Below are 282,252 nucleotides of genomic sequence, written 5' to 3'. Positions count from 1 at the left end.
CATATCCCACTTCTGCTTCCCTGGCTCCCCATGAAGGAGCAAGATCATACTATAAGCTCAGCCTAGGAACTCAGGGGGTCACAGCTTCTCTGTTCATGACATTGGGCCGCCTCAATTTCCCTTTGAACAAGCCATTTGTCCAAGGATTCTGCTCTCCACTGGGACCGCTTCTATTTTAATTTCATCATATCCAAAGTTGCAGACCAAATGATCTCCTACTGAATCCACCAAACCCATCTTTTCTGTCCTGCCTGCCTTGCTTTTTTTCCTGAGTTCCTTATTGCCCTATGGCAGTGATTTCTAATTGTGGTTACCATACCACTGGGAATCTGAGAAATGATTTTTGTTGGAACAGGGAAAAACATTTCAGTTTAATAGCTATGTTTCTAATGAGTGTAAAGAAACATGACTCATTGGTATGTACTCATAATGTGACTTAATTTTGTCTCCCACTGTCCCTTTATGTTGATTCAGTGGCATTAGTTGTTCCCCTGCCCTGGGAGGAAAATTCCATCAGGCCCATAATGTTCCAGGTCATTCTTAGGCAGTAGAAGTTCTTGTGGTCACTTTAAGTCACAAACATAGTCTCAATTCAGTATTTAATATGTCCAGTCCTTTGTCACTGGGCTGGGAAGGACAAGAAAGGCCTTACTTGGCCAGCACTATTCTCTGCCAGCTCCTAACTTCCTGGGCTTGGCAGGTACTTAATGCTGAGTCTCTTCTTGTGGCCATGGTCATCAGTTTCTCGGAGACTCTTTCCCCCCATTACTGGGACCATTCACTTCCAGTTGTCTTGAAAAGAGCAAATTATCCTCTATTCTAGATCCCTGTTCTTTCCTCAGCCCCTAAAATCCAGCGATTCACCTCTAGCCTCTTTTGGCTAAGGTCCTTCCATCCGTCTGAGCCACCCTCTTGGACAAGACCTCCTCTGAACTCGTGTGAGCCCCCTCTTGCACGTGGCCCACATAATCCAAGGAAACAATCACACATCCTTTGGCACAATTAACCTGGGAACACAGGCCCACTCCCCAGCTCAGCCGTCTCTCTTAGCTCTGCCCATAGCAGATGGCCAGCTTGCATCTCTCACCTCCAGCGTCTCAGGTATGGTCAGGTGCCAGTCCACCCTGTCCTCTCGGGTGCAGGGTCAGATATCAGATCTCCCGAGTGGTTCTGTTGAAGGACCTCTCAGCAGCTTGGGAGCGTCATACCTGTTGTATCCAGGGCCTTGGTTAAGACTTTTGAGTTAACCTCCTGTTATGTGTGTGTTATCAAACCATAGCTGTCACAAGAAGCCCAGGAGTTCATGGATGTTACTGCTTAGGATGAGGCTACAGTACGTATATAACTGCAAATACAACAAATAAAAAAGGCTAACAACAACTCACACTTACTGAGTACTCATAATGGCAGGGACTGTGTTCGGGACAGTAAACATGCTCTTTCCTGTAACTTTCACAAGGGAGGTACTTGTAGTATCTCTGTGCCACGTATGAGTAAACCAAGGCAAAGAGAGGTTATGCAGTTTGTCCGAGGTCACACAGTTGGCATCAGAACCCGATTCCAATGGCAAGAATCTGACCGCAGAGTGTGCTCTTTTAAATGGCTACACTCTGCCTCTTCCTGCAAGAGTAGCGGGCAGCCTTCAGTCGTGAAGGCAGAACTCAAATGACTGGGAAACGTGCCTTAGGACATACTGTAGGTTCCTCACTCTGGCACTTAAGCTCTCCATGCCTTGCTTTTCCCTACTTTTCCAATAACTCCTTCTAGGCCCTTCACCAGCGCCTAATCCACATGCCCAACTCACCTGCTGCGCATCCGCCCCCAACCCCATATCTCATATTATTTTCCTGCCAGGAGGCCCTGCATCTGCTCTGCTGCCTTCCCAAATTCCAGTCCTTTTAAAAGTCAGAACCCGCCTTTGCTGCAAAGGTATATTTGACGAAAACCACTTCAGCTGGGATCTTGTCTCCTCTTGCAATTTCCTTACTAAGTTGGCAATTATTCTGTACTTTTATGCAAAGAGCAGTGAAGGGCAGTTAGCATACCCAGAATCTTATCGCTCTGTGCCGCTAACTTCCTGCTGCTAACTTGTACAAGAACTTTGACCTCTCTGAACCTTGGCTTCATCATTTTTAAAGTGCAGGTGTGGATTAGCTCCTTTCAGTGTCCAGTATTCTGTGCCTTCCAGTCCCCCCTAATTTTTCAGCCCTTGAAGAGGGGGCCTGAGTCCGGCGTGTCTCAGTACAGCCCAGGACCCTGCACAAGCTCTTACACGCAGACGGAACTTAACAGTAGCGGTTGGTTGGCTGGTGGGAAATGCTGTAAGTCTGCTCTGGGCTTGACCCAGCTTTTAGAAATCGCCTTCCTCTGGGTCATCACTGCTGAAGACTTCACAGTTTTCTTTTCTGCACAAGTTTATAACCAAAGTTTTGGGTCTAATCTGCTGCTTCTTTTCTTTAAGAGACCCGATGCAATGCTGTTCAGGCCCACGCGCCTTTATCTGCAGTTTCAAAATCCAAAACATCCTAAAACCAAAAGCTTTTTTTTAACTCACGTGATGGCAGAGCCTGACCTGGACGAACGCAAGGCCACTGGTGGTCTCTTTACTCTGCGGAGAGTGAATATTCATAGTTCTGGTTGCAGAAATCTTCATGTGTTTGGCAGTGCCTCCCCGGACGCTGCTGTGGGGATTATGTAATCTACTGGATGTGTTCTATATTACCTTTTTCAAAATCTAAACAATTCTGAATTCCAAGTGTTTGGGATCAGAGATTGTGGTGCTCTGCGGTATTTCTCCAGGGGTGCTAATCGCAGCAAGGGGTCCTTGCGATGCGGGACTATGCTAACATCATTGACCCTCATGTGACCTTGCCTCACTGGCCTTGCCCTCATCCCGGCCCTGGTTCCAGTACAATAGCAGCCCACACCTTGGGTTTACCAATTTGTTTTTTTCAAATATTGCATCGCACTATCATCTGTCCTGATTACTAAGCTTTTTATTGGCACCTCTTCAAGTATTGTATCCGAGTCTAGTGCCTTTCTTGCCTCACCGTAGTCCCAGCCCTGCTTGACTCCTAAACCACGAAGGCTTCCCTCTTCCTACTGTGACGTCTCAGGGGTGAACCTGCGTGTCATCAGGGTGGGAGTACCTACCTGCTAGGTGTCTGCACTTCACTTTAATACTGGGTGGGAGGGGGTGGCTGTTGGCCCCTTGGCTGAGTCAGCGCTGCAGAGACTCGTAAACTGGTTCCTACATCTGAATGTTTCTTCAGAGCCCACGTGAGCCAGGTTGCTCTACTTCCTTCTGGGAAGGGATGCAGGTATTCATTTGAGCGTCTTCTTGTTAATCCATACAGCTGCTTCAACCTGACATTTTAAAATTAAAAAATAGGGGAGGGTAACAGCTCAGTAGTAGAGCACGTGCTTAGCATGTGCAAGGTCCTGGATTCAATCTTCAGTACCTCCATTTAAAAAAATAAACACCAGGAAAAAAATTTTTTTAAATACATACACAAATACTCTTGGAAGAACATGAATACAATAGAAAAATGTACAATGATAGAGTCTAAAGTGTTCTATTGTGTTTTATTCATTTTTTTTGATGAGGAAAACTGAGAGGAGAGGTAATAGAGTTGTGAGGGTTAGTGCAAGAGCCAGGCTCAGAAAGCCCTGTCTCTGGACCACCCACTAGCATCCCAGAATGGCAGGCTGCTCCTTTCCTTTCCTCCCAGTCCCCAGGTGTCCTCGGTGGGGAGGACACATGAATCAGTTAGCTATCCCCTCTTGACTGAAGGACACTTCTTTTAACCCTTTGTCCCTCTTTGGCAGTGATGGGCACGCCTGTGGGAATTTAGCCTGCCTTTTCCCTACCATTAAATAACCAGCTTCTCTCAGATTCTGAGCCCTGAGTATTTCTGACCTGCCTTTTTAACCTTTTGGAGGTCCTATGAGATCATTCCTCTATCCCTATTCCTGTCCATGATTCCTTGTGATATAGCATTTCCATAAATATCCTCAAGCATCTTCTTACATACTGTTTACTCAATCTTCTCATCCATTAAGAAGATATTCCCCAGACCAAGTCTGGCACCTATTTCTTTGACTTCTTCTAAACACATCTTTGCCTCCAGACATTCAACCATTTATCATTTCCCTGGGGCCTGCAGATGGCCTGTGGTCTTTTACCTCTTGTCATTACGTGCTGGAAAATGCTGAGGTTAGTCTCATTTAAATTAATTGAGAAAGTCCCGTGAAAATTGTGAAATGAAATTCCCCAAAGGTGCCCAACTGGATCATTTTCTTAAGCCCCATGGACCGACCACGTCGTGTACCCATCATTCAGGAACTTCATGTTGATGTCTATAAAAGACCATTGACTTTATCCTGTGAGATTGATCATTTGAAGCCCCCTGAGTCTGCTCACCCCTCCATTTCCCTCAGCACCACAGTTTCCCTTGCTTCTTGGGGCACAAAGTAGGGGCCCCTCTTTTATCAAGTAAATATTTTTAATGCCTCCTAATTACTCCGACTCAAATTCATAGATAATATGACACACCTACATACATAAATTTTTAAAAAATCAACATAATGCCTAAACTGTAATACAAAAGAGAAATAAAGGAAAAGTTAATTATAATACAATGTCACATATTCTAATATGTAATTGCTTGGGCATGACTCCCCAGAAAACAGAAGGAAGGAGTCCAGTGCTTGAACCTGTACATAAAATCACTGTGAATGAAACAGCCACAAATACACACAACAGGCAGGTGTGTAGTGTGGGTGACTCCAGTACCAGGAGAGGTGCTGCTGAGGTTGACGTGATTTTCCCACATGGTGAACCACTCTTGATAAAGCTCCGAATAAAAAGCAAAGGATCCCCTTGATTTGCCCTCCAATGGCATTCCTGGAAAATTCAGTGTATGCTAAAACCATGCAAAAATCCTATGCTAATTTCAGAAAGGGAGTTTGGTTCTAGATGCAGATAATTGTAAACGGACTTTTCACCTCTGTGAATGCCCAGCTGAATGTTCTAAAGTCATATGGGAGCGTTCTTTTGTGAGTTGTTGTGGGAGCCGCAGGGTGTCCGGCATTACAGGTCCCCACCAATAAGTACCTGTAGCACTCCTCACCCACCAAGTGATGCAGACTGAGGGCCCTCACCGCCCGCCATCCCATGGGGTGGCCCCGTTGAGAACTGCTGTTCTGGAAGAAGGACCGGGACTGGAAACTGGGAGACCTGTCTTCTAGGTCTGGCTGTAGTGCCTTAGTACTTATGCCACCTTTACTCTGGCTGCCTGGGTCTCCTCTCGGTAAAGGGATTATAGTGACACTCATGTCCTGCTGGCCTTTGGGACTGTGGCTCATCGTGCTCCCCTCCATGACCTCAGGACACCCTGAGCATCCACATGTGCCCCACAACATATGTCCCAGCCACAAGCTCTCCCTTGCTGTGGTTTTTTTCCTTAGTGTTAAGCATCCTTAGGTCTCCCTTATCTAGGAAAGAAGAAAAGAGGAAGGGAGAAAGGACCCCCCTGCTCCAGCAGCTTTTCTCTCTCCTTCCCTTCCCAAGCAAACTTCTGAAGAGTCACCTGTCCACACTGTCTCAGCCACCTCCCTTTGCAGTCACTCCTCCTTCTTAAATGGTCCTCAATGACCTTTTTTGCTGCTAAATCTCTTCATTCCCTGTCTGGTTTGTCTCTGCAATTGACCACGACCACTGACACTCTCCTGCCCCCATTTCCCTGGCGAGGTCCCTTCCTGGGTGTCTTCATCCCTTCTTGGCCCTTTCCGAGACCCCTTCACAACACTTCATCCTCCACCAGCTCTGGATGCCACCCCTTGCACCTTCTCCCCTGCAGGCTCCTCCTCTCCACTGCTCCATCCAGCAGGGGACTGACACCTGCCTCCAGCCTAGAGTGCTGGGGCATTTCAAACTTAGAGCACCTGAAACACAGTTCATCATGTGGCTCCTCTAATACACACCTTTGCCTGCGTCCTCCTCTCTGGGAATGACCCTGCCCTTGCCCAAGTCAGAAGTCTGGGTGCCTTTCTCGAACTCTCTCTTCCTCTCCCTCCCACCACCCCCAATAAATCCCTCACCCAGCCCTGTCAGTCCTACTTTCTTAATAGCTCTGGTGTCTTCACTAATTGGCTGCTTGACCCTTGTCGGTATTTAGGATGACAATTTCTATTTACTGTTTGGGCTGGATTAAAATCTTTAGAGCCCCTCCTCACTGACGGGCTTAGGGTCCCCTAAGTCATTAAAAATACATCAATATAATTCTCAATTAGAATATAAAATCATGTTTTTGGAAATAACAGAATTTATTTGTGTACTGAAGCCACAATAGCTTCTTTTGGAACCTCTCTCATTTTCTCCTCTTTAAAACAATTTTCTCTGGTGCCCCATCATGGCCAGTGCCTTAAGCACATGTCTACCAGGATAGTCGGGCAGTCCAGGACCACTTAGAATGTCAGCCGCTGTGGCCCGGGCTTGGGTCTTTGCCTCCGGGGTCTTTGCATGTCCCTGGTGGTGGACATAGATACTGAGTAATTGTTAAAGGAACATGTGAATGTGTTACAGCAACCTGAATCCTGTCGAGAGACCAAGCAACACTTGGAGGGTTGAAGAACTCAGCTTTATTATGCCAGTAGGCCCAGAGGAATTAATACTCCAAACTCTGGACCCCATCTGTAGGTTTACACAGGCTTTTATAGGGTTTTAGGTTTTGATTAAGTTTGTGCCATATGCAAATTAGGTGTTAGAAATGGACCATTCAGGAGTGAGCTTTTGGGAACCAATGGAATTTTAGGGGTAAATGCAAATGAGGTGTTAGAAATGGACCAATTGGGAGTTTCATTTTCCTAGAAGCAAGCCATTTTACAGAAGCACAAAAGCAGGAAGGCAATGGCCCTGTCTGGGAGGTCTTGCTGGTCCCTTTGTGGGTTTTGCCCCTTCAAATGAATGCATGAAGAATGGGGTGAACTTGAAGGAAGTTCATTTAAGTAAAAGGTTGTCAGAATGGAAGTTATTATTGTTATTAGGTTTCTGGTATTTGACACTACAGTAGAATTTCCAAGATTTTATATTTCCGATGTTCTAAAAACAACAAGCCCCTCTGCTAAACTTCAGCTTTCGCACCCCAACCAGCTTAGTGTTGAGTAGTCTGCACATAATAGGTGCATATAAGGATTTCTGAATTAATAAACAGATGAATTTGGATAACAGGATGGTTTTATCCAACCCCTTCCCTGCAGTGAGTCTCCTTAAAGAGACTCCATCAGCGATCTCTTATTTAGAGGGGCGTTATTTCAAGAGGCCACACCCAGCTGTGACAGACGGGGTACCTGGGGAGGGAGGCTGTGCCCGTCTGTGTGGGAGGGAGGAGGTTTACTTTGGAGTTGGGTGGCAGTGATGGTGGTGGGATGTAGGAATCGGGGTATAGAAAGCCTGAGTGAGATCTCAGAAAGGAGGAACATGGTATAAAGTCCTAACTTCAGGCAGTATGAATGGGACTAGCCACAAGTTTGTGGGAGGTGGTGGTGATGAAATACCATGAAACACTCAGAAGGCTGTGGCTTAACACATATAGCCTGACTCATTACCGTGGGCTTGTGGCTGTCAAAACATCTTCAGCAAATATTAACTACATACAAGAATAGATCCAGAAGGTTAATCAATCCTGTCCTTTGGTACTAATAGCGAGGCCTCCTGGAGGATTGCTGATCTTGGGGAGAGGAAGGAGTAAATAAGTGGAGAAGTAAGAAAAGGGGAGGGCCACACTGGAGATGAGGTGTATCTTATATGGACCTTTTGGCAGAGCTGGAATTTTTGTATCCAGTGTAGACATGTGATGACCAATGTCCTTCCTGGATTCACCCTGCTCGTCTGCTCCACCCCACCCAACTCCCTGTCTAAAGGATGGGGCCCCTTTGTTGTTTTTTTCTCCAAATTTGTTATTTGGAAGTGGTTTCAAACAAACTTACAGAAAAGTTACCAGAATAGTCCAGATATATACTCTTTATCCAGAGTCACTATTTTTAACATTTTCCTCATTTACTTCATCATTGATGTTCTGTCTCTCTCTCTCTCTTTTTTCTGAACCTTTTTTTTTTTTCCCTGAAACTTTTAAGAGCAAGTTGCCTACATCATGGCCCTCTCTCTCTGAATATTTCAGCGTGGATTTCCTAATAAGGATACTGTTTTATAGAAACTTCAGTAAACTGAACTTTAATATGATGGTTTATCTAATCTGCTGGCTGTATTACAGTTTTGTGATTGACTTAGTAACGTCCTTTACAGCATTTTTTTCCTCTCTGGTCCAGGCTCCTGCACTGCATTTAGTTGTCATGTCTCTTTAATCTCCTTTCATCCAGAACGGTTCCTCAGCCTTTGTCTTTCATGACATTGACATTTTTTAAGAATATAGCCTCCTCCTTCCCCTTAAAATTATATATATATTCTTCCCTTTGGATTTGTGTGCTGATGCCCCACGTTTAGACAGTGGGTTATATGTTCCCGTCCGGCATATGTGTGAGTGATGTTGTGTCCTTTTCTGTGTGTTACATCCAGAGGCACCGGAGGGCCGTCTGTCCCTTACGCGTGGTAAGTTTAATCACTTGGTCAAGGTGCTGTCCTATTTCTTCACTGTGCACTTTCTAATTTTCCCTCACTACTAATAAGCAATCTATGGCAAGACACCTTAAGACCATAGAAATATCTTACTCGGCATCAACATTTTGCCTCAAGATTTACTATCTCCCCTGGATTTGCACATATTTCTGGATCCCAGGCAAAGGTTGGGAGTTCAAGCTGTCTGGGACCAGGTAACCCATTTTCGAGGGCCTTGCCCGGATAGGAGGGCCTTGCTGTGTGGGGCCCAGCCCTGTTGTGTAACCGCATTTCCACAATAGTTTGCCTCTTCCTACTCCCACCAGGAACAAAAGCTCATTCGTCATTCACTCAACTGACACCTAAGAGTGTTCTTACGAAAGCTTCTCAGCTTTATTTGGGCACAGTGGGGTATAAAAAGAAAGCTAGTGCCCTCTGAATGTCTTTAAGAAGCCTACTGTAGGGTTGGGGAGACAAGACTTGGTCACTTCAAGGTAAGGGACTTGTAAGTTGTCAGTACTGTAACCCCACAGGACAGCTCAATGTTTTAGAGTCTTAGAGAAATTTTAGAGAAGAGCTGTCCTGTGACCCTGGAGAATTAGGTCCCCCGGGAGTTTGGGGAAGGAGGGATCAGAGTGGGTTAGGTACGAAGCAGGGACCTTTTCACTAACATGGATAATCTTTGAGTGGACATTGAAGAACGGGTGAATGTGGGTAAACGGCGATAGGTAAGGGCGTTCTGGGGGCGGGGACCGTGTGCACAGGGACTGGGAGATGGGAGCATGGATCTAACGATTGGTTCACAGTGAGTTATGGACCAGCCTGGATAGGGCCAAGGGTTGGTGTAGGGGGCGCCTACCTCATGCCAGGCATTTTAAAAAATAACTTTTCTGACTCCAAAAGTAATACATGTTTGGTATAGGAAGTTTAGAAAAATAGTTATATAAAGAAAAATTGTAATGAAGTCACTGTATTGTTTCATCCAGAGAGAACCGGTTAACCGTGGTGTATTTCCTCCCGCCTAAGATCTTTAGCATTCTTCTGGCAACACCTTTGTTTGGGGCCATAGAATCAGTAACCTCTCTTAACTCCTCAGAGAATATTAATTGTACTTTAAAAAGCATTTCATTCTGTTGACTTTATATTCATTTTGTTTTTTATCTAGAACTTCTGTTCTTAAATTTAGTGCTTCTTTGGGGGTTTGGGTTTTTGTCAAATGTTCAGTGAGTCTTGGTTGTGTTCCCCTCTTAGTATTATGAGCTTCTTCAGTCGCTTCTGTGTGAAGCCTGATTCCGTGCTCTAGAGCTAGCCGCCCCTGGTTGTGGACGGGAGGGTGGGATGTGCCTGCTGGGGACCTGCAGGAGCTGTCTGGGTGTCCCCTCTCTCCCTATCCTAATTTCCTGGCACAAACCTGGTGGAAAGGTGGGGCAGGGGCCCACTTGCCCTGCTGCTCCAAATCCAATGACCAACCACTCAGGACCTCTCCTGGGCCCCTAGTCTGCTCGCTCCAAACTTGGAGCCCTCCTCTGACTGAGTGTAGATGCCTCAGTCACACTGCTTGAGTTCAAATCCTAGCCCTGGCACTAACTAGCACTATGACCTTGGGAAAGCTATGTAACTCTGGGTCTGATTTGTAAAGTGGTGGAAGTAACAGTCTCTATCTCAAAGGATTTTTCCGAGGGTTAACTGAGATAATATGTGCTTAGAACAGTGCCTGGCAGATATATGTGGTGCATGAGTGTCCGTTATTATTATTATTATTATTATTATTATTATTATTATTATTATTATTATTATTATTATTGGTTTTATTTTGGGGTGTTATGTTTTCTCGATCAGTTTATCCTCATTGGCATCCATCTTCAGGGAGTCCATATAATTCCTTCTTGTTTTCTGGTGCTGTAATGCATTTATTCTTAGAAGACATCTTTTCTGTCATTTTCCAGGTCCTTGGGGAAGACAGGTATTTGCCTCTGGGCTGTGATCTTGATATAGAGTCATGCATTTCCTCCAAGTTTTTTCTTTCCTGTGAGTATGTACGAGTGTGTTGTTTTTGTCTGTAATACACAGAGGAGGACATCCGCTGCCACCTGTGTCCGCTTGCACAGGAGCCTGGCCCAGGGCATGACTCGCCACCGGGGTTGGGTTCCTGGATGTTGACTCTGTCCTCTGTGGGTCTGGGAGGTAATGAGTTTCTTCTTGGTCTTCCTCGGGCTGGTTTGAGGCTGTCCTAATGAATGTAATGGGTCCTCTGCTTCCTTTGTCAAAAGGAATGTTAATTATTTTCAGCAGTCTAATTACGTGGCTAATGAGAGCCTGACTGAGATAACATTCCCTTTAATTACTCTTGCCTAAGTGCTGTTTGGAACCATATTTGAGCATGTGGCAAGGCTCAGTGCTTTCACAGTAGATCGAGCTGTCGGGGAGAGGCTGAGTGAGGGGCCAGGTTTGCTGGGCTCAGGGCTCAGAGTGGAAGTGACTGGCTGCAGTCAGTTCCCAGCCCAGTGTATGCTGGCCTTTCCTCTGGACCATTACTTAAAGGAAAGGGACAGTCAGACTGGGTCATGTGTAGCAAACAGCAGCTATCACAGCTCCCCCAGAACAGCTCATTCTTATCTTCCCCCCATGCACCTGCCCTCCAGGCTCCTCCTGGCCAGGCCAGTCGCTCTTGGAGGACCTGCCCCCTTCCTCTTTCCCCCATTCAGCCCTTAGATTCTGAGTCCCTAATGTATGTCCAGTTTTATCCAGGACATAAAGATGCAAAGACAAGGAACTCATGGTCCAGATAGCTTTCCAAAACAAAATTTTGATCATGTCCTCCCCTCTTTGCCCATGAGAAATGCCACATGTTCTGTGTTATGATCCCTTCCCCCTTCCTGGGTCTATCTTCTGGATTGTGGCCTTCCTTTGGTTCTGATGTGGTATCTTCCAGTCACCCGACCTTTGTGGGCAGGTCTTGGAAGGCAGCTCTCCCACGTCTGGGTGGACTTGAGCAAGCCGGAAGGGGAAGCTCACAGGAGATTGCCATGAGACCCAACGGTCAGCTCCAGGGGCCCACTGCCGTGGGTAAATTGAGTCTCCTAATTCCAGTACACACATGTGCATCTCTCATGAGTGGTGTAGGGGCAAGTGTGCTGGGGAGAACCTTGGCCTTCCCATTTTCTAGCTGTCAATTAACCTCTGAGCTTCCCTTTTCTCCTGAGTAAATCGGAGTTGATGCCTGCTTCATGGATTCGTGCAGGGGACTCGTGGGATGACCTGTGTGACAGCTGCCCGGCACACAGAAGGTGCCCAATAAACGTGGGTTTTTAAACACTCCAAGCAGCACCCCCTACACTGAGTGATAGCCAGAGACACAGGGGCTGGCCTTATTCTCCAATGGCCAAGGCGTCTCCTGGCCTCTTGGATATGTCACTCTTCAGACAGTGGACAGTGACTTTCATGGAACAAGGGTTTATCCTCCCCCATCTCACAGTGGTGGCCCTGGTTAACCAGGCCTGAGCCCGAGGAAGAGAGGGAGGGCAGGGAGTGTCTGTTCAGAAAAAAAGGGTTTCCAAGAGCAAGGAAGTGAAGCTCAGCTTTAGGTCTGTGTGTTTGGCAGCCTTCTGGGCACCCTTGGTAAGTTCTAGAGCAGCGCAGACCAGTGGAGCTTTCTGTGATGTTGGCAGTGGTCTACATCTGCACTGTCCAGTATGGTAGACACTTGCCACATGTAGCTCTTGAGCACTCGAAGTGTGGCTAGTGTGACGGAGGAACTGAGTTTTTTTATTTTATTCATTCTTAGTTCATTAAAATTAAATTCTAAATAGCTACATATAGCTAGTGGCTATCAAATTGGGTAATGTAGTTCTGGAGTTTGTAGAAAAAGACTCCCTTTATGTACTTTCTGTTCTTGGTCTGGGCCATGTCTCCAGGCTGCTAGATTGCACATGCCCTGTTTGCAGAAGATAGTCAGGATGTGCTAGGTTGCTGGCAAGGGCCAGGTGAATCAAGAGGAAAAGACAAAATCTGAGCGGTGCCCAGAAGGGTGATTTGGAGCCCCCAAAGCTATCGCCATGCTGCTGAGATGGACCCACTGTTCTAGGCATCCGACCTGTTTACTCTCAGTTCCGCCCCTTCCTGTCTGCAAGGGGCAGAGCCACTGGTGTTCACAGCGGTAGATGCGGGCAGGTGGTGCTCAGATGCATGATTCTCATGCTGACTAAGTATGTTCCAGATGAGGGAAAATCACCTCTGTTAGTCAGGATTTTCTTGATTGCAAGTGACAGAAAATCCAACAAACTAGTTGGAGTAAAAAGACATATTCACTTTCCTGTTAAAGTGACACACCCAGGCTAGAGAGGACCTGCTAACATGCTTAAATTCTTTTGATCAGAAGCAGATGGAGATTCCAGGCCATTAGGCAAAGGATTTCACCTTCCCTTCATTGGTTGATAAAATTGCCAACAGCTGATGCGGACTTCACAGTGTCCAGCCCCTGCCTGGAGGGGGCGTCTTCAGTTGACTGGCTGCATTTATTTGGTAATAAGGTGCTTTGTCCTGACCCAGCTGGCCCTGTAGGGATCACTAGATGAGGACTTTTGCAATCAGGGGCAGGGAATGTCTGACTCCTAATTACACTAAATTTAGCTACTCTGGTCTTGCTATTTCTCAAACTTGCTTAGCTTGTTTCTGCCTCAGAATCTTTTTTCTTTCTTTCTTTCTTTTAGTGGAAGTACCGAGGATTGAACCCAGGACCTTGTGCTTGTTAAGCATGTGCCCTACAACTGAGCTATTACCTTCCCCACCCAGAATCTTTTCACTTACTGTTCCCTCTGCCTGGAATGCTTTTCCCAAAGCTCTTTCTTTGGGATGAGAGAGATGCACGGTTTCTATGCCCCAGTGCTAGCTCCTTAGGTTTATGACTCGCCCTCTGGCAGCCAGTTTCTTTCTGTCCCTACCAGGCCTTTCCCCTTCTTCGTGGCCTGCTAGCAGACATTACAGTATGTGTCAGCTGCCTTTCTTACTGTCTGTCTCCCCAGAGAGTTGTGCACTCCAAGGGGGCAGGAACCCCGTCTTGCTCACACTTCGTACAGTGCCTGACCTTCAGCAGGGACTCAGCGAATATTTGTTGACTACTGGAATACAACACCTCATATAAACAAACCAGCCTCCGCAGGGCTTCTTGGACCAGGTCCGCTGGTTGTTTAGAAATCTCTGGGGGTGACTTGGCTATAGACGGCTGTGAAGAGTAGGATATTGGGTGTCATGCTGTTGGGGTCCAGAGTTGTCCTCCAAAAGACCCACTGGGCTTCTTTCTGCCACCACTGGGGAGCAACAAAGGGGCAGGGTCCCCACTGCTCCAGAGGCAAAGGTTCACCTGCGGGACATCATAAGGACACTGGCAATAATAGGGAGAAGCAAGATAAGTTAATTCCTGGTCACTTTGCAGGTGAAGCTCTGAGGCCACTGCCTGTCCCTTTCCAGCTGACAGAAGGAGCCTTGCTGCTCACACGTGACGAGGATTCAGGGCCCCTCAGCTGCTGCCTGGTGGGATCTGCATAGGGGATTATTGATGAAGGGGAGGTGAGGCAGCTCTTTACAGTAACACATGCCTCGCTCTGGGACGGCGGCCAGACAGCTAATTAGAGAGCCCAGCAGCTGTCCAGCCTTTCAGGCAGCGAGCAGCAGCTACCCAGTGCCAGGGGGTGGGAAGGGAGGGAAGGAAAAGGAGCAGTGGGCCAGAGACCACCCTCCAAGGCGGAGGGAATGGGCAGTCGGGATTGATTCGGGGGGGGGGGGGACATCGGGAAGGGTATGTCAGGTAGAGTGGGCTGAATGGGGAGGAGGAAGGAAGGAGAGGAGGGTGTCAGGACCGGGTTGCCTGCAGGTGAGACAGAAGACAGGGTGGTAAGGTGTCCAGCAGGCAGGGACAGCCAGATTCCGAGCTCAGAGTGAGGGGCGTGGAGTGGAAGGATACAGCTGAGTGGAGTGGGGGCCCATCCCCTTTCTCCCATGCCAGTCAGGCCCCAGAGCAGACTCTCTGCTCCCCAAGCTGACCAGACACAGCCTTTCCCCTGATCGGGGGGATTTAGAGTTCCAGCTGAGCGTAGTCACTCCTTGGTTTGGGAAGTTGCCAAAGCCACTTGCGTTCAGGGCTGGTCTTACTACAGGACAAGTAAAAGCAATTGTTCTGAGTCACATGGGAAGAACTGGGGAGGCTTTGAGTAACCAGAGGGCTCCCCAGTGGGTCTCTGGGGTATCTTTACTTCATGGGCACCTGGGGTTGGGGGGGTTTGGGGAAAAGGAGAATAGGGGAGAAAAAGGAATAGTGTTTGCCTGCCGCTTCCTGGCTTCTGTCTTAGGTTCTGGGCCATGGAGACGGGTGAGGGATGGGGGTAGATTTGGTTTTGATGTTCCACTGAGAGAAGAAGAGATTCAATCCTGCAAGCCCAGCTTACCCTACATAGTTACAGGGGAGGAGAGAGAATGATGCAGAGGGAATTTCCTGCCAGCAGCTGCTGGTTAAACCTCTTTGGGAGATGAACCCTACGTGCATGAAAACTGGATGTGCCTTTTGAGAGTGCAAGCACATTATAGAAATAACAGAATAGGCATTGTTGTTCTCTGACCTGAGCCTGAGCTTGGCCCCTTGCCCACGAGAGAGCCTACAGTGCTTCCCGGGATGCCTGGGATGCTCTGTTCCTGCCCCATCCCTCCTCGTGTGACGTGTCTTCTGCATTGTCCAGACCCAAGGCACTCACCCCTTCTAGCCTCACCTCTTAGCTCCAGTGATGGCTCTTGGAAGTGGGAGAAAGGAGAGTGAGCACCCTCCTTTCTTCCCTGATCTTCAGAGACAGCCCTGGCCATTGTAAACCAATGTTTATGGTGCTTTGTGGGAGAGAGCCCTTCCATGATGGTGTCCTAAAAACTATAGAATACCAGGCATCACTATGTTTGGTTAATAACACCAGATGTTGCAATCACCCAAGAACTTAGCTGGACCCTTCTCTACCTTCCTTGTCCATCTATCTAACAGAAGTTTCATGGTCTCAAGGAATTCACCATGTGGAAGGGGAAACAACACATAATCATTTTAAGATGGGACAACATGTTTCAACAGGAGGATGTCCTGAGTCCTGTGGGAACATCAGTAATGGAATAACTGGAGACTATGGGAAGGTGGCGTCACAAAGGAATGAAGAGGAGACAGGGTCTCAAAGGCGGAGTGTGTGTGGTGGGCTGCAGAGGAGGGCAGGTAGAGAGGGCTTGAAACCCCATGGTGGTCTGTGTGTGCTCCTTCAAGTTTCCGGGGCATTTGGACATGCTGAAGGAGAAGCTGGATGGACAGACTTGGCTGTATGGTTACAAATAAGTGGTTTACCGAATGCATTAAGCAGATTACACTGAATGAAGGACATGTGCCTTAAGAATGAGACTGAAATGGGAAGCAGATGAAGGGATGCTATATGGCAAGAGGGCTGACTCTGGAGCCCCAGGACCAGGGTTTGAATCAAATATGTGGATTTGGCCTAATTTCTTAATGTCCTGAGACTCAGTGTTTTCATCTTTAAAATGCAAGCAGAGTTGGGGTGGGGGCGGGGCAAGGCAGGGGAGGTTAGGATAATTCCCGCCCTCCCTACAGGAGTTTTGGGAGAATCATGAGAGATGATACACTTGAAAAAGCCTGAGTTCTACCCACATGTTAGTTGTATAAAGACTTCACACATTCCTCTGCTCTAAAGCCTCTGGTTCAGGTCACGCAGTCCGCAAGGGAGCCTCATTCCCTCTACAGCTGGGACCGGCTCTGAGTGGCCGTGGAGTGTCAGAGGGGTCTGGGGGCAGCTTGGAGGCAGAGGTGGGACCCCTGCTGTACCATCACCTGCATGTCCAGCCCCCACCAGTTCCCTGGGGAAGAGCCTGCAGACCGGGGAGCAGGAGGTGTCCAGCGCGAGGCGGGCCCCAGGAGGGAGTCTGTTCTGATGGCCGCACCTCGTGGGCCAGGGCAGCACCTCCGCCAGCAGCAGGCTCCCAGGGCTGCCGCAGCGACAGGCGACAGGTGCGCTGCGCTGCCAGGATGTGGGCTTTGGTTTCTGTTTCTGTTTTGTTTTTGACTTGTGCTATTTGTGTGGCCTGCTTAGGGCCCAGAGAAGGGGAAGTGCCCGTGGGTGGGACTGAACTCCCCAGGCACAGCGTCATGGTGGCGCTCGGGGCGGAGGGTGCGTTGGACATGCTTCACTAAAGCTCTTTCCACCAGTGGTAGGTACGTGTCAGAGTGACCCCTGCCCACCATAAGGCAGGCTGGGAGAAGGGAGGGGGTAGACAGGTGGGGCAGGGTTGGAGGCCCCTGTTTGTGGAGGAGCTGCATGGAGACAGAGACCAGGAGAGCATAGTGCCCTCGGCACATCCTCTGTCCTTCCCTTCTCTCAGTGTGGAGGCCCCAGGGGGTGTACGCCCTCCCTGCTCACAAGCACATGTGCACACTGTGAATTTCACATCCCTGACCCCTGCCCTTTTACTTCTCTTGGCTCCCCTGCTGCCTTGCAAGTTGTCAGCTTAGGAAGCAAAGGCCTGAGTCACCCCTGCTCAGAGAGCCTGGGAGGGAGGGCGGGGGGAGGAGGGTGGCCGTGGGCATCAGCACGGGGTGGTGCCTCTGTGGCCCACCTGCTTGGCCGTTCACTGTGGGATGATGCTGACTCCCACCCACCGCCACATAGTGTTCTCGGCTTCTGAACAGCCAGTCCATCCTTTCGTAGGGCCAGGCTCGATCTGAGCTCTGTCCTAGGGCTCGTGCAGAAGGTGCCGTATCCAAAGGGTTTGCGGGGAAACTTCAGCACCTTCATATTAAAAGAACAAAAATGTTGAAATCTCTATTAAGTGGTCAAGTCTTAGGGGTATATTAAAAATATATATGTGGCAAAGGATGTTGTAAATATATGCAGATACTATATATATATATATGCAGATTTATATCAGCATGTGGTCAGTTACCCATGTTAATAGGAAGGGCCTCAACAATAACAGTAAAATAATCGAATAAAGTTAAGTATCACAGTGTGGGATTGTGGGTAGAGGGTTTTAGCACACATCTTGTTGGTGTGCTTGTTTTTGTGGGTGCAGTTGTGCTTGGCTCCCCAAACGCTAAAACAAAGGTTGTACGTTGTCTGCCTTCTGTGAAGTTCTTGAGTGCCCTTGAGAACAGATGGGCCCACTGCAGGGTGAAGGTGAGAGTGTAATTTGAAGCTAAATGAGAATGGAGCTGGATTCTAAAATTATATCCCTGCTCAGATTTACAAGTGTGCACACACTCACTCGTGGCGCGGGGAGCCCCGAGTCCTAGCCCCCTTGCCTGGATCCATCCTTGGCTCTCATCGCGGGATTAACCAGACCAGGCAAACAGGATGGCAGAGAGGGGGCCCGGTGGCAAGCCCAGAGCCCGGAGCCGTGGTGTTTGCCACGAGGCTGCCTCTCTGGCTGGCTTGGTGGCCCGGAGCTGGGGGCAGCTTAAGCTAATGAACCCCTCCTCTTTAATTGCAGGGACAAATGGAAGCCACCCGCTCACCGGCCAAGGGTCAGCTGAGCCCTGGGGCTGATGCTTGCCCACACTGCTGAGAAGGGCACCGAGGCCCAGCCAGGCACCAGGACAAAGGCTAACCCGGGACACCCCTGGACGGCGATCCTGATGTCTGTTCTGAGCCGTGCACTCAAGGGTGTGATAAGTGAGTATGTTACTGGCTCCCCAGGGATCACCCGCTCTTCCTGCCTCAGCAGCATGGACACAGATCTGCAGGTGCCAGCTCTGAGCCTGCTTCCCATCCAAGGGCCTGTCACAGGGCTATGGTTCTGGAATGGGAGGGGGGGTTTCCAGCAGTTTCAGGCCATGTCACATGCTGGGCCATCTTACAGCCACATGGCCTCTAAAAACGGGGCCAGACCCAGACTGGCTGACCTGAGCGATGCGAGACACCCAGCACTTAGGAGACAGCATCTTCCCCAGTTCTCTCTCTTATCTGTAGGCTCATGGATGCTTTGGGCCCTGGGCTTTACCTCTGTGCACCTCACCTAGGATTCCATGAATGGTTCATGTGGCCTGGGGTAGAGCATCCAGGACACTGGCTGGTGAGGGATTTGTGGCGCCTTGGCTGCCATAAAAGTGGCTACCAGGGGGTCAAGACGAGCAAGTCCTCTGTTGCTTCCACCATGTTTCAGCCCCGCCTCCTCCTCATGCAGATGAGTAGGGCGAGGGGCCCCTGACTGTGGAGTCTCGCCTGTCCTCACATAGTCTTTCTTTCCATCCTCAGCCTCTGGCTTTTCTTTGATGATGCTTTAAAAATGACAATTGGCTGATTTCCCAAGCCCTAGAGGCTGTCCCGCCTGAAGGCTGTTTTGTCTGGATAGGACAGACAGTCCCACTGTGGGCTCAGGGACCAGCAGGCAGAGAGCTCCCTGGAAGGCAGGGCAGGAAGGACTGGTGCTTTTGCACTCGTGACTGGACAAGCTCCTCGGAGCTGTTGGACCGGTCCACGGGAGCCCAGGGCCCTTAGATTCCACGTGGGAGTTTGCAGAGAAGGAAAAGGGTAGCCAGGTATTTCTCAACTTTAGGTAGATCTTGACTCCACTGCTGGTTGAGAGTTTAAAACCCAGGGCTAGAATCTATTTTTCATTTTCTATCTATTTTTCAGCCTAGGCTTGTGAAATCAGTTTGTGATTGGAAAGTCTTTCAGGAAGTGTTTTATTGAGCTGATTTGGAGGTGGGGTGGTGTGTGAGAGCCTGCACCATGGGAGTGGGGTGGGGAAGCATGGAGAGATGGCCGTGGGGGCCACCGTGGGAACGCGGTGACTCAGACAGAGACCTATTCCTCGCATTACGCAGAATTCCCCAGAGCAGTCTACAGCCTTAAAACAGCTGTACCCTGTCATCCAGTGAACCCACTTGTGGAATTAAGAAATCTTTCATTAGGAAATAGTCCCAGCCAAGAAAAGGGTGGAATTCTCTTGTTATAGGCATAAAAAAGATGTTTCTTGTGGTGTCATTGTCACAGTGGAAATGGGAAACAGTTGTTCTCCCTTTGTTGAACATCTAGGTTAAATAAATTATAGTTCTCCGCTTGGTGGCCTATTATACAGCCACTAGAATAAGGAGAAGGTAGGCAATAAAAAAACTTAGAAAAATGTTTGTGATGCAATGAGTTAAAGTGTCAGGTTACAGAAAAAGTACATTGTGATAACTTGTAAAATAAACACACGAGAAAAGATTGCAAAGGAGAAATGATAATGGCTGCTAGTTTGCTGGAATTATGAATGCCTGTTCTTTCCATGATGCATGGATTTGTTTCTTTGAAAACTAAATTAAATCTGGATGAGTACACAACATACCAGTAATAGTGACTTTCTTTAAGATGCGGGATGGTGGGGGACTTTGCTTTCTAAGTCATTCCTTTCTGTAATGTTTAAATTTCAACTGTGAGCACATGTCCCTTTTGTAATTGGGAGCAATAAAGACATTTTAACATGCTAGAATTAAAATTTTTTAAAGGCTTGATCTCCCAAGAACGAGGAGAAGAGAAAGGCTGAGCTGGTTAGCTGTTCATACCTGCTCTCATCTGTGTTTAAGGGCCTGCGCCTGTTGGGGCCCATTCATTCAATCCATTCATTCACAGGTATCAGTGGGTCTTATTGCCAGGCACTGTTCTAGGCTTTGGTTACCCAGCAGTGAACAAGGCAGAGCCCTGGCCTCATGGACCTTTCATTCTAATTGGGGGAGACAGACAATGAACAAGTAGCAACGTATCAGCAAGTGACAGTGCTGTGAATAAAACGGGATGATGTGAGTGATGGGGAGGCTATTCTGGATCAGAGATGAGAGAATTCTCTGAGGGGTGGCAGTTGAGCTGAGATCTGAATGACAGCAGGGAGGCAGCCATGTGAAGTCTGGGAAGGGTCTTGCAGGCAACACACAGGATGCCCAGCCTGTGGGCCCCACCCGCAGGCTGCCCTTTGCTGCCTAAGCCCTAGTGAGCCTCTGTGCCAGGCTGATTCCGTTCCCCGAGCCCACTTGCCCCCCTGCACCTGCCAGCAGGGATTTGCTTAGCATCTGAGGCCGTCTGAAATCCTCCCCCGCCTGCCGCCCTGTGTGGATTGGTTGCTTCTGACTCTGGCTGCTGTTGCTTCAGGCACCTGGCTTCTTTGGGCAGCCTGCATGCTGGTCACTGCTCTTGGCTGGCATTTCCGTGGCAGGGCTGGGGTCTCTGAGATTCCCAGTAGCATTGGGGCAGGCTGGCAGTCAGGGAGGCTCCGAGTAATGTGTGTCCAAGTGAGCAGTCTTTGAATGGCACATGCCTTAAGACCCAAAGGAGAGGCTGCTGCTATGGTCCTGTGAGGGTCAGCTATGACCCTGGATGACCTTCATGTAGGTCCTGCTAGAACTTGGCTTCAGAACAGAACTGGGCCTCTCAGAACAGGCTGAGAGCCCTCAGTAGCTCTGACACCAGTTCTGGGCTTCATTGATGATCTACCCAGAAGCTCATGTCCTTCTTGCATCCGGTTGTCTCTCCATCTACCATCTCAGCTTCCAGAAGCAGAAACTCAGAAAATAGCAATGCCCTCCGAGGAACCTGTAGTCAGGCTCAAGGGCAGTGCAGCGTGCGGATTGGGAGTGAAGGCTCGGAAGCTGGGTTTGCATCCCAGCTCTGCCTTGTACAGCTGTAAGAACTCTGGCTAATTTTCTAGCCTTTCTGTGCCTCAGTTTCCCCATCTGTGAAACGGGCTTAGAGATTATCTGAGTTAATACATGGGAAGTGCTGAGAAGAGTACCTGATTACTGTGACTTGGGAAGAGGCAGGAGGACCATCCCAGGGGGCTTTCCTGGGGGATGCCCTTAGCGAGAGAGGATGGAACTCTAAGGCATCTGGGCCAGCCAGTGACCACAGGTATTTTCCCCCACTTGCTTCCCTTCTGGCCCTGAAGCAAGCCCATGTTTTCCTCCACGCTCAACCTGATGACTGCAGGGCAGGCTGAGGCATCTGCACCCAGATGGGCAACTGCCCACCCCTCATTAATTCCACTCCCTTACCAGGAGTCCAGACTCAGGGTCACTCAAGCTGTGCCCCCAATGCCTTGCCCTCAGGGACCCCTACATGGCTTGTGCCTCTCCCCAGAGTCGTGGCATTAATGAACTGTAGTGGTTTTGTTGCCTGGGGATGGGAAGTGAAATCTGGGAAGTGAATGAGGTAAAAAAGGAAGGTGGTATGGAAGGGGAAATCCCCATTTTCTAGCAAGATGCTCCTCTGGACAAAAGTTCCCAGAGTCATTATCACCTTAGCTTCCTGAAACAAGATGGGAGTTTGGGGCAAAACCAAGAACAATCATCCCATCTGGTTTTGTCTCCAGCCTATCTCTGACTTTCATGGTGTTCTCTTTGCCCCTCTCAGTTGCTCGCTCTGCTCTCTGCCACCTGGAGGAATAGTTCAGCAGAGTCTGAGAGTGGCAGGGGAGATACTTGTACGGAGCAGGGTTCTGAAAGTCAGCCCTCCTCCCTCACAATCACCTGTCTCCTTGGAGGGGCCGCGCCCTGCCCTGACGAGTCACCTTGAGTTCCGGGCCTTTCCTGGAACTCCGTGTGCCCTGGCTCTCTCATCACACATGAGGGCTCTTGTACTTAAGTGTTGTTCCCCCAAATCCCACTTATGAAACCGTCCACTCTCTCCAAGCTCTTTTCTCTGCTTTCAGTCTTGCCCGTGCTCTCCTTTCTAACCTACCCTGAGTTTTCTTTCCTGGGCTGTCCTGTCTTTGTGTCATGGTCCTCAGGATGGTTGTTTGTGTCACCAGGAGAAAGAAGCCAACGTCCCCGAGCTGCTGGTTCCTCCTGATGCAGATTTTCCTGGGGCTCTGATCCCAGGGCTGAACAAGGAGGTACTGGAAGAGTCCAGGGCAAATAACTCAGGTTGGGGGAGGCCAGGGCAGGAATAGGAGGCTGTTTGGCCCAGCAGAGGGTGGGTGAGCCTGTCCTAGCTCAAAGTTTAAGCACGGCTCTGGTGGTTATGAGAAATGGGTTTGGGGACTGGAGTTCTGAAAATCCACCCAGGCCAAGGCCTGGGTCTAATTTTAGCATCTGTCCCATCACAGTATGAGCTGCCATCCCAGCTGATGACACTCTCATATCCCCGTCCTTGTCTTCACCCTTATCTCCTGGCCTCAGCCAGCTTTCCCCATTCATCTTTCGTGGACCAGACCTGGCACGACTCCTCCATCGTGAGCTGACCTTGCCTAGGTATGCTACCCCTCCGCCTACCTGTGTCCTTCCAGGCACGGCGGATTCCAAAAACAGAACCCAGGCCTCGGGCTCGCCCTGTTCTCTCTCCCCCATCCTCTCTTCTGTTCGGCAGCTTGCTCTCTCTCTCTCCCTTTGACAGCTACTCCTTTAATCTTGTTTCTGCTCGTAAGGCTTGGGGGTCCAGCTCTTCCAAGTCACCTGCCCTGGGGCAGGGGATGACTGGAGCCTCAGACTTCTAACTAACTGGGAAAATATTCTTGGCCACCCCGAAAGATGAGGTCAAGAGGCAAGGAGAGGGGGGTTTTAAAACCAGCATCAAGGTGGGGGCTGACCTGAGTCATAACTGCACAGGTCACGTCGGGCTGTTGCGGGAGAGCACGTCCGAAGAAGCCCCTTCCTGCGGATGCTGTGGGACAGAGGAGCCCAGGATACGAGTGCCGGTCAGGTGGACAGACTGAGTTCAGAGGGACCTGAGTCGGGCAGGAGGCAGAGTGGTCTCCAGGCCACTGCCATCCACCGGCCTCGGACCGTGGACCCCTCCTCGGTCCTCAGTAAATTTCCCTGGAGCCCAGCTCTGTCCTCTCCTCCCTCCCGGCAGGAAGGGTGCAGAGCTTAGCAACCTGTTGGGGCGGGTGAGGGTTCTCAGGGTAAAATGAGGGTGTGAGAAGCTTTGCCAGCAACGCCGGCCCATTTACTTACCCTTCTTTTGAAGCCTGGCCCTCCCAGGGCTGGTTCCGAGAACACTTGCTTTTCCTCCAACCTTCTCAGCTGCACGGGAGCCAGAAGCTTGAGTTGACTCTCCTCAGCTGAATTTTTGATCTCCCATGGGAGGAATGTGTGATGATTGTTTTGCTGGGCTGCTGAAGACCCACTGGGTGTGGAAGGCTGCCCAGTGCTGGCAAGGGGAGTAGGGGAAATGACCCCACCGCAGCGGGGAAGGAGAAGCCGACCAGGAAGCTCTGTGCCGGAAATGAAAGCCATCCTTTTATGAGCATTTGCTGTATCCGTAGTTGTGTTGATCTGTTAGCTCATTCATCCTCACTGTAACCCTCAGAGGTGCTTACTTATTATCCTCACTTTATTATAAGGAGACTGAGGCACAGAAGATCAGGTAACGTGCCCGAGACCCCACAGGTCGGGGATATTATCATCCAGGACACAGACCCAGGCAGTTAGGATCTGGAGCTCCTGTGCTTGACCTCTACGTGCCGTTCACACCTGTGGGTCATGGTTTGCTGTTGGGGACGGCCCAGGAGGGAAGAATCTGCGATGCTTTTACATGATTTCAGGTTTCCTTAGGTTCATTTGTCTGACAAATTTATTGAGCATCTCCTATATACAAGGCACAAAGATGATTATTATATAGTCATTCAACAAAAAGTTTTAAGACAAAATTAATTTTTCTAAGTTCACATTCTTGTAAGAAAAAAATCTTATAGTTTACAGAAAAGTATAAAGGAAATAAAACCACTTACGATGTCACCCTCCAGAGATGACTGTAGCTAAATTTTTTGGGTATTTACATGTATGTATGCTTTTGCAAAATCAGAATCATATTAAGTATTCCATTTTGCATCCTGCTTTTTTCTCTGAATATTGTATTAAACAAACATTCATCCAGTGGCTACTAGTGCTGGCCCTCAGACAAACCGCGGCAAAGCTGAGTGCTAACTGTCATCACAGAACCGAACTGGGTGCAGAGGTGACAGCCGAACTGGGTGCAGAGGTGGACAGAGCAGTGGACTGCAGCTGTGGAGTTGAAGGTGTTTAGGAAAGTCTTCACAGAGGAGGAGCTGGGTCTTGAAGGAGGATTGTGGCTTCTCGGGCCACAGGTTGGGGGGTGGAGGTGGCAGTAGCTATTGGGAAGGGCACCCCAGGTAGCAGAAACAGCAACATAGAGACCTGGAGGACAGGCTCCCAACCAGAGGTGGGTCACGAAGGGCTTTGCCAGTCATGCCTGGGGGTGGAGCCTTCATTCGTAGATGTTATTAAAGACCTTCTAGGGGGCTTTAAGTGGGGAGACACATCGGATTTGCATTTTAGAAAGGTTGCTGTTTCTACACACTCTTTCACTGTAAGGAGCAAGACAAGGCCAGGAAACCAGCTGGGAGACTGCTGGATTCATCCAGGTGAGACATGATGAGACTTGAACTAGGGCAGCAACAAGAAAGAGGAATGAAGGTTGGAGATGGATTTCAGAGATACTTAAGAGGCAGAAAGGACAGGAGGCAGTGGCTGATTTGGTGGTTTTGCCATGTGACTTGGTTGGGCCAATAAGATGTTAGTAAGCATGACTTAACCACTTAACCACTCTTGAAAAGCACTGGTACAGTTGGGTTGCTTGCTCTTGGGCCTCTGCCCTTGCCACGAGAAGAAGGTTCCGGGGACTAGACTGCCGGGCCCAGGAGAAGGAGAAGAGGCAAGTGGAGCAGAGCCACCCCAGCCAAGCACAGTACAGAGCCCCCGGATGACTCACAGTCTCATGATTGAGGCCAGACAAGACCTGCTAACCCACAGGCATGTGAGTTGTAATAGTAACTGAGAGTTGATTTAAGACACTGAGTTTGGGGATGATTTGTTATGTAGCAATTGCTGAGTGATAAAGAATGTCTTCATTCTTGAACTGAATGCTCACTGTGTGTGAGGCACTCTTCTAGGCACCTGAGGATGCAGTGCTGAATCAAAGTCCTTACTTTCCAGGAGTTCATGTTAAAGTGGGGATGGCAGAGGAAGCGAGAGTGACACCAGGGCCTCTGTCTGCTAGCTGGGTACAGACAGATGGTGGTACCATTAATCAGGATAGGGTCACAGGAAGAAAACAGATGTTGGGGAAAAGATACTGAGTTTGGTTTAGGAAAGGGGACATTTAGGTGGAAGCGTTCAGGAAGGGGTGGGATAATAGGTAGAGGACACAGGAAAGACATTGTTGGGGACTGAAAGTTATCAACAGAGTGCAACAGAAAGTCATCTGTACCAAAGAGAGACAGAGTATGTGCTGTGGATACTCAGAGGAAGAAGAAAGGATTTATGGCTGGGAGGAGGGAAAAGACTTGTTCTGAACATAAACTCTAAGCTGTGTTTGTACTTGTGGAAGCAAGAGGAGCAAGGCACATAAGATAGATAGACAGGTTGCAGGAGGCACAGAGGTAAGACAGGGAAGGCTGGGCTGTGAGAATAAGCCTGCAAAAGTGGACTGGCGTGAGATCATGGAGAGTCTTGAATGCCAGGCCAAGGACACTAGCGTTTCATTAGGAAATGGGGAGCCCTTGAATGTTTTTGAGCAGGGGAATGACGTTAGGCACACGTGTCTAGGAGATGGCTGTAGTATGTGGTGGGAAGAGTTTTGAAGTAGAAGTCAAGAGATACGGATTCTAGTCTCAGCTTTTCCATTCACTGGCCCTGGGATATGGGGCAAATGATTTCTCTCTGAGCCCCAACTGCCTCTCTTGAAAAATGGAAGTCAAATTCCCTGTCCTTCACATAGTCTTAATTTTGTAAGAACCAGTAACAAAATGTGAATGAAAGTGCTTAGAAGACCACAAAGCAATGCATGAGGGAAGGTATTACTGTGACTAGGTCTGCTTTAGTTGAAAGATGAAGCTGGGATTCCCAGACAGGTGGACAGACTACAGATGTCATCCTGTTAACCTCTGTCCTCTCTGCCACTGGGGAGAGAGGGTTGACAGAGGTGTCGGCCTGGGGTCCACTGGCAGCTGGCAGAGCAAGGGTTCCTGTTCTCATGCTCTGCCTTCCTGTTCTTGATGTAACCCTGAACTCTCCCACCACCCTCCACATAAATATGTCCTATAGAGAAAGCCTGCTTAAGGGAAGCCTATGCCAAGGCTGCAGAACAGAGGACGGGGAGACAGTCTTGGCCCTCAAGGAGTACACAGGCTGGTTGGATCAAGAGGACAGGTGCCTCAAAATAGTAAATAGGATGGCATTGGATAAAGGGCCAAGTAAGTGGTCCACACAGTTGCTGGAGGAGGGCCAGGCCAGTCTTCGGGGAAGCGGGACGGGGTTTAAAAGAGAGGAAGGGAAGGGAATGAGAAGTAGAGGGGAGAACTCTCTCTTCTTGTCAGCCCACTGGTTTCCTCTCAGCATGGAAACTAAACACCAAAACCCCACTTAATGGAGCAGTTGAAGACAAATGTGACCACAGCAAGCAACCACTTCACACCCATTAGGATGGCCATCATCAAAAAACCAGAAAATAACAAATGCTGGCAAGGATGTGGAGAAATTGGAACCCTTGTGCATTGCTGATGGGAATGTAAAATGGTACAGCTGCTGTGGAAAACAACAAGGCCATTCCTCAGAAAATAAAAATAGCATTTTTTTTTTTACCCAGCAACTCTACTTCTGGGTGTGTACCCAAAAGAAGTGAAAGCAGAGACTCGAACAGGTATTTGTCCACCCAGGTTCAGAGCAGCATTATTCATGATAACCAAAAGGTGGAAGCATCCCATTCATGAATTGATAAAATGTGACATACCTAGACAGACAGACCACAATGGAATATTATTCAACCATAAAAAGGGGAGGAAATTCTGACACATGCTACAACATGGATGAACCTTGGAGACATTATGCTCAGTGAAATAAGTCAGTCACAAAAGGACAAATACTGTGTGATTCCACTTAAATGAGATACCTACTGTAGTCAAATTCTTAGAGACAGAAAGTAGAATAGTGGTTGCCTTGGGCTGGGGAGGGGATGGGGAGTTAGTGTTAAAGGAGATCGGGATGATGATAACATTCTGGAGATGGATGGTGGTGAGGGTTGCACCACAATGAAAATGCACTTAATACCACTTGCGTGTACAATTTTAAATGGTTAAAGTTGTAACTTTTATGTTCTGTATATGTTCACGTACACACACACACATAGAAGACAAATGTGCTAGGATGCTTATGAGTGATGTGGACCTGTTTGAGAAGTAGGGGAACACACAGGAGCCTCAGTGGATGGGCCTGGTGAAACATCAGCTAGTAGCCTGGAAATGGCGGTGATTGGTGGGCCAGGACAACCAACTCTTCCACGGACCACAAACTATTCTGAAAAGTTATTATCGGGAGTGTAGTAGATATGTTCCTTCCAAGTAGTATTTGAGTAGAGTTGCTCAGAGGAAGCCAGTAGGGCTGTTTGTTTCCTTCGTTTCTCATGCCTACCTGGTTCAGGTAAGGAATATGGGATAAAGTAAGGAACATGGACTAGGGTCAGGAGTATGATCGGTAACCAAAGAGAAATGTAGTCAGGTTTGAAATCCCCTCCAGCCTGGCCACTTCAGAGACTTGGGCCAGGCGGTAGGAGGCAGCAGGAGGGCTCCCCTCTATCCCTTACTCCCTCACGCGTCTCCTTTGTGTCCCCAGCAGTCGGCCCTATTTGGAGCCATGTCTTCGGCCGAGCCCCTGACAGCGCTGTCCCGCTGGTACCTGTACGCCATCCATGGCTACTTCTGCGAGGTGATGTTCACGGCGGCCTGGGAGTTCGTGGTGAACTTTAACTGGAAGTTCCCGGGGGTCACGAGCGTGTGGGCGCTCTTCATCTACGGCACGTCCATCCTCATCGTGGAGCGCATGTATCTGCGCCTGCGCGGCCGCTGCCCACTGCTGGTGCGCTGCCTCATCTACACGCTCTGGACCTACCTGTGGGAGTTCACCACCGGCTTCATCCTGCGCCAGTTCAACGCCTGCCCCTGGGATTACTCCCAGTTCGACTTTGACTTCATGGGCCTCATCACCCTGGAGTACGCCGTGCCCTGGTTCTGCGGGGCCCTCATTGTGGAGCAATTCATCATCCGCAACACTCTCCGCCTCCGCTTCGACAAGGACGCCGAGCCCGGGGAGCCCAGCGGCCCCCTGGCCCTGGCCAATGGCCACGTCAAGACTGATTGAGTCGGGGGCTGGTGGGCGGGGCCTTGGGGGCTCTCATGGACCCTGTGGACAAGGGTACCAAGCTGGCGGGGCTGCCCTCTCTGTGCAGCACAAGCCCTGCCCAGTAGGGCACACACACGACCCCCATACCCTCCACTATGGGTGGGGGTTGGGGGCGTGCCCAGGTGTTGGGGGTGGGGTGTGGGGGCGGCAGAGGAACTTCTGGAAGGGTCTGTGGATCTCAGCCCAGCTCAGCGGCTAGAGGCGGGAGGCCAGCGGCTATGCACCGACTGGACTATGTGGGTGACCTCGGAAGCACCTGTCCTGGTTAAGGCACTCAGAGAATGGGGCAGAAGGCGGGAAGCAAGGCCTGAGGAGGCTTTGGGCTGCTGCAGCGGCCTCCTGCCTCCCTCTCACCTGGTTTAGTTGGGCTTGGCTGGTTCCATTAGGCAATATTCAGGTGCTTGCTTGCAACCAATACCTCCCCTCGGGGGCCTGCTGAGCTGCAGCCTAAGGAGAGACAGGGCAGCCTGGAGGCTGCTTGGCAGAAGTGCTGGTCTTCAAGGCCTGGGAGGCCTTCCCTTGGCTCCTCTCCCCTCCCCCAGGACCCCACACTGCTCCCTTGGCCTTCTGGGGCGCTCCCCGCTGGTGCTGGATTCCCACCAACCTTGGGCTTTTGGAGGTTTCAATCCCTGTGTGTTCGGTGGTGTTTCCCCCCTTTTCTCTCTTATTTTCAAAGCCTTTACCACTAGCAGCCCCTCTATCCTTGTCAACCACCCCACCTGCTCCCACTCCTAACTCCCTAGCCAACACAGCAGCTGCCAGAGATAGAACCCTGAGCAGACACCTCCCTCCCTCTTGCAGCCTTCCCGCCACGATTTCCAGTGGCCTGATGCCTGGGAAGTTCCCCATTAGGCCTCCCCACACCCCTGGCCAGGTAGGCTGTGGCAGTGTCTCTGGTGCTCTTCAACATGCCACCTCCCTGCGGTGGCCCGGCTAGAAACGAGTGAGACCCCCAACACACAGGCAGGCCAGGATGGGCCCCACAGAACCGCAGTGGGGACCTAGAGACAAATCAGTTCAGAGTGGGGGTGGGGGCGGTAAAGGCACCCAACTGGTTTATTTTCAAACCAATCAGGGGCTAGATAGCTTTCAAGGGAATGGAGGAGCAGGTATCCAGTGTTGGAGAGCCATGGAGGACGAGTGATGGAGAAAAAGAAGAGGGTCTTTGAAGCCTCCTTAGTGGGAAGGGGTCAGTTCTGGATCTGCCATAGCCCCAGCCCTGTAGCAAAAGCCCCTCGGGGCTACCCCCTCCCCACCCCTCCCAGAAAGGCTGACCCTCTGAGCTTGCTCCTTAAACAATATTAATCCTGCCATGCCCATGGGCACTGTCATCTCGGTTGCCCGCCTTCCCCCGTGACAGGTCCATTGCTGGCAGTGGACAGGTGAAATCCTAATTGCAGCCCACTTCCGGCTTTGTCCCCACCCCCGAGGGGAGGGGTCCATCAGAACGCAGCCTATCGCCTGGTACATGGTCTCTTCCTGACCACCTTACGACTCATAGGTAGAAATTAGCCTTTCCCTTTTTATAGAACATTAAAAGTGATAATACCACCCGTGGAGAGATTCTCCTCTTCTTGCTGTGCTGCTCCACCTAGACTGTGCAGACAGCACCAGCCAGGGTACAGGCTAGGGCCAGGGGTCAGGGTAGTGGTTGCTGGGGGTGGGTGGAGTGGGGTCCCAGTTTGGGAGAAAGGCTAGGAGACTGCCTTTGGCAGGTTTGCTTTCTGCGGTTGACCTTGTCCAGTACAAGATGAAGGGCGATTTCCAGCCTCAATGTCCCGGGCAGGCTCCTCAGGTCCAGGCACGAACTACATTTTGTAGGGGTTAACCCTACCTTGATTTTCCCCATGGCCTCAATTCCAAGGCTTTGGGACTTCCAGATGCAGGCTTCCAGTGGGGATCAATTACTTTCCTTCTACAGGTGGAGGGCATTCCAGAGGAAGAATATTGTCTGGTTCCCTGTTCCCTCTGGGTAATTGTTTTCTTGGTTTTTTCCCCCTGCTCCATGGTGTCTCTGTCTCCTGGACCCCAACTCCCCTCCAAGCCCCCCTGTGGGCCCTTGGACCACACCACTCACCTGTGCTCTCCTCTCCACAACAGAATCTGGTGGTCCGCTTGTTGATGTCTCCCAGCCGGAGGCCTCCACAATTCTCTGCCAGAGCAAGCCCTTGGATGGCCCGCTGGGTTTGGCTGTTCAGATGTTGCCCTGTCCGTGCTCCCTGGCACCATCTCTCTGGGCCATATAAATGCCCAAGTACAGGAGGTCCTCAAGTAAATCTGCCAGCCTGGCAACATGCAGAGCAGTGTGCTTTTGCTTCATCCAGGTGCCCCATGGCTCCTGTAGTCCCTCGTAGGGCACAGAGCCCCCAGAAAAGGGAGGGGATGACCTGGAGCTTGTCCACAGGATCTGCAGGCTCAGAGCTCACCAGACGTCGCCCAGATTGCAACTCTTGCTTTTTGGGTTTCTTCAGGGCCTCAATCCCTTAGTGCCCAGGGACTCAAAATTAGGAGGAATCTCAGCCCTGCAAAGCAGGAGATAATCTGCTCACTGTTCATGAACGTCTGGTGTCCTGGGCCTCCCTCCACTGGACATGACAGTGTCTCTGAGTCACAGGTCACCACGTGCTGCCCTGCATGATTGAATCGCTTCTGATGTCTGCTAGGCATCCTGTCCCTTATACCCTGTCCCCTCTGATGCCAGTGAGTCACAATGGCCTATGCTTATTCACAGCAATAATACCTAGGGAGTGTCCATGGAGTCCTTTTGTCCTGGTCCCTCGCTTTCTGCATGGGTCTCCTGGGGAGGCAGCCACTGAGTGGATCAGTTTGTGAGAACCTGTTTTTATGAAGCTCTGGGCTAAGCAGATGTCATCACAGGGGATGCAGAAAGGTGGGAGGCCCAGCCCTGGAGGAGCTATGGGTAAGGCAGGGAGAGTTACCTTCCACCGTGAGGCCACCCCGGGCCTGGAGAAGCTGCAGGTCCCTGCTCTGCAGAAGAGCCTTTGAGTTGGGTGGGCCTGTCTCCCAGCTACGGCAGCTCTTCAGAAGGACACATGACTGGTTTGTGCGCCCATTGCCTGCTCCGTCTCCATTGGTCTCTTTGTCTCTTTCTTTTCACATTCGTGCACATAAAATATACTGGTGTTTGTGTTCCAGGACTGGCTCTGACCCATCTGTTTCTTCTATTTTGGAGCCCTCTTCCTGGGGCTGCTGGAGGCCAGGCCCTTCAAACTCTGGCGTTACGTTGCTCCCTGCTGCTGGATGGGGCCAAGCTGCGGGGAGGCACTCTCTACCAGTCCTTTCCATGATCTCCGCTCTGACCCTCTCTGGTAACCTGAATTCTCCACCCAACTCCCCACTCCCCATCAGTAGCATAATCTGGTCCATTCCTGATTTGGGGCCCAGGTGTGGAGGCCCGGACAGTATCCAGGTTGGCTATAGGTTAGCTGCACCTGCCCGTGAGATAGGCTCCTGTCAGACATGCTGGCCATGACCTGTGATGTCTCATGGGGCGGGAGGGCCCATGAGAGGAGGCTGATGGTACCCCAAAGAGCTGGAAGGCCAGAACCCCTTACTTCTATTACCTTGAAAGTCACGCTTTTGAGAAACAGAGTTCTGCCTCCCCTTGGCAGTCCTGCTTTCTGGAGAAGTGCATTTGGAGGGAGTCATCCTTCCCTGCTCTGTGCACCTCTGCTGTATCAAGCATCCCTTTTCCTCTTCTCCCCCACCATGCTCCTGTCTACTCTTCTACTTCTGGGAAGAGTATGGAGGGTTCAGAATTTGCTCAGCCAGTATAACCAAACCAAAATAGCCTGCCCCCACCACCCCCAGGCATAACCAGGCTATATAACACCTGTTGGTTTTCTGGATGGAGTAGGCAGTGTGCTTTGAGTCCCTGAAAAGGCCCTCTGCCTCCCCTACTCACTTGATGGTATTCATTTCTTTGAAAGCTTCTCCCCTTATAAAAGTGGGCAAGCATAAAGCCCCAGCAGTCATTTACATGTTAGTATAAACAAATTTATAAGGGCTAGTCCATTAGAGCAGATTTTTATAAAAAGAAAGAGGCAAGCATAATGAAACAGGGTCTATCAGATGGATCATCAGAGAAGAGGCAAGATCTAGGATCCAGAACAAGAAGTCTGAGGGGATACGGGACCCTTCCTCACTGGCCGTACTCTACCCAGTGGATACTTTTCTGATGCTTTCCTTCCTCACCTGCTCTGCCCCACCCTCACCCAGTTCAAAGAGATCTTCTGACTCATCATACCACAGGTTAGAAGAGCCAGTCTTAATACTTTCAACAACAGCTGTGGTTCCTACCACTGCTAGCACCTCCATTGCTGGCACTGCAGCCCCGGCCAGGCACTGCTCACACTCGTTCTCGTGTTTTCTCCCATCTGAGGTGAGAACCGGTATTTTCCTATTCTACAGAGGCGGTCTGGTGGTGACCAGTCTACAGTCCCCATCTGCCACACCACTCTTTTGTTTCAGTGTAAGCAGAGGACCCTCCAGGGAGAACTCGTGAGGAGTCAGGCGCCCTTTTGTACTTTGATGAGATTCCGGATGTTGTTAGAGTCCAGCCCCTCCAGGTGTTACTCACAAAGAGAAATTAATGTTCAGGAGGGGGCGGTTCGGGGGAGAGATGGGGTTATAAGGAAGTATGGGATGCCATCTCGGCCAAGACTTAAACCAATTGGCACAAGGATCCCTCTTCATAGAAATTTTGTGAAATTTTGGCCTCTGGCAACTCTGGGCTTAGAATTGACATCTTCTCTCCCTCCCACGTGCAGCTTTATTGGTGCCCGGGGCCTTTCCCCTTTGATCCTATTTCCTTCGCTTGAGATTAAGCCTGAGCCCCTCGCTGTAGGTACTCTCAGAGGGTTTGAAACTTCCAGATGAAATCTTTCTCCTTTTGAAAACTCAGATGTGCCTGAGAATTGACCTGGTTAGTTCTTCAACTTCTTACTGGACAGTTATAATGAGCCAGGGACCAGGCTAGTTACTGGGGTGCTTACAATTAGCCAGGAGAAAGGCACTGAATGCACTCTCATGAAGATAGTTATATCAGTACAATGTTGATCAACCCTTCAAAAGAGAAGCCTGATAGAGGAGCCTGACTTGCCCACAGGGATAGGGGAGGACTCCCCAGGGAAGAGACACATAGTGCAGAGGTCAAGCAATCCTGCTTTCAGAGGAGGGCTGGCTTCTCACTGGCCCCAAACACAGACATTGTGCCCTGGGAGGTACCAAGACAGGTAGAGTGCAGAACAAAGCCAGCACACAGTGGCTGCTTTAAGAAACTCATGATGAATGAAGTCTTCTGGTACATCGGCCCCAGTGAGCCCACCATAAAGGCCAAGCTGAACGTTGCAGAGAATCACGGGTGTTAGCTAGGAATCCTGTTTGAATAGCAACCATCCCTGCCATATCTGTGCCCACTCCCATAGAGCAACTCATGGTCCTACCCCCTCGTTCCAAACCATTAATCCCCACAGAGCCCTGCCAGCATCCCAAATTCACTCTCACAGTCTTCAGACCTTGGCCAAAGACCCAGCTCCATTGATTTTGTCCACTGCTTCATTCTGGCGATACACTTTCTTAATGTGGGCAAAGGTGTCCTTTCAGTGCCAAGCGGTGCAAAGAAGGACCCACTGGTAGCCTGGTCTCGCTCCTTGCCTCTGTCACAAGCACACCTTCCAAACAGAATGGAGGTTTCCTGGTTTATAATGGTCCACTGCGGGTGGAGGGTCCTGAGGCTGCACCTTCTCAGTCACGTGTGGGGGAACTTCTTAGTTTCCTGTGGCTGCCGTAACAAACTACGGCAAACTAGCTGGCTTAAGAGAATAGAAATGCATTCTCTCACAGGGCTGGCGGTCACAAGTCTGCACTCAAAGTGTCAGCAGGCTTTCTTCTGAAGGCTCTAGGGGAGAATCGTTCCTTGCCTCTTCCAGCTTCTGGTGGCTGTTGGCCTGTCTTGGCTTCCTAGGCTTGTGGCAGCATCACTCCAATTTTTGCCTCGATGGTCACATGGCCTCCTCCCCTTCTGTCTGTGTCTTCTCTTCTAAGGACACTTATCATTGGATTTAGGGCCCATCTAGATAATCTAAGATGATCTTATCTCAAGATCCTTAACTTAATCACATCTGCAAAGATTCTTTTTCCTGAATGAGGTCACATTCATGTATTCCAGGGATTTGGATGTGGTTATATCTTTTGGGGACCCACTCAGGGCTTAAGGAGGGAGATGTCTTCCGAAGCCCTTGCATCCTGTACCCAGTTAGGAATTCCATTAAGAGGGAGAGCTAGAAGTACAGTGTGGGATAACGTGGGAGAGAACTCAAGGATTTCGGTTGGGGTTGGAGCTCTCCAGCTGAAGGCACATCTTGTAGCTGCAACGATTTTTCTGTTTAGATGCAGATCTGACCACTCCCTACTCCAGACTCTTTAATGATTTTTCATTACCTTTAGGATTAAGTTCACCACCTCAGCAAGTCTTACACCACCCTTTGTGGTTTGGCTTCATTTCTTGCCTCCCCCTCAGTCCTGCGCAATCCAGGGAGAATGACTTGTGGTTCCCCTGGCAGCTCCCTGCTCACTGCCTCTGGGCCTTCAGCCCTGGGTTCATCTGCCTGGAACACTCTTACTCCTTCTCTTAGCCCAACTAGAGACAGATGAGCTCAATTACAGCCAGCATCATTGGTCTCTGTTTACTTCAAGCTCTCCCTGGTCCCAGCTCTCTATTTAGTTCAGGCAAACTCAGGATGGGAGCTGTCTCCCTGGAAACTCTCAGCATGACAGCTGCCAGCCGCAGAGGCTAAGTCCTTCCAGTGCTGTCAGTGCAGCAGATCTTCGTTTGTGCTTTCACTCTACTAAGTGCCAGGTCCTGTACTAGGCCTGCAGCACAAGAGTGAACAAGGGAGACTCATCTCTGCCCTCCCCGCCTGATGGCTTCACCCAAATTATGGGCACCAAGAACTCTGATGGGCTGACTTAGGGGAAAAGGAATTAACTAGATTGAGGGGGTCAGGAAATATGTTTATGTCTGTTACAGCCAGGCGAGAGGGTGAAGTAGAAAATGTCTCTCATTTGAAAAGAGCACATGCAGAAGCTGAGAACTCAGAGAGCAGGAGACCATGTGGGTCTGCCCAGGCGTGAATGATGGAGTCTGCGGGAAGCCACGCCTATATCATGAAATGTGGGGAAAGACGGCTGATAAACAAGAAAACAACATCTTACAGTGAACTATTCAGCACACCCCTCTTATGAAAAGTCTTGTGGGCACTGCCCCCTGGGGATTTTTCACTGGCCAACTCTGGCCCACCACCTGCTGATTATAAGGAGACCAGCCATCCCAGTTTGCCTGGGATGCAGGGGTTTCCTGTGCCCAAACTGGAAAAGTCTTGGGCAAACTGGTAACCCTAGTTGGTGGGAGTTTACAACACCCTTACCAAGTCCAATACAATGTAGTTCCTGCTTTGCAGAATGACCCCTCTCCCGCTGGACATGATCCTGGTGGGTCCTCCTCTCCCAGACCAAGGAAGGACAAAGATGTCCAAATCAGGACAACCAGCCCCTTTCTCTTTAAAGAGTCTCAACACAAAGCCTAAAGGGACTGTCCAATAACTCATTCGGGTCACCTGGATCCCCAGAGGCCTTTGGGTTCCTGTTGTTTTCTCAGCGTGTTCTTCGGCCTTTCCTTCGACACCTTGAGGTGCCCCTCACAGTTTTGCAATGAATTTCTTTTCTGTTTATGTTATTCTGTTGATTCTGTTGCTGGTAAGCAACCCCTCTGCCACTCTCCGCACAGCAGCTAGAACATTCTGTGTGTTGACAATCCAGAGCCCTGCTAAACACCTGACTTCTTTTAAGCATCTGACCGTCACCTGTGATCATATCTTTAGCCCCCACACTCCCCTTCCTAATTCATGAGACGCTGCTCACGCCTTGAACTGATACCCCACATCCAGCCCACACCCCACCTCCAAGAGACCTCGCCCCTCACAGTCTCTCCTGCCACCCCTTCACCTGTTCGGAGCCTTAGGTTCACTGCTGGAAGCTGAGGAATCTCCAACATGGGAATGCCCCAGACTTGGCCTTTCTTTTACAAACTGTAAAGCACCCAGAAGTGCAAATGACGACCTTTCAAAATTTGTATATATTCCAGGATTCAGACCTGATTCAACTGGGATTAATCTGAGTCAGGAGCTGTCCTTGTCTGCAGTAGGGTCTCCAGGAAGCCTTTAGAACTCTGAATTAATATTAGCCGCATCTTCAGATGGGGACACTGAAGATCTCCAAATTCTTTAGAGTCAGGCAATCTGCCAGCCACCTCTGGGCAGACCGTCAAGGACAGCTAATGCCCACCGCCTACCTGGCCTGCCCACGGGCAGCTCCCTGGGACAGTCTGTCCTGCTGAACCAAAGCCAAGAGTCAAGGCAGGAGGCAGAACCTCGTCTGGGCCTCTTCGACACCAAAGAGCAAGCCTCTTTCCTGGATCACTTTAGAAATGGAAACAAAATGACGTTAGGTGTTATTTTGCCGACTTTCACTCAATCTGTTCCCCCAGGGTCTCAGGCCTGCTGACCAGCAGGACCAGATGGCACCTTTGGCAGGAACAGCTCATCATTTCTGCCTTTGTGCAGGCCTTGAATATCTTAAAACAACTCACTTCTCCTGACCGACATTATCTGTGCATCCCTTCTAGTTACCCAAGTATTCTTCCTCCCTATAACTCTGCTGAAGGCACTCGGGACCCAGCCCTATAGCTTATATTTCATGTCTTTGAGAGGACAGCTGACTTTGTTGTCCAGAAGGAGGGAGGATGAGGGGAAGGGAGTGGGGAGGGAAGGCAGAGGACCAGGAAATGGAGGGACAAGATTGCTCCACATTCATAACTCTATTTGTAACCAGCCCTTTTCTCAGACTTTCCAGCCTGTGGCCAGCTACCCTCCGTGTTCTCCTGGGAACTTCCTGATTGCTCAACAAAAGGTTTTGGAGTCATTGGACCTGAGTTTGAATCCCAGGTCCCTGACACACTTGAGCATGTTATGTGACCTGTCTAAGCTTCAGTTTCCACGTCTGAAAATGGGGCTAGCATTAGTACCTCCCAGAGTTGTGGACATCAGATGAGACAGTGCTTCTCAAGTGCTTGGCATGCAATCAGTGTCAGATATTAGGAGAAATATTCTCCTTTGTTAGTCTCATAATCAAATGCAAGCAGGTATCACTCCTGCTTTCTGTGTTTCTGGATTCCTGCTGACGTGGTCATGGTGGCCAAAATCATGGGCTTTAGATGCTCTCAATCTGAACTGGGCCACATTATCAATAGGAAAGCAAATGAACCTCTATACACACAAATTTTCTTATCTGTAAAGTGGGAATAATCAAACCTACTCTATAGGATTATTGTGAAGGTTAAGGTAAATAAGTTATATGCTGAATGTGCTTAGTACAGGTCCATGATTCCTTATGCAAAACCCATGGGGTTTTGCAAGACTTTTTGGATTTCAGAAGAATAATAACATTTATATGCTGTATATTTTGTAACTCCTGAGCCATATGTGAGTCAGCACCCCATAGTCAAACACATTCTTATTTGTACAGGAAGCCTATGAATATCATACTAAATGGGGTAAATAAATTTTTACCTTGTGAGACAGGCAGGGCAAGTATTGAAATTCTCACCTGACAGTTAACAAACCAAGGTTCAGGATAGTGGGCTGTTCAAAAGCACATGGCCCATAATTGGCAGCACCAGGATCCCTGGGTCATCTGGTTACCTGGCCCAGGGACTCTTTCCATCACACTACACAGTGTGACAGACATCGCCTTGTTACAGTCATTCCCTTTGCTTAGTGAACTTAAAAAAAAAAAAAAGCAGCTACTAAATAGTCAAGTTTTCTTCTCATCTTTCTGAGTGGATGTATTTCTCCATTCTTTTCATATTCTGCTTTTCCCACTTGGGTACTTGCTACAAAATTCTCTATATTGTATTGTATTGTGTTGTAGCATCATTAAAAAAATTCCTGGAGTCTTCCAGAATCTTAATATAACTCAGCTAGCTTAGCTCTTCCCCTACTGCTGGGTATTTACATGTTTCCGATTTCGCACTGTTCTAAAATAATGCCCAGTCACTCACTTTAAACTTTGCCTTGGGGATGAGCAAGCACACTGATCTGAAAACACCTGCCCCTTGAGCCCCCGGCTGGCTGGCAGCTTTTGGGAGATTGTATTTCCCGGCACTTCCACCATGTGTTTGTTGTTTCCAATCAACTAATCAATTAGGGTTTATTGAGTGCCTTCGTGGGAAACAGGGTGCTCTTTGGTGCTGGGAGGAGGCACAGAAGCACAAGCCATGTCTCTGACCCTGAAGAGGCTTATGTGTAACCCAGGAGGCCTTTCAACTTCAAACCAAGCTGGGTTTGCATCCAGCCAGTGAGGCCTTCTAAGCAGGGCTGGTCAAGATGGGCACCCGGGTGTGACGTGAGTGATGAAAGCAAGAACTTTAAATAGGTCTCTGATGTATCCCCTTGCCTGTTAAGGGCTTTGGTTCCTTTCGGAAAGAAGGTGCTAAAAATGAAATAGTGAATGGAGGAAACAAGGTCAGAGGTTCCATAAAACCTCCCCTAATTTATCAAGTTTTACTTTCAGACTCCATTGGTCAGAATGAACCATTAAAAATCAATACAAACTACCACCTCCCTGGATTCCCTTGGTGGGGGATTGGTGAAAGGATTAAACAAGACCTGGTTGCTGGTTCTGGCTTCCCCTTAAGCACATTATGTAATTAATCTCTCTCTGCCTCTGCTTGCCTATCCATCAAACGGGAATTACAGTCATTCTCATGGGACACAGGATTGTAAGGAGGACCACTTGAGATCCTGTCAAGTGTGTTAGAATAAAACGTTGCCCAAGTGATTTGGGGGAGGCTGGGGACCACTTCTTACTCACTGCCGCATCCCAAGCACCTATACGTGTGGGTCCGGCACATAGTAGGAGCTCAATAAACATTTGTTGAGTGAATGAGGGGATTGGCGGGTGTAATCACGGGTCTGTAAAGGACAGAGAACTGCACTTCATCCCATCAGCCCTGAGCCTGAGAAGGGGGTCACTCCACTCCAGCTTCACCCCCACGTCCGTCCTCCCCACAGCAGTCCCCATCCTGATTCCGTCACCCCTGTATCCACTCTAAGGAGCCCCTCATTCAGGGAAGCGAAGATTCAAAGCCTTAAGTTCACCCTGGATGGGGGAGTGGAGGCCAGCGCTGACCTCAGCCCATCTCCTCAGGTTTCAAGGGCTGCAGGACTCGCTGTCACAAGGGACTGGCCCGCTCCGCCCTCATTTCCCGCTCCTGGATGCTGAGGCAGGGGAATATCAGGCCATAGGAGTCAGCAGCCAACAGCAGCTCTCTGGCCAGCTGAGAAGGCCACCTGGCACCAGAGAGCAGCCATGCCTGGTCCTCCACCAGCCAGGGCCTCAGGTGTTCCGTCTCCTAGCCCAGCCCGCCTGCTGCTCCTGGGACATTTGGGACCAACGACAAGATGCCTGGCAGCCTGCACTAGAAAATTCAAAGTGGCTCGAGCTCAGACCACTGGCTGGACTTTCCCAAGGAGGTTTCCTGTATTTCCTTAGTCAGTGTCATCCTTCTCATTGTGATATCCTCAAGGACAGCGCAGGCTGTGAAGGTCTGCACTTTCCAAAGCCTGATTTCTCTCCGTATGCATTTGTTCATCTCTCTATTCTCTGTCTTCTCCACCCAAATGGAGGGTCCAGAGGGCAGGGTGCATGTCTGACTCTTTCACAGCATTCTCATCCCAGTACTGAAAACCCTGCCTAACCCAAAGTAGGTGTTTCATTAATATTTGTGAATGAATGAATAAACACATGAACTCTTTTGCAATGTTTGTTATATATGATAAATGCTAGCTATTATAGTTTGTTTTTTGCAGGGGGAGGTAATTAGGTTTATTTACATATTTATTTATTTATTTTTAATGGAGGTACCGGGGATTGAACCCAGGACCTCACGCATGCTAAGCATGCGCTCTACCACTGAGCTCCACCCACCCACTCCTGGATAGCTATTATAAATAGGTGATTATTATAAATGACTTTAAAAGGAAGCAGTAATTTCCATAGTCTCTCACGATTAATACACATTGTCCCGCCTTATTCACTGATTATTCAGATTTTTATTCTTTCATTCAGTTATTCATTCAAACTTGTATTTGATCTGTAGGAGAGATGTGAATTAACTGGTCACATAATGAGTATGTCAGGGCTACAATAATAGGGGTACCAACTTATACAAGCATCTCTGATGGGGCTGGGGTGATTTGACCCTAGTCGGGGATGTCAGGGGAAGCTATCTGGAGGAAGTTCCACTTAGGCCAAGATGAAAGCCTTTAACTGGGAGCCAAAGTGGGGACAGAAACATGGCAGGAAGAGGGGATGGCATGGGAAAGGCCCCTGGCATAGGAGGGAGCGTGGAAGGAGGAGAAACTGCAGGACAGCCGGGAGGGCAGGATGAGATAGGGTCAGCCCCCTTGGCGAGGCCAGAGCAGCAGCAGATGGCCAGCAGCACCCAGATGTGCTCCATAGGTGGCCTGGACCAGGGCAGGTGCCCCTTGAGATGTCACCTCCTCCAGGGAACTGTTCCCAACCCCCCAGCCTAGGTTAGGACCCCTTCTTTGTGATCCCATGGGACCCAGAGCTTCCCCTTATCATTTAACTCATAAAAGTCTACTTTAGTGATTTGTTTGCTTATTTTTGGTTTCCCTATCTCTCGGTTTGTGAGCTCCTGGAGGGCAGAGACCTTGGTTATTCATCCTATGCCACCAGTGTCTAACGCAGTGCCTAGGACATGATGAACGACCCATTAGTATTTGATGAATGAATGAATGAAGGCAGGGCCCTCAGGTCATGGAGTGTACCGGACAGTGTTTAGATTTCCACACATTCAGGAAGCCCCAGCTGAGCCCTGTGCTGCAAACAGGAGGGTGTGGAAGGGGGGCCTCTGCTGACTTCTAGAGAAGAAGGGAGTCAGAAGGCTGGAAAAAAGAAAGGTCAGAAGATACTGTGCAGTTAGTACCATATGAAGGAAAAAAAGGATTTATAGTACCATCTTTCAAAGGAAGGAGAGACAACAGTTTCATGGAGGACTTACCTACCAGATATGAAAAAGGAAATTCGACAGGGGAAGCTGCATGCATCTGTAAGGAGGAACAAGAATGTGAACTGGGTACTGAGCAGACTCTCGTGTATTATGTGCCAAGCACTGTTCTAAGTGCTTTGCAAGTACTTAACATTTAAATCCTCATAACAATTTCATGAAGTATTTAACTACTATGTCTATTCTATAGGTGAGGAAACTGAAGAGCAGAGAGGTTAAATACATCCCCCAGGACTGAGCACCTAGGGAGTGACAGAGCCAGGCTCTGAACCCAAGCACTTGGGCCTGAAGCCAGGCTCTTACTCCTGACCCCATGCTGCCCTCAAGCCTGCCCTTGCTCTGCTGCTGATACAGCTGAGGAATTGGTATCCTTTTTAAGATCCCCCTGAAAGGGAGGTTAGATTCTTCCCCATTTTGCAGATGAGAAAACTAAGGCTTAGAGAGGTTAATTTGCCAAAGATCAGCCAGCTAGTAAGTGGCAGAGCCGGGATCCATGACCACAGCCACCTCACTGTCTCTGGTATTCCTGTGATGCTCTTGGATGAACTTTGAACCTGGGTCGTAGGCCACTCCCTCGGCAGCTTGAGAATCCCAGCCAAGGCCTGGCAGATGGCAGTGCCCTGTGCACGTTTCTGACTCAGCAGCACCGTGTCGATTCTGCAGTTCCCATCCCAGCTCTGAGCCTCTAACCCACCACTACTGAGATGGAACACCATCTTGACCTGGCACAAGATAGGAACAGCTAAATTCATCAGCAGCTTTTTGGGGAAAAAATAAAATCTATTTATACATCCCTGTTGGTCAGGAAGGCGAGAGCCTGATCTAGGGGAAGGTAGTTAAGGATTCAACGAGTCAGCATCCCAGGGACCTGCGTGGTCCATGTGCAGCATCCCACGTGGGGCTTGGAGCCTCTGGCAGACCCTCCATCTCACTTGGATGCCAGGATGCTTTCCCTCCCTGATCCATCCATCAGGGGTTCCCTTGGTGCCCGGCAGACAGCCTCATACACACCTGAAACCAGGAAAGGGGTACTTGGACCCAAGCCAGCCTCCTTGACATAGCAGCCTAGGGCCAAGTCGATAGCTCAGGACTGTCAGGGTCATCTGAGCAGCTTGTGGGAATGCTGGTTACTTCCCCCTCAATAACCTGACTTAAAGACCTCTGACACAGGCTTCACCACTCAGTTCCCCTTCCTGGAGGTGATGTCACTGTGATGGTCTGTGCCTCAGTTTCCCCACATGTGTGGACAGACGTTCCTCAAGCTTCCAGAACACAGAAGCTTGAACAAGGGAGCCATCCCTGAGATAATAACAGAAAAGATTTCCACTTGTGGGCCAAGGAAAGCAGCGTGGTGAGACGCGGGGTGGGCAGGAGAAGCTTGGTGTTGAGAGTCAGACAGATCTGGGTTCAAATCCTGGATCTGCCTTTTTCTGCCTCTGTGATCTCTGAGCCTTGGAAATACTAACCAATCCCATTCTCAAAACAGCCCTCTGAGGTAGGTGCTATCTCCAGTCACATTTTTTTTTTAAATTGAAGTATAGTCTAGTCACACCTTATAATGGAGAAAATGGGGCACAGAGAGGCAAATTAACTTGCCCAAGGTCACACAGCTGGTAACTAGCAGAGTCAGGTGGCCTACGTCTGGTCTGTGCTCCTAACCACCGCCTTACACTGCCTGCAGCCTGTAAGACCTTGGAGATCAGAATTCTGACTCTGGCCCTGCCAGTAACTTAAGTCATACCATCACTTGGACCTCATCTGTCAAGTGAGGGGAGAAGACCCCCGAGACTACACATACAGAACTACTTGGGCCTCGAAGTCATTTCTGAGAGTGTGTTGTCTGCCCACCGGCCCACAAGGTGCTGGAACGGTTGTTGGGAGATCTCTCTTCCTTGCCCCCGTGTCTCCACGCCCTGCCTCCTAGTCTTGGCTTCAAGGAGCAGCAACAGGGGGGCAGTGAAAGAGCCTCTTTCCCAGGGTGTCCTGAGCACCCAAAGCGGCCCTCTTCCAAAGGCCCAAAGTGCTACGAGGGCAGAGGCTGGCGCTGGGCAATGTGGATCCAGCGGACAGGTCATATCCTCCGCCACATCAGAGTTTCCTCGGCCTCCTGGTCACACTGGGTGACCAAGTTAAGGTAATTCTGAGAACCTTAATATTGGAGGGGAGTACAGAGTTAGGACATTTGGTCCAAGAATGCAGGAATCTCATCTTTAGCAGTTAGTTCTAACTGAGCTGGCTGGCATGCCCTTGTGACGGCCAGCTGAACCCCTCCTAAGACAGTGTGAGCCCTCCAGGCTGGCCAAAATCATCAGAAGTTCTTCCTGAAGCTGGGCTGCAATCTGACTTTTCTGTCCTGCCCACCTTCTAGGCCCCGTGTGGCTCTTGGAGGATCACAGGGTCCCTCTCGTGGGACAGTCCTCTACCAACCTGCAGAGCGTCCCTGTGTCCCTGCCAAGTCTTCTATTTTCTAAATCAAATATCCCCACTTCCTTCAATTCCACCTCTCAGGTCAGGGTTCTTTGAGGCTTCCACCTCACCGCCCGACACTCTTTCCCCAAAATGTTCTAATGGATTTGTCAGTAATCCTGACACTATTCTAAACACTTGACATGTTTAGTGTTTAAAAAGCTAACTCACTTAACTTCCACAACAACCCCACGAGACAGGAAGAATGATTATTTGCATTTTGCCGATAAGGACATGAAGGCACAGACAAAATAATGAAGTCAAAAAATAATACTCAATTGACCTTGGACTTTCCTAACTCTGCAGAGGTCAGATTAAATGTGTATGTCTAAGGCTTGGGTCATGTGGACCAAAGTTCATTGTCCTGGGTTCTGTTAATTTCCCACCTGCCTTAGGAACTGATGTCTGTCCCTGTCCCTTATGGACAGTCTCCTTAAGTGTCCAATGACAACACAATGGCACTAGACGTTATTTATCTCAAAGCACTGGGTGAAAGCCTTGGCCTCCATAATCTGGCTTTATCCTCACAAGAGCCCCTGAGAAAGGTGTTTATTGTTTCTCTTTTGAAGGTGACATAACTGTGGCTTAGAGAGGTGTCTTGCCAAGGTCACACAGCTGGCTGAGATTTGAACTGAGGTCTTCCTGACTATAAAGCCTCTATTCCTAACCCTATAAAGAAAGAGGGGATCGTGTCCCATTTTTGTAGTTAAAAATATAAAGCTCTCAGAGAAAGGAAGTAATAGGCCCGGACCAGGAAGGAGCTGAAGCCAGCGTCAGGCTCAAATCTCCATGCTTCCTGGGCTCCTGTCTCAGCCATGAGCACCCCACCTTCTAGACACTGCTCTGGGAGAAGGCACTGGAAAAGGCATTTTGAGAAAAGGAGGGAGGCTCGAGGGAGATTAGGGATGAGACAAAATATCTTGGGGCCAGAGCATCCTGTCCTGGGAGCTGTTGCCAAGATGGCTCCAAGTGGCCTTGGTGAGCTATTTGGGAGGAGGGTTCATAGCTGGGCTGGGAAAGTGGGTGTAGAAGGTCCCAAATGGCAAACTGGCTCCTTGGTGTTATCTCTTAGCCCCTATTCTTGACTCATTAAGCTCTACCTTGTTTTCTCAGCCTGGAAAATGGGGTTAACAGGACTTACTCGAGAGGCTGGGAAGGAACATGGGATAGCGACTTCCTTGACTTTGGAGTTAGGACAAGCCTGAAGATCTTGTCCTATACCTGCCCCCCAACTCCCTGTCCCCCTCCCTCCCACCAGTCCTCGCCGCCTTGGGGAGGGGCGCCACGCATGATCAGGCTGCTCAAGCCGCAAGTCTGGGATTCAGCCTCAGTTCCTCCGTGCCCCTCACTCCAGCCCAGCAGCACTCCTCCAGGTCTCAAGCTTCACCCCTCCCCTCCCCTCCCCCGACTCCACCAGCGAGTCCAAGCAGCGTCCTCTCTCACCTGGACACTGCAGGGCTTCCTAAAATCCTCTTCTTTCCCCCACTCCTGTAACTAAAGCCTACTCCCAAACCTACACCCACAGTGATGCTTGAAATTTTAAACCAGATATTGTCACTTGCTTAAAAGCCTTCGAAGGTCTCTCATTCTACTCAGACAAAAATCAAAATCCCTGAACTTGGCCTAACTGGTCTGGCCCCTGCCCACCCAACCGTCTCAGGCTATGGGTCTCGCCCTCAGTCACTGAACCCCAACCCCAATGAACTTGCAGTTCTAAGAACTCGTCAAGCTCTTTTCCTCCTCAGGGACTTGGTAGCTTCTGGTCGCTTGGCCTAATACCCCTGCTGGTCAACGGCTTCCTGTCACGCAGGCTCAGCTCAGAGGGGCCTTCCCCGACCATCTTTTCTGGAGTAAAGCCCCGCTTTATGGTCTCTCACAGTACCTGTTTATTTCCTTCTGAGCACTCATTACAGTATAAATATGTCATCTCGTGACTTTGGCTGCTTGTTTATTTTTTGCCTCCTCCACAGGACTGTAATTTCCACCAAGTCAGGGGTCTGTCTGCTCATGGTTGTAGCTTCCTAGCACAGCATCTGGCAACTCAGGAAATACTTCTGGATGAAAGATGAAAGGTCTGTTTTGAGAGTCACAAGAGAACCCCGGCCCAGTGCCTCTCCTGCCCCCCCTGCCCCCCTGCAGCTGCTGCTCCGTTGTCTTCCTCCAGAGGGTGGTGGACTGCACTGGAGGCTGGGGACATGCTGAATCTGCTCTCTGGGCCGGCTTCTGACCCCGCAGGAAGGACGGGCAGAAGGGCTGAAGCTGACAGTGAGGTTATGAGGTGACAGATGGAGGCCGGGAGCAGTGTGGCAACTCCTAAGTGCCCACTCTAGGATCCTGAGGGAACTCCTTCCTCAGCCTGGTCTCCCTCACAGAAAAGGGGTCCCCTCTGCTGGATCATGCCAGGATGCCAAAGGCTGGATACCACCCAGAGGGAGCAGCCAGGAGCGGGTGAGACCTGGTATTTCAGGGCCAGGGAACAGATATGCTAGTTTGAAAGGAGGCATCTGTATTTTTCCTCAGGGCTACAGAGCATCAAGAATCAAATCTTGGGTATATTGCTGGGTGAGGTCTGGCTCTCCCACTATCCTCTGGCAGCTCCGTGGTAGAGAGTGGGTTCTCCCATCCCACACAGGCGCCTGGTGTCCTGGGCATTTGCCCAGCCTTCTTAACAGAGGTTGGCCAACCTTGACCAGACAGTAGTTTCTTGTGATATCCATAGATCCTGGCAAGAAGCCCCAAGGCTCCGGGCAAGAATGGATCTGTAGGTTCCAGGAAAGAGGCTTCTGTGGGAAACAGAACTATGGTGGCATTTCTGTACCTCAGGGATCAGCCGCAGGGAAGTGAGCCCTCTGGGAGCCACAGAAGCTCGGCACTGCATTAGCAACACACCCCATCAGACCTGTCTCCCCTCCTCATCCTGAAGCAGAAATATTCAGCAGTCTCCAGCGAGCTGCCTGCTAAGCTCTCCCTGCCCTCCAGTCTGTTGCAAAAGTGTGTGGGCAGTAAAATGTCCTAATGAGAAAATTACATCCCACGTAGCAGTGCCAGCTGTAGCCGTGGCCAAGGACTCGGTGGAGGTGACAACGGGCTGCGAGGCCTTGGAGAGAATTCAAGGCAGAAGGGGCCCTTTACTGCCCAGAGACTGGAGTCCGAGGGAGGAAAAAGGGAGGGGGTGACATCCAGTAATTCTGGAGCTTACTTATAAGTGTTCTGTTAACTCTTCAAGTGACCTTCCTGGGAGTTTGACAAATCAGTGGAAACTTGTATGACCATGAATTTTTTTAAACAATCTCTAGAACAAAATATAACATAGCAAGCACCAAGGCCTTGAGTGATTCTATCCTGTTGTGGCCACGGCTCTGTGGGCATCTCGCTCAGGGCGTTTACTGCCTGTGGGCTTTGGTTTTCTCTGCGGTCATCATGATTCCTTCTGTGCAATTCTCTGCAGGCACAGGGTCTGTCACTTGACACGCTGTCTAGTCCTCTAAACAACCCCGTGGTCTGCGGTTCGCTTGGAGTTTAGTGGCTCTCAAACTTAAGTGTAGTTCCGAGTCATCTGGTCTGCCTGATAAAGTGCATATTCCCAGAGGCCCTTCACAGAGTCTGATTTACTGCATCTGAAGTGTGACCTCGGCACCTGCATTTCTACAAGCATCCCAGGTGGTTCTGATGTAAGGGGTTCTCAGACCCCACTTTGAGAAGTACTGACTTAGAAATCATGGAGCAAGTGGTTCCTTTCTAATTTTTATCTATTTAAAAAATACTGCAATGAATCCTTGGTAGAAATGATTTTTTTTTCTTTAACATTAGAAGTTGTTTTGTAGTTTTTTTGCCAAATTAGCCTCCAAGGAATTTGAATAATTGAATATTAAGTTTTAGCATTTAAATCAATTTTTCTAACAATATGAAAGTTGTTCAAATTGCAAGTTCAAGATTTATAATGGGGCTGCTCATTTTTCTACGTAAAGCTTTGTGTGTAAACTATCCACTCATTTCCTTTGACTACTTCTCAAAAAAAGGAGCAAGATACTGGCCTTTTATAGTTATATCAATTCCTTAGCTATTTTGGATAGAAAGCTTTATTTGCCACATATATTTCTCCCCCTTCTGTGGCTTTCTTTTATTGTGTTGGCTTTATTACATTCTGTGGCACAAAAGGCTTTTAACAACACATTTGGATCCATCCATCCTGTCCCTGATATCTCTCTCATCAATAGTCAAAAGGTTTTCTCCTCATCACAGTTGAAACACATTTGCTTTTCCATTTCCTTCTCTGGCTTTTTATGACCCATTTGAAACATACTGTAGAGCACGATACGAGAAAATATGTATATAAGCAAATTCTGATCCATGCTGCTGCCCCACAATTCTGATGATGTTTGTTAAATAGTGACTCTTTCTTACAGCCTTGTGTTGGTGCTTATTCATCACACACCAAGTCCTTAAATAACTTCAGTCTCTCTCTGTGGAGTCTATTCTGTTCGCCTGGGTAGTTTTTCTTGTCTTTACCCCAGGAAAATATAGCAATGGCTGTCTGGTTCTTTTAAGTTCCCCCAAAACGTTTTTTGGCATTTTGCCTCTTCATCCTCCAGCTGAGTTTTAGCATTTAATTCTTAAACCTTGTGAGGCATCCATTGTGTTTTTAACGTATATTCTTTGCAATCTTAGCTTTATTTAGACTGTTTAATCTGGATGAGAATACAGCTCTTTTGGGGGGGGCGGGGGGATTAGGTTTACTTTATCTATTTTAGCAGAGGTGCTGGGGATTGAACCCAGGACCTGGTGCGTGCTAAGCAGGCACCCTACCACTGAGCTCTACCCTCCCCCCGAGAGTATAGCTCTTCATTCATTCAGATTTTCCTTTACTCTCCCACTTTAAGTTTTTGTTTGAAAAAATATCATTCATTCCAAGTTAAATTAATTCCCAACTATTAGGATACCTCCCTTTGTCTCCCTCTCTTGTCTTTTCCCCGCCTGTAAGATGAACGGAGCTGTCCCGGCACCACCTTTCTGAGTTAGGACATAGCTGATTAGGAAGACTTAGGGCATTCTAAAAGCGTCATCCCTATTTATTGAACAAAACAGGAAGATATAATGTATTAAGTTGAATAAGTGTCCCCTCAAAACTCATATGCACATAGAACCTCAGAATGTGACCTTCTCTGGAAAACAGGGTCTTTGCAAACGTAGTGAGTTAAAACGAGGTCATACCTGCATTAGGGAAGGCCCGACATCCAATGACTGTTGTCCTTACTGTCCTTATCAAAGAGAAAACAGAGACACAGAGACACAGACACACAGGGAAAAGGCCATGTGGCGACAGAGACAGATCGGAGTGATGATGCAGCTGGAGACCGAGGGACACCAAGGATGGCTGGTAACCACCAGAAGCTGGGAGAGAGGCCTGGAACAGATCCCCCCTCCGAGCCTCCAGAAGGAACCAACCCTGCCCACACCTCGCTTTCAGACTTCTGGCCTCCAGGCTGTGAGAGAGAATCTTCTGCTGATTGAAGCCACCCATTTTGTGGTACTATGTTATGGCAGCCCTATGAAGCTCATCCACACGGGATCCTTGGTCTCACCTGAAACCATCCCCAACGCTGACTCTTAATTGTAGGATTATCTAAATCACAGAGAAGTGTCCTTGTAAACTTGCCCCAAAGCGGAAAATGAACAGCCCACTCTGGAATGTAAATACTCAAGAAATGATGAGATTTTTCCTGTTTCCTGACCAACCACAAGCCTCTCTTTGTAGAAGGTGAACTATTTATGGCATACTCCAAGTTCTAAGAACCCAGGGCTCTTTTGCAATGGAGGCAGTGTGATGTAATTCCAAGAGCTCGGAAATTGGGCTCAGACCACCAGGGTCTAAATTTCAACCCTGTCATTTACTAGAAGGGTCATTCTGAGCGGGTCACTTAAACTCTTTGAGCTGGACTGCCAATCTGTAAAAGGAGACAATAAAAATTTATGCCTAACATATTTTAGGGAGTTATTGTTGGGAGCTGATGAGATAGTTTATTTAAACAGTTGTTGTTTAAACAGTAAAGCATCAGGCAGATGTTACCAATCAGTAGTGGTTGCCCGAGGGGTGGGCAGAACACGGGGAAAAGGCAGGAGAGACACTGCACACTATATCTTTTTGTTCCACATTATATAGTGAACATAATAGGTTAAAAATATTTCACTGTGTAATGAAGGGGGAAAAGCTAATAAGACTGTGTGCCAGTTTCCATCGTCACCCAGAATTTGGAAACTACAATTGGGTGTCTAGCCCTGCCATGGATTTCACTTTGTCTGATTTATCTTTTGAAATCTAGAGAGAATAGGAATCCTCCTGCCAAGTGGTTGGGGCAACTTATAGGACTGTGTGTAGAGACAAGGTATATTCGGGAAGACATTTTCTGAGAGCATTTTGAGGTCCTGTGCTCATCCCGAAGGCACAGCAAGAGGTAAGTGCTTGAATCAGAGTCCCCAAGGGATTGGAATGGGAAGCTGAGCCTGGCCCCTGGTTAGTGAGGCTCTCTGCCCCACCCCCTGCCAGGTGATGGGCAGGCCATCCAAGGTCCTGAGGTCTCATCTGGGTCCTCTCCCCCCGATTCTATGTCCCGGGGCTATGTCGGACACTTACTTGCATCAGTCTACTCACTGCAAAACTTCACTCCTCCATGTGCACCACTGGCTTCCTCCAGAGCTCTATCCCCTCGACACCTTCGGCACCAGCTGGTCAATTCGACACTCCACTTGGGTCACCTCTCTGCCAATAAAGAAAGCCCCCTTCTTCCTTCTCTGGGATGGAAGGCTTGGAGCCCAGTCCCTTGAGCCTCCAGGGGGAAGGCTCCTTCTGCTCAGCCATGCAGCCCTCTCCTTCGGGGCTCTGCCCTGCAGTCTGGCACCAGGTGAGGGGCCAGCAAGACTTTCCTGCAGGACAGTGTATAGGTGGGGATCTGGGCTGCAGAAAGGAAGCTCTGTCAGAGTGTGTTTTGGGCATATGTGGGGAACCCAGAGAGCAGGTAGGTAAAGAGAACCCGACAAAAGCGGCCTGCTTCAGCTTCACCCTGGAGCCCCCGGGTCCACGGCAGGCAGAACTTCTGCAGGCCACAGCCTCTGAGGGCTGCCCCTGGGAGGACCAAGGCGGACCTGAATCCTCTGGAAACAATCTTAACCGTGTGGGGTTTGGCTGCCCCCTAGTGGCCACTAGGTAGAAGTTCTCTTAAAATTGGAGAAAAACACGAAGATTTTATAATAGCATTTGGATAGTGCTTTACAGTTACAAGGCATGGTCACAAATATTAGAGTGCAGGTTTCCTGCTTGAGTATGCCCCCTACCTCCCATAGTCTTCAGCCACTTTGAGCATATTTCCCCCACCCTTCCCCAGCCATCTCCAACATTCCCCCTTCCGATTCCCTTAATTCATCTAGTTTTTCCTTATAAGTGGAGGAGAGGGTCCTGGAGCCTGGAGAAGCCTGTGGAGGCCATTTGAGAGGCTAACCCATTGTCCCTACAGTGACGGGGGCAGCAGATGATGAAACCTCCAATAGGGCAAGTTACAGAGGTTCCCATACTTTCAAAGTTCTCACAGCCATGATCCCCCCACCTTTGGCTTCAAGCTCTGCTGAGATCATTAAAAACCCCAGGGGTGAGGTTCAAATCCTCTTGCCTCAACAGGAGCTCGGCTGAGATGCCATCAGATCCAATAATATTCTCCTTTGTGTGGAGAATGTCCTAGAGGCTATTGCTCTGATTATCTTTCCGCGGGGAAAGGTAATCCGAGAGTCATACTGAATATTTTAAATGTTTGATGTGGAGTGTGTTTTGAGTTTTGATGTGTTATTTTGAGAAGCCACTTAGAGACGTCTTGTTTGGGGCAGCATCTGCCAGCCATTAAAATGGTCTCATTCCCAGTATTCAACTTTGTTTCCCCAGGCAAGACAAAGTGGTTGAGCCAGCTGGGATGATGTCCTTCCTCTCAAAGTGGAACTTGTGGAGAATTAAGGCAATGAGAGGGGAGGATGCAATGGAGGGGAGCTGGGTTAAGACCAAGGGGTTAAGACTTTCAAGCACAAAATGGGATCATAGCCATGGGCACACCCTTCCTGATCCAGTGATGCCCTGAGAGCTAGCCTGACCATGTCGGTTTTGTCCCTCCCTGGAAGCTTCAGCCAGTCAGGACCAAAGACTGGGGAGAATGCCAGATGCTGAGAATGGAAGTGAGAGGGAACATGAGGGTGGGGATTGGTTCCACTTCCTCTCTCTTAACTACCCCCAATATTTGAGCTTCTCTCCCCTGCCTGGTGTTAAGCACTCAATTCCATTGTATCATAATAGGTGAGAAGAAAGAGATGGATTTAAAACCCTTGAATTTAAAATCCAGCTATTGCAGGAGCCATCAGAAACACCAAGGGCTCACTTGCACTTGGATGCTTCCGAGTAGGGTGACAGCCACACACTCCCCCTCTCTGGGAGAAAACAACACCCACTGAAAAAGAAGAAACACTTGGGACTTAAAGGAAGCCTCATTGGCACAAACCTTGACATCTACACCCTTCCCTTTTCTGCAGCTCCCTCCTGACTGTGCCAATATTTGCCACAACACTCTCTGGTCTTTTCTCAGACTTCCCACTTCCTCTTTCCCGTGCTACCCCATTTTCCCTCCGAGTTCCCCAGTCTGGCAGTGGGCACAGCCTCTCCCTGCCCTGTGGCCCCTTAAGGTGCCAGGGCTGTGCCCCAGGCTGGTAGAGGAGACTCCTATCATAGTCTCTGCTCTAAGGAAGCTGGTTGGGGTGGCAGGGGGGACTGGGGAGGGGTGGTCATAAGTAAAAAAATAACTACAAAGTCATGTCGGAAGTACTATCCTAGAGGTTTATACAGATGGCCACTTAATTTTTTTTAATTCAACCTTACAAATACCCTCTTAATTTCCTTTTGTCCCTTTCCTTCCTGCTTGGGACACTGTTTTGAGAGAATGTGATGCTTGTTGCTGTGGCAGCAAACACTGATGACAGGGCAGAAAAAAATGGGACAAGCCTGATTTTTTCAAAGGCAGCATCGAGCAACGTTGAATCACCTCTGAAATCACCCATCTCCAGACTTTCTGTTAAGAAAATAAAAACATCTCCCTAGGGTTTAAGCCACTGTTAGTTGACTTCTGGGTTGCCTGCAGCCTACAGCATTGTAACTGATACACATTTTCTGCCCCATATGAGAGGAGAAATTTAAGGGAGATTTAGGGAATGGACAAGTCACAGTTCTGGTGACTAGTCTGGGCAAACCTTTCTTTGTGGAAAGGGGCAGAAAATTCTGCAGTGGATGGGTTCACTTCACCTTCATTCATTTAACTTGTTCAGCCAATACTTAAAGAGTGGCACATGATCCCAGTTCTCGTGAGGCTTAGAATCCAATGACAGATTAAGACAGTAAACAAACAGTAATTTAACAATTACTTCCAAATAATTAGAAGCTGAGCTAAGCACGTGGAGGAAAGGAGCAGATGATGTGAGAACATGAGACACAATACAATGTAAAGCCTGGGAGCTAGAAAGACCTCCTGAGAAAGTGATTAAGCTGGGAGCTGAAGGAGGAAGGGGAGGGGTGTACCAGGCAGAAGCTAGTGAGGGCTGGGGGGATAGGGAACCATGTGTGCAAAGGCCCTGGGGCAGGAGGGAACCAGGCTGGCTTGAGAGCCCTGAGAGGAACAGAATGAAGCTTAAGTGGGTTGAAAAGTTTGCCTTCAGAGTCTCCCTCAAATCTGGCCTACCCTGTCTTTCCCCTGCTTCTCTGCCCATCCCACATGCCCCCAAGAACCCTGTGTCTTCAAGGCTCTCTGACGAAAGTTCACCCGTTCTGGAATTCCACCTAGACCTGCCTTTCCCTCTACCTTACCCTTCAAATGACTCTCCTCTCTATCAAAACCCTCTTTGCCTCCCCATAAACCAAGCTATTAAAGAATTTCTCCTAGATTTTCTTCTTAAAAAGTGTGACAGAGGGCGTGAGCGAGATGTTGAGAGAGAAAACAGGCCTGTCACTGCTGGAATTCAGACAGTGAGCAAAGAATTTTAGGCAGGAGGAGGCCCCTGGACATCACACCTCCCACACCCAGTCTCTTAGCTGCCTCCACAAGACACCCGTGGGCTCTGCATAGGCGATGTCTGGGGTTGGGGTCAGGCTCTGCAGGTGGGCTGGCCGCTCCCTTCCTCAATAGAAGTTGGCTGATGGTGGCCTCTAGAAAGAGAAGACACTACTGCCACCATGGCCTGGATTACCCTGACTTGCAATAGGGAGTGAAGAGCCTGATCTGATTCTCAGAATGACCTCAGAAATTCACTGTCAGTCTTTTTACCCTAATAATGACAACTAAAATAGAAACAATGACAACAGTTTTTAAAGCCTGCAGATTTTCTGCTATCAATTTCCTTATTACTACGGTGATAACTCATTCATCTAGAATTCAGTATCTGGCAACCTCATTCATGCTCAAAACAAAGCACAGAATCAGAAGTCAGGTAGAAACGGAGAAGCTGAAATAGATGGCACATGATGACAACACTAATGCTTTCAGATGCCATTTATCCTTATTTTAAGTACCTAACCCAGGTTAGTTGTCTGAGTCTAATCAGATTGTAAGCAATTTATGGAGTAGCTGTGGAGATGGGCATGCTGACAGCAATGAAAAGAGGCAACTGGCAGTAAGGGAGGACACAGAGAAACTATGAAGAGCAGACCACGAACCCACAAAACACAGCAGCCTGGGTCTGTCTCAGAGGCCGTGTTTGACTGCATCTCTGCAGTCCTGCATAATTCCGTGCTCTTACCAACAGGCTCAGAACATACATCTCTAGAGGTCCAACAGGTGAGTGATGAGCTCTGAGAGATGCAGCGTTACCTACTTGCTGTTGTCACTTTTCTCCCTTGGAGAAGACCACCCAGAAGGAAAAGCCCTAGCCTGGGTGTCTGGAGGCCCGAGTCACCCATCCACCCAAGGTTTATTCTTCGAGCTCCTGCTATGGGGTTCCATTTACTCCGTTGTAAAACCAAGGTTGGTCTACATAAGCTCGTGGTCTGATAGTCCGTGTGTTCAGGACGAGGCTATCTGATGCTGGGCAATAACAATCAATTACATTATCAAGGATTTACCAGGCACAGGTGCTTTCTAAGTGGCTTTACACACATGGCTAACCTTCTTTAATCCTCTCAACAACCCTATGAGGCTCGGGCAAGTGGCAAAGGGTCCAGCAATTGTTTTAATATTCTGCTGTCAATGTCTTGAAATTCTTAATTTTTGAACCAGGAGCCCACATTTTCATTTTGTATTGGGCCCTGAAATTCTGTTGCCAGTCTTGGGTGCAAGGTCTCCCGTTTAACTGAGTAACTGACGCTTGTGGTCCCTGACCAATGGCAGTAGCTAGCTTCAGCTGAGAGCTGGTCAGAAATGCAGAGTCCCAAGCCCAGCACAGCCCTCCAGAGTCAGATCTGTGCTTAACAAGATCAGAGCCAGAGCCTGCAATCTCCTTGTTGGTTGCTATTTTCTTCCATACCTGCATTTACTGGAAACATATCCTTAATCGCACAGGAAAGACCTCAATTTCTAATCTTCAGGTGAGAGCTGATTTACCCTGCTTCTCGGAAGTGGGCTTCTTAAGGCCCCAAATCCTAGAACAACGTGGGCGGGCGTCCCACAGGCTGTCAAAAGCGCCAGCTAATTCAGACGTTACAACCCTCCGGGACTGGACGCGACTGGGGTCGGGCGGACTAGGGCGCGGCGCTAAGGAAACAAGGGCGCAAATTTTAAGGAGGTACACGCCCTCGGGTGCTGACTCCGCACCTGCAAGACTTTGAGATGCACGCCTCCTTAAGACGTGAAAAAAAGTGAAAACGAGGGGGTGGGGGTGGGGAGCGGGGAGTGAAAGGTGACAGTGGGATGTCCCTGTTAGCTGGAGATTCCACCCGCTGCGCTGTGCTCGCCCGCGCTTTTCCGCGCGTGGAGCGCTTCGAAGCGCCAGGCTCCGGTCCTGGGGATTTCTGGTTGGAGCAGCTCCTGGGCAGGGTACTCCAACCAAAACAGAGCGTGATTGCTCAGAGTCAGAATTCAATCCTCTCACCACCCCTTACCATTTTTAACCCCAGGAAGCTCGAAAGCTCGTAGCAACACTTTACCCCTCACATTACCTCTCAAGTCACTGCATTGGAGATTGTTGGGGCTGGCTTCACCCTGCAACAGAGAGCCCTTCCCCAAGAAAACGCGGGGAGGGTGGGCGGAGCTGGGTGTGTGGGGCCTGCGGCTTTGTGCTAGCCTGAGGGGGAGGCGAGGCTGGAGACTGCTCACCTGAAGCCAGCTCAAGCTATTCACATCACCTGGGAGAGGCAGAGGCACCTTGCGGCAGCGCCTACTTGGGACCCCGCATCAGCGAGGGGGGCTGATCTCCAGCTGGCACCCATGGTTGCTGGAGTTGAGAGGGCTCTTCCCAGGGGAGGGCTGAGAAGCTGAGCAATTTTCCAGAACCGGCTTACCTTCAGAGAGTCTTTCCTCACCTGCGGAGATTTCTAAAATGAGGATTCCCTAGTCCACCAATCAGAATCTCCTGGGGATGGACAGGGTCCCTGCTACCTCTGTATGAAGTAGAAAAAGGCGCCTGCTCTGGGCAGATGCAGTCCTGCTGGGATGCGACTTGGCAAGTGGACAGAGCCTGTAGGTGAATAAACTCCCTCCTCTTTGGAATGCAGCCCTGGGGGTGCAGGGAACACGGGGTGGACTGCACTTTGGCCCTCATTGCCCTCTTTATGCAGAATACAACCTCAGCCGTTGTGAGCAGTGGCCCTGGGTGAGGGCTGATAAAAGCCCTGCAGGTGATTCTGATGAGCTGTCAGGTGGGAGCACCTGAGGCCTGGAGAGCGGATGTGACCAGATGTGACACATCTTGGCCAACATATGGCACCATGGCCACCCTCTTCCTGCTGGAGTTCCTCAGACATTCCCAGGCCAAGGTTCTGACCCTTTATTTTTTTACCCACACAAAATAAGCATACACACACACACACACACACACACAAGCCTAACTGCTAGGATTAACATTTAGGGAGGGGAGGGAAGGGGGACGAGAAGGAGAGGAGGGCCTTATCTACTTTAAACAGGTCCAGCTCTGCCTGCGTGCACAGCTGAGTCATGCTACGCTTCCTGCTCCACCCCCTACCTTCCCGACAGCTGCCAAAGGGCACTTCTCCTTCAGGTTCTGGAGGGTAGACAGGGTTGGTAGTACTGTTGGGGAAGCAGGGAGCCTGGGCTCTACCCCAAAGTCTAGCTGAGCACTCTGGAGAGAGTTACAACCCTCTCAAGGTGTTCCAGTCTTTCCAGTGGAACAGAGAGGGGATTTTCAGTGTGTTAATGAGAGGGCACTCCACTCTTTCATGTCAGGGAGATGTTCCATGTAGTTCTTTGGTATTGCCTTGTAGCATCCTTTATGGCAAGAGGGGCAGCTGGGATCGAGAGATGGGTGTTATCAGTCAGCTTTCACTAAGTTACATCATGGTAACAATCAAACCCCCACCAAAATCTCAGTGTTTACAACAGCAAAGGCTTACTTCTCACTCATTTTGGTTGCAGCCCTCTCCCCAAGTCATCTTCATTCCCGGACGCAAGCTGTAGGAGCAGCCCCTCTCTGGGCCATGCTGGGCCGTGGCACAGGGAAAAAGCAATGGTGGAACCAAGTGATGGTGCTTAAAGCTTCCGCCAGGATATGGCGTTTCAGCGGTCAAAGTGAATCGCGTGACCCACCCTGAGTCACTTGCACGTGACCTGGGGCAGGGATGTATAATTCTATTGCACGAATAGGGCAGTGAATACTCAGGAACAATAATGCAACCTACCAGAGTCAGGCCCCTGACTTAGCCCAAGAGGATTCCTTCTAAGGAAGGGAGAACATCCTTTGGCCAAAGGAGACAGTGTGAAGTGGTGAAAAGAAAAAGGCTTGGAATCAGACAGGTCTAGATTTTACCCTGGACTCAGCCACATACTAGCTGTGTAATGTTGTCTAAGTTATTAACTTCTCTAAATCTTCATTTCCATCTGTGCAATGGTTATAATACACAGTTCACAGGAAAATTGCGAGGATTAAATGAGAGAGTATATGTTAAGTCTTTAGCACATAGTAGGAATACAGTAATATAAACTCCCTACTCTACCACCTACCCATATTTTGTATTTTATCCATAACTCTGGAGGTAGTTATTACCAATACTCCTTCTACTGACCTCACAGGGTTGGGAACAAATGGAATGGAGAGAATTTACTGTGTCCAGACTATGTGCCAGGCACTACACTATGCAGTTTACCTTCATGGTTTTATTTATTTTGTCCAATAACGCTGTGAGGTAGGTATTATTATTACCCTATTTTATAGATGAGGAAAATAAGGGTCAGAGAGGATAAGTAACTTGCCAAAGGTCATGCGGGACAGAATTAGAATTTGAAGCTATTCTTTAGATTCTGAAACCCCTGCTCTGGAGCAATGCTTCCCAAGACTGATTTGTTTGGTAGTGCTCTATGACAAGATAAGAAAAGAAACTGAGAGTAAGTTTGGAAACTTATGGCAGCTGGACATTGCCCGTGAAGTTCAAGTACGTGATTGATAGCCTGATGTTGTTGAACAGAATATGGACCAGTTTGGGTGATGCAGAAGTCTCTGGTAAGTTGCATGTGGTAGAGGCTGTTCTAGTTGTGCAAGTAGGACCACACAATTGTCCATGACTCAGAGGAAATGAAAATTGCTGGTTGTCACCACAGATGGTGTGAGCAGCACTCTCTGGAACACTGCACTATGTGCTGGGAGACCTGCCCTGAGAGCTGTGGTCGACCAGGGAGATATTCGTGGTTAATCAAAATGATATCTTGTTTACACTGATGTATGAGGCCTGGGGGCAGGGTCTGTGTATTGCCCATGGCATCTGGTTTGTGCCTGGCATGCAGGACACACTCAGTACAAGTCTCCTGCTCCAGTGAATGAATGAATGATGTGTGAATGAATGAATACATTTCTGGCTGTAACAGGGCAACCTGATGGCCTTGGGCAAAGCCAAGAATTGGCAAAATTTCTCTTCCAGCTTTCCCACTGTCTGACTTCTAGTTCCCCTCTTCTCCTTGTTTTTCTCTCTGCCCAAGCTTTTAAATGCCTTCAGGGTGCTCTCTTGGTTGGGCCCCCACCCTGTCCCACGCGCCCTCCTTTTCCTGTGAGTGGTGCCCTACTCTGGGCCTCTCTCTGCCCCCTTCCCCAGCAACTTCCCAGTTCTGAGTCTCTTCCAGGGGGCCTCCCTCCAGCTGGCTGACCCGTGGGGAGGAGGGGTCCACCTCGACAGAGATAAAACAGATAACGTAGAGCACACGCAACTGAGGACGATCTGTGTTGGTTCTGAGAAGATCAGCAAAGGTTTCTAAAAACGCTACACTTAATGCTGGTGTTGACACCAGTGACCAGCATTAGTATACAATGCTGGTGAGGGCATCACGTGGTACGTTTCTAGAAAGCAGTTTGGTGATCTGTATCAAGAATTTAAAAAATTTGTACCCTTTAACCAAAAATTAAGCTCTAGGCATTTATCTGAAACAATCAGGAAAGGAGCAAAATCTTTATGTACCGTGATATTTATCAGCATCATTTACACAGTAAAAAAGGAAATTCAACCTAAATAGAAATGATTAAATACATTATGACACAGGCATGGTAAAATATTATGCAGCCATTAAAGTTATATTTTTGAATTCTTGAATGATTTGATAAAATTCTTATTAGCTATTATAAATGAAAAAAGGCTGGGTTTAAGTTTTTTAAATAAAATTTAATAAAAATATATGTGTATGTAAAAATATCATCATCTGTCTAGGTGATGGGATTTGAGTGGTTTTGTACTTTTTGGTATTTTCAAAATTTTCTATAATGAGCACAGATTATTTTTATAATCAGAAAAAACATACAAAATATTGTTTAAAGTCTTTTCTGGTTTTGTAGACAGCCCTCCCTGGCCTGCACAGTTAACTCCCTCATTGCAGTCCTGCTCTGATGCAGGATATTGCTGGGGGAAACGCCCCTGCATTTGCCAGGAGCAAGCTTTACACTATTAGCCTGTGTTGTGGTTCTGTATTTGCCACTAACTAGCTGTGGGACCATGGACAAGTCATTTTATTTACCTGGACTTTGGGGGTCCTCATTTATAAAATGAAGTGTCTGGATTAGATGATTCTGTGGCTCTGATAAACTCAGAGTCAAGGAATTCATTGTAAATAAGGTTCCATAATTTGTCCTTCCCCACTGTAAGTATCTTAAACCAGGGATTCTTAGAATAGCTTAAAGAGTGACTCTCTAATGGTAGAATTTCACATCAGGCTATGAATCACCTATACCCAAACACTGACCTTATAACTGTCGACAGCTTGCACATCCTAGACTTTAGCTGGCCCTTTTGAGAGAGTCAGGGTCCCTCCCACATCAGCCTCTGGCCCTAAGAGGGAGAGGAAATGTGTCTGCCTGGAAAAGCAAGACAAATTTCTTGGTCCTGAGTTTCCTTCCCTTCCCGGCTCCCTTCCCCCAGTCTCAGCTATTCACCACTGTCTGTCTGCTTCCTCTGTCTCCATCCTCTTCCCTGTGGTTGAGTCGAGCTTATGTCACTTTGGTTCCCTGGTAGGCTGGTGGCACCACAGCCAGGGGAGGAGGGTGCCTGACTCACGCCCTGGGTCCAGTGAGTCAGACTTGAGGTGGCCTGGGCTAGGGGCTTCCCTAGGATGAGAAGCAGGATCTGAGTAAGCAGAGGCCCTTGCTCCATCCTAGTAGGGGCACCACCAGGAGTGAGAACCAATCATTCTCCATTTCCCATTTCTGTGAACTCATTCAGGAACCCCTTTGCCAAAGAAAATGGCATCTATCTCTTCTAAGCCTCAGAAGGTTGTGTCTGGGTAAGACCAAAACAGACTTTGTGCCAACTGCCTGCCCTCCTGGCATCTGGGAGGAAGAAAGAATAAAAGACTATAGTTAGAGCCAAAGAGGATCAGAATTTCCCATTCCAACCTCTTCATGTCCTGGGTTTGAGCCCAGCAAGTTTTTAGACCTCAGATTATTCTTTCCTCCTCTTCCCAGCTCATGACCTGAGAAACAAGTACATTCACACCAGCTCATGACCTGAGAAACAAGTGCATTCACAGTGCCCTAGGGTTAAAATCCAAGCTTGTGTATCTTGGGTAAGTTATTTAACTGCTTCAAGTTTCAGTTTCCTTGGCTGGAAAGAATGGGATAATAAACTCACCTCATGGGGTGGCTGTGCATTAAGTAAAACTGAGCACACAATAGAGGCCTGGCTTCAGAAGGTCCCGAGGCAGTGTTCATTCTGAAGTGGCCCCTTTGCATTTGGACTCATCCGAGAACCGAAGTCAATCTGTGCAGGAGGCTGAAACTGGTCGTTTCCAGGGCAGGGGCACCTAGTGTGGTTTGGGAGTGGGCTCCAGGCTGGTTCTGAAAGGCACAGCTCGCCTCCCACAGCCTGGGGCACCTTTCTCTATCCTTTTAGGCATCTGGGGCCTTTCCTCCTTCTTGGTGAAGTCCTAACAGGGTCCTTCATGCTGCATTGCAAACAATGAATAAACTGACCAAGTCTTAAGGATCACTAGGACACAAATGTTTAAGTTTAAAACATTTAAATATGAAAAGCCAAAGGGACCTGGGTGATGCTGTCTTTTGTGTCAGGCTCCAATATGGTTCGTTGTCCACGCAGTCCTCGCTTAAATTTTTGAGACTTTGTTCATCATGGATTTTTTTTTGCATTAATTTTTATTAAAAGATACTTTAAAATATTTTAAACTATTGCATTAAAATATTATTTACCTAGATTACTGAGTTCCTTGATACACTTACATTTTGTCCCTAAAGATGGAAAAAGCTCTAGGCTTTTCCAGGGAGAGCTGTATTTGGGGGGCAGAGGGGCCCTGCGAACGGTGTCTGCTTCCTTAAACCTGTGATCTTCCTGCTTATGGGAACTTTTCTGTTTCCACCAGAGACCAGGATAAAGTTCCCAGCCTCGTTCCACCTCATCTACTCTCCTCCCTCCATTTCCATGGAGTTCAGCGATGAGCCCAAATCCTTGAAATCCTTTCAGTTCAGTTTAATTCCGTAAGTCAAGGGCAATATCCTAAGCTCCAGGCGGGCGCCAGGTTTAGGCTGGCTGGGGAGGAAGATGGGCAAAGACGGGAAGAGTAAGAGGCGCAGAGCGCGCTGGGGGCACATGGATGGAGAGAGACGGGGCCGGGACGCTAGCTGCTGGCAGACTCTGCACTCAGAGGACTAACCATGGACCCCAGGGAACCCTTGGCGGGGAAACCACATCAGAAATCCAGACCTGGACTGACTTCCTGCCCGGGAGGCCCCGCGGCCGCGGGCTCTGGGCGCGGGCCAGCGGGGCGGCGCCGGCGGGTCGGAGGCGCTTCCTGGGCGCAGCGGGAGCGGAGCGGCGCGCGAAGGAGCGGGAGGCGCGGGACGGCGCCGCGGGCAGGGCGCGCGGGCGGCGACATGGAGGACGGCGTGCTCAAGGAGGGCTTCCTCGTCAAGAGGGTGAGCGCGCCGGAGCCTCTCCGGACACCGCCCAGGGTGCGCCCGCCGCGGGCGCCGGCTCACCTGAGCGGCGGGCGGGCGGGCGGGCGGGCGGGCGGCCTGGGGCTCCGCTGGCCATGGCTGCGCGACGTGGGGAGAGCCGGGTGGACGGTGGTTGGGACTGAGCTTTAGACGGGAAAGAGAGGCCAGGACACAGGCAAGGAGGAGAATCCCCCTCGGCTAGTGAGTGTGGGGTACAGGTGGCGGCTGCCTTAGTGGGCATCGTAATTAGAACACCTTACTAAAAGATGAAGCGTGTAGTATTTAACGACGAGGTATTAAGACATCAGTGGGCTCTGCAGTCCACCGCCGTCCGTGTAGTGCATCATCTCCTCTATTCTTCACGATAACCCATGAGCAAGGAGGAAGCCTGTTTCTTAAACCTGTACTGTGCACCAGTCCCGGACATTGTCTCCTTTAATCCTCCCAACAGTCCTCCAGGTCGGTGGTACCACACTACCCTCCTTTCTCCAAGGGGAAAACAAAGCTCAAAGAGGTTAAATAGCTTGCTCAGGATCTGGACTAGTGGATGATGGAGCAGGATTAATCCCAGACAGGCTGGCTCCAAACCTTTTCCCGTCCCCCACTGTTCAGTATCGTTATCTCTTTATTACAGATGAGGAAACTGAGGGGCAGAAAGATGAGATCGCTTGCCGGGAGCCCCAGGGCTAGTAACAGCTGGGACTCTTCATTCCTTCCCCATCACCCCACGTGGCCTTTCCCACAGCAACCAAGAGTCCAGACAAAAACCCCACATGTAGGAGCGAAGTAGAAAATGAATGAAAAAACAGCTGCAAGAGGAAATTTGATTTTTTAAAATTCCTTTAAGATTGATGTTCACGTGAAATATTTGTGCTAACCTAACAGCAGAGCATAAACTCTGGGGATGAGCCTTTGGCTCTTCTACTGAGTTTATAGCTTTGGGAGGGGGATGGATGAAATGGGGGTGAAGGCGGCCCTCCCTCCCATGGCCTCCCCTGGCCTCCCCTGGCTGCCAGATCAACCCTGAAGTCTCAACTCGCTTTCAGTTTAGTAGGGAATGTAGCCGTGTTATTTTACACATTATTTGACATAGGGGAGTGGGTGTGTTGTTTGCTCAAAACTGTAAGCAGGAGGAGGTGTACGAAGCTGTGGCAGATCAAGGGTCAGACCGGATACAAGCAGGTACGAAATTCCACAGCCGCTTCATGTCAGCGGGATTAAAGTGATAGATTGGTCCCTCAGGGTTTGTGGAGGCAGCTGTACCTCGGAAAGACAACCTATGGGGAACTTTTCCTGCAGCTTGTGAGGTGAGAGGGGGAGGGGGTTGGGCAGGGGCTTTTGGTGGGTGTTGTTGACTGTCGGGATAGCTGAGCCCTGGTAGGACCTGTGGAGGACAAACCCGCTCAGATGGGCCCTTGTGGGCCTCCCCCTGTCCCCGGGGGTTACCCTAAGTGATTCCCCACCAGCGCCACCTCGCAGAGTCAGGGGAGGGCTAGAGGGAAGGAAGGCTTTGAGTCCTCTTCTGGGCAGGCCACCCAGTCCAGGGTGGCAGCTTAGGGAGTCCAGGGTGCAGGGAAGTGAGGACAGTCGCCATGGGGCTTGGCTGAAATACCTAAAGCACATTCCAGCCAAACCCAACGACAGGAGTTTAGAGCAGGAGCCTGACCTGGAGGCGAGCGGAAGCCACGCCCTTTCCTGCAAGGTGAGGGATGTGGCCCCCAGGCCCCTGCTAACAGTTTCCACCTACTGATCTATCGGACTTTTCCTCTCCCCCATTTCCCCTTTCCTCCTGGATGGCAACAGCAACCCCCGTGTCCACTGGAGAAGTTGCAGGGCTGCAGCTGTGCGATGCCACAGATTCAGGAGGGTTTACAGCCCAGGAGTAGGGCAGGGCCCAAGCTGGAAGCCCAGAGTACAGAACAGTCATCACCAGTGAGGGCGAAGCAGGAGACGGGCAGGGGCATGATGGATTTGGCTCTTAATCCCGCCCAGACAAGAAAGAAGCAAAGCTCCTGGCAAAACACAGGGCGCTCACTTGGCCTGGCTTTAAAGGAGGGTGACGGGGAAGGAAGGCGGATTCATGGGTAGGATTACTTGTTCTTTAAGAAGAGGCTGAAGCCCATCAGTCATTGCTGCCTGGCTCATACCTCAGACGAATCAGAAAATGACATGGCAATGTCCACACACTTTGGCCTAGAAACTTCACTTGTAGGACTGTATTGTATCCCAAGGAAATGCCATAAAAGCTTTGTGAACAAAGTGTTGTTTATGTAGTGAAAAAACTGGAAAACTGCCTGCATGTTCCCCCCAAAGCAACAAATGATTACAAGTAAATTATGGTTATGTAGATGTTAAAAGTTTATAATGTTAAAATCCAAAGAGTAAAAATATAAATGGCATGAGTAAGGAAAAAGTTTGCTTGGAGGAAAGAAGTCTAGAAAGAGTTCTGGAGGTTAGAAGTCTGACATTAAGGTGTTAGCAGGGCCATGTTCTCTTTAATCTGTAGGGGAGAATCCTTCCTGGCCCCTTTTGTTTCTGGTATTTGCAGGCTGTAAAGGAAAAACCCAGAGTTTTCCCTCCTGTACCGGGAAAAACCTAGATCTTCCTGACTGTGTGCTTCTTTATCCTGTGGGTCTCCTTCACTTTTGCAGAACACTGCACTTCTGACATTTCTGGTCACCAAATGTGTGGAGGTTTTTTCCCACACCAAACAATTCTGTGACACCTGCTGCATGTCCCACAGTTTAACTCACTTCTACCCAGAGGCAGCATCAGAGCCCACAGGTTAAGAGCTCAGCCCTACCAGACTGCTCCCCTAAACTCCCCCCTCCTCTCCTCCCCCACCTCACACACCTTGGATGCCAGTCACAGGCCCAGGTTGTTGTCTTCTGTGCTCTGACCAACTGGCTAGAGATCAGAGGTTCCAGTGACCCTCCTCTTGGGATTCATTGGCTAGAGGGGCTCACAGAACTCAGGGAGACACTTATGTTTCCTAGCTTATTAAAGGATGTGATAAAGGAAAGAGATGAATATCCAGATGGGGGAGACATGTGGGCAAGGTATGTGGGAAGGAGCCTGGAGCTTCTGTGCCCTCTCCAGGGCGCACCACTCTCCCAGCACCAGCACCGCCATGTGTCCTCCAACCCGGCAGCTCTCCAAATTCCATACTTTTGGGATTTTATGGAGGCTTCATCACATAGGCACAATAGATTGTTAATTTTATTTTTAGCCCTTCTCCCTTCTCCAGAAAATGGAGAGGGGAGTGAGGCTGAAAATTCCAAGCTTCTAATCACAGCTTGGTCTTTCCAGTAACAAGCCCTCACCCAGGAGCACACCCAGAATTGCCTCATTAGCACAAGAGACACTCCTGTCACCCAGGAAATTACAGGGGCTTCAGGAGCTCCGTACCAGGAACCGGGGGCAGAGACTAATATCCGTGTGTTCCGTTATCTCACACAGGGACCCCTTGGTGCTCCTTGGCTTGTAGATGCTTCACTCTAATCTCTGCCTCTGTCGTCACATGACCATCTTCTCCCTGTGTGTTTTCAGTGCCCAAATTTCCCTCTTCATAGAAGGACACCAGTCGTATTAGTGTCATTAAGGCCACCCTAATCCAGTATGACTTCTACTTAACCTGATCACATCTGCAAAGACCCTATTTCCAAATAAGATCACGTTCACAGTCCCCCAGGGTTACGGCTTCAACATACCTTTTGGTGGGGGGGGGGGGATAGTTCAACCCATAACAAGTACCATCTCTGCTTCTTTGGGGTCTTGGGCAAGAAAGACCCTTCTGGGCCTCAGTTTCTTCATTAAAGTTAGGGAGTAGTATAAGCTTTTTCAAAGGATCCCCCAGCTGTAACATTCTGTGCTTCTTAAGCCCAGCCCTATGGTTACATCCCAACTCACAGACTCTCTTCCTTCCCCCAGAGATTCTAGGGACTGTAAGCTGCTCATGGTCCAATGGGCCTCTGGTCCCAGCCAGCCACTGACGGACAAGGAGCCTGGGGAGGGTGGCGCTGGGGAAGGTACCAGGTGGAGGGAGGCCTGGGTTATTTTTCTGCTTGTACCACTGTAGTTTTGACCTCTGACATCCTTTGCCTGGTGACTTGGATCATTAGTTATCTGCTGTTGTGGGACAGTTACCGCAAAGCTTACCACCTTAAAACAACAGACATTTATTATCTCACACAGTTTCTGAGGGTCAGGTATCCAGGAACAGCTTAGCTGCAAGATTCTGGCTCAGAGTCGCCCATGAGATTGCAGCCAAAATATTGCCCAGTGTGACAGTCGCCTGAAGACTTGACTGGCTAGGGGATCCCTTTCCAGGTTCACACATGTGGCTGGTGACTGGAGGGCTCAGCTACTCACCTTCCTGGGAGGGCTGCTCATGATGTGGGCATGATCAAGAAGAGAGAAAGAACGAGAGAGAGAGAGAGAGCCCCACCCCCAAAACCGAAGCTGCAGAGCCTTACATAACCTAATGTCAGACCTGGGAAGCCATCACTCTGCCATATTCCCTTGGCCACACAGACCAGCCAGGTACAACGTGGGAATAGTCTACACAGGATGTGAATACCAGAGAGGGGGTCACAGGGGCCCCACCAGTCGTCTTCCTGGCACTGATCACATTGGGTGGTGGTGTTGTCTGTCTCCCCCGCTGTCTTGGGTCAGAATCGTGTTCATCTTTGCCTCCCTGCTGCCACACAGTGCTTGGTGTGGTGGTGTTCAGTCCTTGACTGCTGAATGAATAGATAAATGAACGAATTAACCATCCCATCAGGATTTTTGTTTATTTGAGTTTCAATTCATTTTCCATCATAAAAATAATACATGCATATTACTTTTTTTACAAACTAGAAAAATACAAAATGGTGTAAAATGAAAACTAAATTTCCATTCTTATCACCCTGTATCGGTCTCAGTCCCAAGAGGTGATGACTATTAACATTTCTGGGGTATCCTTCCAGAAATTTTCTAAGATAATTACTAGTTATTTTTAGGTATCGTATAAAGTCATGTAAGTAAAAGTGCTTTGCCCTCAACCACTGCTGCTGTACCTCTTGGTGGCTCAGACTGTGGTCTGACCTCGTGGGCTCCAGCAGTGGTCTCTCCTACTGCCTGTTAGGGCTGCAATCCTCCATGCAGCCGTATTGGGCACTGTATTATTACATAGTTAGAATATTTTTCTTTTCTTTTCTTTTCTTTTCTTTTCTTTTCTTTTCTTTTCTTTTCTTTTCTTTTCTTTTCTTTTGCTATTATAAGTAATGATCCTCTAAGTGTCTCAATACAGAAAACCTCAGGGGAGGGTGTGTAGCTCGAGTACGAGAGCTCATGCTTAGCATGCATGAGGTCCTGGGTTCAATGCCCAGTGCCTCCTCTAAAAATAAATGAACCTGATTACCTCCCCTACACCCCCGTGCCAAAGTAAATTAATTAAAAATGATGATAAATAAAATATTAAAGAGAAACCTTTTCCATATTCTAGATTATTTCTTTAGCACAGATCCCCAGCAGTGGAATTCTTGGGTCAAAGAATTTGAATATTTTTATGAGGTTACCAGCTGCATTGAGTTTTCTGCTCACACAGTAGATCCTGTCTCATCAGCCTTTCTCCCTAGACCTCTCTCTTTTGTTATCAGTTGAGATTCTTAGTTGCTCCTAACACGTTCCACTCAAGCAAGTTTGAACAGAAGGGACTTCATGGAGAATAATAAATATTAAGTACCTCAGGAATATGTGGGAGGGCCAGAGAACCTGGCCAGGATGCCACGTAGTCAGGGACAACGCAGTCAGACCAAACTACCCAACAGCACCACCAGACGCTTCTAGTGGGCACATCACTGCCGACACCATTTGCCACTTGTCCCTGATAACCCTGGGGACTGGGTGTCAGGAGAACCTGTTCTTCTGCCACTGTCCTGCCACTTGGTTGCTGCCAAACATGCGTCAATGCCCCACGTGTGGGACTGTCAGCAGCCTGGTCACCTCCCTGTTCCCCTTGTGCCAGGGCTTCTGGGAAACGGAGTGCTTTGTCCAGGAAATGTGGCGTTATCTCCACGTTGGTTTGTTCTGCTCAACATCTGTTGGTTACAGTTGTCTCCCTAAAGTTTCCTGGCTCCTTTCTCCTTTCCCTGTTGTTTTAGTTTATTCGGGCTGCTGTAACAAAGTTCCACAGACAGGACTGCCTACACAACAGAGATTTGTTTTCTCGTAGTTCCGGAGGCTGGAGTCGAAGATAAGGTGTGACCAGCTTTGGTTTCTTCTGAGGCCTCTCTCCTCAGCTTGCATACCTCCTGTGTGCTCACATAGTCTTTCCTTTGCCTGCAAACTTCCCTGACATCTCTGTGTCCAAATTTCCTCTTCTTGCAAGGACCGCAGTCAGATTGGACTAGGATCTTCCCTGGCGGCCTCATTTAACCCAATCACCTCTTTAGGGGCCCTGTCTCCAAGTACAGCCACCTTCTGAGGTTGTGGGAGGAGTGGGGATTAGGGCTTCAACATACGAATTTGTTGAGGGTGGGGAGGATAATTCAGCCCTTAACACCTTATCTGTGTTTTAAGGTTTAAGATTATGTTGCCCCCTCCCCTTCTCTGCCACACACCAGCCCCCAAAAGGTCAACTTAGATTCCAGTATCTTTTCCCTGCACCAGCCACGTGCTGCCTTTAGTGCTAACGCTGCGCCAGGAACTGCTCAGCAGGGGGTCGCCAGGCCAGGGGACCTGAGTCTGGGCCTTGTGGAGAGCAGTACCCAACCTTGTTGCTGAGGAGTCAGAGCCAAATCTTGTTTGTTTCTTTAAACATGTGTGCTTGTGTCAAGGATAGCTGTCAGCCGTCCTGTTACAGGTGGGTGCTAGGTACAGGGCAGAGTGAAGACAGCCAAAGTGAAAAATTCAGCTTGACTCCCTAAGTCCGCTCATGGGAACAGGTGGATCACCAGGCAGCTTAGACATAGTAATAAACTCTTGTCAGATTGACTTTGTTATAAGTTGTATTTTGTTGCCACAGTTAATTCTGTTTGGGCATAGACCGGTGTTCACACCGTCAACTTCTTCTACAGTTTTTGGTTTCCTAACACTCTCAGTACACCGTGAGCATGGAACAGAATTGCAGCACCAGAATTGCAGATGTGAGACTGGAAGGGGGCTTTGAAATTAATAAACACTAGGTAAGGAAACAAGTGAATCGGGGTCATGGGCTCTGACTCAGATAGAGTGCATCTCTCTTGGTTAGAATCCAGCCCTCACTGGGCTCTGCTCTGGGAAGTATGCCAATCAGTTCCTTTCATGAGTGTGTACAAAACCATTCCTTTCTGATTCCTTGGCAGACATTCTCCTATCCACTGGTCTGTTCTAGAAACATACCCTCTGCCATCACCTGACTATCCTGTCCATTGGCTCCATGACCCCACCTGAGACCCCCTCAAATACCCCTGCCTTAAGTCCTGCCACACCAGCCCAGGTAAGACTGTTAGGGTCCTTAACAATGTGTGGCTTCAACTTTACAAATTGCCCACATCCTTCAACTAGTACTAGTCTTTTTTGTAACATATCCTAAGGGGTAAAAAAGGCAGAGATGCAGATCAAAATTTATGTACAAGGCTATTCATTGCAGAATTGTTTATAATAGTGAAAAAGGAAACAACCTCAATTACAAACAGACTGACAAGTAAATGATGCATCTACCTAGTGATCAGTGAAGGGCATGTTTTAAAGACATTTACCGGTGTGAGAAAATGCTTCGCAACGTCAGCAAAACAACAACTGGAAAGTAAAACTCGTATATGCAATATGGCCCTGATTTTTTTTTAAACTAGGAAGTAAAAACTAAAAGGGAAAAAGGCAAGAAGGAAATAAAAAATGTTAACAATGGCTGACTCCAAGTAGTAGGATTTTCTCTTCTATTTACTTTGCAGTTTCTTTCAAGATTTATAACCGGAATAAAAGACCAAATGGGAACTAGAAAGTCAACACCAAAGGTCTTTGTTACATACTCAAAATAGATGACAAAGAGATCCAGACAAAGATCAGACTTTCTTCAGGAAAATGAAAATAAAACATATGATTCTGAACTGAACTCCTTGGCTGTTAAGGACATTATTGGACAAGTGGTGAAACCTGAATGGAGTTTGTGGAATAAATGAAAATAATATATTAATGTAAATTTCCTAATGTTGATGGTTATATTGTGGTTATGTTGGAAATATCGTGTGTGTGTGTGTGTGTGTGTGTGTGTGTGTGTGCGTGTGCGTGTGTGCGTGTGCGCGCTGGAGATATACAATAAAATACTGAGATGTGATTGGAACATCATGTTAAAAACCTTTTTTTACACCTTTATTGTGGTATGGTTCCTGTAGACTAAACTACACATATTTCAAATGTACAATTTGATGAATTTTGATAGATGTATACACCCATAAAACCGCCACCACAATCAAGATAGCTAACATTTCCATCACTCCCCAAGAGATGCAATTTTTGAATTCCCAGTTTATCCCTTCCCACCCCGTTTACCCCCTGATAACCATAAGTAAAAGCTAACTCTTAAACAGTTCTGTAAAGACGTTTTTTATTCTTCAGCTTTCCTCTGAATTGAAATTATTTCAAAATAAAAAAATAAAATTAAGCTAAAAACAAAAAAGAGATAATGCTGTGCCCCTTATTGGAGAGGTGGTTCCATGGCAGTCTGGCTCCCTGTGCGACGGGACACCTCTCCCTGAACACCATGTCGTCTGCTCGGCCACTTCACCCAGGAGCTCTCCTTTCTGTCCTCAGGGTCACATTGTCCACAACTGGAAGGTGCGATGGTTCATCCTCCGGCAGAACACGCTGCTGTACTACAAGCTCCAGGGGGGTCGGAAGGTGACCCCTCCCAAGGGCCGGATCCTTCTGGATGGCTGCACCATCACCTGCCCCTGCCTGGAGTATGAAAACCGGCCGGTAAGTGAAGGGCCTGATTCCCAGCTGCTCCCTGCCCCAGACCCTCCCACCCATGACCTCTTCAGTGAGGGTGGTGTGAGTCATGGGAAGAGCTGAGTTACTGAAAAACCTAGATTCAAATCCTGGATGCACCACATACCAGGCATGTGACCTTGGGCAAGTAATTGAACCTCTCCGAGCCTTAGTGCTGCCTCTAAATAGGATAAAATAATGACACCTGACGATCTCTCATGGTTGTGATGGGGATCCTGAAGGTAATGGTTGGTCAAAGCACTTTGTGGGCTAGAAGGCATTATGCAAATGTGAGTAATTACTGCTACTTGGGTTCAATAGGATGGCTTTCATCCCCCAAGGGGTACATGTTCCAAAAGTCAGGGGCCTCTTCAACCCTACCATCCAAAAAGAATCTGAATTAATCATTATCAAGGGCCTGTTATGTGCCAAGAAATTTGCTAGGCTTGGAAGAGTCAAGGAAGAAAATGGTAAGACTGCTTCTTCTTGAGTTAATAATCTTATGATGAAAGCAAGTGATTAATTGAAAAACATTCAGAGTTCCAAAGTTGGTACAAACACAGCCACAGAGAACACTGTATTCCTGAAGAGAAGGAAGGTGTCATTATAGGCTGTCTGGGTCAGGTACAGATTTGAGGGGAACAGAGATTTGGGCAAAGATCTGAAAGAGGAAAGAAGCAGAGGTTTGGGGCAGGTGGAAGGTCTTGGGTAAAAGTAAGGGGACAGATAGGGATAGATTTGGAGGTGAGGATGACCATTGTGGCCAAAGGGAATGTTCACTGAAGGAGCAATGAGAGTTTGGCTGCGACCAGGTGGAGGTAATAGGGAGCCATTGAAGTTTGAGTGAGAGACTGGACTAGTGAAAACTCTCTTAGGAAGATGAAAATGAGGACCTAAACTCAGTTCCTAATAAGATTATTAGATTATTAGATCCATAAAGAAGAGATCTTACCATTTACTCCTTTTCATGGTTTTTTGTTTGACTCTTCTAGACCATTTGATGAATCCTCTAAGAAAATATTAATGATGGTCAATTCTAGGTGGTGAGTTTACTGGTGGGTTTTTTTGCACTCTGTAGTTTAAAATTTTTCTCAAATAGAAAACAACAGAAGCTATTAAAATAATCAGGCATGAAATGAGACAAAAAGGAGGGACAAAGATGAGAAAACATTATGAAGGAAACACTGACACGATATAGTAGACTGGATGTTGAGGGCAAGGGAGAGGGAGGCATAGAACTTCATTCTAGTCTAGGAGGAAAGTGAAACGTCATTCTTTAATTTCCACTGCGAACCTGGAGATGCCACTGATTAAAAGAGAGGGGGTAGCTCTCTGTTGGGGTGGGGATGGGAATTCTGGGGAGCGCTGAGCCTGGTAAAAGACTTGGGTCTGCATCTTCTTTGTAGCATCATCAGACCAGACACAATGTCTGGGCACATAGCAGATTCTTAGTAAAAGTCTGTTCAATAAGTGTTTCATAAAAAAGAAAGATTTACAGATAAGCGAGACAGTTTTAAGAAGAAAACTTAGTTTTCTAAGTGCATTAAAGGGTCTAGATCTCAATAAATTAAACCCCAGAACTTGTAGGTTAACTGGTTGACCTCATACCACTTCGTCATCTCTAAGGAACAGTCAAGAGCAAAAGTGCTGGTAAGAATGGGCTGGCGGTAGGAAAACTTTGTTTCAAGTTTCAAAAAAGGAGACAAATTGTTAACTGGAGTTCTGAGCTTCATGTTAATTCTGTCATCTGCCTGGTTCATGAGTTCTTGAGCTGGAAGAAGACAAGAGTAGCTACTAGCTTCACTAAGAACAAGTTATAAAGTATATCATATACGTGTGTGTATATAATTTATTTTTAATTAGGGAAGCTATAAAACAGTGTATCTGGATTTCGCATGGAATTTTATAGTCTCTTCTGAAATCCTCTCATTAAAATGGTGGACTGCAGATGGACGGTGAGGGTCCAGGGAGCTGGTTGAACTCATCCTCCCACAGTGTTGATGAGTGAATCAGTGTTAACTTGGAGGAACATCCTCATGGTATTCTTTGGGACTGTGAGCCAGCCTTGTCTTACCCACCATTTTTGCTGTTAATGTAGACGAGAAACATTGATTAAGTTTGCAAGCAAAGCAAGGTGGGAGCTAATACACTGGAAAATGGAATCAGAATGAAACAGAATGTGCCTGTGTTCCAACACAAGTGGTAAGCCCAGTCTACTCAGATGACACTTAGTAGGGTCAGCATACAAAATCCTACAATGTTTGGAAAAAACTCCAAAACCCTAAATGCATATTTAAAGGATAGAGGAGATGTGGCTCACTGAACAAGACTCTCAGCTGGCTGCACGGAGCATCAGTCCACGGTGCCCCGTTGCTGCCACTGCTATGTGACCTCAGCCTATCAGCCCATGCCGCCCTGCACCCCCCAGACCTTCCCTCGAGCGATTGTTCCATTCCCAGGGTCATATTTTATGAGAATGTTGATCAGCTGCAGAACCTTGAGCAGGGTGTGAATTAGGTGAGAAAGTTTAAACCGTATTATATGAGGAATGTGTGAAAGACTTGAGGATGGTAAGACCCGACCAAAAAGGGAATCAAAGGGAGCAGAACCACCAGTTCCCTTGAGGTCGGTGTTGATACCCTCCTATGACAGATGAGGACACTGAGGCTTAGTCGGCCTCTTAATGTGCCCAACTGTCCATAGCTAAATGGCAGAGCTGGGATTTGCATCCAGATCAGTCGGACCTGAAAGCCTGTGCATTTCCCACTTCAGCACAAGGGCTCTCGTGGGAGGTGAGCTTAATCCATGTGATTCTAGAAGGCAGTCAGGAGCAGGGAGACCAAGCGTCCAGGAATCAGACCTCATGCTAATTAGTCTATCCAAAGAGGAGAAGCCGTTAGCTCCCTGTCACTGGAGTCGTACAAGTGAATCTTTAAAGACAACCTGATGGGGTGTGGTCAAGAGGTCAGGCAGTCACGGGACCACGTGGCCTCCCAGGTTCACTTCAGTTCTGTCATTTTTGCTGCCCAACCAGCATTCTCTTGCTTACTTGGCCTCTGGTCTGACTGGCGGTCTCTTCCTACAGCTCCTCATTAAGCTGAAAACTCAAACATCCACGGAGTACTTCCTGGAGGCCTGTTCTCGAGAGGAGAGGGACGCCTGGGCCTTTGAGATAACAGGGGCTATTCACGCCGGGCAGCCGGGGAAGGTCCAGCAACTCCACATACTGAGAAACTCCTTCAAGCTGCCCCCTCACATCAGCCTGCAGTGAGTGCCTGACTCCCGGCTCCTCACCCTGCTGGGCTTTGATGCAGCCGCTTCTGTGGGCAGTGGGGGTCGGGGGTGCTCTGTGGCTGCTACATAGACCTGACTGGTACCACCATTGTGCCTTTGGACCTCTGCTGTCACTGTCCTGTTTATATTGTTTTCTCTGCCTAGGGTTGGCCCTACCTACCTGCTTTGGTCCTGAGTGATCTTTTGGGGCCTCTGCTGCTCCCGACCCTCTTGGTGTCTTGACACTTTCCCTTCCATTTCAGCCAGGGTGCCCAGGGTGAAGTGACAGCTCCCCAGGAATCTCCACTCACCAAGTCATTGTTTGTAGCCTGGTGGCAAGAATGATGTGTTCTGCTAGCAGTTGCATTCTTGCTCTGTGGGGTTCCTCATCCATTCGTCCATCCATCCATCCATTCATTCAAGAAACAGTAGTGGGGAGGGTAGAGCGTGTGCTTAGCATGCACAAGGTCCTGAGTTCAATTCCCAGTACCTCCTCTAAATAAATTAGTAAAATAAAATAAAAACCTAATTACCTCCTCCCCCTAAAAAAGACTGATTAAAAATATTTTAAAAAAATATTTAAAAAATAAACAGTTATTGAGTGCCTTCTGCATGCCATACAGTGCTCTAAGCACTCAGGAGATGCAAATAGGAATAAACAAAGTCTCATCTTCAGGGGCTTTCCAGCCCAAGTACGTAAATAGAGGGTGAGAAAAGATCTTCCATTGGTGGCAGGAATCGATCAGTGGTGGAGGTGATGCTATGAAGTAGGGATGTATGGAAGGAGTTACCGCCATGGAAGCTGTTACATCAGCCCATCTGCAGGAAGCACCCCCTAACCTTCCAGGCAGCAGAACTTTATACCCATCAGAGATGTGGTATGAGTCCATTCCTGGGCTCACAGAAAACTCCATACCAGGCCCCGGAATCTCGGTGGTGCATCCAGGGCGCTGCTAAACCATGGGGAGTGCAGGGAGGACCAGCAGCAGGTGAGAGTAGGTTCAAGTGATGGGCGACTTTGAGAAGTAGCTGGAGAAATTTGGACTTCGATGTGGTAGATCCTAGAGAATCATTGCTGTACATTCTTTTGTTTTTAAATCAAGTCCCAGCTCTTTAGTTTTACTGCAAACGTAATACCTGTCTGGTATAGAAATAGTGGAACATTTAGATGAGGAAGAAGAAAAGAAACATCCTAAAATCCTACCTCTCAAGTTCTGTTGCATACTGGACTAGCCCTTTCTTTGTGATGCGCAGGCACCATTTGCCACTTGCTTTATATCCTTAGCAACAGCTCTTGGACCCTCCCTCATACCTGCCAGTGTGTTGAGGGTCCCCTCTCCTCTGCCTTCCTTCCATGTAGTCGCATCGTGGACAAGCTGCACGACAGCAGCAGCGGAATTCGTCCAAGCCCCAACATGGAGCAGGGAAGCACCTACAAAAAGACCTTCCTAGGTGAGCCTTCTCTCTCAGGGGTGGGCCAGGCCATGGAAACCTGGGGCTTCGTGATCCGGGACTCAGTGGGCTTGACTGGCTTGTGTTGAGGCCAGAGCTGCCTGCCAGCCAACGGGCAGGCCTGAGATGACCACATGTGGGTGTGGCCAAAGCTCTGGGCAGCAGGTCTGGCCTTCAGTCTGCTCTTGGGCAGAGCTCCAAGGCTGTTCAAAGCTGACCGAGAGGTCAAGATCAGTGGGCTCACAGCCAAGCACCTCAAAGAGCCTGGTCTGACTGGTGCTGCCCTTGCCCTGATGCAGGCTCCTCCCTGGTGGACTGGCTCATCTCCAACAGCTTTGCAGCCAGCCGTCTGGAGGCCGTGACCCTGGCCTCCATGCTCATGGAAGAGAACTTCCTTAGGCCGGTAGGCGCCCGAAGCACTGGAGCCATTCGCTCTGGGGACCTGGCTGAGCAGTTCCTGGATGACTCCACTGCCCTGTACACTTTCGTGAGTTAGAGAGTGGGTTCCTCTTGCCACGAGGCAGAGGGAAGGGGGTCAAGGGTCCACAGTCTGGGGTGAGAGTCCCAGGGTTTGGGGGACAGCCTCACAGTTTCAGTTCACAGGGACAGTTTGGGGGACAGTAGAGGGGGGTTTCTGTAAGGAGGATTTTCCCTTCCCCTGTGGTAGCCCCCATAGCCAGGAACTGGGACTTTTTGGTAACAGTCCTTGCCCTCTCCTTCCCACTAGGCTGAGAGTTGCAAGAAGAAGATAAGCCCCAAGGAAGACATCGATCTCAGCACCGTGGAGTTAAGTGGCACAGTAGTGAAACAAGGCTATCTGGCCAAGCAGGTATGGCTGCCTTGGAGCAGGGAGAAGATGGACGGTTCTCAAACTCAGGGGAGCCAGGAGTCCCCTCAAGGGCCGGGAAGGGCTGAGACTGCCAAAGGACACTAATTATCAGCAGAATCTGCTAAAGCCAGCGTCCAGCAGCAGCCACAGGGAAGAAATCAAGGGCCTGCACGTGCCCACAGGAGTCCCAGGCCAGGGGGCGTTCAGGGGAAGGGTGCACACAAGTAATTTTCCCAGTGTTAGAAAACAACACCCGCGTCACCGCCCAGTGCACCTTCTTACCTGGAAGGGCACTGCCTACTGGCCGGTGTTTTGCATTTGCTGGCCTGCTGCTCCCTGAGGCTTCCTTGGGTCTCTGCCTGCTTCTTTGGGACTCCGCACACTCCCTTGATAAGTATTTTCTCCACCTACTTCAGTAGGTTGCAGATGAAATTCTGCAGTGTGATCTGAGTGTTTAAAAACTGATTGTGGCCACTGCTTATAACCACGTTGGGAGACCGGCCACATTAAGGGGGAGGAAACCAGGTCACGGGCACCCCTGCAGCATGTCTACCCGGGCCTGGGAACCAAACCGCCGTGAACTGGCACATGGCATGTAAGGCGACCTCCTGCACACCCCTCGTTTGTGCACTCCTTATGCACTGCGTGGATGTGCGTGTCTGTACAACGGGCGAGAACGCTGCCCAGCGCCATTCCTGGCGTTCCCCGAGGCACACGTTGTCATTGTCACCTGATTCTTGCATATCAGGAACCCCTTCTGCTCTTAGATTGTTTACCATCCACTCAACCGCCTGCTTATCCCAAGGGCCCTGCTTCGGCTGGGCCTGCCAGGAGTCTGGTGGAGGGAGGTAGTGAGGTCCTGGGAGAGGAGGAGGAGGGGAGTGTGGGAGGGACTGGGGAGGTCCAGACTAGAGGGCTACCGAAGCTTTGTGATCTAGGGGTGAAGCCACAGAGTCACACACGTCAATGTCTTACATATTTAGACTGTAACATGTAATTGATCGTTTCCTACTCTTTTTCTGATGCAGAAGGTTAAAGTGGTCTTTACTGTATATATATGCACATGCATGCCTGCAGCTGTAGGTTTGTTTTTGGACTAAGCTGACACTTAGAAAGTTGGTGCCCTTGGGTTCACGTTTGCCTGTGAACTCTGTCCCCCAAGTGCCCAGGCAATGCTCCCCCTTTCTGTCAGCGCTGACCCTCTTTGGCTCTGTCAACTTGACTAAAGGTGACAGTGTTTCTGCAAAAGTGTCCCTGAGCAGGGAAGTCCCTGGCATGTCACAGCAATCCCAGGGTTTCGGGCGGACTCTTTTTAGGAAGTAGTCCCACTGGAGCAGGGATGGCTTGGAGGTTTGGCATTAGAGGCACAGAGGTGGGAGGAAGTGACTGAGAGCTGTCCCCCACGAGCCTGGCACCCTGTCTTCCCCAGGGGCACAAGAGGAAAAACTGGAAGGTGCGGCGCTTTGTTCTGAGGAAGGACCCCGCTTTCCTGCATTACTACGACCCTTCCAAAGTGAGTGCCATGTGATGCTCCACTTCCTCCCTTCCCCTCAGCATCCCCACCGTGACTCCCACCCACCAGGCCGTTCCTTCCACGGTGTGAGCTGCTCCTTATAGTCTGATCACTCCTTTCATCCATCACATCATTGCCTGCTCAGTGGGTCTTCATTGTTCTGAGAGGAAAAGCACCTTTCAGCTTCCCCAAAGCTGGCTGTGTGCCTAGGGAGGGCGAGGGGGCTGATAAAGAGACTCCTCACTGGTGCTTCCGGCCTCTTGACCCCTTTCTACCCAGAGAGCCCATGAATTCTGCCCCCCTACTTCTTGTCCCCTCGAGTGTTTTGAACAGTGTCTTGTATCATTTAATATTTAAGCCATAATTTACTAATTGTCTTTTCTTTTCTTTTTTTCCTTATTGGTCAAAGAATTGTTCTTCTGAGTTTCAGATAATAAGTACTACTGCATGCTGAGTTGATCTAATTCCAATCAAAAGAGAAGACAAATGGCCTTTTAGTCAGCCTGTTCGGGCTTGTCTTGGTAGATGTGTCATTTTCACTTGTTGTTTTGAAGTAATGAAGAGTGGGTATTCCTCCCTCACTGAGCGTCAGTCAGGAAGCCCACTGTAAGCTGAGAACCTGAAGGAATTTGAAGGAGCCCCCGGGACCCTGCTGGACCACGGGGAGGACCAAGGGACAGGGAGGGGTGTTGCGCTGCTGCTGCTGGCTGAGGAATGAAGAAGCCCAAACGTCCTTACTGATGCATATAACTTGGCCACGTGATGTCCAAGTTCAGCCTCATCTTCTGTTAGAAATGACGCTCTCTGACTTTTGTAGCAGGCCTGACTGAGGGTGGTGATAGGTGAGAGTGTCACTCTTCTTTTTTGTGCATTCACATAATTCCTAATCAGATTTCCTTTCCTCTGCAGGAAGAGAACCGGCCAGTGGGTGGGTTTTCTCTTCGTGGTTCACTTGTGTCTGCTCTGGAGGATAATGGTGTTCCCGCTGGTAAGGTGCAACTTCAGCCCCAGCCTGAAGATCTCAGGGGCCTCCCTCCTGTGCTGTCAGTAACGCTCTGCTGATGAAGGACTGAGCTGTGGGGGCTGAGTAGGGCTTTCTCAGTGAGACAATGAATGGCGTGAGTTTCGAAGCCCATTTCATAATTAGAGAAAGGGCAAGTGGGGCGTTCTTAGTGTTTTAACAACACAACTAAATAATCCTTGTCTTTAATGTCTTTTCCTGTCCTTTTTTTTTTGTGGACATATATTTTTTAACATTTTTTATTGATTTATAATCATTTTACAATGTTGTGTCAAATTCTAGTGTAGAGCACAATTTTTCAGTTATACATGAACATATATATATTCATTGTCACATTCCTTTCTCTGTGAGCTACCATAAGATCTTGTATATATTTCTGTGTGCTATACAGTATAATCTTGTTTATCTATTCTACATTTTGAAATCCCAGTCTATCCCTTCCCACCCCCTGCCCCCTTGGCAACCACAAGTTTGTATTCTGTCTATGAGTCTGTTTCTGTTTTGTATTTATGTTTTGTTTGTTTGGTTTTTTTTTTAGATTCCACATATGAGCAATCTCATATGGTATTTTTCTTTCTCTTTCTGGCTTACTTCACTTAGAATGACATTCTCCAGAAACATCCATGTTGTTGCAAATGGTGTTATGTTGTCAGTTTTTATGGCTGAATAGTATTCCATTGTATAAATATACCACATCTTCTTTATCCAGTCATCTGTTGATGGACATTTAGGCTGTTTCCATGTCTTGGCTATTAATAGTGCTGCTATGAACATTGGGATGCAGGTGTCATTTTGAAGTAGGGTTCTTTCTGGATATATGCCCAGGAGTGGGATTCCTGGGTCATATGGTAAGTCTATTCCTAGTCTTTTGAGGAATCTCCATACTGTTTTCCACGATGGCTGTACCAAACTGCATTCCCACCAGCAGTGTAGGATTCCCTTTTCTCCACAGCCTCTCCAGCATTTGTCATTTGTGGATTTTTGAATGATGGCCATTCTGACTGGTGTGAGGTGGCAGCTCATTGTAGTTTTGCTTTGCATTTCTCTGATAATTAGTGATATTGAACATTTTTTCATGTGCCTATTGATCATTTGTATTTCTTCCTTGGAGAATTGCTTGTTTTGGTCTTCTGCCCATTTTTAGATTGGGTTTTTTTTTTTTTTTTTTTATTAAGTCTTATGAGCTGCTTATGTATTCTGGAGATCAAGCCTTTGTCAGTTTCATTTGCAAAAATTTTCTCCCATTCCGTAGGTTGTCTTTTTGTTTTACTTATGGTTTCCTTTGCTGTGCAGAAGCTTGTAAGTTTCATTAGGTCCCATTTGTTTATTCTTTTTTTCTGTCCTTTTCTATGCTTATTGGCCCATAAACTTCCACCTAAGAATAATGGCTTACAACAGTGCTTAAAGATTGACCACACACTTTAATATCTTATCACACTCATTTCACAATAGACAGCTAAGGTAGGAAGATAGTATTATTTTCATTTTATGGATGTGGAAACTGAGGTTCAAAGAAGTTAAGCAATTCAAAGTCAAATCCCAACTCTGTCCCTGTTTTTAACAGAAACATACTAGACTCTTTGATGGGAATGAGATTGTAGATCTATGGTTAGCATGGGGGCAGGCCAAGAGGGCTTCCAAGAGTGTCCAGACTGGCAGGAGGACTTAAGGCACAGGCGACGAGGAGGGAACAGATGGGATGAAAAGAGGACAGAATGCATCTTGTGGGATTTCCTAACCATATACATTTGTACCTGGGAAATACTTCATTCTATGTGTTTTTGTCTATGTCTCAGTTGACTTTCAGCTGGGAGCAGATATGAATATTCACTGATTTTTTTTTTCCTTCCTAGGTGTTAAAGGAAATGTCCAGGGAAATCTCTTCAAAGTGATTACTAAGGATGACACACATTATTATATCCAGGCCAGTAGCAAGGCTGAGCGTTCAGAGTGGATTGAAGCTATCAAAAAGCTAACGTGACAATGACCTGAAGGGAACAGGACTAGGAAGTCCTCTCTCCTACCAGAAGGTACAGACAGGATTTCCTGGAGAATGGGAGTGTGTTGAGACTTTTAACTTCTTTTATATTTTGTACTGCTTTGGAGTGAGACTGGTGGAGTTCCTTAGATTATAATCGGCAGAGGTGCCATTTCCTTTCCCCGCTTCAGGTTGACAACCTGGAAATGCTAGATCGGCCATTAGGCATCAGCATCTTGACTTTCCCCCATCATCACAACCAGCCATTTCTTGGGCACCAAAGTAGGTTTTCCCTTGTTGTCACACTAAACTGGCCCTGTTGTAATACTAAATAAATAACACTGTCAGCTCATGGTAGCGCTCTCTGAAATGCCGTCAGCAACTCAACTCCTTGGGAATTAGTAAAAATTGACATTTATTCCTGGTTATTAGAATTCCTGTACAAAGTTTTGTAGTTTTCAAAGGTTTCTTGTGCTTAAGGCTATGTGAATTACTAGGTATAAAAACATCCCAGGTGATGTACTAAAGTGGGGATGGTGGCAAAATTTTGGCTGAAAATATTGCTTTGCTTTGAAACATAAGCCTTCTTAAGTATTATAGACTGCAGGAAAAAAATCATGGACTAAGTTGGAGAGATTAGTCACACATACGCCAGAAAAAAAGCAAAACTGTAGCTTTTTTTTGTGGGAAAAAAATGGTATTCAGAAAGAGATGCAGAGCAGGAGCTACCACAGGACAGAAACAGGCGCTCTCTAAAGGACAGAGAAAGATGTGACTGGGAAAAGAATTAAATCAAGGCATGAAATTTTGTTTTTAGAATGAAGATTAATGGAGACAAATAGGTACCAACAAGCTTCACCAGTTAGGTTAATCTCAAGTAGTGAAAAGTCTTTATCATACAGTATCTTTAAAAACACTTTTATTACTTTTCAAGTTTATACAGTAATCTGCCAAGTACAAGTGCTTAGACTTCCTTTAATGAATAGATACGTAACTTACATTTAAGGGGGTGGGATACTTCCAAAGTGCTTAGGTAAAAATTCATTTTCTTAAATAGTTTGAACTGTCTCCTCTTAATCTTGTCTAGAATACCTGATCTGAATGATCAGGAATTCCAAGCTAATGAAGTTTTTACTTTATTCCTTACATTGTAAGAGACTGCCTTTTAAAGCACCATTTTCCATTTGGCATTTCACCAAGGCCTATGTCCTTGGAATTAGTTTCTTTATTGCTTTTTGATATCAACAGGTGTTTATCTGAATTAAACTGCATTTAGTTTGATGGCTTCTTGACTCCAAATTGGCACTACACCCCACTCTGAATAGTAGACATCAGTATGGTGTGTTGAAAAGTAGTTGACCATCACCTTGAGGCAAATCAGAGAACAACTCTCTCCAAGGTACTAGCTTGCATTTAAAAAACCCCCCAACCATTTGTTCTTGATGTAGAAGTTGCCTGGTCAAGAACGGCAGCTGAGAACTAACTGCACTGCTGAGCATGACGCAGTGCTTAGCATCTCTGAGGTTCCCACTCAATCTCTGAGCATCATCCACCTTGTCTTGTTTTACTAGAAAACATGAAAAATGGTTTGCAGGTTCATATTTTTTCTCAGCTGTTTTTTTCCAATTGTATATACATGAGACTCAAAATATTGCGTTTTCAGTTAAGTCAATAACCACTTGACCTCGAAGGCAGAATGGGGAGTAGAAGAAGCTGTCAATTTTTAGTGAAGAAGCTTTGTGGGGAGAGATTCAAGACTTGGATTAAACTGGTCAACTGTCTTTGTCAATCTGTTCAAATTACTGGAGTGGGGTGTGATCTTGTTCTCATCTTTAAGTCAGCAGGGTGTAAGTATGCTTTAAGCTTATTACTTATCTCCTTCATGCTATCAGTGAGGTATTGATCTTTCCTCTGGCAAGGGTCCTACACTGGCAAAACTGTTGTGGAACTGTGCAAAAGGCCTGCATGGGATAAAAATCACTCACCACGGAGGCACCAGTATTTCTTGAAAGTTATGGCTTTTGAAGTATTAAAAAATTCAGTAAACAAAGTGAGATTTCAATTCCTCTGCCTGTAACAAACTTTTAAGGAGCACCTGTTATATTCTGACAATATTCTTGATGCTGCAAGCTTTATACTTTTCCTTGACTCCTCAAAAAGACTGAATGAAAATTATTTGTGCCAATTTAAGTACATCCAGGTTCTCCTCTAAACATTCCAGGTATGGCATGCATGCTAGCAATCCTGGCTCCCTTGTGGAAATGGCCATATGAAGTTAGCCTTTTGGATTTAAAGAGCTAATAGAGGCTGCTAAATTAAATGAAGGGTCACACCTTCACAAATGGCTCAAACTGTCTCATCAACACACTGTTATTTCCAGTCCCTTTAACACTGAGTTAAGTCTAGGTTTCATCTTCTAAGTATTTTTAAATAGCTATCCTTGGGAATAGTTAGTAAAATTAATTTATCTAGTACCTCAAGTATCCTAAAAAGATTAAATCTATGAAGGAGACTAAGACTTTCAACACCCTGGGTACTGTAGCTGTAACTGCAAACCATGTGTTATCTATGAAATTTATTTACCTTTATATTTATTATTTATTTACCTTTAAATTTATATATCTTTAAAATAATTAGCTCTGAAAGATCAAAGTGATGGAAACAGAAAAATCATTGTAACTGTTCAGATTCCTATTCTGCTATAAAGAGAACTGAAGCTGTAGGTGGCACCTAGCAAATATTTCAATGGCAAAAAAAAAAAAATCAAAAGTTAGACAGTGATATTCAAAATAACTAAAGCAGCAGCATCTTTTTCTTAAAAAAAAACCCCAAACCCCCACACTTTACCACCCTGACTTATAAACTCAAGGCAAGCAGCTTAAAACACTAGCAAGGACCAGTGTGATAAATTCTCCCTCATACCACACGTTATCATTAGTCTCGAACAGGTAAAAGGCAAACAACCAACATAACTTTTAATTGCATCTTAAGGCTTTTTTTCCTCTAGGAGTCAACTTTCACTAATTAAAATTATGTTAGCTAAACCCTCCTTTTGAAAGGATCTGCTATATTGATCCTCTGGTCACCTATCCTTATATTACTACATCTTGACTAAAACAAAGGTAATAGAATTAGGGTCTTAGTAATCATAATTGCTTTAACTGGTGACAATAAGGAAGAAGCCTATGGTTAAATATCCCAGAAATTTATTTCATGTTTGCTTGATACATTTTATATAGAAAGGTTGGGACTATTTGCTTTGGATGCCCCTGGTAAATCTCATGGAGGCACTGAACTACAAAGATGGGAGCCAATCTGGAGACATCAGAAATAGAAATCACAAGCCCAATTTTATGACAGTTCTTAAACGTTTGTCTCTAGTGAAATCAGGCCACTCCCTTAAAAAATGCTCAGTGTGTTGGAGCTACTGTGTGAAAACAGCTGACATTTAGGAGGGCATTTCACGTTTTGGTCTGCTGGAACGTTTAAATACTTAGAAATAAAAAATATTCAGCTTTGAAGTTTTCAATACTGGAAAACTTTCAAGTCTAGGGTTAACAGCCAGGAAGGCTGCTTTGTGATCCTTAAAGTGGACTCCGTCTCCCACAAAGTTAATCTTCGGCTTTGGCTTCCATTTCTTCCGCATCATCATCTCCATCTACTTCGGCATTTTCTCTCTCAAGCCTCTCCAGCTGCCTTGCAAGTTCCGTCTCATCTGTATCTGTGACCACTTTGGGCTGTGGAAGCAGAGGCAGAATTTCAAAGTGAAGTAGTTAAACAGTACATAAATTAAATTTCAATATTACTAACTGCCTGGTATTTTAACTCTTAAACAGCTCTGCTGTATGTCTTTACTTCTGATTGCTGAAACATCACTAATAAATTCCAGTAGATAAATAATGGAGGAAATTTATGAGGACAAAACAACACAGGAAAAAGAAATGTATTAAAATTTAGCAGAGTTGTGATCCTAAATGTATCTCATGTTTTAAAAGACAGCGATTAGATATTTTAGAATGCAAGTCATTTAGATGATTTGAATTTCTTCAAACCTTTAAGAACAAAGCAAAAGACTCCAATATTGATCTCACCTCCATTTGAACATTGAAGACACCCCTCTTTTCCTCAATCTTTTCTTTTATAACAGCCATAGCTTGATTAAGGACAGAGAGGCCTTCTGTTCTCTCCAGGGTGGTTGTGGTCATTACATACCGAGGAGGAGCTATTAGATTAATCTAAGAAGACAAAAGTTCAATTATGAATGTACCTGTAGAACACACAACAAGTAGGGTATTTGAGAACTGTTTTGCTAATCTGCTGCCTTAACTATAAATCACCCCAAAACTTAACTCCCAATTCAGTCGGTCAGCAATGTGGGGTGGTTTGTTAATGTAGCAAAAGCTCACCGATGCTGTGATCTAATTTAGTAGTATAAACAGTCCACTGCAATACTGAATATGAATAATTATGACTCCGGGGTCTCTGGCAGCTAGACTAACTATAGCCACCATCAGCATAATGGATAATTTGTCTCTACCAAACAGAAATTCTTATTTGGTTCTAAACTAAACTGACAGAAGAAATTCTAAGAGATTCTGAGTAACAATCATCCAGTTGATTCTATGGGCATTATGGGCACTGTAAGGGAGGTTTAGCATAGCTGTCCCCTGGCACTAAGGACCAACAGGAATCTGCATCCACTGTGACAGGAGCAGTAGATAACAAAAAGCCTGCACTGAATTGTAAACATCCCCTAGAAATATCATCAAGAAACACTTTTCATAACACTTGTTATAAAACATGATCATTAAAAAAATTCTGATTTGGTTTGGTTTAGGTGGATTATTTCAGCAGGGAGGGAGAAAACTGACTACTCACCTTGATGGGCATGGTTTCTGTTGAACAATTCAAACCTGCTCTCAGGGCTTCTTTTACGGCATCAATGCCTTCATAACCATAACAAGCCACTTCAATATCTAAAATTACAGAAATTCAAAAACTTATACCAAAAAATGCAAAAACATTTAAAGGTTTAAAAGAAATCAGAGATGTGGCATATACACTAGTATTCAAATACTTATGAAGGCTTTCATCATCCTTTCAATTAGAAATCAATCCCAGTTATTAGCTTTGTAATTAAAATATCTGAATACACAGTGAAATTATATCTTCTCATCCACATCAAGCCCCTGAATGATGAATGTATAAAAGACAGAGAAACTTAACGAATTCTGGTTATGTCTGGGTTAAAATCATGATTCCAACCCCTCTCTGCTTCAGTTTCTTATTTGTTAAATGGAAATAAAGAGGGGTGTGATGAAGACTAAATGAAATAATAACCACAAATTGTTTAGAGCAGTTTAAAAATTGCATACCCTTGACCCAGCAATTTTAAGAATTTGCCTTACAGAACACTTGTATAAATGGTAAATGTATATTTATAAGGGTGTTAACTTGCAGTGTTTTTTTGAATACAGCTGACCCTTGAACACCACAGGCCTGAACTTCATGGTCTGCTTACACATGAATTTTTTTCAGTAAACACTGCAACACCACGAACCACGGAATTTGAACCCTTGGATGCGGAACCACGGATACAGAGGGCTGACTAAGTTACACATGGATTTCTGACTGTGCGAGGGTGGGTAACCCTAACCCTTCTGTGGTGTTCAAGGGTCAACTGTAGTAGAAAGACTGGCACAACCTAAACACTCATCAAGAGGAGACTGGTTGATGTCAAGATTTACCATTCTATGGATATTACCTAGCCATTCAAAATGAGAAACATCCCCATTTTCCATAGGGAAGGGCAGCCATGAAACACCAAGTGGAAAAACTAGTTGAAGATTTTGCATAGTAGGACCCCATCCTTACAAAAACATAAATTCATTTACTTGTGCCAATTTTTATGCATGTTATGATGATTCAGTAGAAGCAAAAATAATTTATTTTTCTTGTTATGAAAAGGAAACATTTAGAAAAAGTTAGATATTCATGTAGCAACATGTTCTTTGGTGAGGCTCATTTTTTAACAGCTTTTTTGTTACTGCAAAATATTTTAAACATTATTTTAAAAAATCACTTACCTGCTCGAATTTTGACAGCCTGTGGGGTCAAACGCCTATTAATATTGTTAATGAGTACTTCCCGTTCATCTTCATTCAAATCTAAACTATCCAAAATAGATGGGTCTCTGATAAAAAAACAAAACATACACCCCAAAAAGTAAACGTTAATTTACTGATAATTATGATACCAAACACAACACCACAGAATAATGTTTAAGAGCACAGGCTTTAGTGTCAGAATCTTAGCTTCACACTTAAATAACTGTGTTTTGGGGCCTTTCCAGATCTTATTTCTCAAATTTGTAAAATGATAAAATTGTATGTCACTGGACTGTAGTATTAAACGAGATAATGCAAGTAAAGCACTTAGGCCAGTCTGACAAACAGAAAACACCCAACTGATTATTAAAAGAAAAATTTTAGAGATTTGGCTAAAGCAAGCAATTTAAAACGTCTCCTAAAATAGGCATAGCTCAAAGTTATTTCGAGTTCAATTCCAGACCATCACAATAAAGCATCCACCACAACAAAGCGAGTCACGTGCTTGGTCTCCCAGTGCATAGAAAAGTTATGTTTTGCCAAACTGTAGTCTATTAAGTGTGCAATAGCATTATGTCTAAATAAGCAGTGTATATACCTTAATTAAAAAATATTTTATTACTAAAAAAGTCTAACCGTCATCTGAGTCTTCAGCCAGTGGTAATCTTTTTTCAACAGTAACACCAGAAGTCACTGATTACAGATCACCATAAAATAATAAAATGAAAAAGTCTGAAATATTGCGAGAATTACCCAAGTGTGACACAGTGAAATGAAGTGAGCAAATGCTGTAGGAAAATTGGCACCAATACACTTGCTTGATGCAGGGGTGCCACAAACCTTCAATTTGTAAAAAATACAGTATCTGCAAAGCACAATAAAACGAAGTATGCCTATACATCTAACATCCCACTATAATTAAGTATTTCTATATAATTAGCAGTCCCTCCTTCAAAGAGCTTGAAAAGAACAAAAACATGGAAAAAAATTAAAAAAAAAATATTGTTTTTAACGTGTATCCCTGGGGTGAGGAGACAAAGGTTTATTTCCAGTTGGTGAGGATAATAAGGGCTTCATGGATGAAGTGGCATTTCATCTGACCCTCCTAAGTGCTACAAGACAGGAACCAAGGTCTTAGTCAATGGTATGTTTGCTGAGTGGATGAACAAATGGAAAACATAAAATAATGACTAAAAGAATGGTAGGATTTTAACAAAAAAGGGAATAGGTTGGGAGGAACAAAATATTGTTTCCAACTATCTCAGAAATCGTACTTAATTTAAAAAAAATGAAGCACATGTGGTATAGAATTATCCTGAGTTAAATCTGGACAGTTGCAACATGGCTGATGAAGCAAGAAAAGAACGTTAAGGGTGATGAGTGAATGTTAATTTGCTAAGATGAATGTTAATTTGTTAAGAATGCTAATACTGAGTGGTAATGGAGGGGGTGCTGGAGTGGGAAGCTGGGGCCAATGATGACAGCAGACCAAGGTAAGAAATGTACTGACTGAGGAGTATAGGACTGATGTCAGGGAGGACAGAAACATAAAGCAGTGCTTGATGGTAAACAGCATAAACTCTGAATGGAAACAGAGTGCCTGAGTTTGAATCCTGGCTCTACCATTTGCTAGCTGTGTGTACTTGGACAATTTAACTTCTGCCTCAGTACCCTCATCTGTAAGACAGGGATAGTAACAGCACTTACACCAAGGTTGTTGTGAGAATTATGTAAATGTTAGCTGTTACTCTTCTCACCTTTCCCACAATGCGGTATGAAAAAAAAAAAAAGTCCCATAGGGGGAAGGGGGAAACTGGAAGGAATTTGGAGCCCCAGATGAGTGGGCTTGCTGGAGGCTCTAACAGTTCTAAGTCCAACTTGGCCACTCTGCGGGCTGAGGACACCAATATCCCCTGGCAGCACAAGGGCTGGGAAAGTAACAGTGAAGTGGTGAGGCCGCTTGTGGAGTATTAACATTTAGGAAGAGGTGGGAAGTGCAGAATTAGAGACAGCAGGTACAGAGAAATTAAGAAGTCTGGGATGTTAAAAGGAGAGGACACAGTGCTTGCTATAGGAGAAAGTAAAGGTAAGGCTGAAAAATTTCTTTTTCAGTATAAATGAGAGAAATCAGAGCACATCTTTATGCTGATGGAGCAAAACAATAAAGAGAAAGGCTGAAGACCCAAGAGAGGAAATAACGAATGGAGAAATCCCTGAGGAATAGCTGGGCACAGGTGGTAAGGTTAGTTTGAGAGGAGGAAGGAAAAGAATTCCAGTGTGACAGGAGCTCAGGAGGTAATGTCAGGTGGGATGGAGACAGTGGAAGGAAGTAGAGGCAATCCTGCACAGTGGTTTCTATTTTCTTTATAAAATAGGCAGTGAGTGCATCAGGTTAGAGTGAGGGGAGAGGGGTAGAGTGGGTATCTGAGGAAGAGCGTGGAGCTCCAGAACAGCCAATCTAAGAATGGGAGGAAGAAGTGACCAGGACCAAGGAGAATGTGGGACGGCAATTAAGGCCCAGCTGAGGTTGGAGACCATGAGTATGCAATGGCACCAACCTGCAAGACTGTGGTTTTTCCTAGCAGCACCCAGCAGTCTACAAGTGCAGAGAAGGCAGGAACATCGATCCAAGGCTGGATGTAACAGAAGGAAAAACAAGGCAAAAGCTCATGATACTGGCAAGAAAGTTGTTGAAATGATGGACCATGCTGTGTTCATGCTGAGTAAGAAAGAGAAGAAAGGATGAAGACAGGGAGAAAAAAAAAAGGTTTGGAATCAGAGCTTGATGTAAGAACTAAGACAACATAGATTAGGGCTAACTATGTGGGAGCTGGAAGGACAGGAGGCTGTGGTGAAAGAACAGAATGTGTGAATAAAGTTTTGGAGGCAGAGGAAATCCTGGTGATAGTAAGACCCAGGGTGAGGCCTTATGGAAGACTGGCTAACGTGGTGTGAGCTGAAGGTCTAAAGAATTGAAGTAAAAAGAACAAGAGGTTACAGTTTTAAACAAAGCATCTATGTTGGCCCTGAAGTCACCTAGGACAATAGCAAAAGTAGGGGAGGAAAACGTGTAAGGCAGTAGTGTGAGAGGAAACCGTACGGTCCATAGGCTACTTAAGTATGGGACCCCAGATTATACAGGCTCACTGCACAGGACTGGCCCGAATCATGAGCCTTTTATGCTGAAATATTTTAATCTCAATTTGGCAAAGACTTAACACATAGATGTTGTGCTATCAAATGTCAGGCTCTCAACCTATGTGCTAGACCCAGCAGCGGTATGAAGGGAGCAGAGCTAAGAAGGTGTTCTTACGAGACTGCATGCTTAAATGCATCATAGGCACCATATCCGGGTCTCTTGTACTTGTCATCAAAGACCCAGGCAGTCCTCTGGAACAGGCTTTCCAGCTGCTCGTCCTTGGTGTATTCTAACACCTCAGCAACATGACGCAGAATGCTGTAAACCTAGAAACAAAATGAAGAGCTAAACAATTCAAATGTAAGAGATCAATTTAAAAAAAAATTTGTACATTTTAGTACACAGCACATAAAAACAAACCTTTAGTTACTCTGACTACAATAATTCTTAACAACAAAAGACTGCCATACAACAAATTCTTCCTCCATAGAGAAATGTTTGCTTTTCCATAACACTTAACTCAAGTTGGTATAACAAGAAGAAATAGAACAGCACTTACAACCTAAGACCCAGATCAAGTCAATGCTAGGACAAACCCCTCTGAATGTGTTTCCTCACCTGGAAAAGGGAAACACTAGTATTTCCCCTTTGTGCTGTAGAGAGCTCTTATGTACATCAAATGTATACAACTGCACACCAGGAAAACATAAACGGATAAAATTTGTACATTACACAAATTTAAAGCTATTATTATTGCTATTCCATATGAAAGCATGGGACCAGGATGGAGATTTTAGTATTTCTTTTGTTCTGTTATCCCAATAAGATCTACTAACATACTCAGTTTACAATATCCTAGGGTAACAAAAACAAAATGCAAGTTTCTTAGAGCAATGCTTCTCAAATCTGAATTCTCAAACTTGGTGGGACTTGAGATCCTGCATTTCTAACAAGCAGTCAGGTGATGCCAAAGCTGTTGGTTGGTTCAGAGACCATATTCTAAGTGCCAAGGTCTTAAGAGTTTATCAAGAAGGAATTTTACTGATAGTGTTTTCAAATGTGCAAACTACACTGCAGTAACAGTAAACATATCAGTAAAACAAAGAGAAAGATTGAGGTGATGGTCTGATGGCTTTTAGATTTTTATTCTCTTTTATTGGTGTTAAGCAAGATTTTAAAAATCTCTTCATTTAAACACTGCTTTCTTGGCATTTTATCCTGAGGACAGAAACACACATGGCAGAAAAGAACAAAATACACAAGAGAAGGATGGAGAAAACAAATGATAGAAACTGCTGTTAACAACTGAGGATTTAGGGAGTAAAGGAAAATCTAAATAGGATCAGAGAATAGAAAAAATACAGAAAGATGAAGAGTGAAGAAATGACTGTTTTTGCTTTACTAGTGCTTACTGTGGATAAGAAGGAAATTACAGCAAAAGTATTAAAAGGAAAAAAGAATTAACTAACAAACTAGGGTGGGTTGGGAGGAGAACCATACTAAGTAATAGGCCCTTGCCTTGCTTTCTTGGATTCACAGACATTTTACAAACCCTTGGCTCATTCTTAACATACAATAGCTGGTTGTCTCTGTGACCCTTATTCCCAAAACAGGGTTGAAAGTCAAAAACTACATGTTATGATAATCCAAGTCAGCTGAAATCACCCACATTTTAACCTACAATAGCTTAGAAAACGCTGATGTCTAGAACTGATCTGAGAATATCACACATCAAGCCAAGCTTTAAGGTAGTAACACCATGAGATAAAAACAGTGAAGTCACACTCTCTTGAAATTAAATCTTCAAATTATTTTTCTGTGTAACGTAGAACTGGAATTGGAAATATAGTTACAGAAAATATAGGTTCTGTTTCTGCCAGGAACACACTGTGCAGATTATTTATTAAACATGTCAAATAGTGGACTAATTTGACTAAAAAATCAACTTACAGTTTTGGATTTGGTGAATTTGTCTTCACATTTGATTGCTTCCTCTGGAGAAACTCTTCTTTTTGACAAATCAATATACCCTATATAAGAAAATTTTGAAAAAATTACCTGTCCAGGTGCCAATGAACCACAGTGACAGATTTTCACAACCAGACTGTAGAGCTGGCATACCTACCCTTATTTCCCACTAAGATTATATTCACAAAATATTGCATAGGAAGTACAAGATGAGAGATTTTTGTTTTCAGAAATGCATTTTAAGCATGTAATGTATATTCCCTACTACCTTGGTAGAGGGAACTACTAATAATTTTCAATTACCCAAATGAAAGCTGAAGTCAAAAGATTCTGTATTTATCTGGCGTTCATTCATAATGGGTCAACTGTATTTATTATATTTTCTGTATTCTTAAAGCTCTGGCATTGCTGGCCTGCCTGGCCTCAGTGGCCCTACTCCTAGCACTAGCCAATCCTCAGGGATAGCAAAGGGCTCCCCTGGAGCAACCTTTCACATAACTATCAACCAACCCAGGGCCCACACCCCTAATCATTTCATTCAAGATTCACATTAAGCCAATATTCCCCCTGCCCTGAACCAACACAGGGCCAGCTACCAGACAACTCAGGACAGCCTTGATGCACCAAGGCCTGCCAAGACCATTCAAATGAGCCAGCCCTAAACTCTTTTCCCTGACCTGCCTTGTCTTTCCCATGGAAACCTCAATAAAGGCTCTGGCGTAGGCTTTCCTCTTGCTCCTCCTGCCTCCTGATCAAAACTGGCGCTTCCTCATGTGGCTCTGTGTGGCAGGCTGTGTCCCCATCTCTTGGGAAACTTAAGTAATAAGAATCTTCTTTCCATGGCTTTAGTCTCTGCATGTCACTAGTCACCTCCATAAATTAAAGTTCCGTGGGTACAAAAATGAGATAAGCAGTCAAATGTATTTTAAAGAATTAAGAGGAAGAAAATGGTCTTTTACATTTACCCATATAGTCTCCATTTCAGGAATCATGTCTCTTCAGCCTGAATAACTCCCTTTACTATTTATTGTAATGCAGGTGTATCTGGTAATAAATCCTCTTAGTTTCTATTTACCTGAAAATACCGTCATCTGATCTTCATTGTATAATAATACTTTCTTTAGATACAGAATTTTGGTCTGAGTTTTCTTTCAGTGTTTTAAAGACATCATTCAATGCTCTGACTTTCATTACATCCAATAAGAATGCCATAGTAATTTGCATTACTGTCCCCTGTAAATAATGTCATTTTCCTCTGGCTATTTTGAAGATTTTCTCTTTATCTCTGTTTTCTGTTTTTCAACAGTTTGGTGTGCCTAGACGTGGTCTTAGTATTTATCCTGCTTCAGGTTTACTGAACTTTTCTAACTTGTAAACATTTTATCCCCTCAGCAAATATGGGAAACTTCTGGCCATAACTTCTTCAAATATATTTTCTGTTCTTTCTCTTCTTTTGGAATAGAGCTTTTGATCATTGACAGGTTGGTCTTTTTTTTTTTCTCAGTTCTTCAGATCAGCTCTTTTTAAATAAATTATCTTCAAATTTCAAGGAGCTTTCTGTCATCTTTTATCTGCTATTAGTCCATCCACAGAATTTTTTAGATACAGAATTTATTTTTAGATATAGAATTTATTTTTAGTTCTTTATGAGATTTTCTAATTTCTCTATTGAGATTTCATCTTGTTCATTTATTATAAGCATATTTTCCTAACATCCTTGAGCAGTTATAACTTTTGCTTTAAAATTCTCTGCGTAACTCCAACATTAAACCCTAATGTTTCCACTCATTACCTTTTCTGTATGGGTAATATTTTCCTATTTCTTCAAATACTTACCAATTTTCAATTGTATCCTGGACATTATGAAAGATATGGGGCACAGACTCTGAATTCCTTCAGGTTCCTCTCACGAATACTGAATTTTTGTTTTAGAAGGCAGTTAACTTGTCTGAATTCAAAACCACAAAGCTCTGTTTCCCCAGGTAGAAAGCAAGTGAAATCTGTTTAGATTTTTACCCTGTTGGCTTGCTTGCAGTCTACCCTGTGTATTAGTAGTTTCAGAGGTCAGCTAAAGAGTTCAGCAGAATTTATATATAAATTAAGGACTCCCTGTGTCTCTCCTTTCTCTAATCCCCATCACCACTTTCTAACTGCTGTGGTTGTCCAGAACTCTCGTCTCTGGCTATCAAGCCAGTAAGACTGTAGGTTTCCACTAGAATATCTGCTGTCCTGCTTGGAAGCTATCCATAGCATGCACTCAGAGAAAAAGCTGTAAAACTTATCCAGTGTAGTTCATCTTCCAAGTGTTGACTTGCCTTCAGTTCTGGTCTGCTTTTGGTTGCTCCCATTGTCTTTGGGTACTTTTTACCACCCATACAGATACTTGTTTAGGGTTTAAAGCAGTTATGTTGAATGGCTTGTCCAATAGGACTTAATCTTCTAGTATCAGAAACGAATCCCCTCTATAGGATCTTATGCACTTTTTCTTATCTTACTCTGGAGATATTTTCATATCAGAATATTTAGATCCCATTCTGTATAAAATTGCCTCGCATAGATATGTCATGATTTATTTAACCACGATGCTGACTGTTGCTTCGTTTTTTATTAATACTGTACAATGTTGCAATGAAAACAAATTTTTACATGTATCTACTATACTTATACAAGTATCATGTTTCCTGACTGCAGTTGAAAATGTATTTGATTCTTTCTTGTGTATATATTTTAGATAACAGGAAAGCAATCTATGATAAGACATCATTTGAAGTCCTACCAGGGCAGTGATATGAAGACTTACACAGTGATACGAAGTTTACACAAGAATAATTTCAGTCTTCATGTAGTTTGATACTTAGGGGCATGGAGGGGGAGTGGACACCTACAAGTAAATCATATCAGAGCATTTAGATTAAGCAATGTGCTAAGTGTCAGTCACCACCTAAAGGATAATATAAGCTATCTCTGAAGTTTATTGTCTAAGATTTTAATAATCAGAAAAAAAGTTACGTATAAAATTAATCATTTGCAGAATTATCAATTAACTCTATGGCTGAGGAAATTCAGAAAGACAAATTCAATCAGGATGACTGGTCTTTTAAGCATGTTGGTAACTCCCTGACTGAAACAAACACCTAACCAATTATAGTGAGATGACGGAAATCAATTATATTAACTACGTTAAGCCAGTTGAAGACAGAATCTACTTAATGATGTTGTACACTATGTTTAGGAAAAAAAATGTGTTCATGAAGGTGAAGATTTACTTGGGGCCCAAAAAAGGGTACCCAGTGAGTAAATAAATGAATCCCTATTCAGCACTGCCTGAAAGATGCCACAGGATCCGGAGGTCACAAATATTCTGATTACCAGAGAGACATATAATCTGGGTTTTGGTTGTGTGTTTACAGTATATTGCTTTTTTCAAGACATACAATATTCCTAAAATCCACTTATCTCTGTCCTATTTCCACCGTTCACCCAATAATCAGACTACTAATTTAGCTCTAAATCAGTAAAAAGACATGACAAATATGAATGAGCTAGTACTCTGATTTGCTTACTTGTCTCTTCAAGTTTGGTAAGTTTGATACTGAGTCAATTATCAAGAGCCTGATAACCACTGGAAATAAAATTAAAGTTACTTGACCCACAAAAACTAGTCCTGGGATATATTTATTAAACCACTAATAACTTAAAAGGTCTTACTTAGATGGTTAATTGGCATCCTTCTCTAACAACTTTCTATGTAAAAGAGTTTAAGTATAAAAGGAGGTGTTTTATTTTTAACTGCAGTAGGCAATTTACAAAAAATATATTTTAAAATAAGTCACTTTAAATCTGAAAAATTTCAGATATCAATTATTAAATATACATTATTAAAATACATATGATTTTAAATCTTTTTTTCACTTACCTTTTTCTTTGTCCACTCTAATGACAACCACACATTCATTCCTGCCAATCCGGATGAGTTTGTTTATAGAACGAATACGCCTTCTGGACAACTCACTCAGAAGAATCATGCCTTCGATGTTGTTGTATTCCAGCAAGCTGACATAAGCCCCCATTTCAGCAATAGACCTTACGTTCACCATCACTACATCTTCCACCTCAGGAAATTTGTGCTGATAAAATCTACAACTTAGACCCGGCATTCTGCAATTGAAACAAAAAAATCAAGTAAGTGTTGAGTTAAGGGCAATATAAAAAAAGTAAATTTTCCACATCTCACCACTTGAAGAAGTTACTAGTCTTCTCACCTCTTTAAACTTCTTAAATGAAAACAGATGAATGTGTAGGAATCAAACTTTAATTTTTATTTTGCTCCACATTTTGTAAGGCTTGGGTGATTCTCTACCTTCTAGTTTCAGAGGAATCATAAAAAATAGTGACCATCTATAAAGTAATCTGAGACTGAAGGATTAAAGACTAAAATACTATTTTAATACTTTAAGAAATTACTAATGATAGGAAGCATCACTATTATAAATCTATCAGTAAAACTAAAGCTACTCTTTCCCCAAGTCAGCTACGACTTGATATGCTACCATCCACGATATAAGAAGACTCTTTCAACAACTCAAACCCTAACCCTAAGCATAATCAAATGATACACTCCATTGTTTACTACAGCCAAAACTACAGTATCACATGTCAAGATAAAAAAATTAATCACAAAAGGTATTAAATTTAACTAAAATATATCCTCCTCGCTAAATTTTTTCCTATTAAAACAAACTTGAATTTAATTCAGTTACCATAATTTCTAGCTCCTACTTTTCCCATTACTCCAAATATTTTTCTCTTTCATTGAATAGGTATACACAAATCTTGAGAACAGCTTTATAGATCTCCATTAATATACAGCTCAAGTTTCTCTTAACCTCCACATATTAAATACTTAAATTACTTAAAACTATTCCCTTTGATCCACCCAACCTACTTTCAGCACCACTCCTTTTATGATCCACAAGCCCAAAATCATACCATGAGTAGAAACAGATTTTTAAAAGGAAGCTCTCAACGTAATCATAGCTGATGACTTTCATGTTTTTTAAACAACTGATTTACTGTCAAAGCTCAGAAGATAAGCAGTAAGACCTAGAGTCCAATGAAAAATTTGTGAAAATTCATTTACTTATTTTTTTCTTACTAATTGGGAAATACAGCTGCCATTACTAATCTTAAAGATGGAACATCCACATCCAGCTCATACAGCAGCAGAGTTCTGTTACAGGGCAGTCTGAGAACGGCTAACTGCACCCGCATGTATCTTCCCAGTGGCTTACCCATTGATTTATACACTTTCTCATTACCTACAAGGTCCTATAATCTGGTCACTGCCTATTTCCCAGAGGTACCACTTTCCCCCTAAATTCCCCATTTTATAGATGAAGAACATGAAGCATGGATTAGGCATCTTGTTCTGTTACTTGCTAACAAGTGATAAGAGCCAGAATTTGAACTTCTTAAACCAAAAGCACTATCAGTATTCACATTCAGTGCTGGAGCATAAAACCACAGATTATTGTAAACTTTGAGCATTAATTTACCCTATTTAACAAAAAAATAAAGCAGCATATTAGTAATAGTGGCAGAGACATATTTCTCTTGAAGCTTGACAAAACAGGGATTTAGCAAGTAAAGGGAAGCAGACATTCAATGGCCAGAATTACCCACTATAAAACAGCTGAGTTAGTTGTTTCATTTTGTAAACAGAGCTTTTTTCCCCTCTCCCTGGACAACTGTCAAATATATGTATGGAAAGTACTAACATTTGAGGGCTAAAAAACTTTCAAACTGAGTATCAAAATAAATGCCATGGTAATGTGTGAAACAGTTTTAAGAGATTTAACAGGTGTTAACCACTTTTACTTACCAAGTTTCTTCAAATAGTAAAGCTGATAAATTTGGGGAAGCAAGACTTAACTTGATTGTTAAAGAACATAGGCAATACTATAAAAGAATCTTGAAGAGAGATATGAAAGCTACTGTTTTGAGAGATACAAGTCTCTCTGCAATATATAGTGCAAATAAGAGAATACTGCTGATGTATGCTATTCACAGTAAAAGAAAGTAGCTAGTAAGCACAAAAAGAATCTATTTCACAAAGAACCTGCATACTGGTAGTGAGATTTTGAACCAATCTCCTTATTTATGCTAGTAATGACACTAATTAAAAAAAAAAACAGGAAAACAGGAGTCCCACATTAGATATCTATCAGCCCTTCATATAATTTTCAAAGCACCATGACTTCTTCTGTATGGCCCTCAAGAAGTCCTCAAGTAGCACAGTGAGCTTTGGGAATAGCTCTGGACACGGGTTCCAGACTTTGCTCTCCTACTTAGTAGCCGTGGCTGCTTGGGAAATGAATTCCCATTAACCGTAGTTTTTTGGTCTCTGCTTCAGTTTTGTGGAGGGTATCAAATGCGATAAAATACATGTGAAAAAATCTGGAAAGTGTAATGTGCTATACAAATACAAAATGCTAAAAGTCACGAGGTGTCATTTCCATTTTGTAATTTAATTCATTAAATTTAACAATTATTTCTGCGGCGTCTACTATTAAAATAAAGTATTAAATGATGTCCTCAAGGACAAAAGCTTAATAAGTGTAACAGAAGCTAAATTCAGGTCGTCTGACATTAAATCCAGAGTTTCTTAACCCACAGAACCTCAATATGCCAGAGTACTACAACACAACATCTGTTCTTCCGTAGAGAATACCCATCTTTTAAAAAAATCAACTGAGCTCCAAGGTAATTTCAAATACCCTGCATTGTCAGTAATTCTGCCTGCGGAATTCTGGTAACCAAATTCTGGTAACGGATACAGGAAGTCCACATTCCTTTCCAAAATAAAGTATGATGTGATAGAGACAATTCCTGTGATAATTCTAATCCGCCTCTGACACTGTTACGCTCTCTGAATGCTAGTTTCTTATATAGAAGTGCTACATGGAAAAAAAAATTAAGTGCTACATGAATAAAGGTTTTAAATTACTTCACTGTAGTTGAAATAGGAAACAACAATCTCTACAAACATTACTGTGCGTCTTTTGAAGATCCTTGGAGAATCAGTAACTGTTATTTGGCATTAGATGAACTGAGAATAGGACGTAAAGCAACATGTAATTCTCAAACTGCTGACAGAGTTAACAAGATTTTTTCCTTGAATAACAACTTCAACAGGGAGAAAAACCAAGACTTCTTTGCTACACCTTTTTCTCCAAGAAACAATGTTTCTTATTTAATGAAAATTAAAATAGCCTAAGTTGGGGGGGTAATAAAAGACACCTAAAATTCCCTTATCTCATGTGCTTTAGTTAAGCTTAACTGTAAGATCACAGCGTGTAATTCTACTCGTTTATTCTCATCGGTGCCGAAACACTGCAAATCGATACTAAGAATAGCCTCTTCAACAGTATCTTTCAGTTTCAACGTAAGGACTCTTCTACAGAAACGCACAACTCGAGCGATAAGGTGACAGGAGCTTCAATTTTTAAAAGTTAATTAATCAGACGAACAAACTATTCTTGGATCCTTTCAAACCCAGCTCCTGTCAATAGCGTGGCCCATCCTACGGGTTCCTTGAAGTACCCGGTCTGGATTTCACCTAGAGGTAGTATTTGCTGGGGCGGAAGGAAAAAAAATAGGGTGGAATTCTCAGACCCGGAGAGAGCAAAGTGCTCGGCGTCCCAGGGCGGGGGTGTCACTGCGTCCTCCCGAGGCCGCCCCACTCCAGGCACCCCCACTTTAAGCATACCGAAGAGGCTGTACAGTCACCTATCCCACTTCCCGTCACGAGACTCCTTCGTACCCTGACACCTGTACAACCCAGGAAGACCGACGCGGAGCCGGCGGGCGGTGGCCATCGTGTCGAGACACTTCCCGCGCAGGGATGGGAAAGGGAGGGGGTGGTAGCCTGGGGCCTACGCTCTTTCGACCACCCATGTCACTGGACACAGCCGAAGTCAAACCTTGGAAAAACCGATCTGAGGGACTAGTTACCTGAGGTATGTGTGTGAATCCCGCACTGGGGTCCCGCGCCGCGCTTGTCAATCGGAGAAATCAGACGCCAACGACCCGCAGCAGCCGCCGATCTTCCTCAGCGTGCGCTTCGCGCAACCCCACCGCGCATGCGGAACCACCTCGCAACACGCAAGCGCCGACAGGAGAGCGCCCCTCTTCGTCACTGACCATAGAGTCCAGGTCCTCCGACAACAAGGAAGAGTGTGGACCTTGGGAGTACCGGAAAAGTACGTTTTCTCGCTATCTTTAGTTTTCGCCATATAACCTTCAGGACGCAGGGAAGAGGTAGGACTCTGGTTCCTTGTTCCTGAAAAATAAATCTTTTCTGAAAGCTTCAGTCAACCGTGAGGTGGCGCTGTGACCAAAGATGACTAATGGAGGAAAAGAAGGAGTGTACTCTTAGCGCCTGTTTTTCGCCTCGCGCGTGCGGAGCGTTGCACAGCCGCCTGGGAGCTGGAGGGGGAGGGGCTAAAAGGCGAACCGGAATTGAGGGGCGGTTCCAGGGTGCGCGCGCCTCAACATCCGGGCATCACCATCTCCCGTCCTCGCCCTGTCCCCCCCAATCCCCATACTAACAGGAAGCGGAAGTGAAAAAGGCAGAGCTAGGCCGCCTCTTAGCAACGCGAGGGGAGTCACGTGACAAAACCAGCTGACTCAGGGTAGAGGAAGACTCAGTGGCTGGTGGTGTTGCAGCCACGATTGCCCGGCCAGGGACCGGAGCCGAATAGTCATCGTCAAAATGTCGGGCAAAGACCGAATTGAGATCTTTCCCTCGCGAATGTAAGTAAAACAATGGAACCAGCAGCACTCATAGGTTAAGGAACGCCTGCCCGGAGCCGCTGTCTCTCCATACCCTGGCCCAGCAGTGAAGCTCCTTGTTTCCTGGGCCGACTCTCAGCTTTTCCCAGTCTCTTCTCGTGAGTCCGGGCCGAGGGCCTCTGAAGGGTCCCTCACACATTCCTCTGGGTGAACCAGAGTGGACCGTGAGAACAGGCCCGGCCAGCTGGCTTTTGTGGAGGTCCGCTGATTTTACTGTTAGTATCACACATCACATTGTAAAGTGGATATTGATTTACATATATTTACCACTGAACTGTGAGCTCTCTCCAGGCTGAGAGATGTCTTGGTTATTAAGTCCACATAAAATGTTGCTTGAATGAACCCATGGCTTGGACCGTTGAATTAATTAGCTTTCTCTTTTGGCCTGAATTCTTAGGCAGAAGAAAGCGTAGCTCCTTAGGTGTTTGACTAGTCTGTAAGGAAAATTTTGAGGTTTTCTCAAATGTGCCTAACATAACGTGTGGAAAGTGAAGATTGCTCTTATTTGCCGTTGCCTCCTCTTTCTCTTTTTTCAGTGAGAAGCAGAAAATCACTTTTGACTCTGACATTTAGATCTGTTGATTGTGGTCCTACCTTTTGTTTTTCTTCATCCTGATTTTTTTTCAGCATCTCCAAGGACTCTTAAAATAAGAGTTACATTTAAACCCTAAACTTAGATTTCTGTCTCTGCCTGAGTGGATATAACTCTTAATGAAGTGAAGAGGGCTTTGTTTTTGTTTTTGTTTTTGTTTTTGTTTAGTTTTTACCTTTGCCTTCTGACTTTCTAATAGCTACTTTGGGAAGCAAGTCAGTTGTGGAGAAAAGCAATGCTGTGAAATAGATAAGCATCAGGTCTCCCCTGGGGTAGTGAGAACTGTAGCACTCCCAGTTAATGAGTCTGACTCCTCCAAACCTCTGCACTGAGAGACCACCAAACTCTAGCATGGCTTCTAGCAACCTAAGACTTTGTTCTTAGGACTCCAGCCCCCAGTAAAATGCCTAACTGAGAAACCTCATTGCAGGCATGAGAATATACTGCTTGTATATTCTAGGCCTCTGAACTCCCTTCCTTAATTGCCTGCTAGCAGACACAGCTGGCCTGATCACATTTCCACTGCACAGCCTCTCACTCTACTTGCATCCACTCTCACTCCCCTCCCTTATTTCAAAATGCCTAATCACCTGTGCACAAATTGGAATGGAGCTCAGCTGTTTCCCCTCAAATGTTTACTGAATAATATCGGTCTTTACTGCTTTAATATCAGGCTGTGTTATCTGTGATAGTAGAGTGTTAACTTTTTTTGTTTTTGTTTTAACTTTGACTAAGAGGTGAAAATACACTTCTTTGGGCTTTGATAAGAAGAATAGGTTTGTGAAGGTGAAAATTGCTGTGAGAGCACTGAGCTTGCCCATTGAGAGGAAAATCAAGTGCTGTAATTAACCGCTTCTCTAAAATTTTCCCCACGGCTTATCAGCAGGTACTTTGTCATGTAGTCAGATGTCTTTGATTCAGCTGTAAACAAAGTCATTATCCTAGCTGAAGGTCAAACATTTTTTGAAGGGTTGAGCAGCTCTGGAACTTGTAAAAGAACAGGTGTTTTTTTTTTTGGTTTTTTTTTTTTTAAGAGCTGGACTAGAAAATACACTAGTAACTTCTGTTTCAGACACTTCCACCTTACAATTAACCTGTGAAATGGGGTTGTCACCCACTTAGGCACCAGAGAGAGGAAAATAAATTTACAGTGGAAGCAAAAGAGGCATGAAGGATTTGGAGTCAACAGAAGTCAGTCAAATCCAGGTTCTACTACGTACTGGCTATAAGCCCATGGGCAAGTCAGTCTCTGAGTCTCAGGAATTAAAATCTTTGTTTCACAGAGGTGCCACTACCTAGGAGAAAATTAAAATTAGTATGGTAAATTCAGTTTTGCCAACCAGTTCACCTTTTCACTGTAAACTTGCTGCAATCTGCAGTACTAGGATTGGACTTAAATTTGATTCAACTCTTTGAGTCTAAGTTCTGGTGGTTAATGTCAACAACACAGTATGTTAAATGTACACATTGGGGTGGATGGCTCCTGCTCAGGCTGGAAACTGAACCAGCATTACTTGATTAGACCTCCAATGAGGACAGTCTGTGCAGAGTCAGCCACTGATAGTGAGTTTTTTTTCAAAGAGACCTGTTCACCTGATGCGATTTATAATCTTGGAGGGGAGGCAGTATGGCACATAGTTGGGGTACAGTGGACCTAGGTTTGAACCTTGGAGATTTGGGCAAGTCACTGGAGTCAGAAGCCTGGTTCAAGAGCCTGCTCTGCCAACATTCTTTGACAGAATCGCAGCAATATTTTTTAGATGGATCTCCTAGAAAAATGGAAATAAAAACAAAAATAAACAAATGGGACCTAATTAAACTTAAAAGATTTTGCACAGCAGAGGAAACCATAAACAAAACAAAAAACAACCTGCAGAATGGGAGAAAATATTTGCAAATGATGCAGTCGACAAGGGATTAATTTTCAAAATATACAAACAGCTCATACAGCTTAAAAAAACAAAAAAACAAAAACACCCAGTCCAAAAATGGGCAGAAGATCTAAATAGACACTTCTCCAAAGAAGGCATACAGATGGCCAACAAGCACATGAAAAGATTCTCAGTATCACTAATTATTAGAGAAATGCAAATCAAAATACAATGAGGTATCACCTCACACCAGTCAGAATGGCCATCATCAAAAAGTCTACAAATAATAAATGCTGGAGAGGGTGTGGAGAAAAGCGAACCCTCCTACACTGTTGGTGGTAATGTAAATTGGTGCAGCCACTACGGAGAACAGTATGGAGATTCCTTAAAAAATTAAAAATAGACTTACCACATGATCCAGCAATCCCACTTCTGGACATATCCAGAGAAAACGCTAACTTGAATAGATATATGCACCCCAGTGTTCATAACAGCACTATTTACAGCCAAGATATGGAAGCAGCCTAAGTGCCCATTGACAGATGAATGGATGAATGTGTACACACACACACATGACTATTACTCAGCTGTAAAAAGGAATGAAATAATGCCATTTGCAGCAACATAGACCTAGAGATTGTCTTACTAATTGAAGTAAGTCAAAGACAAATAACATCATTTACATGTAGAATCTGAAAAAAATGATACAAATGAGCTTACTTGCAAAACAGAAACAGACTCAGACATAGAAAACAAATTTATAGTTATCAAAGGGGAAATGGGAAAGGGATAAACTAGGAGTTTGGGATTAATATATATAAAATAGATAATCAGTAGAGGACTACTGTATAGCACAGGGAACTATATTCAGTATCTTGTAATAGCCTATAATGGACAAGAACCTGAAAAAGAATATATATATGCATAACTGAATCACTTTGTTTACACCTGAAACTAACACAACATTGTAAATCTACTTCAATTTAAAAAAAAAAAGAAAAAAGAAGATTCTGCTCTGCCTTTTCTTCACTGAGTGACTGTGAGAAAGTTGTTTCACTTTTCCGAGCCTCATTTTCCTATCTCTCAAGATAATGTCTAAGATCCCTTCTGGCTGCAGTGTTGTCATAGGAAGCCTTTGGCCTGCAGTAGATTTCAGTATCATCTAAGAATTTACCCAAAGGTTTAACAAAAACTGTTTTGCAGTTGATTATATAACACCAGTCATGTGAAATTATATCTTCTTAAACAAATGACTTAGTTATACAATTTATTATTGAATCTTATTACCCCCCCTTTTTCCATTATTAAATTTTAACTGGTAGCAAGAGCAGAAATGCCAACTTCGCTGTCATTTTTTTGACTTTGGTGTTGGGGTTTCTGATGGGAAAAGATTGAAATAAGGAGGTAAGGAGACTTCAGGGGCTTATCACTTCTATGTCACTTGTCACCTAGAGTCATTTACAAATTTATAAAATGATATCAGAACACTTCAGTGCCACACTTTTAATGGGAAAAGTAATTAGTGGTTGTGGTAATAAAATGCAGAAGGTACAACAAAATGTAGTAGTAAAAAGTAAATCCTTTTTTTTTCTTACTCAGCTTCATTTTCCAAAGAAAACTGTTACCAGTTTCTATGAACTTTTCTAGAACTATTCTCTTGATTTATATAAGCACATTTATCCCTTACTTTGCATAACTTAAGACAATGTAATTTCAGGAGCACATGTTGATCTACCTTCCTCTTTTTTTTAATGGCTGCATATCATTCCATTTTATGATGAACCATGATTTGTGGCACATTTAACTTGTTTCCACCCTTTTGCTATTACAAATACGGCTGGAGTACTCATCCTTAACCTTTATATATGTTTTTGTGTACATGCGGGGAGTAAATCAATAGGATAAATCTCTTAAGGTGGACTTCTTGGTGCTGAAGGTTAAGTGCACTTTAAATTTTGGTATATATTTGTGGGCAGATTTTTGTTTTTACTCCTTAGTACATCTCCAATAGAAACGTACTGTTTTAACTCACAAGTCATATAAATATTTAAAGTATGCTGGCATCATGAAATAGGGGTCGTGATATGTTTTATTATGATTTAATAAATACTTATTAAGTAATTTATTAAATACTTACTTATTAAAGAGTTGTTTCTGTTTTAAATAAGAAAGACTTCATTTGTAGAAGACTGAATGTGGAAATCTATACTATTGAGATACCAGTTAAGCCTATCAGCCACAAACGCTGTATATTCTTACTCCCGTGACATCAAGGAAAAAAGCATAATTTTAATACCGTGTTAGGGAACTATTTTTATTTCTTTTAAACAATGGGAATAAATATCTTTAACTCTGTTTCTGTAGGGCACAGACCATCATGAAGGCTCGGTTAAAAGGAGCACAGACAGGTCGAAACCTCCTGAAGAAAAAATCTGATGCCTTAACACTTCGATTTCGACAGATCCTTAAGAAGATAATAGAGGTAGAATGAACTTTGCTTAGAACAGTATTTATTTTAGAAGTATCTGTGGAAAATCCAGCATGGCCACTGGCATTGTAATTTTTTTTCTTTCAAAAATGTCATTATAATGTAAGAAGTTTCAGAAAGTTCATTATTTAAATTCAAACTCTTTACTCTTGCCCCAAAAGCCCCACTTGATCTGCTCTGGCGCCTCCCTGCCACTTTTATCTGATTCTGAGCTTTTTTCTAACATTCTTCTCCAGGGCCTTTGCATTAGCTATTTCTTCTGCCTGAAATGCTCTTTGCCCAGTATTTCTTATAACTGCTCCTTTGGCCTGTCTGGTGACTTTCTACCCACCTGTCCCAATTTTTCTTCTCTTTGAAAAAAAAATTATTGGGTATTTTCAAACATTAAGTATTCCAGATATATTTTTGAAGCACTGTGCCATTAGGAGTTTGACTGCACTGCAGTGAATTTAAGAGATTAATTTGAGCAAATTGGCATGGACCAATTTAGGAATAAGATAGGCCCTGTAATAAAGATTCGGTTTTCTGTTTCTTAGTATCTTTATTCTAATCTTTGAATTATAAAACTCGTGATTTTGCAACATTGTTAGTAACCATAACCCAGTTATTGAAGCAAAATTGGAAATTTTTTAATTTTATCATTACCAAATCAATATTTACATGTATACCTGGCATAAAATACCAATGGGTATTAAAGGAACATGATTATGATATGATTTTTTCCTTGTAAAAGAACTTTGTTGAATTGGCTGTTGGATTATGCTTTTCCAGACTAAAATGTTGATGGGTGAAGTGATGAGAGAAGCTGCCTTTTCACTTGCTGAGGCCAAGTTCACAGCAGGGGACTTCAGGTAAGAAGACTTAAATGGGGTGTTTGAAAAACTGTAGTACTTTCATGTTCATAATTTCATTTAAAAGCCACTTTTTGTTTTTAAAAAAAGCATTAAAGACAAATGATACAGTAATAATAAGGAAGTACACTTTTAACCCCATCACCTAAACACTGTTGTCTTTACTACCACCCACATGTATCTGTTACATAGTTAACAGGCACAGGATACTTAATATTTTATAGTCTGTTTTCATTTAACATTGTATCATAAACATTTCCCCTTGTTTTCACAACTGCATAATCTTTCTCTAGATATATGATAATTTGTTAGCATTTTCCTCTAATGGTGGGTGTTTGAGTTGATTTTCAGATTTATACAATATTGGAAAAGGTGCTGTGAACATCCTTATGTATATATATTTTTGTTTCTATTGTATTATTTCCTTAGGAAAATTTTTGAGAATGGAATTGCTTGTTTACAGGGCATGAATTTTATGGCTTTTGTCAGTACATGCTTAACAAAGCATACAAAAATGGCTTAGTTATTGCTTTACATATGTTATGTTTAGTTATGTTACTTGATTCTCCAAATAAGCTGTGAGGTGGACCAGGCAAATACTGTTACCCTCAGTTTAAGTTCAGTGTCCTCCTGAAGTCAAATGACTATTCAAGGGCAGAGATGGAATTGTTTTCAGGGTTTTTGATTTTAGTCTTCTTTACCCAGTGATATAATGCCTCCATTCTTAGTTTGTGTTATCTGGGAGCATTACGTATGGGCAGTCTTATAGCTTGAGGGGCATAAGACCTTTTGAAGTAGTAGACTTTAATTTTTGCCAGTGTTTGTATGATAACAACTTGCATTGACTTCTGTGAGAGAGAGGGACTCAGTAGTGTGTGAGGGTGTTTGAGGGTAGTCGAGGGGAAAACACTTTATTTTGTGATAATAACTGGTAGAGAGTCAGACAAAGCCAGATGGATGTTAGACAGGTTCCAGGGTGGAGGAATTGAACTGCTTAGCCAAACCTAGAAGATTTGAATAACAAATCTAAAAGGAAAGAATGTTCTTCTCCAAATTACATTAGTGGAATGAAAATCCCTGAAGTCACATCCATGCACCACATGTATGATGGAAAACTCAAGGAGTCCCTGTATGTTAAAATCATTCTTCATGTTCTTAAGGGTGATATTTGAATATTGTTCATTCTTTGCTCTCTGAGGCCCTCCACTGGCAGCAGTGATTGTTCTTTTCTGAAAAAAGACAATCATCAAAACATACTTCACACGTTAACTGCCACTGTGACGGTTGTGTTTCCTCAGGGGCACTTGATCCACAGTGGGCCATCAACATTTTTTAATTGTGACATCTTACTCTTGTTGAAATTGCTTGATATGTTCATGTTGGTTTATTTCTCAGTCTAAAAACTAAATCAATCCCTTTTCCTCTTTTGCAGCACCACAGTTATCCAAAATGTAAATAAAGCCCAAGTGAAGATTAGAGCAAAGAAAGATAATGTAGCAGGTAACTATTCAACTCTTTACTACCCTCAGGGGAGAAAAGGTAACATTTAAAATTAGTCTGTTTATATAGCAAGATCTCCATGTCCCAATGATTAAAACTACTGTTAAATGGTGGTTGCCAAGGGATGGGACTGGGGGAAGTATGGAGAGCTAGTTATTCAGTGGATATGAAGTTACAGTTATATAGGATAAATACCTTCTGGAGATCTGCTGTATGATATAGCGCCTACAGTTCACAGTATGGCCTTGTGCACTTAAAAACTTAAGAAGGTAGATCTTATGTTGAGTGTTCTTAACATGCACGCACATGAAAAGAGACACAAGGTAATGGATAGGTTTATTATTGTGATTGTGTTATGGGTATATGTATATGTCTAAACTCATCAAAATATATACATTAAACACGTGCAGGTTTTTTTTGTATACTAAGTATATTTCAAAGCTGAAAGAAAAAAATTGTAACAACAGGATCCCTTACTACTCAAGATAATTTGATTTTTGAATAGGCATGAACACTTAAGAAGGCAGGTTCCTAAATTCATTTAGTGAAACGAGTTACAATTCCAGATAATCTCTTGACTTTTAAGTATTTGCTGAGAAAGAAACACAAGAGATGATGGTTAAGAAATAGTACTTTAAGGACATATTTGTGCATTCATATGTTTCTCTGTTTAACAGGTGTTACTTTGCCAGTATTTGAACATTACCATGAAGGAACTGACAGTAAGTTTGAAACTTTACTTGTGGGTCTCTGGGTTCTCCCCTTTCCTCTTTAAATGAACTGTATTCTGGAAAATGGTGTTAGGTAGACCTTCTTAGAGTTCACTGGTTCCAGTATTGGAAGCCTTCTTATCAGATACAGTTGGGACAATAGTTTATCAGTTAACCAAAAAAAAGTATTATGGCAGAGAGTCATAAAACATTGTACATGGCTTAAAATATTTTAACCTTGAAATATATAAATATAGAATTGTTTGCTGTTCTAAAAATAAAAGGCCATGGTCTTTCTTTGAGTATGAATCCACGTTAGACTTCCATGTTGTCTTTCTGCATAAACCACACTCATAAGGCATTGTTTATAATTTCCAGTTTGGGTCTCTTTAAAGTAGAATAAGATCTTACACACTGATACAGTCTGAATGCTGAATCTTCCTCAATTTTTGTAGCCAGCCTGCTCTCAACTTTTTATAATTGTCTCACCTTTTCCTAATTTGACAGCATGTTTTGGGTAGTAATGCATCTTTACTGAGCCTTTCCAAAGTAATCATTTTTTCCCCATAGAAACAATGTTCTTTCTTTGGCCCTCATATTTAATTGGTTCACATAGAATATTTAGTACGACTTGAATAAAGGAGTATTATAGAGAGTCACCTGTTAAAAGAGGGTATCACTGTATTGGGGCATCAGGCCGCATGATCTACAAAGGGAAGGCGTGTGTGGGTTAATCAGCAAGCTGGCAAAATGAGGATTGGTCAAAAGCTTTTCCTGTAGCTATATTTAGAATAGTATCCTTGGGCAGAACTATTCAGCAGCATGTCCCACAGTGTTTGGGGAGCCAAATGGGCACTTCCTGTTTGCAGTTAGCAGGGTTAGTGAATTTGTTTTTCAATGTTCGATATTGTTCTGACTTATCTTCTTTTTGGGGAAGATTATTTTCACTCTAAATACGAATGTTGTCTGACTGGTTCTTTCAGGTTATGAATTGACTGGTTTAGCCAGAGGTGGGGAACAGTTGGCCAAACTGAAGAGGAATTATGCCAAAGCCGTGGAACTACTGGTGGAACTAGCTTCTCTGCAGGCAAGCGGAAGAGCCAGAGAAGTCCTGCACTCTGATGCCTGATAGCCGAGTGGGGGAGATTCAGGGCTTGAATCAGAGCATTCTGCACTCAGCACTTCAAACTGTTTTCATGAACCTGTGTGAAACAAGCTAAATGAGTTTTGATTTCTGAAACAGTGGCTTCTGCACCACTGTCCGTACTTACTGACAAAATGTTGGTGCAGTGGTATAGTTGCAGTCTTGGCTAGGTGAGAACAGGGACAGTCAATACTAGATTTAAATGAAAATATAATATGGTTTTTGCATGAAAGCCATTTTTTTTCCCTTTGTGGCCAGTTAGTATGTATCTAGGTCATTAGTGTGTGATTCTCTCCTCTTGCCAGTTTTATAGTTTTAGGTAAGTCTAAAGTAAACAGGTTCTAATAGAATGGAAATAATGTTAGCTCTGTGGAAATCTTACAGGAATTTTCTGTATTTTAAGTATGTTGAAAAGACATAGTCTTGGTTTCCAGATGCTTTCTTCACATGTAATCTGGGTGAAGCCAAGTGACAGGGCATGATTAGGAAGACTTTGTGCTTACATTATTAATTTGTGCTCTTATTTTAGACTTCCTTTGTTACTTTGGATGAAGCTATTAAGATAACCAACAGGCGTGTAAATGCCATTGAACATGGTGAGTGTAAGCTGCTGTGAGCTCGTTGTTCATCCTTTTGTCCACACCTCCACATTTGTCACGCACCTGCCAGGAACCAGGCATTGGTTGCCTGGAGAATGAGATGTTGCCCCTCTCCTCAGTGGGAAGGGCAGTGAGTCAGTACAACAGTCAAGTGTTAATAAACCCTTTGATAGAATTATGTGTATGATTTGGAGGGGAGTTACAGAGCAGAGCAGTAATTTAAAAATTATGGAACGTTTTATTATTTTCTGGTTACTTGTGAGTAGAGGGTGAAAGTATTTCTTAAGAGCCCTAGTGTTTTCTTTAGTTCTTTCCAATGATTGATAAAACTTTTGAACACATGAAGTATTTTACTTTAAATCTCTCTCCGTTAGGCCGTAGGTCCTGTTCTCCTGCTGTTCTCCTTGGTTTCTAAAAATAAGTCCCAATCGCTGCATTTATTTTCCATTGCTCATTTCATTATTTTAAAACTATGACTGCTGAGTGTTACCACAGTACTTTTTTGCCCAAGAAACTCATTTTTCATTAAAGAAACATTTATTCAATTTTAAGGTAAGGAGCAAAATTTGAACAGCAAAAAACTTATTTTGCTGGGGCTCTATTAGTCTGTTAAAGAGGAAGTTATATCATTTTTTAAAAACTCAAAGCACAATTCCTGCCTGCTTGGTAGTAACAGGCCTTGTAACAGTTCCAATTCTCAAGGAGTTTGCATTTTAGAAGCAGATTAGACAAGTTCTGTATAAAGTAGAACCTTATGACTGACACAGAATTCAACTTACTATATTCTCTGCTCAATGCTCCACTTTTTAACAGTGGATTGCTATTTAAAATACCATCTGTGGTTCAATGTTATATATTCATATAAATGCAGTATATTCAGTGTTTATAGAATGGCCCAGCATTACCTGTCCATGGGAAAGACAGAAGAAGGGCATATACCAAAATGCTTATCGTAGTTACCATAGGGTAGTTGGATTATACTTCATTTTATTTTTCTTAATGATTTTTTTTGCATTAAATGTACATTTATTTTACAATTAGAAAAAATAAGTCACTATTGTATAATCACTGGCAATTTGAAAAAAGGCTTGAAGTTCTCACGTATATATGTATGTTTAAACCCTAGTCATCATTCCCCGGATTGAACGTACCCTTGCTTATATCATCACAGAGCTGGATGAGAGAGAGCGAGAAGAGTTCTATAGGTTTGTTGGAATTGGCAGTTATTGATCATTTTTAATTTTTCCATGTTCCAAAGACTCGATTTGCTGAGACTTGTTGGGTTATGTTCTTTAGAATTAGTACAACTTGTATTTTATTCTGATGAAGTAAGAAGCAAGAAATAAGACTGCCCAAGGCTGTGGAGACAAATCTGTGCCAGACTTCACACGTATATGAAATATGGCGCATCTGACAACTTAGGCCCTTCAGGGAAACTCTCAGTAGCCTTGATAGTTCTTTAAAATGAAACAGTGATTTAGAATGAGCATCTCCCACATAAAAAATAAACTGAAATTAATTAGTCAATTAACAAATACGTATATTATTTTGAATATGTTCCAGGAGAAAGTATAAAGTACTTGGGGGCATTATGTAATCAGAGTTGAGAGGAATGATGCATGTACATGAATTAGCCTTGAACATTTAGAACTAGCAGGGAATAAATACTGAACAGGTGGTGTGCAGGAGTCAGTGTGCCAGATTCAGAGAAGTGGGAGACGGGTGAAGGTAGGCATATTCAGGGAAGACATGGTTGTCTTGGACCTTGAGTCGTGTCTGAGTATGATATCTAATTATCAAAATTTAGTTTCTGCCCTTCAGTGAGGTTCAGAGTTGTGATCCAAATTGATTGATCCAAAATTTTAATAAATGTCTGAATGCTCAGAATCTGTTCCATTATCAAGGGTTGGATTTAAAAGTTAATTCATTCTGAGAATAGGAACTTCCAAAATCAAGTTATTAGCTTAAAATATGTGTGTATTCTACCTCAAATCTTTTTTTTTAATGGGTTATAAGTAAATTACTGAAACTGAAATTTGTAGAAGTAGAATTTTGTTCTACTTTATAGGCGTTTACTATCCTTGTTACAAAACTAGAAGAAATGAATTCTACTTAGTACTGAAACAATGTTCAGAAGATTCCCTCCTTTATTTTACAGGTTAAAGAAAATACAGGAGAAGAAAAAGATTCTCAAGGAAAAGTCCGAGAAGGACTTGGAGCAACGGAGGGCAGCTGGAGAGGTGATGGAGCCTGCTAATCTCCTGGCTGAAGAGAAGGATGAGGATCTCCTGTTTGAATAATCTTTCCTGCTCTGGTTCTTTCAGAAGCCCTAACATGGCACCACTTTAATTCACACTGTGTAGGTTTGGTATGTGTGGCTATTTGTTTTTTGGCTTAAGAATTTCACTCGTCGTAAAATTTCTCTAGATGTCCCTTTGTGGGATTACCTTTGCAAAATCATAATTCAGCAACCATTTATCACTGATGAGATTTGTAGAACCTGCCCAGGAACTTGTAGAATTTATTCTGCAGAAGTGTCACTCTACTCCATTTGTATGTGTGCTACAGGTATCTGCTTACCAAGCATATTAAGAACTCCCCCTTAGGAAACAGCAGTGGTCTCAGGCCAGCACGTGTAGGCCAGCTACTGCTGGAGCAGCCTTTGTTCCCACCTCCTTGCACACCTTGGCGCTGTTACCTGAGATTGCTGCAGCCAGCCTTGTGTTACTTATTGTGGTACTTCTCAAGCTTTATGAAAACCTTCACTTATTTTTTCCTTCAATGGCAGGTCTCTGTCCTGTCTGTCATGGGAACAGTTTTGCCAATTCAGATGTGACTATGGTATAAACAGTAAAATGATTTAAAAATGAGTTGTTCCTTTTTTAAAATTAATTCATTGCCAAGAATAAATTGTGTTCTTATGCTTGGATTGGCACATGGGATTGGCATCCAAAAAGCTTTCTCTGTAGACATGTAGGAAAAGTGGGCAGCCTCCCTTTTTTCTCCCTTCATGTTTCAGTGTTTTGCTAATAAGCTTACTGAGATGGTTACTGAGTTTCAGGGCACTGAAGTAAGATGTGGTTGCCGATGAGTTCAGAGGGCTTATTAGTACTACTACCACCTTTTTTTTTTTTTTTGCTTTTTTTTTGGGGGGGGGTGGGGAATTAGGTTTATTTACTTACTTGCTTTTAGAAGAGTTACTGGGGATTGAACCCAGGACCTTGTGCATCCTAAGCATGCACTTTACCACTTGAGCTATACTCCCCCCCCCACCAATTAGTACTTCTAAGAAAAAGTACTAGTTCCCACTTGAGAATAATAAGTAACTGTACTATTCCATAAGCAGTAGCAACTTGAGGCATTTGAATGGCCGTATCAGGCGACTGAGGTTTTTAGTACTGTGTGAGCCATCCCTGATTACTCAGGCTTTCCTGTACTCAGTTCCAGGCATTTCTGATGTGATTGGCCATGGGACAGTTTTTAGTTAGTGAAATTGTGACACTAGCCTTACTAGTATTGTTTAAATCAACTGATCCCAGCCTAGGCTTTTTAAAGTACCAAGTAATTTTGTGAACATTTAACACCTGCTATAAAATAGCTTAGTTATGTGCCAACTAGACATTGTTTTATTTATATTGTTTCATCACAACCATTAGAGGTACATATTGCTTTAACCCCACATTTCACAGGAAATTTTGAGGCATAAGGAGCTTGAGTATATTGGTCCTACACAAAAAAGCTAGAAAATAGTGAATCCCAGATTTAAATCCAGGCAGTCTACCTTCAGAATTTTTACATCCTTGACGTCTATCCTTTTAATCTCCCCTGTATTTATATTTTTGAGTAAAGGTAAGACATAAGGCCTGTCCTGGAGGAACTGATTTTTAGGAAATCTCTGTTGCTTGTGCACAGGATAAAATTCTCAGATTCAACGTCAATTAAGTAGTGATTGGAAAACCAACAGCTGAGTTCGTAAGTCTTGAAAATAGATAACACTGAACTGCGTAAGAGGAGTTAATCCTCCCAACCCCCTAATGAGGTATGAACATCTACAGATGGAGTGCAGGCCAATTGTAGCTTGATTTCAGAGCCTTGGTTCTTAAGCAGTATGTATTGCCTCTCTAGAAGGCAAAAATTAAAGGTAGATGTAGAGACCTAGATTGTTTAGTGTTTTTTTTTTCTTTTTAATTTAGATAAATTTATGTTCACCTTAAAGCACTGAGCCAGAGAAGTACCCTAGATTCCTCCTGTGTCTTTATAAACCTCTGGCATTTATTGGCCTAGGCTAACTTCTCTACAAAGTGCATTTGATTTTATGGTTTAGCATATTGTTAAAAAGAAGTCCATCTGAGCTGCAGGGGAAGGGAACAGATCAAGAACAGAAGGCTGGAGTAGGATGTGTGTATATATATGACACTTCTTGTTGGTTTATGATTTGCCTCCTTTGGGAGATACACAGTGGGTATCACAGAAAAGGGAGAAAAGAAGTATGTTATATGTTTGTCAGCAACTCACATCCTATCCCGTGGTCTCAAATCCTTGGCTGCATGTAAGTGGAATTTTCCCGAGTAATATATACCTTCTTCCCCAGAAAGCTTTCTAGTTCGCAGCCTTAAGTTGTTTTAACAGAGTTTAAAAAAAAAAAAAAAAATTAAGGAACCAGAACCTACATAAGTGACAACAGGGGGCACTCCCCCACTGGGAGAGAATTAAAACATATTATTTTCTGCTCTACCCAGAGGTTCCAAAGAACTTGATTCCGGCAAAACTTGAAGATAATGTGTTGAAACTTTGAGTGGCAGAGGATATAAACACAACAAGAAAGTACTCAGTGGCTTTTTAAATTTGAAATAAAATTTTACTTTTTATTTTTACATTGCTGTGTGCAGTATGACATCTCAAAATAACAGAGTGCAGATACAGGCAGGGTAAGAGTACAGAGGATTAACAATAGATGTCATAAAGGTTACCTTTATAAAGGCTAAATCCCTGGTTTATATTTTCCACACACATTCACAAAATTACATTCAAATTATTCCTTATCAATACATGTTCCTTAGGCCATGAGAAAAAAAATCCAGACATTAGATTTTCATAGAAAGCAAATCTGGATTAATCTAATAAACACTATTCTCCTGTTTCTGAGTTAAGAAAATTTAGTAAAGGAAGGTTATTTCCTTATGTGAACTAATGTGCATTTCATTAACTACTAGTGTCATTCCTATAAGTGGTTAAGACCTCCCCCACACTGGGGTCCCCAGTCAGAACCACAGAGGGACAGGAAATGGAATTGGCCAGAGCGGTATTATAGCACAGCTAGGTGTAGAGGAAGGCTTTTTTCCATTTTCTTTCAAGGAAGTCAGCAACAACTGAGTTTTCACTTTGTTTAGGGGCTCTGTTGAATATGAGCACATCCATACCACTAGGACTGAGGACAAACATTTCCATCCCTCTACCACTGCTGAAGAGGCAGGAGAGAACTACAGGACTCCACTGACCCCCAAATGATCTCATCACCTTAGACTTCTTAAAGGTATACTGCAGCACGTGCCCTGGTAGCGGGCTTGGCCTTGCTTGTTGAAGCCTTGTGAGTCTCAACAGCACACGGCCCTCGGGGGGGGCTCTGTGGTCTGCAGGCTAACTCAGACTAGCACAGCAGCCACTTACGCCCCCTGAAATCTCATTCTAACTTGACTCGAACTGCCAGCATTTTAGATCTTAGGGTTGAAAACAGTTGTCAGTTAATGATAAGCAGCTCACAAAACACCACTGTCTACCGTAGACTACCTTTCATCCCTGAGGAGAAAGTAAACTGGAAAACTGATTTCAAGATTAAGTACTTACAGTCCTTTGTTTTCAATGCTGAAAATCAGTGTGAACTTTGCATTTTCCCGCCATAAACTGGAGTGCTTCAGACCTGAAGAGAGTATATATGGCATTCCTTCCCTTAACCCAGGAATGTTACTTTCTTCCTAAGGAACATTATCTTCAAAGTATTTCCACATAAGACATACTCTGCAGCCAAATTTGAGGCCATGCAAATTTGAACAGAAAAAGGCAACATATAAAAACACTGTCTACATTTGTTCAAATAAAATTATGTAAAAGAAAAAGTCAAATATACACATGACACTGAGACAAACTACTCATTAAAAACAATCGCGTATGTTAAATTAAGTGACGATTCAGTATTATTCCAGTGTTCAGCTTTGGGTACAGGAATTGTAGCTAAAGTCATCATAAAATCAAGACATTCACATTTGAGGTTGGTTGTCACACATCACACCATCCCTAAAGGCTTGAAAAGACAACAAATCAACTTTCCATGCCAATTCAGAAGTTGAATTTTAAAGCTACAAGGTAAAGAGACAGTACAAAAATCTTATTAGCTTAAACGTTTCATGGTTTAGCACGCTGGTTGCTTTCTGGTCATAAGAGGCAGACCTTGTTAGGATAAAAGCTATTTGCTTAACTTTTTCCCAATGTTCTTTTCCTAAAATGTTCTAATGACTTTCAGGTCATCCTTTCCTTCTGATCTCAAAGTCAATTGTCATAGTGTTTCCCTCATATAATTTTATTCAAATACTGAACAAGTGTAATCAATGACCATTTGTCAATCTATTAAATATTAGTATACAGTACAGCAGCTGTATTGATCACAGAATTCCAGTTTATTACCTATATATAGCACAGTCATCAAATTATACTGTGCTCATGTATAAAAATGCAAAAACTGTCAAATGTGCTATATATCCTCTCATGTATATTAAAATATCTGCATCACAAACTTTTTAATGGTCAACAGTTTATATGAACACCTGCTACTCATAAAAGTATAACATACATTCTATTGTACTATGTAGATCAGAAAAAGGAAGTAAAGGTAGTAAGGTTATCAAATCAGCTGCAATAATTTAAGGAAAAAATTCAGAAAAAAATCATTTTATCTTTAAAAAGATCAGCATATGTTGTGTATGTTTTAGATCAGAGTCTGCTGACTGTGCAGTGAAGTCTCATCCACAAAATCTGAGCTAAAAAATCGATGCTTCTAACAATTTTTTTTTTAAGAATTAAAAGACATACAAATGGATTCAAGTCCAACATGGTAGCTCCAGACCAAAGTGGCACCATTTTTTTTTTTAAGTAAAGAATATCTGATGACTAAACCAGTCTTCTAAACAAATACTGTCTTGCCCTGTGCACAGAAGCACAGCTTCCCCTCAAACTCAAATTCCCATGCAGTCATTTAACTGTTAAATAACATTACTATGTGAGACATGGACCACTGTGTATATATACACACACATTTTTCATGGAAATTTGACCACAGAGAAAGATTTAGTTAGGTGAAAACAGAATTAAAAGGTTTTGGATAAAATGAATTCCTCTGTTGAAAACCTCCCATTTAAAATCCCCAAATGTGGCAAGAACCTCTAAAGCCATGTACAGAGAATGAAGACTTCTGTTAAATTGCCTAAGGGGATTTTCTTCTCTCTAAGTCAAGATCTAAGACCAAGTCTACAGTTTACACTGCCTGCCACTTTCTCAGAGTCTTGCTGAAGTATCAGGGCTATCTTCCTATCGGCAGTTTGCCAGACCAAGTTCAATCATGCCACAGAAGGGGTGTTTCCTTCACCTCAGCCAGGTGGATGGCACCCACTGAGGTTCAGTATCAAGTTTGTTAATTAACCTAAGCAACTCCTGATAGGCTTTATCAAGATCTGAGTTCACAATTGCTGTGTCAAAGTAGTGGCCGTTGTTCTGCTCCATCTCTCTAGTCTTCTCAATGATTTCTCTCAACTCCTCAGGCTGCAAAGAGAAGATAAAAACTGAGGTAATTCCATTCCTTACCAAAATATACAGTGAGTCAGAGACAGCTGAAGAACAAGAAATGGACTTAACACTACTTTCCTTCTGTCTCTCAAAATACTCAACCTCCAGAGCTCCTCCCCAGCCCTGTCAGGGCACAGGAATTTCCTCTGCTCTGGCATCTTCAGCACTTATGTTGTGAATCACTTGGGACTAAGTATAACCTACTTATACAATTTAGGTTTTTATACATTTCTGTCTTGTCTCACTCAAGATCAGAGGCTTCAAGGGCACAAACAGTTACTTTTAATTCCCTACAGACATTCGTTTTCAAACATTTTGGGGCATCATAACCTCTTCCTGAAAATAACATCTCCTGTAACAGAGTGAACTTTTCTGGCAGGACCCTAAGTGCCATCTGCTCTTGGTTCTTATAAAGGGCCCTGGCAGATAAGGCAGAGTAAACATTATGGGAAAAGAAAAGGATCAACAGGATGAGTATCTTTTTTCTATGAAAACACAGCTGGGAACTCCTAGATTTCATAATCTATGCTTTTGGGGAAAATACTTAATACTTTAAATTGCCCTCTGTTTTCAATACACAAAGTAGGTCTTTAAGACGCAAAGAAAAAAAGTATCCTAAAGAAGAGGTTGGGAAGCCACATAGATTACTTTAAAATACTGGGTAAAGGTAACAGCTGTTTCACACACACAAGCAGATGGCAAGGTTATGTGCAAAACTTACCCAGAACCTCTGATTATTAGGTACACATGTTCAAGGAAGTGAAACTGCCTCCAAATCACACCCTGTCAGTGAACTAATTAAATGTCCAAATGTCTCAGATATAAAGACCACACATCAATACTATATCAGACACAACAATACCAATTTATATCATTCAACTGGTTGAATTTCTGTAACGGTAGGAAAACATACAAAAAATATGACAGCCCTGGCTTGTCCTGAGTCAGTTTCTTGTGCGGCTAATTTTCATTCTGGAATGTTGTGCATCTGGTTCTGGTACACAGAATCCTTTGTTTCCCAGCAGGGACGCTACTACACCATTGTAATTGAACACACTGTGACATTCTTGCTAAACCTTATGTCTACTCAAAGCTCAAGATTATTGAAAGAACATTCCAGAACTCAAAACAGAATCTAAACTGTGTTACTAGATTTGAAATGTAAATGTTAAGCCCTACATCTTACACAGATTCACATGAATATCCAATCCATCTGGTTTTTCTTTATCAAGTTTAAGTATTATTTTGTCTTTTGCCAAAATGGCTTTTATCATTTATTTGGTACTTTCTGTTTTAATTTCCTCTTATTTTTCAAATGACATTTCATGACTAAGTTGAAATAAAATGTTTTTGCTCAAAAATTTTTGGACTGAAAAAATTAGCCCACAGGCATAACTGACTTGCCAGTTCATACTAGTAGTTTACTTCTCTCAAGCCCCACTTCTAGCAGAACAGATTCAGAGTACAGTCAGGTCACTGACTTTACATTCTGCATCCAGTGAAGAACATCATCAATTTCCTAACAAGCACTATTTCATAGAGTTAAAATTAAGGATTTGTTTTTATTTAACACTTCTATTGTGTGTTAAGGCACTATTAAATACCAGAGGAGATAAAACATAAGTGGAATAAAGAGGTAATCAGACACACCACCCTTTACCCAACAACTGCAAAATATATTCTTACTGGTGTGCAGGATCATGACCAAGACAGAACAGACACTGGGCCATAAAATAAGGCTCAACAAAATTTGAATGACTAACACCTTAGAGAATATGTTCTCTTACCACAATAGAATTAAAATAAAAAAAAAATTTAATTTCCAGATAGGTAGAAATTACATAATTCTAAACCATCTGTGGGTTAAAGAAGAAAACGACAAAGGAAATTAGAAAATATTTCTAATAAAATGATAATGAAAAATATTAACTTCAAAATTTGTAGGATGAAGCTAAAGTACTGCTTAGAAATTTATAACTTCATATTAGAGAAGAAGAAAGGTTTAGAAATCATCTAAGTTTTCTTCAGAAACTAGAACAAGTGCAAATTAGAGCCAAAGTACAAGGAAAGAATAAAAATAAGTCAATTAAATGGAAAACAAATAATAAAGAAAATTAACAGACAAAAGTCCTGCATCTTAGTGTTTTTAAAAAAATTAAGTTTTAATTTTTCGAAATGAGTTTATTTACTTTATTTTTAATAGAGATACAAGGGATTGAACCCGGGGACCCTGTGCATGCTAAGCACACACTCTACCACTGAGCTCTTATCCTCCCCCCCATAACTTAGTTCTTTTTCTAAAGTGTTTTGGTTATTTTTTTAAATTTCCATACAGATTTTAATCTTTTAAATTTCTACAGAAAAGACTGCCGGGATCTGCACCCCGCCCCCCACCTTGGTAACAGCTTTCTTGAGATATAATTCATTTATAATTCACCCATTTAATGGTGAATTGGAACAAATTCAATGGTGGATTCAAGCAATTCAACCGCTTGAAATGAACATTTCAATAGTTTTTAGTACAGTTAGAGTGGTGCAGTCAATACCACAATCAATCAACATTTCCATCACCCTCCACCGCCCCCTCTAAACCCCATGCTCATTAGCAGCCACCCCCCATTTTCTCCAAATTCCTAGCCCTAATCAACTACTAATCTACTTTAGGTCTATAGATTTGCTTATTCTGGACATTCCAAGTAATGGAATATTACAAAATATGGTCTTTTACGGCGGGGTTCTTTCACTTATAATGTTTTTAAGATTCATCCATGTTGTACCATGTATCAGTACTTCATTCCTTCTTATGACTGTTTTTCAATACTTACAATAAAGCTACAGTAGTCAAAACTGTGATATTATAAATACAGAAGAAAGTCCTGAAATCCCTCCTCCCTACCGTATTTGGTCAAGTAATTTTGACAAAGGTGCCAGGGTAATTCAATGGGAGAAAGGATAGTCTTTTTCAAGGAACAATGTGCTAAAGCAAGTGGATAACGACATGTGATAAAAAAAAAAAAGAAAACCACACCTCTACCCTTAACTCACACCAAAACAAAGACTAATCTGAGATAGATTACAGACCTGAAAGTAAAAGCTAATACAAGAAAACTCTTAGAAGAAAATGAAGGATAAAATCTTTATAATCTTGGAGTAAGCAAAATTTGTTACACAATACACAAAAAATCATTAACCATATGAAAAATAAAGAAGTGTGCAGTTGACCCTAGAACAAAACGAGTTTGAACTCTGTGTACATGGATGTTTTTCAATAAATACAGTTCTATACGATCCCCGGCTAGTTGAATCCACAGATGTGAAACTGTGGATACAGAAGGCCAACTATGAGACTTAAGCATCCTCGACTTTTGATATCCTCAGCAGATCCTGGAACCAATCCCCCACGGATATCAAGGGACAGCAATATGTCATTAAAATTAAATACTGCTGATCTTCAAAAATTTTTTTAAAAATTACAGATTTTGAGACAATATATCCAAAATATATAAAGAACTTTTACAACTCAGTAAGAAAGCAACTCAATTGAAAAAACAAAAACAAAACTTGAGACATTTCACAAAACAATATGCCCAAATGACTACATGGAAAGATGCTATCAGTAGTCATCAGGAAAATGCAAATGGAAACCATAATGGTAACATGTCACACTACTAGAATGGCTAAAAAGCTGTTACAAACTAACAACAGCAAAAGCTGGTAAGGATGTAGAGCAAAGGGAACCAAAGTGGGAGTATAAAAAGGCAAACTTTTAAAAACAGTTTGGCAGTTTTACATAGTTAAAACATATCCTTATCATTTGATCCAGCATTTCCAGAGAAATTAAAACGTATGTCCACCAAAAGAGTATGAATTAAACACTCATTAAACAGCTTTAGTCACATTAGCTCAAAATTGGAAACAATTCTAATGTGTTGTAACTGGTGAATCAACAAATTGTGATATATTTAGATCATGGTATATCACTCAGCAATAAGAAGATACAAACTACTGTTAGACATAACATAGATGAATCTCAAAAACATTATGCTGATCAAAAGCCAGATGCAAACTTAAAACTTACTATAAGGTTTCCATTTATATGAACTTCCAGAACAGACAAAACAAATCTATACTGACAGCAAGCAGATTAGTGGTTACCCAGGAAAGAGTAGAGGGATATTAACTTCAAGGGGCATGAAAGAATTTTCTAGAGTGACAAAAATGTTCTAATCTTGATTGCATGGTAGTTACACAAGTATACATCTTGCCAAAACTCACCGAATTATAGAATTAAAACGCATGCATTTTACTGTATGTAAAATAACCTCGATAAAGTTTTAATTTTAAAAATTAGAACATTTTAATTAGAAAATCAAGCATACTGTATACTGTTAAAAAAAATTCTGGTACTGATTAAATTCCTGCTTTAAAAATGTGTACTCAGTTGACCCATGAAGGTGGGTTTCAAATGCATGGTTCACTTACACTCGGATTTTTTTTCAATAGTAAATACTACAGTAAGACACTGTCTGCAGCTGGTTGATTCTAAGGATGGGGAATTGCAGATACAGGGCCAACAATAAGTTACACTCAGATTTCTGACTTCAGAGAGGGTTGGCACCTCTAACCTGCATACTCAATCTGGGATAGTTAATTCAAAGTAAAGTAGGTAAAAATTTCCATGAGAGCACTGCCAGAGACCACCAACCAAAAGGAAATTGCTTAACATGTTTTGGAGTGGTATATGGCCCTTGGCATGACACTGAATCCTTGTTGGAGAAAAATAACCCAACCAAAAAAAGTGTCCATGTCAAAAGTTAGAAAATTAGGCTGAACAAGTAGAATGAAGTTCACTTTAATCCTTTACATGCAACCCTCTCCTTGAACTACCAAAGTATTTCTGGTCTACCACGTAGTTTAATGGGCTCTAAGTTTTGTAGACTATTAATCTTGTTTTCCTTATTATATTGTTTTTTTAATTGTTTTTTACAGGGGGAGGTAATTAGGTTTATTTATTTTCTGATAGAGGTACTGGGGATTGAACCCAGGACCTCATATATGCTAAGCATGCACTCTATCACTGAGCTATACTCCCCGCCCCCTTATTATACTGTGATCCTCCTCACGAACAGCCAGCGACCATGTCTCTCATTCCTTTTGTGTCATCCCAAGTGCTAAGGACAGCAGATACTCTGACCCCACTTATTTACAAATTTACAGTTGTGTTGCAAAAATGAAAAAGGAACGAAATATTACTTTAACAAGTTGCCTACTTAGCCCAAACAAAGCAACCAGAATTATGCTCAACACATAGGATGGAAAAGTCCCTGATGTCTAAGACATTGAAAAATACCATCTTCACATATAGACTGAATAAGAAATATAAGTAGACCTAGAGTGGAAAAAGATACCTCAGGGAAGAAGAAGGAGGGTTGGTGGATGTGGTGAACAGACAAGAATCAATGAAAAGGAGTGTTGTTATGCTTTTAATGACTTTTGAGGAGCATTATTATGTGTTTTATGGCTTTTAAAGAGATTTAGAGGCATAGCAAATGAAATGAGATCTAAGTGATTCCTTTGTAAAGTAGAAATATTTAGGAAATCAGAAAAAAAGCAGGAGTATTTGTTACTTTGATATAGCAAAGTCACTTGACGATTTTCATTTCATACATTTAAATAAAATGTTAATGCTTTCTGCTTAATATACCAGTATATTATCATTTAATGGTTAATACTGTTTGGTATAATATGGGCTACCTCAATCACATCTAGCATCTAAAATAATTTTAAAACTTCTTCCATTTCAGATCCATGAAAAGATCAAAAGCAGAAGACAAAGAAAACATAAAATTTCAATGAAAAGAAAGAAAAGCGAGGGCACTCAACTTTGGCTCCCCGCATTCAGAATATCTGCAGAGAAAAGTGGGTAGTCCCCAAGAAACTGCTGAGAATTTTTTCAGGGGGAGAAGTGAGGGTGTCACCTAAGCCCTGTTGGAAATAACACAGATCTGTGTGAAGAAGATTAAGGAGGGTTTAAGGAATACCAAAGGTTACCTACCACACATTTGGAGTAACAAGAGGGAATGTGCAGGAACAGTAAGAGAAGCCCCCTGCTTTGGAGAGCTGCCGAGGTCCAAACAGAGGCAACCGTGGCAATTTTGGGGAAAGTGATATGGCAGAAAGAATAATCAGTTTGAAAGCCTAAGCTGAAGAAGCTTTTAAGCTTGGTGACACATTAAGCTGTGACTCTTTCATGTTTACTTTCAGTGGAAGAGTACAATATAATAACTTTACCTTTGGATTCTTGCCCTCTTTGGCTAATAATGCCCGAAGTCTTTCTTGTGAAGGGGGTGCAATGAAAATAATATACGGTTTCAAGTCTGAATTCCGGAGAGTTTTCAATGACTGTAAAGAAAAGACAGATCATACTATTCAATGTAAGAATATATTGTGTACCTGTAACACACAACACATACACACACATACCTACACATACACAATATTGGCTTACTCTTTTTATGTAAAAGAATGAATGATATTGAAGGATTAAAACTATATGACGATAAAACACTGCTAGTAAGATCACGCACAGATTATAATAACCCTATTAAAAATCCATTTTGAAGGAATTATGAATGAGCAATCACCTTACCATGTGCCAAGGTCTAAATGCAAAAAGAATCAGAGAAAAACTTCACATGCACATACAAAAGAAAATTCTGGAAAAACACATCCTTAAAAAAAAAGCAGACTGAATTAAGAGGTTGTGATTTTTCACCTGGCCTTTGCCATTGCATGACTGTGTGTCCCTAAAGTGAAGCATTCTACAAAAATGGGGATTATAAGGACATGCCCTTTTCTATCTAAAAACAATAGTTAAGACAATGTGCTTAACAAGCCTAAGTTCTTTGGTAAATCTGTTAGCCCAAATAATATAAAGAATTCTGAAGAAATTTAGTAAAAACATTTATACTTCTTTTAAAGCTAATATTTGTCATTGAAATAGTAGAGACTAATAAACTCTCTCTTTTTGCTAAAAAAAATTAAGAAAACCTAAATATTATTTCAGGAAAGCGAATTTTTGGAGTCAGTTTTCTTTCATAGTGACCACTGCCTGTGTGTCCTGAGTTGACATATTACAACAGATTTTGCCAAATTAAGGAAAGTCTTATGCTAAAGCTGTATAGTCTATAAAAAGAAAAAAATTCACAACAAACATAATCTTAAAAATCCCAAATTTCTAAAATTATTTTATTTTTTAATGGTAATCTAAAAGGCAATTGTTAGTAATTTTTGAAGGTTTTGCTTCATATGACAAATAACAGAAAGCCATGGAAGTTTCATTATTTAGATACGACCAAGTACTCATTATAATACTTGCTAATACATTAACTATGGCATTTAAAACAATAAAAATGACCTCTAAATATTATAATTTTTCTCAGATCAGAATCAGGAAAGGGAAATTCTTTTACAGCCTTTAAAATACTTAAAGTACCACCAGCACTATAGTTACTATATTTTAAGTTTCAGGAAGTATGTCCCTGTGTACACATGTAGGTATGCAATTCATTTTTTTCCCCTCTGAGGAAACTGAAAAAGATTTAGCAACCTGTCTGCTTTCAAATAGGGAATTAGTATGAAAAAAATCTGTATGAGAACGTAATTAGGTCCTGTGTTTCTTGGGCCAAAATAGAGCTTCCACTAAATTACTCTGCAAAAAATGCCCTCAAGTTCAACACCCTAAACCAAAATAAGCTTTACCTGTGTACGCAGACTTAAGAGACATATTTTGCCCGAGTTGATCACTTGCCGTACAGCATCTATGCTGGTTCCATACAAATTTTTCTCAAATTCACCATGTTCAATGAACTTTCCAGCTGCTATGTCTGCCTCAAATGCCTGCCGTGAAACAAAGTGGTAATCTCTACCAGCTACCTCATGGTCTCGTCGACTCCGAGTTGTATCTAGGCAAACAAAATCAGGTAAAAATAACAGGCATGGATCAGAGTAAGAATGAAGGATAATTTGGCTAGTCAGAATAAAATTTTACTTGGTAATACAAATTAAAAAATAATGAACTGAGGAAATGTTAAGAGCCCATAAGTTTACCATTTAATTGGTTTTATTTTTAGATTGAGAAATGAACAAAAATGTGTTTTTTTTAGTAGAGTTACATTTAATACATCTTATGCTTACATTCTAAATTACTTCATTTTCATTTCATTTAAAGTGAACAGGGGATTGTAAGAAACACAAACTGAAATTCATTTAGAAAGTACTTAGTACCATACTCTTAGGAAAAATGGAAATTTCTCAAGAATAACTTCAGTAACAAATTCTCAGAAGACTTGGTTAAAACAAAGTTCCTCTTTCTTGGACAACACTGTTTTGATAAAATGGATGAGAAATTTCCCTACACAGTTAGGTTCTAAGGTGGTAAATTGAAAAGCACAGGAAAATGGGAATGCATCCAAACTTACGAGGAACTGCTGATGCAAAGCGGTCTTTTTCTTTGTTCATGAGCCTCTGACGCAATTCATTCTGGCCACAGTTCTGTGGACCAATCAAAATGATAGGTCTTTTCCTATTTGCTGGCTGATGATAAAGTGACATTTCCTCATAAGTTAAGATCTCTTCATTGTCATAATCTTTGAAAAAGAAAAAGTTAGCCCTTCAGACAGAATTACTGCTATGTAACAAAGGTATACTCATGGATCTTCCAAAAACATTGGAAAAAAGCACAATTTATTATCATTAAAAATGCTTAGCTTTTTAGATCAAGATAGTAATAACTGGGTGGCATTATATTACGAGCATTTTCCATGTCATTATATACTTGCCAGGATACTACAAAAATAAATCAGACAATATAATAATCCTCTTAGAAATGTTTATAGATTCTCTTGTTTCATACTGTGTTTGAATTTTTAATACAGTGTAACCATACTGATTCATATAAAATAGCTAGTTTGCAGCCAATATTTTGACAGAGGGTGAGGCACCAGGGGATAAGTTAATGAGAACATCTGTCATTTGGTAAATAGGGATACTAACACTTTAATTAGAGGGTTGGTTTAAGGAGCAGACAATGCATATGCCAAAAACAATATCTGGCAATAGACAAACATCTACAAATAATGGCTGCAACTAGTGTTATCAGAGAAAGCTGAAATACTTTTCTGTGATTCTATAACTTGAAAACATAGCAGACCTGTGTTATCCAAGTTCCTACATTTATGTTTACTTTATTCTGGAATACTACTAATACTAACCTGAGGTCATGATTCAAGATGAGGTATAAATTGTAATAGGTGGGTAACATTTCTAAAGCCCATAATTCAGATGAGATCAGAGCTGTAAGTGGTAAAAACAAAGGCAGGCAACTAGTGGCCTGCCATTTTCTCACTCATATTACTTCACCTAACTGGGTAAGAGCATCAGATATATAGTCAGACTCTCTAAGGTTTAAGTTCCATGGGGGGAGGGGACCATCTTAGTCTTGTCAGTGCTTAGCGCAGAGCACAGAGTAGGACCTCAAACTATACTTGGTTAAATTCCAGCTCAACTATGTATTAGCTAGCTGTAAGCAGCTAGGCAGGTCACTTTACTATCCGAACTTGAATTTATTAATCTGTAATCTCAAGGAATTTATTGTGAGAATTAAATGGATGAAGGTTACTGACCCGGGAATGGAAAAGTTATAATAAATGGTAATTATTAATCAAATTATCATTAACAGCATTATTAACAGAAGTATAATTCCTTCCCTTCCCAAAATGCTTTTCCCTCTGAAAAATCTAAGTTCCTTCTAACATGTACAGATTGTGGAAGCATCTTGATTTATAGACTTCGATGCAAATTTTCTATGGTATAATAGCTATTAGATCTGAACCAATTTTAGTGTGTTTCAAAGATACAGAAACAGATATTAATCACTTACCCAAGTATAGAGGAAAAGATTAAAAATTCAGTTAACCTTCTTAGTTAGATTTACATAGTCTATCAAATAGCATTAAGGATGTTTATTTTGGAAAAAAATTTTACTACAGCAGATGGAATCTCAGATTTAGTTTTATATCGAATTTGTCAATAATCTGTAACATTTTATTTTCATTAGTTTAATTTATGCTGCCTAAAAAAATTTCCAGGTGTTGAGAGAATAAGCCTTATAAATTGTGTTGTGTGAAAAGTTAAGGAGTTCTTTTGCTTTATTATTTGGTTTGTTTCTAAAATGAATTAAAGCAGGGGTAGCAAATTCTAATTCATAAGGACCAATCAAGGAGGTAATGAAAGCACTAAATCAGGTTGTGTTTTTGAAAAACTAGATATGGTGGAGACTGCTGAACTAAGTAGGTGCCCATATAAAGGCAACAGCTATCATTCACGTCCAACAGACTGCTGTCACTTGGGAATATGAGCCCAGTGTTACTAACAGCTTTTGGTTTTAAGAGAAGCTACAACTCAAAAAAAAAAACCAAAACTTAATATTAACAATAAATTAAAGTAAAACACTCTCCTGTGTGTCTGACTCAGTCAGCAGGCTCTATGAAATGGGTTGCCTTGGTGATATGAGTTATTGTAGATGAAATGTTCATTTTTAAACTTAAAATACAGCTATATTGTTAGAATTTGTTAGAAGCAGGTATGAATTTTGCAAATGAAGAGTTTAAGTAGGAAAAAATTAGAGGAAACTATAAATATAACACTATTAAATCATACTTTAATTTTTATATTGGCTTTTCTCACAATTCAAAACACTGTACTACTCGTAGGATTCCAAAAGAAAATAGTTTCTGCTAAATGGCTTTACTAAGCACATATGTTACATTAAGAGGCAAAGGAGGACCAGAAATAAAACTCCCTGAAAATACCAGTTTAATTTCTTTTAAGTGTTAGATACGGACCTCTTTCAGATGTGAATACAGCTTTAACTGAGAATGGAACTTACCATCATTTTTATTGGCATTATATAAAACCTTTTTCCTCTTCTTTTTATTCTTCTTTGCACACCATAGTTTTCCTGTTGACAATCATAAACGTAAGTATAAATGTGGTATTTGTTTCCTTGAATAAATTTACATATATAGACACTTATTACATTGCTCATAGAACTTTTTCAGGAAAGTATAATTTTCCATTAATCTCATACTACAGACAGGTAATCTTTAATACTTAAATCCTGTCCTTTCTTTATAGTTTCCTAAGATAATCAGTTTTGCCTCTCACATCACTCTTGCCACGAATATACATTTGACAGTTCTGATATATAAACTTAAACATGATTCCAGATGAAGACTCAAGAAACCTTTTAGTAATGCCAAATATAAGTATCCAACCTGATTTTTCTGGCTCCTTATCTTCTTCTATGGTTTGCTTCATGGCTTCCCTTTGCTGCTGAAAGCTTTTCCCTAATAAGCAGAAAGGAAAAAGAGTGAAATATTTAAGACAAAAAAAGATAGAAGTATTTTTTAAATCAAGGGAACAACACAAGAAGTAATTCTTCATTTATATGCCCTTCTAAATTCTTCTGCCACCACATGAGTGTGTGTCAACTATGATTATAAGCCTCCAAATATTTAACGTATTAAGTTTCAACCTCACTCTCAACCAATCCTGGAACATATATTACTAGACTATATATCATCTATTTAAAAAGATAAAGGAAAAACCAGTGTTAGAAAATTTAACAGTTCAATTTTTATAAAGCTTTCATTGAGCATCTAGTATGTGGAAAGTACTACTATGCTGCATCTTACAATGGTTCTGATCATTTGAATTATTTCAAATCAAGCAATTAATTCTAGCAGTTAACTTCCAAAATAATAATGTAAACATTCATCAATTTTCAACTTTGAGACACCATTAAACATATTCCCTTGCATTTATTATTCTCAATCCATCTTTTTCTTTGTATGTATGCATATATGTATATGTTTCAAAGATTTTTTAATTTCCACCTTAAGTTACCGATACAAATAATGAAAAACCTATTATGTTTTTCCTCTCAGATTAAGATTTTAATGTAGGAGGCTTTCAAAGGTTTCTGATTTTCATCTTCTTTTCAAACATCTACCTTAAATGAATGTACTTTTTTCTGAAGGACACGTGGCTGTAGTTAGAAAATTCTGAATTAGAGTTCTACTTTAATTTTTAATTTTCATATTTAATTCTTTCAATTTCAGGCCAGAGATTCTTAAAAATCAGTAAGAAAATTCTATCTATGATGGGATAATCTGTTAGAACATAGTGCATTTTGTAAGAGCACAAGCAAAAACATTAATATTGAGTTTGATATACATAAAAAGCATTAAAGGAAATCAGGTTATCCCCAGGACTCATACAGATTGTGTTACTAGATAAAACAAGTCATCATGACTATAGGGACATTTTTCAGAGTATTAAAAAAATTTTAGAAGTATGTGACATTAACAGATTTAGAAAAAAACAAAATAATTTTAATAATTTACACATTAAAATGTTTAAAAACATTATACAGATGTACTGCTATGGCATGTTTTTATAGCACACACATATGTAGACTATTTTTGAAACAGAAGCAGACATTAGTGGGAGACGGGACATTATGACCGCTTATGAATCCTTCTGACAGAAAACTATCACACTCAACCAAGGTGGGTCCATTTATTTGTCCTATAAAAAGACTTACAATGGTACCACTGAAATCTCCTTGATTCTTCTATATATTTTTGGAAACTCAATGCAATCAGTCAGTCAATAAACACTAGTTCTAAATGTTTATGGGCTAAAGCTGGCACGGTGAGAAGATATCAAACTAGTATTTGGTACAAGCACTAAGTAGAACCATGATGACTGCCAATACTCCAGTATTCTAGAGGAATGTTCCTGTAAATATTATGTGAAGAATAAAGGGTGTAGTATCATCCTCTAAACTTAATATATAAGAAGTTCACTCCTCCTTCCTTGAAGTATGACTCCATATCGATAGAAGTGTTTCCAGATTCGGGTTTTAAAGCAGATGATCTGTGACTGTGATTTTATTATACACATAATGTATTACTTGCAGTTAAATCCAATGTAAGCCAAATTCTATGCTTAAAATCTTAAGGTTTGAGTAAGAGGGATGATCCCTAAAAAATGTTATAGGCAAAAGGGAAAGCTAGGAAAAGCTTAAAAAAAAAAAGGCCTTACAAGGTCTAATTCAGAAGCACCAGTTCTGGCAGAATTATTTTTAAATATCACCTTTTATTTATTAATTTAACAGACAATGCCTAGATTCAATTAAAAGAATAAACAGATGTAGTCACCAGCCTCAAGAAGTTTACAAACTGAGAGCATAATGTAGGAAGTACTATAATAGAGGTACACAGACACAATTCCATGGAAATATAAACTAGGGGCACAAAAAAGAAAAATATTTTACTAATGTAAAAAAATTACATTAGTGTATAATTAAAGTATTAATGGATATGCTTTAAAGTCAAGTATGGACAAGAAGCTTATCTCAGTACGAAGCAAAGTGCCTTATACAGCGCAGATACAACAGTATTTGTTGAGCGAATAAACTGATGAATTACCACTTTATTCTCATTTCATCATACTGGAAGTATTTCTTTGCCTTAGCTCGTATCTTATTATACTTCACTTGATTCTGTTTTTCCCTCACTCCACCATACCCACATCCTGGGAACTGTAGGAACAATTTGTAAGAAAAATTACATCTATACATTTCATTCCATTAAGTATCATCTTCACTCTAAGAAATGTTCCCTTATGTCCACTGTGACCTAAGTTTCAGTTTAGTCTAAATTAGGACAGTTCTCTTCATGAAAAATTGGAGGCATCCTATTTCCACTCTAAGATATCTTAGGAGAGATAAATTCAGTGATCTTACTGTTCTGATTCTTTATAAAGTGAGGAGTCTTAACAACATCTTAACAAATTCCAACTCAGACATCAAGTTTGATGCCTTATTTATGATAATCTCCTGTTACAGTATAAATTTTGTTGCCTTGATGCTATTGTTGTTCAATACAAGTTCTGTTGCCTTGGTAACAGGGTAGTCTCAATATACCTACAGTGAATGTAGCATAACATGGGATTAGTTGATGAGATTATATCATAATTACAGTCTAAAGCCCAATAAATTGGTCACATTTATATACAAGATACTCATGCTGCAGGTAAAACATAAAAACCTAACTACATGAAAAAGTAGTATCATGTTTTAAAAGGCATGAAAAAGTGGGTATTTATATTCTAAGGCTTGTATTTTAAATGTTATTCTAACTCTCTACTTTCTCTATATTGTTTCTTACCTGGAACAAGCCCGGCTAGGGGCTGGTTATCTTCGTCCCCTTCCCTGTAGGCTTGCCACCAATTTGGATCTTCTTGACTGATCACATGAAGTATATCCCCTTTTTGAAAAGATAGACCTAATTCTCGACATGGAACATAAGGGTCATCTGAGGGGTCATAGTCAAAATGAGCTTTTACATGGATCTAAAAGATAAAAAGGGTAAAAATAAAAATAACAACAATAATGAAATGGCAACATAGAACAGTTAGCATAAATATAACTGAATGTTACAATTTTTCATTAGTGCAAAGGTATGAGTTGAAAGAAGGGAGGTTAGTTTAGTAACAGTATTTTGGGGGCATAATTTTCTCAGGCTCATCTGTTTTCTTCAATTAAGATAATCCCTCAGTTGACTGCAAACATGTACAAGAGTATGCAAAACAATGCCCTGTTAGCTGTTAACAAGCTGAGGTGCTAAGGGGCCTCAAAGGTTTGAGAGAAGCAGAAGGAATGTAAGAGAGACTCCCTCCCCCTCCATTCCTGACCTGTGAAAACAATGACTCTGCAGTGAGATATGTAATTTCTAAACCACTCTACCAGGAAAGGTAGACTGTAAACCTCACCACATCTGTCATCTAAGCAGGTGAGTGTCAGTTTCCCTGGTGCCGTCATCCCTTTCTGACCACAATGGCAGTGCAACTTGCCTTCATCTCTTTCAGCATTTCTTCTAAAGGGACATGTTTAGGTCATAAACAACTGCATCCCAAACTGCTAAAATTATCTAAATCAAGTTTATAATCAATTCCTATTATATTCTATATATATATATATATATATATATATATATATATATATATATATTACATATTCTATATGTAAGCCTTTAAATATTACGAATGGTACAGGTTAAAACTTTTACTCACTGAGTTTTTGCACATCTAAAACCTGTTATGCTTTAGCTCTAAAGGTAAGAATTTACATCGGCCTTACTGAGAGCTAAATTATTTCCTGTGCTATTTTCTCCAATATACCACTATAAGATATAACAAAGTATTCTTTTTTCTTTAGAAGGTATAATAATATTCTCTTTAACATTTCCATCTATAATTTCTATCCAACCTGGTCAAACAGTATGTGGTATTTCCAAAGTTGGTAAGAAGCCTGTTTTTTTTTTTTAATTGATGTATAGTTGATTTACAATGTTGTGTTAGTTTCTGGTATACAGCATAGTGGTTCACTCATACACACACACACACATATATACATATATACATTTTTTTTCATTACAGGTTATTATAAAGTTTGAATATAGTTCCCTGTGCTATATAGGAGGACCTTGTTTATCTGTTTTATATATAGTCATTTATATCTGCTAATCCCAAACTCCTAATTCATCCCTCCCACCTTTCCCTGCCCCAGTAACCATAAGTTTGTTTTCTGTGAGTCTGCTTCTCTTTGTAAATAAGTTCATTTGCATCATAAGATTCCACATATAAGTGATATCATGCAATATTTGTCTTTGTCTGATTTACTTCACTTAGTATGATAATCTCTAGGTCTAGTACAATAATCTCTAGCATCCATGTCACTGCAAATGGCATTATTTCATTCTTTTTCATGGCTGAGTAGTATTCCTGTGTGTGTGTGTGTGTGTGTGTGTGTGTGTACACACCGCAACTTCTTTATCCAATCATCTGTTGATGGACATTTAGTTTGAAGCAGCCCACTATGATCTAACAAAATCCAACACCTGTATTCAACGAGTTTTTCTACCCTACACAGGTTAAATTTCAGGTTTGGGCTCAATGAGGCAAGCATTTGATGGACAGCCTAAGAATTTTATAAATCTGAGTCTTTTTCTATCTAGTTGTTATTTGACTTACCTTAAGCCTTTTATCCTCACCATAATTGAGGCTACCTATCATAAAGGTAATACCAATCTACTTCAAAAATTGTTTTATGAGAAAAGAGTATCTTTTTTCAGCTCATGAAACACTTTAAAAATTGACTATTCTCAATCAATGATGATAAACTATATGAAATTTGATAAAATACTTTTTAACTTCATTAAAAGGCATAATAACCAAGAATCCTCATGAAAGTAACAGCCTCTTTCAGAAATTTTGCTTGAAGGTATTATTAGAGAAAGAATTTTTTTTAATCTCAGAAAAATATTTTACTAACTACTATAAATAGGAAATGAGGAAATCTAAGTCCCAATATACAAACAGCAACACTGAAGTAAAGCAAGTGATCCAGTTAAAAATGTAGAACTTAGATGCTAGCCTGTTTTTTGGGGAGTATCTTTTCATTTATGTACTACATAAGTTCAAACAGTACACAAAATAATAAATGTACAAATAAAATAATGCCATTTGCAGAAACATGGATGGACCTGGAGATTGTCATTCTAAGTGAAGTAAGCCAGAAAGAGAAAGAAAAATACCATATATCATTCATATGTGGAATCTAAAAAAAAAAGACAAACGAACTTATTTACAAAACAGAAACAGACTCACAGACATAGAAAACAAACGTATGGTTACCAGGGAGGAAAGGGAGGGAAAGGGATAAACTGGGAATTTGAGATTTGCAGATACTAACTACTATGTATAAAACAGATAAACAAATTCATACTGTATAGCACAGGGAACTATGTTCAATGTCTTGTAGTAACTTACAGTGAAAAATATGAAAAAGAATATATGTACATTCATGTATGACTGAAGCATTGTTCTGTACACCAGAAATCAACACAACATTGTAAACTGACTGTACATCAATGAAAATATTTTAAAAATCGTAAGTGTACAGCTCAATGAATTTTCATAAACAAAACACACATGTGTAACCAGCACCCAAATCAAGAACCAGAGTCATCACTGGCACCCAGAAGCCCCGCTTTGTGTCCCTCTGTCACTGGCCATGCTGTGCCCCGACCAAGGGTAAACATCATCCCGATTTCTAGCAGATTAGTTTCCCCTGTATTTTACTTCATGTGAATGGAAACACATGGTACACATTCTTGAATAAAATATGGTTAAGATATCTCCTCAGTTTGACAGTGTTCTGCTGTATTCCAACCAGAGAGTGCCCTAAAGAGCCTTGTTGTGAAGGCTTGATGTGAAAACAGACTATTCAAATTCTGAAAACTCTGTCAGTTAAAACCAAAAATGAGAGTTTTGCAGGATAGCTGTGAGTCAAAACAGTTAAGCGACTGGGTAAAAAAATTACAAATACCATTTTATAATCTTGGCATTCAGTCTCTAATATACTGGATGATCAAAAAAACCTGTTTGAAAACCATCCCTGTCAATCAATAATGCTTCCAAAATCTGTTTAAATTGTTGCTTTTTAGCCAATCTTGGAAATCTAAAAATGAAATTACAGGCATCATTTGAGATGGTGGAGAGATCTTTTTGTTAGCAGGCTTTTCAGAGATCTATGAAGTAAGACTACGTGTCAGCCTGATTGATAATTTTATCAAATCACTTTTTGAAATCAATACCCAGCATGCTGTTTTCAGTTTTTTTGCTCAGATCACTTGCTAGGATTTTATTAAAATACTTATGTCACATTTCAGACTGCATTTAAATTAGGTTCCCTGGATTTGTTACATACATGCTGTTTAAGATGTACCCTAAAATTTTAGGGAACTACTGCTATGAGGGAAACTTGAAAGACCAGTGCGGATGCTGTATCTAAGTCTATGACCTCTGACAGAGGCCAATCAAAATCACCCAGAGATGCTTTTCTCTCTATTCTTGCCTAGGTCTCACCCTTTGACTATTCGGATTGAGCTGGTTTGGAATGAGGCCTGCCTTTGTGTAGGCTGGGAAGAGGAGCACAGAGGATATGCTTTGTTTATGTGACAAGTTTATCTAGTGCTGTTTAAAATGTCCTCTAAAATTGAGAGCAAAGTTTATTTTCTATCAGAGAAATTAACCATTTGATTCAGTCAAAGTCTGAGTATTGCCCTGACATGTACTATGTGACTTCTATCCATATATAGGCATATCTTGTTTTACTTCACTTCAATTTATTACATTTTGCAGATATTGCTTTTTTTATATATATAAATTGAAGGTTTATGGCAACCCTGTGTTGTCAGATGATGATTGGCATTTTTTAGCAATTAAGTATTTTTAAATTAATGTATATATGTTGTTTTTTAAACACAGTAATATTGCACTCTTGTGCAAAATATTCATGTGATTCACTTCACTGAGGTGGTCTGGAACCAAACCTGCAATATCTCAGAGGTATGCCTGTATTTCACTGCAATTCTTATCAGTTCTAGAAGTTATTTCCAGCAGTCTTTCCTCTTCAGCTCTGTTAGTGGCTAATTTACTTTGTTTTCCATGCAACGGATAACATACCTCATTTCAAATGAGGAGAGATGCTGACCCAACAGAGGAAGGCTCCAGGGTTTAACAATGTAGTATCAGTACCGTGTGCCTAATCAAAACAATGCTTGGTTTCTAATCCAAACAAAAACTTCTGTTTAAATTTTAAATTACAGAGTTGTTTAGATTCAAATATCTCCCAGCCCAGCGTTTTTCTCTTTGCCTTTTTATTTTTCAGCATCTGTAAGCGATTCACATTTGAAGTCCAAATCATGGGGACATGGTAAAGGAATAATGATTCATTAATTTATTTATATCTTACCTAAGGGATTCAATACCCAAAAATAATTTCTCCTTGTAATTATTATTTCTGTATTTCTTATTATAGTAGATTTATCTCCAATGTTTAAAATTACTTATAGAAGAGAAAATAGTGGACGTGTGTCTTCTTTCTATCTTTGGCCTGAACTTCACACTAAGGCAGACTACAAAATTAAGGACAGCATCAAGAAAAGCCTTTGCAGTGTCAAGCAACAGTTTTCAAAATCCTCTTCCTCATCCTGAGATTCCTCCTCCCCGATGCCCACTCAAGAAGGTATATCTTTATTAGTTGTTCTCTTCCATTTTCAACATGAGAAATTTGAGGTATCTGCAGGGCATCTAATGGATGTTTAATAGTAGGCAGACAGAAATGTGAACCTTAGGGTAACAGCAAACTTAACAGACCAACTGCCCTAACTTGAAAGGGGATGTCTATTTAATATACTGCACAGTGAAATTTTCAACATTTTTTGCATCTTCTGATAAAACATATATTTATAAAAATCTTATTACATTGTAAAATTCCATATCTCCCAAATGAGGAAAAACTAAGATGAAAATTATATATTTTATACCTTTTCTCTAAGAGAAAAATAAATACATTGGATAGCAGTGGTTCTCATCCTTTCCTTCCAACCCAGTTATCTTCATAGGCTGTGAACATCCTTAAACTATCATTTTTTTTAATCTGTAAAATTTCTGCAAACACATAAAGTACACATAAACAGACTGCTCCCCTGACCTGATCTCCTCGCAATAAATACAACTATAGCCCAGATCTCTCCTGCCATTTCTACTTCCAGAATACTGATTGATTTTCTCCACTGCCACTGCTAACACTGAAATTTAAGCAACCATCATACTTTACAATGGCTTCAGCAACAGTTTCCTAAATCTCCTTGCTTCCATTATTGGCTCTACTAATTCAATTTCCACACAGCAGCCAGAAGTGTTTTTTTTTAATAAATACAAACCAGATCTTGTTACCATATTTAAAATCCAAACTCCCTGCTACATCCAAGAAGACCTACTTGACCTGGCCCTACCTACTTCTCTAGCCTCATCTTTTAGAATTCCCTCCCCACCTTTCTACTCCCCTACTTTGCTCCACCCCCATAAGCTTTCTACACAAAGTTTCTTTAGAAATTATACCTGAAAGCTCTTTTGGCAATTAACAGGCCTGGATTCATCTCACCCTACAGGTCTCAGCTTCATGCTGCCTGCCCCCAGGAGGCTTTTCCTGTCAATTTTATATAACCAACCCCACCTCTTTTTATTCTCAGTGTTCATATTCTGTTTATTTCCATCTTATCACTTGCCACAAACTATAAATAATTTACGTTCATTGTTATAAACCCAGTGCTTATTATTAGCACAGTGTCCAACACACAAAAGAGATCCAACAGATACTCATTATAAGGAAAAAAATTATTTGGAGCCCTTAATATTTTAATTATTAATACCACTGGGCTAGTGGCTAATGCTACGGTTTGTATCCCTAAACTGTGATTTTAGCATCCTTCTAGCCTAAGCCTTTAAATTCCCCTGAAACTACATCTTTCTCCTAACCTCCCAGCCCAGACCCCACAAATCAAAACACTTCAGTCATGCTCCCAGTCATTAGAATTATTAAGTCTCCTAGAGGCAAGAGACGCCCTACATCAATTTCAAACACTGAAGTCTCATAATATGCTTTTATTGTGCTCAGAATCCAGACTGGTTATCACACATACAGCTACTAAGAGGTTAACTCATCTACAGTTAAAATTTCTATCACAGTATTCTAATTATTTTCTCTGGATTGATAATAAATAGTAATGTAGAGGCCTTCTAATATTTCGTGGCTTCATGGGACACTGCCTGATATATTGCACAGTGGTGAAAAGCACAGGTTCTGGAATAGGGATGTGTTCTAGTCCTGACTCAGTCGCTTACCAATAGTGGGCTTGGGCAATGAACTTGACCTTTCTAAGTCCTAGTTTAAATGTCTGTTAAATGGAAATAATAAAGATATCTATACTTCAAACGGATGCTGTGAGGATTAAATGAGATAACACATATAAAACAATTAGTACTATGCCTGGCACAAAGTAGCCATAATAATAGCTAATGTATACTGGACAATCAATAATCTCTGAATTTTTGAGTGCATAGTCCATCACTAATAAGCACCGTGATCCCCTACATTTCAATTTACTCCTCTGCTTATATTAGGGCATTGGACTAGATGAAAAAAGTGTCCTGAGCTCAAATATTCTATTTCGTTCCTCCAATATTATTTCAATTATGTTGTGGAATAATCTAAAGTTTTACACATGTGTCTGGGAACTTCAACTATTTTTTAAGGTCAGTGTGGAGAGAAGGAAACTGCAGTTTAAACAATGTATATGTTTCCTGGGACAAACGTGCCAGTACAAAGATGCCAAGACTCTTGCCATCTGCAACTATAGAGCAGCCACTGGCTGCTATATGTGATACAAAAGAAATCTTCCAAATAAAGCAGTACTTGTCTTGACACAGTTTAGTCACTGCATTTGTATTCAGCAAGTGATTATAGTGGGGTTTCAGGTAACATCTATTTTGTTTATCTATCATAAATACGTTTCTTTCTAACATCATAAAACATACATCAGAAGGATAACCAAGCAAGTAAGTTACTCTTACTAGATCCAGACCTGTACCACAATGATTCTCAATAAATTGGTCCTAATTTCTTAAAATCACTAATACTATATATAATTATTCTGCATGTGCCAAATAAAATTATGATACTATATTACTGTTTTCTTTGTGGAAACTTTCAATGTGAGCATTAATAATAGTAGTTCATTTTAAGCCTGTTAAGTTTGATAAAAACTTTGCAAGAGATATTGCAATTGAGAGTTCTTCACAACAAAAGGAGGAAATGAAAGAAAAAAAATATCAAATATCATTGTTTCTATTTTAAAAAGATCTCTACCCCATCAAATGCTGTACTTTAAAAGGGATAAACCTGACATCTTTTCTTCTCCTTCCTCTCTCTCCCTTTCTTTTGAAAGCCATATAAATAAGTGCATATTCCAACCATCTTCTGTTGTGTCTCCTCAGACTGCAGAACTAATTTTGAAGTTCAGGAGAGGTATGTGAAAAGGAGTAGCGCACAAAGAGCAAGGCTTTTGAAATTTAGAGACAAACTATTTCCTCATTTCTCTTCCTACAAAGAACTTTAAACAGAAGGAAGGTTGCAAATGCAATATTGCCTCCAGTATGTTTCAATAAAGGGACACAGAATGACAGCCAAAAATATAAAGCATAACTGTGATGAAATATTAAGAAAAAAATAAAACTGTGTTCTCTTTCAAACTGTTATGTCTGTACAAAAGTTAAGAATAATAACACAAGCAGCAACACATGAGGCTGCCATGTAAATCCAGCACTTTGAAGTCTATGATTTTTTAATAGCTTTACTGAGCTTTAATTCACATGCTACTCAAGTCACCCATGTATACAGTTGCATTTTTTTGTTTGTTTATTTTTCAGTAAATTCAGAGTTGCACAACCATAACTTTAGAACATTTTTATTAATCCAAAAAGAATCCCCCTGCTGATAAGGAACTATTCCCATTCCCTCCTAACTCCCAACCCTTTACCTAATGAACTTCTAATTTACTTTCTGTCTCTATGGATTCACCTATGCTGGACAATTCATATAGATGAACCAATCCAGGGCCTTCTGTGACTGGTTTCTTTCACTTAGCATAACTTTTACAAGGTTCATTCATATTGTAGCATACATCAGTACTTTATTCCTTTTTATTGCCAAATAATATCCCATTCTATGGATATACCATATTTTGTTTTCCATTCACCAGCTAGCAGACATTTTGGTTGTTTCTACTTTCTGGCTATTATGAAAAATGCTATTATGAACATTCATGTACACGTTTTTGTGAGGAGGTAGGTATGTTTTCAATTCTCTTGGATATATATACCTAGGAGTGGAATTGCTAGGTCATAGGGTAATGAAGTCCATCTGTCTTTTAATATAGCTAGAGAAAGTGTTTAACATAAAAAGCAATATACATTCTAAATTAAGAGTTGCATATACTTTGCAAAAAAACCCACTTTTTCCCACCATATTATGCATGTTTAAGTTAAATAAACCTTCCTGTAATGAGAGAAAAAGACAAAGTTCAATGCCATAAGTCATACAAATTCTGAAATAGAAGTATTTTCTATTTTTCAGTTTTCAGTTTATGAAATTAGAAATATTTCATATTTATTTAAATAAAATCTATCAAATTTACCTGTTTTTACTTGAGTGCAAGAAATACTTAGAGTGACATTTCTGATAAATAAATATCCCTGTGCAAGTTTTTGTTTAGACTTAAGTCTTCAATTCCTTGGTATTTACCCAAATGAGCCGAAAACTTACGTCCACACAAAAACCTACAAAGGTATGTTTATTTATAACTACCAAAACTTGGAAGCAACCAAGATGTCCTTCAGCAGGTGTGTGGGTAAACTGTTATATATCCAGACAATGGAGTATCATTCAATGCTAAAAAGAAAGGCGCTATCAAGCTATGAAAAGACATGGAGGAAACTTAAATGCTTACCACTAGTGAAGAAAGTCAGATGTCTACATACTGTATGACATTCTGGAAAAGGTAAACTATGATAGTCAAGACAGTGTGGTCGCCATGGGTTAGGAGGCAGGCAGTGATGAACAGGCAGAGCATAGAGGATTTTTAGGGCAATGAAACTATTCTGTACAATGGGGGATATAGGTAATGATACATTTGTCAACACCAACAATGATACGTTTTGTACAACACCAAAAGTGAACCCTAAAGTAAACTATGATCTCCGGGTAAAAATGAAATCATTAATTCACTAAAGTGAATCTGGTGTAAGATGTTGATAGCAGGGGAGATTGTGCATGTGTGGGGGCAGGAATTATGTGGGAACTCTACTTTCTGCTCAAGTTTCCTGTGAACCTAAAACTACTCTAAAAAATAGTTTATTAATTAAAAAAAGTAAACAGTAGCCATCATACAATAAATAATGAACATAAAAAATCACTTACTACTGTTTCCTTGGCAGGAGGAGGCTTGATCTGTTGACTGGGAATCAGAACAAATGTCAAAGTACCATGCATATCAGACTGTAAGAGAAGAGTGTATTATTTTAAAAAGCTCTATTTATGAAAATCTTTCCATGATCTTATGAACAACAGTTCCTAAATTGGACTATTCTGGAACCCCAAGGAGACTTAGAAAAATAGGTAAACATGAAACCCATTTTATCAGGAAGCACAAATTATGCCTTTCATGGACCCCATCATACTAATGCTACCTAGGAATATGGCATTTCACAATTCCAGTCCTCTGATCCACTGGGGAAAAAGCCACTTAGCCTATAAGACTTGGGTTTTTGTCTTCCATTCAGCTTAAGCTTAGGAAGATACCAAGGTGAAGGGCTGGAGGATATCACGGCATTTCTGGGTTATCTACTCTGACACACATCAATTTTAATACAGTAGAATGTGAAACAGTAATTGCGACTAGGATTAGAAAAGTGATGCAAAATACAAATATTCTTACTTTCCAGATGCCTCATCTTTGTCATGTCATTCATTCTAATTTTTAACTGTAGAGAATCTTACTGCTAGGTTCTTTATTATTTTCCAGTACAGTTGGCCCTGTTTATCCACAGATTCCGTATCTGTGGATTCAACCAATCATGAATCCCCCCCCCCAAAAAAATCCAGAAAGTTCCAAAAAGCAAAACTTGATTTTACCACCTGCAGATAGCTACTTATACAGCATTTACACTGTATTAGGTATTATAAATAACCTAGAGATTACTTAAAGTATACCGGAAGGTGTGCATAGGTTATATGCAAATACTATGCCATTTTATGTAAAGAACTTCAAGGATCAGGAGATTTTGGTATTCATGGGGGCCCCTGGAACCAATCTCCTATGGATACCAAGAGACAACTGTACACCACTGCCTGCCTTGTTCAGATACCTGCAGCCTCGACGGTAATCACAACTTCTGGTTGAGAGCAGGGAGCAGTGCTCAATCTAAATATAGCAGCCAATAAAACAAGGACTAAAAACAATGATCACTGGCACTTTGCTCTAGCAATGAGGGACTGGGTGAAAATAAGGATGTGAAGGTGTTCTAGATTCTTCAACAGACATCAGCAGATAGGAAACATTATATTGTAACAACTGATGTTAAGTAAATAAGAATATAAACCTGACTTGCAGGTATATATGAAGTGATTATAAATTTCCCTTAAAAGTTGACTATAAATGGCCTCCTGATTATACCAGCACTATCTAACAGAACTTTTCCACGATGAAGAATTCTGGTGAGTGGACTAGAACTGCAGAATGCCATATTCCTATTCCTATACCTTAATATGGTAGCCACTAGTAACATACTGCTCTTAAGCATCTGAAATGTAGCTAGTATGAATGAAGAACTGAATTTTAAATTTTACTTAATTTAAATAAACTAGCACAAATAGCTAGTAGCTATTATACTGAATAATGCAGATCTATACCATTGTTATTATCTAATATTGTTAAGGAAACAATAACGAATTGTAGATAATAAAAAAAAAAAAAAATCAAGAGGGGATGAACTTTGTCGTTAGTTTCCCTAGCAGCTACCACATAGTAGGCACTCAATAAATATATGTTGAATGAACTAATGAGTTAATTAGTGATTTCAGAGGCAACTGAAATACATTTAGTAGTTATATATCAGTAGTACCCATAGAAGAATAAAATTCTACCAACGAATATTGTGGAAACAATTATATCATGTGAAAATTATGCTGGATATGATATACTGCTCTTAACAATTATTTTTACAATGCTTTTAAAATATTTTACTGAGGTCTAATAACAAAGAAAACAACTTTTGAGAACCTGTCAATTATTCTTCTACATCAGTCAACTTACCAACAAGTCAAAAACCTCATTGACATCTTTCCCCCGAATTTCAATTCCGTTAATCTCCAGAACTTCATCTCCTTCATGTAACAGACCACTTTTTTCTGCAGCCCCTCCTTTTACTATCCGACTAATGATGACAGAATCCATTTCATTACGAACAGTAGCACCCTAAAAAAATTCAATATCTAACTTTAAAATAAAAATGGATTTTTTTTGTTAAACATTTCCTCATTTTTAAATTCTGTTTTTTTTCTATTCAACAATACTAGCCTTCAGTTATGCTTAGAAAAAAATTCACTTACACAGCTAGAGTAATCATGGCAATTTGGTTTGACAGCTGACCATTTCCCCTACATTTTTTGCTTCAGAAGTATTCTGTTTGTTAAAATTCTAAAATCAGACTTTTGAAGCGCACAACAGCATAAAAATGTACTTGGCTCAAAAACAATGTGAAAGCCTATAATCAAATTTGTTCTCCTCATGCTGGAAGCTATTCAAATGGTTATACTATAAGCATAATTAGTGAACTGGACATAACTATGAAAGTATTTTTAAATTCAAAATAATGATGCAGGGATGAATACTAATCTGGTAAATTTTTAAAATGCTAAATACTATAGCTGTGTCCAATTCACATAAAAACGTATTAAACATTAATATTTATTACACAAATTAGAAGCACAGCTGAAATAGATACACTCAAAAAATGGAAATATGAAATACAGAAAAAAGCTTGAAAGGGGATAGTCTGTAACACTCTTCTCCTGAACTTTTATTTTAAAATTCTGTCATAATTTAAAAATTTAAAATTTTTCCAATTTCTTTTTTCTGGAGGTGGAAAAAACCTAGTTACATAAACTGCCCTTTAATAAAATGCAGTCCTTATTACATGTACCACATTATACAAGACATAATTTGAGACCTCAGGATTCAAGAATATTTCTCTAAAATTAAAGAAAATTAAGGCAATGATAGTATACTAAGAAAGAGCAAAAAGTTTTATATATAAAAACTATAAAATATTAACATTAAACAATGCATACTTCTGTATATATAAAGTATATAACTGTAATGAATGAAAAGATCAGAATTTCTAATTTCTTGTTTTTTTTTAAAAAGCTGGGAGAATAATGAAGCAGATTAATGGCCCTTCGCAAGCTATTTTCATCAAATTATGGGTGAGAAAAGATGATGAACAACTTTTTCTCAACTGAATAAGGAGTATGAACAACAACATAAAAATAATTCTAAAAACTTAACATGAAAAAAGAAAAACTAGCAGAAATGTAAAGCGTCTTCAACTGTGTGTCACACAGAAGATCTCTGTGCAGAAAGGATATCCTATCAGAGATGCGGAACACTTACCAATGGAATATCTCGAGCCTTTTCTATACGAACTATTTTTACAGTTTCTCCTCCATATTGGCCAATGCTTTCATAAACTCTCTCATCTGTAATGGGCTCCAGCTGCATTTCCTGCTCAGCAACCTTATCATGGGCCAGCAAAAGTGCCTGTTTCAAAGAAACCCACAGCACTTCAAAGTAAAAGCATGATTTTATTTCTGTAGAGAGATTTGGAACCTACTCACATACATATTCTGCTCATTAAATCTTTTGTGTGTGCTATAATTATATATTCAGATCTGTTTCCAAACTTTCCAATTGAAGTACAGATGTAACCCTGTATCTTTGATAGCTAATAACTAAAGATGTATTAAGTATTACAGGGAGTACTCTGGGATGGGGTTGAAAGTCTAAAATTAAACTTATTAAACTATATAAAAACAAAATCACTTTAAGGGCCCAACACCATAGATGATTAAAATTTATGGAAAATATAACCAAAAAAAGGAAGGAATCTGTAAAGAATAAGAAGTTGTTTCAAAAATAATGTGGATAATTTTAAATGTGAAAATAATTATTTTTAAGTGAGAGTTATAAATAAGCAAAACAGGCTATATAATATTTGAGGTCTCTTTTAGCCCTAAGAAACTCTAACTCAAAGTGATTTTGAATGCTGGAAAAACCGCATATATAATACTCTGCCCATTTTGTACCTGAATATGTGGAGCATTCAGCAAAGCAGTTAATTCTTGCCCTTCCTTCTGATGGAGTGGCTTCAAAACAGTTTGCACCTACGAACGAAACAAAGGTTATTCTTCCTAGGTTACAGAAAATATCACCAGCATCCATACAGGTATTTTTTTTTTTTTTGAAAGTACGATTTTAAATTGTAAAAACTACTTGTAAGAAAAAAAGCACTAAAGAGAATTATAATTTAAAAATGTATTTTTTCTCATAGTTTTCAATCTTGTTATCATGATTAACAAAAGCATTCTTTATTTATGCCTATGAACAAGATAGTTTCTTCTTGAAAATTTCTGCAAACATACTATAAAATAGACTAATAATGGTAACTTAAGGGAAAAACTGCTCTCATGGTTATGTTGCTGGGGGGAGGGCATAGCTCAGTGGTAGAGTGAGTGCTTAGCATGCCTGAGGTCCTGGGTTCAATCCCCATAACCTCCACTAAAATCAATCAATCAATAAAAGTTATATTGCTATTTTATAGTTTTTAAATCATATTTTATATAACTACATTTTAAGTTAGAGATGACATTTTAAAGAGCTACAGACTAACAAGATAAATTTATATGACAATAATGGAACAACCACCATAGTATAGTGAATTACATTAAAAAATTTCCCAAAGTCAAACAATTCTTGCACTCCTACGATAAACTCCACTTGATTATGATGAACTGTTTTTTGCCTTTGTTTCCTCATCTGCAGAATGGCATCTATTATGTAAAGTTCTAGAAGATTAAGATAATCCACATAAACTGCTTAACATAGTACCTAGCACACAGTAATTCATATTTTGTTTGTTAGAACATAGACGTTATTCATATTTTTAATATATTAATATTCATAAACTGGATTGGCTTCTACTTGGTGAGTATAGTCATGTACACTAGACTACTGTTTTTAGTATCTAGGTTATATTATCCTAATACAATGAGTTGGGAAACAGTCTACATTTATATGCTAAAACAATTTATTTAACATAAGAATTATATGTTCCTTAATGTTTTGATAAAGTTTGTACATAAAATCATCAGGGCCTGGTAGGTATTTTAGGGGTGGATGCCTCACTTCAACTTTATCCATAGTTACTACTTTTTTGGGCTATCTTTTTTGAGGTCACTTCTGGCAGTTTTGTATTTTCTTACAAAAATCACCCACATGGCAGCATTTTCACATTTAGTGACATAAAGCTGTAATTATGTTGTAATTCTTTACTCTCCTGTGTCTGCATTCATGCTTCTTTTTTCTTTCCTAATGTTATTAGTATTTTTTTCATCTACTTGTCAAAGATTTCTCTATATTCTTTTGCTTTTCAAAATATCAGCTTATAATCTAAAATCTATTGTTCTTTCCATTTAAATAATTTAATTCCTTTCTTCTGCTTTATTTCCCTTTTCAATTTCTAATCAGTTGAACTATATGTTTAGTTCATTTATTATCATTAAATATTTTCAGTATTTTCTTCTACCATAAATATTTAAAGGTACAGATCTGCTCTGTGGACTATTTTTCCCCAAAGATTATTCTATGTATGTTCTCACTGTCAATAACTCTGAATTTGTTCCTTTTTATATTTCCTAACTCAAATACAAAAAAGGGCACTTTGCAACAATGCAGATTAACAAAACCAAAACTATCACCATGAATGAAAACATATAAGTAAATTAATATACAGTAGAATTTTTTATAAAAGTAAATCAAGACAAAAACAGGCATCCAGCAATTTTCTAATACCTCTTATAGCTATTACATTTTTTTTTAGTATTTAATTCCCCTATCAAACCTAAGAGATGATAATTTGGGGAGTAACTAATTTGACCACAACAAGCAGATCAAAACAATGACAATATCAAAACTAGCCTGGCCTTTGGTTTTGGTACTTAGAAAAACATGTTTCTAAATGTAAAGTTCTACATGTAAAAAACGAGGGCACAGAAATTATCTTTTCCTTCAAGAATTCAATTAAAGTTTTACTAATGAACAAGTGCAGTAATCCAAAACTGTGAATAATTAAATGCTAATTATAAAAATTGGATTAAAAAATACATATCAAATTTAGGTTAAAATGAAATTTATAGTCCCGGATCATATATCTTTTTTTTTTGATAGCTGGAGAAAGTAATTCTGAGTCAGAAAGAAAATTTTGGATTAAAAATGTACCAAGATGTACAAAATATACCAAGTCAACTCAATAATTTTATGTACTTTTTTCCCCTATTTTTCCTTTTAACTCAGTTCCTAAACATGTCTGAGAAATATTTCCTCATAAAGAAATTTTGACTTTTGTTAAGTGTTTCCTTCCTCTATTAATCCAGTCATTGCCTACTTTAGTGTCAACATACAGTATCAGCTACTTCTACAAAGGCTTAAGGAATTAAAATGCTATTCTTATATCATGCTGGCTCATTTCCACTGTGTTATAAAAATGTTCTAATCTTTTTAAAAAGAAAATACTCTCTCCTGATCTTGTACTCTTACTCTTCTCTAGCTGAAATACTTTCTATTTTCCTTCAAAAGGTTTTAAACTAATTTTTAAAATTACAGAAATGGTATACTAAATGTGAAAAAATCAAAAAATAGTCCAAAAGAAAGAAATAAAAGTCATCATAATCCCCAAACCTAGAGATAATCATTTGGTATTTATCTTCCTGTATTCTTACACTTGTTTTTACCAAAATATCCACCATGAAATATATACCTGACAGAAGGATTTTTATCTAGAATACATTAAGAACCCTTACAATTCAATAAAGCTAACACTATGATTTCTAAAATAGGAAAAAGATGTGACAAAATATTTTACAAAAGAAGACAGGGAAAGAGCTTATGAAAAAAATGCCCAACATACGGAAATGCAAACTAAAAACAAGATACCATTCCACACCTGCTAGAACAGTAAAAAGGAAACAACTCAAGTATCTATCAGTAGGGGAGTGGGTAAACAAACTATAGGATATTCATACAGTGGAATACTACTCAACATGAAGTTCAAACTATTGATATATGCAACACATAGATGAATTTGAAAAACATTATACTGAACCAAACAAGTCAGACATAAAGGACTACATATTATCTTATTCCATTTATATAAAATGTCCAGAAAAGGCAAATTTGGGAAACCAGAAAACAGATCAGCAGATGTCTAGGGCCTGGGGAGTAAGGACTGGTTACTGTCTGTAAAGGAGATTAAGACAACTTTACGGAGCTATGGATGTTTCTATCACTTGATTGTGGTGGTAGATTACACACGTGTATACATGTGTCAAAATGTAGTGAACTATACAATAAAGCATCTCCATTCTAAGTATATGTAAATTATATCTCGACAGAACTGGATTACCCAAAATAATATACCCATGACCTCAAAACTATGAGAAAATTTCTGTGTATATGCTTTACCTCTCATTTTTACCAAAATGAGATCATGCTACTCACACTGTTTTACAGCAGCATTTCAATCTGATACTCATTATTAAAATATTTTATTTTTCTATATCATTAAATATCCTTTTCAACCTTAAAACAGAAGTATAACCATTCTAGTTTTCATTGGCTGTCTCTCACTTACAGCATCAAGTCCAAGCTCCTTATTAGCATTATCCTTAGCATCACCTGATTCTTGCCTCTTTTCCAGCCCTATCTCCTGGCATTCCTCACACCTTAACCTTCCTGGTCCAGCCATAAACTGCTTGATCCCTACATACACCATGCTTGTCTCCCCATGAAAACTATGATTACACTAGCTGTCCCATGTACTTAAACTGCCTTTTCAATTTATTGATATTAACATGAACCCATAAATCTGAACACATTCGATTTAAAATTGTTGGTGTGACTGTATCTCCACTAGACTGAGCTCAGTGAAGATGGAACTGTATCTTACTCAATTTTGTATTTGGCTACTGGAAGAATGTGTAGCAAACAGCACTCAATGTTTGATGAATTCAGTACAAGGAGTAACAGGCAGGAAGTCATACTGGATATCTCCTTTTCCTTTATTCTCCGCAAAGGGAAATCTGTCTTATTAATTTTCTAGTTAAATACTTTTTCACTTCATGTTCAACTGCTATTCAAAATCTTACATCTAGACAATGACAATAGGCTCCATACTCTGAGCTGAACTCCATTCTTGATGCCACACACTCCCCACACTATCAGAATACTACTTTAACTTGGAAGCCTGTTCATATCAAATTCTTATTTAAAATTCTTCAGTAGCGCTGCAACCACTTAGAGAATAAATTTTTTGCTTTAAGCTTTTTAGAGTGACTTGTATATTAAATTTGAGAAACACATTTAACATCTAAACAAGAAAATTACCTATCTACCACACAGAAATAGCCTTGTTAATAATTTATAATTTCTTCCAAATCTCTTACATGCGTATCCGTTTGCATGTATGCAAATTATATCCATATTTTAACAGGCATCATGCTGAATGTCATATGAATCAAGGTTTTTGTTTTTCAAAGTAACTAATTCAACCTACTCACATTTTCCTGGTTCCCCTACAACTTTACATTTCATTACTTTTTCCTGTTTAATTGTACTAGCTAGTATCTCCAGAAATATGCTGAATACTAGCAGTGACAGTCTTCATCTTATTCTGTCTTATTCCAGGCTTTAGAAAGCAATGTGTTGGGTGTTTCATCATTAAGTGAGATGCTTCCTATTGGTTTCTGATATTATTCTTTATGAAGTTAACAAAATGTATGTGGTTTTCTAAGAGCTTTCATCATCAAGGGAACAGTATTAAATTTTTTTCAGATGTCTTTTCTGTATCAAGTTGATCATATAGTTTTCTCCTTCCATCTATTCACGTAAATTAATTATTTTTAAATGTTTACCAACGTGGATCCATCATAAACAAATTTAAACTTATTAATATGGCTTATCTGGCCTTCAGGATCTGGACTCTACCTTAAAAATCATATCCTACCTTTTACACATTGTTCAAAAAATATGCCAGGCTTTTTCAGTCACGACCATCTTTGTACCTTTTGTCAGTGGAAAGGCTTTTCCTCTTTCCTGGGCTTCCAGGTATATTCCCAATCATCCTTCAAGACTTAGCATATTAAATCCTTTTGTTTCTTCCTTTCTCCCATCACTATTCCCCTGCCCCTCCCTGAATTAAGCACATCTCATGGTGCTCCTGGTATCTTTCTCATACTGCCATCACAGTACTTCTCATTAGATTGTAATTGTTTACTCATTGTCCTTCCACAGTGATAGTCTAACTCAATTTTCACTGGTTGATGGGCATCTGGGTTGTTTCCAGTTTCTAACAATTATCTGGCTGCAATGTATACTTATGCTTAAGCCTTTATATGGATATGTTTTCATTTCTCTCAAGTACATACCCAGACATAGAATTACTGGGTCATAGATATAGGTACGTTAGCTTTATTAGACATTACCAAACATTTTCCAAAGTGGTAGTATCAATTTATACTTTACCAGTAATATGAGTTTTAGTTCCTCCATACTTTCACCAACATTTGATACTACCAGTCTTTTAAAAATATTTTTCATCATTCTGGTGTCTATGCAGTGTTATCTTGTTTTATTTTTAATCTGCATTTCTCTGTTGGCTAAAGATGCTGAATACCTTTTCATACTTATTGGCCATCTGGATTTCCTCTTTTCATGAAGTCTTTGCCCATTTTTAAAAAACTGAGTAATCCTTTTTTATTTCTTATAAAATTTTGTCATATATATTTTATACACATATACACCTCAATATTTCAAAATCAAATGATCAAACACCATTTCCTAGTCTGTTGACTTGCATTTTTACTGAATAAGCAAAAGTTCATTAAATGAAACGCAAGTTCTCCACCTTTTCTTGATAAAAGCACTTTAATGACCCAAAAACTTGTTTTGCATTTATTAATGAATATTCTAGATTGTCAAAGATATAACCTGGATCTAAATATTTGAAAATTTCAAAGGTTGTATTATCTATTATATGATATTTGATGTTTAACTGATATTTTAAGCTATAAAAACAAAGAACACTTCTAATGTTTTAAAACATTCTTTCACCAAATTTCTTAAGGTTTTTTTTTACTTAATCCAATTAAATTTCCATTTAAAAATAATACAACTGAAGCATGAGGTAATTTCTTCCTTTAAATACTGTATATGAAAATAGGTAGAATTATGAATGCTAAAAAGCAAAACATTAGGCAATGGGCACACGAGTAGCCTAGTTAGTCTTATCCCAGTCACAAGACCTCACCTGGCCTCAATATTCAGAAACAGAAAACATAAGGGTTGAATTAGGTGGTTGCTAAGCTTTTTCCTGCTGTAAAATAAAGGCAATGAGTACATTTAACCTTCTGAATTTTGTTATCAGATTTAACATTCTTTGATGAGTTCCAAGTACATCTTTTTTTCACATGCTATGCACTGTAAGTCAGAGCTGCCACACAGTTATGCAGGCACAACTCCAGGGAAGTCATTCACACTGCAGCACAACCATACATTGTTGCCCTTTTCGGGTTTGTCATTTTGCACTTATTTTAAGACCAGTCTCTTATTTTAAGACCAATGACACTAAGCACCTACATATTCCATCACCACCAAAGCAACAGAATTCTCAAGCACTACTGAAGGATGTGAAAGTAAACTTAACAGAAAATCTTGATACGGTGCTTTTAAAATTGTGAACCATGTGAATACGTTAGCTATCCTAAAACTAACATTCAGAACTGATGTTTTAAAGTCCTTTTTAACCATTTCCTTCTTTCTCAAAGCATTACTCTTTAAGCCACTTCTAGTTCTTTGCCTCTCAATTCCTAAAAACCTTCAAAGCTATGCTGCCTCTTTTTCCTTTCTTTTCACCCATTCTGTTGTGTGTCATTTTCTTCTAACGGAGCAATTTAAATCTCTTTTGCTTATATAATTCTTTTTTCCACCTACTGCCCTAGCCAGCTGGACAAAACTTCTCCCTAAATGGGAAGAGAAGGATTACAATTATTACAATCCTACATAATAAATGTTACACTATATTTGTGAATAAATAAAATCAAAGTATTGTCAGTTATTTCAATCTTTATAAAGAATTTTCAGAAAACCCATTTAAACTGTAAGTAAAACTACAGGGATATAATTTATTAATGAAATATTTTACACATATAATTTTGCATACAAAATTTGCATATATAATGCAATATATAGTGTGTATAATAAAAAGCACAAATAGGTTTCAATTTGTCTTTTAAACTAGTGGATGGAAAATTTCCTTTCTACAAACAGGTCCTTAAGTCACACTCTCTTATCCTGCATAACATAAGACTTCTCTCATCCACTCCTGCACACTGGATCTTTGCCTATTTATAGGTATCTAAACGAAGACAATACATTCTGTGCTAATCTGAAGGGCCTCCTAAACTATTTTACATTTTTACATGCCTGTAGCTCTGGAAGTCCCACCCTTGCTCCAGCCCATTTTCTGTTTTGTCTCTGGGTTCAATGAAATAGATTTACTTGATGGGCTTCTAGAATTACTAGCTTTTAATACCAAAATAACTTAAAATCTTGTAACAATGACACAATGTCCACCCCCCCAAAATAGGAGATGGCTTAATTATACCCTTTTAAAACTTTTAATTTAAAAGATGTTTGCAGAACACATTAAACACTGAACATCAACAAGCAGCAGAAACTAGAACTTAAACATCTGCATGTTAACATCGGAAACTCTCACTGTAGATTAAAATTTAATTATTTTTGACCTTCTATGTATGGTTTCTATAGAGGAAAAACTTCAAAATACCTACAAGTAACAAATCTTAGAAGTTATATATTTTTGACATCTTATTATCAGATATAATTTAATCTCATCAGTATTCATTTACCTCAGTTTATAATACATAATGTTTAATATAAAACTATCCTGGAAGTATTCAAGATTTGTTTCCCCTTTAGTAATTCAGACAAACATTTCTCTTACTATGTAAACATGTAGTTGTATATACAAAACTGATGCTCTTTTCATGAAAACAGAGCCCTAACTCTGAACTAAGTATATATCTTTCCAGGATAAAATTCACGTAAGCAAATTTTTCCCAACACAAAAAATAATTAACATGTAACCAGCAGTAATTAATTCTAACAAGCCTTATAGTCACATCAGTATTTTCCAAGAATACTGCTTTACTATCACTAACAATTATCGTGTAGATGTCAATGAGATGTTCAGAATACATACCTCTTGTGCAAGATCTTGTGCATTGGAGATAAGAGGAAACGGAGGACTGGCCTTGTTCATGTGTACTGTGACAGCGTTGTGTATCTTAAATGCATTCTGGAAATCTTTATTTTGTACAAGTTGTAAAAGCAGTGAAATATCCTCCTGGCTCTGAGAATCTACCAAAGTATGCTGGATATGCTTAAGTGAAGAAAACAAGTCTTCCACTTCTAGTAGGAGAAAGAAAAGGTATCCAAAAATTAATTTTCTGTCTCAATTCCACATGTGTTTTAAGATAAAATTTCTTGAACCAATAACAATTTAAGTTTTGAATAAAACCAAAACTTGCACATATTTTTGAGTGTCAAATCATTGTCATTTACTGATTAAGTTAACTTTAAAAAAATTACACAACAGAAAAAAATAACATTAAGTGTTTTAACTATAAAATACGTATCACTATAAAAATAAAAGAGGAAGAATACATAAATGAACAAAGAAATTTAAAACCACTAACAGTCCCATCACTTAGAAACAACTTAAAAAAATCTTACAGTATTTTCTTTTTTCATTTAACAGTATAACTATCATAATAGTTGGAAATTGTTTTCTAAATTTTTCCATCTGTCTGTTAATTATATTTGTGGTACCTTTACTGTAGAATTTTGACTGTTAACGTGTTAAGAATGATCCACACACAAAAAAAAGCATGATTCACCTTTTCCTGTGTGATTTCTTTTACTGTTTTTATACTTATAAACTCCTTCCCCTAGGTCATTAAATGTTTTACCTACATTTCTTCTATCTTCTTATTATTCCCTACCTGCAAGCTCCTTATATCTAGTTCAAATTCCTTGTCCTGCAGTTTGATTTATTTCCTCTTACCTGATGTTCAGTAAAAATTGTAAGCTTCCATCATCTCCTCCAACATTTCATAAAACACTTAAATCTTGATTATTTATGTTAAAAGAGAGGGCATATTATTGAAAAGTAAGGAAAATCACTTACATTTAGCTTTGGGATACAATTAATCAGTTAAATACAATCATACACAGAAGTCTACAAAACCACCCCCTGAACTCTCTCCTCTCCCCTCTAGCCCTCTCCTGGCAGCCTAAAATATAAAAGAATCAAGACTCTAGACAACAGAAAGCAATCACCAACAGTTCCTCTGAAAATTCTCTCTCCAAACACCCAAGACTCTGGAGAATTTTTTTGGCCGTAAGGATAAACAACTGAATTACTCAAGGAAGCTGAGGAATCTCCATCTCTGGAGATCTTTCAAAGCAATGGAGATAACTATCTACCCTGGATTAGCTTTGCTTAGTTTTACTTATTGCTATCGTTTACCCCACATGGAAACAGTTTCTAGACATCTGTTCTAGTATTCTAGATTCTTCCATTTCATTGTTTAAATAATACCAATCATTTAAACCTATCAGAAATTTTTAGATTTCAACCAACTTCATGACTTTTTTCTGAAACTTTTCAAGATGTCTTCTTTTCTCCTTAACTGTACAGTCAAATTTAATATTCAGATGAGAAAATTAGTAATATTGAGCATGAGGAAATTATACAGTTTCCAGTATATTTATCCACAGAATTAAAAGTAAAAGTAAAAGCTCATTTAGGAAATCTTTGCTTAAGTAGGGACAGTCTTTCCTTTTTCTTTCTTTCTTTTTAAATTTAAGGACATAAAATTCAGATCTCTGCACGTTGGTTTTCAGTGGACTAGGCTGAAATTCACTTATTAAAAATAATCAGAAGCTCATGAAAGATCCTGAACAGTAATTAACCATTAACAAATTGGGTTACAAATTAAAAAGAAATACTAGACAAATATACAAGCAAAGATAGCTGAGAGAGATGGCAGAACAAAAAATCTTAGCCCTAAATATAAGACAACAGAAAAATATTGCAGTGACTGCTAATCAATCAAGTACAAAAACTTCACGATTGTTCTCTGGATGAAACTGAAAGGAGTTTGGTGAGTGAGAAAAAGACTAAAATTTGGAGTCAGAATACCTGGGTCCTAGTTATGGCTTGGGTCACTTATTAGCTGCATTATGTCTCTGGACCTGCCTATAAAATGAGTGGGTAGTATTTCTCAAACTTTTGTTAGTGATCCATTAAAAATATATTTTTTATTTCTCAACCCAGTATACACATATCTATTTGAAATAAAAGATTTATGAATACTTATGTGCAATATACTTTAATATCTTCTATTTTATTCCAATTCTTAAAAAAATTACTGGTTGAGAGGATGGCTAAAATGAAAAAGATACATAATAATAAGTAGAAAGCAAGGATGTAAAGAACTCCCACACACTGCTGGTGAGAAGGTAAAACTGTGCAGGTACTGTGAAAGATACAGCAGTTCCTCAATAAGTTAAAACACAGAATTGTCACATGATCCAGTAATTCCACTCACAGGTAAATACCCGTGAAAGCAGATGTTTAAATGAAAACTTACACATGAATGTTTGTAACAGCACTATTCAGAGGAATGGATAAACAGACAAAAAAAGTGGTATTTCCATACAGAGGAATATTATTCAGTCATAAAAAGGAATGAAATACTGATTCACACTACAACACAGATGAATCCTGAAAACATTATGCTATATGAAAAGAAACCAGTCACCAAAGGCCACATATTGCATGATTCAGTTAGAGGAAATGTCCCGAATAAACAAATCCACAGACAGAAAATAGATTAGGGTGGCCAGCAGTTAGGGGGAGGAGAGAACAGGGAGTGAATGCTAATTGGTCCAGAGTTTCTTTTTGGAGTAATGAAAACACTCTATATAATGATGATGGCTGCACAATCTCGTGAATATACTAAGAACTCATGAACTGTACATTTTAAAAGAGTGGATTTTATGGTATGTGAATTATACCTTAATAAAAATGTTATTTTAAAAAATAAAGTAAAAAATTACTGGTTAAGATCCACAAACTAAGTTCATGGACCAGAAAGTCAGATGATCTATCTGGTAGCTTCTAGTTCTCACAAAAGTTAAATTTTAGTCAAACCTACAATGTGCAACATGCTTCTATACATGTTTTCACTTGGTCCTCAAGAAGATTCTGAAACTGAAGGTCAAAAAATTAAGTAACTTGTCAAAGGTCAACAGTAAGTGAAGGTTAAAAGTATTTAAACTCTACCATCTGACTCCAGGCATCCCTGCACTTTCCAAAATGCAATGATTTCTGAACATACAATGATGCAAGTCTTTGAAAGGGTGGAAAAGTTAAAACCTATTAATACTTAACAGTTGCAATGAAGTTTTGACACATGTGTCAAAGACTAAATGGTACAGGCATTAATTATTTTTCAGGGGAATTAGGCATATTTAATAACCAAACATTACATGGCTATATAAATATTCTTTTAATCTTTATTTTATGTTTGTTCTAATTTTAGCAGCCTGAACAAATCAGAAAATTGTCAAATGGGCCTAACACTTTAAACATTAAATCTAGTACCAATGTCTAACCATTTTATTTCTAGAAAAAAAAAGTCCCTCTATGGCTAACAAAGTTTGGAAATATCTATAGCAGTTGAGGAAAAATTTAATAGCAAGCATAATTAACAATTAACTTCTCAGAAGTAGTATGCACTCAAAGTTTATTGGCACTGGAATTTTGTTTGTTGGCTTTAAATAAACTTTATCTTAAAAGCCAATCTCTCATCACAATCCAGCAAAAGTCCAGTATATCCCACGGTCAATCAAAAGTCAAATAACGTCAGTAAGAAATGTGTAAGAAAAATTTTACTTTATAACATCAAATACAAGAATACTCTTGACTTAACAGTTTGAATATTCAGGCAAAAAATATGCAGATACATAGTATTATTAATAGTATGAAAATAGTTTATTCATCCTAGTTTTCTTCCCCTTCGTGTGTCTTTATTTTTTCTTAACACTGATAGCAACTTGTGGAAATTAGAAAGTCCCTAATTACAAATTTCAAGGATCCTCTTACTAGGCACATAACAGATAGCTCACCGTGTGTGTGTGCTTGCCTTTCCTAAGGTCTCTCCAAAACCTTGACAATCATATAGTCACATATACGATAGACAGCAGTGTTTCCTAGTTTATTTTCTTTAAATATTTTGTCTATTATATTTACTTGTCCACAACCCTGGCTCAAAATTACTTATCTGTGACTACAAAAATCAACAAAACAGTGAAATCTACCATCTAAAGATATCTGAAGATAATCTTACTGTACCTCATCCTACTCTAATTTGCAACTGCTCTTTTCTCAGGACTTTTCTCACAAGGCAGTTTGCTTTGCTTATGAAAGGGAACGAGACAATGATATTTGTAGCAAAACAAATTTTAATAACTCATGCTATTCTAAGGAAAGCCTTCATAATATACCAAAATTCTTATAATTTATACCACTAATATTAATTATTCATTTGAGATATTAAGTTCCCACACATTATTTTCTAATTTTCAGTAAGATTCTGACTGCTTTTAAATAAGAAAATTCATTTCATCCTTTTTGAATACATTCTATCAATTCCATCCCTACATTTTTATTATTATACAGTGCCAAATTTATAAATACTTTCACTAAAAGCCACCACCCAGACAGACAATAAAAGTATCTAATGTTTCCAATCATAGTTTCAATTCTTTAAGGAATATTTTCTCTACTCACAGATAAATGATGATGTGTCATTTGGAAACTGAAGTCTCCCTCTCAAAGAAATAAATCAGTTGTCCCATCCTTCCCTTATTTAAAACAAGGTTGCTGTTTTTGGCTGTGAAAAAGGCTGAGAAGTTGTCTTTTGGCATGTGTGTATTAATCAAAATACTGGCAGGGAGACTCATACAACTTTAAGGGAGTACTGCTGTAGGTTGATGTGTTAGCAAATTATAAATAGGAAAAAAATGTCTGGTAAAAAGCCACTACACTTCATCTTAAAATGAAAACTTAAAACTGAGTATGTCGAAAACTGAAGATTTGACTGACAAGAACAACTCTGTAACTTTCCATGTTTCCTACAATTAGCACATTTGTGTTGAATGTATTAAGATTAAACCATTTATTTCTCAAAATAGGAAATATTATCCTATCCAAAAAATGACTTACAAATATCTAGTACTACATCTCAAATTACTTTAAAATATGTAATTGTCTATTAGATGGACATTTATGCCTAATATAAGTAAAGCAAATACACAAATTCATTAACCTTAAAGAAATGTAAACAGAAAAACAAGACTCAATCCAGACTTGGGCTGGATATATTATAATGTATGGTTTCTCCAATCGCACAGAATATTTACAGAGTATTTTAATAAAAAATAATGAAGTGGTAGGAGATGAAGGCCAGTAAGCAGCAACTGGGAATTAAATCTTTTTATGTTAACAAAACTCTTTGGGAAAAAGTGCATAAAATTCCTTCCCATAAATTTATTTTTAAAAATGTGTAATCTTTCTGTTTTCACTACAATGCCTCTCATCTGAAGGCATTTAGCAGACTTTCTATCACTGAACACATCTATGATTTCTTAAAACACAGAGAAGCATGCACATTGCTTTCTGTCAAGAAATGTGGATCCTTAATAACTGTATAGCAAGAAAAGCAGCAGATGATGTGATGTAGTAGAAACTGCTCTAGACATAGAATACAGAGAGTTAATGAGGAACAGAAATAGTATATATGGTACATTTGGGCAAATTAGAAAAAGATATTCCACTCTTGGTAAACAAAGCTCTGGTCCAGAAAGTGAAGAGCAGGCTAGATGTCAGTCTCCACTCAAATCCTTTGTTTTTTTTTGCAGTATACCAACTGCATATTCAAATCGGGCAAATTCAAACTTGGCTCTAACACTTAGCATGGAGTCTTAAACAGGTGATTTAACTGAGGTTCAGTTTATTTTTATTTTTTATTGAAGTGTAGTTGATTTATAGTGTGTCAGTTTCTTTATCTCCAAAACGGTGATTACAGAGCCCTGTTAACAGAATTACTGTGGATATTACACAGAATGTTGTTTGCTGCAGCCTCTAGTACAGGGCTCAATAAACAAATAAATGGCAAGACAATGACAACAAAACCTCTCTCCTTCCACAGAAAAGTGAAGGGTCTCTCCTTCCACACCTATAAATAATAAACCACCAAGAAATAAAATACTTCATTTGAGTTAGCCTGGTTTTAAGGGAATACAAGTTAATGTATACCCCTAACACTAGTTCAGGGGTCTCTCTTGTGTGTGTGCAAGAAGGGAAGGCAGTAAATTCAACAATGAAGTATTTCAAGTTTGGAAACACTCATTTGACATTAATCTCTCTTGAGGATTCATAATGGCTATTAGCATTTTAAAAGCTGTAAGAAATACTTTAATAAGAAGCTGTTTAACTTATTTAACCTACTGTTTTCAAAATTTATTTGACCATAGAATTCTTTGTTTATATCTATTAATATCTATGGCACTAAATTTTTTGTTTTCTTCACAAAATGAAATTTGAGAATAGTCAGCATAGCAACTGTTGACCATGTTTCATGTGTATTATGCCACAGGAACAGCACCAGTTCTTCTCACTGATAGTCATTAATTAAAGAAAAATCAAATCAATGTTAAGCTACAGATACTGATTTTATTACTATTTTACAAACTTTACAGAAATCAGAAATTTAAAACCTGAAAACTGCTTATCAGTAATTTTGATATAAAAATTTGAGTTTGAAATAAAATATGAATTTCAATGCTTTAATTGCTAGGCCTCATGTAGAAATTTTTAATTCAAAGATTGTATCTAAAAATCACTTTGCAGTGACTGAACACTTAGGCTACATGCTTTAGTTCTACATGGCTAACAGTAAACAATGGTTATATGGCCTTTCCAAGAAAAGAACTGACTCTGGTCTGAATACAAATTGCTATTACTTACATTCTCTTATACTCCTCCTCTTCCTTCCTATACACATTTGTGTAAGACAAGAGAAACAAAATCAAAATATTTTCTATTATTCTGCTGTTTTTACTTACCTAATATTTTCACAGCATAATGAGGACTTTCTAAGACAATTCCTTCCTCTGTATCAAATATAGGGTTATCTATTCCAGTTTTTGGAGGAATTTGGGCTAGTTTCTTAAGTCTCATGGAAGAATTAAGGTCAAGTTCTTGTTTTTTCCCTTCTTCCTCTCGCCTACGCCTCATGTCCTCCTGCTGTTGCCGAATACGCTCCAACTGTGCACTTCGACGTACTGGCATCATCCTGGTGCCCAAATCTCCAGGGCAGTCAACAGCCATCTCTCGGTGCTTCTGATGTTCCTCTGGTGATGCAAGATCAACATTTTTTACTTCGCTGTCTGATTCCTCAGTAACATGCCCATTCATATGGGATGTTGTCATGGTTATCTATAAAAACCTGTACCACTTTTTATAAATCAACTTTTCCTATAAAGCCAATCTCTTGATTCTGTAGTATAAAATCCATGTTACTTCAAAAAAAAAAAAAAAAAAAACTTCTCACATCACATAATAATGCTATGGAAATGTATCCATGAAGGAAATCTAAGGGGAAAGATGGGGGGGAGAAAAGTATAAGAATCACAATATAAAAGTAGATTTTACATAGCCCCCTTCTAATCTCTATTTCTATACAATATAGAAAATATCTCGTAAGTATATATTATCTTCCTATATAGATTAAACATTTTTCCTTTCATTTTACACATCTAAGGAAATCAAAGTGTTTGGGAAAAAAAGTCCCCTCTCAATTATTTGAAGCTTATTGTTTAATTTTATAGCTGAGAAAAATGACATATTGGAAAGTTTAGTAAAGCATAAAAGTAAGAAAGTTCTGGGTACTAGTCTAGTAGAGAATAAGATACTTAAGGTATAAAGATGTTTTAGTCACCCTTATAGTTGTCTCAACACACACAGTACTTTATACCCAACTGATACACAGGGGATTGAGATAACTTCCTTGTGAACTGCTGAAGAACCTGGCACAAAGCAAGCCATACTAATGATTCAACTGAGATAAACGCAGCATTGTGTGAGACAATTCACTTTTAGGAGTTTGAGATGAAGAAGATACCCAGCAAAAAAGAAATTTTATTAGCAGCTAAGGCATCTGCAGGATAAAACCACATAAAGTGAGAAAAAGACTATGTAGGTTATCTATCATCTTTATAACTCGTCACACTAAAAAAAGGATTATGGTTAATTCTTTATGAGGATTCATTTTCTCTTCATTTTGAAAAAAAATGGTAGTATCTGTTACCACTTAAAAAGGTTATACTGCACAGCAAATAAGAACATACTGGACTTGGAGACCAGAAAACTGAATTTTAATTCTGGTCCTGCTACTTCCTCTAGCTTTATGATTTAAGACTAGTTTCTTCCTCTGAACCTCGGATTCCTTTGGAAAATTTATTCATAGACTTGCTCTGAGTTTTAAATGAGATTATCTATGTAGGTTTTAGAACTAAAAAATATTTATACTTCTATTAATTTTCAGTATTAATTTGACTCTCCTATTTTAAAAATCCTTCAACATATTTTAGACAAGGAAAATATTTTACTGGATGACACCGGCTTCTCATCAAGCCATTTTTCAGGCATTAAATAGGTAGGTTGTTTATACATGTGTAAACCCAAACATTAAATCTAATTAGCCTTCTTTTGCTCAAGACTTTAAAAATATTTACAATAATAAACCTACTACCTCCATGGGTTGAGCAGCACTTCAGTAAATACGCTGGTTAGAGAATATGCCAACTAAGCAAAAGCTGAGTTTTCAGACAATATTCCTGGGGCCAGTCAATCTTCTCTCAAACAAACATCTTGTCACAGACTGCTTAACACAAATTCACCTAGACTACCAGGAAAAATCACTAGACCAACAATCAGAAAAATAGACACAAGCTACATAAACCACTAGAATTACATTTTCACAAGAATGTTGGTAGCTTTTTCTGTCTTCTATCCAAATTTTAGCTCCTCTATTTATAACTATGTGATCCACATTTAAATATCTTATTTATCATTAAATTGACTTTTTCATTAAAATGAGAGCTTTTAGAATTATATAGACAATTCTTAAGTTTTATATCTTGATTATATGCAAATGCAAATTCAGCAAATTTAATATTTTCATTACAAGTAAGCAGAAATTTGTCTAGGAGTTACTGCAGTACTTATTTTTAATTCTAAAAATCTAGGAATGTATACACTCTCAGAAAATTACAACTCTCAACTTTCTCTATTTACAATATTTAAGGGATATTAAAAATCATATTTAATCATGAGTATTTTTATTTATATATATACTAGTCTACAAAAATTATGATCTGAAATTAAAACTTAGCTTGAAAACGATAAGGCTGTGTCCATATTCACTATACTAGACCACAGGGAGAAAATTATAATTAGGCAAGAGAAACTGGGCAGAGGGATCGAAATCAAGAGTTCTTATGCTTGGACTATGATCATGCTTATCCACCTGGATCTAGTCTTTTACTCTCAGAAAAACTTTTGCAACCTGATATTATTAGTCATTTAAAACTCCATTTTGGTCATTTCCCTTAGAATATTCCTAGTCTACTGGGAGAGAGAGCAACGAAAACGGATGATTATTCTCCCCGGTTGACTTCTCCTCATTCAATTCTAAGTTTGTTACAGACAAGGGTCATGAATGTCTTATTTTACCCCAATTCTTAACACAATACATGTTATACAGGAAATGCCCAGTAACTAGTTGTTCAACTAAACTTAGAAATGTCATACATTCGCAAAGACGACAGACTCTAGAATTTAGTCTGTGGTAAAAAGTCATAGCAAATACTTAAAAGCATAAGGATACATTTCTTTGAGCAGCATTTAGAACAGTCTGTTCCAGGCAGAGGGAGTCACTTGACCAATAAGAAGAGAACACAAAAATATGGCACTTTCAGAAAGTAGAATAGAATGCAAAGAAGGCTGGATGGGATAAGGGGAGTATGTCATATATGAATAATGATAGAACTGGAAAGGCAATCAGGAGGCCAGATGAAGAAGAGTAACAGCTAAAGAGTTTGACTTTTATCCTGAAAGTAGTAAGAATCATTACAGGATTTAAAGCAGGGGATAAGATGATCACACTTTTGGAGAAATATTACTCTGGAAGAAGAGTAGAGGATAGACTGTAAGGTGGCAATGAGACCAGTTTGAAGGCAATCGTAAAAAATAGGGTCTTTAACTAAGACTGAGAATGAAGAAAAGTAATATTAAAGAAATATGTAGGTTACAGAATTACTAAAACTTGGCCCCTGTGTTTCATACAGCAGGGCAAAGAGGAGGGAGAGAAGGACGTAGTAATAGTAGTAGTATTAACTACAACATTTACTGAGCGCATAATTACATACCAGACACAACTGCAAGCACTTTACACAGTATTCACTTATTTAATCCTCATTATACTTTAAAAGGAGGTCCAAATATGCCTGTTTTATAGAGGAGGAATGGGGACTGAAACAGGCCTTGAAGACAGGGTGAAGGAAAAGGCCATATGAACAAAAGACAGAAAAATTAAATATGTGGGAAAAGCACAAACAAGGCTAGTTGAACTAAAGCAGTCAGCTTGTACAAGAGAATAGTAGCTAGAAAATCTGACTGGGTCCAGTTTATGAAAGGTCTTAAATATAACTCCTAATCTCAAGGCAGTAAGAAGGTCATCAAAGATTTAGAAAAGAGGGGTAGTTTGTACATAAATTTAACTGAGCACCTAACCTCTGGCTAGGTTCTAGGTAACAGAGACAGGATTCCCGTGCATTAGTTTATGTACCCAAACGTCCTATAGGGATCTGGAAATTAATGTGTCCAGAATTAAGTTCATATTTTCCTTTAATCCCCTCATATTATCCTTGATGCTTTTCCTTTATTCTCAGTTCTAATTAATGCCACTGTATCTACTCCGTTATTCAAGATAGCACAATGTGTAAAAAAGTACGGGCTCCAGAACCAGACTGCCTAGGATCTAATCTTTGCCTACTTTCAAGTCTCAGCTCAAATACATCCTCTTCTGGATTTCCATAATTTATCAAACTGGAACCCCACAATGTGCCTCCTCTGGAATCCCACAACCCCTATCACATCTCTGATCAAACTCAACTACAGCTGTTTGCATCTCTATCTGTCTGCCCCACCAGACTAAAAACCCTTGGAAGTCAGGAACCATGCTGACTCATCTCTAAATATGTGACGCTGCCCAGCACAGGGCCAAGCAAACTGGAGGCTTCAGAATATGAACTCAGGCAGTGTGACTTCATGGCCACTGTCTTTGGGTCACTAGATGGACGGCAATGTCATTAACTAAGATGGAGAATACAGGAGAAGGAGAATTAGATAAAAGGGGAGAGAAATTAAAGGGTATTAAGGGTTTAGTCTTGGACACATTAATTTCAAGGTGACAATACGTCATACAGGTAAATGATCTTATTCATCTCTATAGCCTTGATAACTAGTAAGGGATGAATGTTTAATTAAGCATATGAGCAAATTACTCCTTTGTTCAGAACCTCTGATGGCTTTCATACTGCTTAGAGAATAGAGTCCAAACTCACAAGGCAAATTCACACTTCCTAACTGTATCTTTCCCTACTTTCCTGTATGAGCCTTCTAAGTTAGCTTCCTCATTTGTGCCTGCCTATCCCAAATCCTTCTCTTCCTGCCAAAATGCCTTAGGAACTAAGAAATATGAACCGCTTCTCCTTTCACCTTTTGCTTTCACGATCTACCACAAGTCCCTATTCCTTCAAGAAATCTTTCCTTGGTTAAATAATCACCTTGGTTAAATAATGATCTCACCATACCAACACTCCAAAAGACTTCATAATGCTCACAAGATAATTCATGAGGTCCATGACTGATTCAAAAGTTCTTCCAGAATCAAAAAAACTGTTATGTTCCATAGATTCAGCATTAAAGATCATTACAATTTTTAAACAGGCACACCATGAATATTCTAGCTCATTTATATAGACAACACATATCAATAAACAATGAAAAAGTTCCAGTCCAAAGGAATTATATTCCCACTCTCCAAAACAAACAAAAATTAAACAAATAAAAACCAAACAGTCCTTTGTTTGACAATGCAGAGACTGGTAAATGACTGAACTACTGAACGAGAGAATTACCTCCTTATATGAAAATAAAAGACTGCCTTATGCAGACAATGTAGTTACGAGTTGCTGGCCCTAAGAGTATTCCTCTTTTCTCAATCCTCTAATTATAAACAAATTGTTTTAAAAATTCCTCAAAGGCCCACATTTCAAATCCTCCTCAGAGCCCCAGCTTATAACCCCCCACCCCCTGGGGAAAAAAAAATAGGAGAGAGAAATTTAAAAAAATTAAGCAATACTCTTTACATATTCCACAAAGCAAGAAAATGAATTTTCAGGTTGGCAAGCCAAAGCTGTTTCAGTGCTAATTTGAAACTAGTGGAGAAGAAAGGATTTTGCTTATGTGGACTGGATATAGAAGAAGTAGGTAAAAAGGAGATAAATAAGCTCCAAAAAGTATAAATGCTTGAGACTGGGGGGCCTGCAATAACCTGGGGGACACAGGCCCACTGAAAACTCCACACCAAGAAACAGAACCACGTGTGAGAGCTGGGAAACATGAACTGTGAGCAAGAAGACAATTTCCTACATAATCAGTATCCTAACTTTTAGACAGAGGTAAATGTAAAACATACACTTCATATTCATAAACAAAGTTGGTCTATACTAGAACTCTAAATTTGTTTCCAATTCATCCTTCTTCCCCTTCTCCCAGAAGTAATGCCCTTTGACCAGCAGCTGGGAAGTCTCATTTTAAGTGATCAGCATTCCTCTGACATTCTAAGAAGTTGCACTATTTGTTTCCATAGAAACAGCTTTGTCAGCTAACACAAAATTCAGGCCAAGAAGAGTGAAAAGAACTTACATTATGCAAATTGGAAAGTCCTCGTCTACTATCCTCTTAGTTCCTCTTCTCTGGTTTTTCACAGAACTCAGACTAACTTTCTTACTCTGTAAAACAGAAAAGAGACAAGTGTAAAAGTCTGCAATGTTTTTCAGAGTGAGGGAATGGGAAAGAAAGGTTAATTCAATATGACATCCAATTCTGTTTGCAGATGGTTAGGATTTCTTAGTATAAAGTAATAAAAATGCACACATATCCCCATCTCTACTGAACACCAAATAAAATCAATGTAAATTACCTGAAGTTAATGATGAGAAAGAGGTAAATATAACTGGTTTAAAAGCTTTTAAAAAAGGGCAAGACCCTTTTGTAGATTATTTTTAATGACATTTTTGACCTCTAGGTAAGGCTTAACAAAAATGTAATGTGTTTTTCTTTGTTTTAACTATAACTTTGGATCAATATAACTATATAGTTTGGATCAATTTTACAACTGGATCAATTTTAAACTGTATAGTTTCATGAGGCCAAGAAGATGCGAAGTTTAGGATCCAAAAAGGTCCAGAAAAAATCTGACAGGAGCCACAGTTAATTCAGACAGGGAAATGTTGATGCGACACTAAAGACCAAGACAGAAGAGGATCCCATCCTAATGAAGATTATATTCTGGCAGAGTAACAGATAATACAAAACAAACATACAATAATATGACTTCAGATAAAGGATTACAGAGAAAGTAAAACCGGGTTATATAATAGACAATGATCTTTAGAAGAGGAAACATTAGATAAGATGACCACAGAAGGCCTATTTTAGGTGATAACTGAACTGAGACCTGAATGGGGGGAAAAAAAGTCAGCTGTGGGAAGATCCAGAAATAAAGGGTTCCAGGTTGAGGGAACAGAAACTACATAAGAATGTCACCAAGAAACTCAATTTCAATATATCCCCAACTGATCTCAACTTCCCTACTATTGTTAATTATATCCCTATCTCCAAGATCTTCCTCAAGCCTTATTATCCAGTTGCCAAGAGCTGTGGATTCCACAAGGTTTTTAGAATCCATTGAAGAGGTGCAGAATAAGCCATCCCAAAATATGCCACTAAAAGACACTGTTAAGAAAATGAAAAGTCAAGCATAAAAAGGGAGAAATGTTTGCAAAATATATTCACTATAAATGCTCTAATGACTCAGTAAGTCAAATTTTCCAATTTTTTAAGAGGCAAAAGACTTGAACGCTTACCAAACAAGATACATAAATGGCAAAAATAAACAGTTGGAAAGATACTCAACATCATTAATCATTAGGGAAATGATAATTAAAACTACAGTAAGATACGGGGATAAGAATAGACAGAAATTGATGGAACAGAATTAAGAGTCCACAAATAAACTCTCATATTTACAAGCAACTGATTTTCAACAAGGGTGTCAAGATAATTAAATGGGAAGAAAACAAGTCTCTTAAAATGGTGGTAGGGCAAATGGATATTCACAAGCAAAAGATGAGGTTGGACTCTTTACCATAATCAAAAATTAACTCAAAATGGATTAAAGACACACATGTAAGAACCCTATAAAACTTTAAGAAGAAAACAAGCATAAATCTTCATGACCTCAAATTAGGCAATGGTTTCTTAAGACAGGACATTAAAAGCACAAGCAACAAAAGGAAAACAGATAAATTAGACACGATCAAAATCTAAAACTTTGTGCTTCAAAGGACATCAAGAAAGTGAAAAGACAATCCCACAATGGGAGAAAACTTTTGCAAATCATTTATTTGATGGGGGACTTGTATCTACAATATAGAACAAATACTTGTGAAACTCTGCAATAAACAGACAAATAGTCTGCTTTTAAAGTGAAAAGAGGACCCGAAGAGACAGTTCTCCAAAGAAGATAAACAAATGGCCTTATTAAATAAATACATGAAAAGATACTCAACATTATCAGTCATCAGAGAAAAGTAAATCAAAACCATGAGACACCACAACACCCACAAGGATGGCTAGAAACAAAAAGATAAGTGCTGATAAGGATATGAGGAAACTGGAACCCTCATACACTTCTGTTGGGAATGTCAAATGATGCAGCCACACTGAAAAAGTCAGGCAATTCCTCAAGAGGCTAAACAAAGTTACTATATGCCCCAGCAATTCCACTCCTAGGATACAACCAAGAGAAATAAAACAAAATCCATACAAAAACCTTATATAAAAATGTTCACTGCAGCATTTATTAATACCAAAAAGTGGGAAAACCCCCAGATGTCTATCAATTGATGAATGGACAAATAAGATGTTGTATATCCATAATGAAATATTATTGGGTAATAAAAAGAAAGTACTAATACACGCTACAATATTGATGAAGCTTGAAAACAGAGCGAAAGAAGCCAGTCACAAAGGACCACATACTGTATGATTCCACTTATGAAATGTCCAGAATAGGCAAATTTAGAGAAAGTAGATTAGTGACTGCATAGAACTGGGTGTGGAAGTGGAGGAGATTATGGCTAAGGGGTGCAGATTTCTCTTGAGGGGTAATGAAAATGTTCTAAAATTGACTGTGGTGATGGTTGCACAATTCTGAATATACTAAAAGTCACTGAATTGTACACTTGAAATGGATGAATTGTATTTCTTATATGAATTACATCTCAATAAAGCTGTTAAAAAACACAATGAAATACCATTACAAAGACAACAAATGGCTAAAATTAAAAAGACTGGCAATACTAAGCTTTGGAGAGGATGTGGAGAAACTGAAACCTTCATACTGGTGAGAATGTGAACTGACAAGTCAGTTTGACAGTTTCTCAAAAAGTTAAACATACACTTATGATATAACCTAGTGATTCCATACAAGAGAAAAACATTTTTATTTGTAAAAACAAAGATTTATATGGAATATTCACAGAAGCATTATTAATAATAATAGCTTAAAATTGGACACATCTAAATGTCCTTCAGCTGGTGAATGGATAAATAAAATATGGAATACTATTCAGTAATAAAAAGAATGAACTACTGCTATATGCAACACAGATGGCTTCAAAAACATACTGCTAGACACAAGAGTATATACTGTATGATTCTAGTGTATGAAACTTCTAGGAAAGGCAAAATTAGTGCTAATAGAGAGAGCAGTTTACTGGGTTCCTGGAAATGGGGGTGGGAGCAGAAATTGGCCACAAAAGGAGATAAGGGAATTTTTTTTATGTGAAGGAAGTACAATAAATTTAATTTCAGTAATATCTACATGAGGATATAAACTTCCTGAAACTCAAACTGTACCTGTAAAACATGTGAATTTTATGGAATATAAATTATACCTCAATAAAGTTGTCCTCAAAATTCATCAAATTGAACACTTAAAATTAGTGAATTTTAATGTAAATTATACCTATTGAGTTGATTTTAAATTATACACTTAAAATTGCATCTTATTACATGTAAATTATATCTCAATGAAACACAATTATAAAAAATATTGCACATTCCAAAAAAAAGTCATACACTGACATCACATAAAAAACCCTATTCACTCAATAAATGTTTAACTCAATGCACAAATTTTAGTTTTTAACAATGAATGGCTGACACAACATCTTCACAGAGCAGGAACTTAGCTATACTTAAAACTAAGTAAATACAAGTCAAAACTCATTATTTTTTATTACTGAATAGTATTCTATATTTTATTTAGTTTATAGAATTAACCCTTGAACAACACAGGATATAGGGGTACCAACAACCCTCTGTGCAGTGGGAAATCCGCGTATAACCCATAGTCAGTCCTCAGTACAGGTGGTTCCTCCATATCCACAGGTCTGCATTCATGGATTCAATCAATCACGGACCCGCAGTACTGTAGTATTTACTACTGAAAAAACACTACCTGTGAATGGACTTAGACAGTTCAAACCCATGTTGTACAAGGGTCGACTGTATTTGGGCTGGTCATGAAAGTATTTAGCTCAGAAATTATTACTGACATAATAAGCAAAAATATATAAACTCACCAAAGATTAAGGAAAACTAGTTTTTTAATTATTCTTCACAGAGAACTAAAATATTGTACTTTTTAAAATAAAAAATATTTGAAGTAAACCAAGTTCAATAGGTACAATGTAAAAAAAATGTTTTTTTCAGCTACAAAACAGATTTACACAACTGACAAATCAAGCCCCTGAAATTAAGAAAAAGACCAAGCGCAAATATCCTGGGTTTAGTTTTTAACATCCTGATGAGTCCTGTAATAAGGGTATTTCTAAAATTCTACCTAGTTCATGGTTTAGGTTTCAGATGAAGGTAACTTTATTAATCATCCAGATAACTGCATTCCAAAGAAGCCATTGTTATCCTCATAGCTTTAAAACTAACCATGTTTAGAATGTACTATGCCAGATAAATTTATAAAAAATGAAGCAAAATTCCTTTAATTGGAAAAAAAAAACTTTAAAGTAGAAATCAAATGAGTTAAGATTTCAAAGTGAAGTAGGGGTAACATATATTATAACTTAAGGCCACGTAAGTCATCTGCTCTCACAGATAAAAAAAAGAATGATGTGATTTCTGACACTCATTTCAACTGGGTATAAATAAGGTAATATCAGTAGCTTAGAAGACAAATCTTTCTCAGATGAAAACTTTCAGAGACTTGCAGCTCTGAATATTCCTGGCAAAACCTGTATAGAAAACTCATCTACAAAAGAAAGATTTTGTTTGCAAGTTCCTATTCTTGTCCCATAATTTTAAGCCATACAATTGCCTCGACACAAAAATAAAAAGACAACATGGAAAAAATAGCTGGAAAAGTAGTGCTGCATTTATAATTTGTTAAACATCTATATCCTGAAGTATTTATTTACCAAAGTTTATCAAATACTTATTTGTAAATATCATTTTGACTGTCTATTTAAACATTTTTGGATTACAGTGGTCCTCAACCAAGAGTGCTTCTGCCTTCCACTCGCCCCCCAACAGGAGAATTTTGACAATATCTGGACATATTTTTTTATTGTCAGGACTGGATTGAGGGGTGCTACTGGCATCTACTTAGCAGAGGCCAGGGATGCTGCTAAATATGCACAGGATAATGCCCCCGAAAGAGTTATGCAGTCCAAAATATGTCAATAAATGCCAACGTTGAGAGACCTTGAGTTAAAAAAGCAAACACGAACCCAAATTTGAGGCATTCACTCATTCAATAATTTTCAGTAAGGTTCTCATACTTCCAAGACAAAACTTTAAATAGTCAACTTCCTTGCTAACCACCTAACAGCTTATTTTCACTTTTGTGTTCCAACTCTTTTTCAAGTACTGTTGGTTTCCAAACAATAAATACCGAGGCTGAAAGATCCTTAAATATCAACTAATCTAGTATTTTTCAAAATGTTCAGGAAAGGATTTTGAGGGTCATCTTAGCAGTGGATAGGAAAATAAGAGCAGAAGTTCATTTTTGTCTTTCTTTTTAAGGTTCAAAGAGTAAGAAGGTCTGCTGACTTAAATGTTTAAATAACAAAACCTTAACCTGATGAATAACTCTTGTTTTACCAATGATGAAGAAAGGCCCAGAAAATTTAAGTCACTTGCCAAGGTGGCAAAGGTCAATAAACCCTGAAATTCAACAAGGTAATAAATGATTGCCATCAAGACAGCAACAGAGTAAATGGAATAAAAACTACTGCCAAATAAATTGCCTTACATTGTATACTGGAACCTGAGTGGGGAAGCAAATGCAATTTTAGTAATATATTCCAGCAATGATACATTCCCCTCCCTGCTCCCCCCCATCAAATGTTTACAATCTAGCCAGAGACTAAACATGCATATAAAATGATAGTCACATTAAGAGTGGCCCAAACAAGTTAAGGCTGAAAAAAAAGTATAGACAAAACATTTAAGGGTCAAGCTAAGTATTATTTACTGACTCTCTGTGTGCTGACATTGTGCTACCATACTTTATATAATTAATTCTCAACAATCCTACAAATTTAAGTACTACTGTTATCCCCAAAGACAAATGAGAAGACAGGTTTAAAGAAGCAAAGTATTTTACCCAAAGAGCACCTCAAAATAAACACTCAACAGTTGTAACAGGAACTCTTGTGTATACGGTTTCAAGTCCTTTGTATCATATAATCCTTACAACATCCTTGTATGTTATTTTACAGAGGACAAAAGTAGAATGATTATTTAAATGGTTTTGAGTAAGCAGTGATGGTGATGTTGGTTAGTATTAATAGAAGTAAAAGCAGTAGCACTTTTTGCCAGGCAAGGTGCCAAGAATTTCACATGTATCATTCTCATTCAGTCCTTCCAACTCCTCAAAGTTATCCTCAGCTTACAGATGTGGAAAACAAGTATGAAGAGGTTAAGTTGCTTCCCAAGGCCATAAACCCAAATGGCAGAGCCAAGTTCATATCAAGTCTGTATGACTTCAAAATAGAAGCTCTTCATTTCTGCCATACTTTTATTTAGTCTTATCTGATACTAAAAGGAAAGAAAGAAAACTTCTATTGATTATTCTCAGTGAAGGGTTTTGAACCTTCCTTCACTCGTCCATAGAGATCCTCTCTTTTAAACAAAGAAATTCTATGTAAAATACATTTTCAAATCCAAATACCTAATAGTCTCTTCTTACCTTTCTATGCCTAAAAATTTAACTTTGGCTATATGTATTCCCAGGGACCAATGGGACTGCATAATGAATAATCATTCACCCTGTTCCTTTACAAATCTGGATATTATCCTGTTACAGCAGTCACTTTGCAGTATTAAGAAGAGTTGGAGAAACAAACATCATTTTTTTAACTAGATGATAGTAAGTTCCCTATATTATTATGTAATATTCTATGAAATGAAAAGTATTATTTTTTTAATTCAGTGGGAAAATTCTCCATTTGCTTATTATATCAAACAGAAAGCTGAAGGTCTTTGGTGATATTCAAGACCACACGCTCATAGCAGGAGTTGGCTAAAAGCCAAACAGTATCAAAGATATCAAATGGTTGGTTACTTGAACTGCCCCATTATCACCTTCAACAACTTGGTAATGCAAGATTAAATGCATCCAAAAAGTTAGAAAAGTTTCTGAAAAAGGCCCTAAGACAAAAGGTAATTTACAACATTTTCAAACCGACTAGAAATGGATTTTTAAACTTGTGGGATAAAATTACTTGCAATATGGCTTTTCAGTAATATTGCTACCAATCAAGGATATATATGGCCTAGCTGGAGAACAAGAACAGTCCTGATAAGGAACAGAGCCAGTGTAAGAGATAGAAGATAAAGCCAGAACTGACTCTGAATGCTAAGCTAAACTGTTTGAACATTCTCCTGCAAGCAATGGGAGACTATGGGTTTCTGAGTTTAAAAAAGAACCAAAATAATTGGTTTTTTAGAAAGTTAAATCTACTCTACACTGTAACCAGAGCTGACTAGGGGAAATTTAAGTAGAGCAGCCAATAGAGACAATGTGTTAATACTTTATGCATGGGAGGATAAAGGAAATAGCAGAAGAAAGGAAAAGAGATAATTTCAAATAATGCTTATAGTAAAGGATGATTTCACAGGCTTTGGAGACCAAGAACCAAATAAAATTCTAAAATACTGAGCATGACAATTGAACCTGGCAGAAATTATGGGACCTTAAAATAGGAAAATTCAAAATTCAAATTATTCTTTTTTTCTCCTTGGGAGGGAGAGAAAGGGGATGGGGGAAATCGGAGAGATGATAAATCCCATTTTAGAAGTACTGCATTTAAAGAGGGAATTCTGGTAGGCTATTAATTGAGACAGGGAACCAAAGGGGACAGGTTAAAAATGAAATTTGTAAGTAATTTACATATTCACATCTTATATTTGTAAAGCTTTTCAGTTTCTATAGTAAATTCAAGCACATTATCTCATTTGATTTCTACAGGTGCCCTAAAAGGTAAGCAAATCAGATATTCCCATTTTTTAGAAGATATGGAGGCTCTGCAAGTTAAGCCACAAAACTACAAGTAATAGAACAGGAACTAAAATCCAGATTCGTGAACCTGTATATGGATCCACAGTGCTAAGTTATATCCTATACCATACTGACTATAGGCTTCCTTTCAAAAATCACATAATTACATCATTCTTTTACCTTTAAAATATGATTATAGAAAACTCATCTTTCCTCCTCAACTGACTGCTTCATGAAATGAATTTTAATCTGATAATTAATTTCACTGATATATGTTAACAGACAATTTTACTATGGTGCCAGATTATAGCCGCATAACATCTATTGCTCAGCTTCCACATACTCAGTTGGCCAAGCAGCAGAGGTAGTCAAGTGGAGAAGCAGAAGAAATCCAAGTGAATCTTCCTACTTATTTGAAAAGTGAAACTAAGCTACCAACATTCCACCTTCCTACTAACATTTAAAAAATGTTATTTTCTACTTTGGATTGTTCCAATTTCAGTATATGCTGCCAAAGTGAGCTACACTATCTTGACAAACTGTTTTAATAATAAAATATTAATGTATAGCTTGAAAAATGAGTACCATAAAAATACAATAGACTAGTTCCTGTGAGATTCCCCCTGGGGTCAAATTCAAGTACTGAAAATCATAACCTTGTAATATCCCTAAATATGTTAATAACTAATTATACCAACTCCCACCAATTCTCCTTCCATATACCTACCCCCAGCTTCTCCTTTCTCATACTACTACCTTAAATCATATATACATTATTTCTTTCATGGGTTTTTACTATGAACTTCTTTAAATAGTCACCCAAACTCTCTAGCTCCCAATCATTTTATTTTACCCAGTACTGCCTGATGAACTTTCCTGAAGCACACCTATTATGAAGTGCCCCTTTCTAAAGTTTTTGTTGCCTTTCCCCTATCTTAAGCTACTGTTTACTAGAGGTTTACTAAGTACCACTCATTCACTGAGCTAAGCACCCAGCATGCAACATCCGGTTTAACCCTCACAACCATTTCCTTGTTCAATTTTGTAATTTTGCAAAGATAAGTAACTTGGCCAATGTCAAAAGCTAAAAGTGGGGGAGGGTACAGCTCAGTGGTACAGTGTATACCTAGCATGCATTAGGCCTAGGTTCAATCCCCAGTACCTCCATCAAAAATAAACATATAAAAACTATTACCCCCCCTCAACAAAAAAACAAAAAGAAAAGAAAAGAAAAAGCTAAATGGCATAGCTGGGCCTCAAACTGAAGTCTGTGTGACTCTGGCACTTTAACAACTATTCTGTAGAACACATTTCAAATTCGTTAGCCTGGAATTCATGACTCCTCTTAGTCCTAGAATACTTTTCCCACTTTTTTTCTCTCTCCTCTATCTTGGGAATCAAACTACAGTTGACCCTTGGAACAACATGGTTTCAAATTGCACAGGTCCATTTATGTGCAGATTTTTTCCAACAGTAAATACTACAGAATGACAGGATCCAAAGTTGGTTGATACGGAGGAGGTTGATACAGGGAGCAGACTATAAATTATACTCAGATTTCTGACTGGGTGGAGGGGGAGTGTTGTTAAAGGGTCAGCTGTACTTGCCATTTCCAGTATAAGCCCTGCAAGTTCTCTCTTCCACAAGATTTACGGTTTCTTATACCTGGTAAAAAATCCTTTTTATCCATTAAAATTTTCCTCTTCCACTAAATGTCTTATGAAATCTCCCTTAATCCTGCCTGCTTGCTCCCATCCACAACTTACCCTACCCTTCTAGGGTACTTAACCTGTGCCTCTGCTGTAGCATTTTACATATACATTTCACTCTCCCCATAAGTTATACTTCACTTTTTAGTTAAATCACTAATAAATCCCTATATTCCCTGGTAGAAAAATTGATATACTTTTTAATGTACATATTCAAACAAACCAGGTAACTTATTTATTTCTTTTTTTTTAGTGACATCCCTTCTGGAGCCCTCCATTCTCCAGCTCTAAACTGGCTGTTTTCTCTTTGCCCCGATCCACTCATCATCTTTCTCCATCAGCTCCACATCCAAGAAGGCTGACCTTCACAGACAGCATTACCTATGTTCTCCTGTCCTCTAGCCTCCCATGGGTTCAGCCAGGGGGAAGTACCCATAGGGAGGGAGGAGAGTGGTTGAGTTCTTCATTCCCCAGCTTCCTTCTGCAGTTTGGTAGGCGGTATGTTCCTCCAAGGCCTCATTTCTCACCAGGTGGCTCCTCTTTATAGCAGCAGCTCTTATAAAACCAATAACTACTTTCTCCCTTGCTCTTTTAGGCCCAGGTTTAGCAGGCTGACTGAGGTTTCTAACCCTGGGATGCTTCACCATCCTTTTAGCTACCTTAACCCAACCCACACCCTAGTGAACGGTCCACTGATTACCAAACTCCCTCGCATTACTCAGGCTAGTTTTGCCATCTGTTTTCTGCATGGAATCTTACAAAAACATGCTCCAGTCTGAATTTATTCTCTAAGTCATCCGCATTTGTTCATCTTTGCCCTGAGAAATTCTTCCTTCTCTACTCCCTTCTTTTTGAGAGACCTCCAAAAGAGTCTTAAGAAAGGGTATAGGAGGTAAATTTTTTAAGACCTTGATTTACTTGGTACTAGAGCAGATCACATCCTCTTTGAGTTACGCTTTTGCATCCTTGTCCCGAACCTTAATTCCTCACAGCTTCTCAAGACTTCTGGCTCTGCCTTTTTGTTGTTTTCTGCAAGTAAATATTTATAGTGAGAGTGGCCTTTTTCTTCCAATTAGAATGGGAAGAAAAAAGGTAGCCTAAATATGTAAAAATATTGACTTTGGTATAAGGTTTCTGTGTGTCTTTGAGCGACCAATCATGCCCAGTGTTGGAGACAAAACAAGAAAACAGACATTATGTACTGCTTATACTATAAATCAGCACAATGTTATAGAGGACAATTTTGCACCTATGTATCAAATTTTTAAAAATAAACCCTCATTATCAATTCCTTTTCTAGAAATTTATCCAATAAAGTATGTCTGGAACCATTTGAGTATGTTACTCTACTTTTTCAACTGTAAAGTTAATGAAAGATAAATACAGATCAAGTATTTCCAACCAAAATTTACCATTCTAATTGAGATGTGCCATCAGTGTAATATACATTCCAGATTTTGAAGACACAGTGTGGAAAAAAATGTAAAACATCTCATTAATTATTTTTTTTATTTAATTCACGTAGAGATGGTAATTTTTTATACATTGTGTTAAACAGAATATACTATTAAAATGAATGTCACCTGTTTCAAAATTGTTTGATGTGGCTAGTAGAGCATGAAGCTCTATGTGAACTGACATGAACAAAGGCAAGTGAATAAAGTAAGCTTCAGAATGGTGTTTATGTATCATCCCATTTTTACACAAATGCACATAAAAGTATGTTTATAAAATTATTAACAAAAAATCTGGAAGAATATGTGCAATACTGTTTTCACTTAATGTCTCTGAAAAAGATAATATAACTCTTAAGTCTTACTTCCTACTTATACTTCTGAACAATTTGAATATCTTACAAAATATTAACAAAAATTACTTTTGTAATATGGGGGAAAAACACATAGATAAACTTTTTTGAAAGAAAAAATATAGAAACTTTAAACTACAACTATCTTCTTAAAATACCTAAAAATTAGCAGAAGCAATAAAGCTCTTTCAAGATTTCTAGCACCATTAGGGAAAGAGTAGAAATCAAAACATTATCCCTAAGACCCTAAACTATTTTTACAAACAATGCAACAATAAGTAAGGATTTCTAAATAAAGCACTTAAACAATCACTAGGATCATGACTCTTTGGTGGGCAGGACTTCTTCCTCTGTAACACAAAAAATGAATATGTTACATCTTAAATTTAAAAATGAGAGGAAACCAGTTCACCAAAGGAAAAAGAGCATTAATTTTAAGAAGAATTCCAAAAGGGACCAATAACACTTTGCAATACAGTAAGTTCATAATTTTGACTGCATCAATTCTCTCAGCACAATGACAAATTCAAAGAATCCTGATTACCAAACTCACATGACTATTGCTTTGTCTTTCTAGCTGCCTATTTCTATGCCTATTTTATATAGATCTTCTCCTTTAATCTTGGGGGTCAATCCTTTAGTCAGTTACTTTCCCTGAAACACATGTGTCCCAAGTTTCAGGTCTCTAAAAATACAATATAATACAATATAAGGACACCAACTTTTGACCTCTAGTGATTCATAGCTTACTAGAGAAAAACTATATTCCAAAGGTCAGCAAATTAGTAGATGATTACCTCTGCCTAGATGGCTTACTGGTATGCAATTCAACAACTGGCCATTAAAAAAAAAGAGAGAGAGAAACAGAATAATTTTCCACATCACTGAAGAAATATCACACAACCATTTCAGAGTTATTAGAACAAGAAATCAATAATCAATAGAGTGTATTTTCAGAACCAGAAGTATAGTTGTATCATCAAAACAGGTAAGGAGAAGATCTGGGAAGGAAGAAGACTGATGAAGATACAAGTGTCACAAAATTTAGAATACACTGAACTTCTAGTACTAAAGAATTGCTGACTGAGGTTATGAGTCATGTTCTGATTTCCAGCAGTCTTAGAAGGCAGGAAGACATAAAGGGGATATTATGCAGTAAGAAATACGAACAAAAGGTCAATCTTAAAAATTACTGTACAGAAATCCTATCGTTTTAAACGGTTACTAAATTACACTTTCATTCAACAATGTTAAGTACCCATCTGGTACAAAAATGTGGGATAGTCATTGGCAAGAAAAAGATTGCTAAGTCAGAGGTCTTATCCTTAAGGAACCTAAAATCTAGTATGGAAAAATAGATAAGTAAACAAGCAAGCAAAAAGACAAAACCTCTATACAACTGCAGTGATACTTGGTAAGTGCTGTACTACAACTGCAGAAACCGCTACAGGAATTACCTGCAGAGGAAGAGCATCCTAAGAAAACTTGTAGAAATGGGAAAGAACGTTAAGACCCAAGACAGATATGAAAGGCTTCTATTACACCAAAGGGAAAAAGTAAACAAAATATTAATGCAAGCACATGACATGAATAAAATTAAATGCTTTCTAAACATAAGATTTTAAATCTCCATAATGAAACTCAACTCTGCAAAGTGTTATTTTTTAAGTCTATTTAAAAATGTGTAGTCAAAATGACCTAGTAAAAAAACACCCTAGAGTAATGCTTGAGAGTCAATAAGAGAAACTGAGAAGGCTGAGTAAAACTTGATCTCACTACACATGTAAGCTGTTTATAAATAGGGCAACAAATTGTTTCCCTCCACTGACTTTCACTATTATTTCAGAGACAAAAACTTTACCTCAAAAAATTTACAATTATTCATCAATGACTCAGTCTGTGACATCCAATTCACACAATTCCTATAAAATTGCTCAAATTACTGATAATCACACAATCTATTTAAAATATATTTACTAAAACACAATGCAGTTCATTGCTAGTCCATGTAAATGTCATAAACCAGGTTTGTATTTTTTCTATCTCTTATCTGTGGATAGCATTTATGGAGTGCTTAATATACACCAGGTATTATGCTAATCATTCTTGATACATTATCTCAATTCTCAAAATAAGGTTCTGAAGGGAATCAGAATATTCTACCCCAAAATGTGACACTGTAAGGATTATTCTGCGCTAAAGGCAATTAAGAAACAGCACACAGAAAACAAAACAAAACAAAACAAAACAAAACAAAACAAAACAAAACAAAACCCTCTCTGCCCTTCCCTATCAGGTTCAAAAAGCAGGGCATAAATTTCCCTTTTTAAAGGTAACACAAATTTCCATTTGTAAAGGTACCAGAAAGAGGACTCAAACCGGGGAGTTGACTCTTATCAATGCAGAAGAAACCAACTTAAATCTGCATAACAAACCTTACTAAAATAACCTTTATATTCCTTTAGTTCCCCACTACATATTCACCTTCCCACAATTTTCAACCCCTAAAAGCCTCTTTTCGTTTATCTTGTCACTATTCCACAATTTATCACTCAGTCTCTCTGCTTTGGTCTTCTCTTTTCTGAAGGCCTCCATATGCATACATAATAAACCATTTCTCCTGTTAATCTGTCTTTTGTCAGTTTAATCTGCAGGGCTGCAGACAGTGAATCCAGAAAAAAAGAGAAAAAGGTTTTTCCTTTCCTACAGCCTTCTTTTTCTTTTTCTTTTGTTTTAAACTGAAATATAGTCAGCTACAGTGTGTCAATTTCTGGTGCAAAGCATAATGTTTCAGTCATACATATACATACATACATTTGTTTTCATATTCTTTTTCATTATAGATTACTACAAGATGTTGAATATAGTTCTTTGTGCTATATAGAATTTATTTATCTGCTTTATATATAGGTTAGTATTTGCAAATCTAGAACTCCCAGTTCATCCCTTCCCACCCCTACCAAACCCCCAACCCTGCCCCAGTAACCGTTAAGTTTGTTTACCATGTCTCTGAGTTTCTCTTTTACAGATAAATTCATTAGTGTCTCCTTTTACCTTTTTAGATTCCACATATGATACATGAATTTTTCTTTCTCTTTCTGGCTTACTTCACTTAGAATGACATCCTCCAGATCAATCCATGTTGCTGCAAATGGCATTATTTTATTCTTTTTATAGCTGAGTAGTATTCCATTATATATATATACCACAGCTTCTTTATCCAGTCATCTGTTGGTGGGCATTTAGGTTATTTCCATGCTTTGGCTATTGTATATAGCGCTGCTATGAACATTGGGGTGCTTATATCTTTTCAAATTTGAGTTCCCTCCAGATATATGCCCAGGAGTGGGATTGCTGGATCATGTAGTAAGTCTATTTCTAGTTTTTTGAGGAATCTCTATACTGTTTTCCATAATGGCTGCACCAAACTGCATTCCCACCAATAGTGTAGGAGGATTCCCTTTTCTCCACACCCTCTCTAGCATTTATCGTTTGTGGACTTTAATGATGGCCATTCTGACTGGTGTGAGGTGATACCTCATTGTCCTATAGCCTTGTGAATCAGGCACTAATACAACCTCCATTCTGCAGAGAAGAAATCAGACTTTCACAGGTTAACCTGCCCAGAGTTACACACAAGTCAAGAAGGTATTTCAGCACAAGTCTGACTCTATAGTCTGGGTACTTAATCAATGCAAGGTTTGTAACTATAATGTCTATCGGTAGGGCCCACAGAAAAGCAAGAAAAAGCCATTAGCAAATTCATCTCTTCATATCTTTGTAAAGAAAGTTAACTGAGAACACTCCCCATCATTAGACACGTGTATGGCCAACACAGGATAAATGGAATTGTTTTGAATCTCAAAAATCTCTCAGGTGACTAGGTTAATTCAGTCTCTGGGATTAAACTCACAAATAAGGCTAAGGCTTAAACAAGTAAATAGTTAAAAAGTGCAAACTGATAACATGCATTTACTATGTGCCATATTAAGCAGTGAGATACTAAAATAAAAAGACACAACCCCAACCCTTAAGGAACTGACAATTTACAGATTCAAAGTTCTTCACTTTCAAGTACAACTTAAACACGAACTCAAAGATGGTCTTCCTAAAAAAGATTTTAATCTTAACAAAAAAAAGTGTTGAACAATGTAAGTCTTAACACAGGCTAAAATACAAAGTAGAAAAATCCAAGTGCTCTGGAGTCAAACGAACTGAATTCAAATTCTTGCTATCACTTAAAATAGGACTGTGGATAAAACAATCTCTCTGAGCCTGTGTTCTCTCACAAAGTTGTTAGTACTTAAAACTGTATACAAAGGATTTGACATATCACATAACACATTAAGTGATGGGCAGAGGATAGAGTTCTGAGTAGGAGTTAGGGGAAAGCAAAAAGTACTGTGATTTCGCCAAATGAACTACTACTCTCACTACAAAATTTAAGTATAAAAGGGTAAGGTATAAAAGAAAAAACTGTCCCTTTAAGATGTCTACAAAATCATCAAATTTCCTTTCAGAAACTCTTAGGTATCTACTGATTACTTTTAAGTGAATCATGATTTTGAAAAATATCTCCAGGTTTCTTGTATAGTCCTGAGATGAATCATGTAAGTCAGTGGTTGAAATCTGGGGTTCATGATCTAATTTCCATGAATTCCTTGATGGTATATGCACAACAGAGTGTGTTGTGTGTTTCAGGGGAAGGACCCAAATGACCGTAAGATTCACAGAAGATTAACAGACAGTTAACTTTACATGTCCAGTATTTATCAAGTGGAATTTATACAGTTTTCAGTGTAAGACAATTTGAAGAAACTCAATAGTTTGGTAATGGAAATATATATTATTAAAATGAATCACACTGAAAAAGAGTATGGCATTATCTGGTAAGTTGACCAGGCCCATATCGTATCATCCAGTAACTTCATTTCCAATAATATACTTTAGAACAGCAATGTTCTGCAATAATGGAAATATTCTATATCTGCATTGTGCAACAACATAGCCACTGGCCATATGTGGCTATCAAGCACTTGAAATGTGGCTAGTGCAACTAAAGAGATGAATTTTTAACTTTAGCTAATTTAAATTTAGTCACATGTGGCTAGTGGCTACTATACTAGGGGCCAGATCCCTAGAGAAACATATACACCATGATAAATAAACATACAGGAAGCTTCACGGTAACATTACTCATAATAACCAAAAACTAGAAACAACTCACAGGTCCACCAACAGTAATACAGTTAAATGAATTGTGGCACATTATTTAAAAAAAAAACAAAAACTTCTCATTCTATGACATTATAAATACACTCCTAAAACTCATTTCCATATTATTTGAGCAATTCTGTGATTCTGCCTCAAACAACTAATAAATTATCTTAATACAACCTAATCTCTAAGGGACTGTTCACACTTACTTCAAAATTAGACCTTTGAGGGCAGTGACTTCATCTAATACTTCTCTATGTCCTGCCCAAAGTCTCCACATTGTAAATATTCAGTATTTACCTCTAATTTTCTGAATAAACTAGTTAGGAAATTTGAGGCAGACAAAAGTGTGCAAAAGTGAATGATCATTACTTGTAGAACAAAAAAACCCCAACATCTGATATATAAATATCATACAGATAATATAACCAATGTAAAGCAAAATTTTAAAAATCTGCTTAAAAATAGCAAGTTTTCTTTCACATTAATTATAATAAAATTATATTCTAAGCTCTAACTGTATTCAAACAATAATATAAAGCTTTCTTAGCAAACCCTGATAAGACTTTGCAGCAACTTCTGTTTAAGCTTTAGAGGGGAAATGGAAAATGTGGGACAGGAAAACTAGATTTCTGGGAGTCCAGAAGCAGGTAACAACAGAGCTAACAAACCAGGCAATGGTGCAATGAAAAGAATACTGAAAAGTTTCTAAGTCTGGTAGAAGAGCTCCAACCCCAGTTCTGCTACTAGGACAAAATTATTCCAACAGCCACCTACATGGTATCTCTGCCTCTGATCTGTGAAGGAGCATAGGTTTTTTGGAGGGGGGGGGGGAGTTAAAAATCTCAAATCCAGCTCTATCTTGACAGAAACTCAGAAAGAAAGAAAAGACAATTTTCTGAAGCTTCCCTTATATCCTAAATATTACACAAAAATAAGTACCTAAATATGGGTACTCTTTAAGTGCAACCAAATCCTAGCACAGCACCCAGTTCAGTTCACTCATAGGAGGCAGTCAATTAATTTAAATGAATGCAATCCAAAGGCAGTTCTGAAGCACAAAAACTATATAAATAGGTCAAATTAAAGTAATGCATTTTATGTGACATCAAACATTTTCTGTGACAATGTAAAACTCTCAAAACATGAAATATATTTCAACACAAATTCTCAATTTTTTCATGTGAAGTTTCTGATACTATTGTGAAGCCAAGTAGTTATAACGTACATTCCCAAAAAGTGTAATTCAAAAGACAAATTAGCTATAACTATAAACGCAACTATAATTTCTAATATTTGGAATAATTAATCAGATATGAGCTGTAAAATACCATAAAACAGTGGGGTGGAGGGAGGAAATACTTATTATTTACTACGTGTCAGAATATTTTGCTCAGTGCCTTCCACACCTTATTTTAGTTTTTCCAATCATCTTCTGAGATGGCCACACATTAAAGATAAGGAAAGTGAGGGCTTGGCTGGGAATTACAGTACAGTATACCTTCCGCTTTAGCCGATCCTAAGCATCTTTCTGCTACATTACTACAATTATTTTCATTTCTAATGCTGACTTTCTGCCCAAAACCAAAGTAGGCAAACTAAGCCCCTAGGCCAAATCAAGCATATCCTGTTTTTGTAAGTAAAATTACTGGAATATAGTCACATTTGTTTGCACTGTAACAGCAGAGTTGAGTACCTGCAACAGAAGTGATATGATCTGCAAAGCTTAAAATATTTACTATCTGGCCTTTTATAGAAATTTGTCAACCACTGCCTTAAAGGATCAAAAATGCCAAGAACCTCAGAAGCCTCAAAACTTCAATGGGGTTTCTGAGACAACTAATTAACCTAAGGAGGAACTTTAAAATTGTACGAGAGAATCTGCTTGAATTTGTATACTAGTTAAATCATATAAGCTCAAATTTATAGAAATGATAAAATTAAACAGCTTGATTATGAAGTTACTGAAACTGTTCTTCAAAATTACACTGTTTTCTGCACCAATTCACATTCCCACTAACACTGTAGGAGGGTTCCTTTTTCTCCACACCTTCTTCAGTGTTTATTAGTAGACTTTTTAACGATGGTCATTCTGACTGGTGTGAAGTGATACCTCACTGCAGTTTTGATTTGCATTTCTGTAATAATTAGCGATACTGACCATCTTTTCACGTGCCTTGTGGCCATCTGGATGTCTTCTTTGGAGATATGTTCTATTTAGGTCTTCTGCCCATTTTTTTGATTGGTTTTTTTTTGTGTGTGTGATATCAAGCTATGTGAGCTATTTGTATACTCTGGAAATTAGTCCCTCGTCTACTGTGTCATTTGCAGATATTTTCTCCCATTCTGTAGATTGTCTTTTCATTTTGTTTATGGTTTCCTTTACTGTGCAAAAGCCTTTAAGTTTAATTAGGTCCCATCCGTTTATTTTTGCTTTTATTCCCATTACTCTAGGAGTTGGTTTGAAAAAAATACTGCTGCAATTTATGTCAGAGAGTGTTCTGCCTGTGTTTTCCTCTAGGAGTTATATAATATCCGGTCTTACACTTGAATCTTTAATCCATTTTGAGTTTGTACATGGTGTTAGAGAATGCTCTAATTTCATTCTTTTACATGTAGCTGTGCATTTATTGAAGAGACTATCTTTTCCCTGTTGTATGGTTTTGCTTCCTTTTTGTAGATTAATTTACCATAAGGTTGTGGGTTTATTTCTGGACTTTCTCTCCTGTTCCATTAACCTATGTGTCTATTTTTGTGCCACTACCACACTATTTTGATTACTGTAACTTTGCAGTATAGTCTGAAGTCAGGGAGAGTGATTTCTCCAGCTCCACTCTTCTTCCTTAAGATGGTTTTGGCCATTCAAGGTCTTTTGCATTTCCATACAAATTTAAAACATTTTTGTTCCAGTTCTGTGAAAAATGTCATTGGTAATTTGATAGGAATTGCACTGAATCTGTATATTGCCTTGGGTAGTATGGCCATTTTAACAATATTGATTTTTCCAATCCAAGGATATGGTGTATCTTTCCATCTGTTTGTGTCATCTTCAATTTCTCTCATCAGTGTCTCATAGTTTTTGGAGTACCAGTTCTTCGCCCTCTTAGGTAGGTTTATTCCTAGGTATTTTATTCTTTTTGATGTGATGGTAAATGGGATTGTTTCCTTAATTTTTTTCCTGATATTTTGCTGTTAGTGTATAGAAATGCAACTCATTTCTGTATATTAATTTTGTATTCTGTAACTTTACTGAATTCACTGATGAGCTCTAGTAGTTTTCTGGTAGCAAACAGTGCTGCCACTATGGAGGACACTATAGAGGTTCCTTAAAAAACTAAAAATAAACTTACCATATAAATCCACTGCTGGGCATATATCCAGAGAAAACTATAATTCAAAAAGACACATTTACCCCAATGTTCATAGCAGCACTATTTACAATAGCCAAGACATGGAAACAACTTAAATGCCCACTGACAGATGACTACATAAAGAAGATGTGGTGTGTGTGTATGTAGGTATGTATGTGTATGTGTATATAGTGGAATATTACTCAGCATAAAAAAGAATGAAATAATGCCATCTGCAGCAACATGGACAGACCTAGAGATTATCATAGCAAGTCAGGGAAAGACAAATATCATATGATATCACTTTATGTGGAATCTAAGAAAAATGATACAAATCTTATTCACAAACCAAAAATAGACCCACAGACATAGAAAACAAACTATGGTTACCACAGGGAAAAGGGTAGGGGAAGGATAAATTAGGAGTTTGGGATTAACAGATACATATTACTATATATAAAATAAGTAAACAACAAGGAGCTACTGTATACACAGAACTAATTCAATTTCTTGTAATAACATAGGAAAGAATCTGAAAAAAATACATGTACGAATACATATAACCGAATCATTTTGCTGTACACCTGAAACTAACATTGTAAATCAACTACATGTCAAAAAAAAACAAAAACAAAAAAACTCTTCTATAGTCTGAACTGATGAAGGAAAAACCTCACAATTTAAAATATTAAAATATATTTAATAACCATGCATCTTTTTACAATGTACCCACGTTTTTCATGAAAGAACATCTTCAGCATAGCTAAACAGAGCCTGGCTTTTCCTTACAAGTACTTTATCTTATATTTCAAGTCATACTTTTTGATTTAATGCAGTCACTGAATACTTTATACTTGGACCATGCCAAATATTCATATGATTACTCAAGGTTCTATAGTTAATTTTCTGGTGTTGAGGAAGAAGCCTGTTTTATTCTGTTGTTGTGAAATTCCCACTGTTTCATTCCACGTAATAATCTCCTAATTAAATATCATCTTCATTCAAAATATACTCCACTATCCAAATACATTTAAACAACTTGCCTAAATTAAGTCATCATAAGGATTGTTTGGTTATAGTGTTACAAATAATATTTCCTTTCTTCATTTAGTAATTTTAAACAAGATCCTCTAGTGGTAAAGTACAGTCTACAAACTCCAGTATAGATCGATCAAGAAAACTTAAGTCCTACCAACATGTAAAATGTACACAACTGTTAACGAATATTGATTCCTCTGACTTTATAAACACTTTGATTCACAAAGTATTATATTGTTTCCTTCTTTATTTTTAAGAAAAATGCTAATGTCAAAGAAAAATAATCCAAAATGATTGGTTTGCAACAACTCAGGAGTTATTCCCAGAAACATGCAAGGCTGCATCAACATTTGAAAACCAGTCAGCGTAATTCACCATATTAACAGATTAAAGGAAAAAATCAACATGATCACCTCAATAGGTGAAGAAAGGTATCTGACAAAATTCAACATCCATTGATGATTTAGAAAACAAAAAACCCTCAGCAACCTCAGAAGGAAACTTCCTTAATCTGATTTAGAGAATCAATAAAATGACCTACATGTAACATATTTTAAAGGTGAAAAACAATGCTTCATGGCAAGGATATTCCCTTTTAACACTCCTATTCAACATCTCACTGGAACTCCTAGCCAGTGCAAAAGGTAAGAAAGAAAAAAAAAAAAAAAAAAAGACATACAGACCAGAAAGAAAGGAACATTTCTTTATTCATAGATGACATGACTGTCTCCTTAGAAAACCTCAAAAAATTTACAGAAAAAAAAAAAAAAAAACTCCTAGAAGTAATAATGAGTTTAGGGGAAAAAAAAAAGACTCAGGACACAAAGTCTATACACAAAAATCAATTATATTTCTACATAGTAGCAATGATCAACTGGAAGCCCAAGTTCTTAAAAGTGATTATTTACAAAAGACTAAAAAATTTAAACACTTAGGTATAGATCTAATAAAACATTTGCAGGATCTATATGTTGAAAACTACAGCACACTCATGAAAGAAATCAAAGACATAAACAAATAGGGAGAAATACCATGTTCAGAGATTGAAAACTCTATCTTGTTAAGATGTCAATTATCAAGTTGATCTATAGATTAAACACAATCTCAATCAAAATCGTAGCAGAAATTTTTTTTTATGTCAACAAGCTGATTTTAAAATTTAAGCAAAAGAACTAAGACAGCTAACACAATTTTGAAAGAATAATAAAGTTGGAGAACTCACATTACCTGGTTTTAAGACTTAATTTTAAAGCTACAGTAACCAAAACACTAATACTGGCAAAAAAAAATAGACAAATAGATCAATGGAACACAAGAGTCTAGAAACAGACCCACATAAATGTAGTCAAACGGTTTTTGACCAAGAGACAAAGGGGATTCAATGGAGAAAGAATCATCTTTTTAACAAATGGTCATTGAACAACTTGACAAATAAATTCAATCTAAACCTCTCTTTACACAAAAATTAACACAAAATGTAACAAAGATCTAAATGTAAAATACAAAATTTTTAGAAGAAAACACAGGAGAAAAATCTTTGTGACTTTGGGTTAAGCAAAGAGTTGTTCTACACAGTATCAAAAGTAAGAGCCATAAGAGAAAATACTGGTACTTTGCACTTCATCAAAATTTAAAACTTCTGTACTTCAAAAGACACTGTTAAGAAGGATGCAAAAGGCAAGCCACAGGCTGGGAGAAAATCTTTGCAAATCACGTATAAAGAACTCTCAAAACCAGACAACAAAATTAAATTTAAAATGGGAAAAGATTTAACAGTTGGCAAATAAGCACAGAAAAGATGCTTATCATTATTATTCATAAGAAAAATGCAAATAAAAACCACAATGAGATACTGCTACAAACCTATTAGAATGACTAAAATTAAAAAGACTCATCATACCAAGTGCTGACGAAGATGTAAAGTAACTTAACACTTATACATTTCTAGTGGGAATACAAAGTGGTTCAGCCTATTTGGACAACAGTTTTACAGTGAAGTTTCCTATGATGCTGCTGTAACAAACTACCATAAACTTAGTGGCTTAAAACAACATAAATTTATTATTTTACAGTCCTGTAGGTTAAATATCCGACACAAGTCTCTCTGGGCTAAAAGCAAGGTGTTGGCAGAGCTACATTCTTTTCTGGGGGTTCTAAAGGTTAATCCATTTCCTGGCTTCTTCCAGCTTCTAGAGAACACAACATTCCTTAGCTCATGTCCCTACTTCTCCACCCTCAAAACAAGGAACTCTGCCATTTCTCTGGTCCTGCTTCCATTGTTACATCTTTCTGACTCTACTAATTCTCTTTCCATTTTAAGGACCTTTGTGATACACTGGGCGCACCTGGATAATCCCAGAATAAACCCCCTAAAGTCAGATGATTAATTCCATCTGCATCTTTAATTCACCTTTGCCATGTAACCTCATTTATTCACAGGTTCCAGGGATCAGAACATCTTTGTGGGCCATTATTCTGCCTACTATAGTTTTTTGGCTTTTTTAAATAAAGTTAAACATACACTTCCCACATGACCTAGAAATTTCACTTCTAGGTGCTTACCTAAAAGAAATGAAGACTAATGTTTCACACAAAAACCTGTTGGCAAGATTTACAACAACTTTATTCATAGTCCAAATAAACAAAAAACTCAAATGTCTTTCAACTGGTGGATGAATAAACAAAAACTGTGATACATCCACACAATGGACTACTACATTCAGCAATAAAACAGAAAGAACTGCTGATACACTCAGCAACATGGATGAACAAGCAAATGTATTATGATCAATGAAACAAACCAGACTCAAGGTTAAATACTGTATGATTCCATTACCTGATATTCTAGAAAAGACAAACTATAAGGAAAGACAGCAACCATTAGCTACCAAGGTTATAGGGTGGGGGAAACAGTTGACTACAAAAGAGTAGCTCAAGGGAATTTCAGGTGGTGGAACTGTTCTGTATCTCGATTTTGGTAGTTGCACAGCTCTACACAATTGTCAAAACAATTGTACAACAAAAATAGTTAATTTTATTTCACATAAATTAAAGTTGAAATCTTTGTGAAAGAAAGAAAATAAACATATTTCTCACTCATCAGATTGGCAGAAATTTAAAAATTTGACAATGCCAACCTGACAATTCCAAGTGTGGACAAGGATGACTCATAAACTACTGACAGGAATGTAAACTGATACAACTTCAGAGGATAATTTGGCTGCAGGTAGTAAAGTTGAACATACACATCAACCTATGGCCCAGCAATTCATTCTAGAGAAAACTTCATACATGTGTTCAAGGAGACACGCACAAGGATGTTCATTATACATTGTTTGAAATACTGAAAAATTGAAAACAACCCTTCAGTAAGGGAATGAATTAACTGTGGTTAGCAGTTATTTAAAAAAGAAAAGGAAAAAAAAATCAACCCTGCTTGGTCCATGTATGATTTTGAGAAGGGTAACTTACTGGTTTATTTAACAATAGTATATAGTGAAAAGAACACTGTACTTGGAATCTGAAGGCAAACATTTTAGCATTTAGTTTCAACTCTGCCACTAACTCGTCTGTCCATAAACCTCACTTTCCTTTTCCTGGAAAATGAAGAGGTTAGGCTATACATACAACTACTAAGGTTATTTCCAACTCAACTAGAATACTGATACATAAAATAGATCAAATTTCTTGGTATGTCTGTGATGAGCTTTTTAGTTAAGATAATAATTCAGAAAGAATATATAAACTCCTAAACTGCAGTAGTACTGACTTGGGTAACCCTCAGGTAAAACTTTTATATCCTTTCACATTTTAACTTTCTAAAACAAGTTAATATTATTAATGAGCCCATCTTATCAAGTTCAGGTCTGTCAGGCAAAAGTCATTCAAATATATGGTAAGGTTTACTTAATTTTATTTTAACAAAGATAAAATGATGAAATGCTTTCCGTATTTTTTGCCTATTTCATCTATAAAGTTCCTACATTATAATTTAATAGCTTCCGCCTGCTACAATAGTTTAAAAAGCCTCTTAAAGCTTGTAATATGCCAAGTCCACAGGGATCTAGTAAAAAAAAAATAGTTCATAATCCAAAAAAGCTTACCTAACAATTTCATTACCACCAATACTTATACTTCAAAGACACCAATAACCAACATGCCATTTGTTACTACTGTAGAATTTAATAGGCTATTAACTTCTGGTATTATCCAAAAACAGTTAGAATACTATCATTAACACATATGACTTTTTAAAAAATTAGAAATATTAACGCCTTTTACCTTGTCAGTAAAATCAAAATTTCAAAATTCTTGTTCTATGGGCTTTCCAAATCCAAATTCTCAACAATTCTAAACGAGTACGGAGATAAAACACACACTATATACTAATTTGAACGCCAGCTGCCAAGAAAAACCTTTCGACTGAAACCTAAATTCTGAACACCTTTCTGTATGTCAAACAACCAAACAGAAGGTGAATTATTATTATTAGAAAGTTACATAATCTGTACCAAAGATTGTTTAAAGCGCCTTTCAATTAAAAGCAGCTTACAACAATTTACGGGCTTCAAAGTTCACCCTGCAAATTTAAACTTATCAGAAACCATGAACGAGATTAGGCTTTTCTTTAAAAATGGTTACAAGGAAGTAGGAACTGTTTGTTTATTTGTTTAAAGAATGCAACGAGAAGCCGAATACCAGGAGCTGAGTCAGGCAGGGGAACGCCGACTACATTCCGACTCCTAAAGGAAAGTGTTCTTCGCCCCACGGATTTCCCGGACCCGTCCTGGAGGGAGTCCTGGGAGTCGCGAACTCGGGGGCCGGGGCGCAGAGAACAGGCGACTCCCTGCAACTCGGGCCGGACGGGCTGGAGCCCCCGCCAAGGCGGGTTGCTCGCCAAGGCAGAGGGAGCGGGCACCGCCAGACAGCGTTCCTCCGGGGGACAAAGGTTGGGCTCACGCCCTCCACGGCCGGCGCAGCTCCCGCTGCCTGGAGCGGCGGGAGAAGCAGCCCGGGTCCCGCCCGGGCCCAGCTCGCGGGGGAGGGGGCGAGCCCCGCCGCCCCTCCCCCGCCCGCTCGCCGGGACCTGTTGATTAAGACCTCCACACCGAGCCGCTGCCGGTCCGCGTCTTACCTCCGCGCCACGGCGGCCGCCGCTCTTCCCGCCCCGGCCGCTCCTAAACACTGCAGGAACAGCAGCTCTCCAGCCGCACTTAAAAAACTGGATAAAGAATCCAGAAACTCGCGATTCCCCACCTCACAATCCTTAGTCCCCGCCCCCGCCCCACCGCCAGTCGCCGCCGTCGCCGCCGCCGCCAGCGACTCCACCTCGAGACCGCGCGAGACCGGCCCCCGCGGCAGCCGCGAGACCGCGCACGCGCCCCCGGGACTCTGGCGCAGCTGGCGCGCCTATCCCAGTCGCTCTTCCGCGCGCCCGCCCGCGATTAGGCGCAGAAGCTGGCGCGGTTCGCCCAATCCCGAGCCGGCGCGGAAAGAGGGCCCGCTCATTGGTCGGCCCTGCTGCTCCCTAGCGGCCGGTCGCGCGCGCACTCGCGCGCCTCTAAGTGGAAAACGCGAGGTGCTTCGGGCTCTCGGGCGCTCGGGAACCGGTCTGGGATAGAGCCCGCGGGCCAGGTTATGTGAGGACGTGAGGTTTCCCGAAGACGCAGTGGGAGCGGGCTAACGCTCCACAGACCTTTCTTCTCTCGCTGAATGTCCGTCAGCCCTTGAAGAAAATGCGTTTCCCCTTGAGGCGATTCCTCATGTCCTGTGAAGCACAATCTAACATTTGCTTGAAAAAGAACCATGACATACCTGAACACCTGGATGTGTGTAGTGTCCGACAAAAGAATCCTCTGCGACCATGGAAGGGTCCACAAAGCTAGTAGCTGAGACCGAGTTCTGAAAACCAGAAAGAAAGGATGCCAAGGGCCACAGCTGTTTCACGAAACTCAAGTACTTGAGTCAACCCACATCCAGAGCAAGGAAATCTAGATAGTCTCCAGGATTCCCTACAAACTGTTAGCCATATCCAAAAGGAAAGGGAAAAGGAAAAAAAAAAAGGTTAGTGTGTGTGAAAGAGAGAGCGAGAGCAAGCGAGAAAGAGACCTATTCCTTTTTCTAAGTTCTTAAATGCATAAAATAAGTAATGATTCAAGAAGTCTCCTTTAGTTCTTCGATGTATTTTTCCCCTTCTAGTTCCAGGTTTCTCAACTCAGCGCTACTGACATTTGGGGCAAATAATTCTTCATTGTGTTGACTGTCCTATGCAATTTAGGATGTTTAGCAGCATCCCTGGTCTCTACCCACTGGATACCAGTAGCACCACTACCCCTATTTGTGACCATCAAAAATGTCTCTAGACGCTTTCAAAGGTCGCCTGGGGAACAAACTCACCTCCAGTTAAGAATCACTGATCTACCTGTTCAAAGAAATGGCCTCTTAGAAAGTAGTCTCTCTTTACGCATCCCTTACAATTGCCTGGCCTAAAGCAGTTTTGCAAAACACCCCACCCAAATGAACCCTCCAGCTACCTAGCTTTGCTTCCCCGGCTGCTTGGACTCCTCTGTAATACGACCCCCTCCTAATAAAATGATGACCACTATCTGTGAGAGAGCAGCTACTGACCTCAAAATATGTGGGAATTCCTTTGTTAAGTGCTATACAAGTATTATTATTTTTCTTTCCTAAAGGTATTTTCATCTTAAATGAGTATAGAACCTATGGCAAATAAAAAATTTTGTTCTCTGGTGAATAGAGCCATTCCCAGTATCTTCAAATCACTCAAATTACTGGCCTCCTGTGCAAAAAATGAAGGGTAGCTGGAAGAATGGAAGGCATGGAAACTGGAGGCAGGGTGATTGGGTTTGAGTTTTAACTTTGATATTAACCACTTTTATGATTTGAATGCCTGACAAGTGTCCTGGGCCTAAATTTTCTCATGTGTCATTTTCCAAGCTAACTACTTTTTTCTTTTCCTAGTTTTAAGATTCTGGTAGCCTCTGCATATGGAATCTAACATGAATAGCATAGGGGTATGAAGAAAATACAATATTCATCCCCAAATAGAATGCAATGGGTAATCTGTGGTTTAAACCCCCATGTCAGAGGGGTTGTTTATCTTTGTCACAAAATAATTTACCCACTGAATCACCCTGGCAAATGTGTAACTAAGCACTTTGGATGAGTAATAAAGCCAAACTGTAAATCAAGTGTGTGATGGGAAGGAGAATAACCATAGTAAGTACCCTTTCTCCTTCCTCATCTTGATGTCTGCTTAACCTAACATCTAACAGCAGCTTCTATTACAGGTTGATGTAATAAAGTGTTGAACTATTTTATTTCATTAAAAGCTTGGAGGAAATACATTAATATTATATTTCGGCCATTTGCAACAGGTCTGAAATCTCAGTTTTCAAGATTGTACCATTAACCATTATATTTGAAATCCTTAACTAAGGCAAATCTATCCCTTTGGTTTTATCTTCCATGTGCTAGTGACATCCGAGTTTTCAAAACTGAATTAATAGCCTAATCACTTTATAATTATGTGAACCAATTGATCAGAAATAATGTAAATTAAAAGAATACTCACTGATTCACATATATGAGAAGTTATGAAACAAATTAGTAGGCACATTAATTATTAAATACCTAAAAAAAATTTTTAAACACCAAAAAAGAAATCAACAAACCATGAGCTTTTCTAATTTTATTGGGCTTAGTTATTATTTTGATATTTGATAGTACTTCTTAACCTTTCATAAATCTAGTTAAAAATATTGACTGTGAACTCATCTACAAAACAGTAACAGACTCACAGACATAGTAAACAATCTTGTGGTTGCCAGGGAAAGGGGGTGGGACGGAATTGGGAGTTTGAGATTTAAAAATGTTAGCCACTATATATAAAAATAGATTTAAAAAAAAGCTTCTTCTGTATTTTCAATATCTTGCAATAACCTTTAATAAAAAATATAAAAATGAAAGTAACTTAATTTCTCCAAGATTCAGTTTCCTCATCTACTAAATTAAGGATAATAAAAGTAGCTACCTGCAATGGTTGTGAAGACTAAATGAACTGTATTTGTAAAGTGCTTAGAACAGTGCCTGGCCGGCACTGTGTGCATTAACTATTTGTCCTTATTCTTATCATCCTGTTCTTTAGCATTCTCTCCCTATGTGATTTCATCTAGTCTCAGTGGCTTTAAATTCCATCTTCAAACTATCAGCTCTAAGTTTATCTCTAGCCTGAACTTCTGCCCTAAACTCCGGAATCACCCGTTCAACTGTTGGCTAAACATCTGTTTGAATTTCTAAAAATATCACAAATTTAACATGTCAAACTTTAAATTTTTGTTCAGTTGCTTCAGTTCAGTATATGGTCATGCCTTCATTCCAGTTGTTCAGGCTTTCTTTCACACCACATATCCAATCCATCAGGAAATCCTTTTATTTCTACCTTCAAAATATATCCAGACTCTAACCACTTCTCACCAACCCCACTGCTACCACCCTACTCCAAGACATCATCAGCCTTTGCCTGGATTAGTGCAGTATGCTCTTCCCACCCATGATTTCTCTTCTTGATATTGCAGCCACAGTGATCTTGCTAAAATGTAAGTGAGATCAAGTTACTGCTCTGCTCAGTAGCCTGTAGCCTAGCATGATCTCCCTGACCTCAACTCTTACTACTCTTTTCCTTCTCATTTCATACCAGCCACACTGGCATTGTTGCTGCTTCTCACATATTACCACAGCTTCTGCCTCAGAGCCTTTGCATTTGCTATTTCTAATGCCTGAAACATCCAATATCCACATACCTACTCTCCCTCACTTCCTTTAGATCTCATTTGAAATGTTATTAGTGAGGCCTGTCTTATTCTAGATAAAACCTAGAACATCTCTCACACCCCACTCCCCGCACTCCTTATCCCCTCTCCCCAGCTTTATTTTTCATTATATTTATTTACCATTTGACATGTTGTATATCTATTATCTGTCTCCCCAAACTAGAATGTTAGCTCCATAACAGCAAGGACTTTGTCTATTTTATTCACCGCTACTTATTTTTAGATTCCCCAGAATCTAAAACAGTAACTGACACAGCGCAGGTACTCAGTACATATCTGATGAAGGAGTGAATGGATGAATGAGTGAAATAAACGTGAGCAGGTGGAATAGGGATGATGAAAGGATCAGAGAAAACCTTCAGCTTCATCAAATGTTTGGCTATGACTAGCCTGTCTAAGGAATAATTTCTGCCTAAAGATGATTATTTTTGCTCTTGAGTAGTGCTGTATGAATTGAGGGAGGGAAACAGTATAACAAATGCAGAGAGAAAAAGGAAGAGAAAACTCTCTTCTTCACCAACTCCTTCCTATGCTTCATGACTCATTCCAGTTGCTACAATGAATCCTTATCTAATTGGTAGAGCTGAGAATTAGAAAGCAAAAGTTTTCTTCAAAAGTCAAGATAGATGCAACTAATTAGTTGCACTTAACTTTTACTCCAGAACTTACACAAGTCTTTGACAAGTTTAGATATCTTGTTTCTAACATCTAACAGATTATAAAGGCTTATTATGTGTGTAACCCTTTAGTGACTATGTCAGTTCAGAGAATACATACCCCTGCCATGAGACAGGGTGAGAGAAATCTTAGCCTGAGGAAGGGAGTTTCTGATGGAAATTATAGATCACACATAGGAAATAGTTTTAACTGGGCACTTGCAAAAACTGAGAAGAAACAGACACTTGGAACTTTACAAACTTCTTTCTCATGGAAGAGTCTTAGCCTTGACATGTGATAGACTCCAAGGGAAACAGAATAGGCATTGGTCCTCAACTAGGTTTTAAAGAATGTGTTGGGTTGAATGAGAGATTTGGAGTACCACAGTGGACTCCTTTAGGGCCACTGAGAAAAAATAGATATCTTTTCCCCCCGTTTTTCCAGAGTATTTTTTAGAAGAATTTTTCAAACTATATTTGGGAATATAAACTGTTTCAAATCAAGTAGAAGTAGATAGTGTGAAGCTGGTGCAAGAGCCTGACTAACCAAGTACTTAGACTGAAAGCTTTCATGCCTCATCGCCCCTGCATAACACTTGAAGCAAATGCAAGAAGGTGGAACAACAAACAAGAGTATACCAAGCCTTGTGATCACAGTTCAGGGCACAGAAGAGCTGAGAACAGTTTGGCAACAAGAATAAAAATGCCCTGAATTTTTTTCTCTTAAGTCTAGAAGAGATGATGAATACACTTAGGATCATGGTAAAATGTGTGATTTAACTTATTTTTTTGAACTTTTAAAAAATACAATTTGTAAACATCTGTATACCCAAACCAAATGTTTAAAGGCTCTTAAAAGTATGCAAAAATTCTGAGGGTTTCCTGTTTCTTCTTATCTGGTAACCTAGACGTCAAAGCCATTATTCAGAATCACAGTTTAACAATTATTCCATGAAAAACATCTTAGAGCATGATTGTGGTTAGCAGTGAAAAGCGCCGACCTCTTGTGGAGCATTAGAAGTTTAATAGGTACCTTTCCTTTATGCTGTGCTAGGACAATTTTTTTCTCTTACATTTGAATTAGCTTTTGTGAGAAAATTGAGCTGTTTCAAAGGGTGTCCAAAACTTGTTAACATATTTCATAAAACATCTAGAAGTTTTTATATAAAGTATACCTAAAAGGAAAAGCTCTTCTAAAGCAGTATTAGGATTAATTGAGGCTTTGTGATGCAAAATTACACGCATGTAACCTCTCAGTTTCTGAGTGTTAGAAAATCAGGAGCTTAGTTTAGCTGGGTGGCTCTGGCTCAGAGTCTCTCCTAAGGTTACAGTTATGATGTCAGTTGGGCCTGCAGTCAGCTAAAAGGCTTGTCTGGGACTGGAGGAAGTGCTTCCAGGAAGGCTTCCTCACATAGCTGTTAGCTTGGGGCCTCAATTTCTTGCCATGTGGACCTTTCCTTAGGATATGGCAGCTGATTTCTCCCAGAATAAGCAGTCCAAGAGAGAAGCAACCAAGATAGAAACCTCAGGGCCCTTTTATGACCTAGCATCCAAAACCACACCCCACTACTGCCACTTTATTCATTTGAAATGAGACAGTAAGTCCAGCCCACACCCGAGGCAAGGGGAACAGTTTCCATTTCTTGAGGGGAGGAGTACCTCCTCTCAAGTATTTGTGGACATTTTTTTAAAAATCCCCAGGTAATCTAACATTTCATGAGTACTTTAGGCATCAATAAATTATCATGTTAACATATTTAGTGCTGAGGAATATTTTATCTGTGAGCTTGGAGCTTTTTACTCACCTCTGAGCAATGACTACTAGAATCAGGTAGATAAAAATCAAATAATGTCCAAAGCATTCTCACAATTGGACACATTGTCTGTGTCCCCATTCACCCTAACAATAGCTGTATTACTTTCCTCTCTCCCAAAACCACCAACAACCTACTCCAGTTCTTGCAGAAAATCCTCATTTCCTTTCTTATGAATCTAGGAAATGCCCCACAGCCACAGCAGGGCTGCTTTCCACCCGTAGCAAAACATTTTTGATGTGGCAGTTTGTCAAAAGGTGTGGACAGTTCAAATAAATTCATACCCTGAAATTCTATAGAGTCGCCCTTGTCTTCACACAAACTTAGCCCTAGGAAACATTAGCAGATTCCTGTGTCATAAGTTTTCCTTTCAGAAGCCATGTTGCTTTTCCCTTAGTAAGATGGGTTTACTTGTGTGTTCAACAAGCCACAGAAACTTTCTGCACTGCAAACTCTCCATCTGCTTGATGTATTTAAAGATACAAGGATCCCTCATATAACAGACAAGTTATGATGATGAGGTTTTTATATTAGTTCCAAAACCAACAAACTTTATTTGATTTATAATATTGCTTCTATGGAACTTCACCAATGCGTCTGAAAATGTGTTCCAAGTTAAAACTTATGACTGTGGGGATTGATTGCTTCCTGTAGCACTCTTGCTAGTTCTCCAGCCAGAAAATCTGGGACACCTCTGCTCTGTCCTGGTCCCATGCAGTGGTGCCAGCAGTAGCAGGGAAGATAGAGCCATCTCTGTGCCTCGGAGTCCTGTGGTAGTAGCAGTGACAGAGGACAAGTGTGTGCTTCTGATGTCCCAGTCTTTTTATATCTAATGGCTCTTCTAACAAGTATTATACATTCAAGGACTGACTTTATATCTAAATCATGGAGCTCATCTACTTCATAGAAGAGTGACACTGCACTCACTTGCAACAGCCATGCAAGTAGCTTATTGGTCTTTAGTTGAATTTTTCTTAGCTATTGGCATTAACAGAGCATTCCTTCTCACTTGACAGCCGTTATACTCAAGATTAACGTCTGGTATTTACACGCACCACTTATTTATCTATTCACATGGATTATCATCCATCATTTTATTGAAAGATTTCCAAAGTATAGGTTAAAATATTTTTGTTTTAAAGTGGAATAAATCATGAATATATTTTCCTTATAGTAAGTGTTGTCTTAAGAACTGTGTTCTAAGGCAATGCTGACCATACTGGATAGCACAGATACTGATCTTTTCATAATCACAGAGGTTGTACTGGATAGTGCTATACTAAGGAATCAGTATGCTATCCCAGCAGGAGGATGTGGGGGAAAAAGCACAAGATTCTAAAAGCTTAGGTATATGTTATAAACCTCTCTTACATGTCTAGTTACAAAGAGTAGTATCGTGGAAAATTGAAAACAACCCAGTTATAAAATACTTATGAATTTTCTTTGACCACAAACTTATTTTTAAGAAAAAAAACCTCAGTACATTATTAAGAGCAAGTAAGTTTGTGTGTGTATGTGTTTAAACCTAATAAAAATTTGCAACTTGATGCTGAACTTCCAAGTTTCTTTTTTTCTATAAAAGTGTGATATTGCCTTAAAAAAATCATTAAGTTATAATTTATGTGCAATAAAATGCACCTATTTTAAAGTATTAAATTAGATAAGTGCATACACCAATGTAACCACCACCCCAGTCAAGACATAGAACTTTCCTTCTCAAATGGTTTCCTTTCCCACTTTGCAGTCAATACCCTCCAACCCATCTCCACCCTATGCAACCGCTGATAAGTTATCTTTATAAATTGGTTTTACCTTCTGAATGTTTATTTAAATGGAATCATAGTATGTAATCTTTCTGTGTCTGATCTTGTTGTTGTTGTTGTTGAATCTGTTTGGTTTTTGTTGTTGTTGTTAAGTAGTATCACTGTATTAATGTACCACAATTTGTTGAAACATTTATCTGTTTGTGGGTATTTGGGTTGTTTCTAGATTTTGGTTATTATGAATAAAACTCCTATGACCATTTATGTACAAGTCTTGTTTTGAGTATATGTCTTGTTGTGAACATGATTTATTTTTCTTGAGTAAATACTAGAGTAGGATTGTTTGGTCATATGATAAGAATGGCTTAACTTTGTAAGGCATGTCTGTCCTGTTTTCCAAAGTGGTAGCAAAGGGTCATAATGTATGAAAGATCTAGTGGTTCCACATAGTCACCTACACTTGGTAAGGTCTGGTACTACCTTTTGTTACTAGGTAACAGTAATCAGTCCTAGTTGTGATTTTCTTCTCTACAGAATCAATTTATTCCAGATAATCTCTCTCAAGGAAGCATTTCTTATAATGAGATAGCTATCTCCAAATTAGAAACTGTTGGTTTATATATATTCATAACTTAAAAATGTCCCAGATGGTAATCTCATCTTGGTTGCATGGAAATCTCTTATTTCAGTCCTGATTACAGGAGTGGGAAAGAAATCCCTTTCATCTTTGGAACAGCAAGGAAAGCAGGAAGAAGAATTCCCTGGGCTATTGGCCAAGGGGAATGAGTAGAAGATTCTTCTCTGGAGCATCACTGTCTAATAGAAATATAGTGTGAGCCGCATATGTAATTTTGTGACATACTATTTAGTAGCCAATTTAAAAAGTAAAAAACAGATGAAATTAATTTATAAAATTTTGATGCATCTAAAATATTATAATTTAAACACATAATCAATATAATACCTATTAAGATATTTTACATTCTTTTTTTCATACTAAGACATTAAAATCTGATGTGTATTTTACACTTACGGTATATCTCAACTCAGATGCTAAAGTTTCAACAGCTAAAATGGAAACATGTAGCCTTACCAAAACAATAGTTACATTTAATGAAGAAAAATTCTACACTGCTTCAGTTTCTTAAGTTTAATTAAAAGAAATTTAAAATTCAGTTTCTCAGTTGCAAGAGCCACATTTCAAGTGCTCAGTAGAGCCACATATACACAGTTGTTATCAGTTTGGACCAAATCGTTCTAGAGTTGTCTGTGGGACAGGAAGGGGAAGACAGAGGTGAGACATAACCCTTATTGCAACTCAGGTCACAGTAGAAATACCAGTACTGATTGTGTGAAATTTGTATGATTTTTGAACAAGTAAAAATCTCTTTAAGCTTCACTTTCACCATCTGTCTGTAAAACAGGAAATTAATAATACCCCTCAGATTACTGTGCAGGTTGAGAATGTATGAAAGCACATTGCAGAATGACTGGCAGCTTTTTGAAAATGAGTAAGTGGTGGCTTTTAAAAAGCCAAACAAGTCTTTGGATGGGAACTGTCTGTCCTTACTTTTTTACTTTTAAATTTATAGGGAATTTTAAAAACCTGTTTGAAAATGGCATTCATTAATTCTGTAAATACGTCTCTCAGGCCAGGTGCTCAGCTGGAACACGAAGATGGAAAGATCATGGTCTCACCTTTAAGGACCCCAGAGTGCCCAATGTTAGAAACAACACAGTGTTGGGCTAATGTCCAAATGAGAAAAGTAGAATCAAAGAGAGTAACAAATCTATCCAGCAACCCTAAAGAAAAGAAGTCCTGTAGTAAAAATTAAGTTTATGAATTGAAAATCTTAGTTTTGTATAGTTCTCTACTTCCTTTAAAATCAAAATCCACAATTACAATAATTAATATTTAAGAAATTAGATTGACATGGATTAAATGCTTAATGATTAGTAGTAGCCTTTATTTCTGCCACATGGAAGGCACTGCTTTGTTTTCCCTTCCTTTGTTATTTCTTGAGCTGTGCTTGTTTTTCAGTTTAGTAGTTTGCATTTATCTGGCAAAGAAAAAAAGATGGAGTCAGTTGAATTAATTCAAAAGTCTGAAATGCAGAATCTTTTAAAGTTATTACTGTATTAATACACTTAAGAAAGTTAAATATGAGTAGAATAAGTGATTGAAATAAATACAATTACATTTATAGTACAGCTTATCTTCTTAATATAACAATAAAGATCCTCTGGACAGGTCAGACCTCATTTTTTTTTAAATCTAGAAGTTGATGCAATGTTGAAGGAACCTCTTAATTTCTTAAAAACGTTTTTTTTACAATGTTGTGTCAATTTCTGGTGTACAGCACAATTCTTCCATCATACATGAATATACATATACTCATTTTTGTATTCTTTTTCACCTTAACCTACTACAAGATATTGAATATATTTCCCTGTGCTATACAGTATAAACTTGTTTATCTATTTTATATATATCAGTCAGTATCTGCAAATCTCAAACTCCCAGTTTACCCCTTCCTACCCCCCTCACCTTTGGTGACCACAAGTCTGTATTCTATGTCTGTGAGTCTGTTTCTGTTTTATATATAAAAGCTGTTTTTTAATTTAAAAGCTATTTCTACCACATAATAATCTAAAAATCAAGATGTCAAAATTAAGATGATGGGTTTTTATTCTTTACTTATAGACGTGTCATTGAATTATTTGCAAATTCTTGATCTGTGCTAAGCTGAGTCATAAAATGCATCATATATATGTGAGATTTACATATTCAGTATATATTCATTGCAAATGAGGGGCCAAGTAACTTTCACAGTATTTCAGTTGTAAGAAACTTTTTTCACCATATTAAAAAAATCATCTATCTTTTTCCATATATCAGTGATTCACAATTTAAATACTTGGGGGCCACGTTTTTTAAATTTCAGAAGTCAAGATTTAAATCTGGTATGTATATCATCATTTTTGCCCTTCTTTGCATTTGTAGATGTCTCTTAATGAGACCCCAATATTTGAAATTTCATTTTTATAGAATATATCAATCAAAGGATGAAATCACTGTAGAATATTGGGTTAGCTTTAAAGAAATTTCTCTTTCTAAATTCTCTAATATACTGAGAAATGGCAGGGCTTGGGACTCTCCCTAGGTAGACACTGGAATCAGCCTGTCAACCTGAGTGCCACCCCTTCACTCTTCACATCACCATAGAACAATATTAAGAGCACACTTAAGGGGGAAAAGAAGTGACAAAAGAACAGGAACAGACTAAGGAGTGTATGCGGAGGTCAGGGGATTTTTGTGAACATTTGTTATTTTTTGGCCACATGTTTTCCTCTGGTGCATTACCTCTGGCCCATGGTGTGCATCTGGGTGGGGCCCTGTTAATAAACTAAGTATTCAAATGCTAAACTGAATTTGGTGGCAGAGTGACAGAGGACAGAAGGGTGGGAGAAGGGTGGGAAAAGGGTGGGTGCCCCAATTCCATCATCAGAGCACTGATAAGATGGGTATGTTGTTCCTGCTGAAGCCACCCCTGCTTCACCAACCTTCCCTTCAGTTGTGTGAATTCAGCCTTCATGCACACCGCCTCTCTCTCTCTCTCTCACTCTCTCACTCTCTCTCTCTCTCTCACACACAGACACACACACACAGAGCATTAGCTATATGGGGAGAGGCAACAGAGAGAAGTTTCATTTACAAGTAACTCACTGTGAAGCTGGTGTCTCAAGGAAATTTGGAATACAGTTGGCCACCGTGCACAGCTGGGCCAGTTATTCACTGCACAGAGACTGCCATGTGAATGGGGCCCCCAGCTCTGTGCCGGATACAATCTGCACAATAGTACATGTCAGCCCTGTAGGGACTCCATAAATATTTGTGTAATTTTGGTATGAAAGTATGAGGCCTTGGTTGTGTTGGCTAATCTGAGAAAACAGTTGGGAAAGACGATGATGAGGGAGCAAAGAGGAAGGGTAGGAATGAGAATGAAAGGAATCATCATAAAAGCAGCAGCAAGTAATTCTCTTCCAGTGCCTCACCTGAAGCTCCCTCTTCTCTCTGAGCTGATGTTACTTTTTGACCCCTGGTGGATTCTAGAGCAGAAACCACAATAAAACCCTCAATATTCCATTCTACCTCTATTGTTACTACAATAGAAGTAGTAAGATTCCATGCTAAAGATTCAGTTTATTGACAACTTTTTGTGAAAGTGTCATGCTGCCCTTAATATTTATAGAGACTTACAATTGTAAAAAAAATTACCTTTAGGTTGTCTTATATGTTTTTTCCACTGGCCTTTTCTTTTTCTGTTTTACTTTCCTTTCCTCACATCCATTCCCCTGAGAAAGGGGGGACAGATGAGGCACAAGATTGAGGAAATTAGAGGAGGATTTGACATGAGACGAAAGAGCCAGAAAATAGGAGGAGAAAGTGGAAGAGAGATCATTAGAGAGAGAGGAAGTGAGGAAGGAAGAAAAAAATCCAAAAACAGGAGAGGGAAAAAGTTTCAGAAGGAGAGAGAACTTAATTGGGGTCTCAAATTCATTCATTCAAATGTTCTAAATTCCTCATCAAAAATGTCCTATTCTTTCCAATGGAGCCCATTGTTAAATTTCACAATTTCCCTTTTAGGGTTCTCCCAACCTTTCTCTTTTTAGGTCTAGTTTCATAAACAGAGAATGAACCTGGCTGCTTAGGATTCCAAGGGTTTGATTTGCAACAGTTAAGAGGAAAGTGGAAAAGAAAGATGGGTGGGGGGACGGCAGGACAACCCCAGTATATCATAAGTGATTTCTCCCTTTCTTCTTTTCTTGAATCTCTACCTTTGTCTCATTTCTTTCCATCTTGGAAAAGTACCATGAGATCATAGGTAAGCCTATTGTTTGGGTTCACTGTAAAGAAATCAGCAAAGTTAAGGAGAATAAAGCCTAGAGAGGTAAGAAATTGAAAATCAGGAAAGGAGAGAGATGAACCTAGATCTGGAGAGATGGATTTAACCTGGGCCCCTGCCTTGTAGCCTTTTCATAAAAACAAGTACATCTGAAGGTCCACTTAACCTACAACCTTACTCAGAAAGGAGAAAAAGTGTAATTCTTTCAAATTGCTGAGAGGTTGGCAAGATGAATTAGAGACCACGGTCTGAAACTAGCCTTGCCCAGGAGTTGGGTGAATATGAATCTGATGGGTTTAACAGAAACAGGGAGTTGTTTTACTGCTGTGGGAGCAGTTATTATTCTGGCTTCTGCCTAGAATAGAAATCACATCTACAAACTCATTTTCAGTCTACATTCAGTCTAAATTCAATGGGACAAGGGATTAAGAATCTACTAATCTTTGGTTTCCTTCAGATGAAGAGTGTTAAGTGTGAGTAAAAGAGTGTGAAAGGAAAAACAGAAGTGATTCAAAAGAGTGTGACAAGGGGGAAAGAAATGCTAATCAAAGGGAAAACTGAAAAACTGTACAATCCTAAGTAAGGAAAAGTGGGAGGATACAGGAGAGGAAAGTGGGAAGAATGAGAAAGTACATGAAAGAAAACAAACAGGGAAAATAATTAATACTTTGTGAAAACTGCATGCCAAATTTGTATATTGTACCGTCCTTGCGATTTAACAAGCTAGAGTGAAATTTTGCTGCAAGTTTGCTCCATCTTTCTTAGCTCCTCATTTCCAGAGCCCCATTTCAAGCTGCCTGCTAAATTTACAAAGGTGGGCCGCAAGGACCACAAACATATGAGCTAATAAAATCCTAACAGCAGAAGGGGCCTTGAGACAGCTAGTCATGCCCTCCTCAGTCCTCCACCCACATGCACACACATTTGTAGTTGAGGAAACCAAGGCTCGGAGAGATGAAATGATACATTCATGGAACAGAGGAAGTGCAGTTAGAACTCAAACCTGGGGCTTTTGATTCTAAGTTCAGTGTTTAATAGCTGATTTCTTCATCTTTTCCTTCTGGAGTTTCTCCAATTCCTTTTCCTAGCTTGTTTCATGGCCTCACTACCTTGTAGTCTTATTGCCTCCCAAAGTCTATAATCCTCAGTTTTTTTCTCTTATCCTTGTAGGTAGCTAGTCATTAAAGCTTGTTGACTGTGTATTCATGTCCTTATTTTCATCTCACTGCTTCTTTCCTGGTCAAGACTTTGGCACCCTTCACCTGAACTATCATAATGACTTTCTGCCTCTAGCTGCTTCCAGCTTCTTTTAGAGACTGCAGTCAGAGTAATGCTAATTTTGGCATTTCCTTGGCTTTCAGTGGCTCCTCCTTACTTGCCAAGCAGGACTATCCGACTCCTTACTATGACCCACAACCCCCCTAATCCGCCTTCCACCTGGCTTTCCAGCTGCATCTCTCAGTACTCCTAATTTGATCATGCCCAGCACTGCCCCACGCCTTTGATTTTGCCCACATTGTTCCTTATATCCAGGATATTCTTGTTTCCCCCTTCCTAGCCTCCCTCATAGGATCTTTCATGTTTTTTTCTCTTGAGCTAAAACTAGGTTCTCCACTTTTCTTTTAAAGTGCATTATAACAATTCAATTTATGTTATTTGTGCTTATGTCTTAAGGCCAGGTACTATGTCCTGTTACTTATTTTTAATCTTTCCCAGAGCCTGTCACAGTGCCTTATATATAATAGCTAGGCACTGAATGCTTGTTCAGTTGAACAAAACTGAGTTTGGGCCAGAAGACAGGTGAAAGAATCAGTCACATATAGGATAAAGATAAAAGTATCAATGTCCTACATTAATTTTAAATTTCCATGGCTTAAATAAGGAATGCTTCAGAATGTACGTAGAATGTGCTAATTATATGCTAATGTACTAAGTATATATTACTGCTAAGGCCGTTGCTAGATTTTCCTTGTCTTTAGAGAATAAGGAAAATATTTGCCTCTATTGGATATTTCTGGAAATTTTACAGATTTGATTTCTTTTGAAATAAAATTTGGGATAGAAATTGGTAGATGAAAAGTCTATATACTACAAAGGAGATTTTGCATTTTTCTTTTAAGTTACCATAGTATTTTCCTATGCTGTTCTCAGGTTCAATACTATAGATTGGAATATATGTAAAACCACATTATAGTGAAGTTCATCTGGTACTTTTGGACACTAAAGCCCAGTAGAAAGGCCCAAAGACAAATCCCACTTATATAATACCTTTCCTATAATCATTTGCTTTTTAAAATTTTTAATTGATTTATGACATTATATAAATTTCATGTGTATTTTACTTCTGTATATCCTACAATGTGCTCCACCCCATCAAAAATTTATTTTCCATCTGTCATCATGTATTTGATTCCCTTTACCCATTTTGCCCTCCCTTGCAATTATTTGTGTGTGTGTGTGTTTTGTTTTTTTTGTTTTTTTTTTTGTTTTGTTTTGTTTTGTAGGACTGATGCAAATGTGACTAAAAATGCCTAGAAGTCTTTTTGGTATTTTTTCCTCTCAATTTAAGTTCAGTGAAATGTGCTTTTGTGTTCCTTGCATGGTGTTCTTTTATGTGCATGACTGGAGCTGAGGACTGTTCCACCCACCAGAGGTTAGACAGTAACTTAGAATTGCTGTTAGCAGCAAGCAAGGGGAGAGATCTCCGCAGGTGCCTATTTGACAACCCCCACTTCAAACACTTGTTACAAGTTAACGATCCTGAGACAGGGAATATGTAAAGGAAAAACTGCTGGAAAAAACATTAAATGGTATCACCTGACAGCAAAGCAGAGGCCAAAAACATAAACAGGAAGAAAAAGGGGCTAGGTGATTCTAGATTTACCAAGAACTTGAGTTGTGGACCACTTCCCTTCCAAATCAGCAGAGTTAAGAGGCCCTGTCATGTTCAAGTTCTGCCTGCAGAGCTGGCTTGGGAGTGGTTCACGCCCAGGGAATTAGATTCAGGGAACCAGGGAACCGGACTCTATCAGCAAAGCAAGGTGATGCCTACCACTTGAAAGACAGCATGAGGAGAGGCTTTGAGGAAGTTTCTGCAGGGGAGGGCTCTCGGAACGGAGCAAAGGCAGGAAAGGGAATGTATCACAGCACTCTAGCTGGATTGCTTTGAATCTAGCTGGATTCCTAGAACAGAGTATTTGAGAGTCCCAGAGGTGACTGCTGGATACCAGGGCTCACAAAGAAATGTAGTGGAATTTGTTCCATACCTGAAATGTCAGAATCAGTTCTCCTGCTCCTGTAAAAATAAACAACACATTTCAAAGTTTTGCCAGTATAACCACAAATATTTAGAAAAGAATTACTAGGTATGAGATAACTGGTCATTCTCTAAATACTTTGTAGGAAGTAATAAAACATAATTAGCAAGCCTAGATTAGTATTCATTATAATACATTTTAGAATAAAATTACCTAAATATTTATAACATGCAAGATATCTAATATGTAAGAGCCATAAAACTGAGTTATATGTAATTACATAGAATCTATTTTTATTGTAACTGTCACTTCTCACTGGGTGAGGCTGTGGGCATCCCTGTCCTGCTGCCTTTCCTGCCCCTGAAAACTCAGTCGAGGTTGAGACTGAAAGACGCTAACTGCTGCTGCTCAGGGGCTTGCATAAACACAGGCAGCTGTGTTGGGGATACAGGCTCGCACAGAGGTGTAGGGTACATTCTGGAAATGGATGGGTGCCTCGGGTGAGAAGCCACCCACCTCCGCTATCTCTGTGGTCCTGATGCAACAGAGCCGTGGAATCTTGCAGGTGAATAACATACCCAAATATCTGCCCAGGTGACTACATTTCTTATGGTTTAGTGGATAAAATAGGAGACAGGCTATCAATTTTTCAGACTATTTCACTGTCAGAAATGCCTTTGGATAAAGAAGTTTGTTTTCTGTATTCCTGGTTTTAAAAATTAATAATAATTAAAATGCTTATTTTCTTAACCTCATTGGCATGCTAAAATATAAATTTACGTTACTTAATTTTCACTAAATCTTTAATCTTGGCTACATTTTCAATAACTATTTTGGAAGTATCGCTGTTTGAGTAAAAGCGTTTGGGAAGAATAATTACCCTTAGGTAATATCTTCCCAGATAAGGACATAATTCTGATCCATTTTAAGGGGTCTGGTAAATCTATACAGTTTTAGGTTTACAATGGATCTTTCCAAAGTAAATGTTAAATTAGTAATTTTCTGAGGTGTTTGCAGATAAGTACTCACGTAGCCTTTACGAGATATGTCTGGTGATTTAGATAAGGTTGAGCTTAATAATAAAAGTTTTCAAGAAACTGAGAAATATCAAGTAAGTGTATTTTTAAAAGTAGGTGCAAATTAAAATAAAGCCTGTCATGATCCTCTTTAAAGTAAAGGGAAGAATCACAGTAGCACTATTGTTAAGGTACAAGAAGGAATATAAATGCTTTATAAAATAAATCCTTCACTTCTAGAGGACCTAATGACATTATAGAGGTCTCCATGGTCTTCCACTCATCTAGATTTAAATTGCTCAATCTACATTTTAAATACCAATGAATCTAAGGGCAAAATATTCAACAAGGTTATTGTTTAATTTTTTTTCATTTTTCCAAAATATGCAATTAGGAAGTGTCACTGAAATCTGTAGTCTTGGAGAAGAAAAATACATACCAGAATTTATTTATCACTCTCACAGTGTCCTGACTTAATCCTACAAATGTCCCAGGAATATCACTGAATTCCATTCTTTTCTTACATATTATTACATCTTTCATTATAATGAACATTCTCAAATTAGGCTGTAGCTAGTAATTATGTTCCTGATGTAAATAGGCAATAAAAAATAATCTCTGCTTGGACTTAAGGGGATTACTTAGAACCAAAATTTATTTTTTACATTGTTTTTTTTTTTTTAAATCTGTATCTTTCCTTCTCCCCAGTAGAGTCAGCAGATAAATGACACAGGAAGCTGAGAGACTAAAGGGCAGGACCTTGAAAAGTTTGGGATTTGCTAACCTTCAAGATCATTTTTATCTGTGAAATTCTGATGTCTTCTATTTATATGGGCATTCCTCTTCTCATCATTTCTAATAGCAATCATAATAATTAGACTAACAAAACATTGCATCTGCAGATCATTTTTCATCCTAAAAATTTAAGTTATCCTTACAATTTTTAAAAGCTGTTAGCTAATTTAACGCTCAGAGGGTTTTTAGGGTAGTGAGACTCTTCTGTATGTAATGGTGGATACTTGTCAGTATGCATGTGTCAAAACCCCCAGAATTGCACAACACAGTGAAACTTAAACTAGGGACTATAGTTAATAATAATGTATCAATATTGTTTAATTGCAACAAATGTACCACACTAATGCAAAGTGTTAATAATAGGGGAAATTGGAGGTTGGGGGACAGTGAGGAGGTGGCAGTGGGGTGGTTGTATGGGGCTCTGAATACTATCTGCTCAAGTATTCTGTAAATCTAAAACTGTACTTAATACAGTAAAGTTTATTAATTATTTTTAAAATTTTTTTTTAAAGGCATAAAAGCTAATCCAATGCTTCAGGGCATCTACTATGTGCAAAAGGGCAGGGAAAGAAGTTGACATGATTTAAACAATTAACCTTGTTAGATTTTGAATTGTGTGCTTCTAAAGCCTTAGACTAGGGCAGGACATAGAACCTGAGACATAATGAATGAAATAAAGCAGAAGGAAGATGTCAGAATGACCATTCATGATTAATTATTATTTAGTAAAAATTGCTAGATTGGAGGGATTCATTTTTATCTCATCTAGTTTTTTAGAATTCTTATGCTTTTCTATGAAAGTCATACTCATGCATAATGAGAGGAACATTTTCTGCTGAGTGGCACCTGCTTCTATACCTTCACCTGTTACATTCCTGTCTTTCACTACTTCTGACTGATGGTTGCTTTTTAAAATCACTCTTCCTTCTTTCTCCTCTAACACATAAGATTTCCAGTAGTCCTCCTGGTCATTGTTTAGTAACACTGAAAGAACTCAGTGTTTACCATCAAGAAATAATATCTCAGTTTTCTGGGGGAAATTTCCCTATTTCAGCTACTTCTCCTCCCTCAATCTGAAGCAGGGAAATTTCTTGAACATTAACACATTAAAAAAATTTTTTTTCTTTTTTGAATCCAAGTTTCAGAGATCCTGGTCATATAGGAAAAATTCCTGAAGAAGGCTCCCTTGAAGTTTGAGCTGACAGTTCTTCCTATGGCTATAAAGGGGAATCTTTATTTTGGCTCTGGGGCCCCAGGAGAAACCCTCATGAGAGAGGAATCCGTGCTCAGCCCTACTTTGTACCTAAGACTGGCTTCTCATAAGGCAACAGCTCTCAACCCTGATTGTAGATTAGAACCACTTGGAGGTTAATTACAACACAAAATACTGAGCCCATCCCAGCATTTATGATTCAGCAGGGAGGAGTGGGCTTGAGAATTTACATCATTAAGCTCCCAGGTGATGCTGCCAACCAGCCACACATTAAGAACCACTAGATATTACACGATGCTTTGCTGGAGCAGACAACCAGAAGTATCGAAATCATAGTCAAGATCCACCAACACCCTGAATGTATTGGCACTTGGATCTAGAGGCTCTAGAATTGCAAGAAATGTGGCTGCTCAGGAGCTAAAAGCAAACAGTATTCTGACTTCCAAGTTTGTGAATTCCCTAAGGATCACCCCATATTCCTTTGCTTCCCTTGACCCCCGCTTAGCTAGGAAAGAAGATTAAAAAGAAAGCCAGTTTTGAGTCCTTAACCCTCAGTCAATTAAGATGGTTTTGTTTTGGTTTGGTTTTTTTGTTTGGCAGAACAGCCAAATTTGTTTTATCTACACTATTGGAAATAAATTAATAATGACAATAATGATTATTTACTGAACACCTAATATGTCCCATTTATAATTCTTATGTAGTCAGTCAGCTTGGAACTCTGTTCCCTCAGAGCTCCACCCTTCCTGCAGATCTCTGCCCTTCCTCAGAGAAGCAGACTCTGACCACATGTATAAAATACCCCTCCCCCCTCCTCAAATCATTGTTACTTTATTTTTGTTTTCTCACAGCACATTCCAGCTGGCATAATACGCTTTATTTGCTCATTATCTATACTCTCCACTAGAATGAAACACTCCATGACTTATTTTCACTGCTCTATGCCCCATCCCTAGCACATAGAAGGTGCTTAGTAAATGCTATTGAATAAATGGATCAAACTTTGACATTGAAAATTTCTTCTGATGCTTTAGTGGACAAGAAATCATCTTTCCCCTGCAACTGAGGCAATGCTACCATTCCCTCTTCTTTTAGTTTTAGTTTGAAAATATTCTTTTCCCACCTGAAAATTTTTTGTGATACAGTGTTAATCTTTGATTAACATTTTCTAGAATTTTGCTTTTTTCATGCTTCTTTTGAACTCTTATCAGTTTGAATCTATTTTTCTATATTTCTGTATTCTGAACTCTGCATGAGTGTTTCTGATGGCCATGTAATTTAACACGGATTAAGATTTATATAGGACCAAGTCCGTCCAGACATTTTTCTGTCCCCAGTAATTTCCTTGAGATTGTTACTCCTATCTTCTCCATATTTTATACTTTTACAATTTCTATGAGATATCCTGCGATAATTGGTATTGTATTAAACCTATAGATCAATTTAGGAGACTTCGTCATCTTTGCTGTCTTAAATCTATCAGCCCGAAAGAGAGCCTATTTTTCATTATTCAAGTTCTTTTGTTTCTTCCAGAAATGTTTTATAATTTCATGTATGTAGATCTCATCACTCGGACTAAATATTTTATTTTTATTGTTACTTTTGAAAAATATCTTTTATTTTTTCAATGCATTTCATGAAAAAATTATTTTTTTGTGAGTTTATCCTATAATCTGTGACTTTCCTAAACTTGTTTACAGACTAATATTTTTGATGATCCTCAAATTTTCTAAATATGAATTTCTATTTACAAATCCCTTTAAAATCTCATATTTATTCTTCATATTTCTTTGTCCTATTGCGGTTGCTAGAACTTCTGAAATTCTGTTACATAGAAATGTTAGTGGGGACATCCTTAATTTGTTCTAAGTTTTAAGTGGAACAGTTCTAGAAATTCTTCATTAAAAATAACGTTGGCTCTTGTTTGGGGTAAATATTCTTTATTGAGCTAAAGGAAAACTCTTCTATATTATGTGGATCTTTATACAAACGTCAAAATCTCTTAAATGTATTTGAAGTATGATATTGTACTTTACCATAGTTAGTGATTTATGTCAACAGTTTCCTCAATTTTATATGAAGCTGGCTACATTTTGTTTGCTAAGATTTTATGAAGTTAGCATTTATTGCCACAAGTAGAATTAATCTAGAATTTTCTTTCTTGTGTTGTCTTTGTCAGCTTTATAATCCAAATTATTTGCTTCATTAAAATTAAGAAAACAAAACATAATTTTTCTATATTTAAAAGAAAACACTATAAACATCTAAGAGACCATTCTTGTAGTATCTGAAAAACTGTCCAGTAAGTCACAACTGTGTCCTTTTTTTTAAGGGAGCTCTTTGATAAGTTTTCTGTTTTCAAGTTCTGATTCTGCCAGTTCTGCCTCTGCATTTTTGTTAAAGTCACTTATTTAATTTAGGATTTCCAAGTTATTAAAGCAAAGTTCTATGTAATCTTTCTCAGTAATACTTCACTATTCTTCCTACTAGTTGATGTAACATCTTTTAAGTTTTCAATTTTATCCTTAAAAAAAAAGGTGTACAATGGTTTGCCTGTTTTTTCATTTTTGAAGAGTCAACCAAACATTGTTTAGCACTTCCAATTGTTTAAAATTTTTCTAGTTTATTTCTTTTCGTAGGTTTATTTCCCTGTTTTCCCCTGTTCCTTTTTTATATTTAAAAATAACTTAGAGATAATTCCTTACATTCCTTGTTTTCATTCTTGTTCATACAGCATTTACAGAATACAACAATTTTTCTGCTTTCTTGTTAGCTGTCACTCTGGAATGATCAGATTAACTTTTATCTTTATAATACCACGGTGCTCTCTCACGTTCATCTTGCAATTGAGTATTAAAATCATAAAAAATAGTTTTTCAGATTAAGTTATTCATTGAAAGTGTAGAAAAGTGTAAGGGATATATAGAGAAGAAAATCCAGAGAAGGGTAAAGATAAAAGTACCCACAATCACTCTAGAGATCAATGCCCTTAACTCCAAAATGTGGACACTGTGGTTCTATTCTGTTTCCTTTAGCACATGCCATCGACACCTGGCAGATAGCCCAGAATGCCAACTGAATGGTGTGAGAAGTTGGCATGAAAATAAAAATTAGACAAGGTTGAACTACATGTGGACAATTGAGTTGACTATATCGTCATTTAATTACATTGTATGTCTGAGAATCTTTAGCAACAAATCCCTGAGTTGCAGGGATTTAAGTCATGTACTTATTGATATACGTTACATCTTAGCATCACTTATCAAATCCTGGCCTCACATACCTGGATTCTTCAGCCTTGAGAGCCGTGTTTTTAGAGTCTGTTGTCCTTATTTCAGAGAGTTTATCACTCAGCTCTTTGGGTTTATTTGTCTCACTTTCTTCTGGAGTCAAGGTAGCTTGAAAAGATCTATCACCTTCTAAAGTCAGCGTTAGGTTTGAGATGGTAACATGTTTTGAGTATTCTCTAAACTCACTCTTACTTCTTGTATCTCGTAGACACCCAGGCTTCAGAAGGTTTTCCATTTTTTCCTTTGAAAATAACAAGCAGCAGCAAATCAGATAACAGAAGCGCATCCTACAGAACCAGGTTATTTCTGAAGCAGTAATCATTCATTCATATTTACTGGCAGCCCTGGAGTGCTCAGGCGCAATGAGCAGGGGATGGGGCTGGGTGTTGCGAGGCCCCTGAGAAGAGGCCAGGGGGGCTTTGGAGGCTGGCCTGACCCAGCATGTTCAACAGCTCGCATGGTCAGATACACCCATGTCACCTCACATCAGAAAATGAGCACTTGATTACAGCACTGCCTCTTCCTGCGCTGGCAGGGAAAGGAAGGTTTTCTAGACATGCCTGGCTGCCTACTCCCCAATCTGAGGTTGCTCTTAAGAGCATCTAACAGGTGACAGGAATTGGAGGTTCACAATAATACTGAAGACTTTATTTTCCAAAAGACTCAGAACCTATACCTGAAAACATCCTAAAATCTCTCCTGTTCTCCTAATATCCTGGTTTCTGTCAATGCATCACCTCTCCCGGCTGCTCCCTGCCTTCCTCTAACTCTTGGGCCTCAGAGCAACAGGTCAGCTGGTCTTAAAGACTGCCTCTCCAGTGTCTCCTGTCACCCTCATGTCTGCACCGACTTCCTCCCTTTGCCCCTACCTAGTCCATCACCTCTGCTACCTTTCCTTGAAAATAATGCAACAATCTTCTTTAAAGATAAAACTTTTTTTCTGACAATGAAAGTAATATATATTTATCATAGAATATTTAGAAAATCGTAAATGGCGTAAAGTGAAAGGGAGAGAATTATTGCTTGCTTGATGCCACGGACCAGAAATAACTACTATGGCACATTTCATTCTGGTCTTCTTTGTCCACTTATTTCTTTTGAATGTGGCTGCTTTGTGATCACACTGCAGTTCTGCATCTCACATTTTTCACTTAACGACTTTATAATAATTTTCCTCATGTCATTAAAACTTGTGTAAAGCTCCTTGAATTTTTTCCTAATTAAAAATTATTTTTATTGTAGGAAACTCAGAAATATGTAAAGAAATATGAATGGCTCATAAGCCTACAATCTAGAAATAAAATACTGTTAACAATGACTTTTTCCTTTCCTATTGTCTGTCTGTATAAGTGCATTTGTAAGTAATAAGGACCAAATTCTTCATTTTTCACTCAGCTTGATATCATAAACATTTTTTCCAAGGGAAGTTCTTCAACAGCTTTAATAGCTACAGACTGGTCATTTGTTGAACAAATTTTTACAGAGTGCCTACGATCTTGCCAGTCAGTACAGTCGCTTCTGACCGAGATAAACATGAACCTGCCCTTCTGATCTGAATTCATTTAGCCATTCTCCTGTGGTGGATGCTTAGCTGACTTCACATTTTCATTATTTCATTTTTATAAACATAGCATAGATGTGGCATGATTAACATCCTTGCAACTAAAGCCTCATTCCGACGGATGATTAATTCCTTAAGAAAGATTCCAAAAAGTGGAATCACTGAGTCAAAGGGTGTCAGCATTTCTAGGTTCTTGACTCACAATAATTCCCAGAAAGTTTGTTCCAATTCTCACTCTCCCGTGGATTTATAAGAATTCCAAGGTGACCACACTGTCACTAATACTGTTTTTACTCTTTCAATGGACAGTTTTATAGGTGAAATTTTTTCTAACTTTGCATTGCTATGATTACTAGTGAGGTTAAACTTTTCCACTAAGTTTATCAGTTAGTGGTTTCTTCTTCTATGAAATGGTCATCTTTGCCTTCTGCCATTTTTCTGTCGTGGGCCCCATGGAGTTTTCTCTGCAGCAGTCTACACACTGATCTACCTCACTCTGTCCTGCCATCAGATTAATCTTTTAAAAACACAGCTCCTTCACTCCCTTACACAGAGAGCTTTTGTGGCTAAGGTTTGCCCAAAGACTGAGTCTACACTTCTTATTTTGGCATTCAAGGTTTGCAAGCAGCTTTCCAATCCTATATGCTAATATTTTCCACACATACTACGCTCCAGCCAAACTGAACTATTCTTGGATGTGGTTCTGGGTTTTTCCACTTTCTGGCCCTTTCTAAAGCTGCTCACTTCTTTTGGTATTTCATTTTCCTATCTCCACCCTCACTTGTACTTATTGAAATTTCACCCTGTCCTTCAGTGTACTTAATATTTTTCTATACATTTAAACCTTAAAATAGACCTTATGTGATATCAGTATCCTCGTTTAAAAGATGAGGAAACTGAGGCTCCTGTAGGTTCAGTGACTTGGCCAAACTAATATGCAGCAGGGCAAGATTCCAACCCAGGGCTTCTGACTCTGATCCCAAAGTTCTTCCCATCCCACCATAGCTTTCTGATACGGGTTAAGTCTGATGGCCAGGATGGTCAGTGCCTATTTCAGGAGACATCTTACAACTCCTTGACACTAGGATTCAGGGAGCAGATCTCATTATTAAAATTAGGTTACTCAGAGTGAGTGCCATAGCATTGCAGTCATGGATGTCAGGTAGCTAGCCAAGAAGAGGGATCTGGCTACCACACGTGTTCTTGATTATTAGAGAATGGAAGTCCCCCATGCCACACACCTTTTCCTCCCGCTTGGCCCTGAGTATGTCATCATTTTCAAACACCACCGTGACCCCTGAGCCCACTGTGACATCACAGAGGTCTGTGACTTCTGTGACTTCGGTTACAATTCTTATATCTGGGGCCTCTGTGACTTCATTTTCTGGAATATCTGTGACGTCAGTGACATCGGTGATGTCTGTGAATTCTGAGAAGTCGATGCTTTCCGCAGCACATCCGGGGTCTGAGCCTGGGTGCAGGTGCTGGGTCTGCAGGGCTGTGAAGGCCGCAATGCCCACGATGTCCACTGAGCCTGCGACGTCCGTGCTGTTTGTGATTTCCGACAGGCTGGAGACTTCTGACACTTTGGAAACTTTGGCTTTCTCCTCATTCAGGAGGGAGATGAGTTCCACCCACTGACAAAATAAGGTGTCTTGTTTGCAGGCAGGGGCGCAGAGCTGCAGGTAGTAGGCTCGGCCACTCACCAGCTTTACTTTGATGCGCATGTTCTCAGCATCGTGCACAGAAAGAGTCACAAACTGCAGCGGGAGAAACCTGCAGGCAAATGCAAAGGTCATCTGGAGGCCTGGTTGGAAACTACCACCAGGCCTTTCCTTTTAAAGCAGTTTTAGGAGTGTGACTCAGGCAACAGGTGTGTCTTCCAGACAGGCCTAGGGAGGGGCAGGCACGGGATGGGGCAGTGCCTTCTTGTGGCCACCATGGTCTGGTCCTTAGCTTTTGAGGCTCAAAACTTTGATTTTTAGCACGTGTAATCAGGCTCCTGAAGGCCATCTCACCCGAATCACACTCCTAAGACACCGAGGAACTAAAATAACAGAGTATCAACTATTTACTTTTATTTCGGAGAAGTCATCCCATTTAGTTAATCTTGCAAAGTTGAGACAGAGAAGTTAGTGATTTACTCTGGGTCATTCAACAAGTTGGTGGCTTGAGATAAGAGCTGAGCTAATTCTGATGGAGGTTGGGGTGGTGGGGTAAGGGGGCATGTTCTAGAGGCATTTTATTACCAACCTTCAGTTCTTGTTACGTAGGTTTACTTTTTGAAAAGTGAACAGCCTGTTTGCCCATCTGGTTGTTATCAACTACGCTCTCAGACTCTGAGGCTGTGACTCTCATCAGCAGCAGGGAGTGCAAGGGAGATGCTCCCGTGGAGCACTTGCCCTCTGTGTTTCTATTCTCAGCTCCTCAGGGGCAAAGCATATTTTCTGAGAGGTCTTTGGCCTCTCCCCTGTGTAACTCACCTGGTGAGCACCAGTTTCTCTGGATTAGGAGATGTCAGGAGACTTTTAAACAGGGGTTCTGAATCTTTCTGGGCAGCGGGTGTCAGATGTGCCAGCAGCATCACGTTGGGGGTCTTGTGGGTGGGACTGGAAGAGCAGATGCCTACGGCCACCCAGTTGGCTCGGTTATGAAGGTAAATGGATTCACCTCTCCTGTTGACCTAGGGCAGAGAACAGGAAACAGGAGTTTTCTGATAAAGTGCATGGCCCTGACAACCTTGCTTACCCGAGCAGTGCGGGAAATAAAGAAGAAGGGAACTGTGAGGCATTTGTTTACGAGAAATCTTGGAGGTACCAGTGAACAGACACAGTCCCTGACTGGTGGGGTCCTCCAGGGAAGGCAGACATTAAATAAGCATGTTGCTAAATGTTATTGTAAGAAGTGTTACCGAGTACAAGCGGAGGGTGCTGTGATAAAAGACACATTACAGAAAATTCGAGTTAGAAGGGGGTGTAGGCAATGGTGTGCCGGTAAATGTGTTACTTCTGTCTCTTGGAAGATATGTGTAAGTTTATTATAAATTTCGCTAATATATAAGATGAGAAGCACACAATTTACAGACAACAATACACTCAATTTTAAGTCCATATAGCCAATTGGGTCTCAGAGAAGTCTTCATGGACCTTTGCCAAACTCCTGTATCCATAATCTCAAGATAACAGTAAAATGTAGTAAAATAATAGGAGTGATGAGTTTTGAGTATTTGTTGCCTTTGTTTTACATATAATTTATTTGCAAGCTTATACATATTAATTCTTAATCACGGCTGTGTTTAACAACTGGCTCGCAAACTTCTTGAACACTTACCAACTGGCTAGCTCTAGCAAACCCTGGGTATAGGGTCAGAAAAGTCTCCCCTCTCTCTAGCTGAGACCCAAACAATGTGGGACATAAATCGGCTGGGTGGACAGGAGAGATTTCCAGTCAAAGAACACTATGTGCAAACCCCCAAAGTCCAAGAATTTTGGCCAGGAGAATTTTGGTTAGCTTGAAGAGGAGGAGGGGCTGGAAAGTGAGTAGACAGGGATGTGAAGGAAGCCAGAAAGGAGCAACACTTGGTTTCTCAGCTGTACATTAACTGCTTCAAAAAAATAGGTCATACTTAAAAGCAAATGTATTTAGAAAGAGGTTGTAGCCCACACTGTTGATTACCTACCCAAAGTCATGCCCCTCTTCCTGATGAACAGAATTCTGGTTTTGTGCAGTATCCACCCCTCAGGGATGGTGCCCCAGGTGAGGGGCTAAATTCTGATCCACCTAAACTGGTCGTGGCGGTCTCATCCCCTGGCCAGCGATTGCTTCCCGCAGGGGCAAGTGGCACAGGCCTGGCCAAGGGGACACTAGTGGGGGCCTCCTGGGCGCTCTCAGCCCTCACAAAGTGTCGCAAGGATGAAACACATCCCTTACGTTGCTGGCAGCTATCCTGTCTGTTTGCATGTGATGTCCTGAAGGAAGCTAATTTCAGGATGACAGAGCAAAAAGAGAGACCTGGGTTCCCTGATGACTCCCCGTGAGTGAGCTGATGTCCTGTGGCTCTTTCGCTCTGCTTGAAATAATTGTTGTTCTTTTTTGCTTACACTTGAGCCAGGAACCTTGGTAACCTGCTGCCAAAGAAGTACACGAGGTTGTGTGTGTTGAAGGGAATAACTTACCCAGTTATGACATGGGGCCATGTCTGGTTTATAGAACGCTGACTGCCTCCCCCAGTGTTCGCTAGAGCTTGCAAATGGTTATTTGAAAAAGGTGCAGAAGAAGTGTGGAAAATAAAATTAAAAGATTATCTGTAGGAAAGGAGCACACAGAAGGTAAAGTGAAGTACATCAAATCATGACTTACCACATGCCTTCTGGGGCCTGATGGAAATGTTAGTGTTCTTTGAGGTGTCACCCCCTTCCTATGGTGTTCTGGAGGTGGGAGTTCTCCCTAGTACACAGGTGTCAGTGCAGAGGACGAGTGTGTGGGAGATACAGTGTCCTTTGTTGTTCCTGTCACCCCTTTGTAGAGTCAGCTGAGGAGCTGCTTGAATGGGTGTGTTTCGTGTTAGACCTGGTTATGACGTTTCCATGACGTTTAAGGGTATGGACCACACCACCTAACTCATTTCCCCATTTCTTTGTCTGAATATTTTCATGTTGATTGTTTAGAGGAAAGTTAGAACTGCTCCCAAATGCACTGAAGTGTAGTTTCATTCATAATCTAGGTACGTTTTTAGGAGAAGGAAACTTCTCCCTGACACAGTTTGACAATTTTATTTTACCTTCAGAACTAAGAAACAAAATGTATTTTAATCTCTAGTTATGCCATAGATGTTAGTCTTTAAAATGTCTCCTAAGACTAAGAAAGGGGTTATATGAATGCCTTCCTGTGGCAAGATATTCTAAAAATGATGATCATCTCTTTGTATAATTTTGGGGGGATTATGACAGAATGACAATTACAGTAGAGATGGGACAGAATTCCTAGGTAAGAGTTTGTTGGGAAAATTTTAAATGAATTTTCCTTTAAGATTGTAATTATTTCAGGCTGTTTGGAGTTCCAAAACTGCTCCCTTTAACTGTATCACATACTCCCTTGCCACATTAAGTCAGTTCTTCCAACCTTTTCCATTGTCTTTGAAAAAATTAATTACTGATGTTATTGGAACTTAACTCAGGGCTCAACTCTTACTTACTTGGATAAAATTGCTCTCTAACAGGGGCGGTGATACAAAAGGGGCATACTCTCCTCCATCCAGCGTATTTTGAAGCTCTCCAGCATCCTGGGAGTCTGGGACGCGGAGGTCCTGCTCGTCCCTCCTCACAGTAGACTTTCTGTTATTCTTCTTCATCGCGCTTACGTATAAACCGCAGGACCGCAGGAAGTTGAGCAAACAGAAATACAATGAACAGAAACAGCAAATTTAATATAATAATTAAGTTGCCTCCCTTGGTCATTAATTCAACACGTTTAATCAACATCTATGATGTGCCGGGCACTGCACTGGGCACGGGAGACCCATCTGAACAAGACTGGTAAGATGCCTGGCTTCATGCTGGATATACTCTCTGGGGAAACAGCAAGCAAGTTTAAAAAAAAAAAGAGAGATGTTGGATGATAAGGGCTACGAAGACTGTGTATCAGATCCATGTGATTACAATTGCCTTTGGTGCAGGGCTGGCCTCTAACCACATGTGCCCCCCTTCCCCCAAACCATTATCTTCCATCTTCCTAATTAATCATACACTATCCTTCCTATCATGCAGGTTTCTCAAGTCCTTTTTTGTAAGTAGGGTATCAAAACCATATAACCTGAGACCATCTCTTCCTGACCATTCACCCGTGACGGAGGCTTAGTGAACATGGATATCTATCTAATCACTGACAGCTGCCCTCACTCTGGCTCTCTCTCCAGGGACCCTTCAACAGACAACAGTGGCTCTACATCATTGGTTTTTCACCTTCCATCTACTGGAAATCACAGAATTCCAAGAAGGGAACAAGGCCTCAGAGTGCAATTCTGTTCAAACCTTCAAAAGATCACACTTCCCTTTTCACAAATTCTACGCCAGGTCGAAGGGTCCTTAACTGGCAAGCAGTAAGTCCTGTGTACTTTTTTCCACCTCAGTCCTTTCTCAGAGATCCTTTTCTTCCTTTCCCTAGCCCAAGCTAGAGGGTGCTGGTGAACATGTCTCGTCTCTGCCCCAGCCAGGGCCGTGGGGCGCGGAGACCGCTGCTGCCTACCAGCCCAGGACCCTGTCACTCTGGGGATTCCCATCAGGCCTTCCCCTGGTGACAACTCAGGGCCCCTCTTGAGTGCGTCTTTCACATGAACATAGGGAAAGTAAAATGAGTCAAGAGGAGCAGGAAAGTGAAATAGTGCAGAGAAGCCAAAATGTAAAAAGAATGAGAAAAAGATCATTCAGGAAAAAAAAAAAAAAAAAAAAAGAGAGAGATAAAACAACAACAATCTGAAACAGAGGATGAAAAATAATAATCAACAATATTTACTCAGTGCTTGCTATGTGGAAGGCAGTAAAAGCTTTACATGCACTATCTCATTTGATTTTAAAAGCACTATGAAGTAGCATTATTAAGATGCTCATTTTGTGCACCATGAGGCTTGTGGAGGGAAAGCAACTTGCCAGAGGTTAGTTTGCAGTTTCCCACACCAGGAACCAGACCCTCCTAGTCTGACCAGAAGAGCTCATGCCGTGGCCTAAGGTTTAGTCCGGCCTTGAGTTCTTAGATGGGTGTGAGAGTTGGCAAGGGTGGGAGGGGTCAGGATACATCAGGATAGAGGGGAAAGAGGAAAAGGAGGTGAACCAAAGACAACAGGAGGTGCCTTCACCTTCTTCCTATTCCCTTCCCCTCCTGAATAATTTAGTCCTAAATCCATTCTCTGGGACAAAGAGAGGCAGGACTCTGTACTGGGGGGAGTGAGGAGCCACAGCTCAGAACCCAAGGGAGGCAAGGGGGCATCTATTGCCGGGAGAGGGGTGCAGCCCAGCTAAGAAATCGGGGCTGAGCAGTATGAGGAGGGCGTCCTAGAGGGTGGGAGGAGGGTGGAAGAGATGGGTGAGTGGTTCCTAAGGGGAATCGATCTAATAAAATAGGAGACCATGAGACTTTATGTGAATTAAAAGTTTGATGAGGAACAGAATATATACATAGTTCAAAATACCTCTCGCCAACATAATTTATTAATTTCAAAGGGGAAAAAAGTAACTTTACAGTGAAGGAGCCAGGCAGACAACATCTCAATGAAGTGATGGGTGAACACTATCAGTAATGGGAAAAATCAAACTGACGTGCCACCTTACAGGATGCGGTGAGGTGCACGCAGCATCCTTCTGTGATATTCCTCCCAAAGATGCATGACCTGAACCCAGTTATTAGGGAACATCAGACAGATCCAAGTTGAGGGACATTCTACAAAACAACTGGCCTGTGACCTAAAAAACGTCAATGTAACAGAAGTCCGAGAAAGAGTGCAGAACTGTTCCAGACAGAAGGAGGCTAAAGAGAACCGACAGTGAATCCAAACTGGGCCTTTTGGCTCTGCAGACCATTACTGGGACAACTGGCAAATGCTGACTGGGGTCTCAGGGTGACACGGCGGGAATAGGCAATGCTCGTGTCCTGGTTTTGATGGCTACTATGTGAGAGAGTGTCCTTGATTGTATCTTGGGATACTGGGACACCAAGTGGGCAAATTTTTCTCAAAAAATTCAGGAAAAAAAAGTTCCTTGTACTGTATTTGCAATATTTCTGGGAGTTTGTGATTGTTTAAAAATTTTAATGGGAATAATAATACAAGGAGAGAGGAGGGTAAAAGAAGTATAACGAGAGGATGGAGGAGGGAGATGAACGAGTCCTGAGTACTCAGCCAGGAGTGCAAAAGGCTGTATTTAGCCACTTCGGGATTCCAAGGAGAGAGCTTTGCAACAGCAATGGGTGAAGCCGCATGGTGACTGGATGGATGGTAGGAAAAAGGGCACATAATGGCCCATTGTTGTCTACATTTTCTCTCTTCCATGACTTATCCAGCAGGACAAGGCATTTATTCCATCTTTGCTGGATGGTTGAGAGACAGTGAAGCTGCCTTAGAGAATCAGAGGATTCAGCAAGTGCTGAAAACATCCATTGGATTCTTTGGGGCCTAAATATACGGGGATCAATTGGACAAAAAAAGTCATTAGAAAAAGGCATGTTTAGATGAGAGCAAGGTTGGATGCAGGAAGGAAAGCCAAGGTCAGCAGCCTTTGGGTCAGGGTTCCCTTTCCTTTCCCACAGCAGCCGTGATTCCTTTCACTGTTGTCCCTCTCAGCCCACCTCTCCTACCAGCTCACATGCCCCCACTTGAGATCTAGAAAAGCTGATCCCTCTAAGCAGTGTCTATGGTACAGCATCTTTCTCAGAAGAGGGAAAGAGAAACAGAAAGGCAGGAAGGCGAAGTAAGTAGAAAAGGAAGACAGACCACGGGAGGGAGTGTGAGTGATGACGTTAACTCCACACAGTCCCCCCCAGTATGCACCATCGCCTCTTACCTGAACTCAGGGCCAAGTCACAATCCTCTCCTGGAGACACAGCTTGTAACTCACTTCAGTTTGGGCTTCCTTCTTTTCATGATGAAGTCTTTTGTTATAGAGACAAAAATGGAAAATTAAAGTGTGTACAACGGAAGAAAATTTCAATACTAATCCTTGCTTTTATTTCATGCGTGAGGTCCGTGCCTTAGAAAGAGTGCCGCTAACTACACTGGGTGGGTGAAGTGGCCAGAGGGCTGCAGTCTGTACCTGCACTGAGCTCTTGTCGATGGTCCCAGTAACGGTTTTTGGTGAGAGGAACCAGACAATCATGAGTCCATAGCTCATGGCTGGTCTGAAACGGCCACATTGTGAAATCCTGGTCTCCTATAACCAATGAGGATGTTTGATGATGTGATAAAGAACGTAATGTAGACTCAAATAACTATCATGCAGTAGAGGGTCTTAAGAAGCCTGGGTTATTCTCTTCCTGTAAAAAGCCAGAGCCTCCCCAACCTCCCAGCTGATAACTGTGTATGTGTACTTACCTCTGCTTGTGTCATTATTTTGTCACTTGCGTGTAGTTCTCACACCATGTTGTGGTTGCAGTCACTATAGACAGTCCTTTCTCCTTTCCGTAAAATTTTGACTTAACCCCTTCAGGAACACTGGGCCCGGTGAACTACAACTGTAATTGTTGTCAGAGCTCAAGGGCTGTAAGGCCAGTGTGGAGGTTGGTATCCTGGGGAGCTAAAGGATGCTGGAGTCAGACATAGCCAGGTCCATAGCGGGCTCTGTCACCTGCTACTTTATGACCTTGGCATGTTACTTAACATCTCTGAGCTCAATTCCCTCATCTATAAAATGAGGATAAAACCACTCCACTCAACACTGTGTTGGGACCACTGGACAACTGAAGTATAAAAAACACTGCACAGCATGGCTATCACACAGTGAACACCTGAATGGTGCTTCTGCTGGTCTACCAACACCTGACCTAGTGTCCAAAAGTGTGATCTTCCCAGTGTTTGCTGGGCCAGGTTCCTTCTTGATCATTATCAGTTTCATATTTCCCAAGTTTCATTCATTCTAAGAAATGTATTTTTCCTCAGTTTAACAACTATGAAATGGAGTGTGCCTTGTGATCACTTTCCATGGTGGGGCATTGCATAGTGGTCGTCATTTGGCTGAACATTCATGAACTTAATCATGTTGTTCACATTAAATTATGTACATTGATTGTACCAGGTTGCATTTAATTGCCATTTATACTGTGTTACTAATGGGTACCTAGAAATCTTTTGTTGACACCTTCTGGTAAGATTAAGGAAGTTTCAGCACAGAACTTGCAGAATGCACGTCAGAGACTTGGAAGAAGTCCCAAAGACTAGAGTGGGGTGCTCCTCTAGGAAATGCACAGAGGACGATGGCACAGAGGGTGACAGATAAATATTGTATGGAAAAATTCCAAGTAATAAGAAAGCATTGAGTTATATAATTAGCTGCATTTTTTTTCCTTTCTCAGTGGTCCATAATATGGCATGTGTTATAATCGATGGATCTTAGATTTGATAAAATGCAGTGTCTACTCTTGCTCATCCAGAAGTGTGTGACAGAGTGGATATTTTTAAAAAAACAAATCACTCCAACAAAGTGGCAACATCCCCATAATGGAGGGTGGGTCTACATTTCAAAAACACATGCTGCTCTGTAGACGCTGTGTGGCCCTTTCCCAGCACAGTCATTACGCGGCCTCCAGAGCCCCTGGATGTGAGAACAATTCCTCTGGAGAGTGGATGGTCTCCCAGGGGAGCAGGCGTAGCTGTGGATTCAGGGCCACAGAGAGGGGGGAGAGAAGGAGAGGAAGGGAAGGGCTCCAGCGGGGTTGCGGCCAAGCCCAGGCCTGGCCCTTCTCGTCCCTTTAGACTGGAACAAAGGGGAGGTCAGCTAAGGAGCAGAAAATGTAACCGAATCTTTTATCTTCTCTGGTGGGATGGCTTTTATTGTTTATTGCTCTAGAAATATTTAGACACTTTTGGATTATGTGAATAGATGGTAAATGTGTGCTGAGTTTTAGCTAGTTTTGTTGTAACTGATCTGAGATTGTCACTCTGTGCACTGAAACCCCCACCCCCAACGTCTTCAGTTGTCCTGGTTAATTAGACAAGACAGCACTGTTCTGAAGGCACATGAATTGTTCTGTGAAACCAATGTTGGCTGCGCACACACAGCACCACACGTTTTGTCAGTGGTCCAAAAGCAGGATCAGTTGTTAAATAAACTGTTTACTCTTAATACCTGGAGATACTATTAAGGTTTTGGAATATATATAATATATATATTTTTTATCTTTTCAGTTTTACAAATTGCTCTTTATATATTAAGATATCAATATTTTCCTATGACATTAAATATTTTAAAAAACAGCAGTTGCCAGTCAAGAGTGTGGACCTATTTGGAACATCACACTCTCTTGTAAGTTGTGCCAAAATGAATTGTGTCCAATGGTTAAACTGATGTTTGGGAAACAATTTTCTCTTTAAGAACAGTAGGTGATTCAAGGTTCTCACTCCGATGAGTCCCCTGTGCTCTGCTGTGCTTCTTTGTGGGGAGACCATGGAAGAGCAGCCTGACCGTCAGCTCACAGCCCCCAGCCCTCAAAGCCAATGAGCAACCTTTACAGAAATATTGTGATTAATTTTGGTGATTCGACATAACTCTAATTTGTGTGGGCTGGATTTCTATAGCTCGTTTTGTTTTCCTAATAATTTTATGCTTGGATGAGTTTTTACTATAGTTTTACTGAGATATAATTTACATACCGTCAACTTCATTTGTTTAAAGGACACAATTCAAAGATTTTTAGTGTATTTACAGAGTTGTGCAGCTATCACCATAACCTTACTTTAGAACATTTTCATCATTATCCATGGATAAATATTTAGTATGGATAAGTGAAGAGCATGAGAAGTGCATTTTTGTCTCTCTTGTCTCACCCTGTGACTGTCGCATGTCAGGGAATGATAGGAACATAGCGTTTCTGATGAGAAGTCAGAACAGAGAGATGTTGCAGGGGAAATTTGCAATAATGTTACTCATATTAAAAGCTGAACATTTGTAGATTCTGTAGAAATATTTTAAAAATAAAACAAAGCTTATTTATGCAAATTCTTTATGACAGTTCATACCATCTTGCTTTACTACTATTACATGTGCAGTAGAGGTCTACAATATAGAACTCAAATAAAAAGTAAATTTTAGTATTAAAAATAGATTAATCACATTAAAGCGCCAATAAATGTGTATTCTATGGAATTACAATAAATATGTGTTGAACTAATGTGTGAATTAAAACTCAAGAAGCAAAGCAGGGTTGCTGTAGGCGTCGTGGGAACACAGATCTCGCTTCATTTCACAGACACACAGACTCCTTTGTTATTATGTGTTCCGCCAGGATTGTGCATGAGTTTTCACAGCCACAGTTTATATTTTTCCAATAATGTATGCCTTTCACTAGGCCCATTAAATGTCTTATACATCTAATTAAGCAAGCAAGATATATAGAGAGATTGTAGACAAAGATGTTTTTCTGTGTGTTGCAGAGTAAGGACAATATAAAACAGTCTAGTTCTATTTGAGATGGGCCGCTCACATTTATCCTATCACTAGAAGATTTTTTGCATTCTTTATTTCTTTTTAGTACTTTCCCCTTCACCTCTCAATTTCTCTTTTTTTCCCCTCTTTTTATTTCTAATTGAGTGGAGATTAATTCAGCAGAGAGTTACATCAGGTTGCAATTTTCTGCAGAATGACAGTGTAAATTTTCATTTGAAAAAGGATTGTTGTTTACTTTTAGTAAAAGAAAATAGATTCCATATTAAATCTGATTACAGACCAGAAACCAATGCCAGTGGTTTAATGGGGAAACTAAGCACAGAGAAGCAATGAGCTGTAGCATTTCAGGCATGGAACTACTTCAGCTTTGCCCTAGACTTCTGTGACGTCACCAGGACTTCCCCATCTGGATAATGTTTCAAGGATGACCAAGGTCTCATTAGGGCTAAAAATTGTGTAGCTATGAGGTCTGCTATGGTGGTGATGATGTGGTTATGGGTTATTGGGAATTTTTTGGACCTTTGACAGCTTGAGTTTTAATGGAAATTGGGAAGGGGAGAGAGTGGGAGTCTGGGAGCCAGTGTGGAAGTGTTTTTGTTGGCTTTTCTGACCACTGAAATCAGAGAGAGTGTCTAAAAATGCCCCGAAAATGTTCTAAGTGTTTGCTATTTACCATTTCCTTGTGGTCTTCCTCCCCACTGATATTCAAAAATTTTTTCAAAGCTACAACAAAGCTGAAAGAATTCTATCATGAGCACCCATGTACTGACCACCTAGATTTTCTTGTGTTTTTCCTTTGTGTGTGTTATTTCTGTAATTAAGTGAAAGCTCTTGAATGATGGGTTTACCTGCCGCTCATTAAAGTTGGTCTCTGTGATACCTGACCCTTTGAGGTTAGTTATTCATAGCACTTTGAAGCATAGCATTTAGTTAGGTTTTTTTTCCCAAAGATTCTTAACACACTAATAAACATATTTTTAGGATTGGTCCATCACATTCCTAGGTTGTAATACTGGTTGTATCTTAGACAAGGTCTAACTGTTGTGGCCCCAGCTAACCTTTCAGCTTTGAACAGAAAAGTCCTGTGTTCTAGATCTTCTCTCCCATTTCAATAACTTAAAATGACTATCTTTCCATAAATTCATTCAACTGTCAGTCACTTATGGGAGAAAATTGGGGTAACAGTTTGAAAAATCAAAATTTAAAAATCATCCAGAAAAACTTGTTTTTAAACAAACTCTCAGTGAAGCTATTTTTAACAAAAAGAAACTCAGCAACCAGCTGAGAAGTTGCTGAGGTTTCTTGCTTATTCTGGTGGAGGTACAGGAAGTGAAACTAGAAGGAAAAGTGGAAGACGGGAAAAGAACAGACATTTTGCCCTTGAATTATTAGAATTCATTGAACTATCCATTTCCTTCTCCCTCAGGTTCACACCAAAGCTGGAGTATGCAGAAAGTCACTTACACAGAGGTGAGGCTGAAACAGCTCTCTGGAGGTCTCCCAGATGTCTCCTAGGAGAATAGTCTCCGAATAGCACGTTTCCAACTCTTTTCACATTTCTTTGGCAGAAGGTGTTTTTTGTCTACTGGGTAGGCAACTAACCACTTAGTAAAAGAGGCGCCAGAGCCCAGGCTGCTCTGGCCATTGTTCGAGGGCTCCTGCATCACAATGTGCTGACCTAGTCTCTGAAGTAAGAGAAGAGCTCTGGGGAGCAGCAGCCCTGAAGGTCAGCCCCTGGGCTTAGCGTTCCTGGGGAGCCCAGACAGCTCAGGAGTGGTGGTTCTGGTTGCCACGCGAAGTTTTCGGAGGCTTCCCTGGAGAGAAAAAACAGTTTAGTCATAGAATCACCATGGACAAGATATCACACTGAGAATGTCAGAAACACTGTGTCATTTATCATTCAAGTGATAATTTATCATTCAATCTATCTATATCCCAATTTTCAGAGACTTAAACATATCTAAGCTCCCTTGAGCTTCTGTAAAGAAAAAATTTCAAAGGGACATAGCAGCCTCAGAGGGCAGAGGCCTCTTTATCTTCATCCCCCAGCATCTCGTATATTCTGGCCCAGGCTAGGACAGGCACTCGGTATCTGTTGGCTGAGTGAATGAAAGAATGTGAATAAATACGTGGTATTCTCTCTCTGAAGGTCTCCTCTGTCCTGAAGATCTATGACTAGGTTGTCTTTATCTGAGATTTGCAGTGGATGACAAGTGTTCCTGTTTCCTCAAGAACTGTGACTTCCATGTGGGACCAGGTGTTGGGGTCAGGGAGACTCCAGCATCCACTCCCATAGGATGTATATCAGGCAGTTTTCCCAGGGGCAGAGTTGAGGGCTGGATGTATAAATGGAATGTTTACTGGCAGAGAGCTCTCCGCATATCATTGGTTCAGTCTGCAGGCAAAGGCAGCCTCTAGACGTGCAGGCTCAAAGGGTTTCCTGTTATTTTTGCCTCAGACACTCCCTTTCCCGTCTTCTATCCTGAACGCCCTCTTTTGGATGGACAAATTCTTCCTCTAGTCGTATGAGTACCATTGGCTAGATTTAGAGTCATCCATATCTTCATTCAGTACATTCATTGCATGATCACTTGCCATTTTCAGTGCTTCCTGCCTCAGGGCCGGGAAGCATTTTTGCGTAAATCTGATCTCATCTCTTCTGTGTTGACATTGTTAATTCTGACGTATCTTGATGAAACTCTTTGATATTTTCTCCCTTCCATTTTTTTTTTTGAGGCTACGGATATCTTAAAAAGTAAAGAAATAGCAAAAGAAGGAAATAAAAATCATGATATAGTTACCTTTAAAACATTAATTTTTTAACATGCACAATATAAAACTATACATAAAACTTTATTTGGAGATGATGCCACAGGTCTGAATTTGAGGCACTTTGTTGAAGTGAGGTCCATGACCAGTTAGCCCTCTGTCCTTGCCCCTCCTGAGATGTGCCTGCTTGCTCATGCCTGCATGGGGTCCTCTCTCCTACATGTCCTAAGCATAGAATATGAAGTTTTTCTGCCAGATTCTGTCTCTGGCCCCCTGGTAAGTACTACACAAGGTCAATTCTGTTGGTCAGTTCAGTAATGAGTACTTACTATTTACTGGGCTCCATGTCATGCTGGGGCTACAAAAATGAACAGTCTCTGCCCTCAGGGAACTTACCATCAAGTGGAGAAGGGTGATGTAAGCAGATTATTCCGATGGAGTACAGTGATAAGTGGAAGCACAGATGAGGGGCACATAGTCCAGTTTGGGGATTTTGGGGAGGGTTCGTGGAGCAGTTAATGTCCAAGGGAAATCTCAGAAGATTAGCCAGCCTGAGCAAAGGCACTGGGGTGTAAAATGACATGCTTTGAAGGGGTAGCTGGAAATGGTCTTACATAAAGTTGAAGGAAGGAAAGTGAAGTTGGGCAAGGGAGGGGCTCAATCATAGAGGACTTTAAACACCTTAACTGGTGGCTTGGACTTGATTTGTTGCAGTCATTTTCTGATGTTTTAGTTTTCTGATGTTTCAGTAGTTTCTGAGTTTTAGCACGGAGAGATTTATATTCTGGACTGATCACTTTGGTAGCAGTGTGAAGGATGGATTTTGGGAGGGCAATTCTCAATGCATACAGATTAAGTTGGTGGCAGTGGGATGAAAGAAGAAAGGGTTAATTTAGGAACTATTAGTAGAGCTGACAGAATTTGGTGACTAACTGGATGTGGGAAGTGAGAAGAAAGAATGACTCAGAGGTTTCTGGTTTGGGAAACTGGGTAAATGGTGGAAACAAAATACAGGCAGAGGAACAGGTGTAGGAGGCAGAGAGTATGAGGTCCTTGTCTGCAGGAACCCTTGTCTAGCATGCTGCCTTGTATTCAATGGGTGTTTAGTAAATAATAGGCTTTTTTCTTAAACCTTCCGTGGCTTCCCATGCTGTTAGAATAGTTGACATATATCATAAGGGGCGTGTGTGCATGTATTAAGTATTAAACCCGAGGGCTCATACATATGTGAGCACAATCTGTCTCCATCCTGGCTTCAGCCCCAACTAGATCTCAGAACCCTTCCCGCTCCCTCATCATGCTTCTGTCTCCTTTCTGGTGTATTCTTTAAGCTATTTCCTCTGTCTCGAATGCTCTTCTCTCAATTCTTAACTTGTGGTGCTTATTTTCATTCTTCCAATGTGGAAGAATGAAAATAAGGTGAGCTCAAATGTCACCTGTTTAGAGAACCCTTTCTTCAAGCCCTGGACATGTGATTGTGTCTCAGCTCCGAATTCACTGTTGCCTTCTGCATTGTGGTGCTGGGCTGGAACGCTGCAGACTGCACTTCTTTCTTTCACCAGCCTGCTTCCTGTTAGGTTGAACAATAGACTGCATTAGACTATAGGGAACTTGGAAAGCAGAGGGAGGGAGGAAGAAGGGACTTGCTTTCCCTCCTGATTGCTTCTTGATTCTCTCCGTGTCACCCTGGAAACAGCAACCGGTTCTAGTCTTTTTTTTTTTTTTTTTTTTCATTCTTGAAATCAGCAGCTGAGCAGCGCCCTTTCCTGAGCATTTTGAGTCCTAGCTCCAAAAAGTTTGACCTCTGAGCTTCTAAATTCTGATAATTCTAACCTCTTCCTTCTGCCTCCCCAGCCCTAGATGTCGTATCTGCTTTTGTAGTCATCTCTGACAGCGCATGTTTCTTTTGTGCTTTTCCAGATCTCCAACACAGATTTAACTTACACATTAAAGTCTCTTAGTGTGATTTTTGCTTTTCTTAATGGCTGGACCCTGACACAACTGATTATGATTTAGGCTTAACTCAATTACTCCCTAACATATAACAGGATTTTCTTCATAGAGTTTTCATAATCTGTATTCCCAAAAATAAAATTTTTTTTTGCTTTCTCATAATCTATTTCCTCTTCTTGTATGTCAGAGTCTTTGCCCCATTCATTACTGTGTCCTCAGAGCCTAGCATGGAGCCTGACATACTGTAGGAACTTAATACATGCTTGCTAAATAAATTATTGAATTATTACAAAAGACTACAGGAGAAATATGGGTAACTGACCATACAAAATGGCCAGAATTGAGCAATTCTCTAACCTTTTGGTTCTAGGCCAAGTTATAAATGAACTCTGTAACAATGTAACTCTGTTATAGACAGTTGAGCTCAATTCTTTTTATAAACCTGTTAGAATACAGTACAATGCATTATTGAATGTAGATCCATCATCATTGGGATAACAAGATAATTTATTTGATTTGAATTCTGTGCTTACATAAATCCCCACTTTCTATAATTAGGAATGATAATGACTTACCTTTTAAGGTTGCATAAAGATCAAGAATTGGTTATGGGTTCGATCCACAGTTCTGCTGCTTAGCAAATAAATTTAAAAATAAAAGTCATCCAAAGAATCCACTTGCTGCAAATGCAACTTTCACTTAATAGCATTTACTTAGTAAACTTAATCTGCTTATATTCTTTCTCTCAATGTGTTTCATGGTTTGAAACAACCAAAGCATAGAACAAAAAAGGAGGTTGAAAAGGAACTGCTTACAAGGATTTACTGTATAGCATAGGGAATTCATATTCAATATTTTGTAATAACCAATAATGGAATACAATCTGCAAAAAAACCCCAGACCTGAATCACTATGCTGTACACCTGAAACTAATGCAATATTGTAAATCAACTATACTTAAATTAAAAAAAAAAACTACAATGTCTAAGATGAAAACTGCACTGAATGGGATTAATGGCAGATTAGACATTGAAGAAGAAAAGAGTAGTGAATTTAAGGCATAGCAGTAGAATCCATCCAAAATGAAACACACAATGAAAAAAGAATCCCCCCAAATTAAAAGCATCAGTGAGCTGTGGGACAATTTCAAGTGGTTTCATGAATAGATAATTGGAGTACCCAAAAGAGAGAAGAGATGGGGGGAAACAGACAAAGTATTTGAAGACATAATAACTGAAAACTTTACAAACTTGGTGAAAACTATAAATTCATAGATCCGAGCTCAACAAAACTTAAGCCCAATAGACTATACCAAGACACATTATAATCAAACTGATCAAAACCATGACAAAGAAAAAAATCTTAAAAACAGCCAGATGAAAAAATATATGCTATGTATAGAGGACCAAAGATAAGAATGACAACGGATTTCTCATTGGAAACAATGCAAGCAAGAAGAGCAGCATCTTTAAAGTACTGAAAGGAAAAAACTATAAACCCAGAATTTGGTAACCAACAAAAATCTTTTTCAAAACAAAGGCAAAATAAATACTTTTCTAGACATACAAAGGCTGAAAGAATTTATCATCAGCAGACCCAGACAACAAGCATCTCAAAGTAACTCCTTCAGGTAACAGAAAAATGACACCACGTGCAAATGTGGGTGGGTCCACACAAAAGGATGAAGAGCACCAGAAACGGTGACTACATAAATATCCACAGTCCTTTCTGAAAGTCAACCTCAAGGGAACAACAAAGGCTGTAATTGCTGTGGGGGCCAAGGAAAGATTTTGTTTTGGTTTTTAGGACATAGGAGAAATTTGAGGATATATAAAGCTGATGGGAAAGCATGTAAGCAGGGAGAGGTGACAATATAGGTTAGACAGGTTGGAGTATAGGGCTTGGACAGTAAGGCGGGTCCTTGACAGAAGAGGGTCAAGCACTTCTTTGACTCTGACCTAGAGAGGAGGCTGGGTGCCTGGACAGGGAGCTCTGCAAATTTGGTGGGGGTGGCAACCTTTCTGTAGATTTTGATGGATAAGTATGTACTGCTTGTATAATCATATGAAAAACAAACAAAAATGAAAAAAGAAGGAACTGCTTAACTTCCACACAGCTACAAGCAAGAATCTGAAAACATCTTCTTACAATCTTTTAAGTATCAACTACTAAGGCAAAGAATTGTAATACATCATATACGCATAACTCTAAAATAATTTAGGTCAAATAAATGCAAATAGATTAGATGACATTGACTTCCACTGTGCAAGGTAGAACCATTTCATTGACCCTTAACTTTTAAATTAAATTTCTCTTGTATGTACTTCAAATGTGTTTATATTTTTCCCTTTTCCTAATTCAGAAAGAAAAATGTTCCTTTCTTTCTCCAACCTAATTGGGCCACCAGGGTCCTTAAATCCAGCCATTCCTTCCTCTTCTCCATTCTCCACCAGAACCTTACTCTCACATTTTTAATATGCCCACTACTGTTGTTTCTCCTTTCTCACAACTCACAAACAATAATCTTTTCTCCATCTTGTATTCAGTTCAAGGTACCATTCCCTATCTACCTTTCTTTTCTCATGCCCAAGTTCCAAATAATTCATATTCACAGTTTCCATTTTGCAGTCTGGCTTTTGTCTTCAATCCACTATTGAAATTACACTCTTGGAGCTCACAGATGATTGCCTGATCAGTAGTTTTTTTTTTTTTTTTTTAAGCCCTCATCGTTCTTGACATTTCTTTTGACAGTTGATCATCCTTCCTTTTTGAAACTCTTCCCTGGGTTTGGGACACTGTAGGACTGTTTTTTCTCTTCTACAAATGGCTTTTCCATTCATGGCCTTTTTCCTGCAACACTCCAAAATAAGGTGCTCCCCAAGGCCCTGTCCTCTTTTCTTGGCAATTTTCTCAATAATCTTTCCTATATACCTTTGCATTTCAAATACCACCTTTATGTGAATGATTATATACAGCCAGTATCTCTTTTGTGAACACCCAACCTATACTTTCAAATGCCAACAGGACATGGCCACCTTAGTGTTACTCTGGTGGTATCTCAAACACATGTCCAAACTTACCAGCTCCTCCACAAAATCCACTTTTTTGGGTTTTGTTGTTGTTGTTAATTATTGAACATTTTCTCAGTCAGCCAAGACTAAAGACTTTGAATCATCTCTTACTCCTCTTCCTTTCCAAAACTTGCTATCAGTCATAAAATTCTTCCCATTCTTTATGTCCAAAGGCACATTCATTTGTCATGACCTTCTCATCACCATCATTTCCACCACTATGGTTAAGGCTGTCATCATCCCTCACTTGCACAACCGTGATCACTTCTTGACTGGTGTCTCACTCCATTTTCCCCTAATCCAATCTATCCTATTCAGTGCTGCCAGAGCATTTTTCCCAAAAGGATAGCTCTGATCCTAATACTTCCCTGATCAGAATTGCTAATAGTTTAATTGTCTCTAGAATAAATCTAGACTCCGTAAACTGGTATTCAAGAACTTCATAGTTTAGGACTCAAACATATATTTTTTCCATCTTATAAATATAAGATATCAATTTTCTGTTTCTATGGGTTAGTGTTTGAGAGTATGGACTCTGCAGCCAGACTGCTAAGTTTGCATCCTGGCTTCTCCTCTTACTAGCTGTGTGACCATGGACAAGTATCTTAACCTCTCTGTGCTTCAGTTTCTTCATAAATAAAAGAAAAAATAACCATTACAGGATTGTTGAGAAAATTAAACATATGAAAAATGCTTAGAAAAGTGCCTGGCACATAGTAAGCTCTACATAATGTGTTTCATTGAACAAATATTTACTGATGCCTACACATATGCACTTACGCCAGGAACTCTCCTAAGGACTTGGGGATAGTATCAGCAAACAAAAATCCTTGCCCTTGTGGAGCTTACATTCTATAATAAAAAGAATGATCAATAATTGTACATAATTGTCTGTTTCTGAAATACATTATCACCTTTAAAATTCTACCCTTCCTTCACTAAAATGCCATCTTACCCTTTGAAATCTTACCTTGTAGAAGGTTCTCATTTGAACTCCTCCAACTCTTTAAATCTGAATTATAGCATTTATCACATTTCACACATTCTATTATATATTATCAAATACGAAACACATCAAATATATGTCTCCTTGCACATGTTTGTGTTATCTTCCTTGATGGAGTATAATGTCAGCTACTATCCCTATTCACCTTTGTAAACAGTATAACATGATGTACCTTGTACTCAAGCACACAGTAGATGCTTAATAAATATTTTTTGGATGAATGTAGGTAAAGAACTCTTTGCATAACCTTTCATTTAGCCTCTATTAATTAACCTTTTCTTCTTTAATTGCAAATATAAAAGAAATTTAAAACAGGACATTTTATTTCTGGAAATATCAAATATCAGTATCAAACATTTTTTGTTTACAACTTGGCTTTTTCATCACCATTATTTGGCAACTGGTTTACTAGTAGGCTAATTTTTGTTGTTTGCTTTACTAAGTATACTCTATAGCATACTTAATGTGTCCTGTTACCACCACTTGAAAAGCGCCCTTATGTTTTATTAAAGAAGTCATTGTGGACAGCATATATTTCAATTATTGTATTTTCTATGGTCAGTAGATTTTTTCCCATTTCTTACTTCCTAACATGATCAAAAATGTCCAGATACTCATCTGCAATTTTCTGGCTTGTTACCTAATTTTTCCCCTCCACTTGAAAGAACTGTAATGTTTGAAATTTGTTTTTATGAATCTGAAATAAAAACTTCGGTTTTTTTTTTCTAAACTATCTACTATCTTTCCTGTAAATTTGCTTGCTATTTTCCAGCTATGACTGAAAAGACCAGACCAACTGCAGGTTCTCTCCTACTTTCTAATCTGTATTTTCACAACGCTATAGTAAAATATAGAGTCATATTATACCACATTTTAAATCTCCTTTATACCACTTAACTTTGCTAAGCCATCTTAACTGTTTCCTTTATTCAGGCAGAACGGTATGACAATCTTCTCTCTTTTTTTTAATAACAAGGCCAACACAATGGATTTTAAATAATGATCAAGGATTTTTTTTTTTATTCATTAAGTTTCAGTATCATTACAGAAAATGTTATGGTACAGAGTTAACATTATTTTTTCTTTGCTCTTGATTTCCACGTGAATGCTGGTAACACTAATATCTGTACAAGATCAGTCTTTGATTTTATTTTTTGTTCTGTACAATTTTAAATGTATTGGTTAAAAAGGCTGTCAGCACTTAAGGAAGCATTTCCCCACCCCAGTTTGTTGGTTCAAATAAAAGGTATCCAGTTACTGCCCAAGAGTACTGTGCCATGAGGCTACTGGGACGAGAAACCTCCCGGACGCTCTGCAGGGATGGTTCTCCGTGAGGCAGGGCGGGGCCGCCACCAGTCACTCTCCTTTTGGCACTGTGCACATAAACACGAGATACATGATAAAGAACAAGCAAAAGCTCTCTGTAAAGCGGTTATGAAGCAGACTAAGAAGGGAAATCCAAGTGTTGCCTACGCTAGTATAAATAAGCAGACAGCCTTGATTTAAGAGCATAAGTAGTTGTATTTTAAAGATGAGGAAAACACAAGTTCTGCAGGCACCTACCGCTGTCTACTAAAAGCTATCGCTACCAGACCTAGCATTGAACACACAGAGCAATTTGCAAGAAAGGAAAAATTTGCTTTGATATAATCAGAATAGAATTGTCTGTTAAGATTTACTTTTAGGTGTTTTTTTTTTTTCTTTAAAAGGTATTTAAATTCTTTTGAAATATAGTTCAAGATGTTGACTATACAGATCAACTTTTATCCGAATCAGAAAAACTAGCTGTGCCGTTGCATATTACAGGATACAGTCAATGATATGTGGACATGCATCAAAGCTTTCCCCGCCAGTGACCATCATAGCCGTCCGATGACCATGACGTCCACCACCTCGCCCTTGTGGAGCTCCACATACTGCTCTGTCTTTGGAGGAAGCATCAACAATCCGTTGGCACTGCGCATGCTCATCAGACGGCTGCTCATCTGGTTACCTAGGAGGAAATACTCTCATTACAGCAGCGTCAGCATCGTGGTGTTCGCACGTGGAGCCCTTGGGAGTTCTTGTCAAAATAAAAACCGATGAACAGAAACAGAGGTCTTCAAGAGGAAGAGTGATGATCAGACTTCCCTTTTCAGGTGGCCTTGCTACCGTATCCTACTGCCTTCCCACTGAACTTCAAAAATAAACATTAGAAAGTACTGCTTAAAAAGACAAAACCAACATTTTACAGTACTATGCAAAATGCCACAGGATTTCTCAATTCTGGCTGAAATGTGATGTGCATCTGAAAAGAGAGACTTTAAAAACCTGTTAAAATAATAATGATAGTAATAGCAGTGGCTACCATTTCTTTAGTATTTACTAAGTACCAGACAAGGCATTTTACTTAACCAACTTATTTAATTCTCAGACTCAAAAGAGGTTAGGTAACTTGTCTAGGGTCCTACTAATTATAATTAGCTGGTAGCCAATTTGCATGCAAGTCTCTGGTGACATATTTAGTCACTGTGTTAGTTGATGTTTGCACTTGATAGGACTTTTGTTTAAAGGGTAATACAGTTTTTCTAAAGTCACATCAATAGGTAAAATATGACTAGAGAGGTTGGGGATAAAAGTTGGAAGTCTAGAGGCAGTAACTACAGAAAAATTGAGTCTAGAGGTGGTAACTATAGCATTATAAAGGCTGATTTCTCAGTCCTTAAAATTTACCAAAATCTAGGGTATAACAGAGGCTACAGAGAGTCACATTATAATTGGGCTTTAATCTCACACTCCAGGGTGGCATAGCCACGGTCCCCTCCTTTCAATACAACCAAAATTATGCTCAGAACTCACTGGTTGAACGAACAGATAAAAATCTCCTGTAATTCTAGATTTGTATTTCAAATGTTTATCCAGAAAATATGGCTCCATGGAATAACCAAACCTTTATTAGCTTTTTTTCTATTGTCTTGTTATGTTATACAGTTTAGGAATAATTTAATTCATCTAATTTTTCAAAAGGGAAAATGTACAATAATTACAAAATTAGGTATATTCAAAGAAGGACATTATATATAAATTTGTGCTTTAACAGGAGGGGTGCAGAGAGATACCTGCAGGTGTGAATGACTGACCTGTGCTCTGTGCCCAAGGCAGTGGTTCTTGGTGATGCCAAGTCAGTATACACCGATGGTATTCTGGGCGAGGATCCAGTTTTACATCACATGATAACTACAGAATAAAGAGGAAAAGAAAACAAACTTGATCACCTGATCATCTCTTAAAACTACAGGGTGGCGGTGGTTGTGCAAAGAGTGCAACGGACATGGAAAATATCTTGGCGTTCTGCTGTTTCCAGCACTGCCACCTTATGTTCTCAACACAGGGAGTCCAGAGATGGGTTGCTCTGGTGAAAACAGAAAAGAAGGCTAAGAAGTTGCTATTTATGGGTTGTGAAGACAAACACACATGATGCAGAATGACCAATCGACCTTCAACCTGGAGCCTTTTTTTTTTTTCAATGTATGTCATTAAATTCATTCTGAAATCTGATTAGTTAGTGATAGTGCGTTGGTAGCAGGTACCGTGAACAAGTTTATGCAGTATGTAATTACAGTCTAGAGCCCATCAAGGATTAGTCCGCTGTTAGTGAGAACAAGCCTTGTTCCAGTGTACGAGAATTAACGTTGTCCATTAGCGCAATAATCATTTAAGATACTCTGCCTTAAAGTGGTCTAGAAATCCTTTACTCAACTAAAACAGATATTGCTAAGAGCAAATGATACAATTAAAACTTGAATATCCTGGAAATTTTGATTCAAGTAAGTCTATTTCCAATCCATTCTAGTTACGTTGTTTTTAATATTTTGATTATTCATTCTGACACAGTGTATGCTTTTCTATTGGAAACCAGAATAAAATTCAATTTTAGGGTGTTTTTGATTTAATCATGCTCTTTCATTTGCTATTACTTATGTTTATACCCTATTTCATATCTACTGGGGGGGGGTAACTTGCCATTATTCCTAAATTATTCCGTGCTCACCTGAGGACAAAAATCTCTCTTTCAGTCTCTCTCTGTGTGTATGTGCGTTCTTCGGTACTAAACCACAAGAGCTGTTCATGTGTTTTTTGCTAAGTATTTAAGGTTTTTCCCCCTGCAGTACAGTGGAGCAAACGCTGGAATGGGGAGACATCCGACACTTAGGTTCTACTCCCAGTTTTACTGCTAACTGGTGTGGTGTATCAGCAAGTTACTTTGCTTTCCTTTACCAGTTTGTTCATCTACAAAATGGGGTTGTTTGTTTTAAAGGAAGATATTCATGTTAATTTAAGAAATGAAAATTAATTGCATCAAATTGATGTGAATGAAATTTTTTCATAGCCTCACAAACAGCTGTTCCTTTTGCAGCAAGAGATGAAACTAGTTAGATTTTTATGGTATGTTACTGAAATGCAGAACACTTTATTAACTAATATATTTAGTTGTACTGACATTATAGTTCTGGTATATTCCATCAGTGACCTTAAGAAAGCACCTATTTACTGTGAGCTTCAGTGCTTGTAAGAATGATGTACCATGAGTAAACAGACAATGCTTTCTGGTGGAAGAGCACTGCAAACGGTGGATGTTCCACTTCTGATGATTTTTTTCTACTCATTTAAAATTGGGCAGTGGGCTGTGGACCAGGAGTCCTCTGTTTCCTTTGAATACTTTTCTGGCACACAGTAGTCATTCAAGAGATAAAACTGTATTATTCGGTGTAGTATTCATGGTGTTTTATATGTACATGTCTAAGGGAGAGAATTAGGAAAACAAAGTTCAGTGAAATGAGAAGATAAGCCATAGACTGGGAGGAAATATTTGCAAAAAACACATCTGATAAATGCCTGTTATCCAAAATATAGAAAAAAATTCTTAAAACTCAACAATAAGAAAACAAACAACGCAGTTAAGAAAATGGGCAAAAGACCTAACACCTTACTAAAGATACACACGTGACAAGTCAGCATATGAAAAGATGTTCAATACCATATGTCATTATGGAATTACAAATTAAAACAGTAAGATTTCTCTAGATACCCACTAGAAAAGCCAAAAATCTAAAACACTGGCCACACCAAATCCTGCTGAGAATGTGGAAGAACAGAAACTCTTATTCACTGCAGTGGGAATGCAAAATGGCAGAGCTACTTTGGAAGATAACTTGGCAGTTTCTTATGAAATTAAATATATTCTTATCACACAGTCCAGCAGTCAGACTTCTTGGTATTTACCCAAGTGAACTGAAAATTTATGTTCATACAAAACCTGCACACAAATGTCTATAGCAGCTTTATTCATAATTGCCAAAACTTGGAAGCAACCAAGGTGCCCTTCAGTAGGTGAATGGATAAACGGTGGTATACCCAGAGACTGCAATATGATTCCATGCTGAAAAGAAATGAGCTATTTAGTCATGAAAAGACATGAAGGAAACTCAAATGCATACGCCTAAGTGAAAGAAGACAATCTTAAAAAGTTACACACTGTATGATTCCAGCTATACAACATTCTGGAAAAGGCAAAACTATGGAGACAGTAAAAAGATCAAGGGTTAGCAGGGAGGGAGGAATGAACAGGCAGAGCACAGAGGGTTTTTAGGGTAGTGGAACTATATGATACTACAATGGTCGATACATATAACTGTACATTGGTCAAGACTCCTAGAATATACAACACCAAGAGTGAACCCTAATGTAAACTATGGACTTTGGGTGATAATGATGTGTCAGTGTAGGTTCATTGATTGTAACAAACGTAGCAGGATGTCAACAGTGGAGGAGGCTGTGTGTGTGTGAGGATGGGTTGGGGGGTGGGAGGTAATACAGGAACTCTGTACTTTCTGCTTAATTTTGCTATAAACCTAAATGTGCTCTAAAAAACAAAATTTAGTAATTAAAAAAAGGGGAGAATATTTTGTCCTTCCTCTTTGTCCTGCCTATTTTACAGATAAGTGACCTCAAAGAATTCTCAAATATAGTAAATAATTAATTGCAAGTACAGTGTAATAATGTTATCACAGAGCTATGTGTATGGTAATAAAAGGGCACAAAAAGGTAAATAATCCAGCCTTTCTAGGAACATTGAGAAAGGCTTCATGGGGGCATAATGCCTGAGTCTTACGACCAAGGAATTTTCCAAGCTGAGAAAAGAGAAGGTGGTGGTCAGCAGAGAACCTTCTAGAAAGGAGACCTCATGCCCATTCTGGAAGCAGTAAATAGTTCGGTGTGGTCAGAGTGCAGGGTGGGAAGCAGATGAGGCTGGAGGGGAAAACAGGTCTTGTGATGGAGAGCCTCCTATATTCTTGGATTTAACCCTGGGGTCAGGGGAAGCATTGAAGAATTTTAATTGGAGATGCTGACATGATTAGTGTTAGACAGAAAAGAGATACAGAAGGAGGAAGATTAGAGGAAGACACCCTATTAAATGTTGGCGCCATCACTCAAACCAGGCTTATTTGACTACAAAACACAGGATGTGGATTGTGGAGGGGGCTTTCGGAGGATGGTGAAGACCTGGCAGACCGCATAAGGAATGTTAGAAGCTGATCCACAGGATATAAATAAAAGGATCATCAAAGGGAATTTTGGCCCCTGCTGAGATGTGCAAATTGGAAGTGACAACCTGAACAGATGTACTCTTCTCTAGTTGTACTCAGTGGCCTGGGAATAAACGTGAAGGACAAGAAAAGGAAGCATGATCCAAGTTTGTGGATTCTTAGAGTGATTCTAGTGGAAGTAAGGAGAGGCAAGAAAAAAAAAAGAAAGAGGGTGTGAGAAGAAAGCTGAAGTGATACACCATAGGATTTAGGCTGGATGAGGAAAAGGGGTAAAGCCAGAGGGGCTTATGGACTGAGGGGAAAGGGTAGGGGTTGCAGGAGTGTTTATATTCTTTTGTTTCGGTTGGTAGGTGACTGCCACTGTTCCTAAATTGTATACCAGAGTTGGTAATTTTTGAGATGGAGCAGTTTAGGGTATTATAAAGTCTGGTCAAAGCTTCTAAAGAGTGGTTAAAGGAGCTGTACACTAACTTTTAAAAGTGCTACAGAAGTTATGAGGCGCTGACTTCATTAGTCTACCACAGAGGTCCTTGAGCTTACCTGCCCTATAAATCACCTGTCTACAATTTATCATGTCATTTTAAAATTCTTGCACACGCTGGTACAGATCAGTTTCAAATTCATTTTTCCAAAGTTTCTATAACCTAGTTATATTTTTCATTTCCTAATAATAAAACTAGTTTACATTTCTTATAAATCATAGACAATTCTCTCATTTTCTATATGTTTTTTAATCCATAGGCCATAATACTCTCATATCCCAGGCATCCAATGATATCTTTTAATGATCAATGACTGATCTTTTTTTAAAACTGAATAATGTTCCATTGTGCACATATACTTCATTTTCTTTATCCAGTCATCTGTCAATGGACATTTGGGTTGTTTCCATATCTTGGCTATAGTGAATAATGCTACAATGAACATGGGGGTGCAGACAGCTCTTTAAGATTCTAATTTCAATTCTTTTGGACATATACCCAGAGTGGGATTGCTGGATCATATGGTAGTTCTATTTTTAATTTTTGAGGAATCTCCATATTGTTTTCCAAGCGGCAACATGGGTAGACCTAGAGGACATTATGCTGTGTGAAAGAAGCCAGTCACAGAAGGACGAATACTGCATCAGTCCACTGACAGAAGGCACCTAAAACAGTCAGACTCAGAGAGGCAGAGAGTGCAGTGGGGACTGTCAGGGGCTGAGAGGAGGAGGAAATGGGGACTGTTGCTCACTGAATATAAAGCCTCTGTTATGCAAGGTGAAGAAGTTCTAGAGACCTGCTTGTAACACAGTCAACAGTCACAGCCCACAGTCAACAGCACGGCATTGTGCACTTTAAAACACATTAAGGGAACAGTTATCATGTTAAATGTTCTTACCATGAAACAAACAAATAAACAAACACATCAAAGAACACAAGGACATTTTTGGAGGTGATGGATATGTTTAGTACCTTGCTTGTGGTGATGGTATCATGGGAGTTTGCAAATGTCCAAACTCATCAAAGTGTCTACATTAAATATATGTGATTTACACATATCAATTATACCTCAGTAAAGCTCAAAAAAAGAAAAAAGTACTGGCTTGGTATTGTAGTCTAAATTGCCAAGAAAATTGTTCATTAGTTACACAGAAAGTGTGGCCCCTCATTTGCTGAGTAGCAGTAAATCAAGCTGAAGTGAGTGTTGGTGGAGGAGGGGACTCTGATTTCTGAGTGACCTTTAGTGCAGGCGTCAGCCTTAGTGGTCCTTTCCCAAGCAATATGGTGACCCTTTCCTTCTGGTTCACTGAGGCTCTTCCTTGTCCTTTAGCTGTCTTTTCCTGAACTGTTAAAAATTTATCAGTGGGTCATGGGAAAAGTGATCAGGTATTGCTGTCCTCTGGGAGTTGCCATAGGGAAAGGGATTCTGGCCTCTCCTTCCATATAGGTTTAGTGTTAGGGTGGTGCCAGCCACATTCTATTGACCATTGTGTCATTACATATCCATTCCTGTATGAAGTCACAGAATAGTGTGGGAAGAGAATAAAAGAGACTCTCTCTCCTCCATATTCTATCATGAAGGGAAGAATATAACCACATTTTCCCTCAAAACTAATATAAATTCAAGATGTTTGCTTTGGGCAATTAAACAATCACATCCTTATTTGTTATTAGGCTACAATTTTGGTTTCTGATCATTGGAAAACATTACCCTGGCTTTGATGATGGTTGGCCGAGGATCCAAGATGCCTTGCATCTTTCTCAGTGCAGGCACAACAAAGAGATTGCAGGTGACCACGGCTGACACAGGATTCCCTGAAAGTCAACCAAGCAGTTATTTACAGTATACAAATAGAACTCTGCCAAATAATTCTGACTGTCTGTACTTTCAGGTATCATAAAGAGTGAGGTGACTAACCACTAGTCTTCCTCTTTTGAATCACCTTGAATCCAAAAGGATGCCAGAATAGATCTACAGTCAACCAAATGCCAGACAGTGTAAACATCTGGATCTACCTGTGAAACGCAGAGACTTCTGATATGCAGAAGCTGTTCCACACCATTGATTTCTGCTTTCCTGACAGCCATACATTGGAAGCCTTTATTAACCAATTTCTACTTGCTATTTTAAAAATGCTTTAAAATGACCATAGTAATACATGCTTAGTACCAAAAAAAAAATTAGTAAGTAGGATAAGCATAAAGAAATTTACCCATAATCTCTTCTACCCAGAAATTTCTTTAAAAAACGACAACAAAAACCTAAATGATTGAAGATGTGAAGGATTTGCAGAAGAATACTGTTACGAATTGAATTGTGTTCCCCCTCAGTTCACATGTTGAAGTCTTAATCCCTCTCCCTACCCCTGCCACCATGTGACTGTATTTGAAAATAGGACCTTTAAAGAGGTAACTAGAGTTAAATGAGGTTTTAAGGGTAAGGCCCTAATCCAATTGGGCAGGTATCCTTATAAAAAGAGGGAGAAATACCAGGAGTGTGTATACATAGAAGAAAAGCCATGTGAAGACATTGTGAGAAGGTGGCCATCTGCAAGCCAGGAAGAAAGATCTCAAAAACTAACTTTGCTGGCACCTTGATTGTCCAGTCTCCAGAACTGTGACAAAATAAATTTCTGTTGTTTAAGCCACTCTGCCTGTGATATTCTGTTACAGCAGCCTGAGTAGACTAATACAAACACTAAGTTCTTTTACAGTTAGAAGAAAAATTTGAGGAATTCAAAATTGTACTTCTCCAAGAAGAGATCTGGGTGAGTCATGCACTTCAAAGGTAGGTAAGGTGTGCTATTAAAAAAGAAACAAACAAACAAAAACTGAGCTGAGAATAACAGATTTAGCTTCTTGTGTGGTACTGCCGACTGACTGAGCTGTGTGACTGTGGCAAGAGTTCCGAAACTTTTTGGGTCTAACTTTACTTACCTACAAAATGAAAGGTTCGGACTATATGATTCTCAATATCCCTTCTGGTTCTAAAATTCTTACTGTATTAATACTTTTATACAGTGGTATGGGAGCATGCATATATATATACAGGGAGCGGGAATGGGCTATTAAATTTTAGGTTCCTTTGGCTTGGCTATGTACTGCTAATTTTAGCATCAAAATAAAAGGCAATGGTCAACAGCTTATTATTAGCTCAAACCATAACTTTAATTTTCTTCTACCCACAAAGCAGTTAAGAACAGATTTTTTAAAGCTGTAAAGTAATGAGTGATATTAATGATTTCAATAGAAAAAATGAGCTGTCCCACAGAACAGAAGACTCAGTGAGAATCAGTCACTTTCCCCTTGCCTCAGAATACAAACAGATGGAGATTTTTCTGGAAAAGTTAAAAAAAAAAAAAAAAAAGAAATAAGAAAGCTATTGTTCAATAATGATTATAGAATTCTTGTAGTGCTACTGCTTTTTAAAACTACTCTATAAAAAATGAATTGCTCCATATAAGAAAAGGGCCTGCAAGGACTAAGACCAAAAGATTCTAAATAGTGGTTATTTCAGGGGGAGGGAAATTATGGGTAACATTTCTTAATGCTTATCTGTATTTTCTAATGTTTTTATAGTGAATATATGTTACTATAGTAATTTTAAAAAGTTAAAAAAGAGCAAGTAGATACACAAAACTATTAAGCTGCTTTAGAACTTACCAAGATTAGTGATGGCTTTAAATGCAAGACCCTCAGGAAAGCAGAAATCCAATTCTGACTTTTGCTGGTTCTATAATCTGAACATGTGAACATGCTGCCCTCTTTTGGTATATTCAGGCTGAGTAGAGAAAATCTCAAAGTAGCAATATGAAAGTAGGTTGTTTAATTATAACTTCTTTAGCAGATCAACATTTTGTTAGTAATGGCAAAATAGGCTCCCACTATAATATACTTTGTAGGTCAAGCCATATCTTCTATAGACAATGTACACAGTCTCTTCTAGGCAAAATAAAGCTAGGAAGAGGATCATTTTTCTCTATACGATGGTTTTCAGAATATCTAAGGGTATGTCAAAGGCCTTAAGGAGTTCAATACCATAGATACATTCTGAGGACTAAGACTTTACTTACATGTCCTTTCTTAAAATTTCCTATATGATAGGATCTCTTTTATGCTTACAGATAGGGGCTTTAAAAATGTTTTTAAAGTTCTAAATTTTTCTGCCTGCCTTTCTTTCTATCTCTACTTTGAGATTTGTTTAATATAAAAAAACAGATAGATGTCCCAAAGTCACCAGATTTGTACATCTGAAAGGAGTAAGTAGGTTATTTTCTGAAGGAATGTATGCCAAAAAATAGAGAACAGGACACTGCTACAGATCAGAGAATAATTTTAAAAGTTGAAAAAACAGGTAGATACACAAAACTTCTAAACTGCTTTAGAATTTATCAGGATTAGTAATGACTTTAGAAGTATGGCTTTAAATGCACAGACAAAAGTCCAAAAATTGTAAACTGAACCACTTTGCTTTTTTCTACAATTTGAACATGTGAGTTTCTGCTCACAAGGGAGAGGGTAGGGAGAGGGAGGGGAGAGTGATGCGCTCAGAATGATGTTGCCCGGGGTTTGGCTGAGAAGCACCATTACTAGTAGCCCCCCCGTGTTGTGTTGCTGCTCTCCCCTCACCAGTCCAAATCTGGCAAGGACCAAAGGCAGCTTTGTATTTTTTTTTTGTTCTAGTATTTACATGGGTGATTTAAGGTCCTTTGGCCCCTTGAGCACAATTTCCAGTTGTGGGAGGTGATTAAACTGTTAATTTTGACCAATTTCTTATAAGGAAAGGTGGGTGCCCCAGAAAGATGTAGTGACAGCTAACGTTTGATCATCATGTTAAGGTCTGGAATGTGCTTTGAAAGTTACTATCTAATTGGACTTTCACACCAATCCGAAGAAGTAGATATTAGCCCCATTTTATAGATGAAGAAACAGCTTCAAAGAGGTTAAGTGATTTGTCCAAGGTCATACAGTATGTAAAGCTGGGACTTAAGCCCAAGTCTTTCAGTTTCCAAATCAAGTGCTCTGATAGGACACTGGTCACCTGGATTTCAAAAAGATTTTGGTTATTTTTCCATTAAAAGCAAAAGAAACTATTTCAATTATTCTTACCTGGAAGTGCAAAGATTATTTTTCTTACACCATCAATATCCAAAGTTGCAAATGTTGTTGGCAGGCTAGAGAAAATGAAGAGTTATTTGTTAGTGACTGCTAAGCAATCTGACGAGTAAATTAAATACTCCAGTTTTCCTGTTACGTGGTTTTTCGTACAGATTGGTTATTGTATAAAAATACTTTTCTGTTGATGGTCCTTTAAACTTTTGTAATCTGAAGTGTTTCAAGAGCATTTAAATTAATTTATTTTTAGCATCATCAAATACCATGACTAGAACACAATTAAAGAAATATTAATTTTAAAATAGTCTCAAATTATACTTCAGGAATCTGACATGAACCCTTATTATGGGGGTGTGAAGACGGTTGAGTGAGCGGCATGAAGGCAGTGAATGGTTAATAATAGTGATTTTTCTCTACTGACTACCCTTCATATAGAATTTCAGGTAAAATGTTATTATGTGAATGAAAGCTGAGTGATGCAAAATCCTTATGGAATGCTGAAATTTCCATATAGCTGAAAAATTACCCTTTTAAGCATCCAAATTGTTTTTCTTTTTTATTATTTTTGCAGGTTAGTCTTTCAAAAATGGATTATTACCTTTTGCAATAATGTGATGAAAATGAACATTTTTGATGAATCACAGCCATCATTAACTGATGCTAATCTGCTATGATAGTGATGTTGGGTCACAGGGGTGTTAAACTGTAACACAACAGCACACACTGCTGTGTTTCTATAGTTCTTGTTTCTTTTTTCCCCCCTAGTTTTTTTCTATGCGTCCCTTTAATGATACACTGTTGTCATCTCGACCCGTAAAGCCAGCCTTAGGTTCTCAGCACCAGAGAGTAACAGTTATATTGTTAAAAAGATAAAAATAATGGTAATAATAGAAGTTACTTTTTAAAAAGAAACATCTAAGCATTATATTCATTATTTCATTTAATTCTTGCAATAATGAGGTGACAACTATCATCTCATTCTATCAATGAGGAAACTGAGACTCAAATTAAACAATTTGGCCAAAATCATTCAGTGACTAAATGGGGAAACAGATTTGAACCAAGGCTTTTCTAATTTTTATGGCTCATAATTAGATAAAGTTCTTATAGAGTATATTGTTACAGACTTTGTAACATCTATTTTTGGCTACTCAGGACTTTTTCGCTTCTTTGCTTACCTGATTCTTTGCTGTGTTTTAGAAAAATGAGATTAGACTGTCATATCAATTTGTAGATAGGTTATTTGGCAATGATTGTTACTGTGTGATGAAAATAATTTCCATGATACAGTCTCAATAACACCTGTGTTCACTGTAGATGACCCATAAAAATGGTGATTGGTAGCCCTGGTTGATAATACTCCAAATGCTTTTTGAGTTTCTCTGTGTCTAAAGTGAAAGAGGGTAATTGCATTCTGAATGCATTGTATGTGGGAAGAGCAAAGCTAAATTGTTCTTGAGCTTTTTATATTTCTTCTTGTTCTACTACTAAGTAGCAATTGCCTTTAAATTCTTATCTTCAGACAAGTATAAAATTCTGGTCAATTAAAGAAAACTCATTTAAAGTTCTAAACCACTTTTTTTTTTTTTAAATAGCAAACTAACACACACAATACGAGTGAGGAGGGAATGCATAACACCTTCCTTTCACTGTATTTAAAGCCAATTTAAATTATCTTTTGAATCTTGCAGATAGGTACTGTGATTTCTCTAAGGTATTCATTTAAAAAAGATTCCATTATAGCACAACATCTTGTTACTGTGCATTGCTATTGTGAGTGTCCTTTTGGTAGGCTCTGAAATTTTTCTTTAGGCTCTGGAAAGCCATTTCCTTGGAACTCAACACTTACTGTTCATTCTCTTCTTAAGATCAGAATGTGACTGCATTTATACACTGTTTTATAAACAAATTTTATACAATCACTGAAGTCACAGTGTTACAACTTTAAGAGAAGAGAATAAACATTCTGAACTGATGAATTCCTATAGCTGAAGTAAATGGTAAATAATACACTAAAAACAAAAAGAATACAAAAATTATATATCATAGGTGCTGAGATTAATTTGAATAACAGATATTAAACAAATATTTCTCCTCTAGGGGTGACAGCAAGTAATGTCAGCTTCTTTCTCACTGCAAAGAAATAGACAATTTTTGAGGTTAGTGAGTACACTGACACGTTTTGGGGATGTCCTCTGTATTCTAATCAAATTAGTCTTGCCCACAGGGACAGGGAGGAAAAAAGCCTGTGTATCCACAGCATTAATAATGTTTGCTTAAGACAAAATATTCTTAATAAGAATGATCCAAATCCAACAGTTTCAATAGCAAAACGGCCTTGTCAGGGGCAGCCGTAGTGAAGCAACTACAGAAATACAATATGCCAAGAATTCTAAATTCTATTAGATTGTGGAATTCCAAAATCTGTTAGATTTTAGGAATAATCTTAATGTCATACTTAAATGTAAAGCCTGATCTCTGTCCTAGAACGGACACAAGGTAACCAGAGGGCTGGCTGGCTTGACACTTAGAAAAGGCTTCTGGAATTGGCTGCTAGTTCCCACAGCTCACTTGTAACAACTGGCAAGTCTAACCTCTACTCTCTCTTAGGGTTTATATGAGCACCCATCAGAGTATAAATCTGAACTGAAGCATCATTACTGTTCTCCCTGACAGCATGGAGGTGTGCTGGAATGCTCAGCCCCATGCTGAGGCCTTTGAACAGTGTGTCTATATTGTTTACATATCAAAGCTTTACAGAGTAGCAGGGCTCTGAACAGGCAGACTATTGCCTAAAGACATGGCCACACGTATTTTATCAACAAAGAATGTTTGCATTCTTTGAGGATTTACAACGGATTATAGAACCTCCACCAGCCCTTCCTTAGGGAGTTACTAGTTTTTAGGAAATGTGTAAGATCTAGGTATGTGGTTATTTTTCTTTCCTCCTGGGAGGTAGCAAGAAGCAGTATGAAACACTATTCAGGAAGTATCCTTGCAAAGGAAAAAAAAACCTTGGATCTGAACCTAATCAACCCTTTAGCTCTAACTTCCAGCGTACAGAAAAACTGGAGAGAGAGAAAAACAAGTTAAACACCACTGCAAGGAAGCAATCAGCCAAATCCATTCATCAGGACAAAAGATTCTGTTTCTTCAGCAAGTCAATGGCATGACAAAAAAAGGTGTGTGTGTGTGGGGAGGCTAGTAAATGTTCCTGTTTAATACAGATTTAACCACCACATACCATGAGTGGATCTGACTTGAATCTTAATTTAAACAAACATATGTAAGAAGGCATTCTTTTTCTTGACATTTGGGAGAAGTTTGAATATGCTCAGCCTATTAGGTGATATTAAGGTATTCTTTATTTTGTGACATAAGATAATACCATTGTGATTACGTAAGATAATACTGCTGCTGTTCTCACTAGTACGTGAGATGTATACCGAAATGACATGTCTAGAATTTGTTTTAAAACAATACAGCCCTCTGTGCACCCAAGGAGGGATTCATAAAATAGTTATAGGAAAATGCTGATAGTTAGCTGGGTGATGGGTATATGTGAGTTCCCTGCTTTTGTGTATGAGAATTTTCATTCTAAAAATTTTTTAATTTTTTTAATGAGAGAAAGAAGCAGTCTGGAGAGAAAAAGAAAAAGGGAAGGAACTAGACGTGGGAATTAAAGGAAATACAGATTTGGAAAGTTGCTTTGCTTTGTTTATACCAAACTCAGTGATTTGTAAAGATGACAAATTCCCATTTCAGATAGGATACTATACTTGTGCAAAGAATTCTAATACTATAATATTTCTTTTGTTAGAATAAATAATCCATAATAGAAATGTAAAAAGAAAGCATTTAAAACTTTATTAGTCAAACCAAGCCAAACCAACCCCATATATTAGATAACAAGATGATTTTCATACCCTGGTTTCATAAAAACCCTGCCAAAATGGATCTGAGCATGAAGATCAATGTCCAGCACCTGCTTTAGATAGTCCTGCAAAAAAAAAAATCATTTTACTTTCAAACATTTTAATATCAAACTTTCAAAATGTTAAATGAAAAAGATTATAAGATTGAAATGAAAAGAAACGCCTTAATTTAGTGAAGTCGATTTAAGACAGATATTCCCTCATTCCTCCATTCCTCAGTCATTCAGTTATTCACTGAGCACCTGGTATATGCTGAGGATCAATCTATGTACAGAGGGATATAGTCTTAAAAGAGACAATGTCCCTTCCCTCATAAAAAGTACATTCTAATAGGAGTAGTTAGATAATAAACCAAATAACCACATTAACATATAAATCATTACTTGATGGGTTATCATCTCTCCTTTAAGACAGAATTTTATGTCTGAGAAAGGACGTTAATAAATATGGCTTAAGAAGTTGTGCCTGGGCAGGGAAGCCACATGTATGTATCCCACACTATTCTGCCCAGTGGACTTGTACATTCCTTGAGGAAAGACTCAGACATTTGCTTACCGATTACCAAATCTAAATAAATCAACTAAAATAAACAGTAGCGAAGAAGCTCTGAAACAGAAAAGTCAGATTTTTAAATGTTCCCACTTTATATTCTGCTAATAAGAACACAATCAACCTAAGTTTATGATCAACCCAGAGCGATCTGACAAAGCCTGATCTTTGGAAAGGAAAGGCAACATTGCCCTGTAGTTGGTTTTGTAGACATAAAGAAAAAAAACCATAGTTAGAACATTTTTTTTTCCCTTAAGTAATACAACCTCTAGGTCTGTTACTGAGTTTCCTACTCACTAATCTAAGACTGAGTCCACTAGCCCACTGCAATTTTAAATATTTCACAAGCTACGGGACACTTTATTTTTAAAATCTGTTTCCTTTTATCTCCACAGCCCCAGCCAACACCATCTCACCTGGATTACTGAAACAGGTCTCTCTGGGAGCAGTCTGCCCTCCTCCAGTTCATTCCCCTCGCAGTACTGGAAAGAAATCTGATCACCTCACTATATAATACTTCAATAACTTCCTGGTTTCCAGAAAAGTCTCATCTTTTACATGTCATATCTAAGGTTCCTGTATTGTCTAGCCCCCTTTTCACTAGTCATTGCTCTCATCAGGCAATTCTCTTCCCACCTGCCCTATTCTTCTTCCTCTTTCTCTCTCTGGTGCATCCCAGCAAGACTATACTGCTTTCAGTTTTTAAGCTTTCTGGCCTCAAGTCTTTGAAAATGTTCTTCCTTCTGTCTGGAATACTCTTTCCTTCTACCCTCTCTTCTCTACTCCACCCTTATCTCAGTCTCTGTCATCTTCTCAGCCTCCCCTGAATTCCCAAGGCTGGATGATAGATTACTGATTTAGGTTTATTTTGAGACTATATTATTAGATGCAGTAAATTTAGAATTGCTATATTTTCTTGATGAACTGATCCATTTAAATATAGGAAATTCCCTCCTAATATCTAGTAATCCTTTTAATCTTAATTTTCTCTGATACCATTACAGCCACAACCACCATCTTTCATTATAACGTTTTCCTCATCTTTTACTTTCAATTAGCTGTGTCCTAATATTTAAGGTGGGTCTCTTTTAAGATCATATAATTCCTTGTTTTTTAAAATCTAGAGTCACAACTTTTAATTGGAGGATTTAGAACATTTATATTTAATATAATTACTGCTATATTGGGAGTTTAAAACAATCATTCTACTATTTGTTATCTGTTTGTCACTTCTGTATTTCTTTCGTTTTTCTTCTTTCATGCCTTCTTTTGAGTCACCAATTTTTTTGTTATTTTCTTTCTCTTCTATTTGCTTGTTAGTTACACTTTCTTTTATTATTATTTTAGTGGTTATTTTAAAGGTTACAACACACATTTTTTGGGGGGTGTAATTAAGTTTATTTATTTTTAGAGGAGGTACTGGGGATTGAACCAGGATCTTGTGTATGTTAAGCATGTACTTTACCACTTGAGCTATACCCTCCCCCAACAACATGCATTCTTGACTTACTACAGTCTGCCATAATTTGGTTATCTTGATCACTTCCCAGACAATGCAAGAACTTTGAAACATATTAACTCCATTTATTCCTCTCTGCTTTTTGTGCTTTCATTTACCATATATTCTATACACATTTTAAATATGTGTGTGTCTATATATGTATATGTATTTTAAACTATCATATATATTTTATCACATTACTATAAGACAATATATACTCTTATTTATATATTTAATATGTAATATTTATATATAGTTAAACCTCAAAAGACATTATCTTTTCATAGAATCAATACTCTTTACATTAATCCACATATTCACCCTTTCCTTTGCTTTCTAATCCTTTCTACATTTCCACACTTCCATAGTCTTTCTGGCTGAAAAACTCTTTTGTGTAGGTCTGCTCTGTTTTTGTTTATCTGAAAATGTCTTTATTTTACTTTCATGTTTAAAGGAAATTTTTGCCGGATATGCAGTTCCACACTAGCTATTATTTTCTTTCAGCACTTCACAAATGCCATTCCATTGTTTTCTGAGTTTCACCATTTCTGTTAAAATCATTTCTGTTAGTTTTATTGTTGGTCCTTTGAAGGCAATGTGTCCTTCTGGTAAGATTTTTCTCTGTGCCTTTTATTTTCAGTAGTTTTGCTATGATTACCTAAGTACTCATACAAAAAATACTTTTTTTGCATTTATCCTGCTTGAGATTAGCAGAACTCCTTGAATTTCTGGCTTGATGGGTTTTTTTTCTATCAGTTTTGGAAAACTCTCTGCCAATATCTCTTAAATACTGCTTCTGCTTACTCTCTCTCTCCTTTCCTTTCTCTAATTACACATTTCACCAAATCCCGTGTCTTTTATGCTCTTTTCCATCCTTTTTCTAAAATTTTCATTTCATTACTTTTCTAAAATATAAATATCAGGATCATTTTTAGGGCTATACTGTCTTGTTCTCCTTTCTAAGTTTTTAGTCATTTTGTCCTGTATCTAATATTTCTGGTAATTTAAAAAACTAAAGCCCAAACATTACATATGAAAAAAATTCAGACGCTCTGAATGATGATATATTCCTCCAGAAAGGATTTAATTTCTTCTGGTAGTTAAATTAAGATTACCTTGATCTAATCAGACGTTGAGATAATTTGAGGCTCAATTGCAGTCTTTATAAAGACTGATTTATTTTCAGTTTGTCCTTACTCTTAGAGCACAATTCTTCAAAGGTTTAAACTGAAGGCCTGAGATATTTGCTAGGGCCCCTCCTCCATGGCAGGTCTTAAACTCTTAAGACTGTTGAAAATTCTTATTTTCTTCGCCTTTTAGCTATTCTGTTATGCTTAGCTTCTTGGCCTCTGGTAACATTACACTTTGCCCTGTCCCCTGAGGAATTAGTAAATGCCTTGAGGAAAAATATGTCGAAGAATTTCAGTTTTATTTCTCTGTGGTTCACTTTTCTCTGAGATCTTGGTGCCTTGAATCCTGGTTGTCTTAGTTGTTCTCTTCAGATAACTGCTTTTTCTTTTCTCTTTCTTTTTTAAAAAATTTGTGTAGCTTTTATAGTTGTTCTTGGTGGGAGGGTTGGTCCAAATAAGTCACTCCATCATAGAAGCAGCAGAAATCTCCAGGCCTTCCTTATGTGTTTTCATAATACTATGTCCTTCTGACATCACACACTTAGATTATACTGCAATTGCCTGATAACTGATATATATCCTTTATTGTACTACAAAGTTTGTGAGAACAGGAACCTTGTATATATATAATGAATCCCTAGTGAATAGCACATGCCTTTAATTCATTCATTTGCTAGTTCAACAAGTATTTGTATGTGCCCATTATGTATCAGGAATTTTATTTGTGCTAGAGATTTAATGGTTAACAAGATAGATATGGCCCCTGACACAAAGATGTCCTATTATATATTTTACTGGGGGAGACAGCCTAAAATAAGTAAACCAACAAATAAAATAATTATAAAGCGTGGCACATGCTATGAAGGAAATAAGCAGTTGCTGGGACAGAGAATAATGGTGTGGGGTGGAGAATAAGAAAGGGCCATTTTAAAAGAGGTGGTGAAGATGAGAAGGATTCAACCAAGTGAAGTGTGGAGGGATGAGAATTCCAGGCAGGGGGAAGTATATACAAAAGCTTCTAAAGCAGCAAAAGATATGTCTAGAACTGAAAAGACAATGGAAGGTACTAAATGAGTAGAAAAGAGGCATAAGGTGAGGTTGGAGAGACAGGCAGAGGCCATATGTACAGGGCCTTAAAGAAAATGATAGTTTGAAAAGTAGATATGCTCATTACATATTTGCTTAATGAATGAAAGTATTTTATTTTTCTTGAAAAAAATCCTGTTAAAAAGTGCCTTTTTTCCACTCTTTTTGAACATGAAGAAATGCATCATGTTTTTTGTGACGTAAAGCTTGCAACAGACATAGCAATAAAGGCTGAGAATCATTGTTCTTGAGTTTCTGTCTGCCTATAGATGCAGCAAGGATCTCTGGCTGATGTTCTGAAATACAGAGTTGGATAAGGAAGAAAAATGAAAGGATGAAGGAAACAGATCTTTCCCTCAACTCAAGTAAGAGTAAACAACATCAGAAAAATTGTAGAAGACTTTGAAATAGGAAAAAAAAGATTACTGGATGTCCACTGTAGCACAAGCTGCTAGGTTATTTGTAACTTTCATTGTCTTTGAGCTATTTTACAAAAATTAAGCTGTAGAAAACTGATAGTGTACATGATCGTTATCCAAAGAAATGCAAACTAATTCTGTTGGTGGAGATGTAATTGATTATTTGCCTGTGGATATAAAACAGTTTCGCATCTACCAGTAAACTGATTTCAGGATTCTTAATTACCTATATACATGCCTGTGTTCTCTGAATTCTCTGAACCAGTTGTAACATCTTACTGGCTCCCTCACTAATTAACAACTTAAATAAAATCTTTGACACATTTATTTTATATAATGAAAAAAATATATTTATGAGGTTCATGATTTTATCTTTAAAAAATTATACTTTAATAATTCCCAAGGTTTCACTGAGATGCCTCATTGATTTACCTGATAAAGCCAAGTAAACTTGACTGCCAGAAAAGTGCACTTTATGGGTGGCTTAAACCTGGACACATCTTTCCCTGTTTCCTGGAGTGAATGACAAGCAGCAATAAAACTTGAACTCTGCTAACTTGTGGTTCCTCTATTTTTGCCTCCTCTATTGATTTTGGTTCTATTTTTGTTTCTGTAAGTGGCCAACACGGTATTCCCCCTTGTGGCAGCAAAGAATTTGGTTTTATGGTCTGACAATTTGGTGATCCCTATAAACGGATGATTGAAATCTATTCTCTGTTAGGTAAGAGGAGACAGAGAATCTGGTTTGTTAATCTTTTTTGTTTATTTGTCTTACTGTCATCTTGAGCCTAAATGAATCAAGAACTTTGTGACATCTAGGAGGGAAAATAGTTCTTTATTTGTAGACTGAGGCATTTTTGTTTCTGTGTTTACTCTTGCCTGTGGTTGAAGATGTAAAACTGAAGCTGTACTTTATGTGTCTGTGTGTCTATGTGTCTGTGATTCAGAAAGGTGTTTATCTCATTTTGTGTGAAATGTTTTCCTATTTCTGGAGGGTATTCAAAAATTATTTGCCTGTGAGACCACCAAGTAGAATGTGCTGAAGATTCAGGGTGCCCCCACCCTACCTCTCTCCATCTGAGTCCATGTGAGGGTGGTGTTGGGAAGGCACCAAAAGAGCCTCTCAACCCCAACTCTTTGGTTTCAGCAGGACTGGGAAAGAAAAGCCCTAACCTCAGGCCCACTTAACAAAGTTTGCTTTGCCAGGGGAAAAAACCTAACACACTAAAACAATCATAATGCCTCTTAAATTAAAGGTACTCTATTCTGATTGATTTAGAGAGATAAATAGGCACTTATATAAACAGAATATTCCTAAAATTCCCAGATAATAAGAAAATTTATCTTATAATTTTAAATATGCTACACTAAAAAACATACTTCTTATAATTTTAAGAATCAAAGTTCACACAGTTACAGTAAGTCTTTGGTAAATAAGACTAGCTTAATCATTTTGGTTAATAAGAAAACCCAGGCATGTTCTTTCTCTTATTTATCAGTGTTAAGTAAAATTAGGCAAATATATTTTATTTCACTTAGGTTTTTTTCCTAAAATTATACAGGTGTTTTCATCAAATAAGCTGACACTATTCTTATATAATACTTAAGATTGTGCAAAAAATGTGAAATTTGGTTCAATGAAATCGAATCATTATTGTGACAAACTTTTACTTTCAATAGTAATTATGTTTTTAGAATGTCAGCTTGAAAATAATTTTCAAAATCTTTAAGTAACTTAAAATCTTCAACAGTTATTAAATTAGTTAATTAATGAATAATCATCAGATATCTATCTAAGTAAGATAGAATACTGGATCATTGTTTACTAAGCATGACAAAGTTAATACATTTTTGCTTTTAAATTAATATATTTTGCTTCATATTTTAATATGCAATTGACAGGGTATATCTTTGGGTCATGCTAATGAATGTGTTCATTTTTGCTACATTAAGAGTTACAAAAGGGATGTATGAGGCTGTAGAAAGTTGTATTCTGAGTATTTATGAACTTTGCTAGTTGCTAAAATGCTTACATATGATTTCTCAATAATCTACGCCCTCTAGTTTTTGCTGTGCAATAGAAATTATTTTCTTAAACTTATTATAAGGAACATGGGTGGCTGCAGTTATGCTAGGAGCGATAATAATAGAGAAGTATAACTATATATGTTCTTTCTTTTTCAAGGAAAAAAATTTTTTTAAAAGTCCAGTACTCAAAATATTTGGTGTCAGGAGCTTTTACATGCTCTTAAATTAAAATCTATTAAGGATCTCTACAGTTTTATTATTATTTTTTTAAATGGGTTATGTCTATTGACATTTATTATATTAGAAACAAAAACTAAGAAATTAAAAAATATTTATTTGTTGGCTCATTTGGAAATAACAATGATGAAACATTTCATGTTAGCATAAGTAACTTATTGTTTATGCATTTAAAAAATTCCAATTTTCCTACTATTTTTATTGTACAATATAATGTACATACAGAAAAGTTCATAAAATATAAATAAAGTTTAACACTTGCAAAGAAACACCAGTTTATTCCAGGTCAAAAATCATAACATTACCTACCAGCACCCCAGAATTCTCTCCTGTGCCCTTTTTTTTTTTTGAAAAAAGCTTTATTGGTATATATGCATTGTTTTATAATTAAAACGTTTCTTTAATGTTTGGCTTAACAGAAGTCAGGTGGATTTTCCTACTTGCTTCTGTATTCAGTCTGATGAAATATCATACATCATATAGCCACTGAGAAAACTTGCTGTACACTCTTGAGAGGAGAATAAAGAAGTCAAATAAAGTCTTAGTTTTATTATGAAGATAGTTTTAACCTTGCAGACCCACTTAAAGGATTTCAAGTACCCTCGTGGGCCTAGGGACCACTCTGTGTTCTAAAGTAAAGAGTCTGTTCAAAAATATAAAAAAAGCAGGAGAAGGACAAAACTCTTAAAGTGACTTTGATTTGGCTTGGTTTATAATACCTGTGTTTAAAATGAAGCTGAGAAATATATTAACATTTTAGTAAGTTCACAGAGTTTTGATGAACTTATTCTTTGGTTTACTGGTTAATGCTATCGCTATGATATGAAAGGTTATTCTTTTTGTGCTTTTTATTTTGCCTTTGATTATTTAAGGAAATAAATCAAAATGTAGAACAAAGTTCCTCACTTATGAATGAGCCAATATTATTTACGATCATGTTAACTTCTATGCTTGTTTTCAAATATTTTATTGTTGCTTTGAAAAATCAGATAACCAAGTACTGTTTCTACGGTACCCACAATCCTATTTCAATCAAGTACCCAATTATTTTTTGACCACTCTTTTGATTTTTCCTTCTAAAGATCAGACCGAAATTTAGAAAAAAAAATAAAAATAAAAATTTCAGAGTACTGTTTACACCTAAGACTATCTTAGAAATTTTGTAGAGGGCCTCCCAAAGGTCACAAAGATTTGTTCTTTCATCTTATAAAAAGAGATATTAGAAGTAGTTAGGTTTGTTTGATACGTTACCATTATAAGAGTTTCATGGGAAGAGAGCTGCTGCATATCTGAGAAGAAAGGCTCACTGGGCTCTAGGTTAGAGTCATATATGTAAAATGTCATTAATATTTCAGAAATTGTATGCTTTATGGGAAGTGTCTGGAGATTTGACAATGCCCTTGCTGTCTTTAATATATTTTCACCTACTGGGGAAACACTGATCAAAACTTTTATGAAGCAGACATACTGCATACCAATAGAGAACCTTATTTATCTTCTATTCTCATATCATTAGTTATAGTAATGAATTAAGCATGGTCATTAAATACCTGTCATCTGTGGAAAGTTTCTGCTTACTCTGATCCTTGCCTGAAGGCTTTGCTATAAGCTACAGTAAATAGTTTGTGTCTGCAGCAAAGGTTCAGAGCACTAGGGAAAAGGACCATCATAGGTATTTTGAACTACTGATGACTCAAAGAATAGTCCCTAGGCTTCTGAGGCAATATAGCTTAGATAACTTTTATATAATACCAGTGGACTGAGTCAAGAATCCCACGACTCTATAGAATGGAAGCAGATGGCTTCAAGAAAGCAGATTGCTAACCCAAGATCTAGCAGAACTGGAATGACATAGGACCGAATGAAATGATAAGAGAAATTATATTGTATTTATTTGCTTGGTATATTGTTGATTAGTTTTAATGTTCTATTGCTGTATGGCTCTAGATTTGCAAAACAAACAAAGGGAGGCCTATATGGTTAATTAACACTCTTGTTGCTAAGTTCAGGGTAAGCCTATGAGACCAGCCCTTTTTCGTATCACTAATGATCTTTGTGATAATTTTGATCATATAGGGTGGGGGAGGCACTGTCAAGAAAAATTAAGACTCTGAAATAGGCAAAAACAACTACTGGGTGTTCAGTCTAGAGTATCGTGTATCCTTCTCGGTTATCTACACCTTTCATTGCCTTTGAGCTATTTTAAAATTCCATAGGTGGTGAAAAATTTATAGTAATGCATAATTCTTTATTTTTTAGGGCAAAAAGCAGATACTGTTTACCTGAAACTTTTGGTGTTTTATAAAAGTGAAAACTTTGGAAAGGCTATGTGGGTCAGGGGGAAGTTGGGGGTGAGGAGAGATTCTGAGAGAAGCAACTGTGGAAGAGCCCTTTCTCCTTGGCTGAGATGATAGAGGCCTGTGGGTCCCACAAGCAGTAGGGCCCCCTTTCCTCTGCCCTGAGGCTCCCAGCCTCCTCATGATCCCAATGCTGTTAGTGTAGCCTAAGGGAGTGTGTACAAAGAATGTTGCCTGTTATCTTGTAAACAAAAGATGTTGCAGCCATCAAGCCATGAGCTACTGCAGCTGCCCCGAGGGGATTCAGGATGGAGAAAAACAGGATACTGGCCCTAGATAGTTAAGATGTATATCAAAGAAATGATTTCATTGAGCCCAGATTCTTGCGTCATCCCAAACACAGAAAAGTAGTAAATCCATCAACTTGAGATGGCTGTATTTTCTTTAATTAGCACTAATCTTTTGATGTTCTGACTACCTGTTTTTGGTTTTTTTTAGTTTGTTTTGTTTTGCCAAAACTCCTATATATCTTGGTTCCTCCCTTACCGTTTCAGAACAGACCCTTACAGCTATGTGAGAGGCTGCCACCCAGGCTTAAGTCCTCAGTATGTCCACCAAATGAAATATAATTCTCAACTTTCAGGTTGTGCTTTTTTTTTTTTTTTTTTTCAGTCGACAGGAGCAAAGATCTGAGGTCTAATGGCCCTACAACAACACTTTAGATGTATCCAGCACAGACTGGTGACCGGATGTGTCTCCTTGATGTTCTGTTGCCTCTCAAGCTGCTCCCAGTACCTTGGCATAATTCTTAGAAGTGATTAGTCCCATAGTGACATAAATAAAATTTCCTGCCAGTTCTGCAGCATAGGTAAAATTTGAGTTGAATCAAGTAAATAAATTTCTTGTATACCTGAGTTTCTGCACTTAAAATTCACGCCTGCTACATAATGCTTCTGGATCTTTCCTTGACGTCCCTATCTTTTCAGTAACTGGTTTTCAGGCTCAGCAGATGTTCTATCTCTTACATTTTTCTTTCTTTCCACTACTGAAATACACTGGAATTTTTGGGGGATTAAACTTGCAGGCTGGCAAAAGTTTGCTGCATTTATGCTTTATCTCTTTCTTCCTGGTTCTTTCATCTCATTCCCCCTCAGGGAGGTAGGGAGGACAATTATTAGCTCCTGTAGAATATTCTGGGAAGCCCAGTTCCAAAAATCTCCTTCCCAGGAAATTAAAGGTTTAGTGTAAGTATCTTACCACACAGAGAGTGAAATAAAGAAAACCAATATGCTTTAACTATATAGGCTCTGTTTACTTGTGAATAAATCCCTAAGATAAATGTCATCTTTGTTAGCATTAACAAAGAAGGTTAAGGTTGCGAAATATTCTGTCCTCACCATAACTGAGCCACAGTTGCCAGGCCTGTGTAAGTTATAAGCTTGTTGCCTCTTCAGGAGTATTGGAAAAGCAAACTTCAGGTCTGCCAAATATGTATTGTCCCATAATTAAGCAACCAAGATAAGTTTTATACAAAACAGTCTGGAAGTAATAAATTTAACATTTAAGTACTCAACTTCAGGGTTTGCTCTTGTGATGCTCAGAGCACCACAGGCAGTTTGATGGTAATGATAACAGACATGTTACAAATTATTTCTTATAGCTTCACTACAGTGCAGACCTCAGCCCCTAGCCTTTGTGATCTCAGGAGAGGTCTGCAGCAATCTGCTTCACCCCAGGCTAAACACCTCTAGGAGACTTTGGGAGAAGACTGATTCAGCAATTTGCTGTAAAGAGAATACCTACCTACATTTTTAACATCTTCATTTCTGAATGTAATTTGAGATGGTAAGCTCTCTGACCTATCTGCACCACATCCCTTTTAGAATGCTCAGAAATTTCTGAAGACCCATGAACTTCAAGCTTTGTGGGGGTCTGGTTATGGATACCAGACCATAGTTAATCAAGTGTATTTCATGAACCACATTTTTTCATACCTTTTCCCCCATGGATACACCCCCTGATGTGATGATGACATCAGCACGACTGATACCCTCATTCAAGGCATTGAGTAAGTCATCTGGGCTGGAAAAAAATAAAGACAAATAAAGATAAGATTTTAAATATAGTGCCAACTTAAAATAAAACCACCTATTCAATGAGTAGGCATTAACATGAGTACAGCATTATATTCTGTATAAAGTGGGAATCAAAAAGGTCTCTGCCCAAAAGGAGCATATCTCACTGTGGAGAAAGAAGCTTGTAAGTGTGGAAGTAGTGGTGACTGGTACCTCCATGGCTTTTTGCTCTACTGACCAAGGCAGCATAATGAGGAGAGACAGTGAGGGGTGGGTAGGCTGTCTACCCATCCCACTTTGCCTAGGAATATCCCAGATTTAGTGCTGAAAGTTACATGTCCTAGGAAATTTCAGGCACACCAGGACAGTTGGTCACCACAGGTGTTGGAGACTTAGGATTCTTTAAAGGGAATATGACTCATCGAGTTAGGCCTTGAGGAATGGGATGAATTTTTACAGGTGGAAGGAATGGGAAATGGCCTTGTAAGCAAGAGGATTGGCCTGTGACGAAGCTGGGGTGTTCTAGATCAGTGGGGAAAATAAACTGTTTAGAGTGAAGGACTTGACTTGGAACGGCCGGGACCGGTGGTATAGGACACAATTTTGGAGGGCCCTCAAGCTCAAGAATTTGAACTTCATCTAATGGGAAAAGGGTGGGTGGGGTTCCCTAAAAATATGAAGAGCCAGTAGGTATTTACTGGGGAAAAAAAGAGTAGAGGCAAAAAGAATAAAGAAGGCAGAGACCATGTAAAATATTCTGAGAGGGTAAAGGGACAGGATGAAAATTTGGGACTGAAAAGAGGCAGATTCCTGATAGTCAGCTGAAGAGACAAGTGCACTAGCCCCTTTGACTGGACAGATGAAAGGCCCAGGGAGAAGGATGGAGTGAAATCAAGAGTCTTATCCTGTGGATGTTAGAAGGGTTGCAAAGGCCTAACTTGAAATTGATCAAGTGAGAAAAAACCAAAATGTCAGGGCTTATGGGGGGACAGGACAGCAGGGAGTAGCTGAAAGGGGCTGTTTAGTTACAACTTAAAAATCATACAAGGCTAGTGGGCAATGTGCACTGCACTTGCATTTCCCTTCAAATGGTGGAGGTCAGAAAAGGTGGCTTTTGAGGAATATTTGTCCAGCCTACACTTTGTTTTCTAAGAACTTCTTACCCTGTGGGGTATGGGGTTGTTTCCCCCTTTTCCTCATGGACATCTAACATGTATATCTAAAAAAGGGAACAGCAGAACTTCTGATTCTCTAGTTCTTGTCTTTGGTCTCTCTTGAGGCCTATTCTTGGTCTTGGGTTCCATGAGACAACCCTATTATCTTCCCATAAATCTGTCCTTTGCTTAAGCAGTTATTTTTTAAACTTGAAGTCAAATGATGTCTCAATGAGATAGCGTACGTCCTCCCAAATCTCTCCTGGTAGAGAAGTTTGTTCATTTTTCTTTCCCTTAATGTACTATTTGATGGGAGAATGAAGAGGAGGAGGAATAGGAAGAGGAGGAGGAGGAAAAGAAGATTTGTAACTAGGACATCATTTCACATTTTATCCAGGGATGACAGAGCTAAGGAGAGGCACTTGAGATCCACCCAAGAGGCTCTACAAGAGATAAACAGTTGGGAAGTGGCACAGCACAGAGGTTAAGAGAAATTCCATAAGGAAAAAGAAGAGCGAGTAGTGGGGGTGGGGGTGGAATAGTGGAAAATTTCACTTATTTGGAATGACTCCAGCTTGGAGAATGATAAGATTTACTAAGTTCTAGGCAAGATTGACAAAAAATTATAAAACTGAGAATGTTCTGGTAAAATTTCATTATTTCAAGGATAAAGAGAAAATCTTACAAACTGTCAGACAGAAAGATTAGATTTACTAACAAAGGAAAAAAGAATATAGGCTTTGGATTTCTTACCTACAATAACAAAAACTATAAAATAGTAGATTAACATCAGGCTAAACTAAGAAAAAAGGCTTGCAACCCCCAACTCCAATACCCAGTCAGACACTATTCACCTGTCAGGATAGAAGAATAATATTGTAAAAATGCAAAGATTCAGATAATAAATCAACAAGTGTGTTCTGGAAAAATGACTCTAAGTAAAAAATTTAATCAGATCAGAGATCTCAAGATAGGGGAAGATGAAGAGGAAAGAAAACACTAGTAAAATATACACATACACATTTATAAACTATATAACTAAATCTAAATGAAAAATGATCAAATAATCTGGGGAATTACAATATATGCACTAAACATGGATTCCCCAGAAGTTGTAGATACATTGCAAGAGAAAACTTAAGAATAGTCTAGATTTAAAAGCATTATCTCAGCAATGCGTAAAAGTTGAGGAGGTGGGAGGAGATGGGAGAAGCAGAAGTATTCTAAAGGTCTCATTGGTGTAGGAGGTGCACGGAGGAAACAGGAAAGTCTTGTAAGAGGGATATAGTTAGTACCTTTTAAAAATGTAATGGTGGAGAAATGAGTATTTGATTATGAGTATCAGAAATTCAAAAGAAAGCATGAGGGGGATGGTAGAGTACAGCATATTTTCCAAAATAGTAAGTAAAAGGAAACAGCATCTGGATCAAACCAGTAACAGGGAAAAGGACTAGGAAGAAATAACAAAGTAGTATAAATGGGAAACATAAAGTAAGATGGAAAAAAAATCATCAAGGGAATAATTTATAGCAAACTTCATGGTAAAGCAAAACAAATTTCATGTTAGGATCAGGGTTACAGTAACTTAAGGCAGATGCAGATTGACTTTTTTAAAGCTCAAATCCCATTTGAATGTTATTACAAGGGATATACTTAAAAGAGATGAAAGAAAAATAAAGGGTAGGGCAAAAAGACATCAGGCAAAAGTAAATATGCAAAGAAGCAGGAGTGGCATTTTAATGTCAAAGTGGAGTTTAAAGTTAAAAGAACTAAAAAGCATAAACAGAGGAAACAAATTACAAAAAGTAAAATTTTATAGATTATACAACAATACATGACTGTCTCACATGACAGGGTTTGTTTTTATCTAGGCTTCTTGACTGCCCTGCCAAATCCTTGTACATTGTAGGCACTCAATAAATGAACTGAATGAACCCTGGCCTCAACTCAATCTCTCCAAAGTAGCTTTGGGACTGAACAGTATATAATCATTACAACTATAATGACATTATGGGAAAATAACATTGTCTCTGGATGGAAGAGAAGATACAACTTAACATTTATGTAATGATAAATAGTACTTTTCTTTGAGAGACCTTCACGTGGTCAATTTATTTGGTGCTGCTCCAGAGGGCAGAATTAGAACTAATAGAGAAAGAAACAGGGATACAGATTTTGGCTCAGTGTAATGGAAAAACATCCTTACCATAACAGCCACGCAACAATAAAGGTGCTTTGTGAGGCAAATAAGATCTTCCTCACTAAGAGCACTGAACAAAAACCTGGTGGCTAGCTGTTAGAAATTTTCTCTAACACTTCCATTGTGCAAAAGATTGGAGAAGCTAATATCAGAAATTCCTTTCAATTCTAAGACATTGTAGTCTATGGAAATACTGAAATTTATATAATAAACACAGTGACTACTTTCTCTTCACGTATAGACTGAAGCAGAGAGGGAAAAACTGATGCAGACATTCAATATGATAGTCATCCAATATGATAGTCATCTTGTAGATCATACTTTTGTTCCTCTTACTTTTTGAACATCAGGAATGTTTAACTATTTGACTTGAGTGAAAAAAATAAAAGCATCTTTTTCCCCCAAAGCTAAGACATTCACCTTCAACTTGGGAGATGGCCACCAATAATAATAACAACACTCTTCCTAGGTCCTAATTTAATCAGATGCCAAAGAAGTTTAAACTTAATAGAAAGATAGATAAAAGATACAGGAGAAGTATATTTCACAATAAATCTGTCAGAGAATGAATGTGGCTTATTCAAGACTTCATATACTAATCAGTTTCTGTGAAGGAGGAATATGTTTAGAGGGTATGATATCTTTTGACTATTACATCTTTTCAGATTTCACTGAGCATTGGGGATCCACTTTCAGTTCAGACTCTTTACTTTTTAAATTTGTATCTGGAATAGGGCCAAGATGGTGGAGGAAGAAGACCCTGAGCTCACCTCCTCCCACAGGCACACCAAAATTACAACTGTTTACAGAGAAACTGTCCTGAGAGTGACCTGAAGACTAACAGAAAAGATTTTCTACAGCTGAGGATATAAAGAAGGAACCACAATGAGATGGGCAGGAGAGGCAAAGACACAGTATAGAAAAGACCCACCCCTGGGTAGGCAACCCACAAACAAAAGGATAATCACAACTGCAGAGATCATCCCCAAGGGGCAAGGGGTACAAGCCCCACATTTGGCTCCCCAGTCTAGGGGTCCTGCACTGGAAAGACAAGCCCCCAGAATGTCTGGCATTGAAGGCAGGTGGGATATGTGTTCAAGAAAGCCAGACAGGTTTGGGAAATAGATATTCTGCTCTTAAAGGACAAATACAAAATCTCATAGCTCCTAGACTCAGCACAGAGGCAGTAATATGATAGGAGTCAGTGTCAGACCTACTTGGAGAAGCCTCCCAGAGAGGCAGGAGATCACTGGCATTCCCCTGGGGACATAGATATTGGCAGAAACCATTTTGGGGAGCTCTTTTTATCACAGGGGCACTGGTGCTGGCGAGCGCAATTTTGGAATCCTTCTAGATTATCAGTACCTGGACCCATCCACCAGCAGGTAAATACCAGTCTCAGACACTGGGGACTCACAGCCAATGGTGCTGGGATCTGAAACACCCATCAGTGGGTCAGCAACAGCCTTTGGACCCCTGGTTCCTTGCAGCCCTGGCCACTAGTGGGCAAACAACACCCCTGGGACCCCCAAGGCTGTGAAGCCAGCCATGCCAAGACCTGGCCCTATCCACCAGCAGCCAGCAGCCTCCTCATAATGTAAGGCCTGGCAGCCATCTGGGCTGGGAACAGCCCTGCTTAACAGCATGCCCAGAGTAGTCGACCAACCACAAGAGAAGGGCCATTCAGCCCACTCGGCACCCCTAGATCACATAGCTCTGGTGACCAGAGGGGAGAGTGCTGTTGGGCCCCATAGGACATCACCTATATAAGGCCACTGATTCAAGACTGGGAAATGTAACTGACCTACCTAATACATAAAAATACACACAAACAGTTAGGCAAAATGAGGTGACAAAGGAATATGCTCCAAATAAAAGAACAAGATAAAACCCCAGAAGAAGAACTAAATGAAATGGAGATAAATAATCTACCCAATAAAGAGTCCAAGATAATGATCATACAGATGCTCAGTGAACTCAGGAGAACAATGGATGAACACAGTAAAAAGTTTAACAAAGAGTTAGAATATAAAGAAGAACCAAAGAGAGATGAAGAATACAATAACTAAACTTAAAAGTATACTAAATGATATCAACAGTAAATTAGGTGATACAGAGGAATGGATAAATAAACTGAGAGTAGTGGGAATTACTCAGGCTGAAGAGAAAAAGTAAAAAAGAATTTTTAAAAAATGAGGATAATTTAAAAGACTCTGGGACATCAAGTGCATTAATTTTCACATTAACAGGGTCCCAGAAGGAGAAGAAGGAAGGGGCAGAGAATCTATTTGAAGTAATAATAGCTGAAATTTTCCAGGGGAAGGAAATAAACACCCAGGCCTGGGAAACAAAGAGAGTCTCAAACCAATCAATCCAAATGGTCCACACTATGGCACAGTGTAATAAAAAAGACAAAAATTAAAGGCACAGAATCTTACAAATAGCAATGGAAAAGCAGCTAGTCACATTCATGGGAACTCTCTTAACAGGGTCAGCTGACTTTTAAGCAGAAACTTTGCAGCCCAGAAAGGAGTGGCATAATATATTTAAAGTGATGAAAGGTAAAATCCTACAGCAAAGAATATGCTACCCAGCAAGGCTATCATTCAGATTTAGAGTAGAGAAAGAGTTTTAAAGACAAGCGAAAGCTCAGAGTTCAACGCCACTAAACTGGTTTTACAAGAAATATTAAAGGGACTTCTCTAAGTGAAAAAGAAAAGCCCACAACTAGAAATATGAAAATAATGAAAGGAAAAATCTCATTGTTAAAGGCAATGTAGTATAAGTAGTACAGTATAAGTATTCAGTAAAAGTAGTAAATCAACCACTCACAAAGCTAGTAGGAAGGGTAAATGACAAAATTCATAAAATCATCTATATCCACAATAAGCAGTTAAAGATACAGAAACAAAAATATGTAAAATATGATATCAAACATATTAACATGCAGGGAGAAAGTAAAAATGCAGGTTTGTTAGAATGTGTTTGAACTTGAGATATCATCATCTTAAAATGATCACATATACATGTAGGTTGCTATATATAAACCTTATGGTAACCACAAACCAAAAATCTGTAATAGATACACACAGACAAAAAGAGAGAAACAAAGCAATAAGGACAGTCATCAAATCACAAGGGAAGAGAGCAAAAAAAAAAAAAAAAGAAAGGAACTAAAAACTAACCAAAAGTAAGTAACAAAATGGCAGTAAGTACATACCTATCAATAATTACTTTAAGTGTATATGTGCTCCAATCTAAAGACACAGAGTGGCTGAATGAATGAAAAAAAATAAGACACTTATATGTGCTGTCTGTAAGAGACTCACTTCAGATCTAAATACACACAGACTGAAAAGCATGGGAGGGAAAAAGGTATTTATTCCATGCAAATGGAAAAGAAAAGAAAGTTTGAGTAGCAATACTTTTATAAGACAAATAGACTTTAAAATAAAGACTGCTACAAGAGACAAAGAACGACAGTTCATAATGATAAAGAGATCAATCCAACAAGAAGATAAATCAATTGAAAACATACATATATCCAATATGAGAACCTAAATACATAAAGAAAATATTAACAAACATAAAGGAAGAAATTGATTGTAACAGAATAATAGTAGGGGGTTTAACATCCCACTTACAGCAATGGACAGATCATCTAGGCAGAAAATCAATAAGGAAACATTGGCCTTAAATGACATTTTAGACCTGATGGACTTAGTTGATACATATAGACCATTGTACCCAAAAGCAGCAGAATATACATTCTTCTCAAATGCATATGGAACATTCCCCAGGACAGAATACATACTAGGTCACAAAACAAATCTCAATAAATTTAAGAACACTGAACTCATATCAAGCATCTTTTCTGACCACAACACTTTGAGACCAGAAATTAACTAAATGAAAAAACAAAAAACAAAAAAACCCCCAAACACGTGTGGGCTAAATAATATGACACTATCCAACCAAATGGTCACTGAAGAAGTCAAAGAGGAAATAAAAAAATACCTAAAAATAAATGAAAATGAAATCATAACAACCTAAAACTATGGGGCACAGCAAAAGCAGTTCTAAGAGGCAGTTTATAGTGATACAAGACTACCTAAGGAAACAAGAAAAACTTCAAATAAACAACCTAACCTTACACCTAAATGAAGTAGAAAAAGAAGAACAAAACCCAAAGTTAGTAGAAGAAAAGGAATCATAAAGATCAGGGCAGAAATAAATTCAATAGAGACTTACAAAGCAATAAAAGAGATCAACGAACTAAGAGCTGGTTCTTTGAAAAGATAAAATTTATAAGCCTTTGGCCAGACTCATCAAGAAAAAAGAGAATCCAAATAAATAAAATCAGAAACAAAAAAGTAGAAGTTACAACCAACACCACACAAGTACAAAGGATCACAAGAGATCACTACAAATAATTATACACCAATAAAATGGAAAACCTTGAAAAAATGGATAAATTTCTAGAAATGCAGAATTTTCTGAGACTGAATCAGGAAGAAATAGAAATTATGAACAGACTGGTTACCAATAATGAAACTGAATCAATAATTTAAAAAATTCCCAACATATGAAATTCCAAGACCAGATGGCTTCACAGGTGAATTCTACCAAACATTTAGAAAGGCATTAACATCTATCCTTCTCAAACTACTCCAAAAACTGCAGAGGAAGGAACATTTCCAGACTTATTCTTTGAGGCCAGTATCACTCTGATACCAAAATAGAAAAAGAAAATTTCAAAAAAGAGAAAATTACAGGCCAGTATCACTGATGAACATGGATGCCAAATCTTGAACAAAACACTAGCAAATCAAATTCAACAATACATTAAAAGGTTCATACAACATGATTAAGTGGGATCTATCCCAGAGGTGCAAGAATGGCTCAATATCTGCAAGTCAACCATGTGATACATCACATTAACAAACTGAAGAATAAAAATCATATGATCATCTCAATATACACAGAAGACACTTTTTGACAAAATTCAACATCCATGTATGATAAAAACTCTCCAGAAAGTGGCTCTAGAGGAAACACAACTCAACATAATAAGGGCCATATCTGATAAGCCCACAGCTATACTCAACAATGAAAAGCTGAAAGGATTTTTTCTAAGATCAGGAGCAAGACAAGGATGCCCCCTTTTGCCACTGTTATTCAACATAGTGTTGGAAGTCCTAACCACAGCAATGATACAAGAAAAAAGAAAAGAAAAGGGATCCAAATTGGAAAGGAAGAAGTAAAACTGTCACTGTTTGCAGATTACATGATACTATATATAGAAAATCCTAAGGATTCCACCAAAAGAACTAATAAATGAATTTAGTAAAGTAGAAGGATACAAAATTAATTTACAGAAATCTGTTACATTTGTGTACATTAACAACAAACTATCAGGAAGAAATATTAAGAAAACAATAGCATTTACAGTTGCATTAAAAAAAAAAAAAGACACAAAATACCAAGGAATAAACCTATCTAAGGAGGTAAAAGACCCGTGCTTGGAAAAACAGTGTAAGACACTGATGAAAGAAATTAAAGATGATGCAAATAGAAAGATATACCACGTTCATGAATTGGAAGAACTAATATTGTTAAAATGACCATACTACCTAAGGCAATCTGCTGATTCAATGCAATCCTTATCAAAATTCCAATGGCATTTTTCACAGAACTAGAAAAAGTAATTCTAAATTTATACGGAAACACAAAAGACCTTGAATGGTCAAAACAATCTTGAGAAAGAAGAACAGAGCTGGAGATATCAATGCTCCCTGATTTCAAAGTATACTACAAAGCTATAGTAATTAAAATAGTATAGTACTGGCACAAAAACGGACACAAAGATCAATGGAACAGAACAGAAGTCCAGAAATAAACCCTGTATGTATGGTCAATTCATCTATCACAAAGGAGGCAAGATATACAATGGAGAAAAGACAGTCTCTTCAATAAATAGCATGGGTGAACTGGACAGCTACTTGCAGAAGAATCAAATTTGACTACTTCCTCCACCATGTACAAAAATAAGCCCCAAATGAATTAAAAGATTAAGTGTAAGACCAGAAACCATAAAATCCTTAGAAGAAAACACGGGCAGTATGCTCATTTACATCATCATAGCAATATCTTTTTGTATATGTCTCCCCAGGCAAGGGAAACAAAAGCGAAAATAAACAAATGGAACTATATCAAACCAAAAAGCTTTTACAAAGAGAAGTAAACTATCAATAAGATGAAAAGGGAGCCTATTGAATGGCAGAAGATATTTGCAAACAATATGTTTGATAAAGAGTTAATATCCAAAATATACAAAGAACTCATACAACTTAACAACAAAACAACAAACAACCAGATTAAAAAAATGGGCAGAGGATCTGAACAGATATTTTTCCAAGGAAGGCATTTAGATGGCCAATAGGCACATGAAAAGATGCTCAAAAAACTAATCAAATCAAAACCATAATGAGATGTCACCTCACACCTGTCAGAATGGCTATTATCAAAAAGATAACAATTAACATGTGTTGGTGAGGATGGAGAAAAGGGAACCCTCGTGCACTGCTGGTGGGAATATAAATTGGGGTAGCCACTACGGAAAACAGTATGGAGGTTCCTTAAAAAATTATAAGTAGAATTACTAGATGATCCAGCATTTCTTCTGAGTATTTTTACAAAGAAAACAAACCCACTAATTTGAAAAGATACATGCAGCCCTACATTGCCTATAGCATTATTCACAATAGTGAAGACATGGAAGCAACTGAAGTATTCACTGATAGATGAATGCATAAAGAAGAGAGGTATATATACACATACATACATACATATATGTATTGGCCATAAAAAATAGTGAAATCTTGCCATTTGTGACAACATGGATGGACCTAAAAGGAATTACGCTAAGTGAAATAAGTTAGACAAAGACAAATACTGTATGCTTTAACTTACATGTAGAATCCCCAAAACAAGACAAATGAACAAACATCAAAACAGAAACAGGGTCACAGATACAGAGAACAAACAGGTGGTTGCCAAAGGGGAGGGGGTGGGGGATTCAGTGAAATAGATGAGGGAAATTAAGACGTACAAACTTACAGTTGCAAATTGTGAGTCACAGGGATGAAATGTACAGTGAGGAATACAGTCAATAATATTATAATATCTTCATATTATAACTAATACAGATGATAACTAACTTTATTGTGATGATTATTTTCTAATGTATAGAAATAATGAGTCACTACGTGGTGCAACCGGAACTCATATAGTGTTGTAGGTCAATTATACTTCAACAAACCAACCAGCCAACCCATAGAAAAAGAGATCAGATTTCTGGTTACCAGAGGTGAGGGGTGGGAGAAATTGGATGAAGGTGGTGGAAATATACAAACTTCCAGTTACAAGATAAATAAATACGAGGGATATAATGTATAATATGATTAATATAATTAACACTACTGTATATTATATATATAGATACACACATATATATATGAAAGTTAAGAGAGTAAATCCTAAGAGTTCTCATCACAAGGAAAAATTATTTTTTCTTTTTCTTTTATTCTGTATTTACACGAGATGATGGATGTTCACTAAACCTACTGCCTTAAGTTAATGTAATCTCGATTCTGGCATAATTGTTTTTTGCTTTCCCATGAAGTCTACTAAAAAATTCAAAACAAAGACAGAGCCTTTACCCAAGATTAGCTTTTATGGATTTCAGACAGAGTATTCAGAATGCAAATGCAGTTTTATTTTAAAATATTTAATATAAACACACAGATGGACTAACAGATGCTAATTAGTTTCCTGTTTCATCTGTTACACCAACTGTGAACTGTATCACTTTAAGATGAGTGAAGATGACAGTGGGAAAGAAAAAAAATTCCAGGATTTGGAGATTAGAGAATAATAGGAGTTGATCACACTAAGATAAACAAACAGGATAAACTAATCATATGCTAATTTCTTCAGAGGTCAAGGATAAATTCCTTAACTATAAAAATTTCTTGGGTATCTACTTCATGTATGGGATCAAACTACACGTTATTACATACAGCCATTACTTAGTCCTTCTTCAGTCCCACTGGGTTTTCAGGCACTGTGGAGTCATATAAAGACAGAAGAAAGTATAGTCACTGCCTTTAAGTTTACAAATCAGTACAGAAAACAATGACAAAACTTTAGAAAAGTGAATGAAATAGCAAAGAAATTAACACTGATTGAATCCAAATACATTAGTTAAAGTGAAAATACATATAAAAAGAAGTGATACACATGTTGAGTGGAACACAATGATCAGAACTAGTTTGGGGTAATTAGGAATGGCTTTCTGGACAATATTACTTTTCACGGGAATCAGGTCCGGTAAGAAAAACTTTTTTTAAAAGCACTGTAATACCTAGAGGTTATTCTTGGATGAATCAGTAATACCAACTGTAACAGCAACTTTGAAGGATTAAGAAAGGCAACTGTAATAGTCACTAAAAATAAGTCTGTCATTAAGAATGGGAAGAATCGCTTGTCAATAAACACATGTTCGTTAAGGTAGAAAGAATGCTTTTGGTTAACCAATAGAAAATGAGAGACCTCTGCTGATAAATGATTGGAAAACAAATCTATTATGTTGACTCAAAAATTGAAACTTTGTATTTTGAACAGAAAAGGGTGTTCATTCCATAAGGGAAGCAGGCAGTTTATAAAGAGGATAAGAACCAATTAAATTCAGATCTAAATTCTGTCTGATAATTAGAAATTTCTACTTTTAGAACATGAGGTAAACACTAGGAAGCTAGGATATATTTGGTTCACAAATTGGAAGATGTAAGACATTGGGCTTTGCTCAAATAATCACTTTTCTGTTAAGTCTATCTTGATAATTTCTGCTAAATGTCCAGTTTTATAAGAATCCAATTTGCTATCCCAGTGCTTGTTCCCCTTCGATTTCATGCTTTAATGCAAAGAGGCAGCTTCAAAAATTGGCAGCAGCAGGAGCAAGCAATTTAAATCCAAGACATCAGTTTATGACAGAGCCAAGCCAGCCCAGCATGATCTGACAGGGGAAGTTTCTGTGATGGCAATTTTTCAGAAGGGGGAACTCTTTTCTTAATTAAAGGAATTTCCCAGCCCTTCAGGCCTTGATAGGCTAGAAAGCCCACGTCAGCAGTTTGGAAGCTACATTACTAAGCTGTTTTAAAACTGATACAGAAATATAAACAGCTCAATAGTTAAAATCACTTTTAGGAATGATGTAAGATCAATCAATGCTGAACTTTACTGCAAAAAATGTCCCCAAGCAGATTCTGTGTATTTGAATCATGATTATTGCTTGTTAAATTCAAGAGGTAAATGTGTCAGATCAAAAGTACCTATGCACATCCTCATTTGTCTTAGTCTTCCTCCACAGCAGGGAAACAATAGTTCACGCTGCCTAGGAGGACAAAAAGAGGCTGACAGGTTACTGAACTAGCCATGGGGAAAAGAAAACTAGGATATCTACTATTCCATATTTAATGTAGAAATAGGATGGAGCTCAGAAGTAGTTTATCCCCGTAAACTCACAATAATTTGAAGTCTGTTTGAAATCTCTAGGTTTGACTAGTTTCACATTCAGATTATATTTAGTGTTCCCTCTTTCCTTTCCTGTCATTTCCTGGCATTTATCAAGTAGCTACAATGTGCTAGCACTGTTCTAAATGCAAAGGATAACGCCACAAAATAACTTGATTCACATGCCTGCCAGTAAGCAGTTGAGAATAGCAGTTGCTTTACTTCTCATTTTACTCCTGCTACTAATATAACTTTGTATATGACAGACACTTACATGGTCATAAAATAAAATAAAAATTTAAAAACAATCTGAAATAATAAGATTTAGTTATAAAGATCTTCATCAATTACTCACAACTGAGAAAGATTACGAACAATCTAATGTCTCATAACAAGGAATTGTATAAATCATATTATACTTTTTAGTAGAGAATAATATGTAGGCATTAAAATGATACAGCAGAGGACTATGTAATGATATGGACAGATATTTATGACATATTGAGTAAAAAATAGAAGATTAAAATAAGAGTATAATTTCTTTGCTTTCTTACACACACTCACATAAACATAAACTGTGTATGTGCAAAGAATTAAAGAATGGAAGAAGAGTAATATTGGATAATGGGATTATGTGTTTATTTCCTTTGTTTTTTTTAAAAATTGATATTTTCTAAATTTTCTTCAATGAATGCTTATTTGTTCTGTTACAAGATTAAAAAGCCACATTAAAAATGAATAACTAGAGGGCAGGGAGTTCCCATGAGGGCACATTAGAAAGACCATGAGCTCATTTCCTCTCATAGGCACAAAAAAATTACAACTATTTACAGAACAACTATTTATGAAAAAAAGATCAGAATGTACCAGAAAAGATATCCTACAAATAAAGAAGGAATCAAAACAAGATGAGTAGGAAGGGTGCAGTCACAATATAGTCAAGACCTATAACCCTGGGTGGATGACCCACAAACAGGAGAATAATTACAATTGCAGAGGTTTTCCCCAAGGAGTCAGGGGTCTGAGCCCTGTATCAAGCTTCCTGGGTTGGGGGTCCTGCCCCAGGAAGATGATTCCCCAAATCATTGGGTTTTGTAGGTCAGCAGGGCTTGCTTTGGGGAGACACAGAGGGCTGTGGGAAACAGAAACTCCTCTCATAAAGGACGCACACAAAATCTCACATGGTCAGGGACCCACGGAAGAAGCAGTTATTTGAAAGGAGCCTCGGGCAGACCTACATTGCTGATTGTGGAGAGTCTCCTGAGAGGCAGAAGACAACTGGAGCTCACCCTGGGGACACAGACATTGGTGGCAGCCATTTTGGGAGCTCATTTAACCACATGGTGCTGGCAGATGCCATTTTGGAATCCTCCCTCTAGCTTATTAGCCTCAAAACCCAGCCTTGCCCCTACCTACCAGCCTGTAGGCACTAGTACTGGGATGCTTCAGGTCATCCTCACTGAGCAGGCAAGGACACAGCCCCACTCACCAGCAGACAGGCTGCCATAAAACCCCATGAGTTCACAGCCATCTCTGGACATGGCTCTGCCCAACAGAGGGCCTACAACCTGGCCCCACATACCAGTGCACAGGCACTGTACCTGGAACCTCCAGAGGTCTTTAGTCAGAGACCCTGAGACACAGTTCCACCCAGCAGTGGGCAGGTACCAGCCTCAGAATCCCCTGGGCCCTGGCACTGCTCACAAGTGAGCCTGCTCCAATCTCAGGAGTAGTCTCAATAAAAAGTGAGAACCCTAGGTGAGACTGCTGGGCCCAGGACAACTGCAGCCCCATAGCCTACCATGGCAGGACCCAGCCCATCCATCAACAGGCCAGCACTAATTTTGGGACAAGCTGGGCCCCAGCACTGCTGGCCAGCAGGCCCACACAAGCTTTAGGACACCCT

At 39.9% G+C, this 282,252-nt stretch overlaps 7 protein-coding genes across 20 annotated transcripts in view; 3 read left to right on the top strand and 4 right to left on the bottom strand.

The window, feature by feature from the left end:
* The first annotated feature begins 18,171 nt into the window (after positions 1–18,171).
* TMEM229B (transmembrane protein 229B) lies at positions 18,172–31,963 on the top strand. Of its 4 annotated transcripts, none has more exons than XM_031453901.2 (2): positions 18,172–18,312; positions 28,239–31,963. In XM_031453901.2, the coding sequence occupies exon 2, from the start codon at positions 28,260–28,262 to the stop codon at positions 28,761–28,763; it is 504 nt and encodes a 167-aa protein (XP_031309761.1). In that variant the 5' UTR covers positions 18,172–18,312; positions 28,239–28,259; the 3' UTR covers positions 28,764–31,963. The 4 variants fall into 4 exon arrangements, with proteins under 4 accessions (XP_031309761.1, XP_031309762.1, XP_010974917.1 ...); XM_031453902.2 differs by having other exon boundaries at positions 18,177–18,312; positions 28,242–31,963; XM_010976615.3 differs by lacking the exon at positions 18,172–18,312 and adding an exon at positions 24,698–25,386 and having other exon boundaries at positions 28,242–31,963.
* A 30,661-nt stretch (positions 31,964–62,624) lies between these two features.
* PLEK2 (pleckstrin 2) lies at positions 62,625–82,415 on the top strand. Of its 2 annotated transcripts, XM_064486052.1 has the most exons (10): positions 70,381–70,507; positions 71,821–71,985; positions 75,083–75,264; positions 76,631–76,722; positions 77,022–77,209; positions 77,450–77,551; positions 78,981–79,064; positions 79,974–80,052; positions 81,939–82,115; positions 82,255–82,415. In XM_064486052.1, the coding sequence occupies exons 1-9, from the start codon at positions 70,448–70,450 to the stop codon at positions 82,064–82,066; spliced, it is 1,080 nt and encodes a 359-aa protein (XP_064342122.1). In that variant the 5' UTR covers positions 70,381–70,447; the 3' UTR covers positions 82,067–82,115; positions 82,255–82,415. The 2 variants fall into 2 exon arrangements, with proteins under 2 accessions (XP_031309758.1, XP_064342122.1); XM_031453898.2 differs by lacking the exon at positions 70,381–70,507 and adding an exon at positions 62,625–63,024 and having other exon boundaries at positions 81,939–82,415.
* Positions 82,416–85,252: 2,837 nt separating this feature from the next.
* Positions 85,253–101,433, bottom strand: EIF2S1 (eukaryotic translation initiation factor 2 subunit alpha). Its single transcript, XM_010976619.3, has 8 exons — positions 101,291–101,433; positions 97,194–97,435; positions 93,260–93,339; positions 91,484–91,635; positions 88,150–88,256; positions 86,942–87,039; positions 86,155–86,298; positions 85,253–85,800 (listed from the first exon to the last, which is right to left on the bottom strand). The coding sequence occupies exons 2-8, from the start codon at positions 97,432–97,434 to the stop codon at positions 85,675–85,677; spliced, it is 948 nt and encodes a 315-aa protein (XP_010974921.1). The 5' UTR covers position 97,435; positions 101,291–101,433; the 3' UTR covers positions 85,253–85,674.
* A 386-nt stretch (positions 101,434–101,819) lies between these two features.
* On the top strand, positions 101,820–114,755 carry ATP6V1D (ATPase H+ transporting V1 subunit D). Its single transcript, XM_010976623.3, has 9 exons — positions 101,820–102,091; positions 106,958–107,075; positions 107,853–107,932; positions 109,365–109,432; positions 110,110–110,154; positions 111,126–111,229; positions 111,816–111,882; positions 113,012–113,090; positions 114,044–114,755. Exons 1-9 carry the CDS (start codon positions 102,051–102,053, stop codon positions 114,183–114,185), a joined length of 744 nt encoding a protein of 247 aa, XP_010974925.1. The 5' UTR covers positions 101,820–102,050; the 3' UTR covers positions 114,186–114,755.
* Positions 114,756–116,721: 1,966 nt separating this feature from the next.
* On the bottom strand, positions 116,722–195,189 carry PALS1 (protein associated with LIN7 1, MAGUK p55 family member). 2 transcript variants are annotated; one of them, XM_031453896.2, is made up of 15 exons: positions 195,047–195,189; positions 168,850–168,935; positions 162,921–163,449; positions 155,926–156,134; positions 147,677–147,754; positions 146,985–147,131; positions 145,626–145,787; positions 143,732–143,809; positions 134,016–134,199; positions 131,055–131,126; positions 130,667–130,738; positions 128,199–128,366; positions 127,480–127,682; positions 126,010–126,120; positions 116,722–119,694 (listed from the first exon to the last, which is right to left on the bottom strand). In XM_031453896.2, the coding sequence occupies exons 3-15, from the start codon at positions 163,285–163,287 to the stop codon at positions 119,518–119,520; spliced, it is 2,028 nt and encodes a 675-aa protein (XP_031309756.1). In that variant the 5' UTR covers positions 163,288–163,449; positions 168,850–168,935; positions 195,047–195,189; the 3' UTR covers positions 116,722–119,517. The 2 variants fall into 2 exon arrangements, with proteins under 2 accessions (XP_031309756.1, XP_031309757.1); XM_031453897.2 differs by having other exon boundaries at positions 162,921–163,208.
* A 13,225-nt stretch (positions 195,190–208,414) lies between these two features.
* Positions 208,415–224,386, bottom strand: GARIN2 (golgi associated RAB2 interactor family member 2). Its single transcript, XM_031452766.2, has 6 exons — positions 224,231–224,386; positions 221,520–221,719; positions 220,278–220,812; positions 217,469–217,716; positions 211,171–211,199; positions 208,415–208,479 (listed from the first exon to the last, which is right to left on the bottom strand). Exons 1-6 carry the CDS (start codon positions 224,384–224,386, stop codon positions 208,415–208,417), a joined length of 1,233 nt encoding a protein of 410 aa, XP_031308626.2.
* A 16,582-nt stretch (positions 224,387–240,968) lies between these two features.
* Positions 240,969–282,252, bottom strand: part of GPHN (gephyrin) — a 430,038-nt gene continuing 388,754 nt past the window's right edge. For all 9 annotated transcript variants that reach the window (XM_010976627.3, XM_064486047.1, XM_064486048.1 and 6 more), the window contains 6 exons: positions 267,339–267,426; positions 256,089–256,162; positions 252,157–252,221; positions 248,759–248,862; positions 243,098–243,194; positions 240,969–241,971 (listed from right to left, as the gene is read on the bottom strand). In XM_010976627.3, coding sequence (XP_010974929.1) covers positions 241,838–241,971; positions 243,098–243,194; positions 248,759–248,862; positions 252,157–252,221; positions 256,089–256,162; positions 267,339–267,426 — 562 coding nt within the window. In that variant the 3' untranslated portion in view covers positions 240,969–241,837. The remainder of the gene's footprint in view (positions 241,972–243,097; positions 243,195–248,758; positions 248,863–252,156; positions 252,222–256,088; positions 256,163–267,338; positions 267,427–282,252) is intronic.

This window comes from Camelus dromedarius, chromosome 5, assembly GCF_036321535.1.
Source record: "Camelus dromedarius isolate mCamDro1 chromosome 5, mCamDro1.pat, whole genome shotgun sequence".
Classification (NCBI taxonomy): domain Eukaryota; kingdom Metazoa; phylum Chordata; class Mammalia; order Artiodactyla; family Camelidae; genus Camelus; species Camelus dromedarius.
This window is presented reverse-complemented; position numbering and strand designations above follow the sequence as displayed.

Excerpts from the sequence above, each read along its gene's own strand:
- TMEM229B (XM_010976614.3), top strand. The coding sequence starts at position 25,333 with ATGACTCACAGTCTCATGATTGAGGCCAGACAAGACCTGCTAACCCAC. Across the intron at positions 25,387-28,238 it reads ACCTGCTAACCCACAGGCAT|CAGTCGGCCCTATTTGGAGC; the intron begins GTGAGTTGTAAT and ends TTGTGTCCCCAG.
- PLEK2 (XM_031453898.2), top strand. The coding sequence starts at position 62,764 with ATGGACCCCAGGGAACCCTTGGCGGGGAAACCACATCAGAAATCCAGA. Across the intron at positions 79,065-79,973 it reads ATTACTACGACCCTTCCAAA|GAAGAGAACCGGCCAGTGGG; the intron begins GTGAGTGCCATG and ends TTTCCTCTGCAG. Across the intron at positions 80,053-81,938 it reads GGATAATGGTGTTCCCGCTG|GTGTTAAAGGAAATGTCCAG; the intron begins GTAAGGTGCAAC and ends TTTCCTTCCTAG.
- EIF2S1 (XM_010976619.3), bottom strand. The coding sequence starts at position 97,434 with ATGCCGGGTCTAAGTTGTAGATTTTATCAGCACAAATTTCCTGAGGTG. Across the intron at positions 91,636-93,259 it reads AATTCACCAAATCCAAAACT|GTTTACAGCATTCTGCGTCA; the intron begins GTAAGTTGATTT and ends TTTTGTTTCTAG. Across the intron at positions 86,299-86,941 it reads CAGAAACCATGCCCATCAAG|ATTAATCTAATAGCTCCTCC; the intron begins GTGAGTAGTCAG and ends TTGTCTTCTTAG.
- ATP6V1D (XM_010976623.3), top strand. The coding sequence starts at position 102,051 with ATGTCGGGCAAAGACCGAATTGAGATCTTTCCCTCGCGAAT. Across the intron at positions 111,883-113,011 it reads TGTAAATGCCATTGAACATG|TCATCATTCCCCGGATTGAA; the intron begins GTGAGTGTAAGC and ends TTTAAACCCTAG. Across the intron at positions 113,091-114,043 it reads GAGCGAGAAGAGTTCTATAG|GTTAAAGAAAATACAGGAGA; the intron begins GTTTGTTGGAAT and ends TTTATTTTACAG.
- PALS1 (XM_031453896.2), bottom strand. The coding sequence starts at position 163,287 with ATGACAACATCCCATATGAATGGGCATGTTACTGAGGAATCAGACAGC. Across the intron at positions 128,367-130,666 it reads TAATGCCAATAAAAATGATG|ATTATGACAATGAAGAGATC; the intron begins GTAAGTTCCATT and ends TCTTTTTCAAAG. Across the intron at positions 119,695-126,009 it reads AAGAGGGCAAGAATCCAAAG|CCTGAGGAGTTGAGAGAAAT; the intron begins GTAAAGTTATTA and ends TTCTCTTTGCAG.
- GARIN2 (XM_031452766.2), bottom strand. The coding sequence starts at position 224,386 with ATGAAGAAGAATAACAGAAAGTCTACTGTGAGGAGGGACGAGCAGGAC. Across the intron at positions 220,813-221,519 it reads GAGAAACTGGTGCTCACCAG|GTTTCTCCCGCTGCAGTTTG; the intron begins GTGAGTTACACA and ends ATTTGCCTGCAG. Across the intron at positions 211,200-217,468 it reads CTCAAGGCTGAAGAATCCAG|GAGCAGGAGAACTGATTCTG; the intron begins GTATGTGAGGCC and ends TTATTTTTACAG.